This window comes from Hippopotamus amphibius, chromosome 2 (genome assembly GCF_030028045.1).
Source record: "Hippopotamus amphibius kiboko isolate mHipAmp2 chromosome 2, mHipAmp2.hap2, whole genome shotgun sequence".
In the NCBI taxonomy this organism is placed as follows: domain Eukaryota; kingdom Metazoa; phylum Chordata; class Mammalia; order Artiodactyla; family Hippopotamidae; genus Hippopotamus; species Hippopotamus amphibius.
In genome coordinates this window covers 73185643-73474000 of record NC_080187.1, presented here as the reverse complement: position 1 = coordinate 73474000, position 288358 = coordinate 73185643, and the positions used below count along the sequence as shown (strand labels likewise).

General features: G+C 36.9%; 1 pseudogene; it reads right to left on the bottom strand.

Moving 5' to 3' along the window:
- Nucleotides 1-152605: 152605 nt before the first annotated feature.
- Nucleotides 152606-155666, bottom strand: LOC130846255 (mediator of RNA polymerase II transcription subunit 22-like; annotated as a pseudogene).
- Between the last annotated feature and the right edge of the window lie 132692 nt (nucleotides 155667-288358).

The window sequence follows — 288358 nt, the reverse complement described above, 5'->3', positions numbered from 1 at the left end:
GCACAAAAAAACGGAGGCACAACAAAACAAGATATGTACTTTTGGCTATCAGTGGGCTTGACCTTGGACTCAGGTGATCAAAATTTTACCAAAACCATGTCTTCCCCTTGGGGCTCTTACAAGGCATCAGGAGACAGGAAATCAGGGCAGAACAACGTGAGGCAACATTAAAGGCAGGCAACCCCCCAGTTGCCACCCTTTTTCTTCATGCATCTCAGAACACAGCCTGTTTTTTAAAAAAGCAGCAAAATACCAGTCTTGGTGGATGAGTTGTGATTGGTTCAAACTATCAGAGCAATCCCAGTTTCCTACACCCAATATCTTTTTCCAGCCTCTCTTAAAGCCGGGACTACCCAGAGAGCAAGTTAATATTGAATGGTAAAGATGGGTCGTAGGTTGTTTTGGTATTATATTTACATTTATTATACATTATATTATGCATAGTGCATACACACATACACACATCTCCATGTTATATATGACTATACTTATATGCACGTGTTCTGTATATGCATATGTTATCTCTTCTACATAATGGTTCTTCAGTTATCTGCTTAAAACTATCAAACCAATATCTGTATAGATATCAGAACCTAAACTTCCTCAGTTCCATAACCATATGCTACATAACTATAAATCTTTAGCCCCCTTTGCTCCCTGCTGGCCCCTCTAGGAACACAGTGCTATGTCAGTACCTTTTGAGAAATGCGTTTCTCAGAGATGGGACCTATCAAAACCCAGTGGAACTGCTTGATCCCTTTGTAACATGTCATAGTCCTTACTTTTACTGGAAATAATCTCTATCATTGAACTGAGAAAGGCTGAAAAATAGTCATTGACTTTTAATGATACCAAATCTGAAAACAAACATCACCATAATAATGAATAATGCTTTTATCTTTGATACAACTCAGGCATTGTCAAAGTTACATTTGCCCCTCTACTATTCAGATCCATCTTTATTATAAGATTGGTGCCTGAAACGCATTCAGAGAATGCTTCTACCATCACTGTGTTCCCCTGTATTCATGGCGGATGCTCTGGGACCCAATGGCGGATGCTCTGGGACCTGCCTCAGCAAATGTGCTGGATTCGATTCTTCCTCTTTACCTTGGGTTATTGCTAGTTCTCAGGAGTCTGCTAAGATTCTCTTTCCGTGAATTATTGAATTTCTCTCTTTCTGCAGGTGGTCACAACACAAAAGCATTCTGACAAATAGTACAGCAAAGACTTAGAGCAGACTACTGACTCTAACCCCTTAGTGTCCCATTCTCTGTAAGGACTTCCTAACATCCAGGAGGAGGTCCGGTTATCAGCTGTAGAGGGACCACGCTATGCAGGAAATAACTTCAGCCTAAATCTAAGACTATGTATGGATATACCAACTCCTTTCATCTTTAAAGCATTGAAATGGTCAGGGGCTGGAGATAAGAAAAGATGCTTTCTCCCACTGCAATCTGATCTAACCATTGTAAAGAGTAGCAGAAATGTATGCATTATATACACAGGAAACAGAATCCAAGTGCATCATTTTGGTATATAAAAGAGATACTGGGTATGCCCCCAAATAACTCAGAAGATATCCTGTTGTGAGGAAAGCAACTCCCACAGTGAAAGATATTATTCTGTCCTATAATAAGTAAGGAATTTGTCAACCCTTTGGCCACTGAAAGAAACAAGTAGGACAGAACTGCAATGAAAAAACAGACCAGAGAAGAGAGCACAAGGAAAAAAGCCTATTATGGTAGGTACCCCAGTGGTGGGATGGGTAGAAGTTCCACCTTAACATGAGAGTCATTGTCAAATTGCTCTGCAAAAAAAGCCAAAAAACAGAAATAAAAAAACAAAAAAAAACTTGTATCAGTTTGCAAACCCACTAACAGTATCTGAGAGTTAACAATTCTCCCAACTTCACCTGCACTGGATATAACTGTGTTTTAAATGTTCACTAAGATGATAATAATCTCTTTTTGTTTTGTTTTGTTTTTTAGATTCAAGATCTAGAGAAATTTTTCATACATTTATTGATAGTGTATATTCATCTTTCTCTAAACTGGCAAAAAATAATTGACAATAAATATTGCAATAATAATAATCAATATTAAATAAGAGTTTCCACTATGCTTTCTTGAGTCAGGTCTCAAATGGGCATGCTATTAAGTCAACAAGTCTCCCACGGAGCTCACTCTTTTAACATTTGTGATTGAGGTGATGGACATTTCAATAATTGGATGCGTGAACTGGGAATTACCTACTTCACATACCAGCCACCAAATTAAGCTTAACTTGCTTATTGTTTTGTGTCAACAAATCTGTGTACGTCAAGATGCCAGATTAGACTGAAGGAGAAAGAACAGGACCTGATTCAGGATATGGAGATATTTGCAATGCTTCAAATCTAATTGTTTCCTGGTAACAAAGGCAGGCACAGGCATTATAATTGTGTTTTCTCTGTAATTGCTTCAAATCCTTTTTGGACATAGGTGCAATAAGGTCTTCTTGACTGTGAGTTTCTCTAGAGCTAATTAAATTTGTATTCCCAAGGTTTAGAACACAGCTTGCACAAGGCAGTTATTAATAGGTATTATGAAACGGTTTCTGATTATATGAATGGGCTTAAAAGAATTAATATAGTAAAATAATAACACTATATAAGTGACATCTAAGACTATAAATTCTTAATACATCACCAAAAAAAAAAAAAAAAATCCACACTGACATCTCTTTTTTCATGTAGTTGAAATTCTAAAAATGTCACTTTATTGACATAGTGCTTTCCTCTCCTCATCATTCATGACAACGCATCCTTCTTTCCCAGTTTATGGAGAGAAGCTATTGGCATTTTTCTACAGAAGCATTTGAAGGGATTATACATCCTCACAGTTTGGCACGTTCTTTGATAGAAAAATGTGCTGCATTGACCTGATAGTTGTAAAATACTAGAGATTTACTGTCTTTCTCTTCTGTGGATAGTGAGAAATAGCTCCTCTTTGCTAAATAGTAAAGAAAAATTATTTTTCTACATAAATATTATCACTCATGGCATTTATCTTCTTGATAAATATGAAAAATAATATCTATCTTTAAGAACTGCAGGAAATTCAAGGCCAATAAACAACTTAAAAACCTCATTAATCTTTATGAATTGAAAATAAATCCCATAGGAAATATAATTTTCCCTTTCAAATAGCATTCTTTTCTCATTTTATTCTTGATGATGAAGGAAACACAATCTCATTTTCTTTAATTAGCGAGTATAAGATCTATTTTCAAAAGAAATTAAAAACCATGTATAACTCCTCACCATCTGGGGATAAGAGCAAGTAACAATTTATTACATGCCCTTCCCATATTTTCCTATATATGAGTATATGTTTATAAAAAGATAACACATTTTGTGAATTCCATTTGTAAGTCTGTTAAAAACAAAATTGTTATATCATGACCACATTCCCATGTCAATAAATACTGGTTTAAAAGATATTGTGAAGACTTAACTACAATTTATTTAACCATATGCCTCCTGTAGGAAGTTTTAATTGTTTATAGCTTTTGGTTATAATAAATAATACTGCAAGAAATATTTATGACTCTGTATCAAGTTCACCCTGAATTTGAATCCTAGCATTAAGTCTATACATGCTTATATTGCTGTCTGTAGTATGAGAGTGAATCAAAAATCATCCGCACTCTGGCTGTAGAATTTATTTTAATTAACTTTTAGAAAAGACAAATACATCATTTTTCGACATAATCTCCTTGCTTTTCAATACACTTTGTCCATCTGTCAACAAGCTTTTGTATTCCCTCATTAAAAAATGTTTTAGGCTGAGCTGCAAGCCAAGAATGCACCAATGTCTTCACTTCTTCATCAGAAGGGAATCTTCGTCCTCATAGGGCTGCCTTCAGGGGACCAAACAGGTGAAAGTCTGATGGAGCAAGATCAGGAGTATAGGGAGGATGATTTAACACTTCAAAATGAAGTTTTTGCAGACTGTTCACAGTCTGGGCAGAAGTGTGTGGACATGCATTGTCAGGCAAGATCACAACATACTTGGACAGCAGTCCTCTGCATTTAATCTGAAGTTTAGGCTTCAGCTCTTCAATAAGCATCTCACTGTAATGAGCACTGTTGATTGTTGAATCTTTTTCCTGATAAAGTTCCAATACTGGCCCTTGAGAATCCCAGAAAACAGTAAGCATCAATTTTCCAGCTGATGGTTGACTTTCGAACTTTTTCTTGGTTGGCGATTAAAGACGTTTCCATTCCATATTTTGCTGTTCACTCTCAGGCTCATAGTGAGGAATCCATATCTGGTCACCAGTAATGATTCTCTTTAAGAAACTTTCACCTTCCTTAGAGTATTGGTCCAAATTTTGTTTGCAGATATCCAAACACTTCCGTTTATGCGCTTCCGTGAGTTGTTTCGGTACCCATCTCGCACAAACTTTTTGAAACCTAAGCCTGTTGTGGATTACTTCGTTTTGAGGTGTTAAAACATCCTCCCTATAGTCCTGATCTTGCTCCATCAGACTTTCATAAAAATAATTATGTTACCAACAAAATTACAATAAAAAGTAATTTTTCGTATGCTTTATTTTAAAGGGAAGAGAAAGGAATTTTGTACTTTTGTTGTCGTTGAACTGTCTTTAGATGGTGACTTGGAATAGTGTGAAGAGGTGAGCTTCTTCAACTAGTTCCATCAACTAAACTGAGGGCCAGCATCCTCAGACCAGATTGAGTCTTTGTTTTAATCAATGAGGATACTGCCAGAATGAGGAAATGAAGTATGCATATTTGCTACCTGTAGATAAACCTTGAAAGCATTATGCAGAGTGAAAGAAACCAGACATAAAAGGACACCCAGTTTGCCCTCTTACTCTTCTAGTCATGATGTCACTTCCTCTTATCACTCTTAAAGTATAGCAGACTAAATGTGATTACTTCAAAAGTGAAGGACATAACTGAACATTCTTCAGAGGTGAGGGATTCACCAAGAACTGCAACCATTGTCCATATGAGGCTACAACAGATACCTGCATCTGATCCCCAAGTCACATCATGATTTATTTCCTCTAACCCACCTCTATCCCCAATTACAGTTCTAACCCCATCCCCCGCTGTCCCTACCCACCCCCATGCTCAAATTGCCATGTGAGTTTGTCACACCTGCACTCTCTTGCCCACAGGGTTTTGCAGGACATACCCTCCAGCTGTGAATAACTTTTCCAACCTATTCTTCTTATAATTTAGATATCAGTCAGATCCATGTGACCAAGATTTCTATGGAAGTAAGCTGGCCCCAGAACACCACATCCTGGGGCCTCTAATCAGTGATGTCTGTCACCCATCAGGGTCAACACCTGGGAAACAGAAATATGGTCATTGTCTTTTCTCTCTTCTGAATATTTCCTCCCCCATTTTCACCCATTTCTGTCCTGGGGATCTGCTGCAGGTTCAGCCAACCCTTTGGGTTCTTGATCTAGAGCCATTACATATTCTCTTTATTTTAAGGTATTCATACATTGAATAAGTTTTCACTAGGAAAGTAAGAAATAAAGACTGTGAGGCCACATAAAATGCTCGCAGATAAGCACATTCCCTGAGGAATCACACAAAAAGATAGAAGCATTTTTCCATATAGATTGTTTTCTTCTTTATAAATTATTAAAAGGGGAAAAGAGTAAATAGACCAAAAAAAGTAAAGAGGATGACAAGACTTCAGCTTGAAAATATATTTTATTACAAAATAATGCAAATGATTTGCTAAAAATACAAAAGTGTAGGAAGTAAAAGTCAAATATTTCTAAGTTTCTCTGCATAATTCTTGAGAATCATTTTGTCTATACCTTTCCAGTTTTTCTTTTACAGATCACATCATTGTTTATATAGACATTATTAGCCCTTTTCAAATGTCTTGCAAATATATTTTTCCTTATTCCTTTATTTATTGTGTGTGTAGGTGTGTATGTGTGTGTCTTGTGAAATGTATTTGTTTCTTCCCTTTATTATTCATAGGGTTTGTGTCATGCTTTGAAAAGCATTTCCTACCCCAAGATTATATGATTTTTTGTGTGTGTGTAATTTGTGTATGACATTAGGGCAAAGCATTATAGAAAAACTTTTTTTTTTAATATTACAGGCTTTCTGCAGACACTGAAATCAACTGGCCCCTGGGAAAAGAATGACATTGCATTTAATGGAGCTGAACATGTTTGGAATCATCAAGTACAAGATCAATTAACCAGAAAATTGATAGCCCCATAAAGTTATACAGAAGCCTCTCAATGAACCTACATAGAATTTATGAGCACTTGGCAAGAAGGACACCTGCAGAAATAATTCACACATTTCACTATTAAGTCACATTGAGACTTAGAAATATTGTAAACTCTGTGGACACACACACACACACACACACACATACACGAAGCTTGTAGACTTAAAATGGGTTCCTAACTGTCCTCAGAAAAACTCATACTCAAGACATATCAGGTTTTATATATTTTATTTCCATTCGTGTATACAATTTGTTAGCTTTATCTGTTATAAATCAAGTTTTCTGACATCACTGCCTCAGTGTCTTTATAAGAAACTAGCAATCCTAGACTTGAAGCTCCTTTCTTGGTTAACAATTTTTAATACCCATTTCTACAAATTCAGAGAAATACCATCCCTTTTCAACTTCTTACTCTATCTAAAAGCCACATAATACCTCTTCTAATTATGCTTCTTTCTGAACAAGCTGCTTTGGTTGGATGTCAGCTAGGTTGGGTACCTTATTACTTAAATTATGATAAGCATGTCATCTGTTTTCACTAATGAAATAATTAAATAAAGTATAGTCAGATTCAGAACTCTGCCACAGAACCTTGCATCAGTTGACATCAAACATTAATCTACCTACTTTCTGACGGTCACTTAAAAACTATGACTCCATGTAGTCACACTGAAATCCTGCCAACACTTCCCAATCAGGTCTTTAGGGATATTGTCAGAAGTACACTGCTGAAATATATGCTGTATGCACTGCATTCCATATCCCTAATAACCCCATCAATCTAAATGGATGAAATTAACCTTGAAATTGCCTTTTTTGTTTGTAAGCAAAGTTATAGAATGTTACTGTATCAAGGGAATTTTCTAAGAGTGAGATTAAGTCTTCCAGTTAATCTGTTTTTTTAGTGACTATGTAAATCTCTCATTAGTATAAATAAGCAATTTTTTCATACTGTGTATGTTTACATAAATTGTACATACTGATTATAGAAACTAGGATGACACAAAAACCACAGAGAAATTAAAAGTAATTCATAATTCATAATTTCAATACTTGGAGAAAACCTGTGTTAACATTTTATTGACTATCCCTCTAAAGGTATAATTATGTTTATAGCTATCTATATTCTCCTTTATTTCAAATATAGTCTTACCTCTACCAACTGACATATTGAAAATAAACAAATGCACCAAGAAAAAAAAAGGTAAAAGCAAAATCAAAGCATAATGATATTTTAAAAATCCCTAAATCTAAATACAGAGACCCTAAAGAATATGTACATTCCAGATATCTACAGAGGCTACTAAAGAAATCTTTTCTTTGTCACCCACATTGATGATGACCTACTCAGCTACACACTAGTTCTTGGAAAGTATAGTTTAACAGCAGCTCCAGGGGGCTTCTCTCTAAAGAGTATCTTTCCTCCCTGGTAACCTGGTAACTCAGGAAATTAAATTTGGCCTCTTAAGGAAATGAAATTAATTTCTCTTTGCAATCTTGATTTCAGTTCTTTTGGACATATACTCAGAAGTGGATTGCTAGATCATATGGTAGTTCTAATTTTAAATTTTGAGAAACCTCCATACTGTTTTCCATAGCAGCTTCAACATTTTACACTCCCACCAACAGTGCACAAGGGTTTCAATTCCTCCAATCCTCACCAATGCTTATCTTTACTTTTCTATTTTTTGAGAATAGCTAACTTAATTGGTATCAGGTGATATCTCATTGTGGCTTTGATTTGCATTCCCTGGTGGTTAGTGATGAGTAACACCTTTTCATGTACCAGTTGGTCATTTGTATCTCTTCTTTAGAGAAATGGCTATTCAAATCCTTTGTTCATTTTCTAGTCAGGTTTTCTGTTTCATTTTGTTTTTGTTACTGAGCTGTAGGAGTTCCCTATATATTTTGTATACTAACCTCTTATCAGATATAAGGTTTGCAAATATTTTCTCCCATTCTGTAGATTGCCTCTTAATTTTGTTGATTTTTTGTTGTTGTTTTCAGTTTTTGGTTTTGTTTTGTTTGCTGTACAGAAGTTTTTAGTTTGACACAGTTCTAGTTATCTGCTTTAGCTTTTGTTTTCTGTGTTTTGATGTCATATCCAATAAATCACTGCAAGGCCGATCTCTGCATTCCCATATTTATTGCAGCATTATTCACAATAGCCAAAATATAGAAACAACCTAAATATCCATCAATGAATGAATGGATAAAGAAAATATGGTGTATACATAATGGTGCACACATAAAATGGAATATTATTCAGCTTTGAAAAATAAGGAAATCATGGCATATTCAGCAACATGGATGAAACTTGAGAACGTCATGCTAAGTGAAATAAGCCAGTCACAAACACTGATGGTGTTAGGAATCTAAAATTGTCAAACTCATAGGAGCAGAGAGAAGAATGGTGGTTTCCAGGAGCTCAGGGGAGTGGAAATGGGGAACTGTTGTCCAACAGGTATAAAGTTTGTTATGCCAGATGAATAAGTTCTGGAGACGCACAATATAGTGTTGATAGTTTACTCTCCCTCCCCCTCCCCATTCCTAGAAATGAGAACTTATCCAGGTCAGCAAATCTAACTACAAAAATCTTTTAATATCTAAGTAGGTTTTGAACCATAAGCAACAGAAAGATTCTTAGGCAATGATAATTGTCCACCGCTACTAATATATTTGAATTTCAAGTAATAAATAGTCAATTGGATGCAATAACCCTGAGGGGGATAGTTCCCTGAAAATTGGGTACTACTGATAGTAATAGTATGAAAGAGTGTTAGAATAAGATTTAGAGATAAAGTGTAGAAAATATTTACAGGAATTTTTCTACAAAAGTTAGAAAATAAACGGACTGGTAGGCATTTGAAGTGGGGTCAAGATAGATTTTTTTAAAATTTTTTCAGAAAGATGAAATTGTTAACGGCACATGTGAATGTAATAGAACCATGTAAGAGAGAAAAGGCTTTCTGGAATAATGTCCTTGCACAGGAAAGCAGGCAAGCAACTACTGCATAAGTGTTGTGACTGGCTTTGGATAGAGGCAGCAATAATATGACTCTGGTAATAAGCAGGAAAGCAGAGTACATGGTCAGATGCTGATAGGCCTGTATGTGGATGCTTTCTGCTGATTTCACACATTTTCTCAGTGAAGGAGAGCTATAGATCAAACATCAACTGGGAGTAAAGATGGAAGAGGAGGCTTTGTGGACTTAGGGATAGAGGTATACACGGGAATTAATCAGCCAGGCAAGTGGAAGGAGGGATATATGAACATTTGACAGCACCGAATCCATCCTGTGGACGATCAGTCAGTGTGGTGGTACATTTTTTCCAGCTGTACTTAGCGACACAAGTATAAAGGTGAACTAGATGGATGGTTGTATTTAACCAGGATTATAGTTTTTCCAAGATCAAAAATGATGAAGTATCAAGGGGAAAAAAAGAGTTGAGATCTACACAGGTTGTTTTTATAATGATTTATCATGAAATTTACTCTGGGTATAGAGGGAAATGAAGGCATCGTCATTGTGAGGGAAAGTGAAAATGTGTTAGGATCAATGCATTGGAAGTCCTGGAAAGATCCAAAAGATTTTTGGGGCTGGGGTACTATACGGAGTAAACTAGAAAGGTAGGAGGTGGCATTCAGAGGAGGAGGATGTAAGGAATGAGGGCAGGAGGTAGGGTAGGAGGCAAGATCATTTAAGAGAAGATCACTGGAGAGAGTGACAGGAAGCTGAAGGGGGATGACTCAGGGGTCAATGGATCACAAAGAGGGTAGTGTGTGATCAAAGCTGATGCTTGAGATTCAAAGCCGGGGTGTAAGAGAGGAGAAAGAGTAAATGTTCTGAAGGTGTCAGTGAGGATACTGATACCCACTCTAGGCCCACTGAAAGAAGGACAGAGGAAGAAAGCAGCCATCATGAGAAAGTGCTAGGGGAAGCAATGCCTTCAAAGGAGAGCCAAGGCTATAAGGTAACTTTCCTAATAGGAGGGAGAAGATAACTTTCAGAGACAGGTTAAAGATACAGAATATTTTTTGGTAATAAATAATTTTGGAGGACACAGTACAAAAAAAATGACACAAATGAACTTATTTACAAAACAGAAACAGACTCACAGACTTAGAGAATGGACTCTTGATTACCATGAGGGAAGGGTAATGAGGGATAGCTAGGGAGTTTGGGGTTTACCTGTACACAATGCTACGTTTAAAATGGATAACCAACAAGGACCCAATGCATAGCACAGGGAACGCTGCTCAATATTATATAACAACCTAAATAAGAAAAGAATTTGAAAAAGAATAGATACATGTATATGTATAACTGAATCACTTTGCTGATCACCTGAAACTAACACAACATTGTTAATGAAATATACTCCAATATAAAATAAAAATTAAAAAAAAAAGAATTTCAGGAGTTAGGGGGACATGGAAGGAGAGGAAGGAATAGGCAATCTATAGTACTTTTTGGAGATTAGTCCACAGTAAGTGAAGGGTGACCAGGAAATCCAGGTGTCCTTTATTGGTTGATATAAATATAAAGGCCACAGTGAGATTTATTAAGTTCAAGGCAGTTGGTATTGAAGGGTAGAGAAAAATGGGTTTCTGGAACTTTCTCTGCCACTCAGAAAATGGAGTAGGAATCAAACACATTGCACTTTAAAAACTTTCCTGTAAGATAAAACTTGCTCTGAAGTTAACTTTATGTAATTTTTTTTCTTGCATTTATTTTCTCCTCCATACCACATTGTATACTCACCGGCCTTTTTGACAGTTACGCTTTTTAGTAGCTCTTCTTTTGTTAGAAAAGTTCTATGAAATGTTTTAGTATATGGAATTCTTTCACTATAAAAAATTTCTATCCTAAAGTTGTACAGATAAATATTGAATTCCAAAATATTTAATATACATTAAGAAGAAAAAAAAAGACAGTCTACTAGATGAATAGGCAAAGGAAATCTATGAAGGCTCAAGCCCAAATATTCAATGAACCTATGATAAGACTTTGAATTTCAATAATCATTAAGACTTTGAATCCTTCAGACTGAAACAAAAAGAGGAAAATGTTTGCCTCGAAGCTTCTAATAAGATGTGAATATTTAGAGCCATTGTAGAAAGTGAACTGTAATACCTAATGTAACTAAATATATTTATGTCCCTAAGCCAGCAATCCTGCTTTTAGAATTCTAAGCCATAGAAATAAATGCAGTAGTCCATAAAAACATGCACACACTGAGGCACTTCTGGGATAGCAGAGTAAAGATCTACAAAATTCTCTTCATCTATAAAAGTAAAGAGAATGCTGGCAAAAATGATTAAAATCAACTTTTTAAAAACTCTGTAAATTAACCAAAAGCAACAATTCAAAGAACAATCTGCTCAACCTCTATATTCTCATACCCATGGCCTCCCACTGAACACATCAGAAAAATGGCTAAGTTTTGTAAGAACAAAGAGCTTCGTAGCCTTTAATCAGTACTATTCTCATCGCTGCTCCCCAGGAGCCTTGAAAACTAACCTCACAACCATAGCAATTATACACCAGCTACCCAGGAGCCACCAGAGGAGGCAGGACAGGTTTAGGGCTTCCCTAAAAGCCCCACCTCCAGAGAATTTACTATTTTTTTATTGAGATAACACTGGTTTATAACATTATATAAGCTTCATGTGCATGACCTTATACTCCTAGTGCAGTACATACTACGGTCTGCTCATCACCAAAAAATTAATTTTCATCCATTATCATACAGTTGACACTCTACCCATTTAGTCTTTGTCCTACCCCCTCCCCTCCAGTAACCACTGCACTATTCTCTGTATCTGCATGCTTTTTTTTATCTGGTTTGTTCATTTATTTGGGGTTTTTGTTTGTTTGCTTTTTATATTCCACAAGAGAGAAAGCATATGGTATTTGTCTTCTACATCTGACTTATTTCACTTACCACAATACCCTCAAGTTTCATCCACATTGTTGCAAATGACAAAATTTTATCTTTTTTAATGGTTGAGTAATATTCCTGTGTGTGTGTGTGTGTATACATGTGATATATATATCACATCTTCTTTATCCATTCATCCACTGATGGGCACTTAGGCTGTTACCGTATCTTGGCTATTATTAACAATGCTGCTATGAACATAGGAGTACACATATTTCTGAATTAGTGTTTTCATATTCTTTGGTTAAATGCCCAGAAGTGGAATAGACGGATAGTTCTATTTTTTATTTTTTGAGGAATCTCCATACTATTTTCCATAGTGGCTGTACCAATTTACATTCCCACTAATAGTGTATGAGTGTTCCCTTTCCTCCACATCCTCACCAACACTTATTATTTCTTGCCTTTTTGATAATAGCCATTCTAACAGGCATGAGGTGCTATCTCATTGTGGTTTTGATTTGCATTTTGCTGATGATTAGTGATGTTGAGTATCTTTTCATGTACCTGCTATCCATCTGTATGTCTTCTTTGGAAAAATGTCTTTAGCTCCTCTGCCCATTTTTTAATCAGGTTGTTTGGGGGTTTTGTTGTTGTTGTTGTTGAGTTGTACAAGTTCTTTACATATTTTGGCTATTAACTCTTTATCAGATATAAGATTTGCAAATATCTTCTCCCAGAGAATAGTCTCTATTGTCTGCAAGATTCCTGAAAAAGCCCCATTCACAGGACCTGACTCAGAACTTGCTTTCTATAAACAGTCCAATCCCCAAGGCATTTGTCAAAATCAATCAGGGGCATCTGCTAATATTACAACTGCCTGAGGTGGTGAAACCAGTTGGGTCACACAAATATTTTATCAAAGAATTTTAAAAAAACAACAACTGGTGAATAAGAACAGAGAATCTGAAAAGCTCTGACATATCCCAGGGGTGTAGAAGTCCACATGCATGTGCAGGGCTATGCACATGCCTAGCAAACATAGGCAAAGGCCCAAAGCTCTTCCCTCTGGCTGCCCTCAAGAACTTAGACAAGCAGCAGGTGGAGACTAAGACAGATTGCAGGTCATAGGAGAAGGAATATCAATCTTTAAGAATTAGTTCCGCAAATTCACTAAATGAATGTTAATGACATAAACTATAACAAAAAGAAACACTAAGGAGAAAGGGAATCAAATTTCTAGGACTGAAACATTGTACTACTCAAAATGTTATTTCAAAAAAATTGATATATATAAATATATATGTACATATATATGTGTTTCACATATATATATATGAGACAGGAAAGCATGACCCATACACAGAAAAAGTAGTCAATGAAAATCATCTCTCAGGAAGCCTATTGGTGAAAATACCAGGAAAAAAATTTTTAATCAGCTATTTTCAATATTTTTCAAAGAACTGAAGGAAATCATGTTTTAAGAATCAAAGGGGACTTCTGGTTCCTGGTTCTGTATGTCAGAAGCTTGGCAGTAGCTACTCCATCCTAACAAAATTAAAAAGCTCAGTATACCAGGGAAGAAAACAAACAAACAAACAAACAAACAAACAAAAACAGCTATTCTTGGATCTGGAAAAGAGGGGAGGACACAGGGGAAATTGTTGTCCCCAAGATTAGAGAAACAAATGGGCAAATATGGGGAGTCACTGAAAACTATAAAATATCATTGAAAGAAATTAAGGAAGAATTAAATGAATGGAAAGACCTCCTACATTCATGGACTGTAGAATTTAGTAATGTTAAACATGCCCAAATTAATCTAAAGTTTCAACCCACTTGTTATCAAAATCCCACCTGGCTCTTTTTCAGAAATTGACAAGCTGATCCTAAAATTCATATGAAAATACAAGCAACCCAGAAGAGTCAAAACAATCTTGAAAAAGAAGGACAAAGGAGGAGGACTTATATTTCTCTATTCCAAAACTTACAATAAATCTACAGAAATCAAGACAGTGCAGCACTGATGCAAGGGCAAACATATCAGTGGAATATAACTGAAAGTCCAGAATAAACCCTCATATTTATGGTCAGTTTGTTTTAGATGTGAGTGCCAAAACAATTCAATATGGAAAGCACAATCCTTTCAACAAATGGTACTAGGACAACCGGATATCTATCTGCAAAAGATTGAATTGGACTCCTAGATCACACTGTATATAAAAATTAACTCAAAATTAATTAAGGAGGGTAGTGGTCGGGGCATAGGAGTAGGGAAGAAGTGTCAAGAAGGCTACAAAGAGGAAGCAACGTTTTGGCTGAGATTTAAACATCTCAGTGCAGCAAGGGAGAAGGGGCAGATGGAAGAGTGTGTAAAGACCTACATGTAACGTCTAAAAACAATACAATTTTTCCCAAAAGATAGACATACACATCTGTGATGGTGGATTAGGCAATTGTTTCTGAGATGTAACACCAAAAGCCCAAGTAACAAAGAAAACAAAAGTATGTTAAAAATTTTAATGTATTTAAAGGACACCATCAAGAAGGTGAAAAGAAAACCCACAGATCAAGAGAAAATATTTACAAACTATATATCTGATAAGGCACTTGTATCCTGAATATATAAAGATAACTCAATAATAAACAAGTTTTAAAGGACAAAATACTTGAATAGATTTTAATCCCAAAAAAAAGATATAAAAAATACCAATAAGCACATTAAAGATGCTCAGCATCATTAGTAACGAAGGGACTGCCAATCAAAACCATGATAAGAGCTTAAACTTCACACCTCCTCAGAATGATTAAAATATAAAAGACAGGAAATAAAAAGTCGAGGTAAGGATGTAGAGAAATCATTCTTACATACTGGTGGAATTGGAGGAATGTAATCACTTTGGAAAACTGTTTGGCCATCCTTCAAATGTTAAACATAGACTTCTTATGTGACCCAGAAATTCCACTCCAATGTATATACCCAAGAGTATTGAGAGCAAATTTTCACACAAAATGTTGTACACCAATGTTCAAAGTAGCATCATATATCATAGCCAAAAGTGAAAGTGATTCAAATGTCCATCAATTGATGAATAGACAATAAAATATGGTGTATTCTTACAACAGAATCTTACTCATCAATAAAAAAGAATGAAGTATCTATGTATGCTACAACATGGATGAAGTCTGAAAATATGACATGGACAAAGCCAATCATTATAGGCCATATATAAGTGGATAAAGTGGGATAAAGAGAAATACATGCAGTGTGACCCCACTTTTATAAATGAATGATGACAATTACCAAATGTGTGTATATGCATATGACTGCATGGCATTGAACAAAGCTTTTGAAATACTAGTGACCTGGGAAACAGGGAGAGAGAAAGAGACAGGTTAGAGATGCCAAGAAAAAGATACCCTAAAAAAGTTGGCCTTCGTATAATCCCATGTCTGGTATGATTCTGTGCATATATGTAATATAATGTATATGTTCATATTCATAAAGATATATATTAGAGGACAACCAGCAAAATATCAGTGCACTGTGTTTCAAGATATTGAGATTTCAGGGGCTTCCTAGGTGGCGCAGTGGTTGAGAATCCGCCTGCCAATGCAGGGGACACGGGTTTGATCCCTGCTCCAGGAAGATCCCACATGCCGCGGAGCAACTAAGCCCATGTGCCCCAACTATTGAGCCTACGCTTTAGAGCCTGTGAGCCACAACTACTGAGCCCATGTGCCGCAACTACTGAAGCCCACGTGCCTAGAGCCCATGCTCTGCAACAAGAGAAGCCATGGCAATGAGGAGCCCACACTCTACAGCAAAGAGTAGCCCCCACTCACCGCAACCAAAAAGAAAGCCCGCGCACAGCAAAAAACACTCAATACAGTCAATAAAGTAAATTAATTAATTAATTAATTACTTAAAAAAAGATACTGAGATTTCAGGTTATTTTGATTGCTGTGTTGTTTGATTCATTTTTATGACCCGATTTATTACATATAGTCAGAATTAAAAGAGATGCAACTATTTTTCTCAATGAAATGAAACAAAAATTATGTATTGAATAGATCTGCCATGCATCCATTTGCGTAGAATTAGCCTATTTCCTCTTTGCCTTTGTCTACGAAGAAAGCTTTAAGAAAATAGTAAGAATAGACAGTGTGGTGTTTTCATATCTAGTGTTACACAGGTCACAGTTTTCATCCTTCATCTTATCACACTGGGCATATAATTTAACGTCTTACAGTCTGTTTCCTCATTGATAACTGAATATAACTGTAAGATGGTCCAAATGACATGATAGAATATTTTAAGTGGGCACTATTATGCCAGATGCTTTACAAAAGATACATGGAAGTGAGTTCCTTTCCCACAAGTAAATTCATGTTAAAAGTCAAAATTTCTAGCATGTTAATTTAGTATTTTCTTTGTCTTTTGAACCCAATAAATTAGAACCCTGACTTCAAGTTTTTAGCACGGTTAAGTTAATCTATTCACATACAAACTAATGAGGCATGTCAAAATGTTTGTTGCATTAAGGGAAAAAAACTAGCTTATTTTTTCTAAAAAAAATTATGAAGTGTATTGTCAGTTTGTTTTTAGTGGTGTTAAACAGAATACTCCTTTAACACTGCAGTCAAAAACAACACAATGAACACAATGTCTAAATTTGCCCTTTACAAGGTAAGTTAGGTTTCTGGACAGTTTGATTTTATTGTTTCTAAGAAAAACGACGGGTTATAGGTTGGATTAGAGACAAACAGAGGTCAACACAGGCTAAAGCAGTCAATATACGGCATCTGTTTCTTAAGGACCTGGAGGTCTGTACAGGTGAAGGAATGGGATTCTGAAAGAGACAGGACTTATTATCCTAAATATGTGTTAAAATTCTATACTTTTTAAAGTTGTGACTGTGAATTTTGAAGTTAAACCTTAACTTTTAATCAAGTCTATGACAGTCAGCCGGATGATATATTTTTAAAGTACCCAGAGCTGTTACTTAGTCCTTTAAGATTCAGCTGAACAATATCTCACCCCACTCCTCTGGGCACCCTCTCTGTGCTCCTTTATACTCTGCATATACATCCGTAACCATGCTTGGTATTTTTATATTGTGAATGTTTAAAAAATAAGGCCAATCTATATTATGCCTCACTGGAAGATTTTCAAGGGCAGAAGCTTATTTTTGTTTTTATTTTTGAGAACTATTTACTTATTATAGGGCCTGCAAACATATTTTTCAAAAAGCAATAAAATGGACCTAGAGAGATTATCATACTAAGCGAAGTAAGTCAGAGAAAGACAAATATCTCATGCTAACACTTATATGTGGAATCTAAAAAAAAAATGATATAAATTAACTTATTTACAAAACAGAAATAGACTCACATAGAAAACACACATGGTTACCAAAGGGGAAGCTGGGGGTGAGGCAAAGGATGAATGAGGAGTTTGGCATTAACAGATACATACTACTATATATATAAAATAGATAAACAACAATGGTCTACTGTATAGCACAGGGAACTATATTCATATCTTGTCATAACCTATAATGGAAAAGAATCAGAAAAGAATATATATATATACACATACACATATATACACATATGCATATATAAACTGAATCACTTTGCTGTATGCCTATAACTAACACATTGTAAAACAACTATACTTCGATTAAAAAAAAATTAGCCAAATTTATGAATTCACTAATTACATATGTATGAATGAATGAATCTATATATAAAATTTAAAATGAGTGGATGAACAAATTAATTTGTACTTAAACTATAATTAGGACACAATTTCAAACACATTATATGAGAAAGAGAGAAGAATGGCCAAAGAGTGAACAACAACAACAAAAATATCACCATCTCTGTACTAATTTCTAAAGAGACTTTGGGAATAGACATAGGACACTATGGTGAGACAGGCATCTTCACTCTGAGAATAGGAAGGAATACTTGAAAACTTAACTACTAATACTTTATCAGCAAGCTATAATTGCCTGAATACAAACATCCCTTTCCACAAAACACATAGACACACACACAGAGTCATCATCTTCATTTTCACCCAAGTTGGAGGAGAATAGAAAAATAGGCATTCTGCCTTCAACATTACAGGGTATAGGGCTGAGAGGGAGAAGGAGGAATTCTACTAGGTATAAAAATATTTGCTAGATATAAAAGTATTTTCTATATTTTTATATCTTTCAATAAAATAAGAAACACAGTCATTCTTAGTTATAAAATATTGCTTTGACAACCACCTGTTTAAACACCATTTATTGCTTGTATTTAACATAATTGAACCAATACTGACAACATCAATTCATGTAGAGAAAGTGGGGAAAAAACAAATAGGAGATGTGAAAACATATTGACTGTACCATGAAGGCTTTTATATTGTAGTAATCATTTTCTTTTGCATTTTAATTACAATCCTAAGGTCTTCAACATTCAGGGTAGAGAAAGTAAAAGGAGGTATTTTTCGACATTGTAGATTGTAATTAAGATAACGATTTGTTACAGTGATCAGCAAAGACATACTTGATGTGTAAAACCAATGGTTGCTCATTTGTTTGTTTTGAGGTTGGTGGGATAAAGTCAGTTTGGTCAATGAAGAGGAGTAAAGTATCAAGCCACAAGCACACATGTGACTGTTAGGACTGCCACTGTGAGTGAGTCTACCCTGGATTTTATAGCAATTCTTGTTTTTCACTGTTTCTGTGCGTGAATAGCTTGGGTTTAGACTGAAGCCATTTGATGTAGGAAATTAGAATTTTTAGCATTAATAATCTTTTTTAAGACCAGTAAATGCATGTTGAAGGCCCAAGGGGTAATTTTCAAGCTCAGAAGGAAGAAAACTGAAATTCAATGGAGAGAGCAGTGCCCTCCCCTCCACACTCAGACTAAAGTCCTAAGGACCCGGAATATCAGGCAGCAGGAGTTTCCAGGATCAGTCAGGTAGTAGCTCTAAAGGCAGTGGAAACATGACCCCTCCAAGCATGGCAGGACTGAGCTCTCTCTTACTCTGGCAGTGTCCACAATGTCTCATTAGTATGTAGATGAACATGTGTCCTCTTAGCAGGCAAATCAGGGAAATCATGGTACAGACCTAGGACTGGGCTGGATTTGAACACTGAGGAAGCCTTTGACTGCCTCACGAACAGTTCTTTTCTCCCTAACCCAGGAACAAATAAAATGCATCCATATTTCTGGTTATTGATTTGTGGTTAGATTCCTAAGGTCTTCTTCTCAGGGAAGCACAAAGGCCTCCTATCGCTTTACTTTACCAATAGATATCTTCACAGATTCAGCTGTTGGGGAAGCAATTCCCAGCTGTTTTGTTATCAATTATGACCTTGAATCATTTTTTTTCCCGGCAAAAACTTTTATTTCCATTTGGTCCACAACTTGGGAGAGGGTTCCAGAGTGGTTAAAAAGCTGCCTAGTGCAGCAGGGAGAGACCCAGGCAGAGCCCTGACACAAGGGGGATGCAGAGGGGCTCCTCAAGGCTGCTGGGCTCCAGAAGCATCTAGTTGCGCTCGAGGGTGAGCCCATCAAAGAGATACTTGCCCAGGCCAGCCTGGGGGCCCGCCATCTGCAGAGGTTACTAAGGTGTTCTCCCATTTTCTTTTTTCCATTTTATTTCATTTTGTCAATATTTTTTACTTTTTTTTACAAGTTTTTAATTGACATGTAGTTAATGTATAATATTATATATTACAGGTATACAATATAGTGATTTGCAACTTTTAAATGTTATATTCCATTTAGAGTTATTATAAAATATTGGCTATATTCCCCATATTGTACAATATATCCCTGTAGCTTCTTTTATACATAATAGTGTGTTCCTCTTAATCCTCTGCTCTTTTATTGCCCCTCTCCTCTTCCTTCTCTCCCTGGTAACTACTGGTTTGTTCTCTATATCTGTGAGTCTCTTTTTTGTTATATTCACTAGGTTATTGTACTTTTTAGCATTCACATATAAGTGATATCATACAGTATTTTTCTCTCTTTGGCTTATTTCACTTAGCATAACACACTCCAAGTCCATTCATGTTATTGCAAATGGCAAAATTTCATTCTATTTTATGGTTGAGTAATATTTCATTGTGTGTGTGTGTGTGTGTGTGTGTGTGTGTCTCACATCTTCTTTATCATCTGTTGATGGACACATAAGTTGCTTCCATATCTGAATAACTGTAAATAATACTGCTATGAATGTTGAGGTGCAAGTATCTTTTTTGAATTAGTGTTTTTGTTTTTTCATATGGTAGTTCTACTCTTAATTTTTTGAAAAACCTTCATGCTGTTTTCCAAAGTGGCTGCACCAATTTACATTCCCACCAACAGTGTATGAGGGTTCCCTTTTCTCCACATCCTCGCAAACAATTGTTATGTGTGGTCTTTTTAATGATGGCCATTCTGACAGGTGTGAGGTAGTACCTCATTGTGGTATTGGTTTGCATTTTCCTGATGATTAGCAATGTTGAGCATCTTTTCATCTGCCTGTTGGCCACCTGAATGTCCTCGCTGGAAAAATGTCTATCCAGGTCTTCTGCTCATTTTTTAATCAAGTAGTTTGGTTTTTTTGATGTTGAGTTGTATGAGCTGTTTATGCATGTTGGTCATACCATTTGCAAATATTTTCTCACATTTAGTAGGTTGTCTCTTCACTTTGTTGATGGTTTCCTTTGCTGTGCAAAAGCTTTTAAGTTTAATTAGGTCCCATTTGTTTACTTTCACTTTTATTTCCTTTGCTTTAGGAGACTGATCCAAAAAGAAAATATTGTTGTGATTTATGTCAGAGTGTTCTGCCTATGTTTTCCTCTAGTTTTATAGTTTCTGGTCTTACATTTAAGTCTCTAATCCATTTTGGGTTTATTTTTGTATATGGTGTTAGAAAATGTTCTAATTTCATTCCTTTACATGTAGCTGTCCAGTTTTCCCAGCACCACTTATTGAAGAGACTGTTCTATCTTCTGGGTGAGTTTTACCTCCTCATCTAGAAATGTCTCTCTGTGAAGTCGCAGAGCCCTGCATCCTTATCTTAATCATGCTTTATAAGCAATACAAAGGGGAAAACAGTACTGCAGCTACCTCATCCTGAAAAAGTTCTGCTGGGTATATATTATGTAAGTTTTCTTTAACAACAATATATGCCTGAGAAAGCAACACTCAGTGGTTCCAGACAAGGGCTCTGGAATCATACAGACATCTGGCTTTGTTACCTTCCAACATACGGCTTGGGTAACGTAGGCTTCCTTAGCCTGTAGGTCATCATGCATATAATCGTGATGATAGCATCTATATCAGACACTTCTTACACACACTGCCAAGCTTCCCAGACCCACCACTTATTCTAACCAGCGCTGCAGTGGCAAGTTCTGTACTGTCTAATTTCATGCACGTGCAACTTAATAGTAACTTGACTTATGTTAACCTGTGTCTCCTGATTCCTACCCTGGGGCTTCACTAGTGGGCAGCTTGGGGCATTCAGAGCAACCATCTGGGCATTCCTGCATACTCAACTTACCTGTGGGGGGAATTCATGCCCCACGGAGCCAGGACTTTGACCAAAAGTGGATGACATTCAATTGACAAATGGTTCCTCCTTTCTTTCCTTGGGCAGAAAATTGTATGATGTACTTCATAAACTCTTCTCAATGACCTAGTGAGATCACATAGCTATGTAACCTCAGTAGTGGCCAGCTAACTACTGCCCCTTTGTATCAGCTCTCCAAGCTAAGAGATTTTTTTTTTTTTCCCATTAGGGTAAATGTGACCTGTTACAGGATCAAAGACTTCATACAATGTTTTAAATGTCAGATTAAGCAATGACTACAGAAGTCATGAGATAATGTCATGGGAAGAACACTAAACAGATTTATGAGGACTACATCTTAATTCTAATTGAGGAATGATATATTTGTTTCCTATTTGAAAAATAAGATGTATGGACTAAGTTATTTCAATTGTCTGTTCCAGTGCTTCCTTGTTGTGGATTTTAAAATTATCACCCTTCTCCTTCTTTCCATTGCTTTCTTAAAAATCAGTTATAAGACATTATTACAAATAAAAAAATATTATTTATAAAATTCCCCTATTTAAAAGAATATATATACATATATTTATATAAAAGAAATTATTAGAAATATATTTTAGAATTAGAATATAATAAATTAGATTATTCAAATTAAACTACATTTCTTTTGTATATTATTGGGGATAAAAAGAAAATCAATGTCCTAATTATTTGGATGAGCATCTGTTTCATAATTAGCTATTTGGATTAAACCCTCTTGAGAGTCAGTAAGGTTAGATCTTGCTCAGAGCCATGGTTTGGACCTGTCTCCCTTTTATTAGTCTACTTACAACCTTAGTATTTGGTCTCAAGATCTTTTCATGGTGAGGGAGACAGCTAAAGTATGTGTGTGACATAGGGCGAGCACTTCTCAGTTCCCTTAGGAGTCAGTGTCCACACGTTTAGACGCCAGTGACCTTCGTTACCAAATGTCAGCTTGCCTCTGACAATCTGACCAATTACTTTATTTCTCATTTACCCTGAATTATGTGTTTGAATGAATTTAAAAATGAAATTGTATCCTGTCATAAATGTAAGCAGGAACAGTGGTGTGTTGGTAATTATTAGGGTCAGTTAAAATTTTTTTTAAAAAAGAATTATACAATGATAAAAGTTGGTTTTGGTTAATCTTTTGCCTTTGCAAAGGCATGCATCATTTGTCTGTTTTGTTATGATATCTGTTAGATCTCCAAGGTGATAATTAAATATTAAAAATACGTTTCTCTGCTATGCTTTTTGTCAGTGATTCTAAGTTTTTCCCTCATGATAAAGTATCTAAAATTACCATTTGCCTTATAATTAATATCCAACCCCCTCAAAGGTATTATTAATTTGACCAGTTGTCTTTTAATCTTTACTGTTTAGGTTAAAGGAAGAATGCTAATTTAAAAAGTTGGAAAAGATGAAATATATATTCCATGTATCTAATGAGATAGTAATTGCAAAATGCCTTGCTCCCTGTAACACTTTCTGATAATGTAAAATATTAATTTGTAAACTAATTTCCCTGTAGCTAAAAACTTGGCTTATTTACCAAAAATACTTCTTTACTTATAAATACTATATATAGACATTTATCTATCTATCTATCATCTATCTACTGATTCTACTCAAATAGGTCTTCATTAATACAGCTGATTCACTTTGGTGTACCTCAAAAGCTGGTACAAAAGTGTAAAGCAATTATATTCCAACAAAGAGCTTAAAAAAATAGTTCTTCATTAATCATAGGCAGAGTATGCAAATAAAACATGGACAAAATAGAAAAAACTGCTTAAATAGCAAATTTCATTTGATACTACTAAGCCTCTCTAAACATCTTAAAATTACTGCTTCAGTAAGATAAATAGAAGCAAGTGGCTAAAAAAATCTTTGGTAGACGATATTCTATTTCAAGGTACAGTCAAGAGGATTAATTAAAAAATAATAAGTTTTTAGGGCATTCTATGGTTAGATCTTCTTTCGTAATGTGAAGGACTCATAAGGGACTTTCCAGGAAAATCACATTTCATGGGTTTTGCGTGAGAAGTCGAGTTGTTTGGAGCACGGACCTCCCTACACAAAGTACTATCAGGCCAGCCTAAGCCACCATGTTCTGTCACTCAGATGACCGAAATGGCCTCTGTCTTCCATTACATCCTCATACCCCATGACAGCCCAAATTACTCTCCATCTTACATCCAAGTAACATGTGGTCTATCCAAAACTCCATTTTAACTCTATTATTCTCATGCTTAATGTCCTTTAATAATTTTCCACAGACTTTAGGATAAAATTCAAACTCACTAAAATTGTGTTTAAGATTGACCCTCAGCTGACAGGTCTCAGGTACCTCAAATTTCTTTTGTCCTGAAATGCACTCTGTCTTGCCTCCAAAGACTTTATACAGATTTCTTTCTGAAATCTTGCCTTGTAATTCTACCTATCATCTGAACCTTATCCCTGTAAGATAAAGGTCAATCCTTATGACAGATGCTCCAACAAAGCCCTGAATTTCTGCTTTATAACATACATGACCACAGTAAGAGCTTGCTTATTATTAGTTTTTCATACCAAAATAGACATTTATGGGAATATAAAGGAAAAACATCTCTGTATTACTCACTGATATAGCATCATTGGCTAGCACAGCGCTGGCACATAGGAGGGGAATAAGAAATACATGTTTAGTAAATGAGTGGAAGAGAGCGTGTATCGAGATTTTCCTGCCAATAGCATCCTGCAAACAAATAGCTGAAATCATCAAAAAAAAAAAAAAAAAATCCAAGGAAAGTAGAAAAATCCCAACATTCAAATTACTCCAAAAGATTAGTATGGTTCAATCTAAAACTGGCGTTTACACCAGAGAGTAACTGAAACAAGACAGAGGAACAGTGTATTAAACTCAAATCAAATCAAAAAATATAAATGAAATTAGTTGCCTTGTATATTTAATATATATTAAAGGCTAATAGGTAACATAATTTAGTGGTATGCTATTTTCCCAAAAGAGCTATTTTAATATAACCCAAATGGCAAAGAACTGACCTTATTTTGAACTACTTTGACTCTGGTTGAAAGGTTCAGGAAGGAAAAGGCTGCTTCATTTCTTTTATTTAGCTGACTTTCTAAAGGAGCTATTTAACTCATTTCAAACTCTGATTAACCTTGACTCTAAGCTACATTTGTGAAAATGATTGTTTTGAGTTCTCCTTGCCTTAATACAAATAGTTCTCATATTTTTTACATACTATATATTTAGAAGACTTTGCATATAATGGAAAATACTGATTTGGTAATCTCAAATTTGACTATGTACTGAAAGACAAATCCGTGTGTGTGTGTATGTGTGTGCGTGTATGTGTGTGTGCGTGTGTGTGTGTGATTCTTCTAAAATACTATAGTGTGATCTGGTAAACTGGGTATCTACTTGAATTTAATGCTTCTCTATTGACATAGGATGCTATTGTCACTGCAAGACACATTTTATCAACTGTTTTTGTTAGAAGCTTTATATTTTTCTCTGGTGTAAATCCTATTTATTGCTACCCTATAGGAAGCTTGAACATGAAACTTTGTCAGAACCTCCTCAACTTGTACAAAATGTGAAATGACTAAGGTTGTGTTTTCCCCAGAAGTCAGTCACTTTTAAAAAACTGATCCTCTATTCTCATTCCAGATAACAAAATGCCAATTCATTTCTGAGAATGAACAAGCATAATTTTAACATGTGCTGTTTTCTATTCACATGTAATTGTGTTAAAAAATGCATTCAAAATATATATAAATTTAAATATTTCATATTACTCAAAAAACCTGTTTATAATATTAGGAAAAAAACAAATTATTTGGATTATATTCTGGACTTTAATTAATTATACCTCATTAAAAAGGTAAGGCTAAGGAATGAGTACAAAATGAATGAAATTGAAACGTTTTGACTCAACTCCGCCTTCTGCTGCCTGAATTTTCACATTTGTATTTCATAAGCACTTCCAATAGCAGAACCAGATTCATAGGTATTTGCAGCAACACAGCAGGAAGCTAGAGAGATAGGTGCACAGAGAGGTTCATTTCTTAGCCCCATTAATTACCAGCTGTATGTTTTTAGGAAACACAGTTTAGGAAACACACTGTTTAATCTGCGTTCCAATTTAGCCATCTGTAAATGCAGATAGTGATAACTTCCCAAAGTTGGAGGATTAGCTGAGACAGAATCCTTAAAGTACTCTGCATAGTATTTGAAAGTCAGGAACTCATCAAGAAATGGTAACAGAATTCAATTAATATTAGCAACACTGTTACGTGTAGAGCAGTAATTAAGATTTATGCCCAAAGTTTCTTTCAGACCCGGAGGGTACTGGTACTGCTGCCTCCTGATGCTTATTTTATTCCTCAACCACCTCTCCTTGTTACAGTTCCAGCCTCTGCAGCTTAACCTCAAACCACCAGGAAGCCTCGGGAGCTACTGGCAATCTTCCCTGATGTGAGAACTCCTTGCTTCTGGGTTTCCTATTACTGGGCTCTCCTCATCCATAGATACTCCATGTCTGGACCTCCCTGCCACCTGGTGATTGCTCAGATAGTTGTCAGACATACCTGTTTGCTGGTTGGGTTTCCTTCAAGTTCTTGGAGACAGGGCTGTCTCACACCTCCCAGCTGCATCAATTAACCACCCTACTCCTTTCTGAATCTTAGCACCACCTGGTGGAAGCAGTATGTGAGAGCTATTTGCAGAAAGGGAAGGAAATATTTCACACTTGTTTTCCCTCCTGTAGCCAAGGGTCAGGATTAATAAGAATATCCAGAATGAATTATTTCACTGCCTTCAAAGAACCAGCTCATCCTTGGCTTTTAATTTAATCATCACAAAAATCTGTGGAGATAAATAGTAACTTTTTGCAGTACATAAAAGAAAACCTGACAGTATATCTTAAAGATTTTTGAGCTATGTTTGTCAGTGATGTTGGTTGGTAATTTTATTATCTTAGCCTGGCTTCATAATTGCCAATGTGTATGCCTCAAAAAACATTTTGGGAAGTGTTTTCTCTTGCTCTATTTTCTGAAAACTTTTTAAAAAGACTGTTATTATATCTTCCTTGAACTTTTGAGAGAATTCACCAATGAAACAGAATACAGAGTTCTCACTTGAGAAATATGTTGAAAATGAGTTGTTTCTTTAATTAATGTAGAGCTACTCAGATTTCCTATTTTATTTTGTGTCATTTTAGGTAAATTTTGTTTTACAAGGCATTTGTTTATTTCATCTAACTGTCATATTCCCTTTCATTCTTAATATTTGTAATTTTTATTTTCTTACTTTCTACCACAGTCCTGCTATAACTTTTTAATGTTCTTTTTAAATTGTAGTTAAATACACATAATATAAAAACCATCTTACCCATTTTTAAGTATACAGTTCAGCAGTAAGTACATTCACGTGTGTAACCAATCCCCAGAGCTCCTTACATCTTGCAAAACTAAAACTCTATACCTAATAAACAACTCCTCATTCCCTCTTCCCCCCAGATCTTGGCTACCACATTCTAATTTCTCTCTCCATAAGTCTGACTACTCATGTATGTAGAATCACACAGTATTTTTCCTTTTGTGATTGGCTCATTTTATTTAGCAACTCCCTCAAGTTTCATCCATGTTGTAGTATGTGTCAGAATTTCCTCCCTTTTTAAGGCTACATGATATTCCACTGTATATATAGTAAATTTTGTTTAACTATTCATCCACAATGGACACTTGGGTTGCTTCCACCTTTTGGCTATTGTGAATAATGTTGCTATGGACATGGATGTACAAGTATGTCTTTGACACACTTTCAGTTCTCTTGGATGTATACCTAGCAGTAGAATTGCTGGATCACATGGTAATCCTATTTTTAATTTTTTGAGAAGCTGCCTTATGTTTTCCATTGAAGCTGTACCATTTTACATTTCCCTAATGGTATGTAAAGGTTCCAATTTCTCCACATCTTCGCCAACCATTTTCTGTGTGTTTTATTTGTTTGTTTATAGTAGCCATCCTAGTAAAGTGGTCTACCTTTATTTTTTATTGTTTTCCTTTCCTGTACCAGGCACTATTCTGAGTGCTTTACATGTATTCCTTAACTCATTTCATACTCACGACAATACTGTGAGCTAAGTATCATTATTAGGCCTATTGACAGAATGTGGGTGCAGTTAAGATACTCGGTGACAGTTTTATCTTTCAAGACTGGATTTTGAGCTGTGTTCATCATATGAGAGCACCTTTCAATCAAGGTCTAAAGGCCCCTCTTTTGAGGTAGCACCCTTCTGAGTACTTTTCCAAATGTCTTGCCTGTTAAAAGGTTTCTCCACTCTGGTTGTCGGGTAAGTGATCTATTTCCAGCCCTGTACAAGCTCCAGAAGTTGTTCTGCTTTCTCCTTTACAGTTGTTTTCTCCAGTTTCACAGGCTAATACTCAACTGGGAACACAAGGGGACCTTCTGCACAACTCCTGAGCTCTAACTCTGTACAGCTCTCCTCTCTGATACTCTGTCTTGCACACACTAGCCAACTGGATCTCCCTAAACTTGCAAATCTACCTCTTCACCGCACAAGACCACTGGCTTCCCTCCCTCGAAGGAAAAATAAGACATTCTTTGGTTTCCTCTCTCTCAGAGATCACAGCCAGTATGTTCAATATCTGAAAATTGTTTCAAATATTTTGCTCTGTTTTTTAACGGTTAAGAGAAGGAAAGCAGAAACTATTCCTCTTACTCTATCATGGACAGGAACAGAAATCTCCAGTCTTCCTAGGATTTTTATCAGTTTTTCTAAGTCAGTTGTGTCAATTTTCAAAGACACTTGTTTTTTAGTAACTTACCTATGATATGTCAAGATTCAATTATTAAAAAAAAAAAACAAATAAAACCACAGCTTTTGTAGTGAGACTCTTATCTCATACTGGAAGATCCAGATTGTAGAGTGAGCAAGTTACTGAATAGTCCTAATTTTTATCTGTAAAATGAAGGAAAATCTGTAAAATGAGGAAAATCACTTTCTACCATATGGGTTTGCTGCAAAGATGACATGCAATAATGTCTGTGAAGGGCTCGGCACATTTTCTAATGCAGTGGTTCTCAAAGTGTAGTCCACAGAACTCTATGGGTCCCCAAGACACTTTCACTGAATCCATTAAGGCTAAACTAGTTTCATAATAATACTAAGATAGTATTTACTATGTTGACATTGCACTGATGGTGCCTAATTCATGGTGAGACAAAATGAGAAATATGCATAAAGTAAGAACTTTTGCTCCCTGAAACATGATGGTTGTCTTAAGAAAAAGTATCCGTGCAACAGTTTGAGTTGAAAAGTAAACTAGCTCCTTTTTTCGTGGAACACTAGTTTTACTTAAAAGAACGACTAACAGACAAATACGGTTATTAAGATGGGTATTTGACATTTTCTTGAAATTGAACAAAAGGAGTTTATCAGTTCAAGGAAAATGATTGACAAGTATTTCTTACCAAAAATATAATTGAAGATTTCAAACAAAATTAGGATTTTGGAAAACTCATGTCTACCACAATGAACACAACATGCTAATACTTACAGAATTTTCTGACGAGATCAATGGTGATATTAATAGTGTGAATTTTATTTGATATTGTAAAATGAAATATGTCAACATTTGGATGAACTGTATAATTCAGTGAACTAATAATTTCCAAATGGTGAAAATCACACACAGGTAAAAAATTTATTAAAAGGGAAAGGGAGACCAAGGGATTTTTATGTAACAGTATGAAAAGTCCATTGATATAGTTTCAAATTCCGTATTGTGACTAACCTTTAACAAACTACTCCTTGCCAAGTTTTGGTGTAATATCAAAGAAGGATAGTCTCAATTATATGAATGATTTTTTAATATTTCTATCTTTTTTCCTATCTTTTACTCATATCTGAGTGAGGCTGCATTTTCTTCATATACTGAAATAATATGTTGCAGCATATTGAATACAGAAAAGTTGATACACATATTCAATTGTCTTTTATTAAGACAGGCATTATAGATACTTGCAATATATAAAACAATGTCACTTCTAACTAATCTTTTTCTTTTAAAAAGATATGTAAAAGAATATATATATATTTATATATATATTTGTATGACTGAATCACTTTGCTGTATACCTGAAACTAACACAACATTGTAAACAACTATATTTCAATAAGAAATTTTTTTAAAAGATAGCATTTTTCATGAAATTTTCTAGTTAAGGCAGTTTTTAAAGGATGGCTATATATACACGTTTTTAAGTATAACTGACAATATTATATTAATTTCAGGTGTACAACATAGTTTTATAATATTTTTATAGATTATACTCCATACAAAGTTATTATAAGATATTGGCTATAGTTCCTGTGCTATAAATTATCCTTATAACTTACCTGTTTTACACTTAGCAGTTTGTACCTCTTAATCCTCCTCACCCATCTACAGCAAACTTTTAATGGATTTAATACAGACATTTAAAAATAAATCAATTTATAAATAAAATAAAATGCACAATATTTCAATATTAATCTATTTTTGAGTCTTAGCTCATCTTGCACCATCATTCCTCTAGTCCAAATAATTTACCCTAACTACAGACAAGGAGCCTTCCTATAATGAGGAAACACAACTTAGGAGAGTCTTTAGGACACTCTGTTTAGTTCTTCTTTCTTTTCTCAAATACTGACTCCTGACCCTCATCTCTTGATTTTTTATAGCTCTCTGACTTGAGAGATTCAGATATGACAGCTACATTATTGCAAAATCCTAAGTGTAATACCACCAATATTGCTCTTTCTGTTTAGTACTTCAAAAATACTTCCTAAGCAAAATAATAAATAATGAAACAATCAAAAAAAGGGAAACCAAGAAAGTGATCTTCAAGTATCTTCTTAAATAAATTAACTGACTGCTGAGGGAAAAAAAATTTCAGCAAAACAACTACCAGAAAATTAGCTTAAAACTGGAACAAAAACAATCACAGGCTACCACTTCATCTTGCCATATGCTAAGTAGGCTTTTAAAATCTTGCAATTTCTAAAATAAGCCACTGAAAGTCTTAAATAGTGCTCAAAGTGAGAAATGAACATTTTGTGGTATTATATATTTTTGTTGCTATTGTTAAGTGTGGGGTGGAAAATGAATATTCTCAACCACTAAACTGATAACATTATATTTACAATGTACTGTATTTACCCCAGCAGGTTACAGCCATAACTTTTTGCTACTGACATCCAGAAAGAAAAATTTTCAGTACCAGGAAGAAACAGTGATGAAAGAATCCATGTGGTTACATTCAATATTTTTCAAGTTCGTGCAAGTATTTCTTTAACAAGAACTCAAAAGAAAGTCTCTAGAAATCTAAAAGAGAAAAATACAATGAAAACACATTTTGGGAAAGCTAAATTATGTTTTAAACCTAATACCTGTAATGTTTTATCTTTTAACCTGAGGAAATTTTACTAATCCTTTGTATGGTCAAGTAAGTTTCTAATCCCCTTTTTTCTTTGAAGACTACAGATTATTTCGATTTTTAATTTTTTTCCATGAAGATTCAGTGTAGTTTAAAACTATTAGTGGATTGACATTTTTATGTTTGTGAACAACTTTTAAATTAGAGGAAATAAGACTAGGATAATGAAGGGAGTACTTTCCACTTTTATTTGGCATTTTTTTAGTTTTTAACTTCCATCTATAAGACAGATTTTTATCATGAAATTTTATCTCATAATAAACACATTTATAAAAATTTACAGTATTTTATGGGGTACTTAGTGCATTTTTAAATAGAATTAACAATCTTTTTGCTTACTGATGTGTTATTCAGAGAACTTCATTTTTGAACTATTGGTGATTCCATTAAACAAGTATGTATTTTTGACAGATGTTTAGCATAGATCAACTTCAGATGTGTATTGCCACCAGAGAAATACAGAACATCTGGCATTTCTGAAAATGAACCTTTCTTGATTTATTTAAGTATAATAAATGTATTTATGTGACTGTGATTCTGAATTTTATAGTAACAGACACTAAGACTAATGAATCTGAGAGTAACTTAAATATCCATTCACTCCCCAGCTTCACTGGAATGACTCTCTAATCTACACTTTTTTCCTTTTAGCTATTCTTCTAATTCATTACCTAATTGCCTAAGATATAAAGAGGCATTTTGCCTAAATGAAGCAGCATCAGTAAAACAAATGAGGCTAGACTTTGACTATGCTATCCATTCTAGTGCTTAATCACTTATCCGCAGAAGATTATCTCTGAAGGGGCCTATTCCCTCTTCTATTTCTCTCCAGCAACACTCCCATATATAATCTAGAAGCTTTTTATTTGATTTGCATTTTAGTGAAAGTAAGCTTATGTATGGGAAAGTTTGTGAAGTTTAAAACCACATGGCAGGTAATTTTTTTTTAATTATTAAAATAATTCCTGAGCCTCCTACCCTACATTTCTCTTCCAACAGTATTTGGAAAATAGTTTTGCATGATTAAATAAAATTAACATCAATTGCTTTTCTGTAAAAGAGAAAAATATATATCCACAGGCTTCCAGGAGGATAATCAGGAACTACTGCCAGATTTCACTGGAAAGTCTATAGCAAGGGCATCACAGAATGAAGATAAAATAAGCAAGTGTTACTATACTTTCCCCAGGTCTTTTTCCTATTGGCAATCACTCATTAGCTATTTAATAGAAACTTCATCGCTCTGATTCTATTCCTGAGTTGTGTTACTACTACATTCATTAGGTCCCCAACAGAAAATGCAAGGTAACTAAGGTGGGGTTTTGAAGATAATTTAATGAAGAGAGAAGTTACAAAGGCAAGGAAAGGAACCAATAAGGAATATTGGATTGAAACTGCCATACATACATTACTAATAAGAAAAAAAATATCAAATTGTACACTTTAAATACATGTGGTTTATTGTATGTCAATTATATCTCAATAAAATTTCTTTTAAAAGAAAGGAATACTGAAGCACTCTGGGAAAGTACAAGTGGAAGGTATTGAATGGAGACGTGGGATTCAAATTCCAACCTCAGAATCTCTGACTAGGGTGAGCTTGTGAAAGCAGAAATGCAACACAGTCTCATCAATGGTATTTTGGGGGCCCACTTGATATGCAGTGGAGATTACGTGCAATTCGTTGGCTATATTAGAGATAATATGGAGAACTTAAAAGGCCCATCCTGTCAGAAAAGAAGTTATCTTCTGGCCCACCTACTGATAATCCCCATGTTAGAAGTCACATGTTGTGGCAGGTCTTGCAGGGAACACCAGTCCAACACACTGGACAGTTCCATGTCTGCAGTGAAGACCCACCAAGCTTCCTTCCTTCGTGGTAGGTATTCACAACATTTGCTCGTCAGGTCTCCAGGGGTATCCTCCTACTGTGCCAGAGAGCAAGACAATTCTGTGTTCCTACTAATTCTGTTGCCATTAGAGCAAAATGTAAGATGCTTTTAAATTCTTAACCTTATATACTAGGCTTCTAATCTCTTTTATGCTTGCGCGCGGGCGCGTGCTCTCTCTGTTTGCAATAAAATTAAGTTCTTGTATGGGGAAAAAAAAAAAAGATCTGTGTCTAAAAGAGCTGAGGAGAAAACAGGAGCCTGATGAAAGCTGGACCAATAGAAGTTCCTGAAATGAACTGTAGTTTTAAGAGGGAGAATCAGATCAAAACCAGAAAGCCAAGGCCTAGAGGAGGTAGGAGAAGAAATAATCCATCCTTTTCTCCTTCTCACTCTTATCTGCCACTGGCCAGATTCAGCTGGAAGTGTGAATTCACAGAAGCCCTGGTGATGCATCTGTGGGGTGAGCACCCCAGAGGCACAGAAGCAGGACAGAGAATGCACTGGGGGAGGAGAGGCAGACAGAGAAAAACCAACTAAATTTCTAAAATTGTTGTCATTTTGTAATTCAGATCCCATTATCAAGGCAAAAGGGTAATTGCCTACTCAAAGAAATTGAGAAGTAATTCCTCATTTTAGGCAAATTTTTAATTACTTTATTTTTAAAATATTTTATATCAATATGCAAAATCTTTGAATTTATAAACATCTTACAAAGGAAAATGAATTTCTTTTAAGGAAAGGACTTCTATTTTTTCTTTTAGAAAAAGGCTTTTTGAAAAACAATGATTTCAATTTCTTCATCTGAAAATTACTTAATGTTATTAAATGACTTCTCAGTGCTATTACAGAGCTACAGTTCTAATTTATAACACTGACTGATCCCTGTATTAGCAAATCTCCTGATTCAGAGTGGAGCATATTTTCCTAAGTTTCATGCAATACGTAAAGCTGTATATAATGCTATGTAACTGAGCAACTAAATTAGATGTTTGTTTCTTTTCTTTCCTCTTGCTCTTCTCAATTACTGAGTATAGACGGTTTACAGTAAAAGATAAAAATTAAACACTATAAAATTCTATATATCCATACATTATACATATCTATAGATACATGCACATCGCTACCACCAGATAAAGTTATAGAAAATCCATTAAAATTTGACTCAGGATCTGTCAGCCTTGTTTACAAGAGAATTTTGACAATGAATTGCTCATTTTTGGCTCAGGAAAATATCCCTTGGGCACAGGTGCAGTGAACAACAAAGAGGAATCACCATTTGGCAACCATCATAAGGAAAACTGATTCAAGCAAAAACATCAACAGATGCTAAAAAGTGAAAGTGCAATGAGGAATAAGATATTTATCTGGTCTCAAAGTATTTATTAATTATAATTTATAATATAGATGTATATTACAAAAGAAAATAGTAACTTTAAATGAATAAACTTGGCAGAAAACCCAACTGATGAGAGCTAATGTTATCAGTAATTCTTTCCGATATGATGAAGTGAGAACATAAGTACATAAGTGTATTCCTGTCAAAACTAAATACATGAATTTGATCAGGATGAAATATCAGACAAACCTAAGTGGATGGTCATTCTATAAAATGCCAGGCCAGCACTCTTCAAATATGCCAATGCCACTAAAGACACAGGAAAATGAGGAACTGATCCAGAGTAAAAGAGACTAAAGAGACTTGATTTCTGAATGCAAGGCATGGTTTGGAACTTTCTTTCACTGTAAAGAATATTGGGACAAATGAAAAACTCTAAATATGTATCAATGTTAATTCTCTGATTTTGATCATTACATGGTTATGTAAGGGAATGTTCTTGCTTTTAGAAATACACAATGAAATGTAATGCATAAGGAGACATGAACTGTTCTGCATAAAATGATGTGACTCGTGTAACACAGATGACACAGAAGAAGCGTGAGTGACAAGAACAAATCTTAACACTTAAGAGAATCTTGATGAAGTGGTATAGAAATACTCTGTACTATTCTTGAAATTTTTCTGAAATCGTGTTAAAATAAAAAAGGGTTAGACTGTGCTAGGCAAAGGAGAACTATGGCAGGACAACAACAAAAAACCTGGTCTTCGACCTAAAGTAACCAAAGATTATGAAATGATCAAGAGCCAGTTATGCTCATTCCCCCTATCACAAAGCAGAGGTTATTCTCTATCCTAGCAAAACCAAGGGATGGAAAAGACCTCAGGCTAGAATGACTGAGGGAGGCTACAAGGAAAGCAAGATCTAGGTGTGAGCATTCCCATTCACACGTAGTCTCCCCAGCCCTGCCCTGCACCCCCAAGGCACACACAGACTGCCCTGGGGGACCAGGGGTGTTGCCACAATGGGTGCTCTCTCTCAACAGTGACAGGTTGTTAACTGATGGGTATAAAGTTTCAGTTATTCAAGGTAAGTAAGTTATAGCGGTTGCCATACACCATTGTGCCGATAGCTAACAATACTATATTGTACACTAAAAAATCTGTTAAGAGGGTAGACCTCATGTTAAGTATTCTTGCCACAATAAAATGAAAACTAATATAAGAAGATTCCTTGACCTCCCCCCTGCCCCTGTAAAAAAAGAAAAGAAAATGAAAAAATGTTTTACATTCTTGGTTAAATTTCTGTGCTGGATTAAGGATGGTCTCAAATTCTTTATGACTCTACCATAAAGAAGAGAATTTTGCTTTTTGTTTTTATGTTTTTCTCAATGATTCTGGAATGGGCCTGTGACTTCTGTGACTCATAAAATATGGCAAAAGGGGCACTGGGCCAGCTTCCCAGCCAGCCTTTCAGAGATCTGGCAGCTTCTGCCTCCTCTCTTGGAATTCTTGTTTCGGAAGCCCTGAGCTACTAAGAAATCTGACTACTTCCTGGAGAGACCAAGTGCAGAGGCTGTGTGGAAAGGGAAAGAACTTTAGACTTCATGGGAGAGAAGCTGAGCAGCCCTAACTATCCAACTGAAACCAGCTCTCCAATCCTACCCTCCCAGGACACCAGCCATGTGAGGAAGCCATCGTAAATATTCCAACCCACCTGAGCCCCCAGGTGGATGCAGTCCCAGTTGATATCATGTGGAATAGAAGATGCACCCAGGTGAGCCCCATCAACCCTCTGAATCACAAGAGGTCAAAAAATCGTTATTGCTTTAAGCAACCACATTTTGGGGTAGTCTGTTATGCAGCAAAAGATAAGCAGGATATCCTTATATACACTCAAATTCATAATTATTTCACCCATCCAACAAGTATCTTATTAGGCATTTATTGAGGGGCCCGGTGTAGGCTCCTTGCTGGTGATTCCTGTCCAAAGGGAGAAGAAACATCAAACACAAAAGAATGTCTCAACACATATATGACATGTGCAACTAGAGTAAGGTGTATGGTGTGATGAGAGGCGATGGGACCCGGGGATGATAGTCAAGGCAGTGAGGGTTGAACCGAGATCACAAGAGGTGGTAGGAGGTAATGCAACATGGATGGAGCACCCACCTGTGAGAAATCATGACAGAAGTACTGAGGAGTAAGGGAAGGTTACTTTGGCTGGGGTTCAGCACACTGGGGGTATGTGGGCAGGCGAGGCCAGAATTAACTTAATAAACAATTGAATAGGGACAGTCTTGTCGGCCTTGTATTTTTACTACCGGCACATTTTCTGACACATAATCGATGTCCAATGAATGCTAAAGCTTCCAGGAAAGACGGAAGAGGAGAGAGGGAAGGGGAAAGTAAGGTGTTCTTTGCTTTTGTATACCCTGCTTACACAGGAGTACGCTCTCATATAGTGGTTCTCATATTTTGCTGCATGTTAAAATAATCTGGGATTTAAAAAAAACCCTCATACGCAAGCTGGACCCCACACCCAAGTTGGACCACACACCTAATGAACTAGAATCTCTTGAGTGGGGCCCAGACGTCACAGGTGATTCCACTGTGCAGCCAAGTTTGCACCAAGGAGTGGTGTTTCCATCAGTCTCTGCTCCTGTATGGCAAAGTGGGAAATGGTGTTCCCTGACTAATTTTCTACATAGACCTTGCAGTTTGAAAGGTCAGCAAATTAATCCAGGTCCTCATGCAACCTGACACTGGTAAGAAATGGGGAACAAAGACCAGCGCTAAGTATCATTGGCTATTACTGAAAATACAAAATCTGAAATCTAATTTGAAATATATGTCTCCATGCCTCTGTATTAATGAATTACGTAAGTAGGCTATGTAGTGGTTATTTACTGAAACATTCACTCAGTGGAATATATTGAATAAATATGCCAGAAAAACTGAGAAAATCTAGTTAAATGACTACTGTATTATAGACTGTTCAATGAAAAAAGTATCTTTGATCATAGATCTCAGAACCAGCCCAGCACAAAAATGTAATTAGTGTTCTAATTGATGGCTACATTATTGCAGATAAATTAGCAATGCTAACTCAATTACTAAATCAGCAATAATTGTGGAAAATACCCATAAATGAACACTATTTTCAGTTGTTCATAAAAGATAGTTTGATGTATATGCTGAGTAACCTTCATTTTTCTCACTGCTTACTGTTGCCTGTTCCGAGGTGTCCTATGAAAAGGGATTCTGCTCAACTTTACTAACTCATGGGGAACTTTTTCATGGAGGATTTGAATATAAGAATTTCTCAGCATGTATAGATGTATAGATACAGATGCCTTGAAGACATAAAAATGTCTATCATTCAAAAACAAAAAATTATATGATTTTATCAATAATATACCTGTGATATTAGTTACCTCTTACATTGAAGCCCTGTGTTCTAATAAAGAGAAATTTTCATAGAAGGCGTGTGTCTACTTCTCAGAGCTCTAGCACTCATGGAAAGACAGGTAGATCCTTCACCTTGGTTGATGGTAGGCTATCCCTTCTTTTTTCCTTAAATCCAGGAAGCAGTGTTTCCTTCATGGTGCATTGCAGAGAATTAACTGTTTAACAGTCTTCAGTTGAGTTTCATATCTGCGTGCATTTAACCCTGAAGTTGTATCCACCTCCTAGTAGTAACTGGTTAGATGCATGGCTATATTCCTCCCCTCTGTGTGTCATGTGTTGAAGAGCAGACACTTGCATTGAGGTAGGAGATAGATGGGCCCCTGGGCTGGACTGCTGGTGTTTGTCAAGTGGAGTAAAATTGAAGCTTTGTTCTCACCCAGATACTCCAAGGACAAAGCTAGTGGCAGAAGCTGGGCTCTGCTGAAGTGGAGACAAGGTGCCCACTCCTGAATTCAAGGTAAACTCCCCTGTCTGCACATGTGCAGGAAGGCTCCTTGGGGGTCAAAAAGGAAGGGGGCTGCCACCCCATAATACGTGTGGACATGCATCCACAGGCCTCTGCGGTGTAATGCTTTAAGCCAAAATGGGTTGTCTTTCTCCCCCTCCTGTTCCCTTGCTGCTTTAGGATAACATTTTTTCTGTAAATATTATCAGGTTATTTGTTTGACATTATGAACTTCCTCAAACTATGGTCTCAGAAGTCAGGCAGACCAAATTCAAGTTTCACCATATGCTGCCTGGGGGACCTTCGTTAAGCCCTTTAACCTCTTGGTGTCTCAATTTTCTCATTTGTAAAATAGTGTAAAAATAGAGCCTGGCGGCCAGTTTATTGGATGGTAGAAAGCTGAGTAAGACAGGGCATACAAAGAGCTTAGTACAGTGCTCGAAAAATACTAATAATGATGGTAATGCTAGTAATAGTACTTAGAGGAATTGACCCTTCATTAGATGGGCTGTGGGTGAATTTATTTTCTGTAAATTGACCTAACGCTTTACCTCACCAACTGTAACCCAACGAGCGTCACACTGCAATCTCAGTCTCTCTTTCTCTCTCCCTCTGTCCCTCTCTGTGTTTCCCTCCCCCTCTCCCTCCCAGGTAATAAGCCCTGTTATTGCCTGGGCAGTACAAAGGTTAGCTGACTCTGAAACGAGTAACGCACATGTGGGATTCTCTTTGTTAACTTCCATTTTGGTAGCCGAATCTCAGAAGATGATTCTTTATAGCCCCTAACCTTTGAGCAAGGCCTAGAGCAAAATGAAAATACAGGGCGCTATATTCAAGAAACAGGAAAAAAATGGTGTTAAAGCTACTAAATTATAGAACATTTTCTTTTCTTCTGCAGTCAGTCCCCCTCTCCTTCTCCCTCCTGGTTTCCCCTCCTCCTTTTTGTATCTACCACAAGTAGAGCTGCGCATAAAACAGTGAATTAAATAAGGAACAATGCGTGAATAACCAAATCCCTGAATCCACGATCTCTATGCTTCTGGGCCTCAACTTCAGCCAATAGCATCTTTCCCTAATATATCAGCAGTAGTTCCCAAATAAGTTATCCTTTTTCTAACCTGACCCCACCTCAGATCTATATACTGCCCCACCGCTTAACTTTTTGAAACATACATTCTGTTTGTATTAATACCATTCAAAACTTTGTGGCATCCCATCAACTACCATATAAATGACACCCTCCTTATGAAAGCTTTCATTACCCTGCTTTTTTAGCAATAAGATGGGTTTTTTGTTTGCGTCTCTCTTTGTGTTTATTTGCTTAGGTATTTGAATTTGTTATTCTTTCTTTTTGGAACGCTATCCTGATGCCAACTCATCTCTCATTTGATTGCACTTTACCCAACTTATACAAATGCTTTACAAAATAACTTTAACTTTTCTACCTCTCCTTTCAGTTTAGATGTCCCCTCCTACATGTGTCTATGGCACCTTTACTGTCCTTTCATCTCACTCATCACACTTTCATTACAAGGTCAAGGTCTGTCATATCCTCCATTCCTGTAAGCATCGTAGGGGCAAAGCCAAACTTTGCCCTGTTTATCACAATTACCCAAAGTCTAGAAAAATGCCCAGCATTTAATAGAAACCCCGTACGTAAGTTTATGAATGAATAAATGAACAAATAGATGAATAAATGCTCACTGAGGATATTAAAGACAATTTGTATCTTACATTCTTGCAGCCCTCTCAGAAAAATTCTAATTCTGCCCAAAGAGTCACTTCCTGGAAGAGATTCAGAAAAAGAGGCAGGGAGGGGAGTTGGAACTGCAAGCTTTCACTACACACCAAAGACTCCTCTTGCACAGAACTGTTTGGATCACTCAGCGGTGGATTTTTGTCCTGGCAGTGCCACCACAAAGTACATGGTGGGGCTGGAGGGTTGGAGACATCTGAAGCCAATATAACTCATGGGAAAGCAGTCTTCAGGCTTGAACAATGTATATTCTACAATCTGTGGGTGTTTTGATATATATGTGTGACATGGATTTGATTAGTGTTTCTTTTGCCCTCATGATAAGTAAATTTATATCAGACATAAAGCTACCTGATTTCCCACTTATTCTATGTAAATATGACCTTGGGGATTTCACATCTCAGGTCGTGGCTCAACACCACAAACAGAAGTAAGAAAAAGGAAAAGAAAAACAAGAGGCAACCAAAGATAATTTTTTCCTAGTGATAATAATAATAATGGTAGTAGAGGTATTAATGGTATTTGGAGAAGAAGCTTACATTTTTCAAGTATATATTATGTGTTATTCACTTTGCTAAGTGCCATGTGTGTATGTATTTAATTTACAAGAAGTCCTTATAAAGGGTGTTGTATTATTTCCATCACTCTGTTGATAAGCAAATAGGTTAGAAGGATTAAGATAACAGCAGCCAACAGATGAGGACACAAACAGATCTCTTTGCCTGGATATAAGGCCAACACTTCAATGCTATTGAGAATAATGACTCTAGGTCCAAAACCTAATTATCTAGGACATGTACGTAGCTCCATTTTTGCCAAAAAATTACTTCATTTGTTTCATCTCCTCTGGAAGCCTGCAGACAAGTTAATGAAATACAATTTCATACTGACTTCTTTTCCAAAAAATTGGCTCAGTCAGGATCTATGATACACACTCCAAATTGGACAGATAACAGTATCATTTAACACAACAAGAACACTGAGTATGTTTACAAAGAACTGCCTAATATCAACCAAGAAAATAGCATCTTGTCTCCACAAACCCATAGAAAACAGATATATCCATTTAGATATAAGTACTCTATGTTAACACAAAGGCAATAGTTCTTTAAAAAGTATCCCTAAACACATCATATTTTTAAATGACTGTCAATATTCTTAGTATCCTGTAGTTTTAATGCTGCACTCAGGTTCTAAGCCACTGAATAAAACTAGAGATAAAATCATTATGAGATTTTTCTGTTTTTTTTTTTCAATAAAAACAAAGCCAAAAAACTAACAAAAATACCAAAACACTAACTTAGCTACAAGAGTTGTCTGATATTTTCAAGAACATAGCACTTGCTTTTGGTTAATAGTAATTTCTGAAACCTCTGATGCTAACACATTTTTCCAAGATTTTAAAGAATTGCTGTTGTCATTTGTGTTGGTGAGTCTCAGAGCATGGAAGGATAATTTTCAGTGTTTCCAAAGAAAAGACAGTCACCGTCCTGACAAATCGTGGGAATGGGTTGCTCTCACTTTCACTTTCTTTGAAGGACTTGAGGACCATAGATGGATCTGAACCTGGATCTTCCCCAGGGTAAAATGTTGAGTTCAAGGTCCTGACCATTTCAGTACGGGCATGGAGGGCTTTAGGAAGCTGGACTGTTTTCAGGGATCCTCAGAAAGCATTGTCTCCAAATCAAAAATTGTACCAAGGTGATATTTGTGCTATTTTCTATTTTTCTTTCTTTCACATTTTAAAAAATACTTAACATATACTAGGAAATGTGGTAACTGCTTTAAATAGCTCTTTTAATTTTTTACTCTTTCACAAGTACTACGTGGGATTAAATACCTTGCTAAGAGAGAGTGCTAGGTAAAGGATTTAAACTCTGTTCCTATGACAGCATGTCCTGGTCTTAGCAGCTATGCTCTTGTGTCTGAGATCAAGGTGCATGAATTTCAAAAGGAAATATTACACTCTTAGGCACTACAAGTCCCAATTATAAAGCAACCATCATAAAGAAAGAAGTGACTTAAAAGTGACCTGAAACCAGAGTGTTCCCAATTGTTCATTCATTTGTTACAATAATAAACATCTGTTACCAGGCATCCATTGACCACAATTCCCTCAGGAGACAGGGCCATCTTGACATGCTGAAGTATACTGTTTCCAAACAGAACTAGTAGGGGTACCCAGCAGAAGGTAATCAACTTCCTTTGGTTATAAGGATGTGCCTGATGGAAGCAAAGCCAAATCCACAGCAACTAGGTCCAAATCACAGAAGCAGATATCTTACCCTATTTTCAGAATAATGATAGTCTCAATGTGGTTCAGATATTTAGAAAAGAGTGATAAAAAATGAGATGGGACACTGAACCGGAACATGCAACAGTGATATGGACAAAGCAAAGATACACCAGAAATAAGCGCATTCCAAGAAACTTACCTTCAGAGACATGAATGCTGAAAACCATGGAGTGTGTACAGCGGAAAAAGAGCCGGACTGTAGGTACAAAGTGACTAGAGATGGTAGATCCTCAGTGAATCAATGAACTTGATTCCTGGTGGACTCAGTCTACTCAGCTACTTGCTCAAGACGCAGAACCAAGCACGGTGCTCCTGGTAAAAAGTAAAAATCTGTGAAATGAGTGAAACCCCAAGTTCAGAACAAAAGATCTCACAAGGATTCCTAAACAGAAAAAAATAAATATGTACATATATAAATGAAAACAAAGTTCCCATATATATAAGTATATTGAGGAGAACAAAACTAAATCCAAATTTATATTTAAATCGTCCCTTTTAAGTGGTCAAAAGAAGAAACATTTATCTTCAGTAGGGAATGAGAGAAAGGTTTTTTGACAGCACAGCTTGTTCAATTCAGTTCTGCTTTCTAGAAACATTGACAACGGGAAGAAAGTTAATAAGCTCCCCTGGTGGTAGTCAGGGCATATACACTAGAGAGGAGAAAGAATGAATTCTTTTTATTTCCATGCAATCTGTTTTTCTTTTCACTCTAATGCAACATGCCAAGTGCTCCTATTATAGTAATTTACTATAATATATATGGTGAGATGACCCTGACACTAGGCAAAGCAAAGAATGTGTCTATTTCTCAAATAACTGAAAAACAGACACTGAAACATTTTCTTTAGAAATGGACCATTAGATTTTCTACACAGCATGGTGACTAGTAGAATACTTAAGGAACAATGCCACCTGTATTTATATATTTCTGGACAGGTACAGCTGATGATATAAACTCATTTTATGGGATTGCTAAAACAGCTGCAGGAAAGAGATAAAGACATTTTATCATTTTAATTTGCCATCACCTAAACATAACGGCAGTGTAACAAAATTGCCTGGGATTATTGCAAATAATCTGTCATCAGAATTGATGGTATTTACCAGAGCAGCTTCACTAGCAAACTTCAGTCTGTTCCTAGGTTTGAAAATAAAAATCTACTTCATGCCATATGAAAATGCCCTTGGTTCTACCTGTACTAATAAATAATAATAGCATTAACTGCAACAAAACTGATTTGGGATAAAGAACATTATTCTGCTGAAAAACAAATAATTATCCCGGAAAGGTATATCAAAAGAAAGTATATCCAGACTGTCTGACTTAATAGAATTACTACTTAAAGCCACATTTGTACTTAGGTTTTAAAAGCATCTTAATTCTTATTCACTGAAACGCTACTGTGTTTATGTTATTCTTTGTGTTTGTTAAAAACCACCCTTGATAAATACAGAAACTTATTCCCAGAACCTTATGATCAGTTCCAAGCCAGACCATTAATATGTTGAATTTCATACCAAGCAAACACCTTAAGTGGTCAGAGACAGGCTATCAGTCACGATGGCAATATAAAAATTACAACTCCATCAGGGGCTCACACTGGGTATGGGGTGGGGAGGTTATTGGTCTGTCTTTTCCATTAAGAGGAGAAGAGTCTTTGCTGACATAGACCTAAGGACCTAAGACACACAAGCCTGTTTCATACCCATTTGAGCAGCTGCAGCTCTCCTATAAGAATATTCCCCTACTCTTCCACAGCTGAGATGCTTCTTCCTTGAAATACCAATAGCTCTTATTGTTTATACAATTCAGTTAAACATAGGTCATAATCTGTTTTCATAGTCATAGAACTGAGAAAGATGTTTGGGAGAAGGGCAATTGGAAATCACATTGTTGGGTATTATGTGCCAGACATTTCTCACGGACAGAGAGCTAATATGGGGGAAAGGCTGGGAATTGAGGACATTTTCCTCTGACTCCAAAACCTCTCTAAAACATTTCTGTAATTATATTGTTGTTTCTGTCAAATGTCCAGATAGGTTTGTAACTAACTTGAAATCAGCGAGAAGGTCTTACATATTTCTGTGCACCCAGGACTACCTGCTCAACCATGCTTAGGTAAAACCATTCAGCAGAGATTTGTAAACCATAATCTACAACTAAATGTTGCTAAAAAGAAGACCTAAGTAGGCATTTCTCCAAAGAAGACATACAGATGGCCAACAGGCACATGAAAAATGTTCAACATCGCTAATTATTAGAGAAATGCAAATCAAAATTACAATGAGGTATCACCTCACACAGGTTAGAAGGGCCATCATCAAAAAGTCTACAAAGAATAAACGCTGGAGAGGGTGTGGAGAAAACGGAACCCGCCTACACTGCTGGTGGGAATGTACACGTGTGCAGCCGCTGTGGAGAATATGGAGGTTCCTTCAAAAAAACTAAAAATAGAGTTACCATATGATCTAGCAATCCCACCCCTGGGCATACAATCAGAGAAAACTGGAGTTCTGAAAGATACATGCACCCCAGTGTGCATAAAGCACTGTTTACAACAGCCAAGACATGGATGTGACCTAAATGATGTCCATTGACAGATGAATGGATAAAGAAGATGTGGGATACACACACACACACACACACACACACACACACACACACACACACACACACACACACACACTGGAATATTACTCAGCCATAAAAAAGAATGAAATAATGCCATTTGCAGCAACATGGATGGACCTAGACGTTATCATACTAAGTGAAGTTAAGTCATACAGAGAAAGACAAATACAGAGAAATTTTTGGTCGCTTTTATCTGGGGAGAGGGGTTTCTGCTAGCATCTAGGGCACAGAGGCCAGGGATGCTGCTAAGTGTACTAAAGTGGACAGGACACACTCCCACAACAAATTTCAAAGAGCACCAGTAATGAGAAGCCCTGTCACAGACCCCTCCATAGGGGCAACTGCTTTCTACTTTTTAAGCTATTTTTTATGACTTCCACACATCTCCAAATTTCTAAACAAACATGCGTGCCCTGTATTTTGTGTCACCAATTAAGTACATTATCTATTGGCTTTAAATTATGAAGATGATAATTCAGCTCTCTTTTCAACCATTTTCTCTGCTTTTCTACAATTTCCTCCTGAAATACTTATATTGAAATTGTTGGTTAAATAAGCATTCAGTGTTTATATAGTTTATATATATATGTGTGTGTATGTATATATATATATTTGTATGTGTGTATATACACAAACATATATAGTTTAGATATATCTATCTAATATATATGCATAAATACATATATATTGCCTATACAAACATTACTCACAACTGAGAATTGTTTTGTTTATTTGATTGAATATGTTTTTTATTAATATTTCTCTGTGCATGTCGCTAATTCTTTACACACCTTCCTGAAGTCTTGAAGTCTTTAAACGAAATGTTACACATGGTAGATCACATTAGTTACATTATTAATTCAATTTGTTTAAAGATATCTTTTCTGAAACTTCTATGTTTTTGCTATTTGATTTGCCTTCTCTCTGAGTATTACCTCTGCTTGGATATTCACAATTCCTTTTGCATTCCTCCTGGTTTGACTGCCTATTTTCTGAAGCCTATACCTTCATCTTTCTTAGTTCACTCTCTTGTTTTGATGGAGTATATCCAACCTCCAATAGTTATGTCAAGTTCAAGAGTCATAGCAATGTCAGAAGCCTTGGTTATTTTTCCCCTCAACAGGCCAGAATCTTGAATCACACTGCTCCAATCCAAGCTCAGAGTCTCTCAGTCTCAAAACATTAGAATTATTTGGGTACCAACTAATTCAAAATCTCTAGGTGTGGGACCCAGTTGCCAGAAGTTTCTAAAACTTCTCAGGTGGTTCCAAGCCTGAGGTACAGCCAAGATTGAGACCCATTGATAAATTTGCTTCTTAAATATTTTAAAATTTCCACCCATCACCACTAGATCCGGAAGTAGCTGGTACTGCCTCTTCCTGCACATTTTTTTTTTTTTTTTGATCACACAGTGTAGATCTGGATGTGTCAGTTTTTCCCACTAATAATATAGTATTTGTTTTTGTAGAGTCTGATAATCAGTTACCACTTCTCTATTTTACATCTTCCAATATCGTTATCTTATTTTTCCTCTGTTGTTCTCCAAATTTTTACATTGCTTTGTCTTGAGAATAAAACTCCCATTCCTATTAGTTTTGATGGTGTAGGAAAAACTAAAGATCTTTGTCCAATTCCCCACCTCCATGGAACTCAAATCTGTGATCTGAAAAATCCAAAGACTTACCCAAGGTCACATGGTTAGCAGCATGGTCATCACCAAAAGCTAGGTTTCCTATCTTTCAGTTCAGCACTTTGTAAACTTTCCATAGACATTCAGGTCGACTTCAGTTCTTTTAAAAAATATGCTGATGATTCATAAAACTGTATGTCTTCCCAAACTATGGGATGCATATATTCATACACTCAGCAATTCTTTTTTGTTGTCGTTGTTGTTTTTTATAAATATTCTTTTTTTAAAAAATTTATTTTATTGTCTGTGTTGGGTCTTTTTTGCTGTGCGCTGGCTTTCTTTTTAGTGGTGGTGAGTGGAGGCTACTCTTCGTTGTGGTGCCGGGCTCTTCATTACTGTGGCTTCTCTTGTTGCAGAGCACGGGCTCTAGGTGCGTGAGCTTCAGTAGTTGCAGCACATGGGCTCAATAGTTGTGGCTCACGGGCTCCAGAGCGCAGGCTCAGTAGTTGTGGCGCACCAGCTTAGTTGCTCCGTGGCATGTGGGATCTTCCTGGAGCAAGGATCAAACCCGTGTCCCCTGCATTGGCAGGTGGATTCTCAACCACTGCGTCACCTAGGAAGCCCACACTCAGCAATTCTATATTGGCTACTTATATGTTCAAGGCATGATTTAGACACTGGGGATACAGCAGAAAACCAGGCCAATACTGGTTCTATTGGAGCTTCCAATTTAGTGAGCAAAGATTAAAAATTTAACTAATAAGTAAATATATATATTTAAATAGTCATAAATGTATGGCAAACTGTACACACATAAATGCATATACACCAATATATCAACTATGAATACTGAAATCTCCATCCAAATATTCTTTACTTTTACCTTTACATCAATCCCAAAATAGCTAAAACTATATTTATTGACCATTCACTAAACAAAGAAAACAAAACACCCGCAAAAATTCCTATTCTTCCTTCTATTTTGCCCTTCTGCATCAGGAACATCTAGTATCTGGTCCCTCAAAATATAACACCCTTCACCCACCATATTCTATTTAATTTCTGAAAACTTCTAAATATTTTAATCTATTTCCAATGGTCCTACCTTATTTCAGCCAATTACCATTTATTAAACTACTGCTGTAGTCTAAAAACAGATTGATCTGTTTCCAATCTTAAACATGCTTTCCTTATTTGTCAGTCATGCTGGGACCAAAATTATCTTCCCATATACACATATGTCACTGCTCTACTTGATGGGCTGCAATACCTCTCTAATACCTACAAAATAAAGCCAAAGCATTATTCATATATAGCCCTCTATGGCTGTTATTTTTCTGTGGGGTCACTGGGACACCATTTGGAAACTCACAGAATTGTTCTAGAGTAGCCACAATGATTGAAGGGTGTTAGCATTAATTGGGCAGGGGATGGGAATGCTAGATGTGCAGGGCAGACTTACGTAAAGAAAAACTGTCCATCCCATACAACCTTCAAACGTCTCAGCAGATACTGAGATAGGAGAAAACCATACTGAAAATGGTCTGAGCCTAGAAATAACTATCTTATCCTCAAAACAAATTATTTGTATAGTATTTTAATATGTATTTAATTTTCTTGGAGCTACAAGTAAATTGAGAGAAGATGATACAAATATTGAGAAAAGTTTTGTTCAGAAACTCATCAAGGATTATTCACCATTTTGTAAAATAATATCTCTTCAGCAATTCCTCTAATGTGTCTGAGTTGCCAATATATCACATGTATCAATCTGTGTTTGTAGCTGTTGCTTTAGTAAAGGTGGGTCTACATATTGATGCAAGCATTTGACTTCTTAATTATGTTGTCCAATATGGTCGTTCCCAATCATTTACTGATATAGGCTGGGTTCTTTGGGAAATGGGCTCTGAAATTCTGATATTTTAGTGCAGGAGGAATATTGAGGGTATTCTCAAGGACAATTCTGAGGCATAAAGGAGGCAGGATTAGGTCAAGGAAGAACTTGAACGGGGATTCTGTTACAATAAAGAACTCAGCCTAACCTACCAGGAGCTCTAGAGCTGCCTCACTTTGAGGAAGGGACTACTTCTTTATTTCTTTTTTCATTTATTTATGTATTTTTTTATTGAGCTATAGTTGATGTACAATATTATATTTTACATGTGTGCAACATAGTGATTCACAGTTTTTAAAGGTTATACTCCATTGATAGTTATTATAAAATATTGGCTGTGTTCCCTGTGTTGTACAATAGGGACTACTTCTTTAAAACCACATTTACAATTCATTGGTTGCAGATTATTTCCTATGATCCACCTGTAGTTAATTTTTGTATGTGATATAAGGTATGGATCAATTTTTTTTTCTTTTTTTTTGCCTATGGGGTTTCAGTTGTTCCAGCATCATTTGATGAAAAAAACTATCCTCCACCGAATTTCCTTTGCATATTTTGTGAAAATCTATTGTCTGTATAGATGGGGATCTATGTTTTTGGCCTCTCTATTCTGTTGTATATTCCATTGATATATTAGTCTATTTTCACACTGATATATTGTCTTCATTATTGTAGGTTTGTAATAAGTTTTGAAATCAGATGGCATTAGTTCCCCAACTTTGTTCTTTTTCAAAGCTCTTTTGGCTACTTAGATTTTCTTATAAATTTCTTATACATTTTAGAATAAGCTAAATATCTACTGGGATTATGACTGGAATTTTATTGCATCTATAAGCCAATCTGGAGAGAACTGACATCTTAGTAATTTGGGGCAGTCACACTCATGAACACAGTACATGTCTATTTAGGGCTTATTAATTTCTCTCAGTATTATTTTTTAATTTTCAGGGTACAAGTTTCTGACATTTTTTGGCAAATTTATTCCTATGTATTTCATATATGTTGTCCTACTTGTTTGTTGCTAGTAGAGAAATATAATTAATTTTGCATACTAATCACCCATCCTGAAGCACTGTTAAAGATACTTATTAGTATTTTGTTTGTTTTTGTTTGTTTTAAGAGGCCATGAGATTTCCTACATAGTTCATCATGTCTTCTGCAAATAAATACTATCTTACTTTTCTTCCTTTCCAATTTGGATGCCTTTTATTTACTTTTTTCTTGCCTTATTTTACTGGCTGGAACTTCCAATCCAAAGTGGAATAGAAGTAGCAAAAGTAGATATTCTTTATATGTTTCTGATCTTAAGGTGAAAGCATTCAATCTTTCACCATTAAATATAACTGTTAGTTGAAGGGCTTGTTTTGAAGATGCTCTTTATTAGTTTGAGGAAGATCTCTTTGGTGTCCTCTTTTCTGAGTGGCTTATTCAAAAATAGATTTTGGATTTTGTCAAATGTTTTTCTGCATTCAGTATGATAGTCGTATGATTTTCCTTTTTCACTTGTTTCTATGATAATGAGTTATGTTGATTAATTTTGAGATGTGAAACCAACTTTGCATTTCTGCAATAAATTTCACTTGGTCATAACAGATCGTCCTTACTACTACATTTGATTAACTAAAATCATTGTTCAGAGTTTTTTGTACATATATCAATGAGTTATTGGTCTATAGATTTCTTTTCTTGTAATCTCTTTTTCTTGTTTTGGCACCTGGGTAACGCTGGTCTCGTTGAGTAATTTGGGAAGTGTTCCCTCTTTTTCAGTTTTGCACAAGAGTTTGCATAGAATTGGTATTTCTTCCTTATATGTTTAGTAAAATTCACTAGTGAAGATACCTGAGCCTGGAACTTCCTTTCTGTGGCGATATTTACCTACATATAAAATTTATGTATAGATATAAGGCTATCAGTTTATCTATTTCTTCCTGAATGAGCTTTGGCCATTACTGTCATTCAAGGAATTTCACCTGGTTGATTCCCCAGACTCTCATTTCAATCTACCTGGGTTATCTCTCCTTGAGTCATAGCCTAGAACTTACTCAAGGCAGTAAACATGGGCAATTGTAGAATAATGTTTGTACCCGTCATTACTTGATCTCAGCGTCGTAAAGCTTTTATTTCATGTTTTGTCTGCTTTTCTTTTGGTAGTATTGTTTCAGATAGGCAGGTAAATCCAATCCTTGTTATTCCGTCTTGCCTAGAATGGGAAAGTCACTATTAACACTGAAATACATCAAAAATTAAAAGATTGATGGACTTATGGGCCTGTGATAAATCATATTAATGATAGAATATATGGTAGATGCTCAAGTATTCACTTAAAATTATTTTAGTTTTTCTGTTTGCTAATTTTCATAATAAAATAAAGTTACCAAGTGAAATTAATCAGAATTACATTAATCATATAAATCAAATTGATAGGAATTATTTATTCTTTGTACTAAGATGTATGATATTCATCCTAATCTTAATAAAGTCTGTTACTTAAATTTGATAAGATTTATGTTAGCAAAATATTTTTCTTTTGTTTTCATTTTATTTTGACCTTTGGAATTCTTTGTGATAGTACTCATTTGCCTAGTTTTCAGACTTTCAATGAGTTTCACTAGAGTTCCAAAAATTACTATAATGAATCTCATATACAAAATGTAATTTAAAAGCTGGCACTAAATGTAATCCTGTATAGAAGTTGGTTATCAAGCCAAGAGTCAAGTTAAAGTTTGCAAGCTTAAGTGAATGCAACCAACATTTGACCAATACTCCAAACTAGGAAGTTAGAGTCATCCTTGCTTCACTCATTTAGTCACCAACTTCTGTGGACCATAATTCCAGATAATACCAAAATCTGTCTTTTCACATCTATCTTCAGTGGAGATACCTTGACTTGGACCTTCAACGTCTCTCATCTGAGTGATTTCAATAGGATCTGAAATGCTATCTGTGTCCTCTTCCAGGTAGATGCAAGTTTTTTCATGGCTTCAGTCTTTTCATCTTGACCTTCTCTACTCAATGTTTCAAAGATCAATTCAATGCCATGGTATGGCAGTCTCTGATCTGCCCCCAAGCCCAGGAAGAGTTGGCTATTCTGCCACCTGTATTTCCATACCACTGAATATTCCTTTATTATAGCCCTTGTATTACTGTATTATTTGTATTGTGCCTGTCTCTTCTGAAGGGCAACGATGAGGTTTATCACCTCTCTGAATTCAAAGGATTTGGTCAATGCCTGGCACAAAGCAGGCAGTCAGTCAGTGTTTGATTAACTGAATTGAATTCCAGACTGCTGGCAGTATCTTAAATGTCTCAGTTCACTCCACCCAACGGGAGTGGAAAACATGACTGGAACTGACATGCTGTGCTACTGTCCCTCACTTCCACTTCCATCCCCAGCCAGGAGACACAGTGCAAAGCTGTGTGAAATTAAAAAAATCACAGTCCAGAGGTTTTAGGTGTATGAACCATTTGATTATTTTTATCCCAACAACCTTATCAACATGCTTTATAACAAGGAAGGATTCAGCCAAATTAAAAAGAACAGGAAACAAAAAGTGCTAGTGAATTATTGCAGGAATAGCAAACTGAAAGACATGCTTTGTCAGTTTTCTTGGAAGATATTCTCCAACCTCTCATTGACTGAAAACACGAAGAATTTTGATTCTTATACCAAAATGTTTGCCATGGTTGCACATCTACTTATTTTGTTTGCAAATATCTCTGATGCTAAAAGACTTTATCCAAAATATAATATTGGATTCTTTAGAAAAATTGCCTTTTTTTTTTTTTTTTGCAGCTACTCATTCTTCATTTGGAAACGGAAGCAGCAAAGCTCTGAAAAGCCAGGTCACAATCATTATGGTGAGCGGCAGGACTGCCCACAAAGTAAAACTGCTTTTTTAAAATCAATTGCTATACCCCAAATGCAGACGAGGTCACTACGTATTTCTTTAAAACAGGAAAATACCCTCAATATATTAAGGCTGAAAATCTATTGTAAAGATAGTCTTAAAAATTACCTTTTGCATTATTCAAGTCATTTACTCATATCTCAAATCCAACTTTGAAGCAGTTTTTTCACATAATACTATTTCACATGAATTTTAATTTCTTCCCCAGTTTTCTTAATAATCCCGTGAAAGGCTGAACACAATTCAAGTTGACATCTTTTGTTTTTAACATGTTATTTGATTATGTAATGAAACTACTTCATTCATATAGTAAATCTCCAATAATTTTTTTTCGTTTAAAATTATTTGGATTTTTTTTATTAGGACATATTTTTACAAATTAATTATTTTATTAAAGGATATGATCATTTGCATGGCTCTTGACATAGTTTTCCAAGTTTTTCTTTTATTGGAGTATAGATGCTTTACAATATTGTGTTAGTTTATACTGTACAGCAAAGTGAATCAGCTATTTGTATACATATATCCCCTCTTTTTTGGATTCTTTCCCATTTAGGTCACCTCAAAGCATTGAGTAGAGTTCCCTGTACTATACAGTAGGTTCTCATTAGTTATCTATTTTATACATAATATCAGTAGTGTATATATATGTCAATCCCAATCTCTCAATTCATTCCCCCTTGGTATCCATATGTTTGTTCTCTATGTCTGTGTCTCTATTTCTGCTTTGTAAATGAGATCGTCTATACCAATTTCTTCAGATTCCACATGTATGCATTAATATACGACACTGTCATACAGAGTGAAGTAAGTCAGTTTTCCAAGTTTTTTTTGAAATGAATTGTGCCAATTTATTCTGACTCTAAAGAACGTGGAGAGATCGTATTCCCTGGGCCCCCTTTCCTAATGCTCCACGAAAGAGTAAAGCCTTTGACTCCTGGTACATCCTGGAATGCAACTACCTGGGGGTAAATTCATAGGAGAAAGGAACCTGAGAGGGCCTCCACTGCCACCATCACTCCCCCCACTTTTGTTGCTCACACCACCACTTTTGCTGCAACAGGTTTGCAGTCCCATTACTGAAACTCTTCTCGGGTGCAGGCAAGGAAAGTCTTAAGAGCTCTGTCCTGCAGCATCATCTGACTGAAGAGCCTTTTCTGTCTGCGACTGTTCACAATTCCAGAATATACAGATGTCTCAGCAAAGAGGAATGGAAGGCAGAACAAACAAATAAGCAAATAAAATTTAAAACAGGTCTCCAAATGTGGTCATTCTTCAAGTTTTGGTATCTCTACCCAGTCCACCTGCTCTTATTTAATTTGTAGAGATCTCCAATAGTTGCTTCACGAAGTTTGTCTAAGGTTTTAGTTGCTGTCAATGGAAGAGAGAAAATGGAGGGTACTTATTCCTTCTTTACTAGAAGCTGAACCTATGAATAGTTGTTAATTGGGGAAATGTGAAAATAGGTTTATCCTGTGTGTCACTAGCTGATTTCAAAGTTAGTGAGCTGGCGACAACATATATTTGGTTTTGATCTGGTTTGGTCCAGTGACTATATGATTTAACACTGATTCATTTCTTGGATATGCCTTATACTAGAATTACACCAGTTGACAATTAATCCCATGTTAAATAGTGCAAGGTAAGACATATATAAGCAGTTGCCCCTCCCCTACATGTGGGAGCCCCAATCCAGGATCAATAAATTTTTTTTTTGTTAAGGGTCAGAGAGTATTTTAGGATTTGTGGGACATTTAGTCTCTTTTGCAACTACTCAGTTCTGTTGTAGTATACAAGCAGTTATGGACAACATTCAAATGAATGGGCGTGGCTACATTTAGCCAACAAGCTGCAGTTTGCCAACTCCTGCCTTAAAACATTGAATTAATATCTTTGTGCCTTTGTATTGATCCAGTACTAAAGTTGTTACAGTAAAAACCCATCATAACACTTCATGTGGATTCAAAATTATCTATAGAGTAAAATGTGCATTTTTGTTATTTTGAGGTAAGCAATGGCTGGCATGAGACTGGACCACTAGTAGGCATGGTTCTGGGGTCCAGGTTCTGGGGTTTGCAGGAGCCAGTCCTGAATTGCTTTGACTTACTCTTGTTTATTATTTATGTGTGTCCTTCCTGTGGATCTCCCATAAGTTAGATGGCCTAAATTAAGAAGCTTATGTATGATCCTATAAAATCTAGGTAGAAAAGACTTTCTAATTTTATTCCATGGGTAAAAGATAAATATTTCATTCATTCCCCCATCTTCCTCCCCTCTGATAACCACCAGTTTGCTCTCTGTACTGTGTATGAGTCTGTTTCTGTTCTATTTGCTTTGTTTTTTTGTATAATTTTTCTAATTTTTTTCTGTCTTTTTTTTATATTTTTAGAGTCTACATTTGAGTGAGATCATATGGTAACTGTTTTTCTCTGTCTAATTTATTCACTTAACATAATAACCTCTGGGTCCATCAGTGCTGTCACAAATGGCAAGATTTCATTTTTTATGGCTAAGCAATATTCCATTGTATACATATATCACATCTTTATCCATTCATCTTTTGATGGGCATTTAGGTTGCTTCCATATCTCGGCTATTATAAATAGTGCTACAACGAACATAGGGGTACATGTATCTTTTTGAATTAGTGTTTTTGTATTCTTCAGAGAGTTACCCGAAGTGGAATTGCTGGATCATATGGTGGTTCTATTTTCAATTTTGTGAGGAACCTCCATACTGCTTTCCATAGCACCTACACCAACTTACATTCCTACCAATAGCGCACAAGGATTCCCTTCTCTCTACATCCTCCCCAGCACTTGTTGTTTTTTGTCTTTTTGATAACAGCCATTCTGATAGGTGTGAGGCGGTACCTCATTGCAGTTTTGATTTACATTTCCCTAATGATTAGTTACGTTGAGCACCTGTTAGGTGCCTGTTAGCTACCCATATGTCTTCCCTGGAAAAATTTCTATTCAGATCAACTGCCCATTTCTTAATAGGGCTGTTTCTTTTTTTTTCTTTTTTTGAGGTTGAGTTGTATGAGTTATTTATGTTTTCAGTATCAGCCCCTGATGGTTACCTCATTTGCAAACATTCAGTAGTTTGCCTGCTCATGTTATTGGTGGTTTCCTTTGCCCTGCACAAGCTTCTTAGTTTAATGTAATCCCATTTGTTTATTTTTGCCTGAGGAGCTATAGCCAAAAAAATATTGCCAAGATCATGCCAAAGAAGTTACTGCCTATGTTTTCTTCTAGGATTCTTATGGTTTCAGAAACTAATATAACACTGTATGATAATTACAACTAAAAAATGATATAGGAAAATAACATTTAAGTTGGCTTTCATAGAGAGTTTCTGGATTTCAAGATGGAACATCACCTTACTAAAGACAGAATTTTCAGAGGTTAAAGTACTTATGAGCATTCAGTAAAAAATTATTTAAGTTCCCATTTTTAGTATAACACTCCAAACAAGAAACAAACTATATCTGGCCTTTTGACCATGGAACCACATAAAAATAAGCCTTTCCTCTTTCCATATGGAACCCAACTCTAAAACAGGAGTTTTACTTATGTAAAATATCCTCACAGAGTACTCACAATTACGGTTGGCCTAAGTTGAGAGGTTTCTTTATAAGAAAAGAGCACTTTCAATTTTCCAAATTCACAATTCAACATTATCTAGTTCTAATAACATCATGTTATTTACCATGGTTCTATCATTCATACCTCAGAAAATAGACAGGACTAGAAGAAATTACAAAACAAAACATAAATTTTAGAGAAAGATCTCAAGAAGATGCAATAACCAATGCTATAAAACAATATATATTTTACTATAAAAATATAAGCAACATCTATGTGGCAATTCATGCCATAAACTAAGTCACCCTACAAACACTCAAAGTTCCCTTTGAATAATAACAATTCAAAGAAGGAAAGAACCCATTATAAAACTTGCCAAGTACTTAATAGGTGATTAATAAGAAACCTAATTGCACAAAATATTAATGTAAAGATGTTCAAACACAGAGGAGAGGGCTATGTGAAAGGTAAACTTTGACATAAAGGTACGTAGGATGAGGGTACCTGAAAGAAAACATAAGGATCAGAGTACCTCCTGAAGTTATGAAGGAGATGGGCCCATTTGGGTTTTTTCCTAGGTTATAGTCATCTATTTTCTTGCCCCCAAATTTATTTCAAATCATTTTTGCCATTCTTCAGAGTAGGAAAATCACATACTCATTAAGTCTCACTTTCTTAAAAAGATCTAAGAATATAAATATAAGCTACACCGAGAAGGAGTTTACTAACTATGTAAAATAATAGAACACTGTAAGAGATGGCTATTCAGTATTAAACTGGTTTTTAAATGACACTACAAAAGCAACTTTAATTACCATGAGTGAGAAATCATAAGATTCTGCCAATAATGCCAATTAATATTAATAAAAATTCCATTGCCAGATGAAGTATTGCTCTTCCATGCACAATATATGCATGATACAGCATTTTAGGACTCTGAGAGGCTAAATAGCAAGGAATGTGGAGAGAGGTTTACAGATTGACTTGTTCTGAGAACTTATTCTTCATTTTAATTAATTTAATTTTTATTGAATTATAGTTGATTTACAATGCTGTGTTAGTTATATGCATACAGCAAAGTGATTCAATTTTATATATACCTATATGTGTGTGTATATATATATATTCTTTTTCAGATCTTTTCTCATATAGGTTATTACAAAATATTGAATTCCCTATACTACACAGTAGGTCCTTGTTGATTATCTATTTTATATATAGTAGTGTGTATATGTTAATCCCAAACTCCTAATTTATCCCTCCCTCCCTTTCCCCTTTGGTAATCATAAGTTTATTTTCTTTGTCTGTGACTTTTTCATAAATAAGTTCATTTGTACCATTTATTCTTTCATAAAATTCTAGGTGTCACAATATGATTCATTTCTTAGACTCATCCACCTTGTTATAACTAATAACTCATCCTTATTATAACGATGAAATGGAGATGACTCAGTCACTATACATACTAGTGTCTCCCAAATGTCAAGGCATCCCTCACACTTGGCTTATCAGGACCCACTGAGGCAGAACCATACAAAGACCCTGGGTTTCAGAAATGAAGATATGCCCAATCCCTGCATTATCTCCTCCTTTCTCCTTCATTTAGTATGATTTGTACATCTGGACAGATTTTCACCTTGGGTAGAGCAAGCCCAGCAAAGAGTTTTCTTTACAACTTCAGCAGTGTCCTTTGGTTCCTTTCTCACAACATTTTAGGGAAATACCAATGCCCTTGAAATGATGTCAAGTGCTGGGGAACCTGTTATCATAAACTATTAGAGAAGGATGAGAATATGTCCATTCAATCTCCACATCCATTTAAATGTTGGTATATTAATTATTGGACAATTTAACTCCAGTCTTCAGTTTTCTCATTTACAAAATGAGCATACTGATAATATCTATTTCTTTGAGAAGATACAAGGATAGAGTCTAGAAAGTTTTAGAATAAGTACAAGAACAGCTGAGGGGTGATAAATTTGCCTTGGGGAGTAAGGGTAGGATATGGAGAATGTTTGTTTCTTTATTTCTGGGACAGGAAACAAGAATAGGGCTTTACATAACAGAGAAGAGTAAAAGCAATGCAGAGGGAAACACATGACTAACACACTAATACAGAGATAGGACATGGGGAATTCATTGTGGAAGAACATAGGGCTACAGGTCATGATGCTTGAAAATTAATGTGGGGTACAACTGTGAAGTGTTTTGTAGCTTTGCTAAGGAGTTTGAAATTTGTGGTTTCCATGGAACCCATAAAATATTTTCCATGAGCAGAGTGATATGAACAGATCTAGGGTTTTGTAATGACCTTCACAAAAGCACAGCAGTTTTAGCAGAACAATGATGGAAATAAGTCATTTGGCTCTGATGAAGTAAATCAGACCATACAAAAATCAATTCCAGATAGACTGTAGGTCTAAATGTAAAGAGTAAATAACATTTTTAGAGGAAAACACGGGATGTCTTCGTGACCTTGGGGTAGGCAAATATTTCTTACATAGGCACAAAAGAGCATTTATTACAAGAAGAAATTTTGAAAAATCAGGCTATTAAGGTTAACAATTCTTATTCAATAAAAGATAACATTGAGAGTAAAAAGAAAAGCCATAGAGAAAAAGAAATCTTCCGTATTTATGTCTGACAAAGAACATATATCCAGAAAATATAAAGAACTCTACAAATCAATAAATGCAGACAATTGAATAGAAAGTAGGATAAAAATACACACATCAATAAATGATGTCGAAATTATACTGAGAGATAGATACAATAAAAAAATGTGTATATGTATTCATCAGAAGACATGTCCAAGAGTACTGAGAATGTGAATATCAACCAAATGTTCATCAAAAAGGGTAAATTTTCATACATACATACAATAGAATGCTATACAGCCATAAAAATGAACAGCTACACATATACACAGTATGAGCACATCTCACAAGCACAACACAGAACGTGACCACATTCTACTTGATTCCATTTCTACAAAACACAGAGAAAAACTACCATATGGTGTGAGAAGTCAGCATGGTGGTTACCCTTGTGGGGACGGGCATGAGGGTAGAGGGAGGGTAGGCTGAGGCTTCTACGATGCTGGTAGTGTCTCTTGATCTGCTATTATATTTTGTGCTCATCTTGAACTTCATAAAGTTGCAATTAGGATTTGTGTACTTTTCCATACATATAATTGAATAAAAATTACAAAGACAAAATCAGAAGGACATCTACTTTCAGCATTGTGGCTAACTAAACCTTCTGAAAAGGCCTCCAATACAAACAAGATACTGGATAAATTACAATGACCATTTTTAAAGGAAATATGCATGGAACAGTTGAAAACAAGGAGGGAGCTGAAACTAAAGATGTGCTACTTGAACTCTGCAGCCTGTGCTGACCTGGGGCACACGTTTCCTAGGAATCCAGAGTTCAGGATTCAATTGTCTCCCTGGGTTACCACCGTGCAGGGCTTGACCCTCCTCTCCCCCTCCTCCTCCTCACCACTCCCTTTTCTTCTGTCTCTCATTGATAGCACTTTGGGATTGCAAAGTAGTTAAAACCAAACTGACAAATATAAATTCTCTGTAGGAAACTATGTGTGAACTTCAGTTGGGTGCTTTCCTCACTCAAGCTTCCTCCAAACATATCAACAATTCCCTAGCTCGTCTCATTTTCTAACAGCAAATGGCTTGCCCGTGGCAATCTTCTGATTTACATGTAACCCACCACTTACAGACTTTTTCTCTAACCCCATTTAAGGTACCAGGTGACTTTCTGTTTAAGAGATACCTCATGTACCTCTAATCCTGAAAGATAAAAACATTATGAAAAAGTTCTACACTGGAACTCAGGGGGGAAAGAAGCACCTGGCATGGGTCCCAACTTTCTCACTAAATTCTATCGTGACATCAGGCTTGGAACCTGACCTGTTTGGGCCCCGGTAACTTCATTTGTCAAATTTAGTGAGTCGACTCTGATTTTTTAGGCATTATGTTGTAGGAGAAAAGAATCTCAGCTTTGGAGTCAGGAAGATTGTCTCTGCTTTGGACCAGGTAAGCACACACTGAAACCCCAGGCTGCCCTTAAAGAGATGAAGCAGGTCTGTATGCCTCAAATGGAAAAAAATCCGAGATGTATTGTTAAGCAGTAAAGAGCAGGGCAATATGAATGGCATTTTACGTATTAAATACATATTATGAACAAAAAATATATCATCAATAAAAAATTTCTTCAAGGAGCTACATAAATCAAGTTTCCTCTGTGGATTTAAAAGAAGGATTTTAATTTTTCTGTGATCGAATAATTAACATGTATATTATAATATGTTATACATGTTATAAATTACAAACGTAGTTAATTTTTTTTCAATGGGCTGGCACAAAGTTGTAATTAAATAAAATTCAGCTCCCTTTTCTGTGGTAAACAGTCTGTGAAGCTACTGATTTGCGGAGTTAAAAAAAAAACCTAAGAATGAAAATATTTGAAATTAGTAGATTATCTAAAAATACCATAACTTTTTAAAAATACCCAGCAATCCCACTACAGGGCATATACCCAGAGAAAACCATAATTCAAAAACAGACATGTACTCCAATGTTCATTGCAGCACTATTTACAATAGCCAGGTCATGGAAGCAACCTAATGTCCATCAACAGATGAATGGATAAAGAAGATGTGGTACATACATACAATGGAATATTACTCATCCGTAAAAAGGAACGAAATTGAGACATTTGTAGAGACGTGGATGGACCTAGAGACTGTCATACAGAGTGAAGTAAATCAGAAAGAGAAAAACAAATATTGTATATTAACACATATATGTGGAATCTAGAAAAATGGTACAAATCAACCGGTTTGCAAGGCAGAAATAGAGACACAGATGTAGAGAACAAACATACGGACACCAAGGGGGGGAAGTGGGGGTGCACTGGGGTGGGATGAATTGGGAGATTGGGACTACCATATATACATTACTAACAAGAAAAAAATCAAATTGTACACTTTAAATATATGCAGCTTATTGTATGTCAGTTATATCTCAATAAAAGTTCTTAAATATAAATAAAAAGTCAAATAAATTTTACAGTGAGACCTACTTATTCAGGGTCGGATGGAGCTTTGGTGTGCAATTCAGCTTGATCAGGAAGAGTCTGGGAGTAGACAGAGGAAAAGAGTAAAGTATTTAGCCAAGTTCTTTTCTTTGGGAAAGAAAGCAGAGGCAGAACAGATGATGAATAGGATAGAGATAGAGCAGGACAAAGCAGGACATTGTTATGGCATCTTCCAGAGAGTATAGAGGCAGCCAAGCAAGCATCCTGGGTGGAAGGACATAGAAGCTGCTAAAAAGGATTGTGAATTTCTAATATAAGCTAAGTGACTACAACGATGATAGGGAAGTGGCATTATGTAACCAAATATAAGGTTTTTAGTCTAATTTTTAAATTCAATTTATGGTATAAAACATAAGGTATACCAGAGGGAGAAAATTCCCATGTAAGAGTTCTTCTGACCACTGAGGAGCTATTTAATAGAACCCCATTTTTAGAAGTATTTTTCTGGCTATGAGATGGAATCAGATAAACACCCTGTGCCCTGAGGTACAAAACTGTAAAATGAACCTTATTTCTCATAAGTGTCCCTTTTGCCGACCGCTCACAAATTGTAGGTTGGCTTATTGAAGGACTCCTGTGTCAACGGTGCTATCACTTTGTCTTTTGACCTTTCATAAAACCAGCCATTTTAGCTCTTTTTAAAGGATGTTCTTTTCTCAGATGTATTAGGTCTCTAATATCCTTCAGATGTTCTTGAATTCCTATCATTTTTTTTCTTTTTCATCAACCCTGGTTGTTGTAGAGCAATACAGAGAATCTCTTCATGGCGTTAAAGTAAGGAAGGCCTTCCTAAGCCTGACCGGAAACTAAATAACCTCAAAAAGATGAAATATGGCAAAATACAAATGGTGACATAGTCCTAGCCACAACTAATTCCAAAACTCTATCAGTCAAAAAAAATCATCATCTCAGGGAAAAATATCTTCAGAAATGGCAAACGCCATTACCAAAAAAGACAAAGAAATGCCTCAGCAAGTTAGACTAAGAACATGGCTGAAAAACTGAGAAATAAACTCATCAGAATATGTACAAATTCTCTAATAATTTAATTGGAATTAAAATTAGGGTGGTGAACAATTTTTTCATAATGTGAGAATGAAAATTCTGAGAGTATACATTTTTAAATACAGTTAAAGGGCAATTGGTTAATCCTATGTATCAAAAAGTAAGATGTAAATTATTTTAATCAGAATTAAACCTTAAGTATCCTCAGGTCTAGCAAGGAGCAAACATGGGTGTCAGCGTCAGATCTGTATGAGGAGGTAACACATTTACTGGAACCTGAAGGAGGAGTAGACTGAACCAAGCAAAGGCCAATCAGTTGGTGCAAAAACTGTCAGTGTTCATAAATGCCACGTTTCTCTACATTTTCCAGTCTCCCTTGCAGTCTGATTGGTGCCATTTGACTGAATTCTAGCCTATGACACGTGGGCATAAATGACGTATGCTATTTTTAAGCTTTATCTCGAAACACCCAATCATTCATTTTTCTATCTACAGTGACCTTTGAGCGAGATAACATGTTGATAGCATCATGAGATGAAAAAAGCTTGGATCCCAGAACTTGGGGGACAGCCCCCAAGGGGAGCCACCTGATTTACATTGATGAGATGTATTATTATTACATATTATTACATTATTACATACAATATTATTCTGTTAAGGCCTTGAGATTTCAAGGTTTATTTGAAACAATATAGGATAACCTAGAATAGTGCTTCTGAAATTGTGGAGGACACAAAAATTCTTTTAAGATCTTGTTAAAACAAAGGTTTCTGGGTGACTTCCAGAGACATTCTGATTTGATAGATCTGAAAGGTGGGAAAACTCATTTTGTACTTCTAAAACACTCCCAGTTTTTGTTGGCACTGCTAGTCCACAGAACATATTGACCCAAATATCCTGAATAAAATACTCAGCATGGAATTAGATAAAGTCTGTGTGAAGGATGTGAGGTCCTGAGGCAGGAAGGAACCTCAGCCTTACATGTACAAGGATCTGAAGGTAGATTAGTGTGGGAGAATTACAAAGCAAAGAGGATGAATCAAGAATGAAACTGAAAGTTTGACCGGAGAACCTTGAGATCAAGTGGGAACCAAATCAGAATTTCCAGCACAAGCTTGTGACACAATTCACTGCTAATTGGCCCACCAACATAATAAGGTATTGATGGGGTAGAAGATTTACTCACAAATAGAACACATGTGAATGCCAACATATTCATCTCCTACAGGTCTCTAGGACAAATTGAATGGGTCCTGAAAAACCCAAATTGCCAAACATTTTCTATCAGGTGTAAAAGTTTCAATGTGAATGGGCATTTTGTTACAGACTAATTCTGTATGAATAAGCTTATTCTGGTTTACCAATTATGGCTGGGAAAGGAGGCAGAAGCCGGGGTGACATTAGTTTGGAGCCCCCAGAGATCCCATGTAGGAGCAGCAATGCAGTCATTACTGATGATGACCCCAGTGGGTAGGAGATTAATGCCCAAAGCACTGTGTCCCCATACCAGGTACTCACTGGTATCCTACAGGGAGCTTTAAAAATTACTTGGGCCACTCCTAGAAATTCTAATTCAATTGATCTGGGTTAAGGGTGCCCAATATCTCTTGTCATAACTTTAATGAAAGTCAGCTGCTTTTCATAAATGTCCAGATCCTTTTAGTCATTAAAATGTTCATCCCAGTTTCTAAAATCTCAATGCTAATCATTTTAAAGAGTCAATATCTTGCAGCGCTTACCCTCTTCTCCTCCCCAGCACAGGCTAGGACAGAGGTAGTAGCAGCTTAGAGAGGATAGAGATGGAGTGGGGAGAGGAGAATCTGTTTGTACTTGCACCTTTCCATGTTTTTTTTTTTTTTTTCCCTTTCTACTTCTGTGGCCATCACTAACTTCTATGTGCCATGACTTTAAATGTGTCTCTCATGTGGGTGCATTGGTGGGTTCTTCAAAAAGCCTTATGAGGTTGTCCTCTGCTAGGGGCTGAACTGTATTCCCCCAAAATTCATATATTGAAGTCATAATCCTCAGTATCACCGAATGTGACTATATTTAGAGATAGTGCCTTTAAAGAGGTAATTAAGGTAAAATGAAATCATATGAGTTGGCTCTAATCCAATAAGACTCATGTGCTTATAAGAAGAGATTAGGACACAGATGACACAATGACCAAGGGCAACAATGTGAGGACACAATAAGAAGGCAGCCAGCTACAAGCCAAGGAGAGAGGCCTCAGAAGAAACCAAACCTGCTAACACCTTGATCTTAAACTTCTAGTCTCCGGAATTGTTAGAAAATAAATTCCTCTTGTTGAAGCCACCCAGTCTGTTTTTTTCCTATGGAAGCCCAGGCAAACTAATACACACTCTGTATGGGAACTCCAGCTTCTCAGGAGCAATCCCTTTATTCCCCACTAGGCCTTTATTCCGTATGGACTAACTAAATGTTCCCTGTTATTCAAAAATCCTTTGTCCACTCATGTCTTACAAAAGCGTTATCGAAATTACTCATGACATTTCATTTTCCACAACCTCCATTCAGCTCATGGGGAATCTGCTTGCCAAAAAAAAAAAAAAGACTGCATCACAACCTCTCCTCTCTCTCCGCGCTCAGCATTTGCCCCTTTCTCCATGATCCTGGAGGATTAAGGACTCTAGTGCAGGGGCTCAGCAATTTTTCAGGCAAGAGCTTAAATCCCTGAAGTGGTCTTAAAGTTCAACATGGGTGAATCCCAAAAACTATAATGTTGAGTAGGTACACAAAAAAGTACATACACTATGATTTCATTAATATAAAGATCTTAAAACAAGCAAAATAAATTGATGGGGAATACAGTCAAAACGGGATAACTTTGAGGGATTATTGACTAGAAGAGTAAAAGATAAAGGTTTTGTGATGCTGGGTAATATTCTAATATCTTGATCTTTGTAGTAGTTCATGATTAGAAGATGGTAACAGGGTGATACTGAATTTAAATCTGTTAGGGTTGAGATGCACCAAATTGAAGTAAAAGTGAAACAGATGTCTGATTAGGAAACTTGCTTGGAAGTTAGCTTTCCTGAGCACTCAGGAAATTTCATTAGTAATTAAAATTTGATAATGAATTATTAATTAATTATTAAGTTCACTAATAATTTTATGAGCTCTAATAAGCTCCATTTAAGGAACAAGGTAAATATCAGAATTTTTAGCTTTGAGATCTTCAGCAAATTGCGTTCATATGACTCACCTACATACTGGGTGAGTTATGTCTATAAGTGTTATGCTTGTCACATGCTCGTTAAGGATAGTGACCTAAATGAGATACTTCTGTGTAAATCAACAGTGGCCTACCTAATTTCTGGTCATGTGCTTGAATTTACTTAAATAAGTTATCCCTTTTATTTACAGATAATTATCCTTTTCTTTCCATATTTCTGTACCAATCTTAACTCATTCTCAGGCATTCTTTAAAGCACTGAAAATTGAGACTATCTTACTCCTCGAATGGGCAAATCCTGCAGTGGGAAAATGTTTCAATAACAGAGCTAACTGGACTTCCTAGGTGGCGCAGTGGTAAAGAATCCACCTGCCAATGCAGGGACACGGGTTCGAGCCCTGCACTGGGAAGATTCCACATGCCACGGAGCAACTAAGCCCGTGTGCCACAACTATTGAGCCTGTGCTCTAGAGCCCGTGAGCCACAACTATTGAGCCCATGTGCCACAACTATTGGAGCCCACGTGCCTAGAGCCTGTGCTCCACAACAAGAGAAGCCACTACAGTGAGGAGCCTGCGCACCACAATGAAGAGTAGCCCCCACTTACAGCAACTAAAGAAAGCCCGCACACAGCAAAAAAGACCCAACACAGCCAATAAAATTAATTAATTAATTAATTAAAAAAAAAAAGTAGGGTACAGATAAACACATGCAGCCTACAGGAAAGAACTGTAAATACAAGGTTCAAATAGGTTAAAAAGTCAAAGAATAATAAAATGTATACCCTGCTCACACTAATCGAGAGAAATATGGAATGGATATATTAATATCAGAAAAATTATTTCAGAGTAATAAATATTATCAAGGATTTTTTAAAAGGTAATTTTATAATGTAAATTGGTCATTTTATCAAGAGGTCATGGCAATACTGTTTATGCACCCAATAATTGAGCCTCAAAATACACAATAAAGTTCCAAAGGGAAGCAAATTCACAATTATAATTGGAGATTTTAATACCCCTTTACCAATAATTGACAGAAAAATAGATATAAGATCAGTAAAAGATAGAAATTTAAATTATACAATCAGCCAATGTGATCTAATTAATATTTATACAATATTTCTCCCAACAGCAGAACACATTACTTTGTGTACACAAGAAACATGTAACAAGATAGACTATATTTTGGACCATGAAATGAGTCTCAACAAATCTTTAAAGGATGATAGCCATACATAGTATGTTCTCTAAGCACCAAAAGGACTAAATTAGAAGTCAATAACAGGACAATCCCTCAATATTTTGAAACTAAATAACACATTTATAAATAAACCATAGATCAAGAATAAATCAAAAGCAATTTTAAAAATAACTGAATTAAATAAAAATTTTTAAATATCAAATTTCATACAATGCTATAAAGCAGCATTTAAGAGGAAATTTATAGCACTGAACCATGTTAATTAGAAAAGAAGAAAGTTCTCAAGTTAATGGTCTCAGTTTCTACCTTAAAAAAATAGGAAAACAAGGGAATTAAACGCAAAGTAATTACAAGAAGAGAAATGTTAAAAATCAAGACAGAAATGAATGAAATAGAAAATAGGAAACAATTTAAAACATCAATGAAATGGAAAAAGAAATTATTATTAATAAACGCAACAACACAAATGAATCTCAAAATAACAATGCAGAGTAAAAGAAGCTGGGCAAAAAAAGACAAACTTTATGATTCCATTTACATGGAATTATGGAAAATGAAAAACAATCCAGAGTGACAGAAAGCAGATGGGTGGCTGCCTGTGGGTGGGGGAAGGGAGAGAAGGGAGAGAAAAGGATTACAAAGAGGTATAACGTTCGGGGATGATGGATATGTTCATTGTTTTTACCACAGTCATGGTTTCATGGTCATTTACTATATTACAAGCCATCAAATTCTACACTTTAAATATGGGCAGTTTATTGTATGTCAGTTATTTCTCAATAAAACATCAAAAAGTGACACTACACTGAAAATCAAATGACATGTATACAAGGTTATTCTGCATAAGGAATAAAAACAGTAAATTCAATGCAACCTAAGTGTCTAGAAAAAGGGACTTGTTAAATTATGCTCCTCCAACTCTGCAGACAAAAGAATTTTTATGCATGACTATGGAGCAATCTCCATGATTTATTATTAAGAATACACACAAATAGGCAGATATACACAGCTCAAAAACATAAAACGTAGAAATGCAGAGCAGTATGTACTTTATATTTCTGTTTTTGGTATTAAAAAAAAAAAAAAAGGATAGACAAAGAACATCTGCCATACCTGGAAAGCATACCTGACAAAGTAAAAGCATTAATTACATCAGCAAGGTAACACTGATGTCTAGAAGACAGAGGAAGGAGAGCAAATTTTCTCTTATACAATTGACCCCTAAACAACACAGGTTTGGGGATTTTTTTTCTCTAGTAAATGTTACATTACTATACAATTGGAGGTTAGTTGAATTGGCAGATATGCAACCACAAATAGGGAGGAACCACACATACACAAGGCCCTATAAATTATATAGGATATTGGACTGTGCAGAGGGTGAGGGTCCCTAACCCACACACTGTTCAAGGGTCAATCTTTGAAAATCTTGATCCTCTAGTCTTTGAAATATGTAAATATTTTACCTATTTAAACATATTTTTTAAGATCCTGGCAATAAAGTATCATACTAATGAAAAATTAGTCAAGCTGTGGAATCAGATAGCTTGTGCTAACTGTGTTGACTTTGGGCAAATTAAACTCTTAATTTTCTGAAAAGTGTATCACAGATAATGATAGTATCTCCTCCTAGGATCTTTATGAGCAATAAATGAACACTTAGAAACAGTACCTGCCACTATAGTAAACAAGCAATATTTTTATTGAAATACAGTTGAGTTGATGTGCAATATTATGTTAGTTTCAGGTGTACTATATGATGATTTGATACTTGCATAAATTATGAAATGATCCCCAAGACAGTGTAGTAACCACACAGAGTTACTACAATATTACTGACCATATTCCTCATGCTGTATATTACATCCCCATGACTTATTTATTATATAAGTGGAGGTTTATATTCTTAATCCCCTTCACCTATATTGCCCACTCTCCCATCCCCACCTTTCTTCTGACAACCACCTATTTGTTCTCTATGAGTCTGGTTTCATTTTGCTTTGTTTTGCTTTTTAGATTCCACATATAAATGATTTCATGCAGTCTCGATTTTTCTCTGACATTTCACTAAGCACAATACCCTCTAGATCCATCCATGTTGTCTCAATGGCAAGATTGCAATTTTTGTTTTTTATGGCTGAATAATATTCCATTGTAACGTATACCACATCTTCTTTATACATTCATCTATCAGTGGACACTTAGGTTACTTCTATATCTTAGATACTGTGAATAATGCAGCAGTGAACATACAGGGTGCACATATCTTTTTGAATGAGTGTTTTATTTTCTTCAAGCTAATACTCAGAAGTGGAACTGCTGGATCGTATGGTAGTTCTCTTTTATTTTTTTGAGGAACCTCCATACTTTTTTTTATAATGGTTATACCAACTTACAACCACACCAGCAGTGCATGAGGGCTTTCTTTTCTCCACATTCTCAGCAACACTTGCTATTTTTTGTCATTTCGATGATCACCATTCTGACAGGTGTGAGCTGGGATCTCAAAGCGGGGTTTTTTTTCCATGAGAGAACATGTTTATATGATAAAAGTTTCAGAGAAAAAAAAAGGCATTACATTACCAACACTTATAGTCATAATTTGTTAAAACACATCTGCTTTAGGAAGGGAGGAAATCTCATCAGAATATTTATTCTATTATATAATGTTTTACTATTTAACACTGTATTAATTTCTCAGTTATTTTATCAACTATAATTTACTTAAAATATTAGTTTCAGGTGTATAACAGTGACAATATTTTTTATACATTACAAAATGATCACCATGATAAGCCTAACATACAAGTTATTACCATATTATTGACTATATTCCTCTGCTGTAAGTTACATCCCTCTGACTTTTATCACTGTAAGTTTGTATCTCTTTCTCTTCCTCACTTATTTCACTCACCGCCACACACGCTCCCCTCTGGCAACCACCAGTTTGTGCTCTGCATCTATGAGTCAGTTTATGTATTCTCATGTGGGTTCATTTGTTTTCATTTTTAGATTCCACATGTTAGTGAAAACATACGGTATTTGTCTTGCTCTGACTTATTTCACTTAGAATTATAAATATCTCCTAGGCCCATCCACATGATCGCAAATGGCAAGATTGTATTCTCTTTTATGGTTGAGTAATATTCCATGGTGTGTGTGTTTGTGTGTTTGTATGTATGTATCACATCTTCTTTATCCATTCATCTGTCCATTGACATTTAGATTGCTTCTATATCACGGCTATTGTAAATAATGGTGCAATGAACATAGGGGTGCATGTCTCTTTTCTAATTAGTGTTTTTGTTTTCTTCAGAAAAATATGCAGAAGTGGAATTGTTGAATCTTATGATAGTTCCATTTTTAATTTTTTGAGGAACCTCCGTACTGTTTTCCATAGTAGCTGCAACAATTTCCAATCCCACCAACAGTACATGAGGGCTCCCTTTTCTCTACACCCTCACCAATACTTTCTTTTCTTTCTAATAACAGCCATGCTGACAAGTGTGAGGTGATATCTCATTGTGGTTCTGATTTGCATTTCCCTGGTGATTAGTGATGTTGAACATATGTCTGTTAGCCATCTACATATCTCCTTTGGAAAAATGTTCATTTATTTTTTCAGTCCTCTGCCCATTTTTTAATTGGGTTGTTTGTTTTTTGATGTTGAGTTGTATGAGTTCTTTGTATATTTTGGGTATTAACACCTTGTCAATTATATCATTTGCATTATCTTCTCCCATTCAGTAGGCAGCCCTTTTATTGATAGTTTCCTTTACTGTGCAAAAGCTTTTTATTTTGATGTGCTCTCATTTATTTTTGCTTGTTTCTCTTTCCCAAGGAGAGAGAGCCAAATATATATAGAATATATATATATATTACTAAGACTGATGTCTAACAGCATACTGCCTATGTTTCCTTCTAAGTTTCATGGTTTTTGGTCTTACATTTAAGTATTTATCTTGAGTTTATTTGTAGATATGGTGTGCAAAAGAGTGCAGTTTGATTCATTTGCATGTAGCTGACCAGTTTTTCCAAAACCATTTATTGAAGAGGTGGTCTTCTCCCCCATTGCATGTGCCTGCTTCCTTTGTCATAGATTAACTGATTATGTAAGTGTGGGTTTATCTCTGGGCTCTCTATTCTGTTCCATTGATCTATACATGTGTTTTTTGCCAATACCACATTATTTTGATTACTGTAGCTTTCCAGTATAGTTTAAAATGAGGGAGCATGATACCTCTAGCTTTGCTATTTTTTCTTAAGATTGTTTTGGTTATAAGGGGTCTTTTGTGTTTTGATATAAATTTTAAAATTATTTGCTCTAGTTCTGTGAAAAATGTCTCTGGTATTTTGATTGGGATTGTGCTGAATCTGTAGGTTGCATAGGGTGGTATAGTCAATTTAACAATATTATTTCTTCCAATCCATAAGCACAATATATCTTTCCATTTGTTTGTGTCATCTTCAGTTTCTATCATCAATATCTTCCAGTTTTCTGAGTACAGGTCTTTTACCTCTTTGGTTGGGTTTATTCCTAGGTATTTTATTCTTTTTGATGCAATTGTAAATGGGACTGTTTTCTTAATTCCTCTTTCTGATAATTTACTGTTAATTTCTAGACATGCAACAGATTTCTGTATATTGTGTATCCTGCAACTTTACTGAATTTATTATTTTAATAGATTTTTGGTGGTAGCTTTAGGATTTTCTATATATAGTATTATGTTATCTGCAAACAGGGAGCTTTATTTCTCCCTTTCTAATTTGGATTCTTTTTATTTTTCCTGTCTGACTACTGTGGCTGTGACTTCCAATACTATGCTGAATAAAAGTGGCAAGAGTAGGCATCCTTATCTTGCTCCTGAGCTTAGAAGAAATGCTTTCAGCTTTTCATTATTGAGTATGATGTTGGCTGTGAGTTTGTCATAAATGATCTATATTATGTTGAGGTATGTTCCTTTTATACCCGCCTTGCTGAGAGTTTTTATCATAAATGGATGATGAATTTTGTCAAAATCTTTCCTTCATCTATTGAGATGATCATACAATTTTTATTCTTTATTTGTGAAGTGGTGGATTGTGTTGATTAATTTGCAGATATCAAATCCCCCTTGCATCCTTGGGATAAATCCCACTTGATCATGGTGTGTGATCCTTTTAATATACTGTTAAATTTAGTTTGCTAATATTTTCGAAGATTTCTGCATCTATTTTCATGAGTGAAATTGGCCTGTAATTTTCTTTCTTTTTTCTGGTGTCTTTGTCTGGTTTTGATATCAAGGTGATGCCAGCCTTGTAAAATGAGTTTCAAAATGTTCCTTTCTCTTCAAGTTTTTATAATATTTTGAGAAATACAGATGTTAACTCTTCTTCAAATATTTGGTAGATTTACCTGTGTAGTCATCTGGTCTTAGATTTTGTTTGTTTGGAGTTTTATTATCACTGATTCAAATTCATTACTGGTAATTAGTCTGTTCATATTTTTTTATTTCTTCATGATTCAGTCTCGGGAGAATGTACAGTTCTAGGAATTTATCCATTTTTCAAGGTTGTCGATTTAACTGGTATATAATTGTTCAAAGTAATCTCTTACGATCCTTTGCTTTTCTGTGGTGGCAATTGTAACTTCTCTTTCATTTCTGATTTTATTGATTTGGGCCTACTCTCTTTTTTTTCTTGATGAGTCTGGCTAAAGGTTCATCCATTTTGTTTATCTTTTCAAAGAATCAGCTCTTAGTTTCATTGATCTTTTTAAGTAATTAAATTTTTAGTCTTTATTTCATTTATTTCTACTCTGATCTTTATGATTTCTTTTCTTCCACTAACTTTGGGTTTTGTTTGTTCTTTTGCAAGTTCCTTTAGGTGTAAAGTTAGGTTGTTTATTTGAGATTTTTCTTGTTTCCTGAGGTAAGCTTGTATTGCTGTAAACTTCCCTCTTAGGACTGCTTTTGCCATGTCCCATGAATTTTAGATCATTGTGTTTTTGTTTTCATTTATCTCCAGGTATTTTTAAATTTCCTCTTTGATTTCTTCAGTGATCCATTGGCCATTTAGTAGCATATTGTTTAGCCTCCACATGTTTGTGTTTTTTGTACTTTTTTTTCTTGTAGTTGATTTCCAGTCTTATAGCACTATGGCCAGAAAAGATGCTTGATATGATTTCCTTGTTCTTAATTTTTCTCTCCCCACAGCCATGTTTAATGTTTTTGACATCATATTTTACATCTTTTTGGTCTGTGTATTCCTTAACTTCTTATTTTGCATATAGATGATTTTATCACTTTTGTCTTTTAACCTTCCTACTAGCTTTATTAGTGGTTGGTCTACTACCTTTACTGTATGTTTTCCTTTACCAGGGAGATGTTTCCTTTTGTAATTTTCATATTTCTAGTAGTAGCCTTTCCTTTTCCATTTAGAGAAATTTCTTTAACACTTTTCTAAAGCAGTTTATTGGTGCTGAACTCTTTTAGCTTTTATTTATCTGTAAAACTTTTTATCTCTCCTTCAAATATGAATAATAGCCTTGCCAGAGAGAATATTATTGGTATAGATATTTTTCATTTCATCACTTTGAGTATATCATGTCACTTCCTTCTGACCTCAAAGTTTTTGCTGAAAGTCAGCTGATGATCTTATGGGAGTTTTCTTGTACACAAATATTTGCTTTTCTCTGCCACTTTTAAGGCTATCTTGAACTTTTGCCATTTTGATTATAAGATGTCTTGGTGTGGACCTCTTTGAGTTGATTTTGTTTGGGACTCTCCGTGGTACCTGAACCTGGATATCTGTTTCCTTTCCCAGGTTAGAGAAGTTTTCAGCTATAATTTATTCAAATAAGTTCTGTTCCTTCTGGGACCCTATAATGTGAACCTTAGTATCCTTAATGTTATCCCAGAGGTCTCTTAAACTATCCTCATTTCTTTTAATTATTTTTCCTGTTCAGCTTGGTTGATTTCCACTACTCTGTCTTCCAGGTAGCTGATCCACTCCTCTGTATCTTATAATCTCCTGTGGATTTCCTTCTTGTGAATTTTTTTATTTCAGTTATTGTATTCTTTAGCCCCGTTTGGTTCTTATTTATATTTCCTAATTCTCTGTTAAAATTCTCACTATGGAGTCCCTCCCATCAGCAAGCATGCACAAGCCTCCTAGAGAGCTTTCTCCACAAGAGGGAAGACAGCAGTATCAAGCAGTATCAGCAGTATTTCGTCTTGTGAAACTGAAAACCACAGCCATAGAAAGATAGAGAAAATGAAAAAGCAGAAGACTTTGTACCAGATGAAGGGACAGGATAAAATCCCAGAAAAACAACTAAATGAAGAGGAGATAGGCACCCTTCCAGAAAAAGAATTCAGAATAATGATGGTGAAGATGATTCAGGACTTTGAAAAAACACTGGATGCAAAGATCAAAAAGTTTACCAAAGACCTAGAAGAATTAAAGAGCAAACAAACAGAAATATGCAACACAATAACTGAAATGAAAAATATACTAGAAGGAACCAACAGCAGATTAACTGAGGCAGAAGGGCGAATGAGTGACCTGGAAGACAGAATGGTGAAAATCACTGATGCAGCAAAGAATAAGGAAAAAAGAATGCAAAGAACTGAAGAGAGCCTAAGAGACCTCTGGGACAATGTTAAATGCACCAATATTCGCATTATAGGGGTCCGTCCCAGAAGGAGAAGAGAGAGAGAAAGGACCTGGGAAAATATTGGAAGAGATTCTAGTTGAAAACTTCCCTAACATGGGAAAGGAAATAGCTACCCAAGTCCAGGAAGTGCAGAGAGTCCCAAGCAGGATAAACCCAAGGAGAAACATGCTAAGACATATAGTAGTCAAACTGACAAAAATTAGAGACAGAGAAATGTTATTAAAAGCAACAAGGGAAAAATGACAAATAACATACAAGGGAATTCCCATAAGGTTAACAGCTGATTTCTCAGCAGAAACTCTGCAAGCCAGAAGGGAGTGGCATGATATATTTCAAGTGATAAAAGCGAAGAAACTACAACCAAGAATACTCTACCCAGCAAGGATTTCATTCAGATTCGATGGAGAAATCAAAAGCTTTCCAGACAAGCAACAGCTAAGAGAATTCAGCACCACCAAACCAGCCCTACAGCAAGTGATAAAGGAACTTCTCTAAGCGGGAAACATAAGAGAAGAAAAGGACCTACAAAAACAAAAACAAAACAATTAAGGAAATGGTAATAGGAACATACATATTGATAATGACCTTGAATGTAAATGGACTAAATGCACCAACCAAAAGACACAGACTGGCTGAATGGATACAAAAACAAGACCCATATATATGCTGTCTCCAAGAGACCCACTTCAGACCTAAGCACACATACAGATGGAAAGTGAGGGGATGGAAAAAGATATTCCATGCAAATGAAAATCAAAAGAAAGCTGGAGTAGCAATACTCATATCAGATAAAATAGACTTTAAAATAAAAAATGTTACAAGAGACAAGAAAGGACACTATATAAAGATCAAGGGATCCATCCAAGAAGTGGAGATAACAATTCTAAATATATATGCACCCAGTATAGGAGCACCTCAATACATAAGGCAAATGCTAACAACTATGAAAGAGGAAATGCAAGGCAGAAATAGAGACACAGGTGTAGAGAATAAACACATGGACACCAAGTGGGGAAAGTGGGGAGGGTTGGGGGGGAATGAACTGGGAGATTGGGATACCAAATTGTACACTCTAAATATATGCTGTTTATTGTCTGTTAACTGTATCTCAATAAAAGTTCTTAAATAACAAAAAAATTCTCACTGTGGTCATCCATTCTCCTCACAAGTTCATTGAGCATCTTGATGATCATTACCTTGAACTCTTTATTGAGTAGATTGCTTATCTCTACTTTGTTTAGTTTCTCTTTCTGAAGCTATTGTCTTGTTCCTTTGTAACATATTCCTTTGCCTCCTCATTTCCCCTAATTCTCTGTGTTTATTTCTATGTATTAAGTAAGTCGTTTATGTTTCCTGATCTTGGAGAAACGGCCTTATGCAGGAGACATCATATGGGGCCCAACAGCACATTTCTACTGGTCACCAGAACTATATGCTCTAGGGGTGTCCCCTCTGTGGGCTGCATGAGCCCTTCTGTAGTGGAGGGGCCAATACTGTGGGCATATTGGTAGGTGGGGCTAACTTCTGGCCCAGGTGGCTGCCATGCCCTGTCTCATGCAGTGGCTGCTGGCCCACTGGTAGGTGGAACCAGGTACTGGCATGGCTGGCTGTGTGGCTCATGGGGTCCTGGGGCTGGTGCCAGCCCACTGGTGGGCTAGGCTGGGTTGCAGGGTGGCTTGCTGTGAGTCCCAGGCAATATATTTCAGATATTATTATTGGTATAAGTTCTGTGAAGCATGGATGGTTGTTAAAGAGGGCTGCTTGATTTGGTTAACATTTATAAGTTGCAAATATCTCCAAATACTTGCAGGTTGATTAATTTTATTCCCAACTCTTTTCTTACATTAGACTGACTTGCTACTGTACAAATCAAGCTCAATATTTATAGAAGCACATCCATTGTTTCAAATAGATGATGCTTCAAAAGTAGATAAGGGCTGTTAGAAACAATTTGTCATCTTCCTTATTCTGAAGAACCATACAATGTGTTATCATTATTGATTTTACAATCTATTAAGGTAAACTTTAGCCCAAACAGATTTTTCAAAACTCTGAAGAGTGAAGTCTGAATAAGATTATATATTCATATAAATATATATAAGTAATTATATATGTATGTATATATTAAAATATATTTCAGACACACACACACACACACACACACACACACACACACACACACACACACACACACATACCCTGTAAGGAAGGAAAAGAGTTCTGAGAGTTTAAGTGATTTGTCTATGGTCACGCAGCTCATTTCACAGGCAGCAGGAATTGAACCTTTGTCTGTATGAAACCAAATTTAGAGTACTTTGTAACATACAATCTCTATTTATATCCCCTTCTCTTTCCCAATATGTAACATACATATAAGAGTTCAAATCCATGTTATCATTCCTTAGAAGAGTGTGCTGACCTCATTTCTTGTTTACAAAACAAAACAAAACCAGACAAAAAATTGAGGGGCCTGGAGAATAGACCAAAGTTATAGAACAAATAATTGGAAAAGGTGGAAAAAATCCCAGGTTTCCTGACACCATTTTTACTTTTTTTTCTTTTTGACCATATAATCTTCTTCTTCTTCCTCTTGACTCTGAATAGACCAAATAGAGTCACTGTACCACAGAATCTCAGAAAGACTCAGGTTCCTGCACTGTCCACTTCTGAAGTACCTGTGATACATTTCCTAGCTGATTAGTGATGAACTGATCTTTCTAACCTTATGAAGCAAGAGGTTTATGACAAGTAAAGAAGAAGAAAGAGGGGGAGGAGGAGGATTCAAACCAATGTCACATTTATCACCTATAGCTCAATTACACTGTATGTTATTTTATCATCCATGCAAAATCATCAATAAAAGAAGCTTATACATCAAGTTTGTGAATCTAGGACATTACTTGATTACTATATTTTTGATTCCTGTGTTGTGTATTGCAAGTATTAATTGTGAAGACAGATGAGGGTAAATTTCATCTCCTCAAAGGTCTGTGGCTGAAAGGCTCTCACTCATAGTGCTCACAGCATCCCAGAACCAAGTGTAAACAAGGTGTTTACTAAGTATCTCTGGCAACAGTGTGAACATTGGTATGCCCTTGACTTGGCACAATGTTTTTATAAGTAGATATTCTTGGATCAATTTATACCTTCTCTAAAAGAAATGAAAATAGCTAAACTTTATCTATATTGAGTCCTTTAAGTCTCAGAGATTGTGCTAACTGCTTTGCATGCATTGTTTAATTTAATCCTTAAAACAATGCTCTGAGGTGGATATTATTTTCATATCCATTTAGTGGATGAAGCTATTAGGCAAGAACAGTAAAGTAAATTAACTTGCCCAAGGTCACACAGCTAGTATGTGGGCAATTCTATGATTTAAACCAAAGTATTCTGATTTTCCTGTTTTCTCTTCCTCCTTCTCTAAGAATTAGAAATTAATGTGCTTTTCTTAAACAATGATTATTTATATCTAATAGGTGCTAGGATCTGTGAGATTTCCCAGGATCTCATTTTAACCCACAGATGTGACAAAGCTTGCTTGCCTACAGTTTTAATTAGAGATCTCTGCGCTAGTTTATTTATTTGCTTTACTTCCTAGATTTCCCTTTTTCTCTTTCTTGTCCACCTCTCATTGGTGTTTTCTTGCTATGTTTTAAGCATTCCCTGCCAACTGCCTTACATCCTTTCTATAATAAATAAATACATATATAAATATACACCAAAGCATTCACCTCAGAAAGAGGATGGTGGGTAGTGACTTATGAGTCATAAACCTGCAATTAACAAGTAATTACTTCATTATGTTTTCATCATTCCCTTTAATTAAAAATTCATTATCTATAAAGATGTCTGTAAAATTATCACCAACTTATCATAAATTAAGGATTTAAATCCCTGCATTTTGAATAAAGGCTTTATATCAATATAAATAAATAAATCTGTCACTTAGCAAAGCCAATGAGGCAGCCAGAATCCACCCTGAGAAAGCAAGTATCCCCAGAAAAATCCTTGACCAGCGTATCAGGGTATCAGGTGCACTACACCTTAAAAGTAAAAGTAAAGAACTGGCTTACCCAGACCATGTAATGAATAGTTTAGAATTGTTAATTTGGTCTGCAAGTGCCAGATTCAAATAGCCTCCCACATCTCATTTCCTGCCTCATAATGGAGCTTGATCTCACATGCCAAGTACTACATAATTTCCTTTCCTTCCTCTTTAAACAAGTCAGTTAACCATGGATCTGAAATTTAGGTTTCATAAGAGCTTTATAAATAATGCAGTGTTATTCCTATACCTTACCAGAGAGGGGACGGAGTCACAGCGTAGTTAAATATCAATAATTGCTTAAGATCACCCCACTAGTGAGGGCACCTGAACCTTAATTCTTTGCTAGTTCTAGTAAAAACCACTCTGAATATTTCCCTGAAAAGGGGTTTTGACTCTTAAGGCTACTGTGATATTTTACCAGGTAGAAATTATCTCTACAGAGTTTAGCAAGCTTGTTAATTTAATCAATTAATAGTTCTACATCTTCAAAACTTTATTTCCTAAAAGAGAAAGAACAGGAACTTTGTATAAAATTCCCTCTGCGTGTTTGAAATTCCATCTAATATGAAAGGGTCAAGGATCAAAGTACATTACAAACAGTCACAAAAGTCCTCAGCCCCTCAGCAGTTTGAATTGCCAGTCACACAATGGTCATCCTGTTCTTTTAAGGTTTCTAGTAGGCAGAGAAACAAATTCACTGTGACAGGTGTTTTCTCCCTATGAAAACAATTGTCTTATGCTATGGACTGAATGGTTTTGCCCCACCCTCCTCCATTGAAATACAGATGTTAAAGCCTTAATCCCCACTGTTGTATACGGAGGTATATGGTGGTATATGGAGGTGGGGCTTTGGGGTGGTTAATAGGTAATTCAGGTGGAGCCCTCATGAAGGGGATTAGTGTCCTTTAAAGACATGAGAGAGATGATCTTTCTCTTGGCCATGTGAGGATACAGTAAGAAGCTGGCCACCTGCAAACCAGAAAGGGGGCCTTCACCCAACACTGGGTATGCTGGCACCTTGAACTTGGATTTTCCAATCTCTGGAACTGTGAGACACAAATGTTTGTTGTTTAAGCCACTCAATCTATGGTATTCTGATATAGCAGCCTGAACTGAGACATTTTAAAAATTCATTTATTTAACTTATGAGAGGAAATGGAGTTATTTAGGGAGGCCCTAGTTGACTGGTATATCAAATTAATAATAATGTCTTTAGAAGACTTCCAGAAGGAAATCTTGTTGAGAGACTTTCTTTTTCTTGTGAAGGAAGAGGACTAACAAATTAGGGTGAGGGTCAAAGGTAGAAAAGATATAAGTATTTAGATTGAAGTTTGGTTGTTTGTTTTACTGAAAACTGTCAATTTTAGATATATTTTCTTAACCAACAGAAAGGATTTTGTTTTCACAAACTACTTTGTAAAGACCAAGAGACTATTTTTAAAACTACAATTCAATGAGGGGAAGAAAATACCAAGTTATAACAAAAAATATTTGCTATCAGAAGTAGCTGAGTTCGTTGAGGAGCTTGAACACAAATAGAACACAGGCACTTAATATGGCATAATGCTTTTGCCTTTACTTGGTTTTCAGTATGTCCGTTGTAATTTTTTTTTAAAAGCCTGTACAAGTCTTTTGGGATTAAACAATTGATTTTCTGGTCCAGAGAGACCAGATGCTCTTATTAGTCATAATTTAAAACCCTTGCATCTCAGAAAACAATAAGCATACAAAGAAGATTTATGAATAAAAGGTTAGCTCTATGTCGGGTTTAATGAGATAAGGCACATTAAGGGAAGTGCAGCTGCTCCTATTATTTCAGTGCAACCTGCTTTGTCCATGTTTTAAACAAGTAAACAGACAACTCTAGCTCACTGACGGGTAACAAAGTACATGGAGAGAAAATGAAGTTCTCAGAATCATCTATGATTTGTGTCTCTGAAATCTAACCTCTGTATTTAAGTATGAAAGTGAGAAGCCTTGGTTTGATTTATTTACCCTGACCTAACCACATGGGATATAGAGAACATGTTTGGTATTTTACTTATAAATAATTTTATTTTATAAAGTATATTTTCTTAAATGTCATTTCCCTCTGAAAAATAATTTTAACTTATCCAACTGTTCATTCCTTATTTCATTATAACTCTATAAAATTAAAACACTAAAAGGTGTAATTCCACTTTTGACCAAAGAAGTAACAGGGATTGGAGTTACCTCACATAAAAATTCTTAATAAAGTGGACAACACAACAAAAAAATCTGAAATCAAAAACAGAGGAAAAAAGAATGAAAAAATGAACAGAGTTATGTTATGGAAAAGCTGTAAGCACTCTAATATGTGTACAATTACAGTCCCTGGAGACAGGGAAAAAAAGGGAGAAGTTTTTTTAAAAACTTGAATAAATAATGGCCTAATTTTTCCAAATTTGATGAAACCCACAGAGGTAAACCCACAGATGTAGGCATCTCAAAAAAAAAGAAAGAAAGAAAGAAAGAAAGAAAGAAAGAAAGAAAGAAAAAAGAAAGAAAGAAAAAAAAAGAAAGGAAGAGAAAAAGAAACAAAGAAAACTATAGCAAGGCACATCATAATCAAAATTTTTAAAACCTGTAATAAAAAAATTCTTAAAAGTAGTCACAGGGAAAAGCTACATTATACATAGAGAAACAAAGATTTTAGAAAGGTGCTGATTTACAGTAAGAAAAACAGTATGGTGCCAACATAAAGGCAGACATGTAGACCAATGGAACAGAATTAAGAGCCCAGAAATAAGCCCATGTGTACTGTCAGCTAATCTTTGACAAATGTGCCAAGAATACACAATGGGGAAAGGATAGTCTTTTCAACAAATGATATTGAGTAAACTAGATACATATGTACAAAAGAATGAAATTGGACCTTAAGTGATTTTATACTACAGACAAAAAAATCAACTTAAAATGCATTAAAGACTTAAACATAAGACCCGAAATTGTGAAACCTTTAGTTGAAAACATAGGGTAAAACTTCATGACGTTGGTCTAGGCAGTGATTTCTTGTATATGACATCAAAAGCACAGGCCACAAAAACAAAAGCATGGATTCACTGTGAGGACATTATGCTCAGTGAAATAAGCCAGTCGTAGAAGGACAAATACTGCATTATTCCCTTTACATGAGGTATCGAAAATAGTCAAACTCTTGGAAAGAGAGAGCAGAATGATGGTTGACAGGGGCTGGAGGGAGAAGGAAATGGGGGTTGCTGCTCCACAAGTATAATGTTTCAATTAAACACAATGAACATGTTCTAGAGATTGCTGTACAACTTTGTGCCTATAGTTAACAATATTGTGTTGTTCGTTAAAATCTGGTCAAGAGGGTAGGTCTCATGGTAAGTGTTCTTACTCCAATAAAAAGTGACTTTCTCAGACATATGGGAGTTGTAAGAATGATTCATGAAATGCAGACCTGTACAAAGGGTAAGAGCAGGAATCAATGAAATAAAAAAGATAGAAATATAATAGAAAAAGTATCAGTGAAACTAAAGTCTGATCATTTTAAGAGGATCAGTAAAATTGGAAGAAAAAAAAGCAAACTCTAGCCAAACTGATCAGACATTTAAAAAGAACACAGATTATCAATATCAACTATGGTAGAGTAACATTACAGCAATATTTACAGATACTAAAATGTCTTTTAAATAATGAATAAAACTTGTGTCGGTAAACTCCACAATTTAGACAAAATAGAAAAACTTCTCAGAAGACACAAACTAACAAAGTTCACTCATAAAGAAATAGACAGCCTCAATACCCCTGTATCTTAAAGAGATTGAATTCATAATTAAAAATCCTCCCTACAAAAGAAACCCAAGCTCAGATGACTTCACTGTTGAATCCTAGATAGCATTTAAGGAAGAAATACTACCAACTGTACACAAACTCTTCCAGAAAATTGAAGAGGATGGAGTACTCCCCAAGTCACTGTATAAAGATGGAATTTCCCTGAGACCAAAACCAGACAAAGACATGACAAGATAACAAAGTTAAAGACAATGCTCCTAGATGCAAAAATAAATCCTTAACAAACTTTTAGTAATTTGAATACAACAACATAGAAAAAGGGTAATACACCGTGACTTAGCGGGTTTTGTCTAAGGTATGAAAGGCTGGTTTGTCATCCTTTTATACAATTTAATCACCAATTTAATAATACAATTTAATCACCATTTTAACAGTAAAAACAAATGTACATGATCATCTCAATAGATGAAGAATAAGCATTTGAGAAAAATCTAACATCCAATTCAGGCAAAAATCTCAGCAAATTCAAATAGAAATAAGGATTCTCAGCCTAATAAAAGACATCTATTAAAACCACCGTTAATACTTTATTTACTGGTGAAAAACTGAAGTTTCTTATCCCAAGACCAAGAGATAAACACTTCAATGGGGAAAATGTGGAAGAAATTAGGACTGGTTCTCAAACCTTCAGTCTAACCGCTATCAGAAGGCAAAAATCCTAATGACTTCTGTGTCCCAGACAGTTAGAAGGCTCTCTATAGAGTATTTGGTTGTGGAAGCCCTTGAATTGGGTCATAATTTTTTTTTAAGCGTAAGCTTAAGCATTTTGTAGTAAAATGTGCAATACAGTTTAATAATTTCTTTAAGAAATCCAGCCCTCCCCAGGGAAAACAACGGTGGAATAGCCTAAGACTAGTAGTAAAGGGCAAAGCGTTCTTCCAACTTTCTTGAACAAAGAACACTCACATAAGAAGAAATCTTGGTTTTAAAATTAGCCATAATTTGCAAACACCACATGATAACTAGATATTCCTCCTGGAGTTTTTTGAAAGACTATTGGTATACTCTGGCTACCTTAATGAAGTAGGGGACAGAGTGGTTACTGGGAGCCCAAGAGAGCCGTGTGGAGACATTCGTTTGACTAGAACTGAGTTATTCCATCCAGGGGAAACATGGAGCTGGTGGCAACCCAGTGAAGAGGAAACTGGGGTAATATCACAGTCTCACTCTTCTCTCTTCCTCCAGTTTCCAATTGATACCTCTCCTTGGGGAAATCTAATTAGGAAGCCAGAGGACGAGATGCAGGTCTTGGGAATCAGCATCTTCGTGTCCAGAGAAAAGTGGAAAGTGGGTCTGGAGGATCAAACAGAAGCAACCCAGTATAATCCACCCCTTCTGTTCTATCAGCATCCTTTCTATTCTTTTGGTCAGCTAAAATATGTGACTGGACAGAGTCCCGAGAACCATAATATCAATACAGTCATGTTCCCACCTAAAATTTCAAATACTAGCTACCACCAGTGCTAGGCAAATAAGGTGGCATAGGGGAAATGAGGAAAAACAAACATGAAATGTAACTGCTTCTGCCTCCTCTTCTACATCTTGTTCCAAGGCCAAAATTGATCATCAGAGCCACCTTCTCCACCATCCTTTTCATGTTTCCCTTAGCCTCTGTCATAGCCTTGACTGAATGGGCCGCTTCCATACTTGGTAACGTGATCCAAAATTTTATTCCTCTAGTATTTGAGTCCATCAGCCAAGGCAGCTACAGAAGAAAGCATTAAGACATAGTCCTTCTTGCTCTTGAAATTTAGTGATAACCCATTGTGCCCCAGGTTCAATCATTCCAGCCAACAGAGTAAGGCCTTTTTCTGCCTATTGGCAGGAGGACATTAAAATGGCCAGGAGGCAGGGTTAGCTTCCAACTTAGTAGGACCACGACTGTATTTCCCATATACCTTGATGGACACATTCCACTGTTGTGCACTAGGACCTCTGAAAACAGTGAGAACAAGAGAATAAAAAACATTAGTAAAGCAAAACTTGGGGCCACTCTAATCTATACTTTTTAGTTCCAGAACATCTGCACTCTGGCTATGGGAAAATGGTAGCGTGTATCCATTAGTTTAAAGTACATGTTACTTTCCATAAAACAGCATGCATAACTTAGTTCTTAAACCAGCCATTTCAAGTACATCAAGCCAGCTGCTTCTAAGTAATGAAGCACGTTGGAAAAGTACTGATTTGTATGGATATGAACCATGGTTGTATTTCCCTTTGTTGCAAAATGTGGCCCCTGGAAGCAATGCTGTGTGCGAAAGATGGCAATAAATACGTTATTCAGTTCATAAGAAAATCATCATGAAGCCAAATTTGAAGAAAGAGCTATATGAACAGCCACCATGGGAATCTGGGCCACATGTTTGTTGATTTGCTATGCTTTCTGGACATGCTAAAACCCAATCTCATATGTGCCACTTACATTTTAAATTGAAATGCGATTGTGCATGCCCAATGTTCATTTGATCATATAACACCCAGCTTTTGATGGGCATTTGGGGTCACACAGTTACTTGGCTCCTTATAGTCAAGAATTCAGTCTCCACTAAGGCCTAATAGCAAGTCAGGAGCCACTTTGCAAACAGAGGATAGTTGCTGCAAAATAAATCATGTCCTTACTACAAATCCTGGGGAGAACTGAGGCTTGCTAAAGGTTCTAAACAGCATATCTAAGTCAGACACTTCCAATAACAATGGGTCTACACAGTCATGAAAACCAAGGAGTCAAACAGCTTACATCCGACCAGACCTGCTGCAAAACAACTTTCTTGGCCCAGGCCCCACTCAAAACTACAAGTGATTGAAGCAACATACCCAAACACTGTTTATATATCTTCAAAAATCCAAAGAAGCCCACCAAGGATTATTCTTATTTATTTTACTATGCAGTACCAGATGCAAACACCTGTTCCTCTTTTGAGCAAGGATGTCCTGACATAGCACTAGACCCTAGAAAATTCAAGGATCTTCTCTTTCGTGCAAGTTTATCTCCCAACCTCTGGCAAGTATGTGTCTTAATAAGAATGCTAGCTTCACCAGGTCCATTTAGTACAATGTCTTTAATGTAACAAATGAACTGGATATCCTGTGGGATATCAAGATGATTAAGAACCCTCTTTACTGTGTCTTAACTAAAAGCAGATGTGACCTATTCCAAAGTTAAGACGAAAAGATATACTCCCGTCCCTGAAGAATGTCCTTTTACTGTTAGGTTGAACAACAACAATTTATCCTAATTTACCATTGGAGCTGTATCAAGATGCTCTGATAAATATATCATATCTGGAACTAATTGTATCTGTGAAAATATATAATTCTTCTTAACACATCTGCATTTTGCACTGTCCAAACAGTTGAGTTAAATGGAGATGGGGTGGGAACCACCATCCTCGTATCTTTCAAGACTATAGAGATAGAACTAGAACTAACTTCTATAATTCCTCCAGGGATGTATTGCTGGTTGTGGAAGTTTTGTAGATTTATCATTGCTCGGTGGAAGTTCTGGATGGAGGTAGTTCTAGAGGCTTTCTCTTGGCCTTTTCTACCATCTTTACCCTTTCATCGGTCAGGGGACCACTAGAACAGGGAAATACCTTTTGCTAGACTTCCCACTATACATCATAGGACTGGAGAAATAACCAAAGGATATGTCTGAGATTCCAATGGCCATTTCCCTTTCATCACATAGAATTACTCTCACAATCAGTTGCAGGTGACTCAGAGGAATGCTTCAGGAAAGTTTCACAGAATATGACCGTGGCAGTGTTTCAGGGTTCTTTTTCTTTCCTTTTCTTTTTTTTTTTTAACATACAATAAACTGCATATATTTAGAGTGTACAATTTGGTATCCCAATCTCTCATCAGGGTTCTTTCTCAAAATGACAAAATGACTCAGGTTAAGGGATTCCAGCTCTGTACACTAACTTATGTCTGGAAACTAGGATAGTCAGGATTTTCCTCATATGTGTTAAGCACTGTATACTATAAAAAAGCTGCCTCCCTTTTTCCCATAAGGAATCCATGATCAATTAAACATGTTTACCTCTTCCTGTGGGTCAAATCTTCTGCCCTTAGGATGTACGGAACATATCATATCATTGATAGTTAAGTACTGACACTGGCCTCTACTACCCTGGGATCATTTATGCCCCAAAGTTCAAAGAACTCATTTGTATTATAGCATCACCTATCATCATCTTGAGATTTCCAAGGATGTTGATGTACCCTCACCAACATTTATCCTTATGCTGAGTGAAGGGAGTTTTCTTTGGGCCCTTCCAGGTTGCGGCATAATTAGGGAATGGCAGAGCAAGTAGATAATAGATTCAATATTCCCATTTCCTGGAACATTCAGATTCGTTCCTCTGTGTTCTACCAGGGAGGTTCCAGCATTTAAGCCACACTGACTATAGACTACTTTCAAGTACAGGCTTTAATATTTTTCAAACTAGCAGATGTTACCACCACACCAAGTACTGTGGACAACACATGAGATCTCATCATCTAAAACTGTAGAAGGATCAATGGGGTGGAAAATCTCAGCATGGATACCCAGTGCCATGATTAGGCAGCTCCCAATGACATGAAGCAGTGCCTATAACTGCACTTTTAATGTCGTGTAGCTGCTTGTGCTGTGATCTTGCATACATGTCTTGGCATCATTTTATCTGTGTAAGACGAAATAACTTTTAAATCTTTGGCAATGTTTGAGGCCTCTCCTCTTTGCCTAAACAAAATAATATCAAATCCTTTAGTAATAGATTCTTTGCTATATGAAGCTATTGGTTATTTACTCTTATCACTGATTTCACTGAACCTAGACTTGTTAGTCAAATCCATGCTTTTCTGTTTTGTGTCAATTTTTATGGAAAGCTCTGCATGACTATACTAATGACTTTTCTGAATTCAATCCTCTCTGCCTTTCTTTGTCTTACTTTTTTTTTCTTCTAATGTGTGGGTGGGAGGGGTTATGCCTTTAAAAGTCTCGTTTTCTCCTCAGATGACTTTCGGAGAAGATATTTTCAGTTAATAAGGAAGGGAACAGGAAAGCGAGGAAGCACATTTGTTTAAACAAGATGTGGTTTCATAGCGAAGGAAGCCAAGGCAAACTGTGGTGTCCTCTACAGTCTCTTACCGGGACTGAAATATAATTTCAATGCTTTGGCTAGTTTGGCTTGTGGATTTGTTATAGTGGGTTTTTTACTCAGATACTTAAATGATTTTGTAAGCTCTCATATTAAAGATTCAGAGAATATGGGACACTTGTAATTAGGAGGCTCCAGGACAGAAATCACTGACCCCTACTGTTAGAATTATTACATAACTACTTACAATCCAGTTTGATATGCTAGGGTCTTTAACAAGGGATCTCACCCCTGTTCACTTCTCTCTCTTCCCATCCCACAACTAACAAAAGTTATTTTAAGACATGTCAGAACATCAAATTAATTAAATCACATCTGAAGCATGAAAATAAGTTTCGCTTCTAAGAGTGAATGCAGGACAAGTAATTTAAAATAGCACATTTTCCCATATATGTATTTAGCTCATTGCCTGTCTGTATATATAAGGCTCAGGAAATTTGGGAATTCCCAAATCCAATCAAAGTCACCAAAGATTCTGATCAGAAGCAGGACTCAAATATAATTCTAGACAAGAAAGCAAAATCTAATTCATTGTATAAAAACTGAGTTGATGGGGCTTCCGTGGTGGTGCAGTGGTTAAGAATCCGCCTGCAATGCAGGCGACATGGGTTCAAGTCCTGGTCCAGGAAGATCCCACATGCCATGGAGCAACTAAGCCCATACACCACAACTACTGAAGCCCACGCACCTAGAGCCTGTGCTCCACAATAAGAGAAGCCACTGCAGCAATAAGCCCGAGCACTGCAGTAAAGAGCAGCCCCCGCTCTCTGCAACTACAGAAAGCCCACACGCAGCAATGAAGACCCAACACAGCCAATAAATAAAAAATTAAATAAATAAAATTTAAAAAGAAACTGAGTTGATATAGACTGCTAGCAAATGGAAGACAGAATGTATGAAGTTTAGAACTAAGTGAGGAGGGTCAGAAAAAGAATATACTAATATTTATTTAGCACTATCTAAATAACAATGGAACATAAATAAATAAACAGCGGAAATGAAAACAAGAATATTCTGATCCTTAAATATCTGAGGTCTCCTCTGAGACAGAAAAATGTCCATGTCTTTTTTTTTTTCTGACCCATGGAAAGAGCCCCTTGAGAATTGCTCTGATTTTCTGTTCTCTAAGCAATCTTCTGATCACTGGGTCCTTACTCCAGGAATGCCCTGCAGATCTCCCAGAGTTGCCACCTCATTGGTTTCTTGTTAGGATTACATGACATAGTACAGAAAATGCCCTTTCCATAGCACCTGGCACTCACTGCCAGAATTAGGAATACCTTAATCCAGAGTTCGTTAGTTAATCTGGCAGCAAGACACCCGAATTCTATCCAAAAAAAGGTAAAAAGATGGCACAATTGAGACCTCACCTAGACTTACAATTCTGTCCTATGAAGTGAAATAAAAAAGGTTGGAAGATCTTTATTCCTTTTACTCTAAAATTAGGCCTGCAGGTGGAGACTGCAAAGTAAGCTGATACACACAAACGATCTCTGTCCTTAATTCTTAGCCCTGAGAGAGCAATGCTACTTTGGGAACCAAGATTACATGAACAACCAAGATCCCATTGTTCAAAGCCTATACAACCCTCCCCCTTGCCCTTTCTCCTTATTTAAGTAATGCTGATTCACTCATGGAAGCAGGTGTAGATCCTTTATATCCAGGGAAAGTATGTCCCTTTGCTGCCTCTAGTAAATAAATCAATATTAGTCAAAGCCAACCATGATAATATTAGTCCCCTTTTCCATGCATTTTCCCAGCCTCTATTGATAGTATGCATAACCATGGAGCTTAGGTTCCAGGTAAAATGACATAAAAGGGAATCATACTGGGGAAATTTGTGGAGAGATTATCTCTACAGATAAATAGCCATAACTTTCAGAAAGAAAAAGACATTTTCCTTAGATCTTTCTTTTTACCTTAAGACATTGGGATGGAGAAGTGATGCCTGGAGCTTTGACAACTATCTTGCAACAGTGAGGCAATAAAGCACAAAAATGAAAAGTCAACACTTTGAGCATTGAAATCCTGCATTCTTGACATCATTGAACCTCTAAAATAAATCTGAATACACCTACCTCGACTTCTTTTACTATATTAAATACCCTTATAACTAAGACATTTTGTAGGTTTCCATTTATTTGCAGCCAAATCAATCCTAATATACTCAATTTCAAGCAGAGAGCTGGAAGAAATATAGATGATAGTCAAATATTTGGATATTGTATTTGATAAATGTATATGAAATCCTTTCACAGGTCTTCCATTCTCTGTGTAAATTTATTTCATTTCTTTTCAAATAATATAAATTACATTCTTGCCAAAGAAGAATAGCATCCCAAAGACTTGTGACTATAGAATAAAGTAGTTTTACATTTGAATTATTGTAAATGCTTACTCTCTCTGCAGAGAGAGTTTTATTAACACACAGCTCCAACTGTGGCTACCATAAATGGAGATTTTAATCTTGAGATACTTAATCTAGGTCTCTGTTCTTTGGTATGAAGTCAGTGCAGGAGAGAACGATAATTTTAGTCTAGAGACCTTAATAAATCCATGTGGTTAATTTTTTGGACTGTCATTTTGCTTGTTTCAAACTCCACTGGTCATACTATTCAAATCCAACACCCACATCTAAAAAATAATTCACTAACGTAATAGTATTGGTTAGAAATGTAGATTAGACTTATTTTTAAAGTAAATGTTTCTCTTTTTAGTTAGCCAAATAATGAGTGAGTGCTTTCATATAGTTAAAAAAATCAAGTAACACAAAGTGTCTGTTGGTATTCTTGCCAGAGGTGACCTCTGTTGTATGTTTGTGATTCTTTCACATCTTTCCCACTTATGTGTTTACAAAAGCTTTACCTAAAGATATAGTAATGTTGTATATACATATGTATGTATGTATGTATTAAGATATAGTAATGTTATATATACATATATATGTACATATATAGTTTTTGTGTTTTCTCTTTACATAAAAGATTTGTACTATATACACCATTCTTTTCCACCCTATGTCTCTTTTTTTAATTACTGTATAGAATTTCATACTATGCATGTACTATAGTTTAATATCTATTGTTGGATATATAGGCAAGTTCTAATATTTTGCTTTATAAGCAATACTGCAATGAACATCCTTTTATATACATCAGGTATGCGTGAATCTCAGGAGAGAGACGGAAAAGTGGAATACTTGAGTACAAATAGTTTAAATTTTAATAGAGTTTGACTACCCAAATGAATAGTCAAAACTGTATTCCCACAGGGGAAGTTTTTAAGAGTATCTACCTCTCAATCACTTGATATTATCAGATCATTCAATTTCTGATCATCTGATATGTGAAAGTACGTGTATCGGGTTATTTTAATTGTTTTCCGAATATAAGTGAGGTTAAGCATCGCTTCCTATGTTTAACGACCATTTCCATTTCCTCTTCAGAGAATAATTTGTTGTAAATATATCTACTTTTCTACTGAGTTTTTAGGATCTCTTTAGGAACTCTGAATACAAAATTTTGTCTTTAATCAATAAACAATTGTTTTTACCCAAGATATTTTATCCAAATAGTCTTCTCATTTTTATGGTGATTTTTGTCATAAAGAATTTGGTATAGTAAATTTATCAGTCTTTCTTTATTACCTTTGCTTTTGGTTTTATTTATACATGCTGTCCATAGCACACATGCATGTATATATGCTCCATAACGTGTATGTATGTATAAAATAATCACATTATGTGGACACTTGAAGTGTAATGTATTACGCCCTTGCTGAAATATATAAATGTTTTTATAGATGTTATACATATATCATGTATATTAAATGCATTTACTATATTAATAGAGACACAATGGTGTCTCTGGAATAATTGCTAAACATTTGGAAAATAAATGCAATGATTCACACCTTTTACCATATATAAAAAAATAGACTCCAGCAAGATTTAAAACCTGAAGGTAATATATATAATGAGAGAATGAGACTGCAGCTGTATCACTAGGCATCACTCACATACAGCCAGCACAGGGTTGATCTGGCTTAGATTTAGAGCAGTATTTCACCTGAAATTCTAGGAAATCACATTGGAATCTCTAACAAAATTACATGAGACTCTGATTATGTGCACATCTAATAATCCCATTATATGGATATTTAAAGCCTAATATATTATGCCGTTGCTAAAAAAACATGATTACAGGCATAATACTTTATGCCCATATTTTTGTGAACATAAGCTAGATTTCACAGAAGAGAGGTCACATATTTCATTAAGAAAAGTGAATTTTGTAATAAAATCATTTTGTTAAAAGAAATTTCTGGAGTCAGGAAATAAAATAGTAACTGAAATTTTTTTTAATGAAAGAAAGAATTGGCTTCATGCCATATTAGATGACTGTAAGTTTTGTACAATGTAATTTATTTAATTATTGGCACTGGCTTCACAGAATATGGTCAACAGAAAGTAGATGTGTTGCTGGAGCACAGAAACCAGAATAGGTTAAAAATGTTGTGACAGGTTTTTGTTTAATGACTTCATATCCTGTAAAAGGCATTAATTTTCAAGAGAGTGATTATGGTTTGCCTTTTATGTACCATTATGTCTAATTTGTTTTATGCTCTAGCAGTGAAAATTATTTTCTTCCCTCCAATTTATATGGCAAACGCAAATGAATACTCAAGTAAAAAAAAAAAAAAAAACCTCATTGGTTTAATTTGACCATTCTCTGCTTCACCATAAAGTACATACTTTATTTTGAACTAAGTGGGTAGAAATAATAACTGGTCTTTAAATCACTGCAAATTCATTTAGCTTCGAAAAAATGACTCGGAAAAAAGTTACCATTCTCATTCTAGGAAGACTTAAAAAGGTCAATGTACCTGGAGAAGCCTAAGTAGTAATAATATTTAAAAACTAATGGCTTGATGTGACCTTGGCCTTAATTATTTCTCATGAGGAAGAGGGAGTAAACATGGATCACTAGGAAAACTTAACCAGTTATATCTAATAAAATTAGGTCTGAAAGATTCTTGTTTGTGTATTAAAACAATTGTGCATGTATTTATTCTTTTTTGTGAATTAAGCAAGTTCAGACTCATTATTGTGAAAGAGCTGAAGGTATTTGGGATGTCAGAAGTTTGAAGAGTTTTTATTTATGCTGTAAGTTTCCTTACACCTAATGAGTGTGTTAAAACTTTGGTAAAACATAAGATTAATACATTCATTATCAATATCAATTATAAATTTTCAGAGACCAGTTTCCACATTTTCACCAGTCTGAGAAACTTATTCTCTTCTTTTGGGAATGAAACAAAGAACCTAAGCCTAGATAAGAGTATCCACATCCTGAAAACCAGGAACAGTGATACATAACTCTGACCCCGTGCTAGGGTCCATGCAGGAGGCATGAGATGTAACGTGATTCTGGGAGGGGGAAGATGAGCCTTGTGGATGAGAAATATAAAAGCTGAAATTGAATCCATCCCGAGGCTGCAGTGTAGAACTGACTCCTTAGGGGCAAGATACCTGCTGTTGACATTATTTTGGCTCTCAGATAAGCCAGTTCATTATCCTTGATTCAGATCCTTTTGTGTGTACTCTGTGATCATGGCTTTTAAATGTGATTCCCAGATGAGTTATGGACTGAGGCAAAACTTCCACCATTTCTTGAGAAGTAAGGAGAAGAAAAAAATACGAATTTTCAAAAAGTTGCACTTACTTTGGTTATACAAAAGTCCTCTTATTCTGAGATAATATTTTTCATCTGTAAAATATTGGTGATATAGATAATGGTAGTATGTCAGCCCCTAGTTCTTATCTGAGAAAGATAAATGCAGTTAAGGTTTTTTTTCTTTTCCTGTAAAACAAATATCTGGGAAATACTAGTCTAAGTAAAGATTAGATCAGTGATTTGGGGAAGCTGAAGCAGGATTGGTAGATGTTGCTACAAAAAAAAAAAAGTTGCTATTTTTTGCTTTTTGTAGTCAAGGAAAGAGTAAATCTGTCTGTTATACCAATTCAGGTGAGAAAAGTCCTTCAGGCAGAAAGAAAATGATAAGAAATGAAATTTTGGATCTATACAAAAGATTTAAAAGCACTAGAAATATTAATTACACGGACAATTATAAAGTTTTTTGTTTCTGGGCAATAAAATAGATCTCAATAAATTTAAAATAATTCGAATTAAAAGATACTCTCAACAGAATGAATAGTCAAGCCATTAACTAGGATAAAATATCAGCAAATCTCTTACATCATAAAGGACTTGTATCCAGAATATACAGAGAATTCTCAAAATTCTAAAATAAGAAAACAGCCAATAACAAATGGGCACAAATTTTGAGTAGATACCTCACTAAAGAATAAATATGGATGGCAAATAAGCACATGAAATGATGTTCAACATCATTAGTCGTCAGAGAAATGCAAATGCAAATTAAAAGAACAGTGAAATACTACTACACATCTATTGGAATGCATAAATTTAAAAGTCTGATCATATTAAGTGTTGGCAATGAGTGTAAAAATAGTATAACCCCTTCAGAACACAGTTTGGAAGCTTCTTAAAAAGTTACACACACACCAGTCATATGACCCAGATTCAATACTTAGTTATCTGTCCAAGAGAAATGAAAGGATATGTCCATCCAAAGACTTGTGCATGAATGTTCACTGCAGCTATATTTGTAGTAACAGCCAAAACCTGGAAGCAACCCAAATGTGCTTTGACAGATAAATAAATAAATTTTTAATTGCACCTTTCAATTTCTAGAGGCCACTCAGTTCCTCAGCTCAAGCCCCTTTACCACATCACTCTGACCTGAGCTCCTATTGTCACATCTCCTTTGACCCTGATGATTCTGTCATCTTATACAGAACCTGCATCCATCCATGTAATCCAGAATATGTTTCCCATCAAAAACCCTTAATTTAATTACATCTGAAAAGTTCTTTTGGACAGATAATATAGGTGTTAGGGATTAGAATGTGACCACCTTTGGGGGCCATTATTCTGTCTACAATAGACTCCAGCTAAGGGAGCCCCCTCATTTTTCAAATGAAAAAAGAAAACAGAGAGTCTTTGTGACTCATAAAAGTCACTAGAGCAAATTAATGACAGAGCCTGGAATGGAACCAGGTTGTACAACTCTCAGGTTTCCGTGACCCAGACTAATTCTAGAAAAATATGTCCCTTAGTATTAGAAGTACATTTTATGTAAGATAATACCTAGTAAAGTCTGTTAGACTTTTCCCTTAACTGAGTTTTACATATTTCTAAATAAATTCACATTTTCCCTACTAAAATATAGCACGATAAAACCCAGCAAGTTTTTACTCTGCACTAGTTCTGTACCATTTAGATATTTTTAAATAGAAAGACTTAGGTTGAATACACAATATTCCATTATAATAAATAACTATTCTTTTCTTCTTTGGTTTCCATGAACAAATCTATTATATGGACCATCTATTACATGAAGCACTGAGTTAGATGCGCAAACAGGTCAACTTACTTTCTCCTGATCTCATTCTAACTTCAGTCCTATGACAGCCATTCACCAACGAGTAAACAGTTTGAGAAATGCTAAGAAACTTGACATTGGTTCTTCAACTAGTAGGTGACTTAGGTGTTTAAACTCAGGATTTCTGATTGATAAAATACCTATTACAGTGTGAGACACACAGCTATATAGTGAATACTAGATCATTTCCTTTCTTCCTCCCTCTGCTGTTCTATAAAATCACCTCAATTTAAGGAAATTTGTTAAAAACATGTATAATAATACTTTATGATTCACAAAGCCTCTTTACATATTAGATAAATGAGATGATGTACCTACAAATGCAATTATAAATAGACAAGCATAAATGAGTATAAATGAATAGTGTAAATAAAAAGCCATAAGGTAGATATTACACCTATTTACATTCACAGAACCGCTCAAAACCTTGTGTTTAATGCTTGCCCATCTTAGCAAATCCAGAAAGGGGGTGTTCAGGAATTGGTCAGCTCATTTTCCTGAATCCCGAGGCATGTAAATACCCCATCTTGGATCACTTGCTAAAAAAGGATGACATAAGTGAGAAGCATAGGTTTCCTGCCACAGGATTGCAGAAACCTCATGAACGTTACAAAATACTTACATGGATGACACCGCTAAATAACTCCCTCCTGGTACCCAGGAAGCCAGCGATCAAGGTTTGCTCACACGCGGCACCCCGTCTATGCCCTCTTCTCTAGGCTACCCCTGGGTGGCCTCCGTGTCACCTCTGCCTCCTGCTCTGGTCTCCCTTCCCCAGGTACTGCAAGCTGGGGTTGATGTTCAGACATAGTCTGCCTCCTTCTCCCACATCCTCCCTCCTTGTCAGATCACATGGCCTATTTTACTCTAAGAAGAACAGTCTAGAGACACCTTCTCTATACCGCACAGCACAGCACCTATTTCTCTTCTCTGTTAAATCCTCTGAGTCTCTGCATTTCAGTTATTACCATTTCCAAAAGAGGGCCTGAACTTCCCATTGTCATCCGTCTTCAGCCCTGTATTGTCTGCTGATCAAAGGACTTCTTCTCTAGCATACGAATTGTTTTCAAGGATGGAAGAGAAGTCTAAGAAAACACTTCCCTTCTCTCAGCCCATTCTAGCTGCAGCCATAAGAAATCACACCTTTTATGAACCACTCCTCTTCTTTCAAATGAAGTTTGTAGGAGATCTAGAAAGAAAATCAGCATATATGAATGTTTCATGTATTTGAAAAATAGAAATGCCAAGTGGCGTTGGAATGAATGCAAAGAGGCAGGAGGGAGGGTTGTCTTACCTTTGATACTAACCAGGTGTTGTTCAAATGTTATTAGGGAATACACAAAAAGAATGACTTCTATGGTACCTCTGGGAGATCTTGACGTGGGAAATTTCACATGCTAAAATTTCACATGCTGCCTTGGCATCTTTGATCCTTGCAGGGCTCCGAAGGCCTACCCATGAGTTCCCCTGCTGTGGCCTGATATACTCCCCACCCAGTGGGTAAGGCTCCCCACGAACCAGTTCCCTTAACATCTGGACAGCTGCACTCCACCTGGTCATCAATTTAATGGATTTAGCTTCCCTAATCGCCCACAGAAGTATTCAAATAAGCCAATCACATCCTCCCACACAAACCAGCGAGCACCTCTCTTTCTTGATTCTACAAAGCCTGCCTCCTACAGCTCTACTGGTCACTCTGCTCTGGAGAGCAGCCCACATGCATGTGTCCCTGCAGAGCATGTGGAGTCCTCCACTCCAGGAATGTGGCTGTATGTGACTCATCAACTGCTATGACTCTCACTGCCCAGTGTCATGGTTTAGCCACCTCCCACTATTTAGGTCAGGTAGCCCGCCCTCACCAATGGGTAAGTTCAGAAATATATATTTTTCAGAGCCAATCTTTTCAAAATAACTTTTTAATGGAAAAATCAATCTGTTGCTGTCACTGGGAGAGCATCTAGGTAAAATGTGTACCTGAACATGAAGGAATAACATACCAGCATTACTGTAATCACAGCATTTTGCAAGAACACATCAAGCAGATTTGTTTATCAGTGTGTTAGGGAATATTAGTGAGTAGAGAGAAAAAAGGGAATTAACAAACAATTAAATAAACCAGAGAGTGGCCTTGCACAGACCCTATGCAATAATGTGCCATGAATTGAGGACAAGATAAACAAGCCGTCCCTATTTGAGAATTCTTAGCCCCCAAAAAAGGCATATTCACACATATGGTGTATGTGCATATTTAAAACGGCTGCTTGTGTTTTACCTTGGGAACTTATTAATTTTTACATATTAATCTTGTGATCAGTAACTTTATGGACCTACTTTATGTTTTCTAATAGTGCTTGGTGTCATTCGCTAGGCTAGCGATGTCCAGGAATGCATCCTGACCATCTGCAAGTAATGATGGTAAACTTGTTGCCTCCTTTCTCCTGTGTGTACGAGTTCCTTATGTTTCTTTCTCTTCTCTAATTGAAATGGCTAGGACGTGTGGAGCAATGTTAAATAATCAATGATTGTGCCTCCCTTTCTTCCTGCCTTTTATGAGAATTCTTCTAGTGCTTAATGATTAAGAAGGATGCTGAATATTGTTTTATAAATATTCTGCATTATACTTAATTATGAAGCAAGAGAAATATTCCTACAGTCACGTCAAAGGAATGTTTTATTAAGATATGTTTTCTGTTTTGTCAACAAGCCATGGGAGTTATATCTTATCATACATTGTCTTCACATCTCTGGAATTGTGTGGCTTTTCTGCTTCGGTCTCTCCTTAAAGGACAGATTCTTTTATTTACATTATAGTTTAGAAGACACAGTATATTTTATAATATGAATTCAAGCAATCCAATTCTGTAGCTGTTCTCAGGTGAATGTGCTGGGGGGAGGGGGGTGTTACCACATGAACACGCAAGTTTAGTGATAAAGAGATGACCAATAAGCTTCGGGTGTCCCTTGATGTGTGATATTCCAGACTTTCATTCTGCCTCACAGAGAGTGATCCCTTTGGAAAACCTGGCTCAGGTCTCAGCCACTTGTCCCCCACAGTGCCTATCACTGTGATAGCACATTTGCTTGGTATACAGTTCTATTTCTGTGCAATCGGCAGCATGCATTCCTCTTTCCCCAAGAGGAGCTATTTCGATGTCTCTCTTTTGCCCTGATTATGAACTACACGATATAGTCATCTTTGTTTACACTGTAAATTTTCTGCAATGCTTCCATGATTTATTCCAAATTTGATGCTTTGGAGCAATTACTTTGATATAAAACCTATATCTGTGAAGGCAGAGACGGCATCTGTTGCATCTCCAGGGCCTTCCTAGTAGCATCATGCTTGGTACATAGAGGAGGCTCAATAAATATTTGATTATTTTTGTTTGAATTTGTCTTGAAACATGGGTTTTTATTACAGAGGTTATATGGGTTTATCTTTAGAAAATACTAATTTTATAAGGAACTCTGTCTTCTGAATGCCCATAAGGAATGCTGTAAGAATAATGCTACCCTCCATTTATTTTTCCCAGCTTTATTAAGATACAATTGACGTATATACCATTGTATAAATTTAAGATATACGACATGTTGATTTGATATATATTGTGACATGATTACCACCCTAGCATTAGCTCATACCCCCACCACCTCACATACTAAGATTTCTTTTTTGAGGTGAGAACATTTAAGATCCACTCTTTTAACTTTCAAGTATATGAGGGTGAAGGGGAAGCTGGGACAAAGCGAGAGAGTAGCACTGACACAGTATTGTTAACTATCATCACCATGCTGCACACTAGACCCCCCAAACTTATTCATTTCATAACTGAAAGTTTGTAAGGTCTTTATTTCCATGGCTTAATTAAGATGTTATTACTCTTTAAAGCAAACAAAGAATTTTCATATTGTACTTCAATTGATTTTCACCCAGATCCTTAGAGGTGAGCATCCTTTGTATCTGATTTTAAATATGAAACAAATGAATGTCACAGAGATCAGGTTACTTACACAAAAGCACTAACTTTTTAATCCCTTAAAAAAAATCCCTGCAATTATAAGTCCCAATTTCTGAATCTTTCAATAAATATGTATTTTTACAAAATACCCTGATCCTTTTGTATCCATCTCTAAATGTAATATTTATAAGAAAATAACATTTAAAATAAAGTCTAGTCAATCAGAAAGCCAAAAGGACAGACAAGATCACAAAACAATGGTGTTTGGCCTGAGGACAACTACATGAAAGAGAGTAGAAGTGTTATTGGTAGAAAATAAGTGTATTTTAAGATGCTTTCAAATTAAAAAAAAAAATAGTATTGAACAATTCCAGTGAAGAAAATCATCAGAAAAAAAAATCAGATAATGCATTTATCAAAAGCCTTCAGGGTAGAGAATACGTTTTCTTCTTTGCTTTCCTTATACCTAGAGTAATCAGTATTTGCAACTTAAAACATGTTCAAAAATGTTCTATTAATGAAAGAATAAATATTCATGATAATTTACTACCAGGTTTATATAAAACATTTTGAATGGCAAAGTAAATTTTCAAAATGTATGTGTTAAGTTCAGGTATTTTATATATTAAAAAACATTATTGATTATTTGCAGTTAACTTAAATGTTGTTCCCAAAAAACATCACTTAAAAGTCAAGTTTGGGGACTTCCCTGGTGGCACAATGGTTAAGAATCCACCTGCCATTGCAGGGTACATGGGTTTGATCTCTGGTCCAGGAAGATCCCACATGCCGTGCAGAGCAACTAAGCCATGAGCCACCACAGCTACTGAGCCTGTGCTCTAGATCCTGTGAGCCACAACTACTGAGCCCGTGTGCTGCAACTACTGAAGCCCATGTGCCTCGAGCAAGTGCTCCGCAACAAAAGAAGCCACCGCGAGGAGAAGCCCGCATACCACAATGAAGAGCAGCCCCTGCTCACTGCAACTAGAGAAAGCCCGGGCGCAGAAACAAAGATCCAATGCAGCCAAAAATAAAAATAAAATTTAAAAAAAAGGTTAAGTTTTACTTGTTTATTTTTGTCTTAAGGAAGGATAAATGAACCGTGCTTACCAACTAGAGTTTGATGCTTAACTCCTGAGTTTCTGTGACTTCCTTCTGGAGTCCCTGCCCTTGGGGTTATCTGAGAAATTAGATGATCTCCCGATGAGTATATCTTTTGATGTGACCTTTCTTTTATGCCCTGTGCACCTGAGAGAGTAAGATTTCAGTAGAAACTGAGACTCTGGAGCTCAACAAACCTCACTCCAGGTGTGGAAATTAAATACAGGTTGGGTAGAGCAAATAAAAGAAAGATTATTGTCATTCTATTTCAAATTGTATGATCCCAGAGTCTGAAGGAAATGTACACTCAGTTTATTCCAATCATTCATAGAATGCATAAAGATATGATATAACATCCCATTGAGTGGCATGGCTTGCAATTATTGTTACTTATTTATTCATTTCATTCATTTGACATTTTAAATTGTGGAAGTAATTCAAAGTATAAAGTTAATAATCTATATAAGTCCACACCTTCTTATAAAATCAACCCCTTGGAGTAAGTATTATTAATAGTCATGTACCATTTCACATCCTTTTTTATGCTTATACAAACATCTACAGAAATACACAAAATTACTTTCAAGCATAAGTCATTCTAACCTTGAAGGATTCTGACTTTCAGAAACTACCTAAAATTTTATACTTTAGAAACTGAGATCTATTTTAATTAATGCAATAATTATTTTAATAAACTTTATTTTTAAAGAATTGTGCCCTTTGCCTTTATTTATACATAATCATGCTCAATATAAAAGAAATGTAATTTAACTCTACAAAATACTAATTCACACAATTTTTTAAAGCAGAGGTTTTTAAAATATATTAAGTAAAAGATATAATTCAAGTATTTACCTTAGAACTGTATAGTTTTATACTTCTATACAATTAAATTTAGGATCAAGACAAGGATGTCTCTCTCACTACTCCAATTCAACATTTTTTTTTTAATCAAGACAAGTGGTAGGGCTTCCTAGGTGGCGCAGTGGTTGAGAATCCGCCTGCCAATGCAGGGGACATGGGTTCAATCCCTGCTCCAGGAAGATCCCACATTCCGCGGAGCAACTAAGCCCGTGTGCCACAACTACTGAGCCCGTGCTTTAGAGCCCGTGAGCCACAACTACTGAGCCCATGTGCTGCAACTACTGAAGCCCACACGCCTAGATCCCGAGCTCTGCAACAAGAGAAGCCATGGCAACAAGGAGCCCGCGCACCACAACGAAGAGTAGCCCCCACTTGCCGCAACTAAAAAGAAAGCCCACACACAGCAAAAAAGACCCAACACAGCCAAAAAAAATAAATAAATAAAATTTAAAAAAAATTAAAAAATAAAAAGAACAGCATTGAGCTATAATTCTTTAAAAAAAAAAAAAGACAAGAGGTAAAACACTGGAACAGAGGAAAAAACTGACAACCTTATTTACTAAGTTATGACTCCCCTTAAAATCCAAGTGAGACTGCAGCTACATATTTGGACTCAATAAAAGTTTAGCAGTTATTTTAAAGATGCAGAAATCATTTTTTAAACACTAACAACAATTGGTTAAACCTCTAATTAAAACAGATTGAAATAAATAGTATTACTAAGAGCAAAAAAGCAAAAATCGTATTTAAATGATTTAAAATCATTAAACCAAATGTATGCAAACCTACATGAAGAAAATTTTACTAGACGATATGAAATAATTTCTAAATAAAAGAGAGTTTCTATGTTCTTGGGTAGAAAAATTTTAAATCTCATGTTAATTATCCAGTAATTAATTTATAAAAATCAAAATCCAAACATTTTATTTTCTTTTGGAATTGCCCACTGATTCTACAGTTTATATTGAAGCCCAAAGGGTCAAGAATAACCAAGACACTCTTAAAAAGAACACGGTGGGATGAAGTGGTGATGTTAACCCCACCAGATCTCAAGTCTTCATGTAATGACTGAGATGCCATGCTCTTCAAACAGGTTTAGGTAGATGCATCAATCCAACGAGACAGAAAGTCATATATGAGAAAGGTGGTGCTATAAAAATTAGCAAAAAAGGAATGGATAGGACAAAAAAATCATTATGCTGGGACAACCATATATGCATAAGGAAAAAGTAAAATTAAATACTTGCTGTTTCAAGACCTAAATTTAGAGATATAAACTTCTGAAATTTTTAGAATATGTTTATTCCAGCAGAGATTTATTAAACAAGCCACAAAAAACACAACCACAAAAGAAACTGTTGATAAATTTGACTATATCAATAACTTGTCTGCATCAAAAGTTTATCTAGAGACATACAGAGGATTGTTTACCTAGACCTAGGAAACATACTCACTTGAACAAAGAAACCTGTATAAGACTATGCATTGTAGCATTTCTTGCAATGGTGAAAGACTGAAAATAAAAACTCAGTGTCCATTCACAGAAGATTGGATATATAAATTGCAGTATATTTATATATGTGATACCACAAAGCAAATAAATGAATTTTAGTTAAATGTTCAATATGGTGTCAAAAAGAAAATATTGAATGAAAAATCAAGTTACAAAAGGATACATGCAGTATGCTACCATTTACATAATACCATTTACATAATATGAAAAATAAAGACATTTATTTATGTTTCTTCATAGACAACAGATAACTTCACAGGATAACTTCAAAGTGTTAAAATACTCTTGGGCACATTAAATACTAAATTTAAGGCAGAGGTTTCTTTGGAGGTGGAAAAAAAGGAGAGTGGGATCTGGAAATGTTGAAATTTCATAGAGCATGGTTGTCTAATGGGTGTTATGTTTTTCTGTCTGTTTGAAACTTTTCCTGAAAAAAAATCCAATTCAGCAAAATTGTCTTCCATCCTTAAAAGAGATAATACCTATTGCGTAAGTTGCAGCAGCAAATATTCAGTTTGTATTTTAGGATCCTGTTGTGTAATATCCCTGTGTATGTAATCATATTCAGCAGCATTAGATTCCCAGAACATGAGAGAAACTCTAAAACCAAGACTCCACTGTGAGAGTGATAGATTTAGGTCTCTTACCTTATACTTAGCACAGGGTATCTCTCTCAATCTCCTCCCAGATGGAGTTAGCAAACAGCTTGAACTGTAAACACTGGTCTCATTTCTGTGTGCTTCAATTTACCAACGGTACTCTCAAATCTAATCCTTCATGTACTCATGCTCAGAAACCTAAGTAAAGGGTATTTGAATGCCTTCTGCCATAATTTCCTTCCTTTCCTACTTATCCATCTTGGATACAATATTATTAAAACCAATAGTTTGTGCAATGGTTCTCCACCATTTGTGTTTTCGATGCTAATGAATACTGGGACTTTCAGTGGCAAAGGAAATGGAATTAAATGGAATTCATATTTAATGTATTTTTTTACTTTATGGCCCTTTACCATCGTTCAAGTAGATTTCTTGACAAATACTGTATGATATCACTTATATGTGGAATCTAAAAAATACAACAAACTAGTTGGTGGGAGGTACAAAATATTGGGTGTAAGATAAGCTCAAGGATGTATTGTACAACATGGGGAATATAGCCAATATTTTGGAATAATTATAAATGGAAAGTAACCTTTAAAAACTGTATAAGAAATAAACAATTTCTAAAAATTTTAATTTAAAAAATTTGTTAAAAATAAATAGACCTCTTGTGTACCCTGCCCACACTAACTTATACACTCAAAAGCTCTTAGATGTTTTCATGAAACCTACAATTTTTCTGAATTGCCGGCCTGACACTGCATCATTCCATTCCATTCTTCTTTGACAGGCTTTGTCATATGTGTGTGCACACATGTGTATGTATGTATGTATCTATACCTATATCTATGGTATATGTGTGTGGGTATGTGTGTTACATTGAAGCAGTAATTAAATTATTAGAATATAAGATATCTATTATAACAGCATGTCATAGTAATGATAAAAGTTATGAGAAACGTTAACCTAACCCAAAGATACCTATCTAATTGGATAGATAGCCACAATTCTATGTCAAAATCTATTTTAACTAAGCACTCAGCACATAATTATTCACTCATAGGGGCTTTAAATCACACTATTTTGCACAAGACACATTCTTCTTTAATTTATCAGGACTTTAAATATTTTAAGACATTTCTCCACTCTAAACCTAGTCCCAATGAAATTCCGACTTCCACCAAAACAAAACAAGATGTCAAAGACACTTCTGAATTTTCCAGTCTTTCAGTTCTAAGGGTTTCTGTTCATCCAACCAGAGTCTTTCCTTCTAAAATATTTTTAAATTTCTGCATTAATTTCCTAACATTAAACTTCCTTCTAGTGGTGAAGATTGTATATTTTGGAATCAGAATACTGTACCTGGATTTGAATGGAGTTTCTGCTTTTTCCTGTCTATGAAGTCACACCTCACTAAATCTCAATTTCCTCAACTATAATATGGTGATAATAATGATACCCCTTCAGTGGATTACCATGGGAATTAAGTAATAATCTTATAATTTTTAGAACTATGTTTAGCACTTAGTCAATTACTCAATAAATTTTAGGTAATGGGGGACTACGACCATGATACAGTGTTATCATGGTCATAGTCTCCCCTATTATCGCTGAAAAAAGCAGATTACTTTTAAACAATCTTTACGCAAAGCCATATTCTTTGTCTAGCCACTTTGGTTGTCAACATAAAAACACAGTACTTGCACCAAGTATGCAGCAAAATCATCCCCCTCTATGCTTAACAGTTCTCATCTTTTGTCCATATGCCCAGATTACCTCTTAACATTTCATTGCTGGTCAAGTTCTCAGAATTTTCTCATTCTATTGAAGTCTAAAAAAGTATTCTCTTTGTCCTGTTTTGCTCACCAGAATGTCCTTGCTCCAAAGGAGCAAGAACCACGTCTGTTATATTCACCAGAATCTGGAAAATTCACCAATATCATAGGCAGGCCTTTAGTATGTAAATTCAAGGAAGTTAGAGAGTTTATGTATATTATTCACTGCAGAATCTCGAGTATTGAGAACAAATCTAATTGAACAAATAAAATTTGGAAACAATAACATAATGTGGTTAAGAGAGTCAGACTACCTGGCTGTGATAGGCTCAGTTTTCTCACATGGAAATTAGAAATTATAACATTGCCTATCTCACAGGGTATTGTAGTAAATAAGAAGCACTTTGAATTAGCCTTGACAAGAGTACTCAAGAATGACCACCATCACCATTATGACTCTATTAAATATTGAAGTAGCATTTTCCATATAAATGGAGAGCCTTCAAAGACTGGATTAGAAAAGTCCTAGCCCTATCTCTAATGAACTATGAAGCTCAATTTTTTGAAGCAGGGAAAAAAAATACAAAGGGTCTATTGAAATACAAAATACGTTAAACATTCGAAAGGCATTTCAAGACTTCAGCTTGCTGCCATGATGTAACAACAGGGACTGGATTTACCCTCCCAGGTTAAAAAAATAAAGAACCAGACAAAATATGTAAAATTATACTTTTCAGACATTAGACATCAAGACAGTAATTCCTGAAAGAAAGAAATTGAGTTGAGCCCTAACATTGTCCTAGCTTACTCCTCAAGTGTCCTGAGGCTTCAGTGCAGGGAGGAAGAAACACAAACAGAGTGGTGGTCTCTTGAGGTCAGAATATAGAATTTGAAGACTGAGGAGGCCAAGGCATCTAGATCACCTATAGCTAAAATTATGAGATGCCTATGAGAAAACATAAGAACATATTAATTACAGTAAAGTAAGCAAAGATTTCATAAATAAGGCATGAAATTCAAGTATAAATAATTAAAAATGATAAATTGGACTTAATCATAATTTAAAACTCTTGTTTTTCAAAAGACACTGTTTAGAAACTACAAAGGCAAGCTATAGATGAAGAGCAAATGTTTACGAAATAGATATACACAAAGGGCTTATATTCAGAGTTTACCCAAAAGTTCAAATCTGTTGTCTTCTTTTATTGGATGCCGTCTCGTGGATTTTAAATATATGTATATATATTTAATTATTTAAGTTATGTATTTAATATATAATTAATATATTTACTATAATAAATATGTAAATATTTATAAGATAAATATTTAATTTATGTATTTAATATTTAATTATATATTTAATATACATAAAATAAAATTAAATGTATATATATTTGAAATCCATAAAAGAAGATAACCAAGAAATAGGGCCAAAAAAACTGCTACTTCTCCAAAGAAGACATATGAATGGCTAATATACACATGAAAAGATGTTCAATATTCTTAGTCATTACAGAAATGCAAATTAAATTCACACTGGAATACCGCTACATACCCACTATAATGATTGGGAAAAAAAGCAAACAAACCTCCAAGGGACCAAGGATGTTAGGTTATAGAGAAATCCTCATTCTGTCAGAGGGAATGTGAAATGGCACAACTTTGGAAAGAATTTTGGCATTTTCTTAAAAAGTTAAACATATATCTACCATATGACCTCACTGCATTCCTAGATATTTATTCCTAAGAACGAAAAGCATATATTCACTATGAGGCTTGTATGTGAATATCCATATTCACTTTATTTGTAAAAGCCTAAAAGTAGAAATAACTGAGGTGTGCATTAACAGTTAAATAACAAAATTGTGGTATGCCATAAAAAGAAATACTACCAGCCCATAAAAAGGAATGTACTATTGATACCTTCAACAACCTGATTAAATCTCAAAACCATTATGCTGAAAGAAGCCAGACAGAAAAGAGTATATACTGTATGATCCACCTCTGTAAATTTTTAGACAGTTAAAACGAATCTGCAGTGACAGAAAGCAAAGTGGTGGTTGTGAATGGACAGTGGTAGAGGAAAGGGTGGATTGCAAATGGGTACAAGGAAATTGGGGACAAAGATGGAAATGTTTGTTGCCTTTTTTTTTTATGATGTTTTCATGAGTGTACATGCATGTCGACACTCACCAAATGATACACTTTAAATATGTGCATTTACTGTGCATCAGTTACCACTCACCTGCAAAATAAATTTCAATTCGATTTTTCTATGAAAATATTTATTGTTTATGCTAGTAAATACAGATAATGCAGATAAGGTTAAAATCCTCCTTGACCACCACTCTCAAATTTTTCTTCCTTCCACCAAGTTAGCCACTATTACCAGTTAGATACATATGCTCTCAGATCTTTTTCAAAGTAAATATTTTCCCATACTAGTGTGTGTATGTTAAAAGAAGATTATTTATAGGCACACACACACATATATATAGCTTAGGATTTGGTAATATGTGTGTGTTTAGAAATAAATGATATTGCACAATACTTTGGGAATCTCATCACGGAAGTACACATGTATTCTCTCATTTTTAATTGCTGTAAGATATTCCATGTATGGCTTTATCATATTTTGATTGATCCCATTTATACATATAGGTAGCTTCTTACAATCTTAAAAATAGGTGTAATGTATATCATTATAAATCTATGTACATGTATAAAAATTTTTCCAGAACCATATCAAGAAGTAAAAGAACTGTTAGGGCTTCCTAGGTGGTGCAGTGGTTAAGAATCAGGCTGCCAATGCATGGGACACAGGTTCGATCCCTGCTCTGGGAAGATCCCACATGCCGCAAAGCAACTAAGCCTGTGTGCCACAACTATTGAGCCCATGTGCTGCAACTACTGAAGCCCACGTGCCTAGAGCCCGAGCTCTGCAACAAGACAAGCCACGGCAATGAGGAGCCCAGCGCACCACAACGAAGCGTAGCCCCCACTCACCGCAACTAGAGAAAGCCCACGCACAGCAACAAAGACCCAACACAGTCAACAAATAAATAAATAAATTTATTTAAAAAAAAAAAGAACTATGTTAAAGAATACATTCCTCACTTAAATGGGGCAGATACAACCAGATTATTTTTTGGTCTACTATTAGCTCTCTAAATTTCTAAGTGATAAGTAATGTAATAATGACAATATTCACATATGCCTTTGTCTCATTTAAAAATACATTTTAAGGGCTTTAACTTTATCTAGAGTTATGCATCTCAGGAGACAAATGAATAAAGCTAACATTTCTTCTGTGTGATACTAAATTTGATTTCCAAACAAGTATGTGTTTATTGCTAATGCTAACCTACTTTGAAATGATTAGAAAAATAGAAAGTCAGCCTAAATAACAGTAATTTGGCAAATGAATTGCTATTCCAAATCACTCTCATCCAGGCAGAATCTACAATTGACTTTAAGTAGTCAAACTTCATTTAAGTTTGATAACTAACACTCACGGAAGATGGCCTGTCAACTTAAAAATCATTGGTGTCCTCCAAACAACAGGCTGCAGTGAAGCAGAAATCACATGTGAAAGCATTATCTAATTATATGTGGAAGGGGAAATATTAATGGTTACAAGAATAATTTGCTTAAACACAACAAATCCAAACCTATCTTTGTCTATAGGACAAATACAATCAAACATTCTGATACTTGTTATTCTGTACACCAAGGGAAACTACTGATCTTTAAGTTTTTTTCACTTGTCTACTTGATTGAGTTAATCTTCATTAAACCTATCTTAAAAAGCCATTAGGAATGAATTTACAACCAATAAGAAATAGAATTCAATAATTTCTGCAGTTCTTTTCTCCATTACATGCATAAAGAAATGCAATGTTGAAATTGTATTTTACATTTTTTATAAAGCCCTCTCTAGGAAAAGAATGAACATTCATAAGAGCGAAGATTCTTAGTTTCTACTATATGGAACAATCTGGGTTTTTTCCCCCAATACAATCCATTTTTTGAAGTTTGCAACACGTTTCTTCTGTTATTTTGGATACTATGAAGTGTAAGTCCAAACGTGGCCTCCTCTCATTTGCAGAAAATCTTATCATGTGCATACTATATGTGAATGTCACCTTCATTTTTATTTTCTACTTATATTTTTTATCTCCACTGTCAAGTATCTCATTATCACTACCATTTCAAATTCTTGATTCTCTCTGAAGAATTTCAAATCATTTTTGGAATGTAGCTAGTACTATATAGTGTGATAGATTGCATTATTGACCCCAACTCTTCACTTCTTCCAGCATCCACAACTTTTGTCATGTGACTTTGGGATTCTTCCCCATGACTTTGGGTTCAGCCATGTGATTTGCTTTGGCCAATTGATTGAGGCAGATATGAAGTCTGCCAGTTCAGAACCTAGCCCTTAATAGGATTTATCCATTTTAACATGTATTCTTGTGTTTTCATCATTGCTACTGGAAGAATATATCTGGAATATAATCTGCTGTTCCAAGGTAAATGGGAAACAAATACAACAGATTCAAAGAGCTGGAGGGTGACACAAAGCCTCTCTGCCTGTTGTAGCTTAGATTAGCTAACCCAGAGACATGTAAGAGAACCCAGCTGAGGTCAGTGGAGACGCACCAGATCTTATCTAAATAAGATCCCCCTTTTTATCCCCCACATGAGTGACCTATATAAACTGTTGAATGTCACAGAGATTTTTTGTTACTGCTTATTACATAGCATTATTGTGTCAATAGCCAACTTATGCATATTGTGTGATTGTGATTGTGTGTGTGTGCGTGCGTGTGCGTGTTTTCCCTTAAGCTTGCTAGCTATTTTAAAGCCTGTTGCCTTGTTATGCGTCACCCATTGCCACCGAAAATAGGGCTAAAATATTAATAAGCATTAATCCACGAATAAATGGATTTTACTTGTTAAAGATAAAAATTCCTTGTTCAAGCCTTAGCTCCAGAATCTATCATCCACGCGATGCTGTGAATAATCTTTTATCACTCTGAACTTTGTTTTTATCATCTGTAGGCAGTAGATGCTTGAGTATTTGGCCTCAAGCCCAGCCTCTCAACAGAGTCACAGGTTATGATCAATTAATGTTATCCATCATTACCACAAGACTGAAAAAAGGAAAATGGATCATCTGCCAGATATTTGCCTTCCCTCCTTTAAATCTAACATGAACAATTACCCATTTACTTATTCATTTATATGGCTAACAACATTTAACTCCCACACCCCATATTACTTACATGAAAAGTTTTATAAAAATCAAATATGATATTATAAATAAACAAAGTCAATAACATTTATGCAAACACCAGATTTAGAATCCTAGTCTCATCTATAGTCCATAAGATCATTTCATCCATTGCTCTTACTTTACATGTGAGAATGCTGATAAAAGATAAAATAGTTATCCCATGGGGATACATTTATTTAGTAGCAAAACCCAAACTAAAAATCTCCTCTTTATTACTAGTCCAACACTCTAACCAGGAGGCCTCTCTAAATCTCTTGTGCCCTTTAGTCATTTCCATGATTTTACTAACTACTTCTTTATGGAGCCTCTGTCTTAATTTATAGCCTTTTTTCAACAGACTAATGGTAATGGAAATGCAAGGATTTTACACATGTGGGAAATAAACTCACAGTTAAGCAATAAACCCATATTTTCTACATTACTGAATATAAAAATGCAAAGACTTTAAAAAGTGAAAGTATCTTCCAATGTTTAATTAAAAGTCCAAGTATCTCATCATCATTTTTTTTGCTTCCTTTAACTAACCCTCTCATTAAAGTATATGTAAATCTGATTTCAAATATAACTCTTGATTTGAGTTCCTAGAGAGAAAAGATTATATAAAAATTCCACATGAACTTAAATTTATAATTTCCCCATGAGGAAAAAACTAGATTCTGAAATATGTTTCTAAAGGTGTGGAATAGGAGAGCCTCTTAGAATTACTCTCTGAAATTATTAAAAAGAAAAATAAATTATTACAGGTTTTGGAATAAAGAAGAGCAAAACAGGGCCAATTAAGTGTATCACCGTGTACCTCATCCAGTATATGGTTCATGAACTTGGTTAACTGAAGAACAGGGTTCATGCCTCCACTTGATCCAATGTTGATTTAATGGGAGAAATAAATTCACTGTTAATGAGATGTGGAGATAACCCTCAGGGGAGGTTAAGTGATGTAACAGCCAACCTGTCAGATAGCTTTATTGACTTCAAGATACAGAAAGACAATTCAAACAGAGAGGATGCAAAATCAGAAGTGATACCTGGTTCCGGGAGGTAATGGTGCATCAAACAAGAGGTCAAAGTAACACCAAAATTCAGCCTCATGCTTGTTAGAAAACTCGTTTTCTGCTGTAAGACTTCAAAAATGTTTTGACTTACCAGCTAATGTTTTCTGGTTATATTTGTATCAGACCATTGTTTTCTGATTAATTCCAACAGAATTTGCATCCCTCCCTGCACAACCTGTGCTTGGGCACAAGTGAACATGTGTGTGTGTGTTCATGCTCAGGCATGTGCAGCACAAATAGGTACCAACCACACATTATCCTCTCCACTGCTGTAATGTACCATTTCCATTGTTATGACACTAACTGCATACATCTGATGCTCAAAAGGCCCATCCTTTTGCTCCATGGCCACCATATGGCGCTACCACCAAAGCCAGCTAGCCCATGGATTTACTCTTGATAGCCTTGGAATCTAGACTAGAAAATAAAGAAGGATTTAGTAATTCAGGTCCAAAACTGGAAAAGCAGTGCAAGTAAAATCCAACAGGCCTTTTAAAAATACCCAGTATTTGCCTAATGCTTTGTTGGGTGTTGGAAATTGAAAAGTGAGTAAGGCACAACATCTAACCTCAAAGTGTTTGCAGTCTAGTAAAGACATGTCATAGGCTATCCTGATGGTGTGCCAGCAGGGTTGATTTGATATATGAAGAGTGGGAAGCTATTAAATTAATAGTTAGAGAGGTTCCTAGGGTAAAGTGAAGCAAGATTTTCATCCTCCCCAGCATTTATTGACAGTCGTAGGACAAGGAGTAGTGGATGTAAAATAACTACCTACCTCTCACAGCCAGCCCTGTAAAGGATTTGAGACTGTTTTGTATATAATCAGCCCACAAATTGCGCTTATATTTTTCCTGCCTTCTCAGTCTTGAAGAGAGCAAATTATCCTTAACCTGTTCTGGAGATACCTCTTAAACTGATCTTCTGTGATTGTTCTCTTCTTAAATATATGTTAAACCAAATTTTTAAAATTATAAAATATTATGTATATATTATGAAAAGTTTGGACACCAAAAAGAAGGATGAAAATGTTTAAATGACTCATAATTCTAATACTCAGAGAAAATCACTATTGACATGTCCTTACTCATTTGGTCTTTCATTTATATTTTCAACCAATATCACTAAGGGCTTACTATGTGCTCCACATGCTGGCTTCTAGAGGCCTTCCCTGCATAAACAAACATTAAAAACTATCTTTCACAAAACTGGGATCATGATATGCTATTAAATAAGTTTGTATTTTTACTTGCTGATATGTGGTGAATATGTTCAGATACCATTAAACATTTTTGTTACATTTATCAAGAAATTCAGAGTCTTATTTTAGCACACCCCTTCACAGTACACTGTTCAGAATCCCCTGCCTACTGGGAATGGCTGTCCACACACACTGTTTTCAACATCAAAAATCTACAAATGACCAAAGCTAAAAATGTCTTCGTGAAGTTAGGTGGAAGCTCCTTGAGAACAAGGATTATGTATCCTATCTTCCTTTGTCTCCTATAGTATAATATACAAAGTTAAGTATGTAAAAATTGATAAAGGAAATTCTGAGTGACTACCAATTTGCCATTTTATTTAATCTTCCTACCACTTTATAGTACTCATATTATCTTGTATCTATCATGTACATTTATCACAGAAAACATTGCATCTATACACTCTTAACACAATTAATGTGCTTAGTTTCCCTCTTCTTTTTGCCTATCCCCAGACAAGACAGCATGCTCCAAATTTCAGCTGTTCTCATTATTTAAAAAGTAAGGTACCCTCTTCTAACTTGCACTTTCCCACTGGGTTGCAATCTTCTGTTAACCTGTCTGCACCATCCAGCCCTCAATAGATTATAAACTCCATGAGGACAGGGACCATGTCCATGTAGATTATCACTGCATCACCGATGTCTGGCATGTAATACATCTGTAATAATTAGTTGAGAGAGGAAGGAATAAACTGTCCAGGAGGAAAGTTGAAATGTTCTAGACCATGGGGGTAGTAGTTGGGCTAGAAAGCTAACATGGAAAGTGCCAGAGGTTTACAAAGTACGTGAATATATGGTGATGATCCTGTCCACAGGGATCTGTCTACATTGAGACATTTCTCCCTCAGTGACTTTCTACCTCACCGCCATCCCCAGTACTCCAGGCAATCACATTTGGGGAACTGGTTCTTCCCCTAAAAGGAGGCCTGTCCTTGAGACAATTTTAAAGAACTTTATTGGGTTTCTTTATCTAGATTCCTGACTCACACAGTAATCTCTCATTCCTGACCTGTTGCCTGCTTTGAAGGAAGAGACAGACATTGACAGTGAGTGTCAGTGTTCTAAACAGTGGTTTCTGTCTGTGTCCTCATTTCCTGTAGCTGTGCGCTCTCCTGCTCTGGACTGTTGTCCAACTCAGCTTGGAAAATAGGACTGATGTGAGGGAGAAAGCATGGGCTACGGTGTCATTAAGCCCTACATGTGAAACTTGACTTTACCATTATTTGACATATAAGACACATTTACCAACTTTTCTGGCTCTAGCATCATCATTGATCAGAAGGTAATAGGAATTTGCCATAGGTGGTTGTGAAAATGAAAATAACATGCATCTGATATATAGCAGGAAACAGGAAATATTAATCCACGTTCTATGCCATGATGACCGTCAACAGCTGGGGCTATTTCCAGGCCTGCCACGTTTGCCCTACAATTATTATTCAGAGCTTTAGTCTTGTCTCCCCCACACTCTCACCTCCGCAATAACTTTGCAGAATTGAGTCACTGTAGCTATGTGGCATGTTACAAAAATTACCTTAAAAACGTGAGCAACCTAAACTCAAAAGGCTGAAACATCAAAGAAACAAATCTAGTATATTTTCAAGAGTGACTCTACAGATCTCATATTTACCTTCAAAATCAAATCAATCAACAATTTTTAAGCATGTTTCAGTTAATGTTAGAACTTTGTATTAATGCCTTTGTTTTATTTTGTAATGGTCAAGAGAAGACAATGATTAATGCTATCATGTCTGACAAAGCTCAATTATAATTTTATCATTTCTGTCAACTTTACATTACTAGGACATAATGTTTTTCACCCTCTTCACCATTTTTAAGTGTCACATATATTCAAATTGATATTCAGAATCAGATTTATTCATGATCTCAGAGGATAATACATGTAATGTCGATTTTGGCTGTCTTTGCGTTTTAAGAAAATGGAAAATATAAGAGAGTGACTTTGATAACTTTTCATTTGACTTTAAAAATAATGATGAGGGGCAGAATCAAGATGGCGGCGTTGGAAGATGCGGAGATTGCGTCTCCCCACAAATAGGTTGCCTGAGGCCAGCGGGGGACCTGAGGGCCCAAGCAGACTGCAGGAACCCTGGAGCAACCGGGTAGGACCTGGGGGACGTCAGAGGGGCAGGGAAGGGGAAGCCAGACAGGACGGGCACCCTTGGAGGGTGGCTGGGGGAGGGGAGAGGTTCCCGCCTGGAGGGACCGTTGGGGGCTGGGGAGATCCGAAACCGCAACTGGGTTTCTCCCGCCCAGGAGGCCAGGAGGCCTGCTGAGCTCCCCAGCAGGGTCCTCCACCCTCCAAGGGCCCCTCCCGGCTGCCTGGGTCCTGGGGGTGTGGGAAGGAGGGAGGAGGGACAAGGAGGTGGAGAGGCAGACAGGTGGGGGTGGGGGCTTTGAGATTGCGGGATGGGGAGGCAAGAGGGCATACCGCCTGCCCTCTTGGCCAGGGAGGCCAACTGGGATCCCAGGGCTGGTCCTTCACTCTCTGGGCCCCCCTCCAGCACGAGGGTCCTGGGGGAGTGGGGGGGGGGAGAGAGGCAGACAGTTGGGGTGGGAAGGGATCTCTCCAGGTCAGAAGAATAGGGGAGGTGCCGCCAGGTATTTCTTCTGGGCAGGTCCTCCACCTTCCAAGGCTCCTCCCAGCCGTTGGTCCTAGAAGTACAGGAGGGAAGCAGTGAGGGGAGAAGAAGAGAGGTAGAAGCGGGGAGGGACCCTCTGGGATCAGAGGATCAGGGGAGGAGCGGAAGGTACTTCCACTACCCACTGGCCCGAGAAGCCTGCTGGGCTCCTGGGCCTGGTCTCCAACTCTCCAGGGTCCCCTCCCAGACATGCTGGTCCCGGGGAAGCTGGAGCGTGGCAGAGGAAGAGGAAGAGAGGCAGACTGGTGGTGGGACATTTCAGGAGCGGAGGACCAGGGGAGGTGTGGAGGACCTTTCCCCTGCCCACTTGGGCCCGGAGGGCCTGCTGGGCTCCCGAGTCTGGCCCCTGGGTCTCTCCAGCTGAGTGGGTTGTACAGGCGTGAGAGGGAGGGAGGAGAGGAGAAGAGGAAGAGAGGCAGACAGTGGTGGGGCGGACCTTGCAGGACCAGAGGATCAGGGGAGACACTGAGGGAAACCTCCCTACCCACTTGGCACCGGGAGGCCTGTTGTGCCCCCAGGCCTGGTCTTCAGTCCTCCAGGGGCCCCTCTAGGTCTCACTGGTCCTGAGGGTGTAGAAGCAAAGCAGGGGAGAAGAAGAGAGGTGGGCAGGGGAGGGGGCCTTCTGAGATTGGAGGATCAAGGGAGGCAGAGAAGATATTTCCCCTGCCCACTAGCTCTGGGAAGCCTGCTAGGCTCATGGACCTGGTCTTTCACACTCCAGGGCCCCCTCCAGCTGCTTGGGACCTATGAGAGTGGGGGCGGGGGAGAGGAAGAGAGGCAGACAGGGACCCTAAGAGACTGGGAGATCTGGGGAAGTGCCACAGGCATTACCCTAGCCCACTTGGCCCTGGGAAGCCTGTTGGGTGTCAGAATCTGGTGACCTGCTTTCCAGTGCCTCCAGCAGCTGTGATGGTCCTAGGGGAATAGGAAGGAGGGGGTGAGGAAGAAGAGAACCCAAGGGGGAGTGACCCTTGGAGACTGGAGGACTAGGGGAGGTACCTAGCATTTCTCCCACCAACTCAGGCCCAGGGAGCCCGCTGGGTACCTCAACCTGGTCATTTGCCCCCAGGACCAGAGGCATTCCTGGGCCCCTCTGCCTCATCGGGCCTAAGCCCCATTCCCCACCACCCCCAGGGCCTTTTCTAAGTGTAGGCCCTACCCATTGCCTAACCTCCCCCTCCCCTTTGCCCTTGTCTAAGCCCTGCCCCCACAGCCAAGGCCTTTTCTGGCTTTTTTTTTTTTTTTTTCCTTTTTCTTTTTTGTTTTTTGGGGTTTTTTTTTGTTTTGGCACACGGGCTTAGTTGCTCCGTGGCATGTGGGATCTTCCTGGAGCAGGGATCGAACCTGTGTCCCCTGCATTGGCAGGCGGATTCTTAACCACTGCGCCACCTAGGAAGCTCCTTTTTCTTTTTCTTTTTTTTTTTTTTTTTTATTTCCCACCTCCTCACTTAGGCTATTGAAGTTATTTATCTTCCAGTTGTTGCTCCATCTTTTTTTTTTTTAATTTTTTTAACATCTGTTAGTTTCTTATTATCGTATTTTTTATCTTGCTATTGTTCTGCTGTTCTCCTACCTTTTTTTTTTTTTTAATTTTTTTGTTTTCCTGCTCCACACAGCCTGTAGGATCTCAATTCACAAGCCGAGGATCAGGCCTATTGGACTAACAGTGAAATCAAGATCCCAGGGAATATTCATCAGAGTTAGGTCTCCCAGAGGTTCTCAACTCAACACCAAGACCTAGCTATACTCAACAGCCTACAAACTCCAGTGCTTGAAACCTCAGGCCAAACACCAAGTAGGACAGGTACACAATCCCACCCATCTAAAGTGGGGGGAAAATGAGATGACAAAAAAATATGTCACAGATTAAGGAACAAGGTAAAAATACATAAGACCAAATAAATGAAGAGGAAATAGGAAAATTGCCTGAAAAAGAATTCAGAGTAATGATAGTAAAGATGATCCAAAATCTTGATAACAAAATACAGAAAATACAAGAAACAGTTAATAAGGACTCAGAAGAACTAAAGAGCAAACAAACAGATAACAAAAAAACCTAAATTAAAAATACTCTAGATGGTATAAATAGCAGAATAACAGAGGCAGAAGAATGAATAAGTGAGTTGGAAGATAGAATGGGGAAAATAACTGCCACAGAGCAGGAAAAAGAAAAAAAGAATAAAAAGAATGGAAGACAGTCTCAGAGACCTTGCTGACAACATTAAGCACACAATTAGAATCATAGGCATCCCAGAAGAAGACAAAAAGAAATGGTCTGAGAAAATATTTCAAGAGGTTATAGTGGAAAATTTCCCCAACATGGAAAAGGAAATAATTCATCAAGTGCAAGAAGCACAGAGAGTGCCATACAGAATAAACCCAAGGAGAAATACACTGAGGCACATATTAATCAAACTAATGACAATTAAACACAGAAAAAATATGAAAAGCAGCAAGAGAAAAGCAACAAATAACATATAAGGGAAAATAATAACTGATCTTTGTACAGAAACTCTGCAGGCCAGAAGGGGATGGCAGGATATACTGAAAGTCCTGAAAGAGAAAAACCTACAGCCAAGAATACTCTACCCAGCAAGAATCTCATTCAGATTCGATGGAGAAATCAAAAGCTTTCCAGACAAGCAAAAGTTAAGAGAATTCAGCACCACCAAACCAGCCTTACAACAAGTGCTAAAGGAACTTCTCTAGGCAGGAAACACAAGAAAAGGAAAAGACCTACAAAAACAAACCCAAAACAGTCAAGAAAATGGTAATAGAAACACACATGTCAATAATCACCTTAAATGTCAATGGATTAAATGCTCCAACCAAAAGACACAGACTGGCTGAATGGATACAAAAACAAGACCCTTCTATATGCTGCCTATAAGAAACCCACTTCAGACCAAGGGACACATACAGACTGAAAGTAAAGGGATGGAAATCAAATGGAAGTCCAAAGAAAGCTGGAGTAGCAAGACTCATATCAGACAAATCAGACTTGAAAGTAAAGACTATTACAAGAGACAAGGAAGGACACTGCATAATGATCAAGGGACCCATCCAAGAGGAACATATCACAATGGTAAATATCTATGCCCCCAACATAGGAGCACCTCAATACATAAGGCAAATGCTAACAGCCATAAAAGGGGACATCGACAGGAATGTAATAATAGTAGAAGACTTTAACACCCCACTTACATCAACAGACAGATCATCCCAACAGAAAATAAATAAGGACACATAAGCTTTATATGACACATTAGACCATCTCAACTTAATTGATATTTATAGGACATTCCATCCAAAAACTACACAATACACTTTCTTCTCACATGCACACAGAACATTTTCCAGGATAGATCACATCTTGGGTCACAAATCAAGCCTCAGTAAATTCAAGAAAATTGAAATCATATCAGGCATCTTCTCTGACCATAACGCCATGAGACTAGATATCAATTATAGGAAAAAGCTATAAAAAAAATACAAACACATGGAGGCTAAACAATTCACTATTAAACAACCAAGAAATCACTAAAGAAATCAAAGAGGAAATCAAAAAATATCTAGAAACAAATGACAACGAAAACACAACAGCCCAAAACCTATGGGATGCAGCAAAAGCAGTTCTAAGAGGGAAGTTTATAGCAATACAGTCCTACCTCAAGAAACAAGAAAAATATCGAATAAACAACCTAACCTTACACCTAAAATAATTAAAGAAAGAAGAACAAAGAAACCCTAAAGTGAGCAGAAGGATAGAAACCGTAAAGATCAGAGCAGAAATAAATGAAAAAGAAAGGAAGGAAACAATAGCAAAGATCAATGAAACTAAAAGCTGGTTCTTTGAGAAGATAAACAAAATTGATAAACCATTAGCCAGACTCATCCAGAAAAAAAGGGAGAAGACGCAAATCAACAGAATTAGAAATGAAAAAGGAGAAGTAACAACTGACACCACAGAAATACAAAAGATCATGAGCAACTACTACAATCACCTATATGCCAATAAATTAGATAACCTGTAAGAAATGGATAAATTCTTAGAAAAGTACAATCTTCCAAGACTGAACCAGGAAGAAACAGGAAATATGAACAGATCAATCACAAGTATGGAACTTGAGACTGTGATTAAAAATTTGCCAACAGACAAAAGCCCAGGGCCAGATGGCTTCACAGGCAAATTCCATCAAACATTTAGAGAAGAGCTAACGCCTATCTTTCTCAAACTCTTCCAAAGCATAGCAGAAGGCGGAACACTCCCAAACTCATTCTACGAGCCCACCATCACCCTGATACCAAAACCAGGCAAAGATGTCACAAAAAAAGAAAATTACAGGCCAATATCACTGATGAATATAGATACAAAAATCCTCAACAAAATACTAGCCGACAGAATCCAACAGCATGGATTCTGTTAGCCAGTTAAAAAAATCATACACCATGATCAAGTGGGGTTTATCCCTGGGATGCAAGGATTCTTCAATATATGCAAATCAATCAATGTGATACATCATATCAACACATTGAAGGATAAAAACCATATGATCATCTCAATAGATGCGGAAAAAGCTTTTGACAAAATTCAACATCCATTTATGATAAAAACTCTCCAGAAAATGGGCATGGAAGGAAATTACCTCAACATAATAAAAGCCATATATGACAAACCAAAGCCAACATCGTTCTAAATGGTGAAGAAACTGAAAGCATTCCCTCTAAGAACAGGAACAAGACAAGAGTGTCTACTCTCACCGTTATTATTCAACATAACTTTGGAAGTTTTAGCCACAGCAATCAGAGAAGAAAATGAAATGAAAGGAATCCATATTGGAAAAGAAGAACTGTCACTCTTTGCAGATGACATGATATGATACATAGAAAACCCTAAAGACTCTACCAGAAAACTGCTAACACTAATTGATGAATTCAGTAAAGTAGCAGGATACAAAATTAATGCGCAGAAATCTCTTGCATTCCTATACACTAACAACGAAAAAGCAGAAAGAGAAATTAAGGAAACTCTTCCATTTACCATTGCAACAAAAAGAATAAAATACCTAGGAAAAAACCTAACCAAGGAGGTGAAAGACCTGTACTCAGAAAACTATAAGACACTGATGAAAGAAATCAAAGACGATACAAACAGATGGAGAGACATACCATGTTCTTGGATTGGAAGAATCAACAGTGTGAAAATAACTATCCTACCCAAAACAATTTACAGATTCAACACAATCCCTATCAAATTACGAATGGCATTTTCACAGAACTAGAACAAGAAATCTTACGATCTGTATGGAAATGCAAAAGACCCCAAATAGCCAAAGCAATCTTGAGAAGGAAAGATAGAGTTGGTGGAATTAGGCTTCCTGACTTCAAACTATACTACAAGGCCATAGTGATCAAGACAGTATGGTACTGGCACAAAAATAGAAAGGAAGATCAATGGAACAGAATAGATAACTCAGAGGTAAACCCAAGCACATATGGACACCTTATGTTTGACAAAGGAGGCGCGAGTATACAATGGAAAAAAGACAGCCTCTTCAATAAGTGGTGCTGGGACAATTGGACAGCAACATGTCAAAGAATGAAATTAGAACACTTCCTAACACCATACACAAAAAGAAACTCAAAATGGGTAAAAGACCTAAATGTAAGGCCAGACACTATAAAACTCCTAGAGGAAAACATAGGCAGAACACTCTATGACATACATCAAAGCAGATCCTTTTTGACCCACCTCCTAGAATCATGGAAATCAAATCAAGAATAAACAAATGGGACCTCATGAAACTTAAAACCTTTTGCACAGTGAAAGAAACCATAAACAAGACAAGAAGACAGCCCTCAGAATGGGAGAAAATAGTTGCCAACAAAGCAACGGACAAAGTATTAATCTCCAAAATATACAAGCAGCTCATGAAGCTTAATACCAAAAAAGCAAAGAACCCAATCCACAAATGGGCGGAAGACCTAAATAGACATTTCTCCGAAGAAGACATACAGATGGCCAACAAACACATGAAAAGATGCTCAACATCACTGATCATTAGAGAAATGCAAGTCAAAGACACAATGAGGTATCACCTCACACCCGTCAGAATGGCCATCATCAAAAAATCTAGAAACAATAAATGCTGGAGAGAATGTGGAGAAAAGGGAACTCTCCTGCACTGTTGGTGGGAATGTAAGTTGGTACAGCCACTATGGAAAACAGTTTGGAGGTTCCTTAAAAAACTACAAATAGAACTACCATATGACCCAGTAATCCCACTACTGGGCATACACCCAGAGAAAACCATAATCCAAAAAGAAACAGGTACCATAATGTTCACTGAAGCACTATTTACAATAGCCAGGACATGGAAGCAACCTAAATGCCCATCAACAGATGAATGGATAAAGAAGGTGTGGCACATATATACAATGGAATATTACTCAGCCATAAAAAGGAATGAAATGGAGCTATATGTAGTGAGGTGGATAGACCTAGAGTCTACCATACAGAGTGAAGTAAGCCAGAAAGAGAAAAACAAATACTGTATGCTAACTCATGTATATGGAATCTAAAAGAAAATGGTACTGTTGAACCCAGTGACAGGGCAAGAATAAAAATGCATATGCAGGGAATGGACTGGAGGACACAGGGTTGGGCAGGGTCGGGGGGAGGGCGAAGTGGAAGCTGGGACCAAGTGAAAGAGTAGCATAGACATATATACACTACCAATTGTAAAATAGATAGCTAGTGGGAAGTTGCTGTATAACAAATGGAGATCAACTCAATGATGGGTGATGCCTTAGAGGGCCAGGGCAGGGCGGGGGGAGGGAGTCGTGGGGGGGAGGTGATATGGGGATATATGTATAAATACAGCTGATTCACTTTGGTGTACCTCAAAAGCTTGTACAAGAGTGTAAAGCAATTATATTCCAAAAAAGAGCTAAAAAAAAAATAACATGCATTTTCAGTTCAAGTTTTTTTTTTGTTTTTTTTGTTTTGTTTTGTTTTTTTTTGTTTGTTTGTTTTTTGGTGCCATGACTCGGATACGAATCAGTTCAAGTTTTAATACTCAGGATCCATGGAATAGTCCAGCTTTGACCCAGAGAGCATTATGGGGAACATCTGTATTAATGCTACTTATGAAAGGTGTTATAATTCCTAACACTGTTCTTGAGGCTTATTGGGAGCATATGGACAGCCAAAGTTTTGTCATAAATCAGGGACTTTTTCTTTCTCACCCTGGCATCATTACAGTAAGCCAACATCACATATTTCTTAGTATTCACTTTACAGTCATGGACTGGTAGGGGATTAAGAGATGAGGAAAGTGAACTGTAACTGAACCAATGCATAGAGAATATCACTGGTCTCCTTTGGAAACTGTGATTTATGTTGTCTCCTAGAGCAAGGCAATAAGTATTTTGTCTTTCTGGTTAAGAGTTGGTGCTTATTTTACTGAGCAGTCCTTTTCTTGTGATTAGATATTTCTATGATTAGATATTTCAGTAAATTTTAAAACACTTTTGAAATGCTTAACTTGTTCTTTCTACTTCCTGTGACTAATAAGTGATATACTTGGAAATAATAACCACCACGTCTGTTATTTGAATCAATAATCATTAATAATATTTTTGCAGTTTAACCATCTTAATCTAGCCAGTTCCATATCTGTACTTGAGGGATAAGAGATAGTATACTCATTCACTTGATTGATGGATGGCCTAATTTTACTCTAATTACCAAAAATCCTTTACAGTTCTTAGCCTAACAGTGAGGGAAGGGATTATTGTGATCAAAACTGAAATCATTCTCATTTTAAAACTGAGACATTGGGCAAATGTGGATGTAATAGAGGTACTTACAGCAGTCCTAGCTATGAAAGGATCCTTAGTTTTAAGAATTAAACAAATCAATGTTACCACCACAAGGGAACAAATTTGGTTTGGACTAGCAGCTTATAAAATGAAACTTCCCTATGTTTTAAATACTATGTATACTGGGGCTGTTCATATTAAGTAATGTTACTTTTACTGCTACCCACACTGTTTACACCCTTGCTTATTCATTTATGAACAATTGACAGCAAAAAGGACCTTCACTCAGCTCATTTGACCTGAACAAGCAAAGCATTACAGACAAATGGACACATAGGCTTAAGGTTTCACTTTGAAAACCCAACCATACTTAACACAGAATAGCATTTACATTGATAGCAATGTCAATTACAGTGACCCCTTGTAGGATGCCTTTCTGTATCTGGGCTGCCACCAGCCTGGTCTGGCTACCATCACTTCTTCCTTGGTCAACTGAAGTAGCCTCTAAATTAATTTCACCAAATCCATTCTCAGTTCACTTTCTAAAGTGTAGCCGGGGAGATCCTTTAAAAATACACACCTGATCATCCTCTCGTAGTATAAAGATCTGACAAGAACCTCAATCAGCCACCCCAACCTATTTCACCAGCTTGATTTTATGCCACTCTCACTGTATTTTCTGACAACCAAGCTCACATTTATATTTCTGTTCTCATAACACAAGCTTATTTCTCCCACCTCAGATAATTTGAACATGGCCTTTCCTCTGCTTGGATCTGGTTCCCTCTGTGTCTAATTAGCATAACTCGACCTTCAGAGTTTATCTGAAGTGCCACTTTCTCAAGGTAACCTTCACTGCCTGCCTAATCCAGATCACAATTTTGTCCTTCTTAGCATTATCACAATTATAAATAATTGATGGCATAATTTGGTGTTAGTATCTGTTTCCTCCAAAAGAATATAAGTTCCACAGATGCTGGGACTTCACCTTGGTCATTACTGTGTTCCTATTCCCAGTACAGAGAAGACATCAGTAACTGTATGAGTGGAATTTATAAATGAAATGAAAGCTGAAGAGTTCACAAAATGTTTTCATACAGTTTACCTTATTTAGTTCTCTACCAAAATATCTGTATAGTAAACAACAATATTCCCATTTGATAGATGAGGAAACTTAGTCCTAGTATGAGGGTAAACAAATGTCTTTTCTTAGTGAGACAAATAATTCACTCTGCTCAGTTTCTCCCTGACAGTAGTATTATGTGAATAAATGATTGTCTACCACCAAAGGTGTATAATATTTGGATAAACTTATTTTCCTTAGTAATATGATATAGAATTATCATCATTTTATTGGTCTAGGCCTTCTTAAATTAACTCTATATTTATGTTAGTTTATATAGTTTCTTGGGCCTTAGATGTTGTCTCATTGATTTAAAATAGAAATTCCTTTCACTTATCCTAAAACATGATCTTGTTTCATAATTGAAAATAAATGTAATTGAGATCCCCTTCTTAATTTTCATTGTTTCTGTGTTTAGTGGAACACCTCTGTTACTTTAGTAACATCAAAATTTTCTTTCAAGTATAACGGAAATGATGTGTCCATAATATAAATATCCGTCTATAGGCCGAAGTACTTCAGATAAGAAATCAGGGTGGATTTGTTATGGGGCTATGTCTTTGAGTATGTGTTTCTGTGTGTACAAATTTAATTTTCTTTTTCAATCTAAATGTCACCTTTAAGCATTTACTCTATTTCCTCTTATTCTCTAGAGAACGTAAGGCAATTTCTCCTTTGGTACTTTTATTAGTATGCCTTAAGTAACAGTTTGTGTGTTCAATCATGAAATTCCTCTTCCAGTTTGCTCTAAAATCTGCAAAACAGGCAAGTCTGAAGCTTCAAATGCTTACACCCTTAAAATAAGCTTTGACATTTAGAAAGTATGTCATGTCCTACTGCTGGTTTGACACATGTCAGTATAGTATTCCTAAACAAGTTTAGCCACTAGGCACCACAAATGAATCTTTATATCAGTTTCTAATATTCCTTATATGTTTTTCTACTTGAGGATACAGAGCTTTACATAATATTGATCATGAAATGAATTTTAAAAGCCCAAACCATAGCCTCATTTCAATACTTTTAACAAACTCTTTTGTCAATTTTGTTGGCATTTCAACAAGGAAAGAATAGATATCAACATTTGAGTCCTGTTTCCACTTTGTAGTTATTGATTTGGGGCATTTTAGTAATCTTCTTTGTGAGTTAATTTCTACATTAAAAAGAAGATGATAATTACACAAAGATGTCCAAGGACCCAAATTACAAGGATACAAGTCATTTCAAAATTTCAAAACCAAGCACTGAATTTATTAAACTATAAAATGATACTGATAGGCATAAGTCACTTATATGATTTCCTTACAAATTAAAGCAATAGGAAAACTGATTGTATATTGCCTCTTCTGTAACTTCTAAACATACAACCAGTTTCCCCTGCTATTTCAAGCCCATCTCTTCCCATGTGCAGCTTTTTCTTTCTCTTACTCACATTTTTTTCAATCACTTCAATGCTATTTTTTGGGTAATTACTTCAATCTAGATCTGTAATACTATTACTCTTCCTATAGACACCAATCTGTTACATTTTTTCAGATAACTTTCTAAGATTATCTATCTATTGCATTTTGTACCATAATCCTTGAATCAAAGAATTCTACTATTGTTGCTTTGCCTTTCTAAACTGTCTACTTTATGTAATAATTAAAACCTCTTATGAAATTTTATCTAAAATATATGAAATGAGAGAATACCCAGATCTCCTAAAATTTAAGATCAAGGTTATTTAGAAGTTGAGAAAAAACTAAAAAATAAATCCTTTTCTGAAAAGATGCGGCAAAAATTAAATAAACATAATCGTCATTTGAAAATAATGACAGCTTTGTGCCCTCTTTTACTAATGTTGTGTGTGTGTGTATGTATTTATTTTTTCTTGCATTATTACATTGGCTGGTAGCTCCAGTAAAATACTGAATAGAAGTATTTGCAGTACATATTTTTGCCTTACTCCAATACGATTTGTACATAGGAAATCCAAAGCAATCTTAAAATAGTCTATTGTGATAAAAAGGAATTTAACAAAGTCACTAGATACAAATTCAAAATATAAAACTCAGTTGTATTTGTACACCCAAGCAATGAAAACTTAGGAAAGGAAATTTAAAATAATATTATTTATAGTAGAATCAGAAGACATGAAACACTTGAGAATAAATCTAACAAAAGATTTGCAATACTTCTACACTAAAAATCATGAAACAAAGGTAAAAGAAATTCAAGAAAATCTAGGTAGGTAAGGAATACGTTTGATTTAAAGACTCAATATTGTTAAGATGTTCATTCTCCTCAAATCAATATATAGATTAAGTGAAATCCTCTATCAAAATTTTAACAGCCTAATCATCAAAAAGACTATAAAAAAATGTTAGAGAGCATATGGAGAAAAGGGAACCCTCATACATTGTGGTGGGAATGTAAATTGGCACAGCCACTGTGGAAAACAGTTTAGAGTCTCCTTAAAAAACTAAAAATAGAGCTACCATATGATCCAGCAATTCCACTCCTGGGTAGCTATATAAAACTTATGAAAACAATAATTCAAAAAATTACACGAAATCCAATGTTCATACCAGCACTATTTACAATAGCCAAGACATGAAAGCAACTTAAGAGCCCATCAAAAGAAAACTGAATTAAGAAGATGTGGGTGTGTGTGGGTGTACTGGATTATTACTCAGCTATAAAGAAAGGAATGTTTGCAGATGACATGATACTATACATAGAAAATCCTAAAGACACTACCAGAAAACTACTAGAGCTCATCAATGAATTTGGTAAAGTTGCAGGTTACAAAATTAATACACAGCAATCTGTTGCATTTCTACACACTAACAACAAAAGATCAGAAAGAGAAATTCAAGAAACAATCCCATTCACCATCACATCAAAAAAGAATAAAATACCTAAGAATAAACCTACTTAAGGAGACAAAAGACCTGTACTCCAAAAACTTAAGACACTGATGAAAGAAATCGAAGAAGACACAGATGGAAAGAGATACCATGTTCTTGGATTAGAAGAATCAATATTGTCAAAACGACTATACTACCCAAGACATCTACAGATTCAATGCAATCCCTAACAAATTACCAATGGCATTTTTCACAGAACTAGAACACAAAATCATAAAATTTGTATGGAGACACAAAAGTCCCCAAATAGCCCAAGCAATCTTGAGAAAGAAAAACGGAGCCAGAGGAATCAGGGTCCCTGACTTCAGACTATACTGCAAAGCTACAGTCATCAAAACAGTATGGTACTGGCACCAAAATATAAATATAGATCAATGGAACAGGACAGAAAGCCCAGAAATAAACCCACACACCTGTGGTCAATCAGTCACGACCAGAGGCAAGACTATACAATGGTGGAAAGACAGTCTCTTCAACAACAGATGCCGGAAAACTGGACAGCTACACGTTAAAAAATTAAATTAGATCATTCTTTCACACCATACACAAAAATAAGCTCCAAATAGATTAAAGACCTAAATGTGAGACAGAACACTATAAAACTCCTAGAGGAAAACATAGGCAGAACACTCTAACATAAATCACAGCAATATCTTGTTCAATCTGTTTCCAAGAGCAATGAAAACCAAAACAAAAAAAAAACATATGGGACCAAATTAAATTCAAAAGCTTTTGCAGAGCAAAGGAAACCATAAACAAAATGAAAAGACAATGCACAGATTGGGAGAAAATATTTGTAAATGATGTACTGACAAGGGATTAATCTCCAAAATTTACAAACAGCTCACGTGCCTTAATATCAAAATGAACAACCCAATCAAAAATTGAGTAGAAGACCTAAATAGACATTTCTCCAAAGAAAACATACAAATAGCAAAGAGACACATGAAAAGATATTCAACATTAATTATTAGAGAAATGCAAATCAAAACTACAATGAGCTATCACCTCACACCTGTCAAAATGGCTATCACCAAAAAATCCACAAACAAATGCTGGAGAGGGTGTAGAGAGAAGGGAACCCTCCCATGCTGCTGGTGGGAATGTAAATTGGTACAGCCACTATGGAAAACAGTATGGCAGTTCCTTAAAAAAAACTAAAAATAGAGCTATCATATGACCCTGCAATCCCACTCCTGGGCACATATCTAGAGAAAAACATGGTGCAAAAGGATGTATGCACGCCAATGTTCATTGCAGCACTGTTTACAATACCCAAGACATGGAAGCAACCTAAATGTCCATCAACAGAGGGATGGATAAAGAAGATGTAGTACCTACATACAATGGAATATTACTCAGCCATTAAAAAGAATGAAACAATGCCATTTGCATCAACATGGATGGACCTAGAGATTATTGCACTGAGTAAAGGAAGTCAGACAGAGACAGAGAAATATCATGTGATATTGCTTATATGTGGAATCTGAAAAGAAATGATACAAATGAACATATTTACAAAACAGAAACAGACTCACAGACTTAGAGAATGAACTTATGGTTACCAGGGGAAGGATGGAGGGAAGGGATAGTTAGGGAGTTTGGGATTGACATGTACACACTGCTATATTTAAAATGGAAAACCAACATGGACCTAACATAGAGCAAAAAAAGGAAAAAGAAAGAAAAAAAAGAAAGAAAGAAAGAAAGAAAGAAAGAAAGAAAGAAAGAAAGAAAGAAAGAAAGAGAAAGAAAGAAGGAAAGAGGGAAAAGGAAAGAAAGAAAGAAAGAAAGAAAGAAAGAAAGAAAGAAAGAAAGAAAGAAAGAAAGAAAGAAAGAAAGAAAGAAAGAAAGAGAAAGAAAGAAAAAGAAAGAAGAGGGAAAAGGAAAGAAAGAAAAAGAAAGAAAGAAAGAAAAAGAAAGAAAGAAAGAAAAAGAGAAAGAAAGAAAGAAAGAAAGAAAGAGAAAGAAAGAAAGAAAAAGAAAGAAAGAAAGAAAGAGAGAGAGAGAGAGAGAGAGAAAGAAAGAAAGAAAGAAAGAAAGAAAGAAAGAAAGAAAGAAAGAAAGAAAGATAGATAGATAGATGTGGGGGTATGGGGGTGTATTGGAATATTACTCAGCCATAAAAAAGAATGAAGTATTGCCACTTGCAGCAGGCCATAAAAAAAGAATGAAGTATTGTCATTTGCAGCAATGTGGATGGACCTAGAGAATATTATGCTTCATAAAATAAGTCAGACAAATACTATATACTTATATATGGAATCAAAAAAATAATACAAATGAATGTACATACAAAACAGAAACAGACTCACAGACATAGAAAACAACCTTGTTGTTACCAAAGAGGAGAGGGACAGGAGGAGGGATATAAGATTAAAAGATATAAATTACTATACGTAAAATAGATAAGCAACAAGGATTTACTGTATAGCACAAGGAATAATAACCAATATCTTATAATAACCTATAGTGGAATATAATCTTCAAAGATACTGAATCACTATGCCATACACCTAAACCTAACACAATATCATAAATCAATTATACTTCATTAAAAAAAATTGAGCAGCCTATTTAGAAGAAATAGACAGGTACTTCCCTGGTGGCACAGTGATACCAAATCTGCCTGCCAATGCAGGGTACACAGGTTAGAGCCATGGTCCAGGAAGATCCCACAGAGCAATTAAGTCCCTGTGCACCACAACTAGTGAGCCTGTGCTCTAGAGCCGGCAAGCCACAACTGAGCGCACGTGCTGCAACTACTGAAGCCCGCGCACCTAGAGCTCATGCTCCCCAGCAAGAGGAGCCACCACAATGAGAAGCCTGCACAAAGCAGCGAAGAGTAGCCCCCGCTCTCTTCAACTAGAGAAAAACCTGTGTGTGGCTATGAAGACCCAATGCAGCCAAAAATAAATAAATTTATTTTAAAAAAAGAAGAAATAGACAAAATAAATCTAAAATTGATATGCAAATGTGAAAAGACATGGAATAGCCAAATGCACTTTTAAATGAGGAAAAATATTGGAGAATTTTTCATCCAAGAGAAGTAGAAATATATGCCCACAAAATATTTGTATATCAATATACATTCTTATTCATAATAGCCAAGAAATGAAAGTAACATGAATACCATCAAAAGAGGATTAAATAAAACTTAATATATCCACATGTTCATACAATTAAATAAAAATCAACAATAAAAAGAATAACTATTGACCCATCCAACAACATAAGCAAATCTCCAAATTTTTAGGTAATGGAAAAGCAGTCAGACAGAAGGAGGTCAAGCTGTATGATTCCAATTATATTAAGTCAAAATATAAGCAACCTAATCTATTTTGATAGTGTTTGGTGGGGAAGGGATAATGAAGGGCTGGGAAGTGTTATAAATTGCAATATTTGAGGGTATGAAAATTGTTTATGTCTTGCTAATGCAGTTGTTACAAAGGTTCATTCAATTGTCAAAAAACTCAAACTAAACAGTAAGATCTGTGCGTTTTTCCAAATAATGATTTTACTTCAATAAAACAAGATTAAACAATTAAACATTCAGCAGGGGTCTTGGAACATAATATTTGGTTTTTAAAAAAAAAAGAGCTTAATCTTTTCTATTGAATAAGTTGCATATTGCATATGACCAGGAATAGAAGTCTGAACACTTCTGCCCACTACATCTTGGTACCATTGTCACCAAGGAAAATACAACACAGTCAACCACTGGATGGAACAATGATTTATTCACATAGCGAAGGGACAGAGCAAGATCAGTTCCAATAGTGGGCACTGGTTCCCTACAGCCAGCTGGTCCCTCTGGCCGCTGTTGCAGGGCCATTGGACTGCATGCACCCCTCATATGCCAAAGAATAGTGGACATGTCTCTTCCCCTTGGGGGACAGACTTAACGGTGGGGATGACCAGGTGACATACAACACACATGCTTAAACAGAGTACACACTGAGTCCGAAACAGGAGAAGAAATCTTCACACAAAGTGGTAAGTCCAGCACAGACTATAAGGATTCTATCTCTTAGTAAAAAAAAGTCTTCCAGGTCCAAGGCTCATTCTTATTCAGTCAACTGTGGATCAAAAGACTGTGCATATAAAACTGCCTTTCCCACCATTTTCTTTTTCTCTAAAACCCATAAGATAGATTAAATCCATACTTTACTGTATGCAGATACAGGGTGTGGTCCTTGACCAAATGAAATCCATGACCTGAAGTCTGCAAACATTTTGCTACTTGACAGCACAATTCAGAAGAACATTCAAAACTGGGGGCACCACAGTTTGGTTTTTTTTCTTTTAAGGACCAGTCTGAAAATTATCAATTTCCATAATTTTAAATTTAATATGCTAACGCTAATTTTAAACTTAACATCCATCTAATGAGCAATTTCAATTTGTGAGCACAAACGCCTTGAATAAGGAATTTTGGTTCTTATGGGCATCTGCAGCTATACTTAGCGCGGGAGAATGGGAGAATGGCTATGAGACACCATGACCTGCAGTAGTCACCACCCCATATGCCTTTGCAAAGTCTCATATAAATAAGAAGCTTCATTATAATAACTTTTTTTTTAAAAAGTGCTTTATGTAAATAATCAGCAAGTTAACACTATGGGCCATAGTTAGTCATCATTATTGTGTCTGCATTGAATCGGCTAAGTGTTCTCTACATCTAGGTTTATTGTTGCTCTAAGCCTGAGGGAAAGTGAATGTGGATAGCGGAAAAATTCAAATTTAGGGAAATCCAAGGAACCCCAAGGGGAAAGTCCAACTGTGCCATTAGGAAATCTGTAGTGAATAACGTTGGAGTTTCCTCCAGATCCCCTCATATTCCTCTTTTCAGTTCTGTGTACACTCCCACCCCTGCCCACCTTCACTGTACTTCCAAAGGCCAGCACCTGAGGACCTTTTACAAGCTCTGCTCTCAGCTCCTTAGGTCAGAACGATTTAAGTACCTTGGTCCTCATCTGAGACGAGAGGTGAGTTTGGGAGCATGCAAGCCCAGCTCCCTTGCCTCGAGTTCCTCTGTGAGATCCGTCTGAAGCTGCCTTCCTTGGGATTCACCTGAGATCTTCCCTTCGCTCCCCTGTTTCCCTCTCTTTTTTCCCAGTTTCCCCAAGATCATTTCCTTAATAATTCACTCAGGAGTCCTCAACCCAGAGTCTCATTTTGGGGAACTCAACCTAAGATAGGATTCAAAGGCACTCTGGACATATGGACATGAATGGACTACAGAAAGATCTAGACACAACTCCTGTTCTTAGAGAACTATACATTCTTCCAGCTGACACTAGCCCTCTAAAGGCAAGAAGCAGAGAAATTTCACTCTCATACCAACAACTTCAAGAAAATGACAGAAAGAGGTTTCCACCCCAACTTCAAACAGAGAATAGAAAAGATCCTGAGAACAGCAACTCATAGAACTGAACTGCTAAAATACAGACTGAGAGCAATTTTCGTGTAAGGCAATTAAAATCTCAAGATATAGGAAGGGCTGCTGGGGCTCATTCTTTGCCAGGGTGCTGGGACAAATTGGAAGAGTGAGCCACAGCCCATGGGTATAAACAGCACTCCTGGTTTGGTAAAATAATTCCTACGCAAGACATTTAAAGGCAACTCAAAAGAGAAAGAATCAGGCTTACAAACAAGGGCTGCATGCAGCCCCAGCAGAGCTATGTCCCTCACGGACCTGATTTCTTAGGTTAGTTAAAGGTTAATAAAAAGCAGTATCTATCAATTTATCTGGGGACCGACTCAACCTCTAGGTCAGACCCCAGATAAATTACTGTAAAAGGACATTCAAGGGAAATTAACCTGTACCATATCCTAACAATTAGAAAGTATGGATATTAAGCATGAATCAATTGGAAAAGAAATGCCATATGAACTACGCAAACATACAAGACAGAGAGGAAGTGCAATGAACAATAAAAAACAAAGCCTGGAAAAAATAGAGTCCAAGTGAATTTTATACCTCTTGCTATTTGCCTGATACAAACAACCCCATGAGGAAGGTACTATTATTACAGATTAAAGAAAAATGTGGTAACAAGCCCAGGGCCACAAAGTAAGTGGAGGATCTGGTATTAACACAAGCATCAAAAACAGACATAAGTTAATAAAATGTCCAGTGGTGAAAACTGCAAAAGAAATTGACACTGAACAATGATGGGAATTACATTTACAGAACAGCGCACATTGTCATTTGCCTCAACAAACAAATGAGCAAACAAAAAACATAACAGACAAAATTCAGGATATAGGAAAAGTCCCAGAGGGCGGATGTTCTCATCCTTCATAGCAGTGAGCAGATGGATGTTCTCTATCACTGACCTGTGGTCGAAATTTCAAGGTGTCAACTTCTTAACACAGAATAAGTGGAATCATATAGGGCTCTGATATCTTCTACCATGAAAAATATTTGTTGAAATCTAGCAGTTCCTTTAATTTCACCTCAGGTTTTGCCTGACGTTAAATTCAGCTAGAATGACATTTAATACATTTAGTGTGAGATTACATTTTTATATCATCATTGCTATCTATTTTTTATACATCAAGAGATGAATGATGTTACCAAATGCTAATGTTAAAAATTCTCGGTGGTGAGATATTGCAAAATTTGGTGTCATTCTTCTTAGTAATTTTTGGTATTGTTTTACTTATATAAAGCATATGAAGTCATTTTCTTTAAAAATATAAACAAAATAATAGTATTGCCTTTTAATTATTGATTGCATTTTCTAATACTTAATTGAACAGGGTCCCAATATCATAATTTTCTAAGAAGGTCCACTTGTGTATACAATTTTAAACCAATTTGAAATCTTTTAATTCAAGTGCCCTGGATTCATTCCTTTTATCCCATTTTGATGCATCAAGAACAGAATTAAACAAATAAATAAAATGTAGACAAAGCAATCAATGGTGCTGGTGAAAATGTCACTAAAATACGTCACCATGAGATGCAAGCTGACTGAAGCGTGAAGAGCAGCCCCACCAGAAAGGGGATGACTTCACCCAAACATCCTCTATATTGACTTTTCCGTATCTTATCAAGCAGTATGTTCAGCAGGAGTAAAGGGAGCAAGTGCATGAGGGAGGCAGGATATGAAATGCCGTCTGAGAATTTGAGAGATCAACACTTCAGTGAGAACAGCTCTGTACGGTAAAAGAAAAAAAAAAGATTTTAAATGTAGTTAGATGAGTGTATAGCTAAAGATAGAAACCATTGCATCAGATAGAATCCTAGAGCTGTGTGGCCATGTTGGGATAATAAACTCATTAACCATGAACTAAATCAGGAACTCGGGTGCCAAAGAACTTGATTTCAGATGGACCAAATTCAAATGCATGGAGCACTGCAGAATGAAGATGTACAATATCGAATTGCACAGGAGCCAGAAAAAAGCTGACTACACATGATGCTTCAAAGTAGTTAGTTATGAATATGGAGAGTGTCAGTGTGTGTGTGTATATGTATACATGAGGGTCTCTAATTGAATGGTTGTTCAGCCCAGTATGGTGAAAGGAAAGATAATTAAGGACCAGAGGTAAATCCACTACTCAAGGAAAAGTTTGAGGGTACAAAAACCCTTTAATAGTAGTGCACTGGGATTTCCAGAGGGCACTCTGAAAAGAAAGGACAGTCTGCAGGGATCTGTAAGGGAAGGAAACAACAGGATGGGGACAAGAATATGAGGATGTATGCTGACTGTCTCTGAGTTGAAACCCATTCGATTGGTGGACCTATGACGGAGGGTGGGGAATATTAGAAGGACTGATTCAGGCACATTGTCAGTACTTAGTAAACATGATTTAAAGAGTAAATAAATGAACTAATTAAATATCAGCCTCAGGTTTGCATATGAGAATTTGGTATGAAGTTTGTTTCCATGCATGTGGCTGAAAGAGACTAAAAACTATCATAAATTTTATATTTCTTGTTGAAAAGGAATTCTGAGGAGTTGGAGGATGTCAAAAAGAAAGATTTCCAAAATGACAAGTAGGAGAAAAATGAACTCACTGATCCTACAGAAGGTTTACATGAGGGGTGTGAGCAAAAACAGGAGTGCACCAGGAAGGAGGAGGAGAAACAGGTTATTTTCACCTTTCTTAATGGACATTACTGTGCAGTAGGGATGCTCATAGATTGCAAAACTTGGTCCTTGTTTATCTGATTATTCTTGTTAAAGGATAAAGTCTTAATTTCCCACATACAATTTTAAGCTTAGAAAAATTTGAATGCCTGAATTTTAGGCTATTAAAATGGATGAAACCAGTAAAGCTATCTTGGAATTAAAACTAAATTAAGTTCCTTTTCGGTTAATTGACAGATGATGTTGGAGTCCTATCAGGTACTTAAAAATTCTACTTCATTTTTCACCTCCCATAAAGACACTCAATGTGAGAGAATGTCTACATTATAACATTCTTAATTCATCATTTTAATATATTTTGGATTTAGTTGCCTGGAGCATAGTGTTTTTAATTTAAAATATAATCATTATAAAAAATAATGAAAATGAAGGACATACCAATGTACCTTCACTACCACCCAATTAAGCAGTTTTATTTCCATAGTTCCCTCCTTTCTTCTCTCATAATTTCCTGCAGTAGTTTGATTTTCTATCGAATATTTATAATTGATTCAAATATTCCCCCCACTAGTAAGTAGTTATTTCCTCCTTTCCCCTTTATATTTAATTAAGAATAAACATTTTTAGGAATGCATCTATTTCTATCATTTTAAGTAATTTCAAAGAGTATGAATAATGGCATTATATAACTTATATAAATGTTTTTATATTTGAGATCCATTGCCAAATTGTATAAATAGAGACAATCCTTTGGAAAACAGCCACAGGTGACAGTGATGAATAACTGCCAGGTTTTTTTTCCAACCTCAGGAATTCTGAGTGTTATGAATGAGGCATTCATATTTGCCAATTAAGGGTAAAAAAGTTATTTGCATTTCTCTGGTAACTAGTAAAATTTAATTCATTCTTTCTCCCTTTCCAAGTGTGGATTATTTGGATTCCAATATAGAACACAGCATGGCAATGAAATTAACATGAATGTTGATGTCAAAAGACCTGGCCTTGAAATTTATTTTGCCTTCTTTCGTGACTGTTTTCTAGACTCCTCCACTAAACTATATGCAAGTCCAGAGAAAGAAAATTGTCTTATCTGTTTTTGAAATGTCTCACATTTAGTTCAGTCTTTATCACTAGCAGGAAGTCCATAAATGTTCACTGATTTGAGCTGTGTCCTCAGGTGCCTTACCTAATCTCTCTGTGCTTCGCTTTTCTATAAAATGAAGCTAGCAATGGAAAGGCGTCAAAAAGGTAACATGGGTAGGACTTCAAAGCCTTCCTGCTTATTCCTTTTCATGGGGGGTTATTTCTTTATATCAATGGTAGGTTTTTCCCATGTTTCTCATATGGACTGTTTTCCAGTTCCCTTTGTATGAGATCTTCATGTAATATAGCTATCAAAACTTTTCGTCATTGACAAATACTACATTTTTTATATGCTTGTCCAGTAATACCTCTAGGTAAACTTACAAGCCAAAGAATACTTCTGTTTGAATGCTGATGGGTATAATATTCAAACTGTAAATTAACTTAGAATGTCCATTTTCATAACATTTAGTGGGAACAGAAACATGATCCAACTCTCCAGTTATCTTTTATTTATTTAGTTTTAAACCTCAGGGACAAGAAGATGAATGAAACATACCCCTCTGTTCATGACGTGCCATTGTCATTGTTTCGCTCAAGGTTCTGTTCTCACTTCATTCCCTTTCCATTCATCACAAATCTCTCCTCCACCCTCTTCTGTGGACACCCACTCTAATGTGTAAAGTACATATCTTTGAGCATGTCTCCATTTTGTCCTCTTTATATACTTCATCCACATTGCTTATTACCTATTCCCCAAAATAGTTATATCTTTGTTATGCTGTGAGTAGTATTTATCAATAATTTTTTTAGTTACTGCTATAATGCAAGAACACTTGTATTTTAATTATTTTCTATTACCTAGCCCTTAAGTGAACGTTTTTCATTGTCTAATATTTTTGAGTTGACTATTCAGAGTTTTCTATGTATGCCATCATGGAATCTATGAATAATTACTTTTTCTATATGATAATATTATTTCTTCAACAAAAATCTCTACAATCACAAAAATAGCAATTACGATTATATTATCCATTGCTATTTCATTTCATTTTAAAGCAGTACACTGAATAGTCTACAGTAGAGTTTGATAATAACTAATAGCTTAGAATAAGAAGACTTTTCCAGCTTTCTCTCTCGTAAAATATGCTTCTTAGGTGTGCTTACTGAATTTTAGCTAAGATCTTCACTGTTTCCTCCACAATTATCATTATTTTCATTCAATTAATTACTTATCAATTATAAATCACACATAATATTTTTTATCTTTACATATTTTTCTATTAGGGCAAATGGGCTTATGATACAGTGATCACTAAAAAGTGGCACATCTATAAATTCTCTCAGATTTTCAACTGGAACATGAAAGGAGAAACACCACAGCCTATTTCACTGTCAAAAATATTACCATCCACTGAAGTCAGAACTACAGAGAAATGATTCCACAACAGCTTTCTGTTCAGAATATACTTAAGATGTTAACCAAATCATGGACGCAATTGTGTGGAGGATGGAACTTCAGTGAGACTGCAAGCATCTTCATTAGCTAGTGACCCACATTCTCAAGGAAGTTTGGATATGGCCACTCCGTGATGTATTAATTGCAAATGGGCACATTACGTGGTGATTGAATCATCTCTTACACGTGTAAGAACAAATTTTAAAACATTTAGTCCTCAGTCATCACTAATTACAATGATTCATCAATTTTCTACTAGAAATTCCAATAAAGAGTGAAGTTTGACTCTCCATTCCATGAATTTTAACTACATACCTATGAGATGGGATCTCACCAATTAGACATTAGGATACCAGGAAGAAAACTGCTTCCAAATCTTGTGATGTTGCTTGACACTGGTCACCACTATTAGTGGCAGTAGCTGATATCTGCAGTGAGCCTAGTAGCCATCATTATCACTTGAATCTCTGTGACATGCATTCCACCAAAATGAAAAACCAAGATAGAATCATTACATAACTTATTTCACTCCATGTACCACACATTTACATTAAGTTTTTAAAAACTATTAGTATTTTTCCTAGATAAGTTTTTATAATTTGGGCTGAGAAGAACGGTTTTTCTTCTTTTTTATGTTCACATATTAAAACTACTGCAAAATGACACTTATTCTCATGTGTTTAAGACCTACGAATTACTAAAACTCATTTGTCCTCTGATACAAATTTAGTGTCAAACTTTACAGAAGTTGAGTTAGCATAATGAAGCACAATGTTGAGTTGTTTCAAAATCTCCCATCAGATAATGTTACGCTATAAGTGCTGTTTCAAATTATGCAAATTGAGAACACAACTAGAATTTTACGACTTACCTATAAAACTAACAGAAGGTGTTCAATTTTTTTTAAAAAATGGTTATTTTAAATTTGGGGGCAGGGAGTCTCATGGCCAGATTCATCTCTACATGTTTAAATAAGTTAACTGACCTTACTTGCAAAAAATTAACCTGTATCATGTATGATTGGGCAGTTTCCCTCATATTGCAGATTATTCTCCTTTTTCATTATTCTCATATGCAAAAAAAAAACAGGGGTGCAAACTAGGACTTAGGAATTGTTTGCTGCTTTTAAATAATGCTTTTACATTCTCTTGCATGAAGTGATACGCTAGCAATAGGCTTCACTGCTGTGCAATGTTAGTGATGCTGAGGGAAGTACTCTAAGAGACAGAGTCTGCTCTAGGATGGGGCTGCAGCAGTTATTTGGCTTATTTTTTGGTGGGGACTCCATCCAACCCAACACTGATCCAAGGGGATCCATTGCCTTCATATCCATATCTGGCCACAATCAGTTTGAAAGATTCCTATGCTCTGTGAGTATTTCTTGGGACCTAGTGTTGAGGGGAAAGTATACAGGCATTGCTTCCTTCTGGATCCACCAAACTCCCAATAAAGGACTTGGAGATGCCAGGTGCTGCTTCTACTGCTGAAATAATTAGGCCTTGTTCTAAGCCTGGTACCTAATCAGGCCTGAGCTGAGCTGCGTTTATATGCCACAGAGAAGCCAGTCATTGTGCCTTACAACCAATAGAAAGTAACTGATCATTGTATAACTTCTTGTATTAATGCATATGGCCCTTTAGGTGAAAATATATCATTAAAAAAGTGATACACAGAGAGATATCAGGAACATTTCTTGTGGCTGGTCAAAAACCTCTTAGGAGGTGACCAGTATCACCTACACCCTAAGTGAATTTTGCATCCTTTAACCACAGAGTTCTTCTACCTCTCTAGTTGAAACATTTAACAATACACAGTGCAGGAGTTTATCCTTAACAGTGTCATGAGCTGACTGTCTGATGAAATTAACCTCTTTATCTGTATGTGAGGTTATTTATTTTAATATCATCAGCATCATACTGACCAATGCAATTATTGATGCAGATATTCAATTTTTGTCTCCCATTAATTTACTTTACTTTCATGATGATGAAATAGGGTGATGAAATGTCTACCCATATCAAATAATCAAATAGAGAACCCAGAGCCCACTTACATCCATAATTTAAACAGAACAAGTAAGTGTATCAGTTTCCAAATGCTGCTCTAAGTTGCCACAAACTTAGTGGCTTAAAACAACACAAATTAATTTTGTTGCAGTACTAGAGGACAGAAGTTTAAAATGGGTCAGCAAGGCTGCATCCTTTCTGGATGCTCCAGGTAAGAATGTTTCCCAGACTTTTCCAGCATTCAGAGGCTGCCCACATTCCTTGACTCATGGCCATTTCTTCATGTATCAATTTGACCTCTGTTTCCATCATCACATCTCTTTCTCTGACTCTGATCCTCCTGCCTCCCTCCTACAAGGATCCCTGTGATTAGTCTGGGCCCACCTAAACAATCCAGAATAATCTCCTCGTCTCGAAGTCCTTAACATTATCTTACCTGAAAAGTCACTTTCCCATGGGAGGTAATATATTCACAGGGCCCTGGAATTAGATTCTGGACATCTTTGGAGGCCATTCTTCTGCCTACTATAGTAAGCCAAATCTAGTATTTTTGTGTGTGCATGATAGAAAAATACTATTAGCACATCTCATCTCAACTGTAGGTGGGTCAACACTTTCACTATCCAAGATGCAGATGAAAAAATAGGAATGTTTTACTTAATAGAAGTACATCAACTTTGAAGTCAGAAAGTCCTGTTTTCATATCCAGAATTTTCCACTCAACTAAGCAACCATGGACAAGTTTATTTAACTCCCCTGATCTTCAGTTCTGTCATCTGTAAGAGAAGGGCAGTGATGTTCACCAGCAAGTTGTAAACAACTTTACCTTATCAATTATGAAGACTAAATAAATTAGTGTATTTAAAATTCCTGATACTTTGAATGTGGCATGGTACTCAATAAATGGCAGTTGCTTTTATTAAAACAGTAATTATTATCAAATCAGGAGCCCCAGCATGCCAGCTTTTCCCCACTGTCTTTATTTCCTCATTGGGGGTCCCTTTTTCATCCTATTTCCAGAAATACTGTCAAGACTGCTAGTACATTTTCCCCACGTGAGCAATTTGAAACCTAACCACATCGTTTGTGTTGGATTGCACACCTGGGCCCATGCCTCTCATCACTGCACAAAGGCAGAGTGCTCACCCTCCAGCCAGGCTCCCCTGGCCACCCATCCCCTGCTTTACATAAGCCTTCCTGCTCCTCAAGTAGATACAGAGAGTATTTTCATTTTTAGCTCACAAAAATAATGCTGGAAAATACCTGTATGTGGAAATTTATCCCAATTAACAATGGGATGGGTTATATATATTTGTTAATGCATTTATTTCTATCAATTCTACAGATGTGGACACACAGTGATGTGTTCAGGACAGAGGCCATCTAAATTTCAAATGGAAATTACTCATTCCTCCTAAATGCTTAACCCATTGATTTATTGAGGAATCTGTTAAAAATCTATCCTAGTTTATTTCTTAGCAAATTGTAGTCTAAACTCTTATTTGCAAAAAGCAGATGGGATTTCGGCAGAAATATTCTACAAATAACTATGGTGAAAAAATAATTTTATAGTCAGGAACCAATTGAAGAGCAAACCATAAAAGTTTTAAAATGCCATATTTTAGCTGATATTCTCACAGAATCCCTATCAAAATTTCATTGTAATTATTAGATTAAAAAAGATTCTCATGGTATATATATAACATCATTGCATTTGATTAAAACAGATTTCATTCACCCATCTCCTTCCTTTCAACTTGTTTCTCACTTTTTAATGAGCTTACGCCACATGTTAGTTGACGACTCTGTCAAGTCTGTGTTCAGTCCAAAATGCAGAACCACACCAGGGACTTTAATTCAGCAAACTAGTTACAGAGTTTTCAGAAAAGCTGAAAACATGGGAAGGTGAGGTACCCAGGGATAAATCATATGCAAGAAACTGCTGTTACCCCTAAAACTAGCGGTATGAAGAAAAGAAGATATGTTGATATTAGAGTCCAGAAGCCATGCTTAACAGTAGGGAGCTGAAACCCCCTTAAAAGGGCTTCCCAAGAGACCACCAGATGAGCCCTGTAGAAGGGGCTACCAGCTGCAAGCTGCAACTCTAGCGGGGAGACAACCAGCAGGAGTTGGACCCATGATGTGGGCTTGCAGGAGGGACTAAGACCATAAAGCAAAGAACTGGTGGCAAGTTAGGGCTGTCTAGAAAGAACTAAAATCATGGAGGAATAGCCACTGCTGAAGATTCCACCTGAAGCAGAGAGATGGAGAATTAGACTCCCTGCCCTTCCCCCACTTCAAATTGCCAGCCACTTAGATTGAGGGAATGTAAATTGAAGTCAATAGGCAATGGGACCCAAGAAGTGTAGTTTTCAAAGATCACTCTCTGTTATAGAAAGAAGAACGTGGGACGGAGAGAGGAGGGGTGGGGGTACAAAGTACACCTGAAAATAAATAGACATCGGCAAAATGGCTAGAACAAGGATTCAGGGAAGATAACAGTAGGTATTAACCTTTTAAAAAAATTTCATCTTAAATTTTTGTGATTTGCTCTGCTGCTTATTTCCCACTGTCTTGTGGAAATGATTGCTAATATGCTCTAATGTGCGTTGGCATCATGATTATTAATTTATTTCAGTTCTGGATATAAACCTTTAACTGTCTGAGAAGTATTTAGGCACCATTCATAAAAATTCACCTAGGTCACTTTCTCGCACTGGGGCAGTGACCATGCCCGTCTGGCCGATTGGTTAACTTCTTCATCTTGATATGTGGACCTTAACATTATCGATCCTCTTCTCAGTTCTGTCAGAAAATATGCCTGCGATCACCATCAGCAAAACCAATAATTACATTCACATATACTCTAACAGGGCTCATAACAACTGTGAAGAATCAGGAAGCTGGCTTTGTGCCACTTTTCAAGGAAGAAGAAACAAAAACCAGAGATGCTGACTAACTTTATCCAAGTCAAACAACTAAAAGCAAGTAGTAGATATAAAATTTGATATTATGAATTGAAATACTTCATCCTTTTTGTCTGTGCCACTATGTTCAAATACATAGTAAACTCCACTTATATCCTAGTAACCTCAAGATCCAGAAACTGGTTACAAAGTTAATTAAATATGTGACAATGGTTGGGGGACTTCAGTCATGCTATGAAGAGGCATCTACTAGTGTAACTAATTTTGGCTTTTGAGGAAACACTGGGTGGTTTCTTTACAGACAAAAGATAGAAAACTAACACACATGCTGATGACATACTGACTATATGAATTCAATCTGAGAAACAAATGATTACTACAGGAAAAATAATAACCTCTTTCGAAAAATAGAAATGTGTTTGCTTTCTATTAAAGCACTGTAAAATAACTGACATAGCATTTATTAGCCTGTATTCATTCTTCCCTTCCTTAGATAACCACACCAATATCTTTAATTTTGTAAGGCACAGAACTTGTTCAATGCTATATGTGTTCTTCAGATATCTTTAGTATATTTTTCTAAATAACTGCTAAAGAGAGAAGTCATATTGCTTTTGCTTCTCCAAAGTTAATTTGATCTTCTATTTTATCTTGCAGAAAAATACATTCTTTTATTCATGTGATAATTCCATTTACCCTAGCAAATTATGTCACAATTCAATTTAAAAAGGCAGTATTGTATTTAAATGCAACTATTATTTCTTCAGCATTTTCCTCTCTTTGGTATTAGAATAAGGGTATCACTACTTGAATCATGTAGCTTCATTTTTGTAGTGATGAAATAAAAAATGATGTTTTAAGGCAAGATAAGAAAAATTGAAACAAATTTTTTTCTGCCCATTTGGGCCCCCTGCCTCCTCTCTAGTGAGTGTGGTGCATCTGCATTACACATTAGCCAGACCTCCCCAACAGCAGAAATACCTATTCAACCATAAACATACATTTTTCTTCTTCTGGAGTCAGCCATGTAACTCCTTAGAAGATAATATTACTTACTTATGACTGTATCAATGTTACTATTAATATTACTTGTATTCTGCCAATTTTATAAGATCATTTCTTGCATTACCAGATCTGTGACTCAGACTCTGATAAAAATGATGACTAGGCAACTTGAAACAACTGATGAAATATATAGTTCTATAAGACCAATGATTTTAATCATATAGTTCCAGATACGGGAAGAAGGAAACCATTTCTTGGACCATAACAGATTAGCAAGACAGGCAGTCCAGAGGCTTTTGGCTACTGTTAATAGGGTCTAGTCCTATCATAGCACGTTAAGTGGACTATCAAAGAAATACTTGCCTGAACTGGCAATGATCATTTCTAGCACCATGGACCAAATCAGTCACAAAGTGCCTCCAAAACCTTGGTCAAAATTAACACTGGGAGGGAAGAAACTATAAAATAAAGAATGTTGCCTACCATTCAGTTCTACAAGAATCAAGTCATTAGCCACTGTGGTCACTGACCTATGTGCCCTGAAAGGAATTCAGGGCAACGATCAGGATGAGGCACTTTGCATTCTGGGAAAAGTGGCAGCATTGGCACTCATATTTAGATATTTGTAGGAGAAAATTTTATGACCCCAGTTTCTTGCATTTTCCCATACTTAGAAAAGCACTAAAACCATTAACTAAGATACCTCTTCCTCTCAAACAGCAGTCACCTTCTACCAAGATATGAGCTTGGTTGCATATACCCCGTCACCAAAATCACATACATACTGGTCTTCCCCCTTACCTCTTTGGAACAGTCCTCAGAGCTATCTGAAAGTTTGTCCCCAGGTTTTAATCCTCAAGTTGGCTCAAATAAAATTATCCATTTCTTTCTTAGATTGACTATAGATTAATTTTTTTGTCAACCGTAGCTATTACAAAGCTAAAATAATTATGTGGATATAGTGAACATACACACATACTGCTGTACATGTTTTTGTGTGTATATACATATATACACATATGCATTTGTGTGCATGTGTATCTTTTAGCTGAATGTACACACATGTTTACCATTGCCCATAGAAGAGTGCAAATAGCTGAGATCAGACATGCTGGGAAAGTAGATATATCATAGCTATACAAGCAGAAATGGGAAGACAGAAGGATATTTATTAATAAATACTTGTGCACTCCTGTGTATATATATACAAACCGTAGGGTTTATACTCTTTTGACCTATGATTTCTCATATTAGATTCACCTTTTATTGACTGAGATTGCAGGAATGGTGAGTGTGTGTGTGAGAGAGAAATACCTTAGCACTGTCACAGCAGCAGATTGAAATTGGGAATTTATTACAGAGAATGGGAAGTTTTTACCTGAGACATTTTGATTCAGAGCATCAAGAACAAAAATTGTATGAAAAATTCAAGGACAACTACACTGAGGACCAAATTATCAAACTTTGGGGCAAAAGTCCAGAGACCTGGCTCACCAGAGGTCTGTAATTGCTCACTCAAACAGAAACCACCATGTACTGGCCCAGAAAAAGAGTGACTACATCTTTCCTCTCTTAACCTTTTGGCCCCAATTTCATTCTTCTTCCCTTTGGGTCTCCTTTTGATGTTGAAGAGTGCTCGTTTATTTGTTTTCAGTGTGGTCTCACAAGAAATGGTGGATGCAGAGAAGTAGCCAGACAGCAAAACATGCAGTACTGTTGATGAACAGGGAGTCTGCCTCCCACGGTGGTGGGGGAGGGAGGGAGTGGGAGGATGAGAAGCTGAAAACCAGCGAGGCATTAAAATAGTGCACAGCTGCCAGGTTCCCAAATATAGTATGGATATACAGGACTTCATGATACATTTAAGGACCAATAGAAATAACTATGTAATTCTATGTTCTTGGGTTTTTCCTCTCATGTTTCATGATTTAATTTTTTTCTTACTTGCCTTCATTTTTAAATTATACTAGTATTTTAATGTAAACCAATCAATTCATTTTGAAAGTAGTACAGGCAATGGTTACAAAGATGCTAGTATGACTTAATACTCCCTACAACCCCTACTGTATTTATTTATTTATTTATTTATTTTTTTGGCACACGGGCTTAGTTGCTCTGTGGCATGTGGGATCTTCCTGGAGCTGGGATTGAACCCGTGACCTCTGCATTGGCAGGCAGATTCTTAACCACTGCGCCACCTAGGAAGCCCTGTATTTATTTTTTAACTAAACATCCCCACAGGTAAATTTTTTCTTCCATTGGTCTATTATGGGTTTTTCCCCTCTCTAGTTTCATTAATAACTACAGTTAGAAGAATACAAGTAAGCAGTTATTTCTTATTTACCACGTATTGGTCATCCATGGGCATTCACATATTTTTCTAAACCTCACAACAACTCTGTGACAGGCAGTTACTACTTCTGTTTAGTTTTATAACAAAACAATGAGGAAGTAACGGTAGGTGTTGGGATCTATAAATAGTACATGTGAAGAAGCTGAGGCTGTAATGAACTCTACAAAGGACATGTTCATCCAAATTCCCTAAGGGAAAAGAAGTACAAATCTCACAACTCAATTCAGTGAAGAATCACTATTCAGAGACCTTCTGAGCCAGGAATTCCCCTGCTGATATGTATGTGTGAAATTCTAAGTGTGCAACCTTGTTTGTAGCAGCCTCACTTGTGTGGAAAATAAAATTAGGAATTAACCTAAGATATTTACCAATCGATAAATGGTCAAATCAATTATGGTTTATCTATATATGGAATACTATGAAACAAAATTAAATAGGTACATTGTTGAAGAGAGATGATCAAGATGGCACAGTAGGAGGACACTGAGCTCACCCCCCCCACAACCATGAAGACATCAAAATTACACCTCTATATGGAGCAATTCTCACTGAAAGCCAACCGGAGACTGGAAGAGGGACTCATACTACCAAGGCTGTAAAGAAAGATCCAAATGGAGTTTGGTAGGAAGGGAAGAGAAGCAATCAGGACCTGTGCCCCTAGGAGGGGACCTGCACAAGGAAGGGGATTACACCAGCTTGGATATCCTCCCTGAGTGGGGAGTGAGCTGTTCAAACCACATATTGGGCACGCCAGCCCTGAGAAGACGAGTCCCCTTAGCTAGTTTGAAAGCCAGTAGGACTAATAGAAGGACTGTAAGAAACCTAGACTCTGCTCTTGAAGAGCACCTACATGCTTGCTTGCTCCTGGGAACAAGGCAGAGGAAGCAGAATTGGACTGCCTTGGACGCTGGCTGGTTTCCACGACCACCTGTGTGCACCCCAGGCGACGATGAGTGCCAGCTCCAGCCCCTACGGCTCCAGTGCTGCTCCACACTAGGGCAAAGGCTGCCAGGGCCAAGGTGGGTGCACAGTTGGGTGGACGGAGCTGGCTCGGGCCTTTCACAGCATCCAAACAGGGTGAGGGAGGTCATTCCTGGCAGTCATGGAAGCAGTAGATCAGGAGCAGTCTGGATCTCAAACTGATACGCCAAGACTGTCCCACCACGCACACCGGCCCTCACTGGGTGCTCATTCTGGCCCCTCTTGTTCCCGCACTGCTGCCCACTGGGTTGAAAGTGCCATTGTTGGGAGTGGGGAGAGTGCACACTTAGAGGGAACGGGACCTGCTTGGACCCAACCCTCAGGGTTTCTGCTCCATAACATTGGGATGTGAACCAACCACAATAGGGTAGTGATAGCCCCTGAGCATGGAGAAGCCTTGGTTCACACCTAGTTCCAGCTCTAGCCACTCCAACTCCAGCCCCACCTCCTACCGAGGTGATAACCGCCCGCTCACCCTGGGGGAAGACATGAGCCCGGCTCATGTCAGATCCAGCTCTCCCACCAACGCCACTGCGCACACATAGACTGCAAACGGACGCTCCCATACAAGGACACCCCTTCAAGACCAGGATAAGTACCCGTTTCACCTAACTTCATAGAGACAAAGAAAGTTAAGCAAATGAGAAGACAGAGGAATTTGTTCCAAACAAAAGAACAAGAAAAAAAACTGAAAAAACAACTGATGAAACAGGGGTAAATACCGCATAGAGTTAAAAGCATTAGTAATAAGAATGCTAAGTGAACTAGGGAAAAGAATAGATGAACACAGTGAAAATTTTAACAAGGGACTAAAAAAGTATTTTTTTTGAGAAACAGAACTGAAGAGTACAATAACGGAAATGAAAAAAAAAAACACTAGAAGGAATTAATAGCAGACTGTGATACAAAAGAATGCATAAGTGATCTGAAAGATAGAATAATAGAAATCACCCATTCTGAACAGCAAAAAGAAAAACAAAAAATGAGAACAGTTTAGGGGATCTCAGAGACAACAATAACAGTACCAACATTCATATTATAGGGGCCCCAGAAGGAGAAGAGAAAGGAATAGAAAATGTATTTTGATGAAATTATAAATGAAAATGTCCCCAACCTGAAAAAGGTAACAGATATCCAGATACAGAAAGCAAAGAGAGTCCATCAACAGATTAATGGATAAAGGAGATGTGGTATGTAGATGAAGGAATATTACTCAATCATAAAAAAGAATGAAATTTTGCTGGATGGACCCAGAGGGAATTATGCTTAGTGAAATAATGCACACAGAGAAAGGTAAATAGTATACCTTACTACTTAAATGTGGAATCTATAAAATATACTAATGAATATAACAAAATAGAAACAGACTCATATATAAAGAGAACAAACTAGTGGTTACTAGTGGGGAGAGAAGAGGAGGTAGGGAAAGATAGGGTTAGGGTATTAAGAGGTACAAATTACTATGTATTCTATTGCTTTTGCCACAAGTTAGTTGTTCAAGGGATGTTGCCTATACCTTAAAGTGTACATAATGGCCCATCTCTGGAAACCCTGTCTCCATGCCTGAGCATTAGGCTAAAATACCTTTCTTTAAGTTCACAGGAAACATTCTGACCAGGCCCACCTATGAATGGCTATAGGAAGGAAGAAATTATAACCAGGACATATTTGCAACAACTTAATGCCTTTTTAACTTTACCCCCTCACACCCTTCCCCTTTTTGCTCTATAAAAGAAATTAACATCCATACCCCAGCAAGATGGTTCTTTGGGACACTAGTCCACTGTCTTCTCAGTCTGCTGGCTTTTTGAATAAAGTCTCTATTCCTTGCCCCAACAACTCGTCTCTTCTTTTACTGGCCTGTCATGTGGCAAGCAGTATGAGCTTGGACTCGGTAACAATATCTCCTGCTTCCCAGAAGGCAGGGTGATGTAGGAAGAGCGACAAGTTTAATTTATAAACTCTGCAGGTAACTTGCTATGTGAGATCCTCATCCTATTCTTCAACTTCTCTGAACCCAGTCTTCTCATCTATAAAATTGTATATGGGGATATTTTGCTGAAGAGATATAAGATATAAAGAATATCTGACATGTTCTATCCCTGGCAAACTGATTATCAACTTTCACTCATTCTCCAATGTTTCTCTGCCAATCATTCTAAGTTTGACACCCAATCTGGTTCCTTATGTTTAGCTTTACTTCCTGGACCCTAATATTCTTTAGAGACTTGTTCCAGAGTTTTCTTACCTGAGTACTTTGATTGCAAGTAATTAATGCTTGACGTGACAGTGTCCTCTATGTGATACCAGACAGCAGATTTTGAAAAGATTTGGCAAAATGAATATTGCATTAAATGGGCTAAAAATTCTGTTGAAAGCAGTAAAGGGTGGAATCTGTACTCTACAGAACAAAATAGGATGAAAGAAAATAAATGTCAAAGTTTTCTAGAACCTAAAAGAGTAAAGAGATGATGGGCGGACACCCATTACATCTCTCTATGCAAACTATGTCTCCTTGTGCTTCACCAAGATGCAGGCAATTAGGAATATTATCTAGCTCCCCACAGAGAAGATGGTGGATCTGAAGAACGAATCTCAGAGATCTGACCTCTGACTAGATATTATCAGAGGAGAAGACTAACTAGCACAAGATTGATCATCAAACATACAGTTGAGGATATTTCCTCTTGATTAAATAGGAAAAAATATCCAAAATAGGTAGGACTCACTGGTTTGTATCTACAATAACAAAGAAGTTTGATCACCAAAATATAGTTTTTGTCAAATAGACCAGTTATGCTGAAGTAACAACTCCCAAATCTGAAACAGAAAGAATTAAATTCTTGTTCATGAGACAAGGACAGTGAAGACTATGTGGGTGAGCGGAGGACTGTGCCTCTCCCTCAGGGACTCTGGCTGACAAAGTTTTCATCAACCATTAGGTGATTTGCACACACCTTTACAGCTTGTGCAGATGGAAAGATGCTCAGAAAGATGCTCACCCTCACATATTATTCACTTGGATATTTGCTAATTTGATGACAAAATAAAATTTAAGTGCTATTGCTATCTTTTTTTCTTTAAGAACTTTTATTGGGATATTATCTTTTTTAAAGTGACATGCCACACGTCACTTCCACTCACTTTTTCTTGACCAAAGCAAATTACATGAGCAAGCCTAAACTACAAAGGGGCATAGAATAACAATCCTATTAAGTGCCTAGAAAAAGTGGTGAAGCTGTATATTTATGAAAGCCCTTATGACCACCATGTAATCTCATAAAATTATAAATGTAATATAAGCTACTAAGGAAAAAAACATCCTATTTGGAAATAAATTAAAAAATAGAGTTAGATGAGATATTCTGGGAGAGAAGGGCATATTCCAAGGATTGCCTATGCAACTGCACTGATCTTCAAATATGGAAGAAAAAGAAAGAATTATAAGATATGTCTTTGGATAGTTAGGAAATATGCCCTTTCACCAAAATTTTCTTAAGGAAATACCTCCAGGTATTGAAGGCTGAACTTCAGAAAGAATTTTTGAATAGGGATGTTGTTGATTAAAATGGGTACTGACAGATCCATTTATTGATGAGGTCAGTAAATGAGAACACTGAGAGCAATACCTGCTGCTGGTCAGAAATGTCTAAGGGTTGAAACAAACACACAACATGAAATACACAATAAAAAAACCCGCAGCAATGTTTTCATGTTTCTAATTAGATTAATAGGATAGTGGAGGACTGAAAAGGTACAAAACCATAAAATACAGCATCTCTCTTTCCCACATAATCAGATCCACAGATATTATGGGCTATTTGAGTTATATAAAAGATTACTAACAGCTAGAGAAGTTTTAAGATAAGCAATACTATTCATATATATGTATGTTACAAATTGATTTAATTTTTAAATTTAAAACATTCATGATTAACCCAATGAAACATAAAAAGCTGAATAAAACTGGGTGCCAGTACCTTTCATACAGATAAGAAGAGAGATATCAAAGCTGAAAGGCAGAATGTAGAATCAAGTGTATGATTCCAAAAATAAAATATCTAACTTTCTCCATATGCAAATGACATTCTTAAAGTAAAACTCAAGGATTAGAATAAAACAGTGGACAAAACTGTCTGCCTGATATTAATATTGCCACCATTCTTTTATTCCTCATATTTAAGTGGGTAAAATTCACGGGAAATATTTAAGGTGAAATAAGAAAGTAAACTTAAATAATGATGAAAGGCACAAACATAACTATACTGAATCTATTTGTATACAAGTAGCAAGGAATTCCAATACATAAGGCAAAAATTCTATTACAAATACTAGGAATAACGGAAAAACACAATGGTAGTGATGTTTTAATTCACTGTTACTATTACATGGCAGTTAAATTACACTAAAGATACAGGAAATCAGTAATATCTAAAACATGGGATTTGGTTCCATTTATATGTCTTTCTTACTTTTATTATTTTTCTTTGCATCAGCTAATGAGCTTAAGTTAGCTGAGTGTTTTGAGCCACAGCAGAGCTTTCTCAGCCACAGTGACTTACGACTCAGCTAAATCAGTACCCTTTTCGTACATGGCAGAAATCTCTGAAGCCACAAGTCTTTTAAAAATTATCTCAAAATTCGAAACATATGTTCTTGGATATGCCCGTTGAAATAATTTGAGCATTGTTTAATCAACATTCTACTCCTCTCCCTGTTCATGTGTTCATTAACCAGGTGTCTTGTATCCATTATTCTTTCTGATTTTTATAATTTGTTTACTACATTATTTGGTTATGATCTTGGGCTGTATTGACTTCTTAGAAAAGATTTTCTAAAAGCATGAAGAGGTAGCATTCTATACCTCTGAGAAGATGACAAGTTCATTCTCAGGAAGACTAGAGAGCCAAAAGGCATTAATATACTTGATGTCCCAATGTCTTAAATAACGTTGTTTTGTGATGAAAAAGCCACGTACTGCATTTGATCTCAGTAAATTCCCTCTAGTCTAAATATGTTAGATTCAAACTTCTCATGTGTGACAAAAGGCAACTAAGGTACTGTAAATGAATGAATAGAAACTAAGTTGTTGGAACTCATAATGAGAGATGAAATTAAGGACTTAATTCTGCCTCTTAGCAATGAAATGAGTTCTAGTCAGTTGGATTATTTTTCAGTTGAAGTTTTACAAAAGTCTAAATTAGGAAACACAAACCAAACCAAATTATAAATCATGTGCAAAATATAAATGCAAATTTATTTTGAGAAAGTAAACTAATATTTGATTGATTGGAACATGAGCATGGAAGATTATGATTTTTAATTCCTTAAGTGTCATAAATTGAATGGTAATACATTTTTTTTTTTAAAGGGGCAGAGCTGGTTTTATTCAAGTCTCATTACAAAAATAACCAACACGTGTGCAGCAGCAGAATGAGGAAGGACCCCATTGGACTTCTGCGGGAGTGGGCAGCCCTCTCCTCCCTACAGTGCTGCATGGAGGCCTGGCATTGCCTGGTGCTGTCCACTCTGAGCACTCTCAGGTCAGGTCTCCAAACACTGGGCATCCTCCCTGCCCTGCTGTTAGGTCCTCACAGGACAAACTACCCTGGAAACTTCCTTCCATCCCAGGCAACCAGGAAGTTCGCAAATGAGAGATGATGACTCGAGGAGGGACAGGCCACCCCGGAATGGCTGGAGGCATTACTTTCCCCCAACACTTCCAGGTGGACTGTCCCTGGGCTGATGAGTTTCCCAAAGAGGCCACAGCAGCTCCCCAAGTGGGAACCAGGGCTGAAGGGAGTTGAGGCGATGGAGAGCCTGGAGGGGAGCCCTGGATTTCGTTCCTAAGATCCTAGAGGCCCAGGGAGGGGAGCCCTGGGAGGCTCAGGCATGTTCCGTGGGGCCGGGGCCCCCCGGCGTGGGAGTGGGCAGGGGCTGCGGCCTGCAGGGGGCCAGCACTGGGCTCCGGGGACACCAGCGGAGGGGCTGAGAGGCCATCAGCGGAGTCTGTGTCGAGGTCCAGCCTCCAGTAAGCTTCGCACAGAGGCAGATCATTAGCTTCGCAAAGACTTGAGCTTTTCCACCACCAGAAACCCAGGGAGAGACAGGAGCAGGCAGAGGTGGAAGCCAGGGAGGGAGAGTGAGACAGAAGCAGAGTTAAGGAAAAACAGACCGCACCCCAGACCTGCCTTCCCCTCCTCTCCTCTGCGCTAGCCTCTCCAGCAAGCAGGCCTGGCTGAGGGCGAGGCACGGGGGACCAGCCACCACCAGGCTGTGGGACCTCAGCAGGTCCCTTCCACTGACCAACCTGTGTCCCCCCTGCCACGTGGCCTCCCTAGCCCCTGCCGCTACCTCCTGTCCTAGCTCCAGCTGCCCTCCTCCTGCAGGGAGCTGCCGGCCTGGCCACACACTCCACTCACCAGCTGCAGGACTCGGTGTCCAGAGCTCGCCATCGTCTCCACGGTTCCTGCCCCTTGCAAGGGCCCTGAGGCAGAGACCCTGTCTTCTCTGTGGGTCTGGCCTTGGCTGAGAGTCAGCCTGAGTGGGGTGACAGTTAGGAGCAGACGCCCTGGTGTTCTGTATGATCTCAAACAGGCCCCTGGCCCCTTGAGCTCAGTCTCCCGCCTCTAACATGGGGACAGTACGGCCAGCATCTCAGGGCAAGGATGCAGGTGAAGAGCACGGCTCAGCAAGGGTGTCGAGGGGGCACCCAGAGCATGGCCCGGCCCCACACTCGCCTCGCTGGCTTTCTCCCAAATCCTGCCCTGCCTCTTGCTCCCGCCCTTGCTCCTGCCCTCAGCATTCATTCTCAGAAACCACCCTGGACACAGAGTGGAGTCTCAAGGAGAGTGGCGGGCGAGACGCAAAGAAAGAGCACATTGTGAGCAGAAAGCAGGGGAGCGAGCGTGGAGACAGGGGCGTGGGCAGCCGGGTCGCACGTGAAGGATGGGCTGAGCACTGGTGGCCCGGGGAGTCGGGCGGAGGTGGCAGTGGGGACTGCCTGTGTTGGGGGTCGAGCAGGGAGGGGCCCACAGCCGGCCAGCCCTGACTCAGCTGAGCCCTGGCTGCTCACAGGCCTTTACAGACGACGGAGGAACGCGGCCTCTCGAGGCACTGGAAGAGCAGGACGGGACCCCAGGCCCTCTGGGACCAGAAACCCCTCCGGGTGGACCCAAGACTGACAGCGCGGAGCCCGGGGTGAGGAGCCTGCCTCTCAGGCCCCGGTTCCCCTGCAGCCCTGCCCCCCGGCCCTCAGCCTCAAGAGGCAGGGCTGAATTGCTGGCCTGTGACCGCTCAGCCCAGGGGCCTGGCCCTGGGGGGCAGCAGGGAGACAAACAGGGACATAAAGGACAAGAGGGGCTGTGAGCAACGTCCCCAGCAGGGTCCCAAACCCCCCAGGGACCTACCCGGGACCCTCTCTGAAGGCCAGGTGTGTAAAAGGCACTCGCCACGTGTCTGCTGAGCCACGGGTATCAGGGACGAGAGGAGGCCCCAGAACCCTCAGGAAGACCCTAAACCGCTCCCGCTGGCCAGTGACACTCTGTCCCTTCCCACGAAAGCCAAGATGGGCAGGGACCATGAGGGGTGGCACTAAAGGCAGCGCAGGGAAACCAAGCCCCAGGCCACAGACGTGCTGCTCTGTGGCCCCAGCGTGGCCGCCACGGGACAGAAAGGAGCGCTGAACACCCACGACAGGAAGGACACGTGTCCAGCACGGGCGAGCGGGCGTGTGGACTCTGTGCCCGCTGGACCAAGTCTTGATTTTTCCAAGCTAATGGGGACGGAGGTGCAAGGTCTCTCCAGCCTCCGTTTCCCCGCATGTACGTTACACCTGGGCTCTGGTTTCTCAGGGCCCCTGCAGCTCAGACTGCCTCAGGCGTCGGGATTCTAAGCGGCCACACGCGGGCTGGGGTGACCGGTCTCGCCCACAGCTGTATCCCTGGGGCCCAGCGTGGGCCTGGCAGGGAGGAGGCCTGTGGTCTGTGAACATGGCTGAGCTGAGGGGGACGTCAGTGGTCCAAGTCCCCAGGCCTGGCTTTCAAGACCATCCATCCTCTGCTTGGCTTTTCTCCTCCTCCCTCCCAGGAGCCCCCACCTCCAACACACACACAGTGGGTGTCCAGTGACACCCATATGGGATTGCACTCCTGGGCAAGCACTCGAGTCCTGGACACGGGCCTGCGTGGCCGAGAGACCGAGCCCCGCCTTGGCCGGAATGTTTAGATGTTGATTAGACAGCTCAGAGGGACAGGCCCCCGGGGACAGAAATGCTGCCTTGGCCCTCCCAAGCCTTGAGGTTCTGTGACTTTCGGCCCCACGTCCAGGCCCCGGTAGGCGGCTTAAATTGTCTGTCAATCAAATGCTCTGACCGTGAGGTCTGCTCTGAAACCGAGACAGAGGGCTCTGTTGCCAAGACCGCGAAAGATTCAGGAAAACAGGACCTTCGGGCTGCCAGGTGGGGTCGGGCCACCCCTGCTGCCCGGGCCCAGGTCCGCAGGTCCGCTCTGCATGGGGTCCAGCCCTATTTGTACCTGGACGAGTAATACTCCTCCTCCAGCTCGTAGAGGTCAATGGAGACCTCATCCCGCAGGGTGATGAGCTTCCGGTCACACTCCTCCTGCAGAGCTCGCAGCTGCTGGTTGCGCTGGTCGATGGCCTCATTCACCGACGGGAAGTCGTTGAGGATGAGGAACTACTTGAGGTCGGACACCAGCTTCATCAGGGACTCGCCAGCTCGGAGGATGTTGGCGGCTCACACGTGCATCTCGTAATTGTCCTGCTCGCCCTGCGTGGCCCTCGACACCTGCGTCTCATCCTCGATCTTGGCGGTCTTGATGACCTCGGTGAAGTTGTTCATGATGAACTTGACGTTGTCCTTGAGCCGCTTGTTGTAGGACTGCAGCAGCGTCTCCTTGCTCTGCGGCAGGGCACTCTGCTGGGCCATGGCGCAGCCTCGGGCAGGGTGGGGGGCGCGCTCTGAAGCTGCTCTGGGGTAAATCGCACGGGAAGGACGCCGACCCCGCCCAGTCGCCCCGACGCCCACGCCTGGCCCGCAGAGCCGGGGCTGGCGGGTACCTGGCCGCCTACATGTTTTCATTTCAGTGAAAATTTGTTTCTATGATGACTAGAAATTTTTAGGCCCAACCGTATCTCAGCAATTATAAGATCTAATTCCTCATTTTCCACATGGACAATAGCAGCCTGGAGAAATACCTCCTCCAAGGCCATATAGCCAGCACAGAGACTGCATCTCTGGAAAGAAAAGGACTAAAGCCCAGTTTCCAAAGATCGCTGTCATCCCTTATTATCTGACTTGTCAAACATACTTGTGGCTAGAAAATTGTAAAACAACCTTTGGAAATATTAGAGCGGTATTTTATCAGAAAAAAATTCTATGGGGACTATTCATAAAGAAATAGAGACAGGGTGTTAGTGTTGGAACTTCCAAAGATGAACAAAAGGGTTGGAGGGGAGGAATAAAAGTTTGACCTGGAGAAGCAGAAGATATGATTGATAAAGGGCCAGGATGGGAGCACTTCTATGAGGAGCTTAGGAGGAAGAACCATGTAACGTCCAAATCAGGACAAGACAGGTCTCAAAGTCAGGAATTCATGAAGGAAAAGGCACAACATCTTCAAATGCAAGCAGGAAATGAGGCAGAAGAGGGTGCTGCCTTCCAAATGGCAGAGTATTGCACAAAAGTGTTCTGCATAAGAAGGAAGCTGCAGGTGTCCCTTGATGGAAGTGGTGGGGCTGTGCTCTATGGCCACGCCCTAGAAAGGTATGTGAGCCCAAAAGCCAATAAGGAGTTAGAAGTGACATGACTGTGTGATATTATTTGCATGTAAGCAGAATTATTTTGATTAAGATCACTGAAATGAATAACAAATCTGCCCTTAGCGTGGGGAGTTTTCAGTCTTGTATTATGTGAATTTGAGACAAGGCCTGAACAGGTGTGTCCGATACTGTGGGTTCATTGTAAGGCACTCAAAGACACAGGGACTCCCATGCCCAGTGATTTCACTGCTCTAAAGGGTGGGGTAAGTGGTGGAGGAGGGGAAGGATTCCTACTGGCTGATGAAGCCACCTTAAGGAATATCAGTCACTTAAGTTCCCTGAAAAGTGCCTGGCTTTTACACCTTTTGTTTGTTTTAGACACAGACTGACTTTGTGTTTGCTCTCACTTAAGTGTCAGGAAAAGAGATACACAAGAGATACATATCCAGAGAGATTCACCCAGAGAAACATACAAATAAACACAGAGAAGAGGCCACACAGAGATACAGAGACCCAAAGAGTAAACATACTGAGACACAGAGAGACAGGTAAAGGGAGATCCACACTCACAGACATAAACACACAAACACACAACCACAGAAACCCACAGCTATGCTACATACGGAGAGACACAGAGACATAGAAGAGATACAGAGATGTGCAGAGGGACGATAAGAGACCAAGAGAAACAGGAAGGGAGACCCAGAGACACATATACGCAGGCATGAAGACTTATGTACACAAACAGATATGCACATAGGTGCAGGCAACTCACACAGAGAGGCACACACGGAAAGATACGATAGGAAGAGATACAGGCAGGGAGAGTCACAGTGAGATCCAAACTTGTGGTATTTTCAACAGTCCATAAAATTGTGCATGCCAGGTCCTCAGTCACACCTGCCTTATCAGAATTGCCAGGGCTGAAGGCAGGAATGCATTGTTGTAAAGACCTGCACAGAAATTCCTGTTATGTACGCTTCATTGGAAACCCTTTACGTTAAATCTTCACTCTCAAAGTAACGTGCCTATCAATTGTTCCTCTCAACTGAGAGAGCCTTACCAGTGTGCTAGGAATTCTTTACAGTTTTTCAACGATTTAGTTGGTTGCTTCTGCCCAATTATAGCTTTTTTTTTTTTCCAAATTGATTTGCAACTTAATTATTTTCTACTTAGACTTTTTATTCTCATTTACTTTAGCTTTGTAATATTTTAGGTTCTTGGGTTTCCCCCTTGCCTACTTTTATTATTTTTGTTTTCATTCTTTTAAAATATTGTAGCATTATACTTATCTTAATTCTTAGACAAGCTCTTTTTACTCTTGGCTGTGAATTATTAAATTAATTGGAATGCCTTTGGTAGCAAGCACTGGAAAAGTCATATCAAACTGGCTTAAACAGTAAAAACATTTATAGACTCTCATACCTGGAAATTCATAGGTCAGGTAGGTTTTAGGATTTACGTCATTCCATGGCTCTGTCTCCATTACCCTGTGATTCCTGAAGAGGGAGGAGGGAGCAAGGAATAGTTCTGTGTTCATCTTCAGGCTGGTAATCAGATAGCGACAGTATCCCTAGTGTGTCTGCCAACGGCCGGCAAGAGAGAGTGCTCTTAAGGTTTTCCTTTAAGAAGGGAAGGTTTCCCAGAATCCCCTTTTCGAAATTCCCCTTACATTTCATTGGCCCAAATCTGGTCTTGTGCCCTTTCATGACCCTAGCTCTGCAACCAGGTACGACCATACTCTGTTTATTACAGGTGTGGGGGCTTAAACCAATCACTGGCAGCCGGGCGGGATTTTGTTAACTGACTTGGTCTAATTAGAGCTCACACCTGAGCTGTCGTGAGCCTTCAGAACCACATGGCTGCTACAATTCTGAAGAAGGACAGACATCAGAAGGAAAATGAGGGTGTTAGCAGGGAAAGGGGCAGGGTACCCAGCCAGCTGCTGGGTAGGCAACCAATAATATCTGTTAACGTCATTGCCATTACCATCATAGTCACCTTTATTTTTCTACAGGTCTTAACACAAATAAAAATCCCAGGCACTTCACATTTATTCTGATTTTTTAAATTAAAGTGATAGTTCTGACCATTCTCTGTTTTTTTATTTTGTTTTTTTTATTTATTTTTTTTGTTCTTTTTGTTTTTTTTTTAACTAGGAAATTGAGAGCTGGTAAACTCTTGCCTTCTCTGTGAAATCTGCCCTGATTCTTAACCCCCAGGCAGAATTAAGGCCATCCTTGCATGATATTTCATTTGTCTTTTTGTTAGCGTTTATTGATTTATATTATATTTATAGAGTAAGTTAGGCCAGGACTCCATGGGGGTCAGACAAGACATTCAAGACATTCATCATTGAAGGCCCAGGACCCATTAGGGTCCTAGAATATATTAAGGACACAATGAACATTTACTGAGTTAATTTAAATATTAGACAATTGGAATGTTTATAGAGCATATTCACTGACATAAAAGATATTGTAAAGAATGATTTCGGCTCATGATTATTTTGAGGAAAACTCACTGCTTCAAGCTACTTTGGGGATATTATCCAGATTTTAACAACTTAGAATAAAAGCCTCCAAAAAAAAAAAAACCTCCTAAAACTGGGAAATAGCTTTACAATACAACAATGCTATGCTGGGGAAGGAATGTGTTGCTATAGTGTATTATACATCCTTAAGTCAATAAATTATGATTTTCAACACTCAGTTCTCTCAGATGCATTTTTTTTAACTTTTCATTAAAACACCTAGGAAAAAAGTTCAAAACATCAACAGGACAATGGAAGACGACTCTGATACCAGGCCTATCAACTTACAAGCAAATGTCAAAAAGTTATTTAAACTATATATATGTATATAAATTATATTTATTATATATTTATATATATAATATTGCATTGTTTCATATATAGGTATAAAATATAAAGTGGAATGGTTATAAAACAATAACTTGTGTATAAACAAAGCCTGAGAATCACCATTTACCTATCACAATTATAGAATTAGTTTAAGACTAATTTTATAAAACAAAAATTTTAAATAATTCAAATAAGATTCAAGTAGGACTATAAATAGACTACAACTATCTTATGGTAGATACGGTGGATGGGTGAGCTTCCTTTCTATCCCACCTTCCTTCTATGGGACCTTCCTACACAGAGCCTAGAGGGCATTTCCAGACTCCTTCACAGCTAAGGTTTGGGATAAAAATTGCTCTTACTAATCAAGTAAGAGCACTGAAATTTTGGAAAGTGGGAGTGAATAGAGATTCTCTCTGGCCCCTTTTTCTGTTTTAGCTACTGGCAAATAGGGTCATGGAGACGTAAGGCTTTCCTGCATCAACACCCCAGCATGCAGTCTCCAGTTTCCCAGGTGATGCTGTGGTGGCAACAGCAGCTGGAGCAGCAGTAGACTCCTGATTCCAGCTTCCTACACGTTGGATATCAGCTCAAGCACTACATTCTCAAACTCACTATTTCCAAGGTGATTTCAGAGATAGTAGGTCCTTCTCCACTGTTCAGAAAATCATCCCCAGAGTCTCAGGTGAGCATTTGCTTCTCTAGAAATTCTAACAAATTTTTATATCAAAAGCCATCTTACTTTTTATATTCTATATGAAATGTTGACAGAATATGCCTATTAGAAACAAGAGAAAGTTAGAGGGAAGAAAATGTGGGAAACATGATAAAATAAGACTGCATCATCAGAAAATATTACATGAAATAATAGAAATAAGATCAAATATAGGAATGAAGGTAATCAATAAAATATCTAAGTTATTCCCTCCTTAAAAAATGAAACACATGCCTATAATGTATCAAATCAATTTATAAATGGCAATGATTGTAAGAAACCTACTTATAGCTGTGGAACAAAAATGTCAAGTGTAGAATGATAAGCAAAAATATGCTTGATAAAAAGGGAAGAAAGATAAAGCTTCTTTGCTTTCATTCTTGCCGGGATTGCAGTGTCGATATTAAAGAAAATAGAATTCAATTTAAAAAGCATTAAATAGAAAAAATAATATATATTCAATGGAAATGAGTCATGGACATTTATGATCCAGACAACATTGATTCTAAAAAATGAGGGTCAGTCATGTTTTGTGAAAATTCAATTCCTTAAAGCTCTACAATAATACCATGCCAAATAATTCAAAAGTTATAATAAGATGAAACATTTCAATATGAACTAATTATGTACAAAGTCAGTCTCCTCTCTAACATTTCGCTTAATACAAGCATTCCTAACCATTGACTCAGCTTTGTTAACTCAAAATGTTAATTCAAAATGTTCGAATGTAATGCAGAATGAAATTCTTCAACCTTGAAAAAATGTAGCATTTCATGAAGTAGATGAAAATAAGGTTGACAATATTTATTTTAGACTATAATTATATTTTGATATCTTATAAATGCTCTAGGAGGCATTCTGATTGATTTTAAAATCAGTCAACAACAGTTAAAAAGAAAAATATTGGGACTACTTACTTATGAATTTTAATTCTTACTTTAGTCTTTATATTTTTATATGTATTCCAAAGTTTACATGGTATTTTTGTTACTTTTATATCAAGAATTTGTTTTAAAGATCACATAGGTTAAAATTTCACACAGTATCCTTACACATCATAGTGACCTTAGTAACAATATTTTTTTAGCATTCTTTGAATAATTTAAATAATACAGTTATATCTTTCTGCTACATTCTTATTGTCTTCACTGCTTAATTTATTCCAACTGATCGCACATGCCTTTAGGACATTATTTCTCTGCCTTTTTCCTCAGAGAAAAAAGGATGAAGTAGGCCAGTGGTCTTTATAAATATAATTTAAATAACATAATTCTGCACCTCTGTTTCTCCTCCACCCTTTTAGTTACCATTCTGCCAGGTTGAAAGATGAAAAAAACTGCACTTAATAAAATTACAATCCCCATTGACCATCCAAATAATTCAGATGGAGTGTTTAGTATCTATCCCCTCTCTACATTCTAACCAGACAATGATTTTTCTGTAACACTGAGTTTATATTCTCTCAACAAGATCCATGCTGCTCTGTCCCAATGTCCTGGGAGTCATTAAAGCCTCTTGAAAAATTCAAGACTCTCCTTCTGGCATTTTGTAATCACCATCCACAGGCCAGGCAGGCTCACAGCTCCCCCCTCTCAGAAACGCCATGTCTAACCACCACTGTTGAGAACAAACAGCACAGCGTAATAATTATTTAGCTTCAAGTTTCTCTCACACTAGCTTGGCATCTTAAATTTTTCATTACTGAAGGTAGTAAATGGGCTGTATTTAAGGGTAATTAATATTTATGTGTGTAACGGGGAGAACAGGAATAGGCTAATCCTTGGAAGACTTTCACAGTGAAGAATCTTGGCTGTTTTAGGGCTGCAAATGTGTTGAGCCAAAAAGTTCCCAGGTGTTTACTTTCCATCTGTTAAAAAAAATTTTTTTTTAACAGTTCACACCTGTGTTAAGAGACCTTTTCAATCAAAGCAAGATTTATCAAGGAAAAGGTTTCAGGGAGTCTCCTTATTTCCTTAATTCTATGTTAGAAATCGGGTAGTAAATAGGATTTAACTAATCCCCAAATCAAAATACTTGGGTGCTGTTCAAATTGTCATCAGAATTCTCATGGACTTAATCAAATGTGGTAAGTATAGAAGTTATCATGTAGGCAGATCTGAACTGCCACCTCAGTTGGTAACTAATTAGAAAATTAGTTTCTAACCTCTTCTGGGACCTTAAACCCGTCAATAACCCTATTACTTGCCGTTGATTCATTTCTTCCCTTATTACTTTTACCAGCATTTCTGAATCTTTCTCACACTCTTAAGTCCCTTTCCCACCCCTGTTCTTCCTCAGTTTCAGAGATGACTTTACTACCTGCTTCATAGAGAAATCTAGCACATTCGTCAGGAGCTTTCTCATTTTCCCTTCCATCCCCCAGTCACCAATCTCCCCATTAAACTATAACCTTCTTAAGAACACAAATGGTAATAGATAGCTAGCGAGAAGCTGCTGCAGAGCACAGAGAGGTCAACTCGATGCTTGGTGATGACCTAGAGGGGTGGGAGGGAGGCTCAACGAGGAGGGGATATGGGGATATATGGATACATATGGCTGATTCACTTTGTTGTACAGCAGAAACTAACACAACATTGTAAAGCAATTATACTCCAATAAAGATGGGGGAAAAAAAACACAAATGGTGACTCATAATCTTTGTGGAACCAAATATAGTGTCTTCACACCTTAATACACATTTACTGGATTGATCCAAACTCAAACACATGCTCATCCACCTTCATATTCTTATTCTGTCCATGTATAGTTGTGCTGCCTGTCCTGTGGGTCTCATCCTCTTATATCTCCTCCAGCATCTGCTCCACCTCCTATATTTGCAAACAGCCACTCTCCGTTGCTCTCCCTGCCTCCCACTATGAAAGTACTCAAATTTCTTTATCCTAAAAATATAGCTCCTTCTTGACTCTTCCTCCCTTTCTAGTCACTATCCGGTCCTTCCTAACTCCTTTCATTAACTGCAAAATGTTTTGGGTTTTTTGGTTTTTTTTTTTTTGAACAGTAGTATATGCTTAGTGCTTCAGTCCTCTATTTTTTCTCAACATATTGAAATCCAGTTTCATCGTTACAGTCAATGAAATCCTCCATGGCTAAACTTACCAAAGGCTGTTTAATGTCTAAAAACAAAGGTCGCATTTTCTTCTTCTTCTTCTTTCATCTCTGCACAGCATCTCTCCACTATTCCCTTGGTCTGAAAAATTCCTTTTGCTCCATATAAATTTTATTCATTGACAGATGAATGGATAAAGAAGATGTAGTGCACATATACAATGGAATGTTACTCAGCCATTAAAAAGAATGAAATAATGCCATTTGCAGCAACATGGATGGACCTAGAGAGTATGATACTAAGTGAAGCAAGTCAGACAGAAAAAGACAAATATCATATGATATCGCTTATTGCAGAATCTTAAAAATGATACGAATGAACTTATTTACAAAACAGAAACAGACTCACAGACATAGAAAACAAACTTATGGTTACCAAAGGGGAAAGGCGAAGGGGGAAGGATAAATTGGGAGTTTGGGATTGACATATACACACTACTATGTTTAGAATAGATAACCATTAAGGGCCTACTGTATAGCACAGGGAACTCTGCTCAATATTCTGTAATAACCTAAAAGGGAAAAGAATTTGAAAAAGAATAGATATATGTATATGTATAATTGAATCACTTTGCTGTACACCTGAAACTAACACAACATTGTAAATCAACTATAGTCTCATATAAAATAAAAATTTAAAAAACAGAAAAAATACATTATGATTAAAAAATAGGCCAAGAACATTTTACATATGGAGAGATACAAAAAATCATATCTCCAATAAGCAAAGAAAGGAAAACACAAACAACACTGATGTATGTATTTGTCTACTCAATTGGAAAGAATTTAAAATTATAAAATCATTCAATATGGGCGAGGCAGTGAAATGGACAGCCTCAAACTTTGCTACTAAGAGTGTGAATTGGCAAAGTATTTCATCTTCCTTGTGGCTTGTACCTCCTCAATAATTTTGACTCTTTCCTTTCTACTCCCTTTGCCACAGTTCTAATTCAGACTCATTTCTCCCATGAACTCCTGCCATCACCTCTTTACTCTCCCTTTCCCAGTTCTCTCCAGAGTATTCTTTCTAAAATCCAAATCTGATCAGATAGGTTCCCTGCAGAAATTCCCCTCCAGAGATCCCCCCATTGTCCCCAAGCAAAATCTACATTCCTTAGCCTGACTTTCAAGGTCTTTTGATCTGGTCTCTGTCTGACCTTTTCAACCTAAACCCAGCAGACTGTCTAGGTTCAAATCTTGGCTCCTTCCCCTACCAGTCTCTCTGTACATCAATGTCCTCCCCTGTAATATAGAAATCCTACTACCAATCCACAGGCTAGTGAAGGTTGCATGTGTTGATGTATGTAAAATGCTCATAGCAGTGCCTGATGTCATCAACCCTATGGTAATATTTGCTGTTATTATTTATGCTTATTATTATCGTATTATTACTCCTCCACAAGGAGTCTGTGACATAAACTACTTGAGATGTTGTTTTTTCATCCCTGGCTTTGTCCATGCTGTTTTTGACAAACTGGTAAACAGCATTCATTCTTTATACTTTTTCCTATAAATGTCTGGGAAGGCCCGAATACATTCTTCTCCCCACCCCATTGGACTTGTGTTCAAGTGAGAAAAGACAAATAAGAGGTAAATACATACATATGTATGGGAGTAATAAGAGCTATGGAGAAAAATAAGGGTTATCTTAGAATAACCCACAACTGTGGTAAGGGCTTCTGTGCTCTGATAATGTTTTGTTTACTATTTTTTAACTAATTATTATGTTCTATTGTTATAGTATGAGATCCTGAGTTTACTTACTTCTATACCCTCAGGGCTTGGCATTTTGCTCAACATATGAAAGGTATGGGAAGTACTTAATAAAGACATTAAATGTATACATGAATGCATGCATGAAATAAATATGTGTGGGGCTTCCCTGGTGGCAAAGTGGTTAAGAATCCGACTGCCAATGCAGGGAATGTGGGTTCGAGCCCTGGTTCGGGAAGATCTCACATGCCACGCAGCCACTAAGCCTGTGCATTGCAACTACTAAGCCTGCACTCTAGAGTCTGCGAGCCACAATTATTGAGCTCACATGCCACAACTACTGAAGCCTACGTGCCTAGAGCCCATGCTCCGCAATGAGAGAAGCCACCGCAATGAGAAGCCCACGCACAGCAACAAAGAGTAGCCCCTGCTCACCACTACTGGAGAAAGCCTGCACTCAGCCATGAAGACACAATGCAGTCAATAAATAAATAAATATATAAATAAATTTTAAAATAATAAATATCTGTGTGAATATGTATAATCTTTATTCTTTTTCATTTATATTTTATTTCAGAATACAAAAGGTTGCAATTATATTATCATAAGTTTGTCCTTATTGTACAGATAGTAGAAACTTAAATTCACCTATTAGACATATATGCCTTACTCTGAAATGGCTGACTTACAAATATCTTTTCCAGAACTATACTGGGAACTCAACTGCACACAAGAGCTGAAAGAATTTCCCTTTCTCATCACAGTGCTCACACCTAGGAAGCTCTCTGCCACTACTAAGTTGCCCTTGTCCTTCCTTATACATCAAGAATTTTAAAAATCCCATTCCACATACTATAGTTGCCACAGTTTTCAAGAGGCAGAAACAACCCACGAGAATTCACCCAAGTCCAGTCTATGCCTGCTGTCCTGAGATGCTGTCCCATAGGAGCTTTTTAGAAAAACATGTTACATGTGGTCACACTATTGTGTTGACATCTAATTTGTCCCATTATATAGAAAATGGGCTTTTTCTCAGCTCTCCTGGGCATATCACCACCATTCACAATGAGGTTTCTGCGGAGTGATCTCTTCTGTCAAACAGCCAGTTTACAAAAGTGTGTTTGGAACTTTACCCATTGATAAGATGGGGTTTGTCTTTACCACAGCCCAGATATACTTCAAAACCTTCCTCTTCCATTCAGTTCCCTCTCCAATTCAATATCCAATTTATCTTCAGAGACTCTCATAATGCCCAGAACAAAGTAGGGACTTCATAAATGTTAAATGAATGGGAGAATAAATCCTACAGCACATTTAAAATTGAAATGAAATATCTGATGACTAGTTCTGACTTTTTAATACTGCTAATCGTCAGGATTCCTTTGGTTACAAATTATAGCAATTCTCTTCAAACTAGTTTAAACAAAGGCATACATTTATTATAAGGTTCAAGTAACGATGGAAAGGGATGCAGTCGTTTCTTAAGGACTCAAGGGCCATCAAGACTGTCTCTTCATTCCTCTCTCTGTGTTGGCTTCATTATCTCAGACCAACTTGCTTCACATTACAGGGCACGTGGCTGCCAGCCAAGCAGGATTGGCATTTCTCCCTTTCTTTTGTTCCTCAGAAAGGAATCTGATTCACCCATCTAGGGTCTTGTGCTCATCCAAGATCAGTCATGCTAATTGGTCCTAAATGTGTCTAACTGCTTCTTCTCTCCTACTTCCCAAACCTTCAATTGCCTATTTAGCAAATAAATGAATGAAAACTGGTAGATTAAAAGCAGCACATTCAAATTCAAACTCACTTGTCTTCTTACATCATTTCCCTCTTCTGAATTCACCATCCATTAATAATACCACAATTTTAATAGTCTTCTGGGCACCTGGACTTGAAATCTATCCCCTTGTCTCAAATTTAATTAGGTGCTAAGTCATTAGCTTTTGTTTCCATCAGGCTTTTCTGCATCTCTTAACTCATTTTTCTTCTCATTCTTGCCTATTTCAAGTATATTTTACCCCCTTTCTAGACTAACGGAATTATAGCCTTCTCATTAGGCATCATACTCCCATTCTTTACTGTAATCTAGACTTCACATGGCTGTCAGAATTTCACTTCATAATAAAACTCAGCATCAAAACTTCCCCTTATTCAGGGGCTCTCAGAGGCTCCCAATGGCTACTGAATGAAATACAATCTCATCATCTTGACATTTAACATCCAGAGTTTGAATATTGTTACTGAGTCCAAGCTCACTCTGCTCACTGTACAATAGGCCAATGAATCAGAGATGAGATAAGAAATACAACATTATTCAGAAAGCGGGCAGACTGAGAAGATGGCAGATTAGTGTCAGGGAAAAACCATCTTATCAGGGTCTGGATGCCAGTTTCTTTCATAGACTCAGAGAGGGAGAGGCGGTGAGGAAGTAAAGTAAAAAAGGTAGAATAGAGAGGGAGATGCGGCAGGGAAGTAAAGTAAAAGGGCCATCAGTCTTACAAAACATCTCCGGGAATGCCAAGCCTTGGTGAGGGGATGTGTTAATTTGTTCTTTCTTGCAGCCATTCACAGATGGGCAGGGTCAGATTGTCTGCTTGTGATCTGAGCAGCAGAGGGGCAGGGTTCCCTGAGGCAGGCCATTATGTATGATTATAATAACAAAAGCAATGAAAAGCAAAGGTTAAAGTCAAAGAAACAGAGTCAACGTGGAGCTGGCTTTAGTTTCATGCTGCTACAATATGAACCTTCCATCCTAGAGAAGTTGCCCTCCTCGCACATAACCTTTGCTCAATGTCTTCAATTCTAAATGCTGCCTCCTCTCCCCAAATCAGACCTCTGTTCTACTTGTGAAAATCGTGTCCATCCTTTTATGTTTATATCAAATGTCACATTATTTGTGAACCTGTGCCCATTTCCATCAGATTATAAATTTTCCTTTCTGATGATTCTTGTATTTTTCATTCCTGGTCTTCATTTGTACTTAATCTAGTGGCACTTGGCTTACAGTCATGTCCATGCTTTAGTCATGTTGATACCTGTTTTATCTCTTTAACTGGTTAAATGGCTACTTGAAAGCAGGAAAGGGGTCTTGTTTATCTTCATAAAGCCATCTGTAAGAAGACTGAACCTTTCATAACATGTGCTAGTGATATTTCTGAAGTAAATTAAGGGACTTTGAGAATTCTTTCCAGGTTTTCATGACAGGAGACTGTGTACATTTGGTATGCCTAGTCCCAACTTTTATGAAGAGGTATAAAATCACTAATAATGGCAGTAGCCCTGTATATTAAATATAGGGGAAGACGTGCCAAAATCTGGGCAGAATTTCTACTCACTAAATTACTAATGAGAAACTAATGAGTTTTTATATTTTATATTGATGTGGGTACAGCAAGGTAGGCATTCTGATGTACTGCAAGTGGGAATATAAACTGGGATAACCTTTCTTGAAAGCAATTCGCAACAAGAATCAACAAACTTTAAAATACTTACTCTTGGACCTCGTAACTTGCCTCCTATGAATCATTCCTAAGAAATAGTCAAATAAAGGAATGAAGATTTAAGGCTCCTCTCTCCAAGAGAGTAAAGGAGAAGATAAAGGACAGAAGTGTGTAGAATGTGCAGGTCCAGAACACACAAGAGAAAAGAGGAGGCAAGGAGAGGGTAGGATAGAGGACCTCAGATAATGCAGTGTGTCAGAAGCCATTGGAGGAGAAAGTTTCCAGAAATCATGGCAGTCAGATGTTCAATACTACAGGAGAGCCAAAAAGGATGAAACTCAGTTCAGACCATTAAATTTAGTTATTAAATAAAATAGTAACGAATAATTTTAGTTGTAAAGAAACTGTCATTTTTGAAGGCGGTTCCCTTGAGGGCAATTTCACAAGAGCCTGTGGTGTAAGTTAGTAAGAGGTAAAGAGTAATGGGTATCAGATGTAAACTACAATCCCAGCTACTGGAAAGTGAAGAAGAATTTGACCAACCAACGTTTAGGTAGAACCTGTTCTGGGGGAGGTGGAGGGAGGGGATAGTGAAGGAAAAAAGGTGAAAGAAATTCAGTTCTTGCCCTCAAGGAGTTTACATTCTGCTAAATCTCTTGAGAAGGGGCCTCAACCAGGATTGTATAATACTGCGTGGCCTCTTTAGTGTCAGGTTTTTTTGTTTCTTCGTTTGTTTTTAAGCTCTTTATTGGAATACGATTGCTTTTACACTGTTGTGCCAGTTTCTGCTGTACAACAAAGTGAATCAGCTGTATTTATACACATATCCCCACATCCCCTCCCTCCCATGATTCCTTCCCACCTTCCCTATCCCAGCCCTCTAGGTGGATGGACCTAGAGTCTGTCATACAGAGAGTAGAGTCAGTTTTTAAGGTCTTCCATTTTCCTCCTTATATGGAATACACTTATGAATCTCTCTCCGGGATACTCCTGGTAGGTTTCTGACTCATTGCTGTCTGCCCTTGAAGAATGTATATCCTAGCTCTTTTACTAATTGCTATTGCTTGTGCATAGCAAAAGGAAAAGTCCAGTGTTTTTGACATCTTGGGTTGCTATGACACCTTAAATTAACAAGCAATGACTATAAATCTATGGTTTTTCTTTCTTTTAAAAATCAACCAATTAATCTCTCTAACCTGAATTATTTATGCTGTGGTGAAAGTGAAGTTAATGACCCTGCCAGTTCACGTGAGGGGATAGAGTCTGGCATGAGGCTTATTTGCTTTTCTAAGAGGTGGCAGTGATATCACAGGAGGCCAATCACACTCTCTCCTCAGGAGTCCTCCGATCAATGGTTGGCATTTAAGAGATGATATGGTGATCCCTAGACCTGGGTCAATAAATCAAAGGGATGCTACGGGCCTATTGGACATACACACTCAGGTAGGTAAGAATTCACTCAGAAGACCCTGCAGACGGTCAAAATGTTAAATGCAAATATCCTTTCGACTCACACATAAGAGAAATGGGAGCAAACTTTACAACTCCTTTGATTAAAGCAGCTTTTGATGAAAGGAGTTATGGAGCGTGTTTATCTGAAGCAAGTAAAAGTCCTGCAAGGTTAAAACTAAGCTCCCTGGTTTCCCAGGGCTTATATTCTAAGGAGGAAAGGCCAGTGAGGCTGATTCTGACCAGTGGTCAGGGATTGTGGGAAAGAATGATTCAGTACAATTCAGAGTCTTTGAACCACATTGTTTGTGCTTCACTCTTGCTTTTCAGTATATATTTAGTATATATACAGTATATATATATTTTATTGTGAGAGACTAGTAATAGGTTTTCTATAAAGGCCATTGGATTTACTTACTTCCTAATTATGCTACTCCCCTTTTTTTAGATCTACAGAGGCTGGCAAGCAGACAAACACCATGAGCAGGATTGTTCCTTTGCAATTCGAGGTCTACTGTCACCATCATTAGAAAAGTGATACTTTAAAAGCACAGTCCTGGGTCCTTCTAATTACTGTAGTCATCACAGGTTTCAACAAAAAACTTTTGGACCCATTCTTCCCTTAATTTCTCTCTCTTCTTTTGTTCTCTCCTCCCTTCTTCCCTTCTTTCCTTCCTTCCTTATTTCTACAATGCTTATCGAGCACCAGGTAGGGTGCCAAATGCTGAAGATGCAGGAAATCAAAAAAGCTTTGTTACTTAGCCAAGAGGACTTGATGTCTCTGGGAAGAAGCCATTACGCTAGAGTCCCCGTTCAAAGCTGAGGGTTTCAAAAGGATGAGTACTGTGACAGTGTGAAGTAGAAGCTGCTAAACAGGTCTGTGTACACATGAAAGCCTTCATTAAAGAAGCGACATTTAAACTGAACCTTGAAAATAAATGCACCATGTTTATGTGTGATTTGGGCCAGGGCTAATGCTATTACCATAACTACTTTATTAATTCTCTTGGTACCTCCATTTCTTTCTTTTGAAAAGAAAGCCTTTACTCTTTTCCATCTCAGGAGCTGGTTAAAATGCTTTGGGACTAAGGGGGGATTTGGGGGGCTTGGGAAGGATACCACTAACAAAGGTTTTCTTTTTCTTTTTTTTAAAGCACAAAACCAGATTCATTTTGTTTAAACGGAGTGTCCAGAGATTGCTTATAGCAAGATTCCACTGGTTCATAAACTCGGAGAAATTTCTATAAGAATGATAGCAGAAGACTCACAATGGACCTGTACACAGAAATAGTTGACCAGCAAGTGGATAAATTCAGGTAAACACACAGTAACTTAGTTTTTAGAAAAATAATGCCAAATACCGTACCCTACAGATTCTTTACAGAAGGAAATGGGTTCTGAATTTTTAGGGAAACAATTTTATTCAATCATTGGTGGCACATGAATGTGGTACCTTTGCTCAAATCCTAGGAACTCTGTGGGGAAAGGGTGGGGACCAAGCTTTAGATGACCTGCAGTATCTCTGTTGGGCAGCCCCATGGATTGAGATCAGAACATTCTCTTAAGAAGCAATTCTTTGTCCATTCCCAAATTATGGCTCTGAATACCCAATTTCTTTTTTTAAAATTAATTTCCCTATAAAACTGATACTTTAATAAAGATTTGAAAAATGAAAAAGCTGTGTAACAGCCATTGGGAGATGCATCATTTTATTAACAAGAAGACCCTGTCTGTGTTTCTTTGTATCTTTTTTGCTTTTAGGAAAATTTTAAAGCAAAGCGCAGACCACATACATTTAAAGAAGATGAAGATGTGCTTTCAGGAAAGGAGAAAAACCTAAATTTGAGAGCTATTGATTAAATTTTAAGACCATATCAATAAAGTTCAAATTTATTTCATTTCTATTCGATAGCCCAGAGGTTCTCAAACTTTCTCACTTTATGGTATCCTTAATAGCAAGTAATTTTTTTAATAGCATCCCTAGGCCCAACAGATCCATTTGCTAAATAGCTTCAAACTACTTAATAGGTATCTATATGCTGACAAATTTGTAGTTTTTTGAAAACTAATACACATAGATTCAAGGCAAAGTATCTTTATTATATTCTTAAATTATCATAACATTGATAGGATGTGTGTACCTGTTAGTCACCACTAATTTTCCAAACTGAACTCCGTCACCCACCTCCTCATTTCTTGTTCCACACTGACTTCTGTGTGGTACTTGTTTCCCTTGTCCCAGCCCCACGCACCTAAAAGAGTGCCTGGGACAAAGTGAGTGCTCAAAAAATATTTCTTAAATGAATCAACAGAAGCACTGGAGACAAAAAGACATGGGTTTCCATCTGACTTTGCTATAAACCAACTGTATCACCTTGGACTAAACCTCTGTGAGTCTCAGTTTTTATTTTTGTAAAATGGATAATAAAAGTGAATTACTCCCTGGATTATTTTAATGATTAAATGAGCAATTAAAACAGCACAGTGTCTGACACTTGTAACTGCCTCATAAGTGATACTTTTTTTAATATTATTATTACCATGCAGTTTTTCTTTTCTTTCACAGAAAGTATTTTAGAAGGCATATTTTAAAATCTGACAACAATAAATAACTATAGTCAAAATACCAAAAGGAAATAGATGATTAGAATTAGATTTAAGGAATTCCTGGAAGGTCAGTTCTAGATTAGAATTCAGAGGTGTGGTGAAAATAGCACAGAAAACCTAGTTCGAATCAGACTTATGCCTCTCAGCAGCTTTTCTGCTACTGAAACTCTCTGACCCTCAGTTTCCTTTTCTATTAAGTGAAGGAAAATAATACGTCTGAGAGGGATGCTATTAGGAAAAGTGGAAGAAAAGTGTAGAGAAAAGGCTGAGCATGCCTGCCTGTTGAAATCCCGAGTCTCAAGGCTGGAGACAGAGCAGGTTCTCTTACCACCATAAACTATAGCATGGGGGGATAACTGCTAAAATTAGTGTCTACTGGGGTTTCCTATTTAGTCTTGACATAGGCTATATAAAACTTGGCTACCTTATCAATCACAGATTGGTTTTTAAATAGCAACCACTAAGTATTTTTACACAGAAAATAATTTAATACCAAGTATCAGGGACTCACTCAACAACGGCAGGCTGTTGAAAGCAGGAGAGTAAAAGTCATGATTGCATTTGCTAGCTTTCAACTAGTTGAATGTACAAGAATTGCAGGGAACCACCACTGTGGAATCATAGGTGGACACCCCAAAACTATTATCAACACCCCAGAGTTGCTGCCTGCTGAAGCCCAGGCACCTGCTCACCACCACTGGGGAAGTGCTGGCTCTTCCTCATCCACCTTCCAAACATCACGTCAGAACCTCTCATTGATTAGACTAGAAACCAGAACCCCGCTGGCAAGGAAGTAGAGAAAAGTTGTTTCCAGGCTTCTAGCCTCTGCAATACTGCAGAAAATCTAGAAGGGCAGGAATGCTAATGAGAAGCCAATACTAAAGACTAACAGTTCAAGGAAGCACAGATACACTCAGACATGAAGACAAGAGGAGCAAATAAAGGGACACAAGGACAGAGCAGTGGTAAACAATAGAGCTAAGACTAAGCCTCCAGGAATTTTGTTCTGATCAGCAGCCCCTTCTTCCTTTCAGGAAAAAACTGGGGGATAGCCAGAGTGCTGTCATGATGTGCAGTACAGTTAGGTGACGGACTTCCCAGGTGATATGTCTAGTCCTTGGCAGCCTTCCCAGGATCCCTCACCTCCAAGGCAGCCCCTGGGTGAACCTGGACCTCACTGAGACCTTAATTCTGAGTTCAGAGCATCCTGGTGGAAGATAGCTGGGGCTGGAGCTAAAACGTAATCTACTTTGAGCGTTTATCAAATGTCACTTCTGCTGATCCCTGATATATCAGTATTATGTAGAAGAAGGAAAAAAATTAACCTTGCTTCATCTTATGCATATCCACAGGTATTCTGGTATGACAACGCTTCATTAAAATCTTAAATTCCATTTTACAGGCTTGAAAGTCCTCTTAACTTTCACCATATATTTAAAATTCTTTTCCTTTTTTCACAGAAACAATCAATTGTGACAGCTTTCATTCTCAAAAAATATCACACCAAGATTTGTATATACCTGTTCTCAGAAAGATAAATTTTCCATTGTCGTAGCAAATGAAATGTTTGCAAATTTCCTGAGAATCTTGGTTCAAAAATCCTGCCAAGTTATTTTTTAATGTTACCCTCAAAAAATGGAGCTACTTATTGAACTTAACTTACTTCTGTCCTCAGGGATAATTAAAGGATCCAGAAAAACAGTTCACTTAGAATTATCCTTATTGTAGACAAATTCATCTGTGGGTGTTCCCCAACAAATATGGGAGAAAAACCTGCTAGCACTTTCGGAAGAATTCATCACACATGCAGTGGGCTAAACCTAAATGTGATGATATCCGAGTGTTGTGTGAAACTATTTTGAATAGAGAATTAAAAAGCAGCAGAATAATTCTTTGAATGGCTTTTAGAATTCTTGATGTCCTGAAATTTCTGTAGATTGTGTACCAGGCACAGTGTCAACCCACAATGTCTTTTACTTCTGCACACTAGCAACTCAACCTGACTCCTGCACTGTCACCCTCCTCATCTCCTTGCCCAAATCACAAACACACTGAACCTGGAAGTGATCTCCATACCCACATAGGATCTGGCCTCTATTCTGGTGACAACTTAGAGGAAGTGATGAGCAGACTTCCATGATGTTCAACTTAAATAATGTTATCTGTTCTCCCAGACATTCCAAAGGCACAAAGTGTCACTGACAAGCTTACATCAAAAAACTTTTGGTTTGTGGCTTTGGCAGGTGAGTGGAGGTGTTAAACTCTAAAGAAGGCATTAAAATTGCATTTGCTTCAATTTCTATAACCCTCAAATCTAAGGCTAAGGTGGCCACGAGCAAGAGGCAACACTGAATTCCCCAATAGATATCATGTAAGTAAGGCATCGGAGGGTCTGGAGTGCACACACTCTGGATATCCACCCGGTGCTGAGTCTAGCAATCCTTTAGACTTCACTCACTTCTGCTTTGCTCACCTCACCTCCATCTGACATTCTGTAAACTCCCTGTGAAGCTTCCCCAGAGAAGCCCAAATCCTGGATCATTGTGGTCTGAGATTTTCTGTGGGGAGGAAGCCAGGAACTTGATTTTGAAAATATCTTCGAGATACCAGAGTTGGTACCCATTACCTCGGCCAGATTCCACGGGGAACGGCCTTTCCTTCCATTCTAAGGTTGAATTCTAATACTGACTTTGTGTAATGATTTCTCTTTCTATCTGATATTCTCCCCCTTTCTGACCCACACCAGAAAACTTTCTTCATATCCTCATTGAAGAGGCTCATGGATTTTCTTTCTTCAGGTTCAACAGTTGGTGATAATCGTGAGACCCAGACTTTCTTCAACCTTTGTTGTCTATTTTTTTTTCTATAGCAACTAGGAGCAATGGTTTCTGTTAGGGCTGTCCTACTCTCAACTCAAATTATTAAGGACGAAAGGCATAGGCAACACATTACTGTTGGTTTCACTCGTGTAGAACGCCCCCATTGCATTTTTTCTAGATTTTATCTGAGACACTCCACTAACCTCCAGCCATTCTTGCTTGTAGTCCTCACTTCCTCTGACTTAGGATGTGTGAAAGAATTAAATACATCCATACATTGATGCACTGGATTTTTCATTTCCAATTTAAAATAGGTTCCTTCAGCTTTTCCTCTTCAGACTGGCTCTGCCAAGTTAAAATCCTTGAGACAAACTGTATCTTAACTCTTAATAGGACTCAAGCCCTGAGACTCCTCATCTGTTCCCCTTCTGTGCAGGAGACCACCATCCTCTTTAAACATGAAAAACAAATAAAAGTGTAAATATTTTACTCCCATATTCAACAAGGAAATAATTATGCATTATAAAAGATTTTTCATATAAACATGCAATTAATGATCCAAGTAAGTGTCCATGAACATAATACTTAATTTGAGCTCGAGTCTTAAAGAGGCAGTGTTTCATTGTGTTGCAAGAGAGAATTTTGCCTAGCATTTGTTTAAAATAATAAAAAGAAGTGAAAAGTACCATACAATTTGTTTTAGTTTTCATGAATATATCAGAGTATATCACTTCTGAATATAGAGAATATTTTTCCAAAATGTTTTATCCATTAGCTACAGCTGTGACTGTCTGTCTTGCTTCTATTCAGACTATGAAGATCTGGTTTCTATTATAAATATTAATTCAATAAAACTTTATGATTTATGAAAGCCAAATATTTAAAATTCTATCAGTAAAACTTTGTCTATCTTGGACCTATTAGCAATGAAATGAATGAGCTGGAAACCAAGGGAGGGAAACCTGGATCATCCTATTTTCCTGCCAGATAAGGAGCATTGATCCTAGACTTTTTGAACAGAAAATGATCTTCCAGATCCTTTTCGTCCAAATATAACAGGTAGATATCATTTCATGTTTTTACTCCTACAGAAGGAAGATACAGAGGCAAAGATATTTAGGTAAGAAAAGTCATTTACTCACAATTTACAAGGGAGCCAGATTTCAGAAAAACTGAATCGTTAAATTAAAAACGTTTTTTTAATCTGAAAAATTACCAAGTTATCAAATTTACAGTGTCTGTTCATGGCAGAAAAAAGAGCAATGTTCTCACACAATTATCATATCCAAGAAGGTCCTGACCTAGTCTCCGGTATCAACATTACAAAAATCAGGGATAAAGATGCTTTTGTCAGGAAGTCAGTAACTTAAGAGAACACTTACGATTTCATTTATTTTGTGACTAGAATTAAATATAATGACTGTTCTCACAGTGGGAAGTTTTGTTGCTTTGTTTTTGTTTATTCATTTGTTTGTTTTCCTAATTGCAGGATGTGATATGAACCTTAATCTATAACGGAAACCTACCAAGCGATCAATTTGGCTTTCACCCTCCCAACCTATTGAGAAACTGTGGAATCTTGAAGAATTCTGAGAAACCTCATCTGGGCTTAGTATAAGATATCATATTTGAACAGTAATTTCTGCCATGAGCATGGAAAAAGTGAGGGGAACCATTTGTGTCAGACACTAGGTTTTTTTGTTTGTTTTTTAAACTTCTGTGCAATTTTTAATGCCTTCCCTCTAGATAGAAATAAACTAAGACAGGAGAGAAGCAACCTGGTAAAAGTCACGCAAAAAATACCTAGTATAAAAAAAACAAAAAAAAACAAAACAAAAAAACCTAGTATAACTCTGGCTGGAAACCAGGTTTCTAAGTAGGAGCCCTGCAAACATGGTGAGGGAAGGGGGCGCAGAGCAAGCGTGAATATTTGTTGTGAATGAATTCTCTTTGCATGTCACCAAGCTGTATACACTCTAAGAATCAAAATCACCATATCATACTCTGGAGCTTATCCATTCAAGGTAATTATACCTTCTCTACAGTAATGGTTTCTTTTTCAGTGTGGAGAGAATTAATTATTTTAACTATCAAGTTGAATGATCCTTGTATGTAGTGTAATCACTGAGCATTTTTTATATGAAGGCACTCAGAAACCTTGGCTTCCCAGAAAGCTCGTGTGGCGCTCTGGCCCAATGGTAACTAGCACGATGCATTAATTACGTGGGGTGAAAATTGTATGTTAATTTTATGGTTCCAAAGAACAAAGACTGCCATTTCTGCTCAACTTCTTTTGTAAAGGGTCAATTCTTTACTTCAAAATTTGATTTTTTATTCTCTATTTTGTTCCCTAATTGTTCTTCTTCACGTAATGAATACTTAGCTTAGCCAACATTTTTTTTCCCATTTTGCTGTAGAATGCCCTGGTTTTCATGAAAATTCATTCAAATAATGTGCTCCTTGCATCTTTTCCTCAGGGATGAATTGCCTTTTTTCAGATAACCTGGCAAACCTAGGGCTTCTTGCTCAGCTCCAGTCCCATCACTTAGCAGTAGAAAGGGGCCAGAAGTGATGTGTTGTAAATTCTTGCCAAATAGGCTGCTGCTGTCACTCACCTCTTTTTTAGGAAGGCACATCCACAGATGGCATGTCCCACAGCAGGGACGGCCTTGAGACCAGAGGGCCCACGATAGAGGCAGTTTATTGTACTGTGCTCAAAACCAGTGTGGACCCGAACATCCTCCATTTTAAAATACTATACTAGGAGATTTAATGACTGTCAAACCTAACCCCTTTTGCACATTAATATTTAAACATTAAATAATAATTGGATTCCAAAGAATGTCACTCAAAAAAACACAAACAACTGATCTTGAAAGGGCTTAAGAATCTCAGAAGAATAATAAGCAGAAACTGAGTGGATGTAGAAGGAAAAAGTAGCTTGGAAAGTAGTTTTATTGACTCTGTAAGAGAATAGAACTCAATGGAGTCTCTTTATAGACAGCTAACTAAAGTCCATTGACAACATTGTTGATGTTACAGTGAACGTTCAAAGGCGGGATTATAAAATGGGCTTAAAGTTTGCTATTTTTTCCCTTTAAAATGCATAAGAAAATAAGGTAGCTTTTTACTGTGTTGCTAATACCCACAGTAATAAAAAAAAAAATGCAACACAATAGTGGGAGAAAATTTTGTCTCAGTCTTAACATTTGAGATATATACTTGAATGTTTCACCAAAAAGCCTAGCATTTTAGTGAGCTTTGTAAGATCCTAGAAGAATATATCAGAAAAAAAAATCCTTCTGCATCTATACCTTAATTATAAAACCACTGAAAAATATATAGATTAATTTAAGGAAAAGATGGCATTATGAGGACAAAACTGTAACTCTCAAACCCTCCCCTACAAATGACTGAAATGAATAAAGGAATATTAAGATGAAAATTATCTTGTTCACAATGACAAAGCATTCTGTGATAGGTCAAAAAGTTGAGGGGTAACTTCTGCTACACAAAATGGAATTAGTTTAAAATAGGTCAAAAAAGAAAATGTTATCTTAATCAATGCCAAAATCATCCTATAAAATTTAATCCTCATTCTGTATAGAATAGAAATAGTAGAATATTCCTTAACATAACAAAAATTGCCTGTCGTCATACTTAATGAAGAAATTCTTAAAGCATTTTAACAAAGTTTAGGAAAAAAAACAAAAAACATAATTGTTGGGACTTCCCTGGTGGCGCAGTGGTTAAGAACCCGCCTGTCAATGCAGAGGACACCAGTTCGATCCCTGGGCTGGGAAGATCCCACATGCCGTGGAGCAATTAAGCCCATGCACCACAACTACTGAGCTTGTGTTATAAAGCCTGTGAGCCGCAACTACTGAGCCTGCGTGCTGTAACTACTGAGGGCTGCGTGCCTAGAACCTGTGCTCCACAGCAAGAGAGAAGCCACTCCAATGAGAAGCCCGTGCACCACAACAAGTAGCCCCTGCTCGCAAAAACTAGATAAAGCCTGTACACAGCAGTGAAGACCAATGCAGCCAAAAAATAATTAAAAAACATAATTATTAGTAAATATTGTTGATACTATTAGCTTAAACAAGAAAATGAAAAAAAAAGTTATAAATTTGGGGGGAAAATGAGACATTATGTTTATTTGCAGAATATATGATTACTTACAAAATCTAAGAGAGATTGCTAAAAAAATCTATTAGAACTGAAAAGAATGTTTCATAAATACCTGTTCCAAAATAAATTATACAGAACAAGTAGCTCTGATGTATAAGTCATACCTATTTGTTTCATTCCAGCTTTATCAGACAGTGCTGTAATGGGAACTAAAGAAAACTCCTAGGTAGCAGTGAGTGGTAGAATTACAAAACCCACTGTGTTGGGGAGAAAGACTAGAAAATGAGAATTTATGGAGCGAGAAGGATATTTACACTTCACACATGCTTTTCTATTACAGCTGACCCTTGAAAAACACAAGTTTGAACAGCACCAATCCACTTATACATGAATTTTTTTCAATGGTAAATATTACAGGATTACATAATCTGAGGTTGGTTGAAGCCACTGATATGGAGAGGAAGGCCGCCTATAAATTACACGTGGATTTTCCACTGCTTACAAGGTCAGTAGCCCTAACTCCTGAATTTTTCAAGGGTCAACTGTATTTGAATATTTACTATGTGTAAAGATTGAGAACATTTTCATTCAAATTTTGTTTTCTATCCACAAATAGAAATATGTTTAACATAAAAATATTTATTACTAGCTAGATGTGTTACTTAATTCCCACAGTTGCCTACACTCACCCCCTTCACTTCCACTCTGTTTCTGAACATAGTTGATGCTTTAAGAAGCTATTCCACAGTACTGTGGCTTAATGTATCCCTTGGTACATTATCATGATTCCCTGGGGAATAAAAATCATAATTTGAGAAACACAGCTCTAATTTAATTTCAACATGACAGTTTCCTAATTCAAGGGCATTTATTGAAATATATAATTGAATCTTTATAGAATTCCAAGTTTAATTGAAATGGACATGATTCTGGTTGTTTGCATGCTAGTTTTCATTTGAGATAGAAAATAAAGGTAGTTTTGTTCACTGTAGAAGCCAGTTTAGGAACTTTGAACCAGCCTATTAAACAAAAGAGATAGTCTTCTCAAAAATCCAGACAATTATTTCTTCAATTAATATCTATCAGTATTAGACAGAGCACCTTCTAAATGCATAATTTAATTTCATGGACTGATGCCTTTCTTGGAAGCACAGCCTTGTGTAGTTTGTAATTTGTAATAGTCAAACTTCTTTACAGGACCAAAGATTTAAATTTTTTAAAAGTTTAAACATTTTCTTGTTGTTGTTCCATGGAGTAAAACAATATAAAATTAAAACATTTTGGTCTGCAACAACATTTGGAAGCCCAAGGTTTAGAATTCTCATAACCAGAAAGAAATGTTCTTTTGGCTATAAAATGTCTATATGTTATAATTGCAAGAATAATATAAATTAAAAACCAAAATATGTGTACTTTTCTACAATAGTAGTCAGAGGATTTAATATATCTTTCTAACTCTTTGAGGGATAAAGCATTAAGGCTATGAGGATATGGATGATAAATACAAACCCAGCCAATAAACTCTATGAAACATTATAAATCGCAAGGAAATTTGAAAAGTTATTTTCTAAAGCCCATGGAGTATTTATACAAAGAAATCACATATTAGGCAAGTATAAGGCACATAAGACCCTCAGTGATTCCTCCAAAGCAGGTACTAAACACTGAGGTTAATACAATGATAATAATCTATTTATTTATTTGTTTGTTTGTTTATAAAATTAAAAATACTCAACCATTTGCATAAGAATCATTCTCCTATAAAACTCTTTGCTCTAAAAGAAATTGAAAGGGCAATCATAAGAATTCTTAGAAATAGGATAAAGATAATACTACATATCAAAAAGTATGCCTCCACTCCAAACAGCAAAAGCAATCTTGAGAAAGAAGAATAGAGCTGGAAGAACCAAGCTCCCTGACTTCAGACTATATTACAAAGCTACAGTAATCAAAGCAGTATGGTACTGGCACAAAAACAGAAATATTGATCAATAGAACAGGATAGAAAGCCCAGAGACAAACCCACACACCTACGGTCACCTAATCTATGACAAAGGAGGCAAGAATATACAATGGAGAAAAGACAGTCTCTTCAATAAGTGGTGCTGGGAAAACTGGACAGCCACATGTAAAAAAATTAAATTAGAACACTCCCTAACACCATCCACAAAAATAAACTCAAAATGGATTAAAGACCTAAATGTAAGACTGGACACTATAAAACTCTTAGAGGAAAATATAGGCAGAACACTCTTTGACATAAATCACAGCAAGGTCTTTTTTGATTCATCACCTAGGGTAATGAAAATAGAAAGACAAATAAACAAATGGGACCTATTAAACTTAAAACCTTTTGCACAGCAAAATAAACCATAAACAAAATGAAAAGACAACCCTCTGAATGGGAGAAAATATTTGCAAATGAAGCAACTGACAAGGGACTAGTCTCCAAAATATACAAAGAGCTCATGCAGCTAATTATTAAAAAAAAAAATCAAAAAATGGGCAGAATATCTAAATAGACATTATTCCAAGGAAGATATACAGATGGCCAACAAAAATAAGAAAAGATGATCAACATTACTAATTATTAGTGAAATGCAGTGAGGTATTACCTAACACCTGTCAGAATGGCCATCATCAAAAAAATCTACAAACAATAAATGCTGCAGTGGGTGTGGATAAAAGGGAACCTTCCTACACTGTTAGTGGGAATGTAAACGGATACAGCCACTATGGAAAACAGTACAGTGGTTCCTTACAGAACTAAATATAGAGCTACCATATGACTCAGCAATTCCACTCCTAGGTGTGTAACCAGAAAAAAACAGAATTCAAAAGGATGCATGCACCCCGATGTTCACTGCTGCACTATTTACAATAGTCAAGATATGGAGACAACCTAAATGTCCATCAACAGAGGAATGGATAAAGAAGATGTGGTACATATATACAATGGAATATTACTCAGCCATAAAAAAGAATGAAATAGTGCCATTTCCACAGACGTGGATGGACCTAAAGATTGTCATACAGAGTGAAGAAAGTCAGAAAAGCAAATATCATATGATAGCACTTGTATATGGATTCTAGAAAAATGGTACAGATGAACTTATTTGCAAAGCAGAAATAGAGTCACAGATGTAGAGAACAAACCTATGGTTACCAAGGCGGGAAGAAGGGGTGGGATGAAATGGGAGATTGGGATTGACATATGTACACTACTATGTATAAAATAGATAACTAATGAGAACCTACTGTATAGCATAGGGAACTCTACTCAATGCTCTATGGTGACCTAAATGGGAAGAAAATCTAAAAAAAGAGTGGATATATATATATATATATATATATATATATATATATATATAACTGATTCACTTTGCTGCACAGCAGAAACTAACACAGCATTTTAAAGCAACTATACTCCAATAAAAATGTAAAAAAAGAATGGCTCCAATAAAGCCAAAAATGAGTGGGAAAAAACAGGTCATTAAGTACATTATTAGCAAGGGAAAAAATATCATTATTAGCAATTAAAGAAAATTTTAAGTAGCAACAAAATCTTAAAGCAAGGATGACTAATTTGAAAACAGAAAATTAATATAGCTGATTTGCTCCCATGCACATACCAAACAAGTCGCTGGGCCAAAGGGTCAAAATGACTTCAAAGACCATACTTTTAAGTGCTTCATTATGCCTCCTCTAGCACAATCAGAAAAAAAAAACAAAAAACAAAAAGCCACATGCATACTGAAAACACTCATGAATAAAGGAAAATATTTAAATATTGAAAAAAAGAATATGCCCTCCATCACAATATAAAGAGAAATAAATTCCAGGTAGATATAGATATGGATACAGACATAGATACAGACACAGTAGAAAGTAAATTTTGCATGCTTTAAAATGAGTGAAACTTTCTTAAGAAAGGAAGAAAATCCAAAGTTTTAAATGAAAAAATAGAAATCATTATATAAAATAAAAAACCTTGCATTTCAAGACGTTAAACATGACATTTAAAAAAAAAGAGCTGATACGGTTGAGAAAATTTTAACATGTATATTAACAAGAGTTAATATTCTTGTTCACCAAACTGCAAATTCATAGCAAAAAAGATAAACAAATCAAGGAAAAAAATGGGTAAAACAAATTCATGTAATGGGAAATGTAAATGTTGGAAATGGACAATAAGTGTATGAAAAAAGAGTTTTAGGCTTGCTGACAATTAGGAAAATGCAAATTATAAAATGATAATTTTTACCCATCAAACTGGCAAATTAAAATGTGTGATGATATTAAGATTCAAATGAGGATGTAGGAAAATGAATACTCTCATAGCGTGAATTGAAATATCTGCAAAACATACAGAAATGAAGACACAAGTAGGTGAAGATATATGTGCAAGATGTTTCTCACATTTGTAGTAGCAAAAACTGGAAATTCCTATCATTAGAGGGAATGCTAGATATATAAGTAGTAACATTGAGGAATGGCCAAAAGACAGCAATCATATATTCATATATAAAATCTAAAATAGATTAGTGTTGCTGAAATTTATGGTAATACAATTGAAAAATGACCCCCCAAAATACTTTCTTGGAAAATGTAAATAATCACTTCAAGAAGCAGACACCTAAGCAGATAAATATATGCGAGAGAAAAACAAAGTGACACTATCAAACAATTGCTTTTAAAAGAAAATCTAAGTCCAGAGAGCTGCATGAATGAATTTATCAAATCTTCAAAGAATAGGTACTTGGGATTTAAACCATTCCAGGAATTAGTAAGCAATGAGATTTTTTCCTACTTTTTTCTTTTTCTTTTCTTGCTTTTATTTTTTTTATTGATTGATTGACGAAATAGACACAGGATAGTACATGAAGGCTAAATGATGAATATTTATTAAGTGAGCCCCTGCATAGCCACCATGCATTCACAGGCAAAATATTTCCTGCATCCTGATGCCCTCTGCATCTCTTTCTATCACTTCCTTCCCCCTCCAAATGAGGTAACCACTATCCTAACTCTCATTAAAAAATTCCTTGGTTTTCTTTTGGTTTTAACTCTAGGATCATCCCCAAATATGGTTTAGTTTTTCATGTTTTAAACTTTATATAAATGTATACATTCTTTAGTGACTGGCGTCATTTATTCTGTATTTTATTTGTAGAATTCATTTGTGTTGTTGCATGTTGCTCTAGTGCATTCACTTTTATGGATTGCTCTATTATATAAATGCCATTGTATGAAAAGTCAGCAAGTTAGTTATCCAGTTAACTATTGATGGATCTGAGTTGTTTTGAGTTTTTATCTATTGCAAAAAATGCTGCTGGAAACATCTCTATACATGTCTCCTAACATATGCACATATATTTCTCTAGGATGCACTCCCAGGAATAAAATTGCTAAGTTATGAGGTATGCATGTCATTAAATGTACTAGAAAATGCTAAACTGTTTTCCAAAGTTGTTATACCACTTTGCACATTATATACCAGCATATGAAAATTCCTATTGCGCTACATCCTCATTTTTAATGTTTGACAATCTGGTGGTTGTGGTTTTAAATTTGATTTGCTATTGAAGTTGAGTACTTTAACCTATTTTTATTGATCATTTAGATTTACTCTTTTGTGAAGTACCCACTCAAATATTTGGTCTAGATTTCTATTGGTTTTTTTTTTTTATAAAAAACATCAGTTTGTGAATATTCTATACACAGTCTTTTATGGTCATATGTGTTGTAAAATAGTCTCTCCCATTCCTTGGTTTTTATCTCTCGATAACATTTTCTGATGATCAGAAACTGAATTTTACTGCAGTCAGATTTATCATTTTCCTTAATTAAAGACATTTTTGTCTTGTCTAAGATATCCTTCTACATTTCCAGGTTAATAAAGATATTCTTCTATATTGTATTCCAAAAATCTGTAGTTTGCATTTCCCATTTAGGTCTATATGCACCCACTGATTTTGTGTGGTTCAATATCATTTTTTTTCATATAGTTACCCAATTGACTCAGCATCATTTATTAAAGAATCTTGTATTTATTAAGTATGCATATATGCATAGATCTATTTCTTGTTCCTTTATTCTGATGTGTATAGCTCTGAGCTAATAGTACACAGTCTTAATTATTATAATATTGTAATAAATTTTGAAAATTGAAAGGGAAAGCCCTCCTACCTTGTCTAGGCTTTTTTGAACCTTTACACTGCCAGATAAATTGGAATTTTGATTAGGGTTGCAATAAACTTATAAATCAACTTGTGAAATGAGACACATTAATAACTTGCACCTAAGGTGTCTACCTCTTCTTTGAGGAATTATTTTCTGGGGAAAAAAATTGCTCTCTATTTAATCTTTAAAGACACTCCATCAAAAAGATATGTCAATTGCCTTCTTGATATATTGCAAGTCTATGTTTCTTAGACTCATGATCCATCAGACACAAAGGTGGGATTTTGCACAGCTATTCTAATATTGGCACTTTAACAATATTCATCATGTTTAAAATGAATTATTTTTATGTAATAAGGCTTTTAGTGAAGTTTTCTTGATGGTTGATTTTGTGAAAAAAAAAACTGTTTATGTGCCAAGTTATGCAGAATAAGTTTAGTGTTCTGCTTCAGATATATATATATATACACATATATATACATATACACATACATATATATATATCAGTATTACCTGAAATTGAAAATTAATGGGACTAGTTACATTGAAGGCTCAGAAAGCACATCTGAGTTGTGCTAAGTAATACAGGAATCTGTAAGCTTTGTTAATATATTTTAACTTTTTGTTATAACTATAACATTCTCATAATATATAAATTGGAATGCATAGAGAAATAAGAAGAAATCAAAAATCACTCAAAATGATTTCAACAAAACCGGCAACTTAACATTATTATGAACTGAATTTCTTTCTTGGTTTTATAACAGCCATATATCTCTGTCTCCTACGTGTCTATATACCTTAAAATCATATAAAATAGTTATTTCAATAACTGGCAACTGAAATCCTCTGGTTTTGAGGGCAATTTATTTCACATTTTCAAAGAACAGGCAATTTCAATTCTGTATAATTTTCTTTGGTGCACAGGAAAAGACAAAAGACTATTCAATTCATTTTCTGAAACTACAAAACCTTGAAGCCAAAATATGGCAATCAGCAGAAATGAATAGAGACAAAACTCACTTAGGAACATAGAAGGAAAATTTGTAAGTAAAATACCAGAAAATAGATTTAAACAGCATATTAAAAGACCTATGTACCATGATCAAGTAGAGTTCATCTCAGGGATGTGAGAATGGCTTAAAAGTGGAAAATTTATAAATATATTTTGCAACAACACCAAGTCAAATGGAAAAACAGGGGGACTGAGAAGGGAGGTCAGATCTGCTATACTTGAATTCTAAACTGGGCTTTGGAATGATGAACAGAAATCCAGCCCCTTGTCCCAGAGGCATCAAGAAACAGCCAGGAACTCCCCAGGCAAATGGGTATTCCTTGTTGAGCTGCCCTGGCCCATTCTCTTCTGTATTTCCTACATGTATTGCTGGACTCCAGAGTTGACAAGATCAATATTTATAAAGCAGTTTGAACAAAGAAGGAATCCAAAGAGAATATTTTTAGGTAAATACCATATATAAGTTACTTCTTCTTATTTAAGGATGAGTAAACAGAAAATGCAAAATGTTACACTCTGTGAGAAGAGATAAATGCAACAATCAGGTGTTAAAGGAAGAACATAGTTTCAAAATTTCAAAAAATAGAAACTCTATGAAATAAGGGATCAAAGTGATGTTATAAGGTAAAAGTGAAATAAAAATTAAAGCTGGCTTATAGAATATAAATTTTAAAAAAGAAAAAATAAGTATTAATTTGAATAACTTCAAGTCATAAAAGTAATTTAGAACCCTGTGAAGATGAAAAGAAAAAACTGAAAAACCAATTTAAATTTTATTATGAGGTATCACATTTCTGGTCTATGATATTACAATATTTTAGCTATGTGGGTGTGAAGAAAGTATGACTGTATATGTAATGAATACAAATAAAATATATCATATTTTCTTAATTCTCACATCTATATTCTAATATGCCATTTTTATGTAACAACACTCAAAATTTCAATAACAGCTTTTTGGGGGAAAAGAAACTTTAACGCAGAGAAAAAAATTTTGCTGAGAACAACATTGAATAAATTAATACATATTATAATATTTTCTTCTTTTATATCACAAAGTTTGAATCCAAACCTTCTTCACCCTCAGAGACTAAAAATTGTGTGAATCACTTTGGCCACAGACCATGGTGTATCATGAAAGCGCACTGCTTCTCCTCATTCCTGATAGGGGCTTGACCTTTGGAGGTCCTTTATGACTACTAATGCAATTTCAAGGAAAATCAAAGAATACTGAAGTTTCAACTTCATTTCCAAATTCATTAAAGGCCTAGTTTTGTTTAAATTGAATAACAGTACAGAATATTAAAAAAAAACTTTCCTTGCAAGTCTGATGGAAAATTTTGACAGATGATGTTTCACACCTGAGTGACATCTTTAAAAATTCCAGGATCCTTTTCTCTCCCTAGATTGATTAAGGTATAATTGACAAAAATATATATGTTTAAAGTCTGTAAAGTGACCATTTGATAATAAGTAAATATCCTGAAATGGTTACCACAATCAGAATCAGGTTAATTAGCTTCACTTCATATAGTTACCTTTCTCTGTGTGTGTGTGTGCGCATGTGTGCGCATGTGTGTGTATGTGTGTGTGGTGAGAATACCTAAAATATACTCTCTTAGCAAATTTCAAGATCCTTTTTGAAGTGGTAGTTTTACTGTCTTTGACTTTGTGTGTGACAAGTTGTCTGCTGTATGAACAATAACTATAGATTTCAATGTGTCATCCCACTGTAATATTGTGGAAGATATTTTTAGCAATAATTAAGAATCCATATTTAACTTATAAATACTTGCGATGCTACCAATGAGCATAAGTGAAGTGATAATCAATCAGTAGATTCCCCTTAGACACCATGAGGTTCCCGCGTGGGCAAATAACAACCATGTCTCAACGCTCTCCCCTGCCTAGTGGCTGCCAAAAATGTTTTCACATCAATTGTAAGACACAACATGATTTCAGAAATTTGCACAAATCATGAATCTTTGAGTAGAGAACTTTCAGCGTATATATATACTATACATTTTTCATGAAAGGGATAATATAATAGGGCATGCTCTTTCACTTTAAGGCTATTTATTGGAGGTGTTATTCCACGCTATTATCTATTCTTTACAAATGTCACTGAAAATAATAGAATAATATACATTTTATGGTTATGTCATATTAAAACCATTATTTCAGGTCATGTTACTTATTTGTAGTTCCATGCTACTATAAATAACAGTGAAATGTAACTAAATCTTTGTGAACATCTGGGACTATTTCCTCAATATAAATTCCTAAAAGCAGAGTCTCTGGGCCAAAGGATATGCATGCCTTTGTAAAGGATTTGAATGCATCAGACCTAAGTGCCCTACAGAATAAACATACCCTATCTTCCCCCTCCCCGTCTCCCTCTGCTTCCCCCTCCCTCTTTTCCATCTCCTCCTTCCTCCCCCTTCATAAGAAGTCTTCCTTCTGATTCCCCAAATGGTAAAGTGACCCTACTTCTGTTCTTCTGTGTCATGTTTTTCCTCACTGTGTGGTATGTGTGTGTTTATAATTTCCCTCATTCCAAACAAGGTTTGAGGCAACGTTTTATGCTAAATTATTAGTTTGCAGTTTTGTGTCTTTATCTGGACACTGAGCTCTCGTCTAACAAGGCCCTTGGATTATTCATCTTTGTATTTCCAGCACCTAATACAGTAACTTTTCAGCAAACCCTTGCTGAATGAATTCAGGAGGGAACAGATGACTGCTTTGTTTGTTTTGGATTTTTTTTAGCTATTATGTAGTTTTTTTTTCTTTTTCTTTTCAAGTTTCCTGGGGTTTTAATTGACCTGAGCATATTAATTTCAAAAAAGAAAGGAAAATAGTTATACAGCTTTAAGTTTCTAAACTCTGATGCCCTCAATTCAATACTGTAGTATGCTCTAATATTAACGTAGCCACTATTAATTGCCTAATTCAAACAGTCAGAAAGGAGAAACACAGAGGTTATACACACATGAGATGAGAAACTTTAACATTTATTCTGAAGGAAGATAACGTTCTCCCCAAACAAAAACCCATGCATAACAAATGCACACAGGATTGAAGCTTACATGCCTAGCCCTTCTGACTTAGAAGGTGAATCAGTCACCACACTTAAAATGTTAAAAATAAGAATGCAGTAGCTCTGTATGAGAGAGAAACACTTTTCTTCCTCATATGGATGTGAGAATGCCAGATTGCTGGCCCATTATTTTGGCAGGTGTCTCTGGGAATGAACTGTTAAGAGGCCTGGCATGATTTGACAGCAGTTTGACAAGGCAGTGCCTCCTACAGTTCCTGAGCAAATTGACTTCAGAGTCTCCCTTCATGAATTCCAAGGCAGAGCCATCTGAGGCAGCCATGTCAGCTTGGCTTACTCTCCTCCAGCTTCCAAAGACAACACGGGTTCTTCGTCAGCTCTCTTCAGACATGCTGCACAGTCAGCCTCAAGTTTTTAAAAGTGAAGGAGGTGAATTTACTAAATTTCCAAAAGGGAAAGAATGTTTTTATGCCTTCTTTATGGAGCATCAGGAAATCCAACCCTTTCCAGGTACTAGCTAACTGAACTTAAGCAATGCACTTAAGTTCACGTTTCTCCATCTGAAAAATGGGCATGATAATAAGATGTACTTCTTAGTCCTGTTGCGTGGTTGAAATATGATAACCCGTGTAACGTTCTTAGGATATTGGGTGGTCCTATCTCTGGCTCAGGAATGTCGACTCTCCCTATCCCACAGACGATTTCTTTGTCTTGTGGCAATTGGGGATAACGACCTGTACGAGCATTTGAAGAAATCATTTTATACACCAATCCATCACCACTTAGGCATAAAACAAAATGTGTCGACATCTCAGCAGAGCCCCAGGCAATACTGAGAAAGTAAAAACAAATGTGCACTGAAATTCTGTCCACCCCACCATCTCTGTTTTATTTGATTATACATTTATAACATTTATAGAAGTATCTTTTTATTACACCAAGCAAAATATGTCCATTATGAAAATTTGAAAGACATAAAGAACTTTGAATGTGCACACAACCAACAGCAGTCCCACGATGCAGATGTAAACATAGATAACATGAAGATACTATCCTTCTAGTCTTTCATGAATGCACATAACATATACAAATCAAATGTAATTAAAGCTATGCAGTCCTTATTTTTATTTTTCATTTAATATTGCCTTATAAAGATTTTTCAATATCTTTAAATATCCTTCTAAACTCTTGATGACACAAGAATTTGTTTAAATAATCTCTTGTTTGGCATTTAAATTCTTCTCAAATTTAATGTTATGAATTATTTTCTACTAAGTGTGATTTCACATAGGTATTTACAAAATAAATGGAATTAATGGTTCCTAAAGGTGTATATGATTTTCAATAAATACCTGCAAATTTATCTTTATAGTATTTTTAACAGACTATATTCGCAACAGTAAAGTCTGAGGCTGACAGTTTTTTCTCCCTTCTGCTGGCATTGGATATTAACATGTAAACTTATCTTTTGTCTTGACCTATAAAAAAGGCTAAATTTTATTTGCTGCTTTTTTTTTTGCACTTTTTAGATCTATCCAGTGTGTATTTCATTTTTGCATTTTTTTCACTTAAAATATTTATTTACTGAATATTTTGTGCCAAATATTTTGCCAGTAAAATATCACTTATTCATCCATTTATTTAAAAGCATTTACTGAAGGCTTGTTATTTAACTGCCATTTGTATTTTTCCTATTGTGATTTCAATTTTTGTTGCAAAATTTTCTTATTAACATGTTTGCTTTTTCCCTGAATGCTTTGTAAAATTGATACTATAGAATACCAGCCATAGTCCATCATATAGCCTGCCATTATTTTTCCAGTTTTGTGCATCTTTTAATATTTACTTATAAATTAGTATTTTTATTTTACAAAGGAAATACATACATATTTTTATGAAGTTAACATAATAAATTGGCTAGAGATAGTCTGGTATTTCTTCTTTGTAATAAAACTGTGTTGGGGGGAGTGGGGAGAACAGGGAGCTGAATGCTCCCGCATATTCAAGCTTAGGGTTTTTAAAATAAAATAATAATTATTATTATTTATCCAGCATAAATGTAGGTATCAGCCTTGTTTCTTTAATTTTGCTGGGCCCCATGCAAGTCATTTAGATTTTACAAATTTTATCTTCACATCAGAAGAGACTTCCCAAAGCCCTGCTCAGCATCTCAGTGTCTAGAATTACCACTTAAAAATTGACAGATTTTGTAAAGGGAAAAACAGGTGAACATCAGGTTTGACTTAATGAATGCCTGAAGTGCTTTCAAACATATGCATTTGAAAATATTTTATCCAACTTTTCAAGTTCTCAGTGGCAGCATGTGGTTATTGGAAGAAGTCATGATCTCCTCCCCTTAAAGTTTTTTATTAACATTGGTTTAATTAATTAAATATTAGCCTATTGTCTTTCTATATAGGGCACTGCACAGAAATCCAGGACTCATTTTGTTTGTTCGAATTTCTGATTTGAAATCTGCCACATTCTCATCCCTACAGCTCTGGATGGCACTGTGAGATATAAGGCCAAATAGTGAATGAATGGTAATATTTTGTTTTGCATTTATTCTGGTCTTTGAGCTCAGACTTAAAGCATTGCACTGCTATTTTCTGTGCCTGCATGAAGTGAGGACTACTCCTGCAAAGCTCTAAAATCGTTAGGAATAATTTATGTTATCAGAAAATAGAAAAATTCAAATGAAATGTGCTTTTCCATTAAATAATACATATTTGACTAAGTCTGTTTTTTTCCACTGTGGTTTCCCAGCACCTACTACAGAGCTGATACAGTCTATCAATAAACAGGTATTGAGTGAATAGATGAATAATAATGGCGTGTGATAATTTTTTGCAACAGTATGTTAAGTTACTCTGCCCATAAAATATTCACTAATTAGTTTTCATAATGATAGCTAATCCTACAGTAGGAAAATGTGGTGTTACTTTCATAGCTTTCCAGTTGGGTATACTATCAAAATAGGAATGCTGTTAAAACACAAATTGGTGCACTTGAGAAGGGGCTTTATGTGAATCTTTGCTCCTTATTCAAGCTAATCAGTTCTTCTTATAGCATTAATTCCTCTAACTCAGTTCCACAGGGAACATCTCTCTCCTACTTGGAATTCTACTTAATCAGGCGTCAAGCAATGAATGGTTCACTGGACAGGAAGTCAGGGAGCTGGGTTTGATTCTCAACTGTGTCACTTACAGGCTATGTGTCACAGGAGAACCTGACTTACCTCTCTGTTTTGTTATTTCCACTCTGGGCATCACACAAGAATAGGATTATGAGAATCCACTAGGATTAGAATGTGATCATTCTTTTCCTACAGTATGCCATATCCTAGGCCCTCATTAAACATTAGTTCCCTTTCTTAGTGCAAGTAAAGGAATTTTTTAGGCTTTATTTTTCTCAATGTGGTTGGAGAAAATTAATCTGTGTTAGGCTAGGTAGAGAGTAAAGCTCTAGAAAAGTAAACAGGGATGGACTACCTTTATCATAGAAAAGCAGGTATTATCTAGTTCTTTAAACATCCAAAAATGTACTTTCTCCGCTTGTAAAATATCTTTATGAGATCCCAGTCTGCTTCACAGACTCCTGAGTTATAGACTATATTCTCATTTGTTCCAGAAATTCCATGATGTTGCCAGCATCAATAGACATGTCCTTTCACCCAATAAGAAGAATAAACTGTCCCCCTGACCCAAGGCAAAAAAAAACCCAACAAATCTCCACAAAAACAAATCATTTGCAGATGGGGGATTCCTGTTAGGTCTAGAGATAAGCAGTGGTTCTGCAGACAGCTCCAGACCTTGAGGTGGATACCAACATTCCCAGCCCTGGGCAGGGCAGGGACACTGCCGATGGTTACCTCCCTTCAGCAACATGCACAATTGTCAGTCCCATCCGCTCTCCCAAACCCTGCTGTCCACCTCACTCTTGCAAAGGCAATGACTCTACATCAGAAAAATGAAACATGACAGGACGTGTTCTTCTTTATCGCTGCCTTTATTAAAATCCACTACACCCTGCAGAGCTTTCTCTTCATGCCATACATCCTTTCTCTCCATTCTCTACAAATCCTTCATATTTAATATCTAATCCTTAATATTCATTCATATATGTATGTCCTTGAAAAAGGATGTTGCTAGAATGAGAGTGACCTGGCCTGTATTTGGGGATGGCTTCCAAACTCCAAATGAATGTTGATTTAGGGCAAGTTCGCTGGATATCAGGATCCTTAGGTATGAGCATCCAAACAAGGCACTACAAGAGACTATCAGACCTACTTCTTCCCTGTTCAGTCAACAGTCATTCACTGTTTAAGGGAGAGAGATATTTTAAATTACAAGGAATTGGTTTTTAACATTTCAGACAAGGACTCCTTTGAATATCTGAGAATATTTATAACTCCTTTAACAAGGAAAATACACACATTGAAAATTTTACACTCTAGAGCTAAAAAGACATTTCTCCAAAGAACACATACAGACGGCCAGCAGGCACATGAAAAGATGCTCAACGTTGCTAATTATTAGAGAAATGCAAATAAAAACTACAATGATGTATCACCTCACACCAGTCACAATGGCCATCATCAAAAAATCTACAAATAACAAATGCTGGAGAGAGTGTGGAGAAAAGGGAACCCTTCTACACTGTTGGTGGGAATGTAAATTGGTGAAGCCATTTGGAGTATGGAGGTTCCTTTAAAAACTAAAAATAGAGTTACCACATGACACAGAAATCCCATTCCTTGGCTTATATCCAGAGAAAACTATGATTCAAAAAGATACATGCACCCCTATGTTCATAGCAGCACTATTTACAATAGTGCTACTATTACATGGAACAACTTAAACGCCCATTGACAAATGAATGGATAAAGATGAAATAACGCCATTTGCAGCAACATGGATGGACCTAGAGATTATCATACTAAGTGAAGTAATAATTCAGAAAGACAAATACTATATCATATCATTTATATGTGGAATCTAAAATATGACTCAAATGAACCTATCTATGAAACAGAAACACACTCACAGACATAGAGAACAGACTTGTGGTTGCTGTGGGGGAGGGAGGTGGGGAGGGAAGGACTGGGAGTTTGAGATTAGCAGATGCAAATTACTATGTATAGGATGAATAAACAACAAGGTCCTACTGTATATCAGAGGGAACTATATTCAGTGCCCTGTGATAAACCATAATGGAAAAGAATATGAAAAAGAATGTATACATATGTATAACTAGTTGAGTGACTTTGCAGTACAGCATAAATTAACACAACATTGTACATCAACTATACTTCAATTAAAAAATTTACATTCTATATCAAGGATTATAGTTTCTCATCTAAGATGCTAAAAGGGGTATGACTCCTAGGGCTGTGGCAGACTCTGAGTTGCCACTTCATAACTTTCTCTTTTTTTGCCCCACCACGCGGCTACTGGGATTTGAGTTCCCAGACCAGGGATTGGACCCCAGCACTGGTAGGGAAAGTACCGAGTCCTAATCACTGGACCACCAGGAAATTCCCCATAACTTTCTTTTTGAAAATTAGCTGACACAAGCCAAAGAGAGATCCCAGGAGGCAGCGTGGTCTAGAGGACCGAACACCAGCTTAGGAGTCAAGTAAACAAGGGTTCAGTTTCTAGAAGAGTAACTTATGAGCTAAGTGACTTAATTATTTTTTTAAAATGTTTATTGGGTTATAGTTGATTTACAATGTTGTGTTGGTTTCAGGTGTACAGCAAAGTGAATCTGTTATACACATACATTAACCACTTTTTTTAGATTCTTTTCCCATATAATCATTTTTTTCTTACAAATAAGGAAACTAGGCTCAGAGATTTTAAATACTTTTGTGAAAAGTAAATTATGAATCTATATCTCATGGGCTTCAAATCCATAGTCTTTCCAATATGTTATACTAATCAGCAAAACAGGAAAGCTAAAACTGACATCTTCTCATTAGCTCTAACCCACAAGTCTGCCATTTACAACTTTATGACTGAGATGGAGAAGACTGCGGCCAGAGCAAGCATTTAGAAGACTTACATCTGAGTAAAGTAAGTCTGAGACTTTGGAGTAAGAAATCCCAGGAGCAGATTTAGAGCAAATAATTCTTTCCAAGCAGACAAAAGAACATTAGGCTTACATTAAGTCGTGACCAGAGTATTGACCAGAGTATTCTGATATTATTTCTTTAAACTTATCTCATCAATACAAACCACTATGTTTTATACTTAATTAATGCTGATACTTTTCTAATTCAGCCAGGCAATCTGCTTGTTAAAAAAAAAAGCATTATCATAAAATAATAAAACTAGTAAGGACCTACTGTATAGCACAGGGAATTCTACTCAATACTCTGTAATGGCCTACAATGGGAAAAGAATGAAAAAGCGTGCATATACGTGCATGTATGACTGATTCACTTTGTTGTAAAGCTGAAGCTAGCACAACATTGTAAATCAACTATACTCCAATAAAAATTTAAAAAAAATAATAAAATGTATCAATTTGAACAAACAAAAATAATTTCCAGAGAATTTAAAAAACATTATCTTAAAATTATCTAATAAAAAAAAGCAGGAAACTGTATTTCCTACATATAAAATATTACTTTAGTTATGACCAAAGGAAAAATGGCTTCTGTATTTCTGAAGAATAACTGCTAGATTTAGCACAACTGAGTTCAGGTCCCAACTCCCCATTATTAGTTGGATGACCTTGGCATGTAACTGAACCATGCTTCAACTCCATCAACTGTAAAACGGAGATAATAACGTTTCCCTCACATAATATTTATTTGGCAATTAGGTGAAATAATGTAAAGGGTGATGGATGAATAGGAGCATGAAAATTATGCTAGAGGTTTCTACATATGGAATTCAAATCAGAATGCCAACTTGGAGCCCATTTCCTATGTCTTAGTAAAATAGTTCTTTGATCACCTCTTGCCGTGTGGAGCTCTGGATAGGAGGTGTACCAATTTGCATTTGGTGCCCAGAAGCCTCCTGGAAGGGAAGACACTGAGATCCTAAGATTCAAAGTTAAGAAAACATACTGGAGGAGCTCAGGATGATGCAAACCAATCCTCAGGGGCATGTAAGGGTAATGTGGGCCCTGAACTAAGTGATATCGGCATCAAAAAAGAAAGGCTGCAGATTGGCTCCGAACTTAACCTGAGAGGGGCTGAGGTACTGAAAGGAGAGAGAAAAAGGGAGCCCACCCAATCCAGCTCCCCTGGGACAGACTTGCACTTTGAGGACGTGTCTGTGTGAGTGACTTTAGCTGTAGCTCCAGAGACCCAGCCAACTCGGCAGTGATTTTCTCTGCTGATGATCAGACTGTCCTCTCTCTCAGAGCTGGTGTATCAGGACAGGAATGTGAACTAGCCCTTGTGGAGGGAAAGGCCTGGGAGCTCAGCTCCTAATACAGTCAGATCTCCATAACCATTGGTTCTGCGTCCAGATTCAAACAACCATTGAGCATCTGCAGGTTTTGGGATCCACGGTGGGTCTGTAACCCTGTAGAGCTAAATCGGACTCCATGTTGAATCTGTTTCTTTGACTTTAACCTTTGCTTTTTGCTGCTTCTGTTATTACAATCATACATGATGACCTGCCTCGGGGAACACTGCCCCTCTGCCTAAATGTTAAACTAAAGTGCTCTGTTCAGCCTCACAGGCAGACACTCTGCCCTGCCCTCCTGTGTGAATGGCTGAAATTAACATATCTCCTCACCAAGGCTGGTCATTCCCAGAGACATTTTGTAAGACTGATGGCCCTTTCACTTTACTTCCTCACAGCCTCTCCCTCTCTGATTCTATAAAACAAACTGGCATCCAGACCCCGAGAAGATGGTTTATTGAAGACACTAGTCTGCCATCTTCTCAGTTTGCTGGCTTTCCAGATAAAGTTGTACTCCCTGCCTCAACACCTCGTCTTCGATTCATCGGCCTGTCGTGCGGCAAGCAGAGCGCGCTTGGACTCGGTAACAGGTCCTAGAACCAATGGCCCACAGATACAGAGGGACACTTGTATATGGCTTTGAGTATGATCCTCACCCTTGGGGATGATGCTTCCTCCTGGTAGGCAAAACTCTGCCACAGAGATGATTATGCAGATAACACATTTTCAACGTAGGTAAGAATCCCCCTCAGAGACCTCAGGAGATGATTTATATAGATGTGTACCATTCAAGAAAACCCAGATAGCTTCAATCACAACAACCAATTGCAGCAGGAATATTTACTAAGCACAGCTGTGCTTGTATTATCTTCTTTCATCTTTACTTATGAGATTGGCATCATCATTCCCATTTTACATATGAGAACTCTGAGATGCAGCAAGGTTTAAAAATGTGCCCAGCTGATACGTGGTAGATCCCAGATTGGAAAACGGGCTGTCCCATTCCAAGCCTCACACTTAACCCTGATACTCTGTTACCTCAAAAATCACTTTTGACAAAGACTTTGACTTTCCTGCAAGTCAACATGTGGGCTGTAGCTATGCTCATGGAAGATTTCTGCCCTAGAATATTTGTTGTGACTGGCCAGTAGTGGAACTCCCATCCCTAACCGTTTGAGCTTCAAATTATATTCCAGGTTCTCAAAGTTTATTGGGTTTAAAAACAGCCTGGGCTTTTCTCCCATCCGTGCTTAGGCTAACATACATTAACTGAAGACTCTAATACATTTGCAAAATAAGTCACCCAGGTGGTGAAGCATTGGAGCAGCCTACCCAGGCAGCTATGCAAATGAAAAATAACTTTGCTTTTAAATGACCAATAGACCTGTAATGACATGTCAAATAACACCGTTATGCTCCTGAGCTTTTCTAAAAAGATCCCGACACTCCAAATGTGTGAAACTAAACTTGAATTCCAGTCGTGATAAAAATATAGTATGGTGATTACAATCGGTGTAGATTTATTTGGCTGCCTAGTACCCAATTTGTAAATTTTTCCTCATGCAAAAGAACAAAAGGAGTCTTGTAACATCATTTGAATTCAACTTGGTTTAACCCTGTCCCTTCAAGCCTAGCTGTCTTCTTCTCAAAAGATGCACCTGCTAATAAGCACAAACTATCTAAGTCTTTGTAACAACTCCTGGGAGCTACTTCATTTTGAGCAAATATGAATTTTGCAACAAGAAGTGAAGAGATTCTGTCTCAATGGATTATGCTGTGGAAAACTAAAGAGAGATACCATTTTATTCTAAGTAGCAGACTATCAATTTTACTTTCCTTGAACTGTACTTAAACTCCTGGAAGGTGAGACCTTTTGAATTCTTTAGTTAAGGAGACTGTTAGAGAATTTTGCAGACACTGAAAAAGAAAGGTATTTGCTATTTAAGATACACTAGTTTAACTAATGCAACATCTTCTAAAGCTTGGTATCTGCAGAAAGGAAACGTCAGAATAGGAAGCAAGAATGAGTACATATACTGTAATCATCTGTATCCACCTGTATTCAGGAAGGTAACATTTGAGGAAGGTAGGAAGACTGCCCTAGCGACCTTAATGACAGGTAAGAGGGCACCCTCTATTTCTATGAGAACTGTTGCACCACAGGTATATTTGAATGCAATAACTTTTAACACAGCAGTCATTCTGACCCCACAGAATTCACATAAGCAAACCACAGAGTAGAGTCTTGGTGAGTCAGAAAAAAAGAAAGCAAAGTATACCAGGTCCTTTGAGATGAAAACTTCTTTGAGTATAAACTTTTGAGTAAAGTGGAAACAAAAACAAGTCTGAAAGATTGGTGAGTAGAACCAGAGAGTGAGTCATTAAAGATTTCAGAAATATCCTTAGTGCAGTGGTCTCTGAGAATTGAGAATTCTTACTTTATTTGGATATAAATCATTATATGTTGAAAGAGAAAAATATTTTAATTAATGCTACTTATCACTGATGAAAGCATCTGTAATTCTGGGATACTATGAAAGGCCGAGGTGTCCTTGTAAATGATTATCATTATTAAACACGTTTTCCAGTATAAACTAAAGAAGCAGAAGATTTTCAAGAGAAATGTAGCCAGCACTTTCCCACATGAGTTAACAGAGTCTTTTGACATGGGACAGAATTTCTTGAGGAAGAGTCACTGACTAGTAAGTGTGAATAGGAAACTTCCAGAGAATAAAGTGTGATGGGACCTTTCATGAGCATCTCCACCTTCTCTCTCTTTTCCTGGGCAGGCAAGACTTTCAGAGGTAAGCAAATTTGCCTATGGACAAAAAAAAAAAAAATGAGATGAAGATTGGGATCATTTCCCTTGTGAGATTTAATATTGCCCTTTCTGACAGTTGGTCTATCACCAAATGGACAAGAGTGAGGCGGGGGGAACTGCTGGGAGGTACTTGCAATAGTTCAAGCAAGAGACGAAGGTGCTTCAGACTATGATTTTAGTAGTGGCTATAGGAGACATGGTCAGGTTTGGGATAGATTCATTTCAAGAACTAAGAGGATTTACTGCTAGAATGAATAAAGGAATGAGCAGAAGAGGGAAGGTGGTGAGAAGGTAGTGAGGGAATTTTCAAGGGAAAGCCAATGGTCCTATTTTGACTTTGTAAGTGTGAGATATTACTCATCTTACTGGATGTTTGTCATACTATTCAGCTGCCGAGTCTTTTAGACACTCTTCTCATGTTTTTGTGTTCTTATATTCTTAGAGTTTTATCTCCGAAAGTTGAAACCAGAAAATTCACTTTCCTAGGCTCCTTTGTAGCTGAGGTCAGGCATTTGACCTAAAATCTGGCCACCAGGTGCACCCATCAAGATTTTGATATGAATTTCAGCTACTTGAGGAAGCAAAGGACATGTGGAATCCATTTGTCTATATTTCTCTTTATGAAGGAGCCACATCAGGTTTCTAGAATAGAGTGTCCAGCCTCACAGAATGAGCTTACATGCCTGCATTCAATTGCAGTACAGTCTTTGGAGCAGCACCAGGGCAGTGTGACTTTGGTATTGTTCCAGGCCAAATATTCCCAAGCCTGACTTCCCACTATTCCCAGAAAGTCCATGAGCTACCTGATACCTTTTATTTAATCAGCTAAAGTGGGCTCTGTTATTTGCAGCAAGAACACACACACACATATACACACACCTGGAAACAGCCACCTGGAGATGCCAAGTGGAAATTTGAAACTCAGAGGAGACGCCAAGTCTGGAGAAATAAATTTGAAGGCCATCAGTATACAGATGATATTTAGAGCCTTTAAGTTAAAACAATTGATAGATCATATTTAGAGAAAACAAGAGGTATATAAAGGTCAGATCATTCAGAGAACTTACAGAAGAGCCAAGAAAGGAAACTTTGAAGAAAGAGTCATTGATGCAGGAAAAAAAACAAAACTGGATGTGGATGAAGCCCAAAGAAACAAGTGTTTTAAGAAAGACTAGCATGATTCTGAGCTCATGAGGTCAGAAGGAAGAACTCCTGTTGAATAAAGAGAGAGTGATGGTCCAAAAAAAAATGTATGTTCTACAAGATAGCCTTGTGCTTGCATGTCTAAGAATGAAGAGCCCAGGGAATAAGTTGTTGAGGCACAGTGTCACACTTTAGGGGCAATGACTGATCATATCTATATGAACTAAAAGAGCTAGAACGGTGGCGATCACATCTATGGTTCTAATGCGGTACTGGTGTGGATTTGGACTTCATTGCATCAGTGGACATACATGTTCTATCCTGTCCTTCAACAGTGTCTAGTGGCAACAATGGTAGATGTAATGAAAACCCTGGCGTGGGTGTCTAACCAGATTTCCACTTCTCCACCTCCTGTCACTGCAAACAGGACTCACCCCTTTAAAATGAGGCAGCACCAAATTCCCAGATGATTCTTGGTGCGATTGAGGATGGAAATTCTTATAGTCTTTAGAAGGAGATGCTGAATATTGTGACAACTGGGGCAGAGGGAAATTATTTGATAAATAATGTAAAATAGTAATTATCATTATTTAACAAATAATAGTAAAAATAGCAATTAGTTTAAAAGTAACTGTAGATTATAAGAAGCGTCATCATATTTATATCCCTAGTTGGTGAATTGGATAAAACTAGTTTTATCTAATTTTCAGCTTCATAAGAAAAAATTTGAAAAGCATATGATTACTAAAATCAAAATAGAAATGCACTAGTATTTTATCTGACTCTGTCATGTCTTGAATACAGTCAGTCTTTGTTCAAAGATAATGCACTTGTCTTACTACTATAATTTAAGTATATAAATACTACCAAAGTATTCAGCATATATAAATATATATATACATATATAAATATATATATACACATATATATATAAATCCAATATCTGATGGTATTTTGGAATTTTTTTAAAATTATTTATTTATTTGATTGCACCAGGTACAGCTGCAGGTACATGTGTGGTGATCCCCGCTGCCGCGTGTGGGACCTTCGTTGCAGCATGTGGGATCTTTTAGTTGTGACCTGCAGGATCCTTTTTAGTTGCTGCATGCGGGGTCTTTAGTTGCAACATGCGGGATCCAGTTCCCCGACCAGGGATGGAACCCAAGCCCCCTGCATTGGGAGCATGGAATCCTAGCCACTGGACCACCCGGGGAAGTCCCAATGGTGTTTTAAAGTGACCTAATTTCTTGCCATTCTAGGAAGTTGAGGTTCCTCAGTTTTTCAGTCTTAGGTGAAGTTTGAATATATCTCCAAGATAGGGTAGTGATCAAGTTATTGTGCTCCCCAGATGGGGAAAAACATTTTAGTGTGCCCCATCTCACTTGGAAAGACAAATTTCTGTTACCTCTCAAAGTGGAAAATGTATTTAAAATTCTCTGTTACAGGCTGTATATGTAATCTCTCTACTTCTTAGTAGTAGTTTGAACCATATGAAATTGTTGTATTAAAGGGTCAAAAAAGGTTGACTATCAGCAATTCTTATGGTTTAATGATATTCTTTCTTTCTATATATGATATTGATTGCACACTTCATTCACCTGTAACATATCTCCTAGGACACTTGATAACGCTGTGTTCCTACTTGAAATGGAAATAGAATTTACAAGAAACCTCAGCATGTCCCTATTGGGAGACACAGGAGCTCTCAGCCAACATATGCATCCTCCTAGCTGTGGCATCAGTCATCCTGTAAATTCTGCTTTCATACCGGCACTAGTTTGGAAGCCCAAATATTTAATGCAATAATAATCTTATTAGATTTACTGAAGTTCTAACTCCAAAACAAATTAAATCTATGTCTATAATTCTGCAACTTCAGTTTGCTTGAAAGAAAGGTAGTGAGTCCAACTCACTAGGGCCAATCTATAAATCAGAAGAGTGACAGGACATCTTATATTCAGTTTTGCTGTAGCATTACAGAGCAAGCTTGTTATTTAGGTGTGTGATTGAATATTAAAATGAGCTCATTCTAAGTGTTAGTTGAGGCCATGAGGCTAAGAACAAAACAGTAGATGTCATGTACCTCCAAATAAGTTGCTAGACCACTCACGAAGGACTTGCAAAGGGATAAAATAGCATTTATTTGTCCTTAGCCTAACAAGTGACTTGGAAGTAAGTAGTAAGGGTAAGATTTTAAGAGGCTGAGGAAATTCTTTATAAAATTTGTTTCCATGATTCTTGTCTGTGAAGGCTTTCCATGTTTTTCTTCCTCTCTGAAGATACTTCTTACCACTCCAAGCCATGTTGCTCACACCGTAACTTGGCTCTGTAAGTAAATTGCTTGTTTTACCATAATAAGTGCTTTGTCATAGCACTTATCTCAATTTACTATCATTTAATGTATTTATTTCCTCTATTAGGACAAACTCTTAATAGGAGTCAGAGGTCAGAAACTTTCTTAACCACCATTGATTCTTCTGCACCTAGCACCATACACAAAGCATAAATAGGCAGCAATTTTGAGAGGATGGTTCAAAATGAGGAAATCTACCAAGTCAAAGTGGGGAAAAATCCACATAATCATTTGATCAATAAAATTGGCAGTTCACATGTAAGTAATAAAAAAGGACTATAAATAAATGAAAAGAGTCAAACATTAGCAGGTGACATAAATTTAATTATCACCCATCAATTAGGAAAAAAATGTTTGTTTTTTGGATAAGTGTTGGCTAGAGCATAGAGAAATGTCTTCCTTGTCTTTTTAAAAATTTGTCCTTGATCTTAATTTTCCCACAGTGGTCAAAAATAATGGTCCAATATAATTTCCTCAATATAAATGAACTTATTTTTGAAATGATGACCAAATAATACTGGTACTGAACTTTGGTAAAGTTCCAAATATGTGGATCTGTCCATTAAGTCTTCCTCTAAGCATTTACAGGCATGGACAATTCATATTCATGAAGTAGTAGATAGGGCCATGTGATTCTAGAACGTGCATGTGTACTTTTTTCTCGCTCTGCTGCTTCTTCCCCAACCCCCAACCCCGTCATTTCCTCTATCGTTACTATTTTCTTTTACCTCTTCATTTTTTATCTCTTTAGAGTTCTTAGATAATCATATGGCTAAAACCTTTATAAAGAGTCTGTCAGCTTTATAGATAGTTGAGTTTTCCAAAAGTAAAAATAGGAGGGAGGTCATTTAATACCTTTTCTTTTTTTTTTTTTTTACTGATTGTGATATAGTAAGTATATGAGCATGGTCCTTTCTGTGAAAGGCATAAGTAGAGATCTGGAGTGTGAATCTGGTCAGGAAGACTGGTTTTAGCTGTTTGTTGCACCTTCTCTTTCACCAAATTTACCACCTTTCTCAGAGCAGGTAGCATGTTGACCTAAGAGGACAGAGAACATCCCCTACTTCTGCAAGGTCTTCAGCTGCTGCACCCACATTTCTGTGAGTTATTGTACCAGAGCCAAAAAACTCCCACCTTCATGTTTGGACATTACTTTTTCCTGAGTTACCAAAAGCAGGAAAGCCTCTTCTGGGAATAGAACTTTCTGCGGGTAAGGCTCAAGCTTTAGTATATTTCAGATTTTCAATGTCTTACACTAAACTCATATAACTGTTCAACTTCTCCCCCAGGTAAAAACAGCCTTTAATTCTGAAACCTCAATTCAGAAAACTCAGAGATCATGTCGAAATGAGAAAACTTGGGTTCCCTTATTGAGTAAATTTAACTGCTTCCTTGTGTAACAACACAGCAAGAATGTCATAACTGAGTGAAATTACAAGTGATACTCAGTGCATGTCATGGAGTGGCCCCTCCATAAACATTGTCTTAAAAGCCAATGAGTAGGTGTGGGAAGACATTCGGGAACCTTTCTGAAACCTTGAAAATGCTGAAGTATGTGGGCCGAGCGATGGGATTCAGAATGTCCTGCTTGAGCAGTGGAGGAGCTGAGGGTGCGGGGCGTGGAGACTAATATCACCCTGTTTGGTCCTGAAGGATGGCTGGTTAGCCAAAGACGGGTAAGATTCCTCAGAGGAGGAACAACCTAAGACAGGCACAGCCGCAGAGGGGCCAACAGGGGTGGTGCATAGAACCTTCCTTATATCACCGTGTTTGGCCCTGGAGGATGACTGGTTAGCCAGAGACGGGTAAGATTCCTCAAGGGAGGAACAACCTAAGACAGGCACAGTCGCAGAGGGGCCAACACGGGTGGGGCACAGACCCCTAATATCTGAGAGAGGTCTCCTGCCCCCAGGGCTGTTTTGCTCTCCACCCCCAGCTCAAATCCACACCTGCTCAACTCGGACCCAGGAAGTAAACAAAGATAATTGCCTCAGTCATGTGAGGCCTTTGATTGTTTATGAGTGTAACCTGAGAATGTTAGCCCACGAACTCAATAAAAGCAGCCTGGGATGAGTCAGCGGGGCTCTTGATCCGAGAGGTCTTGAGCCCCCCGGTCCCACTTTTCTCTTCAGTCTGTGTCTGTGTCTTCTTCAAGCTTGCGGCACCCGTCACTCACCTCGAGTCGCCGAGCTGGTCTCGGCAAGTAGGGGCTTCCTAGGTGGCGCAGTGGTTGAGAATCCGCCTGCCAATGTAGGGGACACGGGTTCGATCCCTGCTCCAGGAAGATCCCACGTGCCGTGGAGCAACTAAGCCCGTGTGCCACAACTACTGAGCCCATGTGCCACAACTACTGAAGCCCACACACCTAGAGCCCATGCTCTGCAACAAGAGAAGCCACGGCAATGAGGAGCCTGCGCACCACAACAAAGAGTAGCCCCCACTCACCACAACTAAAAAGAAAACCAATGGACTGGAGAACTCGAGGTATGGGAGGGGGCGGGGGGTGAAGGGGAAACTGAGACGAAGCGAGAGAGTAGCACAGACATATATATACTACCAACTGTAAAATAGTCAGTGGGAAGTTGTTGTATAACAAAGGGAGTCCAACTCGAGGATGGAAGATGCCTTAGAGGACTGGGGCAGGGAGGGTGGGGGGGACTCGAGGGGGGGGAGTCAAGGAAGGGAGGGAATACGGGGATATGTGTATAAAAACAGATGATTGAACCTGGTGTACCCCCCCCAAAAAAAGAAATAATAAATAAATAAAAAATATAAAAGAAAAAAAATAAAAGAAAAGAAAAAGAAAGCCCGCACACAGCAAAAAAAACTCAACACAGCCAATAAGATAAATAAATAAATAAATGCCAATGAGTAGGGACTTCCTTGGTGGTCCAGTGGTTAAGATTCTATGCTCCCAATGCAGGGGACCCAGGTTTGACCCCTGGTCAGGGAACTAGATCCCACATGCTGCAACTAAGAGCATGCATGCCACAACTAAAAGATCCCACGTGCCGCAACTAAAGATCCCTCATGCTGCAACTAAGACCCAGAACAGCCAAATAAATAAATAAATAAATAAATAAATAATTTTAAAAAACCAATGAGTAAATTCACAAGACTATTACCTTCATACACCATGTACAACAAGAGACAACCATCTCTGCACAGCACCTCCAAGGAAATTTCTATAGGAAACAGCAGGTTTAGAGCCTTGGCTTAGGAGTGATATAAACCTGAGATTGAAGCTGGGCTCTGCTACTGGCCAACAACATGACCCCAGTCAGCTGCCTACCTTCTCTAACACTCAATTCTCGCATATTTAAAATAGACTCAGAGTGTTTTTGTAGGTTTAAATGGAATAATGTGTTAAACTTAGCATAGTACCAGGTTTACAGCATACATTCAGTAAGTTATAATAATAACTGTCTCCACTTAAAAATTAAATCTTATAAAAACTTTCCAATGGTGTATTGATGGCTTATGAATGATATAATCAATTAAATCAGGCAGGATACAAAAGCACCTAGGGACATTTTTTCTCATCATTATAACCATGTTAGTAATGGAATGCCGCCTTCTTACTTTCATCTAAAGACTCATGGTACAAAGTTAATAAATTTTCTAAACTGTAATAAGATGACTAATGGGTGGCAGTGGATAAAATAAGTCCATTTGAATTCTGTGTAATGATATGCAAATTAGTTATTTGAGCCCAGTAGCTATGTTGAAGCTTGATCTTACTAAAGAATATTATGAAACATGACTTGTAATCATGCTTTAGGCCTCTGCTATCTAAGGTGGTCATGATCGTAATTAAAGTTAATCACTAGTTATATTGCAGAGCAGGAAATATTGTGAGGGAGATGGACTGCAAGAGGAACACCAGGATTTAACCACTGGATGCTAAAGAATCTATATCAGGGGATGGAGAAAGCCGGCTTTGAAGAAAATGAAAATTAAGGGATTACATGAATCAAACTCCTAGAAGAAGAAATGTATAATGAATTTTGTTTATTTGCATAAGTGGAGACTTTAAGCTAAATAATGTCTCTCACAGTGGATAAAAAGTGGCATTATCTCAAAATAGAGGAAATATAAAAAGAGATTTAAGCAAAAATACATATTCATCAAAGTATCACGGTAGTAGAGGAAAACGAGTCACATCTAACTATCTAAAAATAACAGAATGATTAATTAATTCAGGTACAACCTCATCTTGGAAATTATTCAGCCATAGAGTGATACTCTTGGAGACTAAGGTACGTGAGAACGTACTTATGCTTAAATGTTAGAAGAAAACCATGATAATTATCAATAATTTTGCAGATACATATCTTCCTCGGCTTACAATGGGGTTACATCCTGATAAACCCACTGTAAATTGAAAATATGTTGAAAATGCATTTCATACACATAACCTACTGAACATTGTAGCTTAGTCTAGTCTACCTCAAATGGACTCAGAACACTCACATTAGCCTACAGTTAGACAAAATCATCTCACATAAATCCTATTTTATAACAAAGTGTTGAATATCTTATGTAATTTATTGAATACTGTCCTCAAAGTGAAAAGCAGAATGGCTGTATGAGTACAGAATGGTTGTACATGTATTGGTTGTTTGCCTTGGTCATCTCATGGCTGACCAGGAGCTAAGGCCCGCTGCCCCTGCCCAGCAACATGATACAGGATTATACCACTTATTACAAGTCCAGGAAAAGATCAAAATTCGAAGTACAGTTTCTACTGAACGCCTATTCTACTTTTTCGACTTTTGCATCAACCTAAAGTCAAAAAATCTAAGTCGAGCCATCATAAGTCAGGGTCTGTCTGTGCTATGATTATAATCTTATAAATAATATATTTCTAAGGTACTTAAAACAGGTTAGTATATTTAGTATATCTTCTTTGAGTAAGGACTCAGAATAACACTTTCTCCTTAATTATTTGTATTGCATATTTTTAATAAGCACATACTACTTGATTCACTCTTTACAACTGATAATACAGAAGGAATTTTAAGTCCTCCATCTGATGTAGTGGGAAATGTCCTACACTGTGGAATTCAATTGAGTACTTCTTACCAGAGGATAGACTAGAGCTCTTTTGTTGTGAAAAAATAATAATAATAATTCAACACAAAAAATATCCACTTTACAAAGAAAGATTAATTTGGCCATGCGGATCACGCAAATTGAGTTAAGCACCCATATGATATGTCTGAAAGTTGTCTCAAATTATTAATACTCAATGTTTAAGTCTCTAAACCTGCATTTCTATATTCTTAAAAGAAAATCATAGGAATTGACTCAATATATTTGAGATCAAAGTAGGATTCATAGAGCAAGTGTTGTATTTTATTTGTAAATAAAATCAAATACTAGAAGATAAAACAATATTACTATATGAAAATCTATAAAGATAACTGTTGAATCTTAATTAGACTTAGATGGTATTTTTGGGCTATAGTTAATGTTTCTGAGGACTGCTATAACTCAGTCAATTAATTATGCCTATGCCTGGTGATCAAATAGAAGATTTAACAGATGAATCTGACTACTCTTAAGTGAACTAGGCTAGGCTTTCTTCTGAAAAATTACATTTTTAAAAGTACAGTAAGTCCCCTACATACAAAGGAGTTCTATTCCAAGAGCACATTCATAGGTCCAATTTGTTCGTAAGTCCAACAGAGTTAGCCTAAGTATCTAACTAACACAATTGGCTGTATAGTACTCTACTGTAATAGGTTTATAATACTTTTCACACAAATAATACATAAAAAACAAACAAACACAAAAAATTAAGAAAACATTTTTAATCTTACAGTACAGTACCTTGAAAAGTACAGCAGTACAGTACAACAACCAGCATACAGAGGCTGGCATCCAGTGAACAGGCAAGAAGAGTTACTGACTGGAGGAGGGAGGAGAAATGGGAGATGGTAGAGCTGAAGGATCATCAGAAATAGGAGACGGAGAGCAAGCTGAAATTTCACTCACTCTTGATTTTGATGGAATGCACGTTCCCATCTTTGAAAGTTCGCATGTAGGGGACTTACTGTACAGGAATTTCATGTGGTGTAAGAAATTGGAACATATATCCCTTTTGTTGGTGATTGTAGAGCAGGGTGAGGGGGGTGGGGCGGAACCTGGCAGGTGCATTTAACTACAGATAATTAGGCTGTCAGCTGGAATTAGTACTATTTCATATAGGTAAAGCAAAATATGAGGTACCTAAGGACAAGTTCTTACAAAAAACAAAAATGTAACTCTACATAAATAATGCACTGCAGCACTCCTAATTCATGATTAAGAAATGGAATACTGAGACAAAGAAGTCATGTTTATGGCAGTCATTAAAAAGTCTACAAACAGTAAATGCTGGAGAGGGTATGGAGAAAAGGGAACCCTCTTACACTTTTGGTGGGAATGCAAATTGGTGCAGCCATTATGGAAAACAGTATGGAGGTTCCTCAAAACACTAAAAATAGAGTTGCCATATGATCCAGCTATCCCACTCCTGGGCAAATACCCAGACAAAACTATAATTTGAAAAGATATACGCACCCCTATGTTCATAGCAGCACTACCTACAATAGGCAAGACATGGAAACAATCTAAATGTCCATTGATATATGAATGGATAAAGAAGATGTGGTACATATATACAATGTAATATCACTCAGTCATAAAAAAGAATGAAATTATGCCATTTGCAGCAATATGGATAGACCTAGAGATTATCATACTAAGTGAAGTAATAATTCAGAAAAATACCATATCATATCACTTATATGTAGAACCTAAAATATGACACAAATGAACATATCTATGAAACAGAAACAGACTCACAGACATAGAGAACAGACTTGTGGTTGCCAAGGGGAAGGGGGGTGGGAAAGGAAAGGATCGGGAGTTTGAGATTAGCACATATGAACTAGTATATATAGGACAGATAAACAACAAGGTCCACTATATAGCAGAGGGAGCTATATTCAATATCCTGTGATAAACCATAAAGGAAAAGAATATGAAAAAGAATATATATGTATAACTGAATCACTTTGATGTATAGCAGAAATTAACACAACATTGTAAATCAACTATACTTCAATAGCAATTTTTTTTTTAAATTTCAAAAAAGAAGTCATGCTACATTAAAAGAGACAGAAAGGAATCACAGAAAATTAATAATTTTAGCCTTTGGGGCTGATTTGTCTTTAGTCTACTATTACAGAGCAGCTCAAGGGAAAATATGTTCCTTTGGGACACTCCTCTGGAGTAACTTTCCCAGAAAAATGGTATCCTTGCTAGTTATTCCAGCAGCTTCTGAAAGTCGGGTAATGAAAGCTGCTTGCACTGATATAGACAGCCATTGACTCCCAATGTGGGTTCTGCCACAATTTATGAGATCTTGGACAGGTCTTATAAACAACCTGAGCCTGTTTCCCACCTGTATAATAGTCATAAGGCTCCATCTCTTACAGGATTGCAATAATTAAATTAAGTGCCACGTAGAAGACACTTAGTACCGGCTACTAGATAGGCACCTGTATTAGTTTTCTATTATTGTGTGACATTACCACAAACTTAGTGACTTAAAACAACATTCATTTATTAGCTCACAGTTTTGTAGGTCAAAAGTCCAGGCAAGCTCAGCTGGGTTCTCTGCTTAGGGTCTTGCAAGACTGACCAAAGTGTCAGCCAGCTACATTCTCACCTGGAGCTCTGAGTCCTCTTTCGAGCACATTCCTACTATTGACAGAATGCAGTTCCTTGCAGTCATCCCAGGTGCCTTTCTGACTGATGGCTGGAGGTCACTCAGCATCTAGAAGTCCTCGCATGAGGCCCCCTCTTCAGTATCTTAATTCTCTCTGATTTTCCCTTCTGGATGAATGGAGAAAATGTTATGCTATTAACCTGAGTGATTTGATAAGGCCTGCGCTGATAATCTCCCTTTTGATTAACTCAAAGTCAACTGATTTGTAACCTTAATGATCTTTGCAAAATCCCCTTTGTGATGTAAGGTAACATAATAACAATTGTGATTTCTCATCATATTCACAGTCCCAGGTATGAAGTTGGGAAAACTTGGAGGAAAAGTTTAGAACTGTGTCAATCATACCCTCAATAAATGTTAGTTTCTTTGTCTTCCCCTGCTGCTATTTCCAAGAGAAGCAGAACCCTGTGCTGATTTTCCATCTTAATATTATTCATGAAAATATCCACACAGTTTCTTCAAGATCTGAGAAATTTAGAGCTGGCATCCCAAAAATTCAGGCTGCAGAGCCAACTGATAGATATGCTAAATCAATAAGGGACACTTCACAGAGTGATACCAGAAATTCCAAAAAATCTATAAAATACCTGTGTAGTCTCACCAATTAAATCAACTCGTAGGTGTTCAATCCTGAGCTGAGAGCTAATCAACCCATGAGTGTGGTCTACATGAGCAAAATGTAAAATAAAGAAGACAAAGAGTCCAAACAACATAGATACTCCCTACAAAGCACCCTTATTTCTGTTCATGGGTGAAATTCATGCCCACATAACAACAGCTTTGGGATTAGTTGAAGTATTAATTTAAGTGCCAAAGATATAATACTTAGTGGAATTAGGGATGGGATCTGAACCCTACTCCTCCACTAAATCAGCAGATCAAATCAGAATGTTCCCATATAACTATAAGTCAACAAAGGGAATAAGAATCCCCTCTTCTTACCATGGAGCCCTAAATGTGGAAGGTCAGAACCACTGGTAGCCATCTTCCTTACTACATGGAAGAGCTGAGAGTATGATATTAACACGTGCTTTACACAGACCTTCTCTATTAATGCTCTTCATATTTAATCTGGGAATATAATTAGAATATCTTTCTAATAATTCTGGGAACATCTTCAAGGATCTCCTTTTTCTTCAGATTTTACAGACTACTTTCCAGATCATCACCAGATTATTGACTTAAACTATAGAAGCCTTTAAACTTATGACTGCAAACAATCTTTTCATGGTGACATAACTGTTGGTTTACATTTCGAATTTGTGCTTTATTCTTTGGGATGAAGTAGAGAGTAAGCCAGCTGGGCACATCTGATGGTTGGTTGCATGAAGAAAGGAAGCACTGCTTTTCCTTTTAAGAATATCTTGTCAGGGTGCTGTTTTGTGACAAGAATTTCAGCCTCTCCCCTTTTAGAAAAGGATGAGTTGCCCTTTAGGGAACCCACCAGCTGCCATGACAAATTCCTCCCATCTTTTGCCCTTATTTGTGTGCCTCCAAATCTACCATACAGGTGAGGTTAGAGGACATGGTCTATGATAGGGATGTCCCTTCAATTCTGCCTTCCAGTCAAGTGATGTGGAAAGAGGTGAATTTGATTAAGCTTTTGTGCTTATCTTAAAGTAAGAGTATGCAGTGCCCTTACCATTAGGCATCACCAGAGGTAAGAGCACTGGAAACAGCTTTGAAATCTGAGCAACAATCAGAAGGAACACAAGGGCATACTGTTCCACAAGATATATCCTCATAAGTGAGTTAATTTCTGAATACAGTCCGATAATGTCCCAACACTTCAGTATACATAGAACAGAGAAAAGAAAGAAGCAAGCAAAAAACAGAGGAGCTGGCCAGCAACAATGGGAAACTATTGGAGCAAATAATGATTAGCAAGTGGCATTTACAGAGCATATTCGGTGACAGGGATATTCTCCTTAGGAATATTATTAGTAAGATCTTGGTATTTAAAGTGAAGTTAGAGTAGTTACAGATTATCAAGACTGAGAAATTCCAAACTTTGATAAGGGTTTCCAAGTATTCCAAACACACCAGTCTGCCACAAAAAATGACCTTGCACAGACTGGTGTGTAGCTAGTACGTCTAGGGGCCCACAAAAGGATTAGCAGAACTGAGGCAACACAAGCACGGAGTTCAGGCCAAAGTCGAAGATGACCATTCTCAAAGCCACACCTGACTCCAAGTCCTCATTGCCAGCTTACAGGGGAGTAATTTGTATTTATACCAGAAATGCTGTTAAGTTGTTTGCAACTTGTTTTTAATGATGCTTATTAACCACATAATAAACACTGTGTGATTCACATTCTACATTGAGTGTTTGTCATTTCTAAAATTCCTCCAGATATCTTATCAGAGACAAATGACCTGGAAGGAATGTACCTGACTACTGTGGACAAAATGTTGTGCCCAGAGAGGTAAGCAGATTCCTCCTGGAATGTTGCCTGTGCCAGACTTATCTGTGTTGTATCGTGTTAAGCACAGCACAATATCCCTCCATCAGCAGATTCTTTAATTTACATATTGAATTGGGCACCACAGGGTTGGCCTATGACAGCAAAGTTACAGAACTGAGTTATTGAAAATTACCTCTGGATCAGTTGGTCTCTGAAAGTACAAGAGAAGTGGGTGGAGTAACTGCTGAAAATGGCTAGTGGGGAAAATGAGTGCTCCCAGGAATCCTGCTCCCCAGAGAAAAACACTACAAATAATTACACTTCAGTAATTTTCAGACCACCCTTCAAAGCTCAGAGAGGAAGAAATTTCATCTACATAAAAGTACAGGGGGTTCCAGAATTATGGCTACATAAGCAGCAGCTTTGCCCCTTTCAGGGTGCTGTTTTTTTCTATTCCCCTTAAGCCTTTATTATAAAAATGAGATCACTAGGTAACATTTAACCTAACTCCTGACTTATGCTCTACTAAATGCACTCAGTACTATGCCTAGCCTGTTGATTCTTTTCCTAGATTAAAAGACATAAGAATGAAGAATTAAGTAGTAAAAGAATGACTAGCTCTCCCCCTTAGCAATCCTGCAGGCAGATCACATGGGCAAGATAACATTTAAAGAAAGATCATGAGGAGTCAGCCTGCATGCAATGGAAAATGATGCAGAATCTGCCTCGTGATTAACTGAGATTACTTCCCCCTTTTCCCTTTAAAAACTGTCATGAGCAGAATCTGTGGAGTTGGTCTTGGGAACTAACTCCAATGAGTTTACCTTCTCCCCAGATTGCTGGCTTTTCTGATGAAAGCAACTGTCCTTCCTACCAACACTTATATCTTGATTATCGGCTTTTGAGCAGCGAGCAGCCAAACCTGAATTTGGTAACAGTGTGAAAATGTAATCTTCAATAAGATGAGATAAAGGCATATTTATAGTCTCTTACCCTTACTGATATACTGAATCCTATAGTAAACTGGAACTTCCAAGGAAAAAAAATGCAATGAAATTCTGAAATGTATCCTTGACTAGCTCCAAGTTAGTATTGTGCCACCTGTTTGGGTGAAAATAACCTACAATGTATTTAAATAACTTTCTTGTGGAAAGTTACTTTGTTAGACCTTTTTTTAGTTAGAGCTTTTTTTTATTGGAAATGCCTGCTAAATTTTAGAACATGATATTCAGCATGTTTGGATATAATCATAAGATTTTCTTATTTAATCTGTTCACTTGATTCATTGTATGATAATGAACCATCTTTATATTTCTTGAATAGCTTATATACTTTTCTTTTGAAAATATATTACTATTATATTTATATAATAACTGGAAATTATATTATATAATTTATATTATATAATTATAAATATATAAATTATATATAAATTATGTTATATAATTATATATATAACTAGAAATTATATTACTAGTTTTACGTTCTAATATGAAAATAAATTTTATTGGGTTTTTGTATCTTTTTAAATAAGTAGCTAGTTATTCACTTAAAAAAAAAAACAGGTTCTGGCATTAGAATTATGAATAAATTAAGGATCTTCTATTCTTTCTAGCCATAATTTAAGCATCATGAAATTATCTGTTCTGTACCTATGAATTCATTGGGTATTGGTACTTTTTAATGGGAACATCTAAAGATCTCATTTCCCTTAATTTTCAGCATACTGATTCAAGTTTTTCATTTTTACATATGTTAATTTTAGTAAATCATTTTCTCCTACATTATCAAATTTGTTATCTAATGTTGCATGTGATATTTTCTTATTATATCTTAATTTTTCTTACATCTTTAATTTTGTTTCTTTTCTCATTCTTAATCTTATATGTTTTTGACCTCTCTCTTTTCTTAATCATGCTCATAAGTTTTTCTATTTTATTTCTTTTCAAAGTTTTATAGTATATTATTTCTACTGTTTTTGTTTTCCTTTCCATTAATTTTATGTTTTCCTATTATCTCTTCTCTCTTCCAGATTTTTTGATTTATCTTATTGTTCTTTTTATTAACTTCTTAAACTGAGTACTAATTTCCTTATATTGTCTTTATTCTTTCTACTTTAAGCTATACATTTCCTCTGAATATAGCTTTTGCTGTATTTGTTTCTATGTATTCTGTACTTTCCTCTGATTCATGAATATTGAAGGATGTTAATCTTTTTAGAAATATATTTATGTGTTCAGATTTGATTATTATCACAGAATAAGGCCTATAAAATCTCTACTTTTTAAATATAAAGCTTTCTTTTCAACCAAATACATTATATTGTTTTTAAATTGACACAAGAAAGTTGTTAATATATATGTTGTAGACAAAGAATGTCACCTACCATGTCAGTAAACAAAGGATGTTGCAGCCATCAAGCCATCAGCCATTTTAGCCGCCCACAATGATACACTTTCAGGATGGAGAAAACAGGATACTGTCCCTAGATAGTTAAGGAGCATATCAAAGGAATAATTTCAATGAGCCCAGACTCTTGCATCTTCCTATATATAGAAAAGCACTAAATTCATTAATTTGAGACTTCTGACTTTGTTTAATTAACAGTAATCTTTGGATGCTCCAATTACCTGGGTTTGTTGTTGTTGTTGCTGTTGTTGTTGTTGTTTTGTTTTGTTTGCCAAAACTCCTATATATCTTGGTTCCTCCCTTACCTCTTCAGAACAGTCCCTCAACAGTTATCTGAGAGACTATCTCCCGGGCTAAAGTCTTCAGTATGTCCACTGAATAAAACACAATTCTCAACTTTCAGGTTCTGCCGTTTTTTTAGTTGACAGTGGGTATATGTTTATGCATGCACAAACACACACACACACATTATAGTTTATCAATGCTGCTTACTTTTTCAATTTTCTTACCTGTTTTGAACTTTAACCCTAATAATTTTACTAAATTTATAATATAACTTGATCTTTAGCAATATCTCTTTACATTTCTAATATACTTTGCTTATACATACCTCTTTTGCTGCTAGATGCATACTGGGTTATGACTTACATCAATAGGAATTGTGCCTATTATAATTTAAAAACATCTCTCTTTACACTGCTTATTGCTTTTAACCTTATATCTAAGCTTTTCTGATGGAATATTGACATTCTTGCCTTTTCTAATATTTACATTTGCCTTGTCTCTCTTGATTAATCCCATTATTTTCAGCCATTCTTTATCACTTGGTCTTATACAGGAGCAGAATTTGCCACCCTAAGTCATGTCTCTTTAGCATATTGATTATTTTAGGCTGATTATTTTTAAGTAACTGCAAACATATGAGAAGCTTTGAAAACTGAGTAGACGTTACCCTGTAAGAGAAATTTACATGTATAAGGGAAATCTTCATTTGTAGGGTGTCCCCCTACTTTACTGGAAAGAGGGGGATGACCTTATCTCTACAAAGTATTATCAATAGAGAAGGCAATGACTTAAATCTAAGCTTACCCTTGGTTTAGTGTGCTTTTCTTTGTAACTGAGTACCCACCCCCAACATCTTCTTTTGATGTTAGTTGAAGATAGTATTTAAGGTGAGGTCTTCCATCTTATTGGAGAGTTACTCAGTTTTCCCTGGTTTCTCCCATGTGTGTGTTAGCGGAACCACTGATCAAAACTGCCTGCCCTGGCCAGGCACTATAGTAACCACTTGCATGAGTTATCTTACAACAGGAGGGCCTGGTAAGGAACATGAAACTAAAAAGCTACCACCAACCAGAAGAATTCAGAAAAGTTCAAAAGGAGAGAGGAGACTCCAGTCCATATGTCCTACCAACCTCCCAGAATCTTTCTTGCTGGAATCCATCTTGGCTGAGTGATGCACACGCCACCAGGAAGGACCCTGAGTCAGAATAATTGGCCAGAGACAACCTGGAAACTAACCCCATTACCATAAAACCTGAGACTGCGAGCCATGTAGCAGAGGAGGTCTCCTGGGTTCCCTTACCCTGCTGCTCCCTGCCTTGGGCACTCCTTTCCAATAAGTCTCTTGCTTTGTCAGCATACGTGTTTCCTCAGACAATTCATGTCCGAGTGTTAGACAACAGCCCACTCCTGGGCCCTGGAAGGGGTCCCCCCGCCACTACATATACGTTATTAAACTTTTGTCTGTCTTCCTTCCATTAATCTATTTTCTGTCAGTTTAATTATTAAGCCAGCCAAAGAACTGGAAAGGGAGAAGAAAATGTTTCCTCCCCTACAGTCTGAATCAAGTTTCTTGTGAATAGCACATTGCCCAATTTTGTTCTTTAACCTAATATGACAGCCTTTGTCTTTTACAGAAGAATTTAGTCAGAGAATTCAGGTTTCAAGATGAACCAGAGCACAGATGGGAGACTACTTTTGCATATTTAAGCAGATTGTGTTCCAAAGATATGGAAATTGTTGAGACTGAAGAACTAACTGCCTTCTTATATAAAAAGGTGTTTCTATAGGGAATGCTCCATGAATTCCAATTGTTTCACAGATTAAGAGAGTCACCAAGATTTCCTAGTAACATTTCTCATCAAAGAGTGTTCTATGGGGATGAAATTAAAAGTTAAACAGTCTGGGAAGCTGAGACAAGACTCAGAAGAAAAAAGAAAGTGAGCAACCAGGTAATATAAGTCACCACTGAGCCAATTACGGAGGAAGGGATGCAGCAGGCTGTCCCAGACAAAACCTATTGGAGGTCAAGTGCAGACAACTAGTACAAGTTCTTGCACAGCTAATGTATCCCAGAGTGTGAAGTGAGTAACATGAAGAGAGGCATCCTCCTACCATGCACCTGCCAGTTAACAAGGTAGGAACATTGCAGGCTGCAAAAAATAACAGGTAATACCAAAAGCTGGGGTGGATCCAGGTTGTGTGAGGCCTGAATGAAGCTTAAGCTATTTGGGGTGGGGGGTGGGGGGGGCAGGGGGGGTGTTCTTTAAGCAAAAGAATACAAACTTAGGTACAAACTTGAATATTTATTGAGATAAGAAAAGGAATAATAAGAAATGACTGGATTGTTAGAGACCCAGGTCTTTCTTCTTAGGTCTTTTTGGACAAGTAACCAGAAATCCTTACATAGATGCTGCCTGGTTATATCCAAGTATTCCTTCTTCATGTAGGACACTTGAAAACTCTCAGCCCTGGCAGGGACTATGTAAGAGAGAGACCTTAACTTAAGCTCAATTAGCCTCCAGGTAAATCTACCTCCAGTCAAAGTGCTGACTTCTACAGGAATCAAGGTAAAGGGATATAGCCATTCAACATGGACTAACCCAGGCAGCCAGGCCCAGCGATACAGAAGGCAATCCTAAAATAAAGAACTGCTTACAGGATGCAACCCCAAATCAGTAAACCTAAATTTACCCATTCAAAAGTTCAGGTGATTTGAGGACTCAGGTGTCAATACATAATTGCTGAATTTTTAGAGTTGGTTAAGGCACAGCCTATCAGAGAAACACAGTGGAAGAAGCTGAATTCCTGGGGGAAACATACTGGGGAGCAAGAATTTGAAAATGCTGAGCATTTGGCTGCATCACTCACTTTCCCAAAAAAGATGGGACTAGATTCCATAAAGTGAGAGGAGCTGAATTAAAGGGCAACTTGGTGGACCTACAGTAGAGCAATCCTAAACTTAAGCAGCTATATATACATTCTTTTTTAATTTTTATTTTATATTGAAGCATAGTTGATTAACAATGTTGTGTTAGTTTCAGGTGTACAGCAAAGTGATTCAGTTATACATATATACGTATCAATTCTTTTTCAAATTCTTTTCCCATTTAGGTGAAGTAAGCAGCTATATATTTTTAATTTTGTAGTTAATTAGTTATAAATCAGTTATCAAACTTCTGAAAGAGACAACGTGAAAGATTGCTAGCCCCAGAGAAATAGACTAGTCACTAACCTCCTGCCAGTGAGGCTGGTATAAGGAGCATAGTCCATTTGTGAAATCATATCGAGTTCTCCAAAGTTCAGTGCTCGAGCACAAGATAATGTGAAGTCATCTCAAGGAAGTTTATTAACTGAAATTCCTTATTCAAGAAGACGTAGGAGAGTCAAAAGCTTTTGATGGGTTTAACTTGGATACAAGGCCATGAAACCAAAATCAGAATTTTCTGGTGAGGCAAATGTTCCCCACTATTCAGGCTTGTCAACCTGCTCTAAGAGCCTACCACCTGTCAACTCCTTCCTCTAGTGGGAGAGATTAGAGACCTTCACCTGCAGGTGTGTCCTAGATTAGCTCAGGGATGGAGTGAGTTTTGAATATGGTATATATTAAGTGCTCAACCTCATCTTGAGTAGTGGTATAAATGGTGTTGGCTGTATTTGCAACACCCAGAATCAGGCTCATTGACTTAAGTCCAAATCCTGTGTATCTGGCATGAGTCCTTGGGAAGCTTATTTGTACGCATAGTCTCTTCCACGCATGCCTAGTCTATATATAGAAAAATCAGGATCTCCCTCCACTCCTAATTTATAGCCAATTATCCACTAGGGACTTGAATCTTACCTGAGCAAGGTATTGACAACTCATTGAATCTGCCAGAACGCTCTTTCTGGAGAATGGACCTCAGGTCTTTCAGCTTTATCTTTGTCCTACTTTATACTTAATGAACCCCATGCCCCAAAGAGACCCCCATACCTCTTTAGAGAAGAGTTTCTAAAATTTGCAAATGCCTGTTGACCCCTATTATTACACCAGCAATATTCTCTCTCACTGGCAGCCCCAAACCAAAACTCCTTATTACTGCAGTCACATGGTTTATGGCTACCTGTACAGAAACAGATCCATTAACATTTTATAAAAGAAGATCTGGTATAGGTAAATTAAGGCAGTTGAAAGAAACCCTGTTGTGTTTTAGGTTCAACATAATATTCCCAGATAAAATCCTCAACAAAGCCTTTTATGTTTCCCACTGAAATGGGAAGGTCAGTGAGAAATGGACCAATGTTTAAGAGAATCTAAAGTAATGAAGATAATGATGCCTTCATTTTACTGTGTCCCAAATTCAATTTGGCTTTGGTCTTAGGGATTTGGTCTCTACTAATCTCACTACTTAAGACACCTAAGAACTAAGTCTGAGGAGTATGAGTCATTCTACTTTTGAATGTGAGTTTTTGTGGGAATAAAGCATCTAATAAATCTTTTACTAGTTTCTGTGCCAGTTGCTAATTATTATAAACTTTCTGTGTGAGAATCTCATATTAACAAAACATGCCTTTGATTTAACATTTACTTAGTGGAAAATGTGAAACGAAAATGCTAAGGCAAAACTGTATTTTAAAACACTGCTCACTGTACACATTAACTTGAAAAAATGTATCTACTTTTGTGATACAGTTGTGGTATATTTAATTGGTGATTTTCTGTAAGTTTTTATTTTTATTTCTGGGACCCAGCTACCAGATTGTAGTTATAGAGAGTATTTGGGATTGGTAAAGCATTCACCACACTTGTAAAGATGGAGGAAATATTTACTGGGATGAAAGCTGTAATACCAGACTTTTTTCTTTTAATGTTTTTTTTTTATTATAGCAAAAGTCACATGATATAAAACATACTATTTTAACCATATTTAACTACACAGTTCAGTGGCACTAAGTACATTCACATTGTTGTGCAACTCTCACCATCATCTATCTCCCGAATTTTTCACCTTCCTAAACTGAAATTCTGTTCCCATTAAACACTAACTTTTAAATAAAGATTAAGAGCTTAATCTAAGTATAGGACAGTTGAACAAGTGCCAAAAATATTTAAGAGTGGAATATAAAACCATATTCAACTCTAACTATAAATGTCAGGGTAACTATAAATTATATTGTTAATAGTATAATAAATACAATTTATTCAGTGTTTACTATGCTTCAGGCACTGTTTTAAGCATTTTGCATTAACTAATCATTGAAATGTTATAACAAGCCGATAAGGTAGATACTATTATTAACTACATTTTCCAACAATGCTTTTAAATATAAAACTGGTGGACAAAGCCAATTTAGCTTCAATTATATTTTGAATCTCAACTGGAAATATTACATTTTGAGCACTGTATTTGTCAAAATTATTTGTAATAAAATACATTATCAATTTTAACTAATTTTAACTGATTATTTTTTATAATAATTATCTTTTATAATCATTGCCATAAAGTAACAAGCCTCTACAGAAGTGAAGCAGACTTTGAGATATGTTTCTGTGTTTTTGTCATGGACACTTGTAAAAGAAAATAGACAATTTCTTAAGTTTGCCATCATGTTTTAAATTGTGTCACTTTTGCCTGGAAATTTAACAATTTAAGTAATGTCTGAGATATGATGTGCATATAAATGTGATAATCAAAATTTATAAATGTTCAGGCACTACTGATGTCATAGACACAGCATTGTTCTAAATTAACAAGGGTATAGAGTTTAATACTCATTTATACCCAACGGATGCATAAGAGGGAAAAAAATATCCCCAAGTCAAATTTGTACACCAACATTCACACATTTCAAAGAACACTATATCCAAACTCTGACTGTAGGACCATTTTTAAAAGAACATTTTCTCCTCCATTAATTATGTCAATTGCTTCCCAGAAATTTACATTCATGAACCTTGGTTTCCAAGACATTTTATAATGACAACATAAATGAAGGCACAGAGCCTTTTCAGCCTTCCCTTCATCTGAAAATGGTTAAGGGCACCTTTTAAGTGTTCCCATTGTTCTATCACTGTATGCTTCCTCTGAGAATAATTGCATTACCTTTGCCTACTCTAAGATATCCTTGAAAATAAAAACCAAGGTTTTATCTCAGAGGTAAATGTTCTGCAAACCTGACACAGTCATCGCTGCAGTTCCTAATTCCCTTGCTGAAGCCCATGACCTTCACTGTCATCAATCTTGGGGAATAGCTTTCAAGCAGTTCCATTTTGGTGACTGAAAATGAAATACTTTGTTCAAACTACTGCAAACAAGTCACAGAAGAACTCTATTTACATGTTAATAGAACAGCAGAACAGAGATGCTTAAGGCAACCAGAAGTTACCATCAAGACCCCTCATAGAGTTTGTATAATTTTAGGTGGTATGTTGCAGATGGCTTTTGAAATAACCAAGTGCATTAATGATGCCCTATTTTAACCTTACCTAACTCACTTACATAATGTGGATACTAGAAAATTACACATCAGCCCTGCTCCCTGGTCCTGGGCCAGGATTCTCTCATGGTCAGGACATTCTTTCCTTGGAATGAGGTAGAAGATGATGCATGTGATATAAATTACCACTCTTAGGCCATAAATTACTTATGCTGGGTCCCTGCCAAGGCTCTTATCCAAGGAAACTCCAATGGGTCAGGTTTAGTACCAAGATACCCTTCAAACAGAAAGGATATGCAAATTTTAGCAACCTTATCTATAATTATAATTCATTCCTTTCATGGGTTCATTTCCACATTTCACATTTTCTATTAGAACAGAGCCACTTCCCGACAGGGCCATCGCACCCAAAATAGTGCATCAGATGTAGTGACTTATCTCTCATTGACTCATTCATTCCTTGAACCTCTTCAGAGAACTAGGGGAGAGTGGTTTCATCATTATTCTCCTAATTGCATTATCTAACTTGGAAAGATAAAGTTTAATACTAAGGATCAAGGCATGCTTTGGCCTTATCAGTTCTAAGTTCTCTCTGATTTATTTAAATAAAACAATATACTAAACCTCTAGTTAAACATGACATATTAAAAAATCTTGTTTATTGCCTTTCTCTCCAAAGAGCACACTAAATGATATTACAGGAATGAAAACAAAGTTTTAAGTTCATATAGACCAATTATAGGAGAAAAAAAAAAAAAAGGACAGTAGCATAAAAGACTTTCATATGGGGAAGACATAGAGAGAAATAACTGATTTATCAAGGCAGGAGGAACCCAGACAGAAATACTAATGACAGGTGAGAATATCCACCACTGGCCATTGTGCCTAGGACTTGGAGGCACAAGGTTCTTCAGTGGGCAAGGATCAAACTGGTTAATAAAAATATAGGAAGCAATTAGAACCCCTGAACCTCTCTTACTTCTGAAAACCAACTGTACCCCATTCTTAGGCAGGGGGTCAAATTTTTACTATCTGGAGAAATTGACCTGGACAAGTTCTGGATAATCAACATCAAAGAGGCAGGAATAAAGGCTAATATCTAAAAAAACAGAGACTATTAAAAGTTTGCAAGACCACTGCCTGATGCATGGTAGAATTCTAAGATGTCTTCACACTAAATGGTAGGTCCTTCAGCTCCTCTCATCCACCCAGCTCCCAGAAGACCAGAATATTTTACCACCACTTCACCTCCATGCTTGAAGAGAAGACTGGAAGATTTAAAAGATTTTCACATATTTATGTTTGAAAGTCCCCCCAATGAACCAGCCAACTCAATCAACCACTAATCACCTTATAATAAAACAATGTGAGGTAGGGGCCCAGCTTTATTCTTTTGCATGTGGACATCCAGTTGCCAAGCCTCATTTGTTGAAAAGACTCCTAATGCTTTTTGTGTCTATCTTCCCACTGCTTGGTTCTGGAGGCATCTTCAGCTGTGGAAGTACATGGCAAAAAGGGAAACTGAAGCCCTAGGTTTCCAGCCATCAGACCTGGAAAAAGGGCCCTAGGGAACTAGAGAGTGTCAGAGGTATTGAGAGGGCTCATTCTCAATCTGTTTGAATCTGACATAAACAAATAATCAAAAAGCTTTGATAACCAAAATACAGAGTAGAACACTATGTAGGTCCCAGACTGGGCAATCAAAACAGGTCTAAATAATACTGCAAAGTGAGAAATGAACTGCGCTCCATCCATAGACCAAAAGACATGGGTTAGAACTTGTGGTCTGAAGTTAATTTAACTGATTTCCTGCTAAAACAAAAGAAAATATTAAGAATTTCTATATGATTTAAACAAGATGCAAGAATCTACATTAAAATAAATTCAAAATATCCAGGACATAATACAAAATTACTTGCTATATGAAAATGAAGAAAACCTCAACAACTCACAAAGGAAAAAACAACCAACAGACGCCAATCCAAAGGTGGCCCAAATGTTGGAATTATGATACAAAAACTTTCAAAGTAGCCATGATAAACATTATCCAAGAGCTAAGGACCAACACACTTGAAACAAATGGAAGGATAGACCATCTCAGCATGGAAATAAAAGGTATAAAATGAATAAAATGGAAATTTTAGAATTGAAAAACACAAGAACCAAAATTTAAAATACACCAGATGGACCCAACAGCAGAATAGAGATGTCTAAAGTAAGAGACAGTGAACTTAAACCTAGATCGATAGACATGATCCAATTTGAAACACAGAGAAAATGTATTGAAAAAAAAAAAAAAGATCATCCCCTCTCCCCATGGAATTGTGTAAAATGCCAAAAGGTTTAATTTTCATGTCACCAGAATCTCAGAAAGGGAAAACAATGAGTAGTTTAGAGAAAAAAAATTTTAAGAAGTAATTGCTGAAAACCTTGCAAAATACATAAACTTACAGGTTCATAAAATTTAGTAAAACCCAAACACAATAAACTCAAAGAAGTTCATGTCCAGACATATCACAACCAAACTGATGAAAACCAAATTTTACCACCCTTTCCATATGCACAAAAGCAGTCAGAGGAAAACAGCGTATTATATGTACAGAATATATCATTTGAATGACAATAATCAGAAATCAAGGAGGGCAGAAAGTAGCAGGATAACAGTTTTAAAGAGTTTACAAAAAAGAACTGTCAACCTAGAATTCTATATTCAGTGAAAATATCCTTTAGGAATGAATATCCTTTAGGAATGAAATAAAGACATTCTCAAATAAATAAAAACTAAGAGAATTCATCATTGGCACATGTGCTCTAGAACAAAAGGAAGTTATTAATAAAGAGAGAAACCTTATCAGAGGGAAACTTGGAAGTTCAGTAATGAAGGAAGACCAACAGAATAGGTAAATAAATGACTAAATATATTTTTTTCCTCTTAAGTTTATTAAAATAAATAAGATGGTTGAAAACATAAATTAAGACATTGCCTGATGGGCTTTTTTAATGTATATAAATTGCAATACACATGATAACAACAACATAAAGGGAAAAGATTCAGGGACCTATATGGCAGTAAGTTTTCTACATTCAATTGAAGCAGTAAAATATTAATTTAAAATCGACCATGGAAAGAAAAGTAAATAGATTGTAATGCTTTAGAAAAATCAATAAAAATATACTGAGATACAGTTTAAAGAACCAAAAGAAAAGTTAAAAGAGATACTAGAAATCTTCATACTATCTAAAAAGTCATCAAGAAGTAGATTTTAAAACAGAGGGAACAATCAGATAACAAATAATAAAATAGTAGACCCATCAAAATATATCAATAATTATATTAAACGTAAGATGGCTAAGCACATCAATTAAAAAGCAGAGATTTTCACAAACTACTAAAAATAAAATATGAGTCAAATATATACTATCCATAAGAAATAACTTCAAATATTTTATAATGCATAGTTAAAAAGTTGAAAAAGATATATTATGCAACCACTAATATAAAGAAAGTTAAAATAGTTACAATAATATCAGAAAAAAGTAGACTTCAAAGCAAAGAAAATTAATGAGGGAAATCACATAATGATAAAAGATTTAATTAAACAAGAAAAATAAAAATCCTTGATGCATATACATGTAACAACAGAGCTCCAAATCACATGAAGCAAAAGTTTGAAAAAAATAAAAGAAATAAATTGAAAGTTATAGTTTGATATAACATTCCTCTTTCAGAAACAGATGAAAGTGGTAGATAGAAAATTACTAAGAATATAGGAGATCTAACATCATCTGTCAGCTGAGTCTAAGTGAGTGAGTCAAAGAGATAATCTCAAGGGAAATTAGAAAGTGTTTTGAATTGATCAAAAATGAAAGTATAGCATATCAAAATTTGTGGAATGCACCTAAAGAAGTGCTCACAGTAAAATATATAGCATTAAATGTTTATATTAGTATATAAGAAAGGTCTCAAATCAATTATCTAAGCTTCCACATAAAGAAAGAGAGAAAAGGAAGAGCAAAATAATTCCAAAGCAAGCAGAAAGAAGGAAATAATAAATAAGAGCAGATCAATGACACAGAAAAAAATATAAATAAAAATCAATGAACAATAAAGCTCATTTTTTTCAGACCAATTATATTGACCAATATCCATTAAAACTGACATTTAAAAAAAGACATACAAATGGCCAATTTGAGAAGCAAAATGGGAAATACCACTATATACCACACAGACGTTAAAAGGATAGTAAGGTATTAGTACAAACAACTCTATGCATATGACGTTGACAACTTTGATGACATGGACCAATTTCTTGAAAGCTACCATCTACCAAAACTCTCCAAGATAAAATAGAAAAATGACCAAAACTCTGGAAGAGGTGGATATTTCAGACAGGCAACACTGCAGCAAATAAAACAACTTATTGTGCTTGTTGAAGATATTATGTATATGAAGCAAATTAAGGTGAGCAAAACTTTTCCTAATTCAGGAAACCAAGTTATTTAGTAGGGAGTCATAAAGGCAGATTTAACAACTTGGAATCATTGGAGGTAGGTTTAAATTTTATATTGTTTTGCGTGTAACTAGAGCATTCCCTAAAATTAGAAAGCTATTCTAATTATATATGATATTAGATATTATATATAATTAGAATAGCTTTCAAATCCATGACATGTGGGCAACCCCAAGGGATCTAAACCTCTGCTCAGAGACATGCTCGATACTTGGATGGGAGTAGATGAGAAGTCCCTGCCAAGCCATCGCACTGCTATGCTGGTGTAGGGACGCTGCCATCATGCCCTGCCCCGGGACACCACGGGACCCTGTCAGCCCTAATCCTTCCCACATGCACACCCAGTTCTCCACAGGGAAAGAGGATACTGGAGGGATATGAACCTCCTCTTGCCAGTTCAACCTGGTCAGGACTCTTGGTGGAGGCTGGTAGAGGCCTGGGGCAGAGGCAGGGAGAGGGAGGCCAAGCAAAGCCTGGGGCATCAGGGGCTGGTAGCAGGGAGTCAACCATCTATACTAGGGAGGTGGTGAAGCTGCAGGAGGCAAGACCATGTGTGAGCCAAGACTCCAAGCTCTCCCTCTACATGTGCTCCATTGTCCCACTGGACTTCAATTACAAAACATAAATTCAAAGATAGAATAATTATGAATTTCAAGATGTCAGCCAGAGCATTAATCATGGGGCCCTTCTTAGCATGGAGCCCTATGCAACTGCAGAGGTGGCACATCCTCACTAAAACATGGAAGGTTCCCATAGAATGGGAGAAGTTGTTGTATAAGTAAAACAGCAATGGACTGGGATTAGGAGGCCTTCAGCCTACTGTTGTTTTGACCACTATTTTGTTACACAGCACTATACTTCTTTGAACTTCCACTTCCTCATCTATAAAATAAGATACTTTTCAAGTTCTATTGCACTGTTTGAATGTCTAGCAGTGAGACCACAGAATCTCTATTTTTACATAGCTCTATAGGCTTTTGCTACCCAAAGTATGGTGCATAGACCAGCAGCATGAGTATTACCTGAGAACGCATTACAAATGCAGCATATCAGGCCTCACCCCAGACCTGCTGAATCAGAATATTTATTTGTAATCAGGGTTCCCAGATGCTGTGAACATTAAAGTTTGTAGGCATTACTGTAGATGACTTCATGATCAGCCAGGTATGGGTCTAAGCCCTCACTCAGCAATCAACATTATAATTTTATGCAACAACTAAACACCAACAGCAGGTATTGCACATGTTAGAGAATTTAGTAAATTCATTAAGGAGGGACTTGCTTTCACTTTTAAGTCAAAAAATGTGTGTTTAAATGGTTTCATTTTATTTTCATTCTGTTCTCATTTCATGTTTCTTAATAATTGCTTGTTCATAAAATAATTGATTAAATCTTCCACTGTGTTTAGGAAAAAGAGGAGATCTTACATGAACATTTTTACCAACCAGTCTCTGAAACTTAAAAATAGGCTTCCCTTAAACTTAAAGTAGACTTGTTTATTAAAATACTTACTACTATGATGATTTTATGACAGCTTTTTTTCCAACTTCAGCTTTACTTTCTCTTTAGCTTCAACATCTATATTATGTTCCTAAAGCAAAGTTATTGCATTAGATGAAATTTATCCTGAAATTTTATTCTGTATCACTCTTTTGGTAAATACGTTAATTTCCATGGAAACTGAAGGTAAGTGTCTGATCAATTTTCCATATTATGTGTTTAATATTCAGAGTCTCCTCAGACTGCCAGTGAGCACTGGCTATAGGAATCTTACTGCTCTATGCACTTTTCCTGGCAGAGTCTACATTACATATGTTTCAACATGAAAAATATCAGAAAGCAACTTTTTCTCTCATGCAATTTACGTTAATACACATTGATAAAAGGCATAAGATGATGAGTTTTCAGCCAATTCAGTCTTAGAGCATTCATTCTTTAATTTTGAAGCTTCTTGAAGCTTAGGATATTTCTCATGATGGATGTAAGGGGAAGGGCATAGAACAATTTGGTAAGTAGCAACACCCTGCGTGAATTATTGGCCTAGATTCCAGGGAGTACATTGGCAGGGTGACTTACAATGGAATGAGTTTTGTTCTTTCTTGGCCCATCTGCTGAGAGGATTTCAGACCTGCCCTATAGCTAACATAGCCCAGCCTTCTTTTGAAAATTTGAGAATATGTCAAGTTAGTTGAACTGGTACTTTTTTGGACTTGCTCTCTCTTTCTTTACCTCAGTTACTGAATATAGAGGAGTAGTAGGTGAAGGTTAGAGAGAGGGTCAGAAAGACCCTCAACCACTGCTTTCTGAGATGAATGAAAAAAGTGTTGACCTATGCACAGGTAATGACTGGTTATTTCAAATTATGGGAGCTGTTTCTGTCCCTGCTACTACAAAGTACAAGTGTGAGCAGGGGTCTCTGCCCACCCCTGCCCCTTCCTCATGGAATAAAGAATCCACAGGAGCAGATGCATGTGGCCCACACAGAGTGCATCCCCCAGACCTCCTTCTTCTAGACCAGACTTTGGATACATGGAAACTGAAATTCCCACCCAGACTGTTCTAAACACAGAGTCTGTGTGGGCCTCTTTTTTTGAGGTAGACTGTGGTGCTCACATGTATACCTCCAGGCCAAAGGGAGGCCAAGGGTTAGCTGTTGGCAGGGAGGGGTGAGGAAGGGTGTGACCATGGGAGCCGGAGTATCTATACAGTTATGCATAAGACCCCTCGGGGGCAAGATAGAGCCAAGGGTGGGAAGAGGAGGGGGATGGGATATGAGTCACAACTTGGTAATCCAAGGAGACCAAGAGTTCTCAATTCACAATTGGCCTTGTGAAGGCAGATTTCTCAGGATACAAGATAGAATATATTTTAACAGTTTGCTAGCTTGGTTTAAAACTTTTAAACACTTAGATTTATGGTATATGGACCTACATTGATATATGTGCCCTAAGACCCACAAATGTACCAAAAGGCACATATTTTCATAAGTCCAGGTTTCCATTATGGCTGGAGCACAAGGAACATAAAAACATCAAGCCTCTTTGAATTTCAGCTCTGCAACTTAGCTGAATGACTTTGTTTTTGTCCTTTAACCTCTCTGAATCTGTCTCCTCATTTCTAAAATGAAAATAGTGATGACTAGCACCACAGATTTTATTTTTAATAACATTTAAATCAATAAGAGGTTTTAAATATATAAATACAAAGAGGATGTTCTGCCATAGACTCTATTTCTGTCTGTCTAGAGAGACAGAAAGAGAAAAGAGCCTAGAGAAAGTACAGGTAGTATTATTAAGACATATCTTCTGGGCTTCCTAGGTGGCGCAGTGGTTGAGAATCCTCCTGCCAATGCAGGAGACATGGGTTTGATCCCTGCTCCAGGAAGATCCCACATGCCGCGGAGCAACTAAACCCGTGCGCCACAACTACTGAGCCTGCGCTTTAGAGCCTGTGAGCCACAACTATTGAGCCCATGTGCTGCAACTACTGAAGCCCACGTGCCTAGAGCCTGTGCTCCACAACAAGAGAAGCCACGACAATGAGGAGCCTGTGCACTACAGCAAAGAGTAGCCCCCACTCACCACAACTAAAAGGAAAGCCCACGCACAGCAAAAAAAAAAAAAAAAAAAAGACCCAACACAGCCAATTAAATAAATGAATAAATTAAAAAAAAAAAAAAAAGACATATCTTCTGTGCCAGCAGCTACTCTTTCCCTTTAAGAATTTTCTTGTGGAGTTTCTCTACCCAGAGGCACAAAGTTTCTCCTGACTAATGCATATTAACTCCTCATAAATTTCAGCTTTGGATCATCAAGTAACTCCTATTTTAGTGACCATGGGAATCTTTTTCTCTCTTGAGTACTGGTATATTCTGTGGTGGATTTTACATCCCAGTTTACCTGCTTATTGCTGCTTCACAGACAGAGAAATCCCAAATAACATTTACACAGATTTGTACACTCAGCATACATCATAATACTTTCTTGAATGCAAATAGAAAAACCATACCTTTTTACAAAATATATTGAAATATTAACTAGCAATTGTACTGGACACTTCCCATTACATGACAGAGCACTAACTTTAATTATTTAACATACTCACCTTCTCTCCCCCTCCTCTCTCTCTTTATCACATGAATCATCTCCATTTTCAAGGGTTTGACTTGAAATATTACTTATAGCCCCACCTATTTCTGCTCCAGACTCTTAAAAGATGAGCAGGGACTTCCCTGGTGGCCCAATGGTTAAGACTCCATGCTCCCAATGCAGGGTGCCCGGGTTTGATCCCTGGTCAGGGAACTAGATCCTGCATGGCACAACTAAGAGCCTATGTGTCACAACTAAAAGATCCCACGTGCTGCAACTAAAAAGATCCCACATGCATAGATCTCGTGCATGCAACTAAGACCCAGCACAGCCAAATAAATAAATAAATATTTAAAAAAAGAAAGAAAAGACTGAGCAAATTCTACCTCCCCTTCTTCCTCGATTACCCCTTTGAATCAGTGGTCTTAAGAGGTGTATACTTTCCCACCTATCCATTTTTCTACAAACTTTACTCTATCTACCTTTCAGGTTCACTGCAGTGGGTTGTTCTGTGTCAGTGTGGTTATACTGCGACCTACAGTTGAGAACCCACATCACCATATGATCTGGTGAGAGTTGGCCCAAAGAGGAACCTATCAGAGGCTTAGAAGCTAGAACTTCTAAGTGACAATAAAATAACGGAGACCCATTATTGTTATTACTACCAATACAGACACAAATAGCCCAAACAATCCAGTGGATTTATAGGGAAGGTAATTATATCTACAGTATCTACATTTAATGCAAGAAGAAATCAGGGTTCTCAGTGGATATTATTTCCCCAGATCATATGTTTACCAAGTAGAAGTTCCTAGTTATTGTACAGTCTCTACCAATTTATGGTCCACTCAAGTTAGAAATAGCTAACATGTAGGAATCCATTTAGGGAAACAGTAGAAGACATGGACATAGTACACATCCTGAAGGCAGTCTTAGTAGAAAGCTTCTAATCTGTGATCCAGTGAAAGGCAGATACCAGAGATTTCTGCATAACTTTATGCCTCTAATATATGAGCAGTTATAAAAATTATCATGAATACTTAAAATGTTAAGGCTGAGAGAATTATCAACTATTCTTAACGCTACATAAAGCAAACTCAAATAACTTTACAGGAAACTAAATGTATTGAATATCAGTGTGGTCTTTGCCTGACCTGAATCCTGCTGTTTACAGAGATGAGGATGAAAAGGTCTCCAGATTAAAGTCTGGTTATTAAAACAGCCTGTTAAAATAAGAAAACTTTCCACATTAATAAATACCATCATTTTATACTATAAACTTACAACTGTCTGTAGAAGGCCCCTGATAGTGAATTAATTAAATCTCTGTTCCATTATGATGTCGGCTAATTTGGAAACTCATTATTTATTTGGCACTAATTTAGCCTAGCAAATTAATTAGAAAGAGCATGGGAAAATAGATGATTCAACATAAAAGTCCAAATCAAGACAAAGAGGCAAGATCAAGGGAACTTACTTAGAGAAGAGGGACAGTTACGTCAATTTCAGGAGGGCTTTCTCTTTCCCTGAAAACAGACACCGCAGTTCAGAAAAGCTGCTCAGAAGTGGAATTAGGAAAACAGAATTAGGAATTGTCTTTAAGAAAAACATTTCCTCCTGTACAGGGGTTGTCTACAAAAGGCTGTACTCCACAGTGTGTTCAGAGAGCTCTTCCTGACTTCAGCCTTCTTCATAACTCAGTCTAAGACCCAAGGTACAACTGGCCACTGGTCAATAATCTCTGACCCCGGTCATGTTTCGGTTATTGGAAATGTGGTCTCTGCAAGGATTTGAAAGGAAAGAACCTATCTATTGCTGGAGAACATTACTCTTACGGGTACCAAAAAAAGTGGTCTGGTGGTACCTGATGGCTATCTGTATTTCAGATAATGTCACCTGAAGAAAATAATGCTTGAGGCAAAGACTTTTCCTTCCTTCCTCAAAGGTTCAGGAAAGTCCAAGAAAAAGTTTTTCAATTCATCTCCTTGATCAATGTAGCATTTCACTGGGATTTGAAATGTTTTCTTCTCTTTGATTAAGTTTGCCAGATTTTACCTTGGTATGGATCTTCAAGAGAAAGGGGAGGGCTCCCCTGGTGGTGCAGTGGTTAAGAATCCTCCTGCCAATGCAGGGGACACCAGTTCGATCCCTGAGCTGGGAAGATCCCACATGCCACGGAGCAACTAAGCCTGTGTGCCACAAGTACTGAGCCTGTGCTCTAGAGCCCATGAGCCACAACTATTGAGCCTAAGTGCCATAACTACTGAAGCCCACATGCCTAGAGCCCATGCTCTGCAACAAGAGAAGCCCGCACACCACAACAAAGAGTAGCCCCCGCTCGCCACAACTAGAGAAATTCCATGCACAGCAACGAAGACCCAATGCAGGCAAAAATAAAATAAATAAATAAATAAATAATAAAAATAAATCTTAAAAAAAAAAAGAGAGAGAGAAAGGGGAGTTACGCACTGCTATTATACAGCGTGATCACCTGAAAGTCTATTAGTTAAACTTTTAGTCAATCAGAAAGGACATATTTAGTACTTACTAGATATCAGTCACTGGGCTGCATGCTCCTCTCACTCAGCAGGGAAACTGAGCGAACATGTTCCTTGTCTTCAGGGAGCTTTCAGTCTAGTGGGGAAACACATTTAAATCATGAATGAATATATAATTACAAATTTTGATAAATAATATGAAGGAAGCTGTAAAGGTATGACAAAACCTGGGGGACCTAATTTAGATTGAGGGGTCAGGGAATCCTCTCAAAAAATTATATTTAAGCTGAGACTTGAAGAACAAATAGGAATTATCCCAGATGTAGAAGATAAAGAAGAGATTATTGAGTAAGATGAGAAATGGAACTGGAGCCATGGGCCAGGTTGGATCCAGAAGGCTTGGGAGCCATGTTAACATTTTGTATTTGCTCTCAGGGCAATGGAAAATGATTAATGAAATGGCGTGATGTTAACTGGCCTATGAGGTCACCCTGGCTGCTGCTGAGTGGAAAATAAAAAACAGAGAAAAGGCAAATAGAAGTTTTCAATTCAATAGTCACCCCAGGCCTTAGGCAATCATGACCAGCTTTTCTCTCAGAGGCTTTTTCTGGTGTTAATATTTCACTTTTCCTCATATTTTAACATACATATATATATATGTTTTAATAAGTGGTGCATGGTTCTTTATAGCAAGAAATGATCTGGAAGAAGTATTCAGCTGTAGCTAAGCACACCTAGGTCTTGGTGATTCCATAAGTACCACTTAGATGTGAAGAGGTATTTCAGGGGAAAACACTGTGTGTTTTCTCTGACAGAACAAAGACCTATTGACAATGTGCTATGCGGCCCCTGCCTGTTCCCTCTCCGTGATGAAACACTGTAGCAAACACATAAATCAGATATTAATAGATTGGATTTATACCAAGAAAATAACTTTTTATTCTACTGAAAAAAAAAAATAATGCAGCAAAGAGTTGGAGTCCAAGAAATAATTTCCTATAGTGATGAATTACTTTTTACTAGTCACTATGATCCTAAGATCTACCCAATTGCTTGCATACAATTGAGGAAATTAATGAGGACTTTTATGTTTTTACTGAATTGAAAACATACGACCTTATAATTTTCTACTGAAATTTCTTTCATGAGGAGTTCAGTTTTGTTTTTATCTAAAAATCAGATTCAGGTCATGTAAAGAATTTTAACAACTGCTTTAAATAAAGGGAAGGAGAGATTAAATGTCTTTTGTAAGATGACACTTATATCAACACTTAAATTTCCCTTAGGGTTCACTGATGCCCATAGTTTTTCATTTAATCATATCTATGACCCCTTAATAAATGGTCAATAATAACCCTTGATTAATGAGAACTTAATTAGTTATTAAGATTGTGAATACAGGAGGTAAAAATTATATGATTTGCAATAGATAAGATGGCCTTTCTCCCTTTCTCTCTGTAATTCTCTCTGATATATGGTTAACAGTGACTAAAATTATAGAATCCTTAAACATTGGCTGATTTCCCAGACACTCTTGGGCACTGATGCTTTTTCTTCTGATTAATTTGAGAAAAAAATATCTGATACTAGTACTATTCAGAATCTGTTATATTTTTCAGAAGAGAAACATGGGACAGAAGAAAGAGTGTGATATACCTGCATCCTGAATCTGAGTCTAGTGATGAGTCTTAGAGAGGCAAATTTTCATGTGCTCCTTTTATGTGTTGTGTTCACTGAACTCATATTTATTTAGTGCTACAACTGTGGTAGATACATTGGGAGACACAAAGATAAATCACACATAGATTCTACCCTCATGAAACTTACATTCTAATAGGAAACAATAAATGGTAAAAGAAGCCATAATAAGTTGTAATAAGTGATTTTGTACAAATAAGGTGTTACAGGATTTAAGAGTAGGGAAGTAGTTGCTTCTGGCTTAGGGAATCTGGTAAAAATAAATAAAAAGTTCTATCAGAAGTGAAATTTGAATAAAATGTAAGATTTCAATCACATGGTTGTTCTAGCACAATGGTTCTCAATATTTTGTTTTTGCCGTTGTTCTAAGAAAAGCTTTGCACTCTTAAAAATTATTGAGGACCCAAAGGGAGTTTTTATATAGGCTATATCTATTGGTGTTTTCTGTATGAGATTAAAACTGATTTCTTAGAAAATATTTATTTACTTATTTATTCAAAAAACAGACCCATTACATGCTAATATAAAAAGTGTTATTGAAATTATATTTTCTGAAACAAAAAACTTCAGATAGAAGCATGACATCATTTTATATCTTTTGCAAATCTCTTTCATATCTGAATTGAGAGAAGACAGCTAAATTGTCATATATGCTCTGGCTTCAATCTGTCATGATACATTGTCTTTGTTAAAGTAAATGATTTTTAAAAATCCAGCTTCAAAAATATATGTGGTTGGCAATGGGAAGAATATTTAAACAGCCTTTTTAGATGATTTTATATGTTCTTTAATACTACACAAAACCTCAACAAGTGACTATGGATATGTAAATTATACAAACATCCCTTATCCCCCAGTCAGAAGACAATATTAGGTATGTCTAAAATGAAAGAGAATGCAGCATGTTACACGATGGCGATCCCTAAGAAAAACCAAAAAGGAGGAGGAACATTGGCCATGAAAGACTAGGGATGATCACAGGGGAATCTGCCTCTGAGTTGAGTTTCCAGTCAACTTCACCCTGATGATATATAAATATCCTCCTCTTTTTAGCCTATTACATCATGAATTATAATTAAATATAATCATGTGTTAACTCTGCCTAAAACTCTTAAATGGCCAGTCATGGCTTCAATAGAGTTCACTTAAAAGATAAAGGCCACATTTCTCAACATAACATGCAAGTTAGACCGTTGCCTAAATTCTTCCTCCTTCTGCATATTTGTCTCCTAAATATGGGCCTTGCAACATATGTAATAGCAAATTCCTTCCGGCTGCCTCTTCTCCTCCTCATCCTAATACGTGCTATTTCTCACCTATGAATTGCCTCGTGCCATCTCTCCTCTTTGTGGAGATAATTCTTAATCAACCTTTAACATTCAAGGGACGCCATCTGCCAAGGTTCCTCAAGTTTGTGTTAAGATTCACTCCTCTGAGCTCCCATCTTATTCAAACTGTCATCTGTCATTAAACTTACTATTTACCATCTTGCCTTCCAATTAATCATTAATTTGGCTTTGTCTGCGACTACAACATGCATGTCCTCATGACGGAATGTGTGATACGAATGTCTACATTCTAATGCCTGGGGTGAAGTTCAGCACATAGTGGGCACGAGAAAATGTTTGTGGGCGTAATGCTCAATTTTCCTTTTTAAAATTTATTTTCAGTGCTCACATTTGACTGACTTGCACACTGCCCTTCTAATATGACAGGTGCTTTTCCCAAACAGGAACCAAGTGATTCCAGAGACAAATCACCTAATGTGGACAGCTGCAAATTTAAAGCACTAGTCAGTAAACGCCACAGCACTGTACCGGTTGTTTTCTTTCAGGGATGACTTTCTGACATAAAATGATCAACACCTTGGTCTGCAGTTCCTTGCAGTCCAGGAGCAAATGAGTCATACTTCTTGCTATTATATTAATGCATGGGGAAAGCCATAAAAATTCCAAGAAGCCATAATATACTCACAACATCATAACTTTCTCTCATTACCTAGAATAGTCAATGGATCATTACTCCTGATATGTATTGATTCAGGCTGACAGCACTGGAGTTTACATTCACCGTCACTCATATTCTTTAGGTCAAATAACTGTCATAACCACCTTACTGCATGCACATAGGAAACTACACTTGACTCTGTGCAAACACTGTACATTTTGCTCCATGGCGATTAGACACTTGCTCTGTCCCAGGTGCTGAGGATGGGAAGAAATAAGGCTCTTGTCTAAAGCCCAGCCGTTTTCCACACACTTGCTAAGCCCTTTAGACTTAAGCACTATGTCATTTAATCTGCACAACAAAAATGTGAGGGAGTTGGTGTTATCTTCATTTTATAGATTAAAAAATTGAGGCTCTGCATGGCTGATCATAAACACTACGGCTATGCTGAACTGAGGACACAAATGTCCCTAATTTGTCTGAGTCTCAACACTTACCTGCACCTGCCGGTCCTTTGGAGACCACTGCGACCTTCTCCCGGCTGCTAATCCCTCTGCAGAGCTCCCCAGCACTACTGCTGTGCTGCTGGAGGCTTGCCTGATCCTCTGCTCTCATCTGTGAGCTGTCCATCAGGAGCTCACCACAGCCATCATCATGCTTCTGTGCTGCTGCTGTAGGTGAATTGCTTCCACTTAGTCAATTCATTTTTTAATATGTGCCAGGGACTAAAGAGGATGTGCGAAGCACCTGCCCTAATGGAGTTTTCATTCCAGTAGATGCAGCTCTGCCCTTGGTTCTCAGCTGATTGGCTCTGGAGCTTCCAGACCTAAATGGGCCCCAGGAGGCAGACTGGGCCCACCTCCTCCCTTACTGGGTATACAGGCCAGACTCCCTATAGAATTGTCTAGAGGAGTTTTACACTGGCCTGGTCTTAGGAGTTTTTGTCAATAATTCTCCATGTTCTTGGGCCCATAAAGTTGGCCACAGGGACTTTGAGCACAGTAGTGTGACTCACGAGGGACCATTTGCTTTGATCTCAGTTAATAACATTCACTGCTATACTTCTAAGTGAAGTGTTGATTCTAGAACTCTCCAAATCCCTTTTAGCTTGGTTGTCTCCAGAAGCTGAAGGGCCAGCCTGCAAATGCTCCCAAAGAGTGTGCAGGACATCCAGATATATGTAAGTGTTCTGGACTAGACATGCATGAAAATAACAATATCTCCTTCATAATAAGTCCTTAATAGGACTTAAGGTGCTTAAGCTGAGGTAGAGGCCATAGGACATGAATTAAGAACTTAGTCTCTCCTTCCTTCTCTGTAGACAATGTCTTTCTTCTTTCCACGGCTGGTTCTCTTGTGCTCGTGGCCTTCACACTCCCCACTTTACGCTATGCTGCTAACTCGCCATGGTCTCAGCCTCTCACTATTGTTCACTTCCATGTAACGATCAATGTCCTCTCACCTACAAAACAAAACAAATCCCCTCTTGACACTGATAGCCATTCATATTCCTCATTTCCTTCAGAGTTATGCTTCTTTTAAGATTTGTCTGCACTTAACGTCTCCACTTCCTCAACCCGCACACGGCTTGCAAATCATAGACGTCCGCTACCGCTCCACCCTGCTGACTCCGCTCTTAAGGTTCCCCAATTCCCCTTTGCTGCTGAATGAAAGGACAATTGTAGGTCGTTATTCTTCTTGTATCTTTTTTTTTGGGGGGGGGGGTACACCAAGTTCAATCAACTGTTTTTATACACATATCCCCGTATTCCCTCCCTTCCTTGACTCCCCCCCCTCGAGTCCCCCCCACCCTCCCCGCCCCAGTCCTCTAAGGCATCTTCCATCCTCGAGTTGGACTCCCTTTGTTATACAACAACTTCCCACTGACTATTATTCTTCTTGTATCTTATGCAGCCTTGACATTACTGATCAATTATTTACTGAAACACTCGCTACGTCTGGTTCCTCATCTCATTCTCATGCTCTTGCTAACATGCTTTTTCAGTCTTGTCATTTGCTATGGGGCTGTGCAGCTTAACGTTCTGAACATGATGTGTGTTCTTTTTTTTTAATTGACATATAGTTGATTTACAATGTTGTGCAAATATCTACTGTACAGAAAAGTGACTCAGTTTTGCTCATATATACATTCCTTTTTAAATATTCTTTTCCATTATGGTTTATCCCAGGAGACTGGATATAGGACCCTGCTGTTTATCCATTCTATATGTAATAGTTTGCATCTACCAAGCCCAAACTCCCAGTCCATCCCTCTTCTTACCCCCCTCCCCCAGCACCCACAAGGCTGATCTCTATGTCTGTGAGTCTATTTCTGTTCTGTAGGTAGGTTCCTTTGTGCCATATTTTAGATTCCACATATAAGTGATATCATATGGTATTTGTTGTTCTCTTTCTGACTTACTTCACTTAGTATGATAATCTCTAGTTGCACCCATGTTGCTGCAAATGGAATTATTTTGTTCTTTTTTATGGCTGAGTAGTATTCGGTTGAACATTATGTGTACTCTATCCTGCCTCTTCCTCCAGCCTCTTGTCCCATGTCTCTGTTAGGCGGATTCTCTTCCTACTTTTTATCCTCTGGACAATTCGTTTCCCCTAGAACATCTATTTATCTGGCCTTAACCAGTTCTCCCACATTTATCTCTGAATGTTCTCAGGTGTCACATATCTGGCATTCCTTCTCCTTTCTCTTTGCTTATTCAATGGCAATTTCTGTTCTCCAAGGAACCTCTTCATAGTAGCTGGAGAGAGGTGGATTTGCCATGATACCTCTAAGATTGACCTTGTTTAAATCTTCTTTACTTACCACTCCTCAGTATATATTCACTCTTTGTCTTATAAAGATTACTATGCTGACATTACTTCAGTATCATTATGTGCTATCTGGGTTGGACCACATATTTCTAGCAAATAGTGGCTTTTAGGATTTCATGTGATTTCAGCATTTTGTAAACATGCACCAGTATGAAATTAGAAATGTTTTATGATAATAGCAATCTATTATGAATAACCAAGTATGCTGCTAAGTGACCAGCAGATTATTCATATTCAATTCTCACTTGAGTATGGGCCCAATCTTTCAGTCACAGTCATGCTGAAAATAAAATACTTATTTAAAGAAGACTAGGGACATTGATTCATTTTTACACCTTCTCTTTTTAATTCATGATGGAAATAGCAAGGATGACCCACAGTTGTTGGCCTCAGAAGCATTCATGAATTTACCAACTAAAAACAAACCTTGAAGAAAACTTTACATTTCTTATTTCCCCTAATATTTGACTTCTCTATCTCTTCTCTTTCTTTCCCTCCCCTCCCCTTCGCTCTCTCCCAGGAGGAAGTTAATTTTTTTAATTTTACTTAATTTTCTTTCAAAACTTGAAGTGAGGAGAGAAAAGATGGCGGCAAAGCAGAGGGACGTGGAATGCATCCCTCTCTACAGATGCATTGGGAATGCACCAAAAGAAGCAATAATTCCCACAGAGAACCAACTGAACACCAGCAGATGACCTCGGACACCAGAAAGGACCACAAGGAGCCCGACATAACCGGTAGGGAGGCATCTACGACGGCTCAAAGAGGGTGAAGCGGCTAAGCTGTGGCAGACGGGAGGGAGTGAGAAACACACGGAGGGTCCGCACCAGAGCTCAGCGTTCCCGGACCCAGACGTCGATTCACAGCTGAGCAGAGGGTCTGGGAGCGGGAGCATGGGAACCGGAGAGCTGGTTCAGGGTGAGAAAAATTGTTGCCAGTAAGGTGACGGACCGAGAGGACAGGAGGGAAGAGGTCCGCGGCAAGGAGTGCCTGCCCTTGAGAGCTGCCCGGCCATGATGGCAGCTGGTTGCTACAGGCTCACGGGTGGCAGCGGGGAGCCACAGGCATAGCTTCTCTCTCTCTTTCGGCAACTGCAAGGGGCAGTGGAGGGACCCCGTGGGCCACCTAAGGCGCTCAGTGATAACAAGTACCCTCAGGCCCTTGGGCAGGGCTAGATTAAAGACCCAGCAGGCAACTGAGAGCAGCTTGGAACGCCAGCAGCAGGGAGGCTGCTGAGAAAAAAAAAAAAAAAAACCTGGAGAGAGGCCCAACTCTGACACATTCTGTTTACACCTGAGCCACTAGAGTCCCTCTGCAACAGGCGCCTCCAAGCCCGACTGAAACAACAGTGCGCCACTGCTCACTCACTCCCAGGGAAAGGAGCCACTATTGTACCCTCTCCCTCCCCACACACCGATGCTTACAGACGAACAATAAAGGAAGCTCTGCTGGTCACAAAATAATACAAAAAACCCAAGGCAAGTAGAAGGACACTTACAGCTGAGACTCTAAGGAAACAGAAATATTAGTATCAATTCTATTCAACTGGTCCATTCTGGTATCAGTTCTGGTTTGTTTGTTTTTTTTCTTTATTAATTACCATCTTAATCCTAAGGAATCTACAAGTTTTATAACATTTTTTTTACTCTATTTTTTATTCTATTTTTATTTTTAGCCTTTTTATATACTTCTATTTCTAGCTAAGTTTTTGGTAGTACGGACTATATATCTCTCCTACCTTCCTTTCATCTCTATCTTTTATACATTTCTATTCCCTTCTTTTTATTTGCATATTTCCAGTCACACTACGCTCTTCTGTTCCCCTGTCTTCCACCCATTTTTAGTTTATTTTATGTTAACATATGTATAAGCAACACTATCGATCTGCTCAGACTTCTTGCTCTATTCCCCAGATGACACACCGCCTTGGTATTTAATATTAGGTTTTTGTCTTTATCTTAGTTCTTAGTACAATTGTCTAACTTCATTCTGAGAATCTCCATTCTGTCTGGTGGTACTCTAGCTCTTTTGATCCTAGCTTTCAATATCTCCCTGGATTAGTGTTTGTATGTATAAGGTGTTGTTTGTTTGTTTGTTTGTTTGTTTTTGCTTTTGTTTCTGTTCTGTTTTGGTTTTCAATTTCTGTTGGTTTTCTCTTTGAATACCTGATAGCATATGGGGGTTCTTCTGTCAGGTCTTTCCAGAGCCTTATGTCCTAATGGATTCGGTAATTGTGTGTCTTATACATGTATGTGTTTCCTAGACTTAGTATTTCTTTAACCCAACACTTGGACATTAGTCTGGGGCTTGGACAGTCTTCTATAAATCCCTCTATCGCCAGAACAAGCAACCCCAGAAGTTTGCTACCATGAGGAAACAAAGAAACACCATGCAGGCAAAGGAGGAGAAAAAAACCCCACAAGACCAAATAAATGAAGAGGAAAGAGGAAAAATGCCTGAAAAAGAATTCAGAGTAATGATAGTAAAAATGATACAAAATCTCGATAACAAAATACAGAAAGTACAAGAAACAGTTCATAAGAAATCAGAAGAACTAAAGAAAAATGGATAACAAAATAACTGAAATTAAAAATACTCTAGATGCTATAACCAGCAGAATGACTGAGGCAGAAGAATGAATAAGTGAGTTGGAAGATAGAATGGGGGAAATAACTGCACAGAACAGGAAAAGAAAAAAGAATAAAAAGAATAGAAGACAGTCTCAGAGACCTCAGTGATAACATTAAACATACCAACATTTGAATTATAGGCATCCCAGAAGAAGAAGAAAAAAAGAAAGGGTCTGAGAAAATATTTGAAGAGGTTATAGTGGAAAACTTCCCCAACATGGGAAAGGAAATAATTAACCAAGTCCAAGAAGCACAGAGAGTCCCATACAGAATAAACCCAAGGAGAAATACACCAAGACACATATTAATCAAACTAATGACAATTAAACACAAAGAAAAAATATTAAAAGCAGCAAGAGAAAGGAAACAAATAACATATAAGGGAAAACACATAAGGATAACAGCTGGTCTTTCTGCAGAAACTTTGCAGGCCAGAAGGGAACGGCAGGATATACTGAAAGTCCTGAAAGAGAGAAACCTACAGCCAAGAATACTCTACCCAGCAAGAATCTCATTCAGATTTGAGGGAGAAATCAAAAGCTTTCCAGACAAGCAACAGTTAAGAGAATTCAGCACCACCAAACCAGCCTTACAACAAGTGCTAAAGGAACTTCTCTAAGTAGGAAACACAAGAAAAGGAAAACACCTACAAATACAAATCCAAAACAATTAAGAAAATGGTAATTGGAACACATATGTCAATAATCACCTTAAATGTCAGTGGATCAAATGCTCCAACCAAAAGACACAGACTGGCTGAATGGATCCAAAAACAAGACCCTTCTATATGCTGCCTACAAGAAACCCACTTCAGACCAAGGGATACATATAGACTGAAAGTGAAGGGATGGAAAAAGATATTCCATGCAAATGGAAGTCAAAAGAAAGCTGGAGTAGCAAGACTCATATCAGACAAATCAGACTTGAAAGTAAAGACTATTACAAGAGAGAAGGAAGGACACTCCATAATGATCAAGGGATCCATTCAAGAAGAACATATCACAATGGTAAATATCTATGCCCCCAACATAGGAGCACCTCAATACATAAGGCAAATGCTAGCAGCCATAAAACGGGAAATCGATAGTAACACAATAATAGAGGGAGACTTGAACACCCCACTTACATCAATGGACAGATCATCCAAACAGAAAATAAATAAAGACACACAAGCTTTAAATGACACATTAGACCATCTCGACTTCATTGATATTTATAGGACATTCCATCCAAAAATGACAGAATACACTTTCTTCTCAAGTGAACATGGAACATTTTCCAGGATAGGTCACATCTTGGGTCACAAATCAAGCCTCAGTAAATTCAAGAAAATTGAAATCATATCAAGCATCTTCTCAGACCACAACGCCATGAGACTAGATATCAGTTACAGGAAAAAAACTGCAAAAAATACAAACACATGGAGGCTAAACAATTCACTCTTAAACAACCAAGAAATCACTAAAGAAATCAAAGAGGAAATCAAAAAATATCTAGAAACAAACGACAATGAAAATACAACAACACAAAACCTGTGGGATGCAGCAAAAGCAGTTCTAAGAGGGAAGTTTATAGCAATACAGTCCAACCTTAAGAAACAAGAAAATTATTGAATAAACAACCTAACCTCACACCTAAAACAATCAGAGAAAGAAGAACAAAGAAACCCCAAAGTGAGCAGAAGGAAAGAAATCATAAAGATCAGGGCAGAATTAAATGAAAAAGAAAGGAAGGAAGCAATAGCAAAAATTAATAAAACTAAAAGCTGGTTCTTTGAGAAGATAAACAAAATTGATAAACCATTAGCCAGACTCATCCAGAAAAAAAGGGAGAAGATGCAAATCAACAGAATTAAAAATGAAAAAGGAGAAGTAACAACGGACACCACAGAAATACAAAAGATCATGAGAGACTACTGCAAGCAACTATATGCCAATCAATTGGATAACCTGGAAGAAATGGATACATTCTTAGAAAAATACAATCTTCCAAGACTGAACCAGGAAGAAATAGAAACTATGAACAGACTAATCTCAAGTACAGAAATTGAGGCAGTGATTAAAAATCTCCCAACACACAAAAGCCCAGGACCAGATGAATTCACAGGTGAATTCTATCAAACATTTTGAGAAGAGCTAACATCTATCCTTCTCAAACTCTTCCAAAATATTGCAGAAGAAGGAACACTCCCAAACTCATTCTACGAGGCCACCATCACCCTGATACCAAAACCAGGCAAAGATGTCACAAAAAAAGAACATTACAGGCCAATATCACTGATGAATATAGATGCAAAAATCTTCAACAAAATACTAACTAACAGAATCTAACAGCACATTAAAAAGATCATACACCATGATCAAGTGGGGTTTATCCCTGGGATGCAAGGATTCTTCAATGTATGCAAATCAATCAACGTGATACAACATATCAACAAGTTGAAGGATAAAAACCATATGATAATCTCAGTAGATGCAGAAAAAGCTTTTGACAAAGTTCAACATCCATTTATGATAAAAACTCTCCAGAAAATGGGCATAGGAGGAAATTACCTCAACATAATAAAAGCCATATATGAGAAACCAAAAGCCAACATCATTCTAAATGGGAAAAACTGAAAGATTTCCCTCTAAGAACAGGAACAAGACAAACGTGTCCACTCTCACCATTATTATTCAACATAGTTTTGGAAGTTTTAGCCACAGCAATCAGAGAAGAAAAAGAAATAAAAGGAATCCAAATTGGAAAAGAAGAAGTAAAATTGTCACTCTTTGCAGATGACATGATATTATATATAGAAAACCCTAAAGACTCTACCAGAAAACTGCTAGCACTAATTGATGAGTTTAGTAAAGTAACAGGATACAAAATTAATGCACGGAAATCTCTTGCATTCCTACATACTAACAACGGAAGAGCAGAAAGAGAAATTAAGGAAACTCTCCCATTTACCATTGCAACAAAAAGAATAAAATACCTAGGAATAAACCTGCCTAAGGAGGCAAAAGATCTGTATGCAGAAAACTTTAAGACATTGATGAAGGAAATCAAAGACGACACAAACAGATGGAGGGACATATCATGTTCCTGGATTGGAAGAATCAACACTGTGAAAATGACTGTACTACCCAAAGCAATTTACAGATTCAATGCAATCCCGATCAAATTACCAATGGCATTTGTCACAGAACCAGAACAAGAAATCTTATGATTTGTATGGAAACACAAAAGACCCCGAATAGCCAAAGCAACTTTGAGGAGGAAAAATGGAGTTGGTGGAATCAGGCTTCCTGACTTCAAACTATACTACGAGGCCATAGTGATCAAGACAGTATGGTACTGGCACAAAAATAGAAAGGAAGATCTATGGAATAGAATAGAGAACTCAGAGGTAAACCCACACACATATGGGCACCTTATCTTTGACAAAGGAGGCATGAATATACAATGGAAAAAAGACAGCCTCTTCAATAAGTGGTGCTGGGAAAATTGGACAGCAACATGTAAAAGAATGAAATTAGAACACTTCCTAACATCACACACAAAAATAAACTCCAAATGGATTAAAGACCTACATGTAAGGCCAGACACTATCAAACTCCTAGAGGAAAACATAGGCAGAACACTCTATGACATCCATCAAAGCAACATCCTTTGTGACCCACCTCCTAGAATCATGGAAATCAAATCAAGAATAAACAAATGGGACCTCATGAAACTTAAAAGCTTTTGCACAGCGAAAGAAACCATAAACAAGACAAGAAGGTAACACTCAGAATGGGAAAAAATAGTTGCCAATGAAACAACAGACAAAGGATTAACCTCCAAAATATACAAGCAGCTCGTGCAGCTTAATACCAAAAAAGCAAACAACCCAATCCACAAATGGGTGGAAGACCTCAATAGACATTTCTCCAAAGAAGACATACAGATGGCCAACAAACACATGAAAACATGCTCAACATCACTAATCATCAGACAAATGCAAGTCAAAGCCACAATGAGGTATCACCTCACACCCAATCATCACAGAATGACCATCATCACAAAATCTGGAAACCACAAATGTTGGAGAGGGTGTGGAGAAAAGGGAACTCTCCTACACTGTTGGTGGGAATGTAAGTTGGTACAGCCACTATGGAAAACAGTTTGGAGGTTCCTTAAAAAACTAAAAATGGAACTACCATATGACCCAGTAATCCCACTACAGGGCATATACCCAGAGAAAACCATAATCCAAAAAGAAACATGTACCATAATGTTCATTGCTGCACTATTTACAATAGCCAGGACATGGAAGCAACAGAACTGCCCATCAACAAATGAATGGATAAAGAAGATGTGGCATACATATACAATGGAATATTACTCAGCTATAAAAAGGGATGAGATGGAGCTATATGTAATGAGGTGGATAGACCTAGAGTCTGTCATACAGAGTGAAGTAAGTCAGAAAGAGAAAGACAAATATTGTATGCTAACTCATATATACAGAATCTAAAATGGTACTGATGAACTCAGTGACAAGACAAGAATAAGGACGCAGATGCAGAGAATGGACTGGAGAACTCGAGGTTTGGGGGGCAGGGGGTGAAGGGGATGCTGAGATGAAGTGAGAGAGTAGCATAGACATATATATACTACCAACTGTAAAATGGATGGACAGTGGGAAGTTGCTGTATAGCAAAGGGAGTTCAACTCAAGGATGAAAGATGCCTTAGAGGACTGGGACGGGGAGGGTGGGGGGGAGTCGAGGGAGGGAGGGAATATGGGAATATGTGTATAAATACAGATGATTGACCTTGGTGTACCTCAAAAACTGGTACAAGAGTATAATGCAATTATATTCCAATAAAAAAAATCATCATATATATATGTATATACATATATTTCTAATAAAGATATTAGCAGTACAAAAAAATAAAAATAAAAACAATAAAACTTGAAGTGATACTACCTCCCTCTGTTATTATATAGATCAGAATTAGAAAACAAAACAAAACAACAGAATACAGTGAAAAGTCTCCCTCTTGCCCAGAGCAATTGAAACACTCGCTACGTCTGGTTCCTCATCTCATTCTCATGCTCTTGCTAACATGCTTTTTCAGTCTTGTCATTTGCTGTGGGGCTGTGCAGCTTAACATTCTGAACATGATGTTTATTCTTTTTTTTTAATTGACATATAGTTGATTTACATTGTTGTGCAAATATCTGCTGGACAGCAAAGTGACTCACTTGCCCTCCTCCTCAAAGATAACCAATCCTATTTGTTTCTAGGTCTCTTCCTAGATATTTTATGCAACGCAAATGACTGAACTCCCTGATATCTTTCCAGAGACAGGATCTCTTTGGAAGCCACTGATCATTTTTCTCTTTACACATCTGAGTGTTCTATACTGTTCTTAGCCTCTCCCCTCCAGCCCTAACAGGACGCACATGAAGTTACACCCCATCTCTTTAGGAACTTCCCCCAGGCTCTGCCTCTTACATGTCTCTTCTGCACCTACTTGCTTAGCCTTGATGACTTCAGTTTTTACTCCTCTGAGTTCAGCCCCTTTAGAGAAACACTTACTCTGAATTTGGGGCTTGACTCTCGATTTTGGCTTTGATCCCTGGTTGCTGCCTTTTATATCCCTCTTGGTTCCAGGCTCTGCAGATCACAGGCAGCTGTGACTATGATGCTCAGTTCTGACTCCTGAAACCCCCTCCAGGTCTAGCATCCTCTATATTTACTTTACTAGGAATAGCACTGGGCCTTAAAGGTTAAGTCCTGGTGACCTTGGGAACCATCACATGCCCCAGCTTTCTTTCTTCTGTTTCAGAAAACACAGGCTTTCTCCTCCTCCCACCTCTTGCCTTTATTCCATCTTGTTTCCTTTTATTTTCTTGCTTGTTAATGCCCAGCCATTGTCAGAAATCCCAGCCTATCTGGGCTAATTATCTCAGTTCCTTTCACATTTTCAGAGCTAATAAAGTAGAGACCATTGTCTTCATGTTATAGCTCCTTCCCTCTGTGAAAAGAAACCTCCCTTTACCCAATCATTGGTGAGCACACCCCTGTGACCTCTACCAGAAACAGAAGCATCTCCAGCCACATAAACAGTCTGCTACATCAGGCACACTTAGCTACATCTTAGATTCTTTTCCTGTCAATATTTGGGAGAAAAAAAAAAAAAAACACCCCAAAGGCCACATTACTCGAAGTGGCTGATGAAATTTGCAGTGCCACACTAGCAGAAATCTGATTCTATAAAGAGTAAACTCTGGTTGTAGCCTTTCAGGTTGAACTCTTTTGTGCCAGCCAAGAGAATACGTGGCCTATAAGGCTTTCAAAAGATAGGGCCACGAACTCACGGAGCTGGAGATTTTCCTAATATAAAAAAGTTGATTTTAGTAAAGCAGTGCTCTCCAGGCAATAATGAATTTCAAGAGTGTGACTGGAAAATAAAGCTGATTGTGTCCACCTTGTAGAGTGAATTAAGCTGATTACTATTAAAATATTCTTGTAATATAGTCAGACATCATTACTTGTCTTTCTATTTCTCTCTGTCAAAACTATAATTCACATTTGTAAGTTAGCCATTAAAATACCTTTCTTTTGTCTGTTAAAACAGAAGCATGGGTGCTTTGAATTTTCCAGTTCTTATTGCCATAGAGTGTGGAGACACCTGGAAAGTATAATATCCAACCATTAAGCTATGTAACATCATTAGAAAAGGGCTTCATTTTAATTTGTAGGACTATGGAATCAGTACCTTGCATTTATGAGTTAAATCTGGAGACTTATTAGAAAGCTAAAACTGGACCAGTTAACTTATTATTATATGCACATGATATCTAAACCAAATGACTTTGAGAGAAGCTTGTGATTCTATAGCATACATTCTATGGTATAAATTTTGTCTGACTCACTGTCAAGATAATTGCCAATGATAAATCAAAGTATATGAGTTCATTGAAAGCAACATGTGTACTATAATTTACATACTTTTCATTTCTGTTGAAGCCATCCTAGAGCCTTTGGCATTAATGTTTCCATGTGCATAAATCTTGGCATATAAAATTAACCTCTTATAAGCTGCTATGTATGAATATATGGCTAAAGCTGAATCTAGGTGGATTGGGACTGGTAATTGAAATGCCTAATCCTGTCTGTTATGATTTACTCACTGTCTCGAGGATAAAAGTCTTTGGCCATGAATCAAACAAGATAATAGGAAATAAAAGAAGAGGTCAACTAGACTGGGCACTTCACTTTCTCTCTGCTTCCTTCCCATCCAGTTTCATCTCATACTCAGCTAACTTTCTGAACAAATAAAAACCTGCCGGTAAAGGGTATGAACGACAGCCACTCTGAGAGAGAGACATCAAGACAATGATTATAGCTGTCCTTCTTACTTTCAGCTCTCCAAGAAGCCCTGGCACACTTAGCTTGTGCTGGACACATTCTTAAACTCTCAAATGCTCACCATTTTCAAAGTCAAGTTTAAGGTCAAAGTTCAGTAGTCATTTCTTTACATAGCAAACCAAAACCAATAAGGAAAATATTAAACTATATTGGGCCATGACCCATCAGATCCCTTTTGGTTTCAGTAAGGAAAAAACCAGGATCAGATCCAGTGCTAGATTTGGTGTGAGTGCAGCTAAAAGGGAAGAAAGGGATAAAATTAGATAATTAAGGCACTACGGTTCTCTTTATTGATTGTTACCAATATTAAATGCTATAAAATATTCAGCCTTGGTTAATGTCTGCACATTAATAAATATATATATATTTTTTGGTAATTCAACATACTGATATATATAATCAAAATGTCATCTATATTAAATACCTGATAAATTGCACATGAATGTCTTCTTGCAAAGGATTTGATCATGGTCCCTTTTAACTGAGTAGGAAGGAACGATAATTGTCATCAAAAATTACCTACTGAATACCCTCAATGCAAGTCACTTCAGTAAACACCAAGGGTAAAAAATATATGAACCAACCCTTGCACAAAAAGTCTGGTATCCAGCTGGAGACAACAGATATGATGTCCTATGACCCCTGACAGCCTGTGACATCCTAAACTAGAGACTGACCAAGAAAACAAAAACTGCAGAATGGTTTTGAGGTCCCAACTGAGGGTGAAAACCTGAATGTGGTACAATGGCATACTGTTGTATAATTTTATCTAGAATCATTCAGCAGCCCAAGTGTCAGAGTATAGAAATTAAGTTCCACATACATCCATAAAAAAGAAAATTGAATTTGCTATATAACTAGTCTGATCTTATAAAAATATCTTTATATCTTACAAAAATTTCTACATAGATAGGAACACAATAATACCCTACTAAAGCAGCAGCTGGAATTTTGGAAAGAATGTAGGAATGATAGTTATTCTTCTTTTTCTCCCATTTGACTGATATGTGATTTAAGCCCAGCTTCTCAGCACAACCTATTTCCTCACCTGTACCATGTGAATTATCTTTGCTTGCTTCTTCAGAGCATAGTTGTGGGAACAATTGAGAAAACTATTTAAAGATATTTTATAACCCATCTAACAGTAAGATATTTTGTTGTGCTGATCTTTCTATACAGCAGAAAGCTCTTTGAGTTTACTCCTTTACAAAGATAATTCAATAAGTCATCTTAATACTGGTTTAAAAATACATATAAATTCCACTTCTAGGTATATAACCAAGAGAAATTAAAACAACCACACACCAAAAAATGTCCATAAATGATCATAGCAGCATTACTCATAATAGTCCAACAGTAGAAACAACTCTAATTTCCTTCAACTGATGAAAAGATCAACAAAATGTGGTATATCCATGCAATGGATTATTATCCAGTAATAACAAGGAATGAAGTCCTAATACATGATACAGCATGGATGAAACTTGAAAGCAAGTTAAGTTAAAGAAAGCAGCTAAAAAGACCACATACTGTATTATTCCACTTATATGAAAGTCTAGAATAAACAAATTCATAGAGACAGAAAGATTAGAGGTTGCCTAGGATTGGGGAGGAAGGGAGGAAATGAGGGAAAAAGGGAGGGACAGCTAATCAATAACGAATTTCTTTTTGGAGTGATGGAAATGTTCTGGAATTAGTTGTGATGGTTACACGCGTCTGTTAAAATACTAAAGTCCATTGAAATATACACTCTACATTTGGAGTGACTTTATGATATGTGAATTGTTTCACAATAAAGATGTTCCTTAAATGCATACAAACCACCCCTCAAAAGAAAGACTCAGAAAAAGAGTACCTGTCATTTCAATAACCTGAAGCATAATGCATTAAAAAATGTACCAAAAAAGTATTTTATCTAAGTAGTTTTAGCTGCTACATACGCCTCTGAATTTGAATACCCATCATCTCAGATGCAGAAACAAGCCTAGAGAACTTAGGTAAATTTGCTCTGTCATTAGGCAACACAGGAAGAAACCATTCCTGCACTACTGAATCCATATTTTCTTAATCCAACCTTCTTCCTCATTCTGAGAATCACTTACTTTCACATCCAATCTCTAATACTGAGTAGCCTTTAAAGACCCACATTTCTCAGGTTTTCTTGCTGCCAAAGGCTGATTTTTGACAGGGTCAGAGTTTAGTTGCTTTGGTACAAAGGTCAAAACAGTTTAAACCATGTCAATAGAGACAATATAAAATGTAGACTAAGATGCAACATTGACAGAACAAGTCCTTGTGAATGGGACAACTAGGATAATAAGAGTACTTCAAGCATGCCAGGTGCTTTTCTAAGTGTTTTCAGAGTAATTCATTTAATCTTCACAACAGGCCTATAAGATAGATTTTTTAAATAAATTTATTTATTTATTTTTATTGCCTGCATTGGGTTTTCATTGCTGCACACGGGCTTTCTCTAGTTGCAGTGAGCGGGGGCTACGCTTCATTGCGGTAGCTTCTCTTGTTGCGGAGCATGGGCTCTAGGTGCATAAGCTTCAGTAGTTGCAGCACATGGGCTCAATAGTTGTCACTCATGGGCTTTAGAGCACAGGCTCAATAGTTGTGGCACATGGGCTTAGTTGCTCTGCAGAATGTGGGATCTTCCCAGAGGAGGGATCAAACCCATGTCCCCTGCATTGGCAGGTAGATTCTTAACCACTGCGCCACCTAGGAAGTCCCAACAGATATTATTTTATGCCCACCTTTAAAATGAGGACATCAAAGCAAAGAGAAGATAAGTGGCTTGTCCAAGGTCATACATCTAGTAAGTGACTGGGCTGAGCTTCAAGTTCAGGCAGTTTAACCCTTGAAATCTGAGCTCTTGATCACCACACTATATGCCTCATATACAGAACAGTGTGTAGAAGAGAGGACAGTTTCTGCCCTTGAATAATTCCTGTTTACTTAGGAATTGATCATGTATCTAGTAGGATAGAGGAGAGCCAAATTAGGTGTTTAAATAACCAACTTCTTGACACACCCAGAGAAAAAGACATGTGAGGATACAGTGAGAAGGCAGCCATCTGCAAGCCAAGGAGAGAGGTCTTAGGAGAGTCCAAGTTTGTGAGCCTTCATCTTGGACTTCCAACCTCCAGAACTGTGAGTAAGTAAATTTCTGTTGTTTAAGAAATTTCTGTTGTTAAGGTCTGTGGTATTTTGTTACGGCAGGCTTAGCAGACTAATATATAATCCTTCCTCTGTCTTCTCACAGCATGCTGTAATTCTTCCATTAGAATCTTCACCATATAATATTGTAATGATATGTTTTATTCTCCACATCTCCTATTAGAGTGGAAGCTACCCCAAGAGCAGGGATTTGTCTTTCTTGTTCACCACGCAGCCCTAGCTCCTCACAAAATAGCTAGCACATTGTATGCACTCAATAAATATTATTGAATGAATAAATTAATAAAATGATATTTAAAAAATGACCATCTTAAAAGCCTTTTTCTCCCTTTTGAAGGGCTTGCAAATATATGATCTTATTTTATGTTTTTAACGTTTGTTCTACAAGTTCCAAGAGGACTTGAGACTCATTCACTGCCAGAAAGCAGTTGACCTCTGCAACACTAAATAGCACAATCAGCATCTTCATCTTTACATCGTGCTTCTTGGGAATATGAGCACAACACTACTGAAAATGACACAAGGGAGTTTCACTTGAGCTTGTATTTCAGTTATCGGAATGCTGAGCACACCACCTGCATTGTCATCCACGTATGGAACTGGGGGCAGCTGGCAAATGTCTTGGGAGTGAGTTATTGTGAGCTTTAGAAGAGTAAGTAAATAGAATGGCTGAGAAGAGAACCAAAGTAAAATGGGAGCATGCCCAGTAGGTTAAAAAGCAGGAGATTTCGCAATGAGTACAAGCCAAGCTCTCAGGACACGTGGCTTAGCAGAGAGAAAAAGAGCCGAACAAAGTCCATGGAGGACTGGACAAACATCTGGAAGGCCATGACACTGTGGACAGAATGGAGACTTCAGACTTCCACTAGTTTGGTCAAGCACCACTCTAGATGTTGCTGTGAAGGTATTTTTTTTAGATGCGACTAACATTTAAATCAGTAGACTTTGAGTAAAGTATATTTATAATTGTGGATGGGCCTCATTCAATCAGTTGAGGGCATCAAAAACAAAGATAGTTGTTTCCCAAAACAGAAGGAATTCTCCTCAAGACTGCAGCATGGAAATCCTGCCTGAATTTCCAGCCTGCTGGCTTGTAGAATTCAGACTTCAACATCAACTCTTACCTGAATTTCCAGCCTGTCAGCTTGCCTACGGATTTCATCTTAGACTTGTCAGCCCCCAAAACCACATGAGCCAATTCCTTAAATCTGTCTGTCTCTCTCTCTCTCACTAGACAGATGATTGATAGATGATAGATTAGATAGATAGATGATAGATACATAGATACATAGATAGATACAGACAGATCCTATTGGTTTTGTTTCTCTAGAGAACCCTAGAATTTACTAACTTCATGATCTCACAGATGTTATTTAACCTTTCTGAGTCTCAGTTTCCTCAGTTTTAAAATAGGCATAATAATATATTGTTCACATACAGTCATGGTAAGTACCTATGATAGTGTTGGTACAAGTAACACTCCAGAAATGATAGTCGTTATTATATTAAGGTAACTAAATCAGGGTTTTGGTGATTTATTCAAGCAAGTTTTTACTCAGGTAGTACAGACCAGAAGAATCTTTTAAATATACTTAAATTCTACTTATTTTTGCATATGAAATCTACTATTGTAGGTCACAAACTCAGCAAGCAATTAAATGGTCATTTCTTACATGTCAGCCCTACAGTACTACAGGTGCATTTGTACAAAATGGTACAAATGTGAACAAAGTAACTGTGTCATCACAGACTAGCAGATAGGACATAAACACAAACTAATAAATCTATATTAGAATTATATATATGATCCTAGGGGAATAAAGATGGGTGCAACTCACCCTGCAATAGTTCAGAGGATGGTGGAGGAGGGAAGAGGTGTTAGGTAAAGCCACAGAAAAGAGGCACTATTTGAGCTGGGCCTTAAAAGAACCATTAGACAGGGTTGGGTGTGCAGGGCAGAATGTGATCGTGGTGTTGGGAGGCAGGGGCCGTAGGGCTTTCTTATTAGAAAACACTCTTTTCTACTTATTATTAATGGAATAGAGGCCTCAAGAGGCCCAATGATAGTGTAGCTCCATTCCCTCCAACTTGCTAATTAAAAGACCATCTTGTATTCATATTACAGGTGCATGGACAGGAAGGGAACAGGCAAGAAATGGCCTACACACCCAGGGCATTCACGAATGGAGGGGAGTGAAGATTTTACCTTTTATTTGGTTCAAGTTGTTGGGCTGAAGTACCTGGAAGACTGAATTTGTGTTGAAATATGGACAAACAAGAGCCTGGGGCTTCGGCAATCACTAAAATTCCCCTTGGTGGAACTAGGGAGTGACAGCAAGTTCCCATGTTGAGAAAGACCCACAGAAACGCGTGAGGTCTTATTAAGCTTCCCCAGAAGACCGTTTGAGACAGTCTAATGCATTTCAAAGCCTATGGAACAGAGCAGAATAAAAGTAAAGAGTGCTGGAATTTAAATGTTAATACCTCATCAAGTTTTATGTGCGGGGGAAAAGGTGGGAGGGGTGGGGCCAGCAGCTCCATAGTCTCTTTTTCGGAAGCAGATAATGTAGCAATACACAGCTGAGTGCCCACGAATCAGACATTTTATGCTACCTTTGTGATCTATATTCCTTGCCACATGGTAACATCAACTCAGAAGAGGCAGGCTTGGGGGCTCTTAATTCTGAGGCCAGATCACAGCGTGAAGAAACATGGTTCTATAAGGGAAAGGAGTGCTTCTCTGGTGCCCTGGGCTGCAGATCTGGGGAGGCAGGATGAGGACATCCAGGTATTTCCTGGTGATATGTGATGCAATGAAGCTGTTACTCAGGAGAGACTTAGTCCAATAACTAAATTCTCAGGCATCTAAAGCAACTCCAGAGGCACAAGAACATGCTTCCCATAGAGCATTTTAAGGAGAATCAATGATGATAGAACAATTAGGATGCTGTTGTATACGTAGAAAGTACTAAACCTCCATCAAAGTTTGACCACACTATATCAGAACCACTTGTAGGATGTCATCAATTTTTTGGAGTATATGCAAAAGGTGAAGGAGGAGTTACTACTACTGTTAGTGCGATGCGCGTGCAGCAATGCTTTATTAGCATGACTAGTGCTGGCACTAGACTATTATTTAATCTTTTGTAAGGGTTTATTGTATGCCAGGAGTTCTAAGCATTTCACAAGGATGACATAACTGAATCCACACAGGACCGAAACATAAACTGTATCACAGGTACTATTACTTACCACATTTTTCTGATGAGGAAACTAAGACGTAAAGATGTGAAGAAAGTCCCAGGTCACACAGCTAATTAACAACGGAGTAGGAATTTGAACCTAGGCCATCTGGCCTTAGGTCTAAGCTGTTACTACTACTCATCTCTGCTTCCTTCTCCCAGGCAGGAGAGCAGGGGGACAAGTGCCAGGGGCATAAGGACAGAAATATCTACCTTTATAGCTCCTCTAAATGTTTCCCAAAACATATCTCCTGTCTAATTTCTGATGTTAATATGGCTTTGGTAAGGGACAAAATCTTGCATTTCCTAAGCAGAACTAAACCTCAGGGTACATTTATAATGACTAAGTTTAAACTAATGTATCAATAACCAATGGAGAATTATATGTCTGAGAGGCTTTCCCTGGACATTAAACGGCCAGTATTGGTAAAGTAACAGATAACAGGGCTAGAGTTAGCAAAGATACCCTCATTGCTTAATTCACAATATTGACAGGGATCATTGGAACATGCTCTTAAAATCTTCTGCTCTGCTTTTTTTTTTTGCATAGTTTATACTATGCTACCAGGCTTCAGATATATATTCACAGCAATACTGTATAGGCATAAAGTGCTGCATCTTTTTTCAAATGTGGAATATTAAGGTAGGAAATATGAATCTTTTTGATTCTTTTGGAGAAACATCTAATCGTCCAGCCTAAACTACGTTTAGAGCTATATCAGTCTCCTCTGTTTCTGAGTTCTTATTATATGTATGCTCTATGAGTCATGTTGGTTTTTAGTCATTTATTGTTTTAAACTATAATGTTTTTATTTTGTATGTTCCTGTCTTCCCATCTGGGAGGCCTGGATGGTCATTATGTTTTTTAATTCTCTTGTAGCAAAATTCTGTAGCCCAGATTATCGCTCAACAAATATTTGTTAGGATGATATTACAAATTTTCTAATTTCATCTATCAAGGTAGTCCACTTTATTAGACTTCCTTGTATGAGACTCTTCTGGCATCCTCAGAATCATATTTTCCAGAAAAGCTAATAGAAGAAGGGATTTTTTTTTTCCAAAGTTTTTTAAAAAAAATCACCAATAAATCCATATATTTCAGTTATTTTGGAGCCAGGGGAATAGACTTTATAAAATATTTTCATTTTTCTCCTAAATGATAAATCTACTGAGATTTTCTACTTCTTATGTTAATGTGGTACTTTATATTATTTGTGTTATTTAGGCTTTCAAATTTATGAAACTAAATTTTTAATTTTATATATTCGTGCTTGTACCTTGTTAACCAAAATTTCAGAAACAGAGACCTAATTTATAAAGAGGCGTTTACTTGGAATTCATTAGAACTGCAGCCGGGGAGACAAAGATTCAAGAAAAGGAATCTAAAAAAATGGTACTGATGAACCCAGTGACAGGGCAAGAATAAAGATGCAGATGTAGAGAACGGACTTGAGGACCTGGGGGATGGGGGTAGGGGTGGGGTGGGTACAGAAGGGGACGAAGGGGAAGCTGGGATGAAGTGAGAGAGTAACATTGACATATATATATTACCAAATGTAAAATAGATAGCTAGTGGGAAGCTGCCGCATAACACAAGGAGATCAACTCACTGATTGGTGATGACTTAGAGGGGTGGAGTAGGGAGTGTGGGAAAGAGTCGTGGGAGGGAGGGGATGTGGGGATATATGTATAAATACAGCTGATTCACTCTGTTGTACAGAAAAAACTGGCACAACTGTGTAAAGCAATTATATTCCTATAAAGAGCTTAAAAAAAAGAAAAAAGAAGAAGCACTTTAATTGTGTTCTGCCAGACTACGAAATGGAGGAAGCTTATACAGGCAAAAGCTGCAAGGCCATAGTTAGTTACATAAGTTGTTTGTTAAGAATTATAACTGGAGCTGGCAAGAAGTGAAGGATTGGTTGGGGTCTAACATAGTTGCATAGTTACAAGGGGAGACCTTGAGACCATAAGGTTGCAGCTGGTGGATGTTGTTCAGATTATGGCTGGTGGTGTCCTTGGGTCTGGTACAGCTCAAAGAAAGTTCAAGATCTCAGTGGTACAGGGACATGTCTGAGACCAGTTCCTCAATGGCCACCTGACTCCCTTTTTGTGTTTCTGAACTGTGATTACTCCATATAACTTCAACTTGTCATTATCCTCTATGGATTCAGTGGTTTTTTTAAATTGATCTTGCTTCACCCACATTCATAGTAACTTTCAGGAATATACTGGGCTGTTTGGGACTAGCTAAAGGCACCCAATGCACAGATAGTCATCTACTCAGCATCTCCAGAACAGTTAGCAGTGAATGTCTGTAACCTCTCAGAATGGCAAGAGTAAGTCTCTCACACCTGGAAGAATCCTCACTCCCTGCAGACCATGGAGCAGCAGCTGTTAGGGGATGGAGAACAATTAGAAGCCCTGAGAATCCTGGAAGTACATTGTATTGCATTCATCTTTATGAAACTCTTTCTGCCAGTTTCCATATCCTATGTTTTATAGAAACTTTACACTTTTTAACCATATCTACTGGCATCTTTCTGTCAATCAAATCAGAGTTCTATAGAGCTGCCCACTCAGTGTCCCAGGCACTCATTCTTGCAATCTCTCTTACACACACACACACACACACACACCCCCACACACAATGTATTAGCTCATATTGCTTTAACAGGATACCACTGACTGGGTGGCTTCAACAACAGAAATTAGTTTTCTTACAGTTCTGGAGGTCAGATGTCCAAGATCAAGTGCCAGCAGTGTTGGTTTCTGGTGAGAGCTGTTTCAGCTTAAAGACGAGGCTGTGTCCTCACAAGGCCTTTATCTCTGTGTGCACATGGGTCTCTGTTTTCTCTTCTTCTTTAAGGACACTAGTCCTATCAAGTTAGAGACCTACATTTATGACTTAATTAAACTTAATTACCTCCTTAAAAATCTCATCTCCAAATACAGTCACATTGGGGGTTAGGGCTTCAACATTTGAATGTTGAAAGGGACATGATTCAGTCCATGACACACATCTGTATACACACACAAATTGCCTTGGTGTGCTGTGGTATGAAATCACCATTGGCTACCAGCCATAGCAAAGAGGTCAATGAAGCCCCAGTGCTCAAAGAATACATTTCAATATAATCTCCCTGCTTAAATTATCAAAGATTTCCTTTTGGAACCAGAAAGAGATGTACCCTGAAATGCCTGGATAACACAACGTTGATGAACCACCTACTTACTTTTAAAGATTTCTGAATGTTGCTTTGGCTCATGAATGTATGAAAGCATGCTTAAGACAATTTGGGGGCTTTCAGGTGTAATTTGTTACTGCCACAAATTGCCACTTGCAGTCTTAACTTGTATCATCTCTTCCTTAGGAATTACTATCTTCATAATTATAATGCCTACATAGATCTGATGCAAAATAAATTGTATTGACTTTCAGGGGCTTGAGGTCAAAAACAATGCAACTCTATCTTGCTATTAACTAATTAAAAAGAGGATTGAAAAGCTAATGCCTTTCAAGAATTCAACTTAATAATTTTCCAGTGTGGAACCATGAAAATATGTGCCCAGAGAATCAACATCTGAGCACAGCATGAGATGAAGAATTTAAGCAAGGAGAAGATAAGTTTTATCAATCTAATATCACAGGTTTTCTGGATGAAAATGTCCTTTTGACATAATAACATTCCCCAGATGAAAATTTCTTCCCAGACAGAAAAGTGAATGGTATTTCATTAAAAGTGACATGTCTGACTCAGAGATTAATGTAAACTGCATTGGAAATGAGATGTACCCCTATTTCCAAGATATATTAATAGTGACAAATACAAAGCAGTCGTTTATGGCTTTTAACCAGCTAAAAGGAGAGAAGGGAAAACGGTTTGTGGAATATTTGCAAATAACTTCAAAAGCACTTGTGAAATGAGTCATTTCAATATTCAGCTTATCAGAGAAAGTCCTGAAGTTGATGGCATTTGGCTCACTAAATGTAGTTAACAAAGATATTTTAACATGTTGCTGGAAGTACATTTTTTCTCTGACTCAGTCAATCTCTTTGAGTTAACTCATGACAATTATAAACATAAACAAGACCATCTCTACAGGTAAATTATTTTGTAAACTATGTATGCATAAACAAAATTCCACAATCCATACTGCTATGATCCATCCATCTATTCATTTACTCACCTCTCATATAACTTTGAGTATTTTGATGCCCAGATAGATTAATTTTCTCCCATCAGATTATTATACTTGAAGCATAGATACAATGCATGGTTGGCAAGAGAGAAAATAAAAAGATAAACAAAGGCAAGATTTATAAGATGTTCTGAGCTGTTTATACTTTATCCCAAGGGCACTGGGAAGCCATTGAAATACATTAATCAAGAGGGAGATACAATCAGAATTACATTTAAGAAAATTCACCCTGGCAGCTCTGTGGAGGACTGGCAGGGAACAAGAGTGGAATGGCAGACCAAACAGGTCTATTATCATGTGATACTAGCTGGGCCAAGTGTGGCAGTGGGTATGAAGAGAATTTGACAGAACTGGGAAGTAGAATCCAGAGGACTTGGTAGTGGGTTAAATGAGTGGGATGACTCAGAGGAGTCAAAAGTAGAATTAAAGTGAATAAACTTAAATGAGAAAAACTCACTTCCTCCACTGTAGCAGGAAAAAGTAGGAAAAATCAGTTATTTATCTTGTAGTTTTGGTACAAAATTGTCAGGAGTCTCTTGGTTACTTCAGTTATATTTGGCTGATGGAGGTGAGGTCTTCTCTGAGGGGAGACAGGAGGGAGAGGGGTTGGCAGTTTAGAATGGAGAATCAAGGAGGTTCCAATCACAGAAAACTAGAAAGATTGCTGGCTAGACCCAAAGGTCCAACTGAGGTTAAAGACAAGACTAAAACACTCAATCAAAATAAAATAGTTTACAGGGGTAAAAAATAAAATAAGTAGGGCAAATATATGTAATGTGAATGCAAAGAAAAAGGAAGCAAGAGGTAGTGTATTACTATCAGATGAAATAGAATTATATTAAAAATTCAAATATGAGAAAGAGGGCTCTTTTAAATTTTCAAATAAAAGTTATACTATTCATAAAATAAAATATGAAGTGCTTTGATATATTTCCCCCAACGCACTGCTAGAAGTATCTTTCATGTGATTATTCCAGCTAGCAAAATCACTAGTACCCACTAATCTTATAAATATCACTCCTGTTAATTTACACATGTTGACTCAAAGAGATAAGTCGTGTTCACATGAATCAAATATTTTAGAGTGTTTACGCAATCAGAGCATAAAGATTTGTAAAACTATAAATTGCCAAGCCATATGTGAGGACTCTGAGACACCACAGAAGAAATGTTAACAAAACATAGAAGTTCACAGCAAATTAGCAAGAGACTACGATACTAGAATGAAACTCTACCATGATGGCTAGCAACTGAGAACAATGAAAAAATATTGAAAAAATAGATAGTATTACTTGACAATTTGCTATGAGGGAGACTAGAAGAGTTTACATGTTTAACTCACTGAATCTTCACAAAGTTTTTCTAAGGAGCTACTATTGTTATCAACACTCAACAGGTAAGGTAAATGAAGCTCAGACCAGTTACATGACTCACCAAGGAAAGAGCTAAAACATAGCTTAGCTGAAATTTGAATCTAAGCAGTCTGTTTTCAGAGCCAGGGCCCTAAACCTTTGTATGGCACTGGATTCACTCACAGTAAGATGTCACAGACCCAAATATCAATGTAGATATTTGCATTGAATCAAATGAGGATACTACTGGCCTCATAAATAACTGGGGAAGTACTCCTTCCTCTTCTATTTTCTACTGTTAACTCTTCTTTAAAGGTTTAGCAAGATTCTACAGTGAAATGGTGTGGGTGTGGAGATTTCTTTTTTTAGGAGTTTTTAATTACAAACTCAGTTTCATTAACGGTTCTAAAATATTCCAGTTACTGATTTCATCTTGATTGAGTAGTTTATAAATTTTGAGGAATTGTCCTATTTTAAGTTGTTGAATTTACAAACATAAATTTGTTTTTAGTATTCCTTCATTATCACTTTAACGGCAGTAAAATTTGTACTGATATCTCTGGTTCACTCCTGATATTGATGATTTTTGTCTTCTCTCTTTATCTCTACTGCTCTTGCTTGAGATGTATCAAATTTACCAGCTTTTTTGTTTTGTTTTGTTTTGTTTTTAATAAACAGTTTTTTAGCTTCAGCTATTTTCTCTATGGTTTTCCTGTTTTCAATTTTATTGATTTATACTTTTATTTCCTTACTTTTATTCGTACTTTCCTACTGCTTGCTTTAGGTTTATTTTTTTCTTCTTCCCTTTCTAGTTTCTTAAGGTGGAGACTCAGATTATTGATTTGAGACTTTTTCTCTTTTCTAATGCAAGTATTTTAGTGCTATAAATTTCCCTCTCAGCACAGCTTCAGCTGCATCCCACAAATTTGATAGGTTATATTTTATTTTCATTTAATTCTATTCAATATGTATTTTTAAAATCCTTTAAGATTCTCTCTTTGACTCATGGATTGTTTAAAGTTGTGATATTGAACTTCCAAATGTTTTTAAAATTCCTATTGTCTTTCTGTTTTATTCCATTTTGGTCAGAGAAAACACTTTGTATGGTAAAAGTTTCACCTGCCATCACTTAAAATGAAGATAATGCACCTCATGAATTTGCAGCTCCAGAGGAAAAGGGCTGGAACACAAAATAATAATAGGATATGTTGGTTAATATTGGCTGCATTTGACAAAGGCCTTTAAAAGAGAAATAAGCTTAGAAAATAATTGGATGTTTTACAAGAGAAAATAACAAGAGACAAGGAAAGTTCAGAAACTTTCTCATCCCTAAGGAGTAAAAGATAAAACTGAATAGGAATATGGGCAACAAAGTCTGATTACTATTCAGCCTTGAGGCAAGAATCAAATCAACATTGTGGCCAGCATATCTGTAGTTAAAAACTCTAAATGGATTAACCTGTCAAAGAAGAAGGAAGCAATTAAGGTTTTGGCTCAGTAAATCCTTACAACTGGACAAAAAAGCCACATAGCCATGACAAAAATCACAATATCTTTTCCACATAAATCCAGATACAGCTGAATTTTTTTGGAACATAGCACCAAAGATAGTCACTATCTATTGAAAGCAGTTACCCTTGCCATCTAAATAGCTGTTGTTTGCCATTGTGGGTAGTTTGTGCATGATATTTGTATAGATGATTTGGCAACTTTTTTTTCTTTTTTTGGGGGGGCAGTGTTTTTTTTCTGCTTCTTACATTTTCCAGTGGATGGTGCCAAAACTTTCAGTCTCATAGCTTCTCCCCACAGTCAGTGTCCTAGAGGAGGCTCCAAGAAAAACAAAAAGAACATGAAACAAAGGACAGTGAATGGAAAAGACTGAAGAAATTTATTCTGTGTTTATAATACAAATGCAGAAGAGGTGCTGTTTCAGATATAGGGGAGGAGATAGCTTAAGGCCCTATCTGGAGATAAAAGCTATCTCCCCATGAGAGGAGAGAAATGATTAGAAAGTGGGGCTTTTGTGTAAAGAGACCGTCTTTCCACAGATGTTTTGGCAGTGGATGGGAGAAGATGGGCTGGGTGAAGAGAAGGAAAGTTATAGTGTGATGAATGGGAGAGGAAGAGATGGAAAAGCAGAACCAAAGGAAGGGAAAGGACTCAGTATCATACTGCCCTCATGTTTGAATTTTCTCCAATCAACAGCCCCATCTCCTGTGCACAGCCCAATACCAACAATCCTGGACAATTGAAGGATGTGCATGTTAAGTCCTCACCTTTTATGACACAATAGAAAATATGGAAAAAATAATAAATCAAGAAATAATAGTACAGCTTCATTATTTAATAAATGGAGATAAGTGGAAATTTTAAAACTGAACCCATTAAAAGGTATTCCTACAGAGACTAGAAGTGGAGATGTATATGTATGTGTAGGAGTGTTCTATTTTTTTCTAATATAACCCTTTAAAAAAGTTTTTATCATGTATTTATTTTACTTTGATAAAAATAACAAAAACAACCAAAAGCTAAAAATAACAATGAAAATATAAACTAACAAATATCTTAGCTCATTATAGAGCTCAAACATATAACAAACATTATAACTCAGTTCCAAACTGTGTTTTCTAGGAACTAGGAGAAGCTCAACAATTTTGCTCAGGAAGATTAGGGCCACTAATCACATAATGAGAAAATAAAAGAATATTATGAACCTAATAGTGAATTCTAGCATTAGTAACCTCAGGGTCTCATGTTTTGAAAAGCCTGTATGATGGTTTTGTGTTTTCTTCTCTAGGTAATGGACTCATTTGCACTTGTTAAAACAAGAAGATAAATGGGTGTTGGAATCCGAAAGCATGGATCATTAGAGACTGCCAAGAAAAACATAATTGCTAATACAGGAGAGAAATTAATATTAAGGAGAGAAAGAATATGCTGTACAGGTGACTATGAAAAATGACATTTAAGAAATGATTGATCTCAGAAAAAACATTTTATCATTTTCACTAGTTACACTTGTCTTTTTCCTGCAAATATGTAGCCAATGGTTTAATAACAATGGCTTATGGTCACTGATAACTCTATATTTATATTATGAACCATGTATTACTTTCCTGTGGGACAGCAACAAATTACCACAAACTTAAAACAACAAAAATTTATTTTGCTTAAAACAACAAAAATTTATTCTCTCACAGTTCTGTAGGCTTGTTGTCTGAAATCAAGATGTCGGGAGGGTTGTGCTCTCTCCGGAGGATCTAGGGGAGAATCTGTTCACATATGCCTGTTCCAGCTTTTGGTGGCTGCCAGCATTCGTTGACTTGTGTTTGCATCACTCTAATCTCTGTTTCCATGGTTACATTGCCTTCCCTTCTGGGTGAATGTCAAATCTCTCCCTACTTTCCTCTTACAAGGACATGGGACGCATCAATTCAGGATATATGTGAGGGCATTTAAGGCCCACCTTGATAATCCAAAATAACCTCCCCATCTCAAGATCCTTAATTTACTCACATCTGCAAAAAACTTTTTTCCAAATAAGGTAACATTTATAGATTCCAGGAATTACAACTACCATCCAGGCCACAATCAAGTAATTAAATGAATATTCAGAAGGACATATTTCCTGGGTTATATTTAAAATATATAATAAAAATCCAATTTTACCCCAATGCCAATGAACTATGAGGAGCTGTTTCTTCTGAATTTCATCTCCTATTGCATATAGATGAAAATATTGAGCTGTATTTATTTTGATGGCAGAAATAAAGGCAGTATTTTCTGTAACAACTTGTACTACCATTTCCTTCACACCAAATATTGACTAAGAGACTTGTGCCCAGAATTTAACGTCCACATCATTTGTTGCTCTGGCTACTTTCCAAACTGCTGAACAAATTGAACAAATGCAGAAATGGACAATCTTATTTGGGACTGCTTATGAAGCTACTCCTGATGCACAAGGAACTCTATATTTTTGGCAGTTGTGGGCATTTTTCATCACAAAATATTTCATCATAATGTTGATCCTCTTCAGCACATAAATATTTATAAATGAGATGAAATTCACATGAAAATATGTTTGGGAGAGAATTGAAAAGTGTTCTCCTGATGCAAGGAAATCAAGAATTAATTGTATATACAACATAGAACCAAGGCTCAAAGAAAACATATCTGCAAATACTAAACTTTGGGAAAACAGAGGGCTGCTATTAGGGATGCTGTTAAGGTGAATAATACATAATATTGATTTTCCTACATATTTTTAATAATTTTTACATATAAAAAAATCACATATAACATTGTAGAAAATATGGAAAATAATAAAAAGAACATACTATCTAATTGCCTATTATCTCACAAGTGCTTTAAACATGTCGCCATTTTTGTGCATGTATGTAATATTTAAATAGCATTGGGCTGATGCTGTGTTTATACACATTTGTTCTCTAACAAGTTTGTATTGTGTGGCAATCTGTGCTGAGAATTTCTTCATAACACTAACTGTGCAGTATGGTTCACAGTGTGGATATGCAAAAATTGTCTCCCTTTTATTGTACATTTTGAAATTTTGAAATTTGTTTGCTATTCTAAAATGCTCTTGGGTGATGCCAATCCCTGTGTCTCTTTATTACTATTTCCTAGATTAAAAGGTCAAATTACTAGGCCAAAAGCTAGGGATGCTTTTGTTTTAACTGCCAAACTATATTCTAGAAAAATTGTACCCATTAACACTCTCATATGTAGTCTGTGGCAACATTTTATACATGAAGATAAAATGATATTATTTTTATTATTAATCTTTACTAATTTTAGAGGTGAAATGATATCTTAATTTGCATTTATTTACTTACTAGTGAGGTTGAACATTTGTCCATATATTTGTTTCTTGACCATTGATATTTCATTTTTTAATTAATTTTATTTGTATTATTTGACATAATTTTCTTTTAAGTTGTTCAGCTATTTCTTATATGCTTGTATCAGCTGAAAAGGAGACAGAGTATCTTCCACTTTACTAGATAATACCAAAATGCTTTGTTTTCTAAAAAATTTCATATTCTCACCCAAACTTGATATTTTCAGGCTCTTAAATTTTACTAATTTTGTGAGTATTGTGGTTTCCAAATACAATTTAGATTTGCACTTTTGTGATGATTAACAATGTCAACAACTTTGTAACTATTATGATGGATTTTGTGAAGCTTTTTCTATTGGATTGGCTCCCTTTCTATCATTTTCTATACTTATATTAATTGGATTTAACTGTTATTTATCCTAGGGGTAATTATGTATTTTAAAAAGCTACCTGCTGTTTTTCTGCAGCAGCAACAGCGGTGGAGGAGGGGAGGGAGGTGGTCTTCCAGATCTTTGAGCTTGGCTCATTAACCCTTTGTGAGCTCCCCTCATCCACTGCTCCCACATCTAAGGGTCACAGCCACCAGCAACCTTCCTCCTGTGCCCCGTATGTCCCTCTGCTCCACCCCAGCACACCAGCTTAGCAAGCCCCAGGATACCTCCCTCTGATGACAGCCCTTGCTCCAGGTCTGTCCACCCTTTGCAGCCTCCCTTCCCCACCCCAGGCCGCTGCTGGAATTCACTGAAAAAACAGGAGAGAGAGAAGAAAGATGGCAGCAAAGTAGAAGGACATGGAAGGCATCCCTCTCTACAGATGCCTCAGGAATACACCAAAAGATGCAATAATTCCCACAGAGAACCAGGTGAACACCAGCAAACAACCTCGGACACCAGAAAGGACTGCAAAGATGCCGACATAACTGGGACAAGCAACCTCTGAAGTCTGGACTACTCCATCAGAAGTCAAGGAGGAGGCTCTGGGGAGGAAGCACTGAATCCAGGATGCTAGACTACTAGGGAGTCCTCAGATACAGGGAAGATTAACTGCAGAGAATTCTCACAGAGCCCTATATCAGAGTCTAAGACTGGGCTTCATCCAACTGTCTGCAACTGCCAGTGCTGGCCACATCACACCCAACTACAAACAAGATAGGAACACAAACCCACCCATCAGCACACAGACTACCTAAAACCATATTAACCTCACAGATACCCTAAAACACACCACCTGAAACGGCCGTGCTCATCAGAGAGAAAAGACACAGAGCCACACACTGGAAAGCAGACACCAGACTCCCACACCAGGAAACCTACTCAAGACACTGGACAAACCCCATCACAGGGGGCAGAGGACAGAAACAAGAGGAATTACTACTAGGCAGCATAGAGAAAGGAGACATCAAATCCTATAAATTAGACAAAACGAGAAAAGAAAGAAACACAATGCAGGCAAAGGAGCAGGAAAAAAACCCACAAGACCAATAAATGAAGAGGAAATAGGAAAATTGCCTGAAAAAGAATCCAGAGTAATGATAGTAAAGATGATTGAAAATCTCAATAACAAAATACAGAATACACAAGAAGCAGTTAATAAGGACTTAGAAGAACTAAAGAACAAACAAACAGTAATGGATAACAAAATAACTGAAATTAAAAATACTGTACATGGTATAAACAGCAGAATAACTGAGGCAGAAGAAAAAATAAGTGAGTTGGAAGATAGAATGGGGGAAATAACTGCCACAGAGCAGGAAAGAGAAAAAAGAATAAAAAGAACGGAAGACAGTCTCAGAGTCCTTGGTGACAACATTAAGCACACCAACATTAGAATCATAGGCATCCCAGAAGAAGAAGGAAAAAAGAAAGGTTCTGAGAAAATATTTGAAGAGGTTATAGTGGAAAACTTCCCCAACATGGGAAAGGAAATAATTCATCAACTTCAAGAAGCACAGAGAGGCCCATACAGAATAAACCCAAGGAGAAATACACCAAGACACATATTAATCAAACTAATGACAATTAAACACAAAGAAAAGATATTAAAAGCAGCAAGAGAAAAGCAAAAAATAACATATAAGGGAAAACGCATAAGAATGACAGCTGACCTTTCTGCAGAAACTCTGCAGGCCAGAAGGAAATGGCAGGATATACTGAAAGTCCTGAAAGAGAAAAACCTACAGCCAAGAATACTCTACCCAGCGAGAATCTCATTCAGATTTGAGGGAGAAATCAAAAGCTTTCCAGACAAGCAAAAGTTAAGAGAATTCAGCACCACCAAACCAGCCTTACAACAAGTGCTAAAGGAACTTCTCTAAGTAGGAAACACAAGAAAAGGAAAACACCTACAAATACAAACCCAAAACAATTAAGAAAATGGTAATAGGAACATACATGTCAATAATCACCTTAAATGTCAATGGATTAAATGCTCCAACCAAAAGACACAGACTGGCTGAATGGATACAAAAACAAGACCCTTCTATATGCTGCCTACAAGAAACCCACTTCAGACCAAGGGATACATATAGACTGAAAGTAAAGGGATGGAAAAAGATATTCCATGCAAATGGAAGTCCAAAGAAAGCTGGAGTAGCAAGACTCATATCAGACACATTAGACTTGAAAGTAAAGACTATTACAAGAGACAAGGAAGGACACTCCATAATGATCAAGGGATCCATTCAAGAAGAACATATCACAATGGTAAATATCTAGGCCCCCAACACAGGAGCACCTCAATACATAAGGCAAATGCTAGCAGCCATAAAAGAGGAAGTCAACAGTAGCACAATAATAGAGGGAGACTTGAACACCCCACTTACATCAATGGACAGATCATCCAAACAGAAAATAAATAAAGACACACAAACTTTAAATGACACATAAGACCATCTCGACTTAACTGATATTTATAGGACATTCCATCCAAAAACGACAGAATACACTTTCTTCTCAAGAGCACACAGAACATTTTCCAGGATAGATCACATCTTGGGTCACAAATCAAGCCTCAGCAAATTCAAGAAAATTGAAATCATATCAACCATTTCTCTAACCAGAACGCCACAAGACTGGATATCAATTACAGGAAAAAAACTGCAAAAAATACAAACACGTGGAGGCTAAACAATTCACTCTTAAACAACCAAGAAATCATTAAAGAAATCAAAGAGGAAATCAAAAAATATCTAGAAACAAATGACAATGAAAACACAACAGCCCAAAACCTATGGGACGCAGTAAAAGCAGTTCTAAGAGGGAAGTTTACAGCAATACAGTCCTACCTTAAGAAACAAGAAAAATCTCTAATAAACAACCTAACCTTACACCTAAAACAATTAGAGAAAGAAGAACAAAGAAACCCCAAAGTGAGCAGAAGGAAAGAAATCATAAAGAGCAGAGCAGAAATAAATGAAAAAGAAAGGAAGGAAGCAATAGCAAAAATTAATAAAACTAAAAGCTGGTTCTTTGAGAAGATTAACAAAATTGATAAACCATTAGCCAGACTCATCAAGAAAAAAAGGGAGAAGATGCAAATCAACAGAATTAGAAATGAAAAAGGAGAAGTAACAACGGACACCACAGAAATACAAAAGATCATGAGAGACTACTGCAAGCAACTATATGCCAATCAATTGGATAACCTGGATGAAACGGATAAATTCTTAGAAAAATACAATCTTCCAAGACTGAACCAGGAAGAAATAGGAACTATGAACAGACCAATCACAAGTACAGAAATTGAGACTGTGATTAAAAATCTCCCAACAAACAAAAGCCCAAGGCCAGATGAATTCACAGGCGAATTCTATCAAACATTTTGAGAAGAGCTAACACCTATCCTTCTCAAACTCTTCCAAAATATTGCAGAAGGAGGAACACTTCCAAACTCATTCTACAAGCCCACCATCACCCTGATACCAAAACCAGGCAAAGAGATTACAAAAAAAGAACATAACAGGCCAATATCACTGATGCATATAGATGCAAAAATCCTCAACAAAATACTAGCTAACAGAATCCAACAGCACATTAAAAAAATCATACACCATGATCAAGTGGGGTTTATCCCTGGGATGCAAGGATTCTTCAATATATGCAAATCAATCAACGTGATACATCATATCAACAAATTGAAGGATAAAAACCATATGATCATCTCAGTAGATGTGGAAAAAGCTTCTGACAAAAATCAACATCCATTTATAATAAAAACTCTCCAGAAAATGGGCATAGAAGGAAATTACCTCAACATAATAAAAGCCATATATGAGAAACCAAAAGCCAACATCGTTCTCAATGGGGAAAAACTGGAAGAATTCCCTCTAAGAATAGGAACAAGACAAGGGTGCCCACTCTCACCATTATTATTCAACATAATTTTGGAAGTTTTAGCCACAGCAATCAGAGAAGAAAAAGAAATAAAAGGAATACAAATTGGAAAAGAAGAAGTAAAATTGTCACTCATTGCAGATGACATGATATGATACATAGAAAATCTGAAAGACTCTAGTAGAGAACTGCTAGCACTAATCAATGAATTCAGTAAAGTAGCAGGATACAAAATTAATGCACAGAAATCTCTTGCATTCCTATACACTAACAACGAAAAATCAGAAAGAGAAATTAAGGAAACTCTCCCATTTACCATTGCAACCAAAAGAATAAAATACCTAGGAATAAACCTAACCAAGGAGGTAAAAGACCTGTACTCAGAAAACTATAAGACACTGATGAAAGAAATCAAAGATGACACAAACAGATGGAGGGACATACCATGTTCTTGGACTGGAAGAATCAACACTGTGAAAATGACTGTCCTAACCAAAGCAATTTACAGATTCAACGCAATCCTGATCAAATTACCAATGGCATTTTTCACAGAACTAGAACAAGAAATCTTACGATTTGTATGGAAATGCAAAAGACCCCAAATAGCCAAAGCAAGCTTGAGAAGGAAAGATGGAGTTGGTAGAATTAGGCTTCCTGACTTCAAACTATACTACAAGGCCATAGTGATCAAGACAGTATGGTACTGGCACAAAAATAGAAAGGAAGATCTATGGAATAGAATAGAGAACTCAGAGGTAAACCCACGCACATATGGGCACCTTATCTTTGACAAAGGAGGCACGAATATACAATGGAAAAAAGACAGCCTCTTCAAGAGGTGGAGCTGGGAAAATTGGACAGCTACATGGGAAAGAATGAAACTAGAACACTTCCTAACACCATACACAAAAAGAAACTCCAAATGGATTAAAGACCTACATGTAAGGCCAGACACTATAAAACTCCTAGAGGAAAACATAGGCAGAACACTCTATGACATCCATCAAAGCAAGATCCTTTTGGACCCACCTCCTACAATCATGAACATAAAATCAAGAATAAATGAATGGGACCTCATGAAACTTAAAAGCTTTTGCACAGCGAAAGAAACCATAAACAAGACTAAAAGGCAACCCTCAGAATGGGAAAAAATAATTGCCTATGAAACAACGGACAAAGGATTAACCTCCAAAATATGCAAGCAGCTCATGAAGCTTAATACCAAAAAAGCAAATAACCCAATCCACAAATGGGCAGAAGACCTAAATAGACATTTCTCCAAAGAAGACATACAGATGGCCAGCAAACACGTGAAAACATGCTCAACATCACTAATCATCAGAGAAATGCAAGTCAAAGCCACAGTGAGGTATCACCTCACACCGGTTAGAATGGCCATCATCAAAAAATCTAAAAAAAATAAATGTTGGAGAGGGTGTGGAGAAAAGGGAACTCTCCTGCACTGTTGGTGGGAATGTAAATTGGTACAGCCACTATGGAAAACAATTTGGATGTTCCTTAAAAAACTAAAAATGGAGCTACCATATGACCCAGTAATCCCACTACTGGGCATACACCCAGAGAAAACCATAATCCCAAAAGCAACAGGTACCATAATGTTTATTGCAGCACTATTTACAATAGCCAGGACATGGTAGCAACCTAAATGCCCATCAACAGATGGATGGCTAAAGAAGATGTGGCATATATATACAATGGAATATTACTCAGCCATAAAAAGGAATGAAATGTAGCTATATGTAATGAGGTGGATAGACCTAGAGTCTGTCATACAGAGTGAAGTAAGTCAGAAAGAGAAAAACAAATACTGTATGCTAACTCATATATACAGAATCTAAAAAAAAAAAGAAGAAGTGGTACTAATGAACCCAGTGACAGGGCAAGAATATGGATGCAGATGCAGGGAATGGTCTGGAGGACACAGGGTTGGGGGGCAGGGGGTGAAGGGGAAGCTGGGATGAAGTGCGAGAGTAGCATAGACATATATACACTACCAACTGTAAAACAGATAGCTAGTGAGAAGTTGCTGTATAACAAAGGGAGATTAACTCTATGATGGGTGCTTCCTTAGAGGGCCAGGACTAGGAGAACGGAAGGGAGTCGTGGGAGGGAGAGGATGTGGGGGTATATATATATGAATACAGCTGATTCACTCTGGTGTACCTCAAAAGCTGGTACAAGAGTGTAAAGCAATTATATTCCAATAGAGAGCTTAAAAAAAAAAAAAGATACCTGCTTATTGCTGGTACGTAGAAATACAATTGATTTTTTTTACACTTAGCTTATTAGTTTTGTCAAAGTCTCTTATTAATTCAAAGAATGCTTCTTATATTTTGAATTTTCTACATACACAAGGGTAAGTTTAATTCTTCTCTCCAGTCTTTCAATCTCCCAACTTATTCACTCATTCATCTTTTTTTGGCCACACAACACTGGTTAGGGCATCCAGTTCATGAAGAGAAGTGGCATTAGTGGGTACCCTTGACTATTTTCAGTATCTAAGGGAAAGTCTTAATTGTTTCATCCTTAATAGTGATGTTTTCTTAAAGTTATTTGTGCTACACTCTGAGTACATTGTTTCAGATTTAAATTTTAGTTCACGAATTCCCTCTTCCATTGTGTCTATTCTGATGCTTAGGCCCTGCTTTGAGTTTCTAAGCTCAAATATTGTATTTTTTTACCTCTAAAATCCTCATTGGTTGTGTTCACTAAAATCTTCTTGGTTACTTTTGAATGGTCTCTTTTCCCTTACATATATTCTTGGCTGTGGGTTTGTTTGTTTGTTTCCCTTTTAAATATACTAAGTACACTAATTTTATATCGTGTGTATGATAGACCTAGTACCACAGTCTCTGTGGATCAATTGGGTATTTATTGTTTCCAGTGACTCTTATTCATGGTGACTTATTTTCTCATTTATTTTGAGATGTTTGATTGTAAGCTCATTTTCCTCTGAAAAAATTTTTCCTGTGGAATTCTTTGATGCCTAAATTTAAAGCTTTCCATCAGATAAGATATATATCTGTTTTTATCAGATGTCTTCAGCGCTACGAATGAGATTTAAATTTAAACTACATTTTCAGGCTTGCTATATGTACTGTATGTATAACTGATTCACTTTGCTGTACAGCAGAAACTAACACAACATTGTAAATCAACTATACTCCAATAAAAATTAAAAATTAAAAAAAAAGAATGTAAGTTATTCACAGGAAACTCTACTCAAAACTCTGTAATAACCTATATGGGAAAAGAATCTGAAAAAGAATAGATATGTGTATATGTATAACTGAATCACTTTGCTGTACACCTGAAACTAACACAACAATGTAAATCAACTATACTCCAATATGAAAGAAAAAATTAAAAAAAAAAAGAGAATCACGAGAGTCTTTTTCACCTTCTTTCAGAAACAAAGTTAAGGAGAGCAAATTGTCTTATATGTTTTTCTTTTTGGAATTTTCCCCTTTGGGGTTCATCTCCTGAACTCCTGGCTTTATATGTTTGTTACCATTATTACAATCATCACATACGACTATCAGTTTTCCTTAATCAAAATAAGGTTGTCTTCAGCAAAGTTCATTTTTCACATTTCCCTCCAGTGAATTCAATAAAACTACTGACATGCAGTCTTCCAAACAATGCATTTCTCTATAAAGGACTATCCTGTACACATTTTTCTATTCTAATTCTCCAGGCAGAATAAAATCATTCATGAGAGTATGAATCACCATGTAAGGAAGATTACAATTATCTTCATGTCTTAAAAGGCACTCATGAGCCAATTAATGGCATTAATTATTATTACTAAATTATATAAATAATTATTTGTAATTATTATACTTTAAAAACTTAAAAAGAGAAAAATTATATTCTTTCATATTAGATGTTATTAGATTGCATAATATTCTCTAATAATTTCTATCTTCAACTGTTGAGCCTCAACATTTCCAAAATTTATCAAATACTTTTAAAAGGAATACTGACAGATGAACTTAGTTCTCAGCATTAAAAACAAGATAAAGACTCATAACAAATGGATGAATAAATAACCGTATGTTAAAATGCTTTAATGATTGTCGTCCAATATTAAGCCTACTAACGTTCAACTGAAATGGGAAACAAATAGATCCTGATACAGATATAGATATCCTTTTAATACACCCTGTATTTCCTGTTATCTCAAAGCCAGTCAGAAAAATCATTGCCCTTGGTTGCCAATCAAATTATTTTGGTCCACCATGAAAACTGACATACATTCTACAAATAGAAACATACATCAGATTTTTCATGTTACATCTTTAATATTTTTCTTTAACTTACAATAAATGTTATTCAATAAAATATGAGGTATCCAACATCACATCTTTGTTAGCATAACCCACTCTAAATGATGCTTTCTCATCCTTAATAAACATACAAGCAAGATAATCCAATAGATGAGACATAATTCAAATATGAAAAAAAAAACCTCTCACATAATTAATATGGTTAGATGACTTTTCCTTCAGAGCTTAGTAGATATGACAATGATATGATTCACATATTCTAGAGGGTAATTAAACTGCCACATGTTCAAATCAAAGTTAGGACAAAACTGATTAAAATTGGCGATTTCCAGCAAAAATGACCAATTGGCTTAGTGTGCTGAAAGCACTGAAATATTCAGAAAGGCAAATTTTACAAGAAAAGGAAGGTGGATTTTTTTCCCTACTGCCCCGTAACACATTATCACAAACCTCACAGCTTAAAACAACACAAAATTATTATCTTATATTTTTGGAGTTCAGAAATCTGATATAGGTCTTATGAGGCTAAAATCAAATTATTTTATTTTCTGCCTACACAGTTCCTACCCCAGTTCACAGACCCTAAAAGGAGATGATTAAATGAAAGAACAAACGAACTATAAACCTGGAGAATACTGAGAATCATAGGAAAATCAAGAATCAAAGGTTCTGATGCCATCCCTCTTGGCTGGAAAGCAGGCTGTTCTAGAAGAAAATAGAAGCCAGAGTATGAACCATTTGAAATCAGAACTGAGAGATGTGAGTTAAGCGATTTCATACACACATCCTCAGCAGCATTCATGAGCCAGTCATAAGGCAGCTTCATCTACCAGGAGGCTAAAGAGCATAAGGTTATTCACCAAACATCACAGAATGTTCTTTGACACTAGTCAAGCTTGATAGGTGTTGCCCCTGTGTGAATCCAGCCTCTTTGCTTGGGGCACATCTTGTTTCTCGCTAGAATATCAAGATTGCCAAGGGCACACAGCACCCTCAATGAACGATGCAGGTTTCTCTGACATGTGGAAACTCCCAAGCATTTCCAGACAGCTGGTGTTTTCCGCTAGGAAGTTTCACAATTCATTTTGAAGCATGGCTTTCTTGCCATGAAAATATTAAAGCATAAGGAAGGCAGTTGGAGGGATTACTAGACCAAACCACTGACAGCTAATCAGTTAATATACACCAAATGACCCAGGATCTTGTGTAGAAATGGCACTATGGTGTCATGATTAAATTTGAAAATGATTTCTGTCTGCAAATGTCTTATTGGAAATAGAGGAGGATGATTCACTGTAGCAGAGGCTACAAAGAAATTTGTATGGGAAGTTGAAGTCTTGCTATAGCCTGATGATTTGTCAAGTTTCTTCAAGAAGAAACTTACAATATTGGCTCTTCAGATGGGAGAGAATATCTATGCACTTATACTATTTACTCAGGAAATGAACTAATTATTTTTTTAGCAGAAGTTTTTAAAATCACACGATTTAGTGTGGCCCCAAGCAGCCTCTGGGTTAATGTAAGAATGATTTTACTATATTTTTTTTCTCTTTAGGGAAGACAGGGTTAATAGAGTTATAATGAAATTTTAGTGAATTCTCATTGCATGCTGCTTGGCAAATGACAACAATCATCATTTTGTATTTTCTTGGAAACATTTTAAAAGTTTTACAGTAATAGGCCCCTACTAATTAATAGAGTATATCAGGGCATATAAATAAATCATTTTACTAAAAGATGCTCCAAATTTCAGGATGAGCTTGAATACTAGATTTTTAAAATACACTAACATTTCACATGGATGTCAATATGGTATTGAGGAAAGAATGTGGTCTTTTGAAACAAATGGGCTTTGACCAAACCTCAGTATTACCGCTATCCAGCTAGATGAGCTGAGGGCAAGCACTTTGAGATGTCCAGTTTCTAATTCATTGTTTGTAAATGGGGAATACTTATACCTGCCTTGCAAAAATGTTTTGAGAGTTAAAGGATATATACATATGGAAAATATTGGAGTTGGCCAAAATGTTCATTCAGGTTTTTCTGTAAGATTTAAAAAAAAAAAAAACCTGAATGAACTTTTTGGCCAACCCAATACTAAACACAGTGACTGGTCAGAGTAGGTCCATTTTACATGTTAGTTCCCTCTCCCTCAGACAGCGACAAACACACCATCCTGTGGCAGCATCTGCTCTCTGCCTACACCCCTCCCCAAAGTCTACTTGCTGCTCCTCATCCTAAGACCTTCATATGAACATGAACATGAGTGTCTTCTATCACCAGTCATTCATTTTGTCTACATATTGTCTACCTCTCAATTGAAAATAACAATTAAGGGACAAAACACACTGAACCAGGCAGCCCAGGATGACAGGGGGGAGAACTAGAAAGGAAAAGCACAGAGAGAGATGAAAGGTCAGTGACATCAAGGTTAGAGCTGCTCCTAGACAGAAGTCTTCTTGATGTTATCCCACCAGTGAGGGAATCCTGCTGTTACCACTCTCAGACAAGGGCAGTTTCTTCTTCAAAAATTTTATTCCTGAAATATATGGCTATGTTTTATGTTTTCTACGGGGCTACTGCCTTATGGTGTACAGGATGATTCAGCACGCCCACAGGGTCCCCTTGATTCTTCCCACCTTTCCCCCCAATTCTGAATTTCAGAAGATTGCTTGACCCATTTTTTTTTTTAGAACTTTTATTGAGATACAGTTAACAGACAATAAACAGCATATATTTAGAGTGTACAATTTGGTAACCCAATCTCCCAATTCATCCCCCCCAACCCTCCCCACTTTCCCCACTTGGTGTCCATGTGTTTGTTCTCTACACCTGTGTCTCTATTTCTGCCTTGCATTTCCTCTTTCATAGTTGTTAGCATTTGCCTTGTGTGTTGAGGTGCTCCTATATTGTTGACTCATTTTTATACCAAATTGAAATGGCACTGTATTTTAGCACACTCCAAATCAAATCACATTTTGATTAACTGTTATTGTTGTTTTACCCCAAACCACTCCTGGAAACATTTAAACTTAATGTCTTAGCCGATTTCCTTGCTGGCTGCTTCATTAAAAAGGCTGAGGGCATCTAAAGTGAGTCCTTCATGCTCTCCCCATATTCCTCTATCTAGGCAAACCCTCTCCTCAACTCTTCATATCTTAGGGAAAGAAGGCGACTTACTTGTGCTTCCTTTGAATCCCAGCCTCTATTGTTTACACTATGTGATAGCCTCATGACTACTCTCCCAGCCTCTGATATATTAATATTTAAGAGAATCTTCCCCACCGGGCAAATCAGCACATGTCACTCCTTTCTTTAACACATTTCAACAGCTTTTTATGGTCTAAGGACCGGTCCCCAGTCCTCCTGGCTGCATGCGGAAATCACCACACCCATGTTCCATCCGCTTTCTCCAACGTCGACATCTGCTCCATGTTCTTCCCCTTCCACGTTAGCAGAAAATTTGCCAGATCCTAACCATTCTGTGGGCTTCCACACCTCCACGCTTTGGTGCATATGCTTTTCCTTTCAGCTTTATGTATCTCCACACCTCCTCTCCATCAATTACTTCTCAAGGCTTAGTTCACAATGACCTTGTTCAGGTGTTTTCCCTCATTTTCCAAGCTGGACTTACTTTTCTGTACATTTTTTGCTGCTTCTTTCTCAATTATAAGATTTATCACATTCTGTTATGCATTGACCTGTTTGCCTATCTCTGTCTCCATGAGACTATAGCTTCTTCATGTTTGACAAGAAGTGTTAGCAACCTGCCTTCACAGAGAACACAGGACAGTGCTTTGATTATAGCAAGTGCCAAAAAAGGCTTGGTGAATGAGTCAACACAAAAGGAGCTGTTATTTATTTATATGTTGATTTGTTTATATTCCTTTTGCTATGACTGACTTTCATGGCAAGGATTAAAATAGAACAAAAAACACTGAACCACCAACTAGATATTTCTTCCTTATAGTTTATAGAGATAAGCTTTTAGGACTTTGAGTGATGGACAACACCCTACCTGATGTTCTTGGCCTGAAAAATTCAGATCTTGGGATTGGATTGAAGGAAATTCTCCCCAGGTCCTGAATACCAGAATTAAGTTAGAGCCATAATCCCAGTAAAGAACCAACTATGTTCTTCTCTGAAGAAAATTCCCAGAACTCTGCATACTTTAGTCACTTCCAATTCTGAGTGTAGGCTTACAACTCTAGAAAACACTAGGACCATGGGCCTTTTGCCAAGTAAAACCTAAATAAAGCAAGGATGGTGAATGATCATGGAAGACATTTATATTTGTGTTATTTGACCCACAAGGGACAGAATTTATTGTATGAAACTCAGGGACATCTGAAGACAGAGTTTATTTAGAGGACCCAGGAGGTAAGAAGCCCTTTAGAATCTGTGTTTCCCATATAGAATCTGATTAACTCCATCACCACTACCACTTACATCCACAAACTTAGGCATTTCCTGGAGCAGAAGCAAGGTTCCCATGAAAAGTGGGGTGTGTAGACTGTCTTGTTGAATCAGCACCTCTCTGGTGTGATAAATGAACAAGGTCGAAGAGTCCACCAGTTTCTCCTCTAACAAGACAAACAGCACCAATTCTACCAGCATTCTGCTTTAAACTACATCAAAATGAAAACGGGGGAAACAACCCTCCTACCCAGGTCAGTTGTTTCACATATCACACTACCTCCCACCTGTGTCTTCTCAAGACCTTGAAGAATTTATAATTTTGGAGCATTATAAGTAAGTTCAGGGCTCAGCTGCTTTCTGACTTCACCAAAACTTCTAATAAGAAATGATTAAACCGTGCTAAAGTGATTTGAACCTTTTAGGGAAAAATAGCTGTATGAATGTTTAACAACTACTAAACCACTGCTGATAGCAAACAATCACTACTTTGTGCGCAAGCAATACTACTACTGAATTTATTCTCCAAACTACAAATCAGAATAGATGTGTTAATTTCCTAAGGACTCCTCCTACAATAATAGGAACAGATAGATGGTTTTATCAATTCAGTGGCTAAGGTTATAGAATTGTGATTTTCATTACTAAAATGAAATGTTTATTTACCCAATGCAGGACATGTTTCTCATCTCTATCTGAATTACTAATTTTCATAGAGAAGTTTCTCCTCTAACACTTGACTGTGCTGGGAATCCTTGAAACTAAAAGCAGACAAGGTCTTTGATATAAAATTGACGTATGAGCTTCTTAAAACAAGGAGATGTTTACATGCAGGCTTTTCCACTTACCATAATTTCAATTTGCAACCAAGTGGTTTTGGGACAATGGCTAATATTTCTCCTCCACTACAATCTCATTTCTTCTTCAAGGGAATTCTCTATAACCTGTGATAATCTTGTTCCCCTGTTTCTCTACTCCTGGGCTATCCCCAAATCCTACTGCATCTATAATGTTTGAAATTTTCTATTAAAAAAATTAAATATGGGGACTTCCCTGGTGGTCCAGTGATAAAGAACCCACCTTCCAATGCAGGGGACGCAGGTTTGATCCCTGGTCAGGGAACTAAGATCCCACATGCCACGGGGCAACCAAGCCTGCACACCACAACTACTGAGCTCACCAACGAGAGAGACTGTGTGCTGCAAACTAAAGAGCCCACACACCCTGACGCCCACACACCACAACCAGAGAGAGAAAACACACGTACCGTAACTAGAGAGAAGTCTGCATGCCACAACAGAAGGTTCTGCATGCCTCAACTAAGACCCGACACAGCCAAAAAAATAAATTAAATAAAGAAATAAAATCTTTAAAAAATTAAATATGAAAAAAGTTGGGGAAAGTTACATTATTTGTAAAGTAGACTTGAGAATATAAAAGTTGCTTTACAGTTCCTACAACATAAAACCTTTAATGTTTTCTACCATAAAATTGTATATATGTAGCCTATAAAAATGTTCTTTTTAGCCAAATTTTTTTACCAGCTCAATTATATTATTTAAACAGAAATTACCTCTGATTCTAGTTTATGAAAACAAATTCTTTTCACTGAAGATTATTTGTGTTATCACAATATACGGTTATGAAAATATTGTCTCAATATTTTTATTTTCATAACCTTTAATTAAATTGTGTGTCATAAAACTTGAACCCTTTCTGTTTTTACATTGTAGTTATCTTGTCATTATAAATCTTGTCAGATGATTTCATTTTTATACCTACAATAAAAAGCAGTGTAAATTGTAAAATGCAACATCTATCTTGGTGAGCTGGGGGAAAATAGCTAGTAATTTGCTTGGTAAGTGAAGCAAAATATTAAATGATTTATTATCAGATTTTATATTGTATTGAGAATCTGTGACATAAATCCTACTATATTCGAATAATAATGGTGGACAAATCACTTTCTATGACTTCTCTATCGTAGTAAAGGAACCATGATTATCCTTCATTGATCTATTTGTTACTTTCGATATGACAGAGCTAAGAGATGTTAGGATATAATAAGCTTCCCCAATGTTTGTATCAGGGAGGAGAAAAAGTGGAGAAAAAACTGTCAGTCAGGACAGCAAAAAGAAGTTTGAAGGACTTTAAAAATTACAATGAAGGGTAATGTATTAAAAGCACAAGCCACATGTATTTATGTGTGTATATATATAATATTAATGGGAAATTCCACAGGTCTTATATGAAGAAAACTACGAACAGTACTCTGAAGTGTGAATAGATGTTCATACATAAAGAGGACAGACCTTGTTAGTGGATGAGAAAATTAAATATTGCAAAGATGCCCATTTATGACAAAATAATTTAAAAGCTTAACCTGCAACTTAGTAAACTTCTAAAAATTTTTAAATACTTTGGGAAAAATAAACCTTTGCATTAACTAAAATAATTTTGAAAAAAATGAAAAAAGTTCAATTTCTCTGTCAGGTGTTGAACATACCATAAAATTTTAGTTATAACAGTTGAGTCTAGAAACAAGAACAAGGCAACATATCACCTGAGCAGAGTAAAAGAAATCCAATTTATCAAACCAGACTCTATCCATATCTATATCTTATATTTACGTAATCACTTGCTACCAATTTTATATAGAATGGAGGGAGGAATATCACGCCAAATATTTAGAATAGAGTATTATTCAATGTCTAGTAATGGTTAGATCTATAAAAGGAAAAATGTTTAGATCTTCATTAAAAAGTTATTTGTGGAAAAATAAACCATAAGAATAGTGGAAGACTCTGTAGCTGGAAAGGAACAGATAGGAAGTAAATGTGTAGACAGAAAGTGGGTCCTTAATGACAATGGCCTCCTTTGCTACAATTCAATGGGCTCTTTATGAACTGGTCGGGCTAGGATATAAGTTTTCAAAACCTCTTTGAAGACCTAAGCTAAACCTAAATATTCCCCTTTCTGTTTATACTTAGAATTTGGAACACAGGTCAGGAGTAAAGCATGATAGTTTTTTTTTCTTTTTCTTTGCGCTTCTTTTTTTAATCAATATTTTTTAATTGGAGTATAGTTGATTTACAATGTTGTGTTAGTTACTAGAGGCTTCAAATGAAGCCCTTCCTCTAGCTATAGTGCCATAAGGAAAATAATGGCAACAATGTGGTCCTTTGTTAATAGCCTATTTCACTGCCTAATTAGGAAGGTCACATATAAAAATACTCCTATCTCCACACTCTTTCAACTGCATGTGTATTACATTAATTCCATTTAATTAATTTAAATCCATAATATATGTCAAAGATCATACAGCATTTTATATCTATCTTGCAGTTCAGCCATAAAATGAATTACTCAAAGGTCAGCCTGGTGCTAGGTTTCATTAATTTAATGATGAATTGTTTTTCCATTTACTATTGAGTGACTGAAATAATGAAACATTGGATGATTTTTTATAATAATGGAATGTATTATTAAAGCCATAATTCAATAACTCATGCTTATTCTACTATTCTCATTCTGGCTAGCTTCACTTCACTACAAAGTGATGAAAATAAAAATAATACCTGGCATTATTTTTATTACCCTCCATATATCAGCAGGTCCACAAAATACAAGGATGAGGGAAGATTTTTCTAATGTATCTAAATCTCAGATCAAGCTTTGTACTGTTTTTCTGAATGATCTAACTAGAATATTCACCCAGCCCAAAGACCCTACATAATGCAAGCTCTGTATTGTAGCTCTTCTCCTTAGAAGTGAGTATAAATGAATGTTTAAATAATAAAAGTATTTACAGAATTTACAACATTTTATCACTTTATGTTGTTTCTATTTTTTGTGGCTTCTTTAGGGTTGTTTCATCTGTTTATCGTTCAAAATGTCAGATTGACAAATGATTTGGGCTTTCTCTCAGTCATGCTGTCTTCAGGTTTAGAAAGACATTGGGGGAACAACCTCCGGTCCTCTTTACCAAAATATCAAAACAGGAGTATATAGTTTCTCTCTCCAAGTCCTCTTCTCCCATACTCTCTTGAGCACTCTCTAATCCACCTAATAGCCCCATAATCTCCCAAAGCCACTGTTTTCAAGGTCATTAGTAAGCATTCTATTGTTAACCTAAGGATCATGTCTCAGTTCTCATCTTACCTGAAGCTCAACAACATTTAAAAGAGTTCTTCTTCCCTCCTCCCTGATCCACATTCTCATGTGACCTGTAGTTCTCTTCAGGGCCCTGTGAGGAACTGCAATGAGGAGACCCGTCCTAACTAAGGTGGAGATGCCAGTGGAAGGACACAGGCAGACATTACACAGATTCAGCACACCCGACGGGCTCCACTGCTAGACTTCAGAATCTTGGCAGAATCTATACGCAGTGGATTGAATTTCCAATACTCCTAGTCATTCTTCTTAAGAGCAAGATTCTGAGATCAAACTGTTAATTAGCTCCCGGATAATCAATGTTGCCCAAAACCGCAAACAAGATCCAGGAAGGAAGCCCAAAGTGAAGACGGGGCGGGGGAGGGGGGGGATAAACACAGCGTGAGGGGCCTTGCACACCATCACGATGAAAGTATGCCAATAACTCAGGGACGTAGGTGACTCCTCCTTGCCATACAGATGCTCAAAGGGGCAAAAGGCACCGTGTTCTCTCTAGAGACACAGTGGTGGGGGTTTCAAAGACAAGGATGAAAACCACCAACTACAGGAGTCAGAAAAGTCTTAGTGAAAGAGGCAGGTACTTCATCAGGGCATCACAGCCACTCATGCCTTGAAAGCTTTGAGGAGTGGGGCTACCAGAGCAAGATATCAAAGATAAGGAGAAAAAATAAAGACAAAACCCAGAGAAACAGAGCGATAGAGAAGGGATGAGAATTTTAGTTAGCCTGGGTCCGAGGGCCCCCGGAAGTCATTCTTCTATGTGCCAGACTCCTAACTGTGCTGTTGCTTCCATGTTCTATCATTCCTTGGACATCCTATGGAGCACTGTAAGAAAAGGCATCCCAGATGCTGCTTTTACTGTGCCCTCTTAAAACACTGTAGTCACCTTCCATGACATGCAATAATATGCAAATATTCTGACACAGTATCCTCGATCCTCTATAACCCCATTTTTCTGTATTCGTTATTGCAGGAAATATACCCATCCATACTATACAATGGCAAGCACATTGTGGCATAATATATTGCTCTATTATGGCAAGCAATCTGTAAGGCACAAAAAAATGGGTCAACCATGGACTTTGCTGGGGAGACAGCTCTTCCATTACCCATCCCACATAAACCTGAAGCTCAAGTAAAACTAAGGCAGCTTTTCATTAAATGCCAATGATTGGGACTGCCAATAGTTGCTATAGAAATTAAGCAAATGAATAATCAGTCAAGGTTCTAGTTGAAAAGTGAAATTTCCTGAAGATATAATTCAGTTTAACTTCATCATTTATAGTTAATAACAACCGTGATGGTTTTCCTAAAGCCCAATGATGAGCTCAATTATTCCGCTTTGCTCATGAGCAAATGAGTGATGTTTCTTAGAATTTCACTTGATTTCTATATAAATGAAAAACTAAGATATGCGGTTCTAATTTCTAGATGTTATAAATTCTCTGGACCTTTGAGAATGCAACTAATTTTTGACTACTATTTAATTTCTGGTGGTCATCACAGAGGATATAATGATTTTTGTCTATTTAGCAAGTTTTTGTTAAGAAATTAAGCCAAAAACATATTCGACAGCATGATTCTTTAAAAAAATAATTGCTTATATTAAAGATGAGAGTAGGCTTAATTACAGAAAAAAATAGTTTTAAAAACACAATATTTTCTTTTCATTGATCTAAGTATAAACATGCATAATAAAGAAATACTCATGGTAATTCCCTAATTCTATATGCAAAGTCTTCCTTACACAATATAAAACATGCATAATTGACTTTCACTGATGGTTTGAATCCATGTTTTTAACCTACCCCAACCCCAATTTTCTGCATTAATGACCAGAGAAATATTCAAATATTTCAGTCCTAAAAGCTGAGAAAGTGCTATAAGTCCACAATCTCGCCTTTGGGAAGAGAAAATAAGGCCACAGGACCAAGAAAAATCCCCCTAAAACTTAGAAATATCAAAGGGCAAATTCCAAACATTTGGGTGGTGAAGAGGCTGCTGGCACCAGAGCAGCTCATTACTCCCAGATGACTCGTAGAGGGGTCAATACGCTAAATAAAAAAGGAAGGGGGTAGAGACAACAAACTCATAATAGATATATGCCGGAAGGTGGAGAGGATTGCAACTAACTCTACACTTTCCTAAAAACATCGAAACATAAAGTTCTTAGGTAGAGTAGTACTTTTCCATGTGGTGTGATTGCTCCTTCTCTACTTAATGTGGGCCACTGCATCTTCACAGTGACAACCTAAATTGTATAACCCCATCGTTCTCAAACTCACATGCACAGAGGCAATATTTATTTTATGAATATTAAGTCATTGCATATAAAACCTAGTGGACCCTGATTTTCTCAATCAAGTAGAAGTTGAGAATTTAAACTAAGGCAGATACAACCTGAATCCTACTAATGCTTTCTCCTTTTCTGAATTATTCACAAAAAGAACGTATTTATAACCCAGTTTGACACATCAAAGCTTTTTTGAATAGCAAAACAATATCAGCTCTTGTCAACTGAACTTCTGCATGGGCAAAAATGCATGTCCCAGTTTAAAACCCTGCAATTAGAACACCAGATTAATTGACAATATCACTTACTTGCCAACTCTAGGTATAGGCTTGCCCTTATTCATAATGTTTTTTCATATACCCTAGATACATCCAAGCCAATTGAGGATTAGGAGTAATTTTTATAATTTCTTTCTGTTTATCTATGTAATCCAAACTTTCTTAACTAGTTAACAATTTAGATTTTTTTTTAAAACATATATAGGGGGACTTCCCTGGTGGTCCAGTGGTTAAGGATCCGTCTTGCAATGCAGGGGACACCAGTTGGATCCCTGGTTGGGGAACTAAGATCCACATGCATCAGGGAAACTAAGCCCACGCACCGCAACTACTGAGCCCACATGCCCTGGAGCCCGGGTGCCACAACTAATGAGCCCATGCACTTTTGAGCCCACGCCACAACTAGAGAGAAGTCTGCGCACCGCAACTAGACAAAAGCAGTTGCATGGCAACAAACAGCTCGCACATCACAATGAAAGATCCTGCATGCCACAACTAAGACCCGACACAGGCAAAAAATAAACTTTTAAGAAAATAAATAAAAAATAAAAAAATAAAAACATATATAGATATGTAAATACCAGAAAGAAGCAAGTTACATGAAAATTATGTTTAACAATATCCTACAACTTTGAAAATTAGAATCAGATTTGGAAAGTTTATGTTACTGGACTTGAAGACATGATAAAGTTAACACTAATCATGAAAGTGTAGTATTGGCTATAAGGATAGACAAATAAATAAAACAAGCATGATGGACAGACACAAATTTTTATGAATAAGTTCCTTTCCAGCAAAGGCAACACACCAATTAAATGGGAGAAGGAAAGTCTTTACAAGTGGGGAGGAACAACTAAAAATCCATGTGGAAAAAGATGAATCCTAACCTCAACCTTATACCGTACATTATAATGATTCCAATAAGGATCATAGACCTGAATGTTCTAGTGTAAACTATGAAGCTTTTAGAAAAAATCATAGAAGGATATCTCTGTGATCATGGAAAGGAAAAAATTTCTTAGACCACAGAAAGCAAAAACTTAAAATGATAATATTTTTATGAAAATTAAAAACTTCTGCCAATCAAAAAAAATTGTTTATAAATGAAAGACAAGGCACACATTGGGTTGAAATGCTTGTGAAACACAAAACTGGCAAATGACTTTCTACCGTGAAGGCATAAATAACTCCTACAAATAAGTAAGACCAATAATCCATTTTCAAAATGGGCAAAACACTAAACCAAGAGTTCACTTATAAAGATATCTGAATAGTCAATTAGGGAATAAAGAAGTGCATAACATTAGTCATATGAGGGAAATGCAAATTCAAACTATAACAAGATGCCACTACACACCTCCTAGAATGGCTAAAATTAAATACACTGACCATACTAAATATTGGCAAGGATGTGTAGCCAGCAGAGTGCCCATACATTTCTGGTGGGAATGTAAA